At 37.6% G+C, this 249,818-nt stretch overlaps 28 protein-coding genes and 4 long non-coding RNA genes across 66 annotated transcripts; 10 read left to right on the top strand and 22 right to left on the bottom strand.

The window, feature by feature from the left end:
* Window positions 1-1,777: 1,777 nt before the first annotated feature.
* LOC113724782 (uncharacterized) lies at window positions 1,778-11,746 on the bottom strand. Its single transcript, XM_072073127.1, has 18 exons — window positions 11,020-11,746; window positions 10,102-10,160; window positions 9,887-10,018; window positions 9,465-9,588; window positions 9,321-9,394; window positions 8,611-8,705; window positions 8,197-8,329; window positions 7,909-8,082; window positions 7,280-7,470; window positions 7,079-7,145; window positions 6,641-6,774; window positions 6,350-6,416; window positions 6,172-6,234; window positions 5,815-6,059; window positions 5,610-5,739; window positions 4,183-4,275; window positions 3,289-3,492; window positions 1,778-2,485 (listed from the first exon to the last, which is right to left on the bottom strand). The coding sequence occupies exons 1-18, from the start codon at window positions 11,390-11,392 to the stop codon at window positions 2,192-2,194; spliced, it is 2,652 nt and encodes an 883-aa protein (XP_071929228.1). The 5' UTR covers window positions 11,393-11,746; the 3' UTR covers window positions 1,778-2,191.
* A 133-nt stretch (window positions 11,747-11,879) lies between these two features.
* LOC113724783 (uncharacterized) lies at window positions 11,880-17,076 on the bottom strand. Of its 6 annotated transcripts, none has more exons than XM_072073125.1 (8): window positions 16,777-17,076; window positions 16,453-16,664; window positions 14,573-14,663; window positions 13,521-13,636; window positions 13,259-13,318; window positions 13,112-13,177; window positions 12,506-12,705; window positions 11,880-12,403 (listed from the first exon to the last, which is right to left on the bottom strand). In XM_072073125.1, exons 2-7 carry the CDS (start codon window positions 16,507-16,509, stop codon window positions 12,514-12,516), a joined length of 582 nt encoding a protein of 193 aa, XP_071929226.1. In that variant the 5' UTR covers window positions 16,510-16,664; window positions 16,777-17,076; the 3' UTR covers window positions 11,880-12,403; window positions 12,506-12,513. The 6 variants fall into 6 exon arrangements, with proteins under 6 accessions (XP_071929226.1, XP_027103464.1, XP_071929227.1 ...); XM_027247663.2 differs by having other exon boundaries at window positions 16,811-17,076; XM_072073126.1 differs by having other exon boundaries at window positions 16,453-16,597; window positions 16,811-17,076.
* An 811-nt stretch (window positions 17,077-17,887) lies between these two features.
* On the bottom strand, window positions 17,888-32,789 carry LOC113724781 (protein EXPORTIN 1A). Its single transcript, XM_027247660.2, has 32 exons — window positions 32,356-32,789; window positions 30,051-30,167; window positions 29,321-29,413; window positions 29,170-29,241; window positions 28,941-29,048; window positions 28,782-28,864; window positions 28,043-28,181; window positions 27,719-27,787; window positions 27,556-27,633; window positions 27,326-27,388; window positions 27,200-27,244; window positions 26,385-26,492; window positions 26,202-26,297; window positions 25,697-25,897; window positions 24,955-25,014; window positions 24,233-24,343; window positions 23,956-24,053; window positions 23,578-23,686; window positions 22,714-22,779; window positions 22,509-22,607; window positions 22,333-22,413; window positions 22,141-22,230; window positions 21,432-21,517; window positions 21,244-21,324; window positions 20,983-21,165; window positions 20,354-20,420; window positions 19,689-19,799; window positions 19,456-19,563; window positions 19,240-19,377; window positions 19,028-19,165; window positions 18,847-18,951; window positions 17,888-18,467 (listed from the first exon to the last, which is right to left on the bottom strand). The coding sequence occupies exons 1-32, from the start codon at window positions 32,455-32,457 to the stop codon at window positions 18,345-18,347; spliced, it is 3,228 nt and encodes a 1,075-aa protein (XP_027103461.1). The 5' UTR covers window positions 32,458-32,789; the 3' UTR covers window positions 17,888-18,344.
* A 1,301-nt stretch (window positions 32,790-34,090) lies between these two features.
* LOC140024636 (uncharacterized) lies at window positions 34,091-38,780 on the bottom strand. The gene is made up of 2 exons (XR_011828616.1): window positions 37,133-38,780; window positions 34,091-34,328 (listed from the first exon to the last, which is right to left on the bottom strand). It is a non-coding gene; the product is annotated as an uncharacterized lncRNA (long non-coding RNA).
* A 4,638-nt stretch (window positions 38,781-43,418) lies between these two features.
* On the bottom strand, window positions 43,419-48,417 carry LOC113724780 (ERAD-associated E3 ubiquitin-protein ligase HRD1B-like). 3 transcript variants are annotated; one of them, XM_027247658.2, is made up of 8 exons: window positions 48,126-48,417; window positions 47,077-47,632; window positions 46,698-46,874; window positions 45,941-46,090; window positions 45,657-45,853; window positions 44,952-45,108; window positions 44,059-44,284; window positions 43,419-43,965 (listed from the first exon to the last, which is right to left on the bottom strand). In XM_027247658.2, the coding sequence occupies exons 2-8, from the start codon at window positions 47,607-47,609 to the stop codon at window positions 43,807-43,809; spliced, it is 1,599 nt and encodes a 532-aa protein (XP_027103459.1). In that variant the 5' UTR covers window positions 47,610-47,632; window positions 48,126-48,417; the 3' UTR covers window positions 43,419-43,806. The 3 variants fall into 3 exon arrangements, with proteins under 3 accessions (XP_027103459.1, XP_071929224.1, XP_027103460.1); XM_027247659.2 differs by having other exon boundaries at window positions 43,566-43,965; window positions 45,657-45,850; window positions 48,126-48,335; XM_072073123.1 differs by lacking the exon at window positions 47,077-47,632 and having other exon boundaries at window positions 43,521-43,965; window positions 48,126-48,344.
* A 339-nt stretch (window positions 48,418-48,756) lies between these two features.
* LOC113724779 (probable NADH dehydrogenase [ubiquinone] 1 alpha subcomplex subunit 12) lies at window positions 48,757-52,975 on the top strand. The gene is made up of 5 exons (XM_027247657.2): window positions 48,757-49,013; window positions 49,952-49,978; window positions 51,083-51,174; window positions 52,347-52,456; window positions 52,533-52,975. Exons 1-5 carry the CDS (start codon window positions 48,925-48,927, stop codon window positions 52,686-52,688), a joined length of 474 nt encoding a protein of 157 aa, XP_027103458.1. The 5' UTR covers window positions 48,757-48,924; the 3' UTR covers window positions 52,689-52,975.
* A 1,809-nt stretch (window positions 52,976-54,784) lies between these two features.
* On the top strand, window positions 54,785-60,294 carry LOC113729806 (D-xylose-proton symporter-like 2). 2 transcript variants are annotated; one of them, XM_072073121.1, is made up of 14 exons: window positions 54,785-54,984; window positions 55,131-55,255; window positions 55,586-55,664; window positions 55,979-56,038; window positions 56,169-56,235; window positions 56,328-56,452; window positions 56,760-56,861; window positions 57,023-57,391; window positions 57,479-57,526; window positions 57,724-57,786; window positions 58,112-58,192; window positions 58,370-58,468; window positions 58,905-59,042; window positions 59,905-60,294. In XM_072073121.1, exons 1-14 carry the CDS (start codon window positions 54,928-54,930, stop codon window positions 60,034-60,036), a joined length of 1,545 nt encoding a protein of 514 aa, XP_071929222.1. In that variant the 5' UTR covers window positions 54,785-54,927; the 3' UTR covers window positions 60,037-60,294. The 2 variants fall into 2 exon arrangements, with proteins under 2 accessions (XP_071929222.1, XP_071929223.1); XM_072073122.1 differs by lacking the exon at window positions 58,370-58,468.
* Window positions 60,295-60,547: 253 nt separating this feature from the next.
* Window positions 60,548-62,374, bottom strand: LOC113724778 (probable receptor-like protein kinase At4g10390). The gene is made up of 2 exons (XM_027247656.2): window positions 61,812-62,374; window positions 60,548-61,668 (listed from the first exon to the last, which is right to left on the bottom strand). The coding sequence occupies exons 1-2, from the start codon at window positions 62,245-62,247 to the stop codon at window positions 60,935-60,937; spliced, it is 1,170 nt and encodes a 389-aa protein (XP_027103457.1). The 5' UTR covers window positions 62,248-62,374; the 3' UTR covers window positions 60,548-60,934.
* Window positions 62,375-66,864: 4,490 nt separating this feature from the next.
* On the top strand, window positions 66,865-68,147 carry LOC113729805 (uncharacterized). The gene is made up of 3 exons (XM_072073120.1): window positions 66,865-67,263; window positions 67,557-67,658; window positions 67,948-68,147. The coding sequence occupies exons 1-3, from the start codon at window positions 67,011-67,013 to the stop codon at window positions 68,007-68,009; spliced, it is 417 nt and encodes a 138-aa protein (XP_071929221.1). The 5' UTR covers window positions 66,865-67,010; the 3' UTR covers window positions 68,010-68,147.
* Window positions 68,148-68,423: 276 nt separating this feature from the next.
* Window positions 68,424-72,099, bottom strand: LOC113724774 (uncharacterized). Its single transcript, XM_027247653.2, has 8 exons — window positions 71,648-72,099; window positions 71,318-71,426; window positions 71,113-71,228; window positions 70,600-70,719; window positions 70,313-70,402; window positions 69,432-69,583; window positions 68,857-69,121; window positions 68,424-68,774 (listed from the first exon to the last, which is right to left on the bottom strand). Exons 1-8 carry the CDS (start codon window positions 71,891-71,893, stop codon window positions 68,622-68,624), a joined length of 1,251 nt encoding a protein of 416 aa, XP_027103454.1. The 5' UTR covers window positions 71,894-72,099; the 3' UTR covers window positions 68,424-68,621.
* Window positions 72,100-73,301: 1,202 nt separating this feature from the next.
* Window positions 73,302-75,970, top strand: LOC113724773 (NADH dehydrogenase [ubiquinone] iron-sulfur protein 6, mitochondrial-like). Its single transcript, XM_027247652.2, has 3 exons — window positions 73,302-73,692; window positions 75,438-75,522; window positions 75,688-75,970. The coding sequence occupies exons 1-3, from the start codon at window positions 73,507-73,509 to the stop codon at window positions 75,804-75,806; spliced, it is 390 nt and encodes a 129-aa protein (XP_027103453.1). The 5' UTR covers window positions 73,302-73,506; the 3' UTR covers window positions 75,807-75,970.
* Window positions 75,971-76,099: 129 nt separating this feature from the next.
* LOC113729802 (uncharacterized) lies at window positions 76,100-82,289 on the bottom strand. The gene is made up of 8 exons (XM_072073119.1): window positions 81,563-82,289; window positions 81,099-81,194; window positions 80,483-80,599; window positions 80,097-80,409; window positions 79,274-79,364; window positions 77,915-78,248; window positions 77,375-77,523; window positions 76,100-76,902 (listed from the first exon to the last, which is right to left on the bottom strand). The coding sequence occupies exons 1-8, from the start codon at window positions 81,872-81,874 to the stop codon at window positions 76,389-76,391; spliced, it is 1,926 nt and encodes a 641-aa protein (XP_071929220.1). The 5' UTR covers window positions 81,875-82,289; the 3' UTR covers window positions 76,100-76,388.
* Window positions 79,421-80,096, bottom strand: LOC140024506 (uncharacterized). Its single transcript, XR_011828484.1, has 2 exons — window positions 79,971-80,096; window positions 79,421-79,881 (listed from the first exon to the last, which is right to left on the bottom strand). It is a non-coding gene; the product is annotated as an uncharacterized lncRNA (long non-coding RNA).
* Window positions 82,290-86,472: 4,183 nt separating the features above from the next.
* LOC113724771 (uncharacterized) lies at window positions 86,473-87,617 on the bottom strand. Its single transcript, XM_027247650.2, has one exon. The coding sequence runs from the start codon at window positions 87,429-87,431 to the stop codon at window positions 86,646-86,648; it is 786 nt and encodes a 261-aa protein (XP_027103451.1). The 5' UTR covers window positions 87,432-87,617; the 3' UTR covers window positions 86,473-86,645.
* A 250-nt stretch (window positions 87,618-87,867) lies between these two features.
* On the bottom strand, window positions 87,868-93,626 carry LOC113724769 (probable arabinosyltransferase ARAD1). Of its 3 annotated transcripts, XR_011828418.1 has the most exons (10): window positions 93,049-93,626; window positions 92,685-92,861; window positions 91,750-91,907; window positions 91,519-91,666; window positions 90,889-91,004; window positions 90,661-90,799; window positions 90,027-90,137; window positions 89,661-89,729; window positions 88,574-88,841; window positions 88,082-88,182 (listed from the first exon to the last, which is right to left on the bottom strand). XR_011828418.1 is itself a non-coding variant. In XM_072073118.1 (9 exons), exons 1-9 carry the CDS (start codon window positions 93,523-93,525, stop codon window positions 88,674-88,676), a joined length of 1,563 nt encoding a protein of 520 aa, XP_071929219.1. In that variant the 5' UTR covers window positions 93,526-93,626; the 3' UTR covers window positions 87,868-88,673. The 3 variants fall into 3 exon arrangements, 2 of the variants coding, with proteins under 2 accessions (XP_071929219.1, XP_027103449.1); XM_072073118.1 differs by having other exon boundaries at window positions 87,868-88,841; XM_027247648.2 differs by lacking the exon at window positions 88,574-88,841 and having other exon boundaries at window positions 87,868-88,182; window positions 93,049-93,624.
* A 1,484-nt stretch (window positions 93,627-95,110) lies between these two features.
* LOC113724768 (TOM1-like protein 1) lies at window positions 95,111-99,817 on the bottom strand. Of its 4 annotated transcripts, none has more exons than XM_027247644.2 (4): window positions 99,571-99,817; window positions 98,613-99,217; window positions 97,808-98,053; window positions 95,111-95,731 (listed from the first exon to the last, which is right to left on the bottom strand). In XM_027247644.2, exons 2-4 carry the CDS (start codon window positions 99,129-99,131, stop codon window positions 95,309-95,311), a joined length of 1,188 nt encoding a protein of 395 aa, XP_027103445.2. In that variant the 5' UTR covers window positions 99,132-99,217; window positions 99,571-99,817; the 3' UTR covers window positions 95,111-95,308. The 4 variants fall into 4 exon arrangements, with proteins under 4 accessions (XP_027103445.2, XP_027103444.2, XP_027103446.2 ...); XM_027247643.2 differs by having other exon boundaries at window positions 98,613-99,213; XM_027247645.2 differs by having other exon boundaries at window positions 98,613-99,193.
* Window positions 99,818-100,734: 917 nt separating this feature from the next.
* Window positions 100,735-104,180, top strand: LOC113724766 (uncharacterized). 4 transcript variants are annotated; one of them, XM_072073115.1, is made up of 8 exons: window positions 100,736-100,926; window positions 101,508-101,770; window positions 101,920-101,978; window positions 102,199-102,258; window positions 102,357-102,426; window positions 102,705-102,774; window positions 103,631-103,657; window positions 103,758-104,180. In XM_072073115.1, exons 2-8 carry the CDS (start codon window positions 101,555-101,557, stop codon window positions 103,784-103,786), a joined length of 531 nt encoding a protein of 176 aa, XP_071929216.1. In that variant the 5' UTR covers window positions 100,736-100,926; window positions 101,508-101,554; the 3' UTR covers window positions 103,787-104,180. The 4 variants fall into 4 exon arrangements, with proteins under 4 accessions (XP_071929217.1, XP_071929216.1, XP_027103442.1 ...); XM_027247641.2 differs by having other exon boundaries at window positions 100,737-100,926; window positions 103,777-104,180; XM_027247642.2 differs by having other exon boundaries at window positions 100,738-100,926; window positions 101,511-101,770; window positions 103,777-104,180.
* An 803-nt stretch (window positions 104,181-104,983) lies between these two features.
* On the bottom strand, window positions 104,984-107,643 carry LOC113724765 (lysine-specific demethylase JMJ13-like). The gene is made up of 7 exons (XM_027247640.2): window positions 107,602-107,643; window positions 106,510-106,846; window positions 106,157-106,313; window positions 105,784-106,003; window positions 105,575-105,628; window positions 105,415-105,494; window positions 104,984-105,338 (listed from the first exon to the last, which is right to left on the bottom strand). Exons 1-7 carry the CDS (start codon window positions 107,641-107,643, stop codon window positions 105,020-105,022), a joined length of 1,209 nt encoding a protein of 402 aa, XP_027103441.2. The 3' UTR covers window positions 104,984-105,019.
* Window positions 107,644-111,666: 4,023 nt separating this feature from the next.
* LOC113724764 (syntaxin-22) lies at window positions 111,667-114,742 on the top strand. 2 transcript variants are annotated; one of them, XM_027247638.2, is made up of 8 exons: window positions 111,667-111,829; window positions 111,924-112,144; window positions 112,232-112,325; window positions 112,947-113,086; window positions 113,440-113,517; window positions 113,822-113,979; window positions 114,147-114,247; window positions 114,397-114,742. In XM_027247638.2, the coding sequence occupies exons 2-8, from the start codon at window positions 111,963-111,965 to the stop codon at window positions 114,457-114,459; spliced, it is 816 nt and encodes a 271-aa protein (XP_027103439.1). In that variant the 5' UTR covers window positions 111,667-111,829; window positions 111,924-111,962; the 3' UTR covers window positions 114,460-114,742. The 2 variants fall into 2 exon arrangements, with proteins under 2 accessions (XP_027103439.1, XP_027103438.1); XM_027247637.2 differs by having other exon boundaries at window positions 114,394-114,742.
* Window positions 114,743-121,593: 6,851 nt separating this feature from the next.
* Window positions 121,594-126,375, top strand: LOC113724763 (uncharacterized). 6 transcript variants are annotated; one of them, XM_027247634.2, is made up of 12 exons: window positions 121,594-122,127; window positions 122,413-122,529; window positions 122,857-122,914; window positions 123,375-123,455; window positions 123,556-123,627; window positions 123,704-123,951; window positions 124,056-124,127; window positions 125,110-125,226; window positions 125,311-125,392; window positions 125,510-125,556; window positions 125,763-125,801; window positions 125,908-126,375. In XM_027247634.2, exons 1-12 carry the CDS (start codon window positions 121,766-121,768, stop codon window positions 125,909-125,911), a joined length of 1,299 nt encoding a protein of 432 aa, XP_027103435.1. In that variant the 5' UTR covers window positions 121,594-121,765; the 3' UTR covers window positions 125,912-126,375. The 6 variants fall into 6 exon arrangements, with proteins under 6 accessions (XP_027103435.1, XP_027103436.1, XP_071929214.1 ...); XM_027247635.2 differs by having other exon boundaries at window positions 125,904-126,375; XM_027247632.2 differs by having other exon boundaries at window positions 121,595-122,127; window positions 125,763-125,844; window positions 126,012-126,375.
* Window positions 126,376-131,427: 5,052 nt separating this feature from the next.
* On the top strand, window positions 131,428-135,385 carry LOC113724762 (histone acetyltransferase MCC1-like). The gene is made up of 7 exons (XM_027247630.2): window positions 131,428-131,635; window positions 132,445-132,803; window positions 132,878-133,022; window positions 133,200-133,299; window positions 133,385-133,613; window positions 134,231-134,450; window positions 134,796-135,385. The coding sequence occupies exons 2-6, from the start codon at window positions 132,697-132,699 to the stop codon at window positions 134,424-134,426; spliced, it is 777 nt and encodes a 258-aa protein (XP_027103431.1). The 5' UTR covers window positions 131,428-131,635; window positions 132,445-132,696; the 3' UTR covers window positions 134,427-134,450; window positions 134,796-135,385.
* Window positions 135,386-135,776: 391 nt separating this feature from the next.
* Window positions 135,777-139,363, bottom strand: LOC113724760 (inositol-tetrakisphosphate 1-kinase 1). Of its 2 annotated transcripts, none has more exons than XM_027247628.2 (2): window positions 138,085-139,363; window positions 135,777-137,236 (listed from the first exon to the last, which is right to left on the bottom strand). In XM_027247628.2, exons 1-2 carry the CDS (start codon window positions 139,056-139,058, stop codon window positions 137,182-137,184), a joined length of 1,029 nt encoding a protein of 342 aa, XP_027103429.1. In that variant the 5' UTR covers window positions 139,059-139,363; the 3' UTR covers window positions 135,777-137,181. The 2 variants fall into 2 exon arrangements, with proteins under 2 accessions (XP_027103429.1, XP_027103430.1); XM_027247629.2 differs by having other exon boundaries at window positions 138,183-139,362.
* Window positions 139,364-140,821: 1,458 nt separating this feature from the next.
* Window positions 140,822-146,091, bottom strand: LOC113724758 (uncharacterized). The gene is made up of 6 exons (XM_027247626.2): window positions 145,578-146,091; window positions 144,891-145,032; window positions 144,261-144,376; window positions 142,586-142,774; window positions 141,865-142,007; window positions 140,822-141,215 (listed from the first exon to the last, which is right to left on the bottom strand). Exons 1-6 carry the CDS (start codon window positions 145,817-145,819, stop codon window positions 141,034-141,036), a joined length of 1,014 nt encoding a protein of 337 aa, XP_027103427.1. The 5' UTR covers window positions 145,820-146,091; the 3' UTR covers window positions 140,822-141,033.
* Window positions 146,092-146,378: 287 nt separating this feature from the next.
* On the bottom strand, window positions 146,379-147,618 carry LOC113724759 (uncharacterized). Its single transcript, XR_011828177.1, has 2 exons — window positions 147,381-147,618; window positions 146,379-146,738 (listed from the first exon to the last, which is right to left on the bottom strand). It is a non-coding gene; the product is annotated as an uncharacterized lncRNA (long non-coding RNA).
* Window positions 147,619-149,475: 1,857 nt separating this feature from the next.
* On the top strand, window positions 149,476-153,975 carry LOC113724756 (uncharacterized). Its single transcript, XM_027247624.2, has 5 exons — window positions 149,476-150,545; window positions 150,861-151,123; window positions 151,389-151,506; window positions 152,713-152,921; window positions 153,285-153,975. Exons 1-5 carry the CDS (start codon window positions 149,934-149,936, stop codon window positions 153,706-153,708), a joined length of 1,626 nt encoding a protein of 541 aa, XP_027103425.1. The 5' UTR covers window positions 149,476-149,933; the 3' UTR covers window positions 153,709-153,975.
* A 170-nt stretch (window positions 153,976-154,145) lies between these two features.
* Window positions 154,146-155,112, top strand: LOC113724757 (putative gamma-glutamylcyclotransferase At3g02910). The gene has a single exon (XM_027247625.2). The coding sequence runs from the start codon at window positions 154,313-154,315 to the stop codon at window positions 154,979-154,981; it is 669 nt and encodes a 222-aa protein (XP_027103426.1). The 5' UTR covers window positions 154,146-154,312; the 3' UTR covers window positions 154,982-155,112.
* Window positions 155,113-156,506: 1,394 nt separating this feature from the next.
* Window positions 156,507-161,058, bottom strand: LOC113724755 (uncharacterized). Its single transcript, XM_027247623.2, has 5 exons — window positions 160,686-161,058; window positions 159,702-159,837; window positions 158,431-158,524; window positions 157,003-157,083; window positions 156,507-156,873 (listed from the first exon to the last, which is right to left on the bottom strand). Exons 1-5 carry the CDS (start codon window positions 160,720-160,722, stop codon window positions 156,739-156,741), a joined length of 483 nt encoding a protein of 160 aa, XP_027103424.1. The 5' UTR covers window positions 160,723-161,058; the 3' UTR covers window positions 156,507-156,738.
* Window positions 161,059-170,065: 9,007 nt separating this feature from the next.
* LOC113724753 (ASI1-immunoprecipitated protein 2-like) lies at window positions 170,066-181,630 on the bottom strand. Of its 3 annotated transcripts, none has more exons than XM_027247622.2 (13): window positions 181,284-181,630; window positions 180,461-180,542; window positions 178,619-179,057; window positions 178,039-178,400; window positions 176,297-176,382; window positions 175,718-176,205; window positions 175,037-175,555; window positions 174,144-174,963; window positions 173,801-174,031; window positions 173,594-173,718; window positions 172,848-172,931; window positions 172,509-172,771; window positions 170,066-171,432 (listed from the first exon to the last, which is right to left on the bottom strand). In XM_027247622.2, exons 3-13 carry the CDS (start codon window positions 178,923-178,925, stop codon window positions 170,434-170,436), a joined length of 4,284 nt encoding a protein of 1,427 aa, XP_027103423.1. In that variant the 5' UTR covers window positions 178,926-179,057; window positions 180,461-180,542; window positions 181,284-181,630; the 3' UTR covers window positions 170,066-170,433. The 3 variants fall into 3 exon arrangements, with proteins under 3 accessions (XP_027103423.1, XP_027103422.1, XP_071929213.1); XM_027247621.2 differs by having other exon boundaries at window positions 180,474-180,542; window positions 181,284-181,621; XM_072073112.1 differs by having other exon boundaries at window positions 178,619-178,951; window positions 180,474-180,542; window positions 181,284-181,598.
* Window positions 181,631-185,141: 3,511 nt separating this feature from the next.
* LOC113724752 (GPCR-type G protein COLD1) lies at window positions 185,142-203,467 on the bottom strand. 5 transcript variants are annotated; one of them, XM_072073110.1, is made up of 15 exons: window positions 202,966-203,003; window positions 201,754-201,854; window positions 200,503-200,633; window positions 198,363-198,470; window positions 197,252-197,372; window positions 194,816-194,945; window positions 194,245-194,323; window positions 192,532-192,620; window positions 192,139-192,231; window positions 191,821-191,847; window positions 191,542-191,628; window positions 189,838-189,909; window positions 188,255-188,385; window positions 185,772-185,936; window positions 185,142-185,555 (listed from the first exon to the last, which is right to left on the bottom strand). In XM_072073110.1, the coding sequence occupies exons 4-14, from the start codon at window positions 198,397-198,399 to the stop codon at window positions 185,783-185,785; spliced, it is 1,020 nt and encodes a 339-aa protein (XP_071929211.1). In that variant the 5' UTR covers window positions 198,400-198,470; window positions 200,503-200,633; window positions 201,754-201,854; window positions 202,966-203,003; the 3' UTR covers window positions 185,142-185,555; window positions 185,772-185,782. The 5 variants fall into 5 exon arrangements, with proteins under 5 accessions (XP_071929211.1, XP_027103419.1, XP_071929212.1 ...); XM_027247618.2 differs by lacking the exon at window positions 200,503-200,633 and having other exon boundaries at window positions 202,966-203,466; XM_072073111.1 differs by lacking the exon at window positions 202,966-203,003 and having other exon boundaries at window positions 200,503-200,641.
* A 6,656-nt stretch (window positions 203,468-210,123) lies between these two features.
* LOC113728231 (uncharacterized) lies at window positions 210,124-211,758 on the bottom strand. Its single transcript, XM_027252796.2, has 4 exons — window positions 211,678-211,758; window positions 211,194-211,242; window positions 210,301-210,763; window positions 210,124-210,219 (listed from the first exon to the last, which is right to left on the bottom strand). Exons 1-3 carry the CDS (start codon window positions 211,739-211,741, stop codon window positions 210,403-210,405), a joined length of 474 nt encoding a protein of 157 aa, XP_027108597.2. The 5' UTR covers window positions 211,742-211,758; the 3' UTR covers window positions 210,124-210,219; window positions 210,301-210,402.
* A 1,607-nt stretch (window positions 211,759-213,365) lies between these two features.
* LOC113724750 (alanine--tRNA ligase-like) lies at window positions 213,366-240,364 on the bottom strand. Of its 5 annotated transcripts, none has more exons than XR_011828000.1 (25): window positions 239,751-240,361; window positions 239,378-239,616; window positions 239,017-239,157; window positions 238,124-238,270; window positions 237,825-237,977; window positions 236,257-236,386; window positions 235,880-235,976; window positions 235,575-235,695; window positions 234,630-234,689; window positions 227,949-227,999; window positions 227,729-227,824; window positions 227,502-227,603; window positions 226,664-226,786; window positions 225,256-225,399; window positions 225,082-225,153; window positions 224,880-224,955; window positions 224,639-224,781; window positions 224,423-224,531; window positions 224,165-224,352; window positions 215,362-215,451; window positions 215,062-215,244; window positions 214,806-214,982; window positions 214,518-214,670; window positions 214,129-214,337; window positions 213,366-213,877 (listed from the first exon to the last, which is right to left on the bottom strand). XR_011828000.1 is itself a non-coding variant. In XM_072073108.1 (23 exons), exons 1-23 carry the CDS (start codon window positions 240,112-240,114, stop codon window positions 214,599-214,601), a joined length of 3,078 nt encoding a protein of 1,025 aa, XP_071929209.1. In that variant the 5' UTR covers window positions 240,115-240,361; the 3' UTR covers window positions 214,439-214,598. The 5 variants fall into 5 exon arrangements, 1 of the variants encoding a protein (XP_071929209.1); XR_011827993.1 differs by having other exon boundaries at window positions 213,366-213,807; XR_011827987.1 differs by having other exon boundaries at window positions 213,844-214,337.
* Window positions 240,365-244,510: 4,146 nt separating this feature from the next.
* Window positions 244,511-247,466, bottom strand: LOC113724749 (uncharacterized). Of its 2 annotated transcripts, none has more exons than XR_003457174.2 (3): window positions 247,044-247,466; window positions 245,477-246,019; window positions 244,511-245,370 (listed from the first exon to the last, which is right to left on the bottom strand). It is a non-coding gene; the product is annotated as an uncharacterized lncRNA (long non-coding RNA). The 2 variants fall into 2 exon arrangements; XR_003457175.2 differs by having other exon boundaries at window positions 245,477-246,004.
* Between the last annotated feature and the right edge of the window lie 2,352 nt (window positions 247,467-249,818).

Here is a 249,818-nt window from a genome sequence, read left to right as displayed (position 1 = left end):
TAATATTTTTTTGCAGTAATTTTCATCCACAAACATTTATATTTTGATATATATATATATATATATTTTGCAGATAAATATTATTTATGTGATGCAACTTATCCACACACACGTGGCTTTATGATACCATATCGAAATATTAGATATTGGTTATCTGATTTTCGAAATGCTTCTCGTCCAAGATCAAAAGAATAACGCTTTAACCAAGCACATGCAAGATTGAGAAATGTAATTGAACGTGCTTTTGGAATATTAAAAACTCGTTTTCCCATTTTCAAAACGATGAAACCATACCCTTTTCCCACACAAAGAAATATTGTCATTGTATGCATTGCTCTTCACAATCATTGTCATTTTCATACCTAACAATTTTAAATTAATTAAATCATAGGTTCTATTTCCTTTTTGGATTAAAAGATAGAAGGGCAAAATTGTACAATTTAGCTTCTTAAACATTAAGTTATGAATATTTATCAAACAGTATAAATAGATTCAGCATTAAGATTCAGACATTCATATATTTCTTTTCAGTGCTTAAAATTCAGCAAATTAATTATTTCAGTATTCAGAATTCAGAGTTCAGAATTCAGAATTCAGATTCAGTGTTATCAAACGGAGCCTTACTTTAACTACTTTATCTTATCTACCAAATCTATCATTGTTTGTTAATTACATTCAAAATCTTTATCTAATTAAACAATCTGACATTCTCTGTCAATGGCTTTCTACTTCTATTTTCTCTCTATTTAATGATTTTTTTACAATTTTTCCATGTTCCTCACATCTGTCTACTCCTTATCTTTTTCCATCTTTCTATTCTTTCATAATTTTGTCATTTTTCCTCCCAATTTTTTTTTATTACTACCGTACTCACCGATCTCAAATTCATTATTTACAATTGATTATTTGTTGTTTTGCGTCAACATTTTTCCATTGAAGTAATTAAATTTCTATATAATTTGGTGTGAATTTAAAACTTGTTTATTGCAGCTTCCTTTTGCTTATATTTGACTTTTCTTATCAAACTTTGATTTAAAAATATATTTGCACCGATATTTGGACTTTCCATAATATATTTCTTCTTTTATAGTACTTTGATTTAAATATAAATATTGTCATTTTCATACCTAACAATTTTAACCTAATTAAATCATAGGTTCTATTTTCTTTTTGGATTAAAAGATAGAAAGACAAAATTGTACAATTTAGCTTATTAAGCATTAAGTTATAAATGTTTATCAAACAGTATAAATATGTTTAGCATTAAGATTCAGATATTTATATATCTCTTTTCAGTGCTTAATATTCAGCAAATTAATTGTTTCAGAATTCAGAATTCAGAGTTTAGAATTCAGATTCAGTTTTATCAAACAGAGCCTTAGTGGAAAAAAGATGAGTTAACAAATAATAGAACACTCAAAAACTAACCAAAATAAATTATAAAATATATATACATGACAAAGAGTTAGGACATCCATTTAGCATTACATAAGAGTTAAGAGTATCCAATTCAGCAAGTTCCTATACGTAACTGTACATCATTTCATTGTATATACATACATATGATATATATATATATATTATCTTCCCTTTTAATGGGCCCAATACAAAATTTGAACTTGATCGAGTTAAGAATATCAAGTGAACTTTAAAAAAAAGCAGGACCGTAATCCACTTTATAATTGGTTGTATTGTTTTAGTCTGGATCCTGTGACTGAATCTCACACATGAGCGGATTGAAGATTTTAGGATGTTAAAAAAGTGTCACAACTTGAAGTTCAGGTGCAAAATGAGCATTTGCATCAAGTTAAAGGGTTCAAAGTGGAGTTTACTCCAAAATTTAAGTTGGGAAATGAGCCAATAACAACAACATATTACAAGAAGAAATGCTAACTTACTACTAACCCCTTGTATGAAGTAACAAATGTACAGATACTGTACAACAAATGAACAATAAAAGCCCAAATTATGAACAGGGAAGCCAGTTCCTTCTGCTAACCTCTTGTAAACAGCCTCCTGCAACAGAAGAATGGGGCTACCGAGATTCGTATATCGTATCCAAAGACTGCCTGCTTTATTCCCTTCCCACACACACACAACCAACACCCCCCCCCCCCCCAAAAAAAAAAAAAAACCCAAAAAAAAGAACACTTGTTAAGCTGACTTAATCCCTAATCGACTACAGTACTATTTACATTCTGACCTCAACTACATCACCATCCTTTAGCTCTGTACTGGGAACGACAAGCTGACCATTTACTGAGACCAGCTTTCCCTCAAGTCCAACTCTTCTAGCTGCGTCAGCAGCCGTGCTACCACTGCTCAACCTCATTATCTCACCATGAGGCCAACAGATAATCACTACCTCAGCCAAAGGAGCAGATTCGGTATGTCCAGACGATCTTGAATCACGGTCTATTTTTTGAAGGCCTGCTTCAGATCGCAACTGCTCCTCCCACTGAAGCATTGTCCTCAGTAAAAGCACCTGTCAAGTTAAAATGACAATTAAGTGAACTACACAACCAACAAAACTGCAGTAACTAATTCAAATAAGCGCCAATAAAAGCACTAAGTCTGTCTTTCCGATGATTTAATTCTATCTTTCAACTTGCAAAAGCATAGAGAAGGTAGTGAAGAGATTAGAAAAAGGGCACTGCTGATGCTGGAAAGGAGATGCAGACAAACTCCAATTCGTACGAGCATAAATCCAGTGTCACGCATCCATAGCAATGGTTATTATCTTCTGAGACAAATTTTTTTCTCATCTCTCACTGTTGTTTTCCGTGGTTCACCCAGAACAGACAATTTTTGTTGTCCGAAGAACTAATTTTTTTCTGAACCTACCCAAGGACTACCTGAAAACGGCAGTTTACTGACTAACTTGATAAAATACAGTTTTGAGTTCACAAATGAACTTTTAGTCCTAAACATAGCAACAGTAAAGAGCAACTAGCGTCTAGAAGCAGATGCTATAACCCAATTCATTTCTCTCCTTTTCTCGTTTACCAGAGATTGGGCTTGGGAGGCTAATCACAATGGAAATTTCATAAAGTCGATAGGCCAACAAATGTACATCACCATTGGCTATATCATGCAGGTACATGCAGAATAGAATCATAAACATTCATGGGGCCTGTTATTTAAGCTAAGTCACTTGGAAGCCAACAAAGAGTCAACTGCAGACATGAGTACAGAAAATGCTCCACATAGAACGACAATAGTTTGCTACAATACCAAATGAAAAAATGAAGCAAATAAGCAGCAAGATGAACATTGGCAATAGCTCACCTTGTTGTTGATTCCAGTATCCATCAGCGATGAATTCACAGAATTAAACCCCCGTCTATCTGGGCTGCTTGAATGAGGCACAATAGACGTAAGAGATTTGCCCTCAAAAACAGCAGATACAACAGCCCAGTATTCACTTTCCTCTTGTTCTGTCAACTCAATTATTTGGATGAAGGTCGGCAACAGGCGATGAAACTGGTCTTGCTGCATAGCAGTCAGAAACACCTAATTAAAACAAGTTAACCAATAGTTGTATCCGTGAGTAAACAAGGAAACCAAGGCCATGCTCACGCAATTATCATACTAATGAAATTTGCCAGTCAGGACTGCTGAGGAAAGTAGGAAGCAAACACTGAGCTAACAACTGAATCATTTTCTTCTATGCTCAAATGATATGCACATGATCTGCTAGGCATCCGGTCAAAACTCAATAACCTGTACCACTCCAAGCAGATCACTGATGCATAGATTTGACATCAAGATCTTTTCTCTCATTCAGATAGCCTAAAGGTTTTAGTCTCCTGAGGAGAAACTACATTCCGGAAGTTTTTCTGAACAAAATCAAAGGTTAGAATAGAAACATTTTTCATATTGCTAGAAATTTTGGGGATAGAACTACTGTAGAATAGTATTCATCCTTCTACATCCTGACACTTGAACAAGGAAACAAGAGGAAGAACACAGATATGGTTTCTTGAATGTCTAACCACGTGGATTGGTTTTTGAAAATCTCAGACTTTAAACCACAGAAGCTCCATCATTGGCAAGATGGCAGATCTATAAACATTTACAGTCAATTTCTCAAGGCATTATGGAAATACATACCCGATAATGGTTTCCTATGTGGAGAGAAAACCACCTTTGAACTGGAAAAGATAAAGCTAGTTGTCATACCTTATGGTACATACCATCTCGACAAAGAGTGTACTTTTCGAGACAAGTGCACCAATCCCCATGTCCTGGTTCACACCACCACTCATCAGACACCTGAAAATCAGTTTAACAGTCAATATTCATCAAGGATATAAAGGCATTCATCACCAAAACAAAACCAACAAAATTACACACTTTGTAGTTCATAGAACCATTAACGCTGCAGCATCTTTCCAGTAATGGATTCAAGGAATAGCAATTCAACAACAAGTGAAGAAACCTGGTTGTTCGTCATTTTTAAGCAAGGATCTGCCTTAGAAAGGGATTCATCCACAGGTAAAGCGAAGTAAATGTTTACTTTAGCAGCACTTTTGTTGAATTGAAGTTCGTTAACAGGACAGTTAATATGGCTCATAAATTGGACAGAACATCTATTCCAACTCAAACGAAAGAAGGGTCAAAATTTCAAAGGGACCGAATAAAAATGGACAAACCACACACTCTTCAGTCAAATAAACATTTTTCTTTTAACTGCATAAGCTTTTAAGACTAAAATTGACATGCCTCCAAACCATTCTCCAATGTAAGACACCAGCTGGGCCTTGATAGTTCAGAAGTGAATGAAAAATAAAATTCACTTGCCAAACTGAAGAAAGCAACTATATTTAGTAGGCTTTAAGAAAATTGTGTGGTATGTTATTCCCAGACTTTTTCTGGGAAGGTATAATTCAACTCACATGCATTTTATACTTGTGCATACCACTATGATAGGAATCTCAACTCAAGGTTGCACTGTTGCAGCTGAGATCAGAGATACAATATTCTTGGTAGCAATGGTCAACCAAACAGTACCAATTAGGAGAATCAATTTAAAAGCCTGGGGAGTGATATAAGATAAAACCATAGGGCATCTGCTTAAACCAATCAACAAGGTTGATGATTATCTGATGGATCAGAAAATTTAAGATTGACCAAGGCATTGGGAAGTAAATTTAACGCACTCAACAACTAGACATTTTTAGTAGCTTGACTTTCATGTTACCAATATTTACATTTCATACCTAATGACTTAACATCAATTGCTAGAAATTGACAACTTGTCCAACCAGGACCTCACGTTGGGGTTCAGTCCGGGATTATAAAAACTAACTCATTCTGACATCAACTGTCTGAAATACTAGAAAATAAGAAAGAAGTGAAAGAGGTGACATGAGCACAATGAAAAGAGAGGGGGCAGAAATTAAAGCAAGGATAGTGCAGAGAAGGAACGCGGAGTTTAAATTGTCTTCATCATGTAAAAGGATAGGTATCAGCACATTGTTAAGTGAGACTTCTAGACATGATGTCTAAAAGAAACTGAAGTTGCTGCACAGCATATGATTGCTTTTAATGTATTAATTCTATACCGAATCTAAAGTGAACTCCTATGCACTTTTGAAAGCTCTAACCTTTTTGTATAATCTTGCATAAGCCTCCCACCGTTTTATTTGGTAAGAAGATCTTCGGGCAGCTACTGCTTCAGAAGCTGCTAGGCCAAAGCTCACAGCAACAAGCAATTCTTTTCCATCTTCATCTACTCTGGAATGCAAATTTTATGCACTGCTAGAAATGTTAAAAATTCAAAGCAGAAATACAATTAAAGGGATGTACTACCTGACAATAACTGCAGCTAGTAAGTGACCTGCTTCTACTCTTAGAACTGGGTGTCCAGCTTTTAGAATGCTGTACTTCCTGAATACATCATAGTCAACAGAACTTTGATCTTCCATTTCTTTAGAGCAGTATGGGGATTCTGTTATTTCAGGATCATGTATAATGCTCTCAGAAGGCAACTTAGTTTCAGTTTCTTTGTAAAGCCAATGCGCAGCAAGTCCATGCTCAGCATACTCATGCATGCTCTAAATTAAAGATGAATGTCATATTTAGCAAACCAAAACCCTGGGGTGATAATTACAAAAAAACTTTGAGGCAGTAGCTTCTTTTTCACCAAGAACCAGATGAGAACCATACTTGTGTTCTAATTTGAACTTCCAGAGGTGAATTGTCCGGACCCTGAACTGCAGTGTGCAGAGACTGAAATGAGGAGATAAATTTGGATTAGGACCGGTCAGGAAAAGGACAGCGATAGTGCATTTAATCATGTACCAATTCCCGCATGATGATATAAAATACTCAAAGGGTGGTAAACCTGGTAGCCACTTGGTTTTGGATTCACAATGTAGTCATCAAACTCACCATCAATGGGGGTCCAAAGTCTGCATATAGAAAAAAGTTCAGATTTAGCCTCCAGACATAGCAAGCAAGGTAGAACAAGAACACTGACTTGAGGAAAATTATGATATAGTCTTTAGCAACCACTAATACTTCCTCTCTCTCTCTCTCCCCCCCTCCCCCCCCCCCCCCCCCCCCCCCGATCATAAACCTACCTATCACATGCATGGCATGTGTAACAATATCAAAGTGTACGACATTCATTCACCTGTGCACAATGTTGAGAAGATTGTAACAACACTGAACTGCCTGCCCATGCAAAGTCCCATTCTTATCTCCAATAATTACTCTGAGTGCACGAGCATCATAAACTTCACTTATACCAACATCTTTTCTTTTCATCTGTCCAGGAAAAGTAAAAAATGAAAATTTTTAAAAAATAAGTACTAAATGTTGTTTCATAACATGTTTACAAAAGAGAAATCATCACCTAAAAGCACTAATACACAATGCCGCACAGAGCAAAAGGTCAGAAACTTCATCATAGAGTAAATCCTTGACATGTGAGGATGTTAATAACAAACCAGTGACATCTTTGCCCAGGCAGTATGAATATTACATGCTCAGATATTTGAACAAGTCCTTGGATTTAATTTTAAACATTCATTATTTCACATCTTAGTCAACCCAAGAAGTACATATATACCTTGCTATAAATGCTATACAGGCTCTTTAGGCGACTAGACAAAGTTACTTCCATTCCTGGAACATAACTGCAAGAAACGGAGTAAATAAAGTCACAGCATCAATCATAACATACTTCTTGAAAAAGTATCATGATATTTCCAGATAAAATTAAGCCAAATGAAAACTCCTTTAATTTAATCAATTGATGAGAACAACGTACGAGGTTGATATAAATAATTCCCGCTCAAGTGCTTCCTCACACACAACCAGAGATGCTAAAGCAATTCCCGCATCCCTGATAACCTTTGGATTAATTTGTGACTCTGATGGTTTTCTAAGATTTTCAATAAAGTCAATACGCCTTTTTCGGTCCAGTAAAAGGTCAAATGGAAGCACTGCCTGCAGAAGAACCTGCATAATCAATGTTGCACAAATTAAGTAATCCATGAAATGACCATAGCAAATTCAAAGTTGAATAATGGGATTGCTAGGAATGTGAGCGCTGGGTTTTAAATTGGGCCGGAGGAGGGGAAGAAAGAAGACAAAATCAGGAAGGGTGGTAGCCTGTAGACTAAGGAAAGTTGGCATTCAAGTTCTGACAAATGGCAGCCTAAAATTGATAACTCTGTTTCAAATTAAGTATGAAAAAACTTCAGTTACTAGCTTGCAGTTTAAACATTACAAGTTTGAAACTATGAAACCTTGAACTTTAAACAGTACAAGTTTAAGGGGTGACAATAATTTCATAGGGTAACAATTCAGGATAAAATGAGAAACTAGCTACAAATAGCTTACGACGTCTTCCAAAGTAATCTGAGTAAAACTTTATGTACAAAGAAATATAGTTACCTTCATGTTTACTTCATCCTGATCAATTTCTGTAGATTGTTCATATTCAGAAATCGAGTTCTTCCCAAATTGTTTTCCAAAAGAGCTGGATTTTGTAGATAGTCTTCTCAGATTCCTCTTACCGGGGCTCCACATGGAGGCAAGGTCAGCCCGCATTCGACGGAATATATGAGGCTGAAAAGGGGAAGCGATTGGTAGTAACTTCTTATTAGTAACTGTATCAATTGTATGCTCTTCTGCACCAAGAATTAAACTGGCTCAAAAAGGGGTGAAAAATTATGAACTAACCTGAAGGACAGCAAAGCACAGATCTTCAAGCTCAGCTTTCGGTGCCCAGAGTCCTAGACGTGAAGCAAGTGAGCACCAAATTGCTAATGTTTCCTGGGCAACAGCTTGTGCTTTGGCTGAAGGAAGAGCATATCTGCATTCATTTCCCATTCACTAATATTTTGAGCCGTAGGGGAATATAGAACATCAGTGGTTGTTTTGTCAAATTTGCAACACCACAAGTGAGTTTCAGTTGTTAACTACTGAGAACTACAAAGAATGAAAAAATGGTAATAGTTTTGCAATCTAAAAACAAAAAAAAGAAATAAAGTAAAAAGAAGTTATTGAAGTTCACAAATTTGTGGAAAAAAAGATAGTATGCGTATGTCATATTAGTTTTAAACAAGAAAATATGAATAAATGTACATAGCATACATGGTTCTCATGTTATGAAGGCGATCAGCAAGCTTTATAAGCACCACGCGTGGATCATTGACCATACCCAGCAGCATCACTCGTATGTTATTTGCCTAAAACAAAGAACAAGAATGAAACACATATATAAATGGCATTGACATAGGTGCAGTCACTCAGAATATCTTCAGAGCTACTGAAGCTTCTGGCACTACGTCTACATTTTAAGGAACATCATTAAATACTTGATCTGTTCTTTCAAAAATTAATTGTCAAGAGCTAACCAAGTCAAAATATCACAAAGAGTTGGCCAAATATGAGAAAAAAAAAGATATTAAAATGACAATATCCAAGAGAAATCATTATAGTCCATAATTAGTTGTATTTAGCCCATATATAGGTCATATGAAATTATGCTTCAACAGTTGTTCATTCTCTTCAATAGCCACTCATATCTTTTGATACCACATATTGCAAGTTTTTGGACAAGGGAAGTAACTTAGTGGCTACGAGCATCCTACAGCTCTAAAATGCTCATATTATAGAATACTAGTCATGCCAGCATATTACAACATTACAAGCAGCAACTAAGTTTATGATCATCTAATTTCTTTAAACCATCTCGATTGCTTCAATAGATAAGGAAAAACATGAACTTGAATACTCCATCGGATTTCTACCCCCAGGAGTATGAAGAGCTAACTTTTAACTTGATGTCGAATAGCACATACCTCATTGTGGCTTAGAGTAGGCTGATTTAAATTTAGCCTTCGATGCCTCCGCAACAGCTGCAGAAAATATGCACCTTTAAGCCTTTGCAATAGCAGGTGTATGCAAAAATCCATGAAAACTGAAAAGCTATAAATGGTGCATGCGTTTTAGTACAAAAAAGATGCTAAAACGTCCAAATGCATCAAACTCTTTCTCTATGCTTTCCAAAGTCTCACCAGTATCGTCAACGACATCATGAAGGATGCCTGCAACAACTGTATCAACAGCCTGCCAAACAAAGAAGAAGAAGGGAAAAAAATAAGGCATGGTTGTTAGACAATGACTAACATAGAGTAGAAAGATACATCAAGAAATAAATGAATAAGCTAAATTTCACACACATAGATGCTATATAAATGGAGGGCCAAATTCCATTCCGGAATAAAAGGAAAAACAGGGATGAATGGATATGTGGCCATGAATGGGATTTTATGTTTTCTAGAGAATTAAGAGTGTGTCACAGTAGCAAAGTGACAAGGTTGTGCAAGATGCCAGAATAGTGAACAAGAAGAGGAGAGAGGAGTACCCTCTTTCCAGCTGATGGAATCAAGGCAGCCAAAATTTTTCCAGTGTGAATACAATGCGTGAGGTAAGGCTCTCCAGTCTTTCGTAGCTGGCCATCGTGTGATTTCCTTGCAAATGCAATTGCCTTTTGCACCTGCCTTCACACGTTTAAAATCTTAGTGGCATTGTCAAAGAAGATTACAACCACATTTACAGGTGCAGGCTGAGATGGTAAACCTTTGCGTCAGTGAATATGGGATACCCAGTGACATCTACACCATCCAGTATGAGAGATCCTGCAGCATCAAGGGTGTAAGTGGCAGCATATACCAAGTTGATCGTTGGGGGGTGTAGTAAAGTTAGTAGATTTTGCAGCTACACCAGGTTAAGAGGAGTTCGAGTCAAGCAATCTTTTGTTTGTGAGGATGAGTACGTAAGTACGTTAATAATCAGTTGAAAACCACCAAGAGTCAAAGCTAAAGTCTAAGAGTCTTCTTTTGCACCTGCCTTCACACGTTTAAAAGCTAAAGTCTATATACCTTTTTATCTTCCATACATCCCACCATAAAAAATGCTCCAATAATTATTTTAAATAATACTCTCCACTCCAAACAAACGTAGTTTGAAGACAGTAGTGTGTCTCTGGTGTGCGATCTCATTCCCTATGAAGCCTACATATACATGTATGTAGCTCCAAGGCGAAGGGTGTGTAGAGTCAATTTCGCTGTGGTTCCAGGTTAAAAAAAAAAAATACTACAAGGTTTTGGAATTGAGGCACACAATATCACAACGAAGCGAAAAAATTATGAGTGTTTTTGGGGATCAGCAGCCCTGGTTGCTCACTTTAACTATTTAAGTTGCATAAGGAACGCAGTGTGACGACGAAGACGTTGCAAAATGAAAACCGTAAAGTTTTCAGAGAGGCTGTGCTTTGCATAACAACCGTTACTACTAATAAAGTAGAATCCCCGGTTCAAAGTTGATTTGACAGACAAGAAAGCATGATAAGAAGTTAGTTAGGTAGCATATGGATGGGTAGTGACCTGTGACAGAGTGAGTAACAGTAAGAAAAATGGCAAAAGAGTATGGTTAGAAGAAGAAGAAGAAGAAGAAGACGGGAGAAGAAGAAGGAAGAGAGGGGAAAGGGTGACGGACCGGGGTGGTCATCGCGTTTGGGCCACAAAAAATCGACCTTGGTGGAGAGACAAGCGCCGGAAGCAATGGCGAGGGCGGTGACGGCGACGTGAGTGATGGCGGAGGAGACAGCGGCATGAGCAGAGGAAGATCCAGCGGCGGCGGCGGCGGCAACAATGGCGTGGGCGGAGGTGAAGACAGAGGCGAGGGGAAAATTGGGAAGAAGGTGATGAAAAAGACAGGTGAATTTGGGAAGACGGCGGAGCTTTGTGGAGGTGGTGGAACAGAAGAGAAGAGAGGTTGGATTTTTGGGGAAAAGGAAGGTGGTTTTGTGGAGGAACATGGTGGCGGTGGATGTCGTTCGGCAAGAAGAAGAAGGAAGCATAAAAATCATCCTTCTCTCTCTCTCTCTCCCGCCCTGCGAGCCAATCTAGTGCCGGATTCGACTAAACTAAACGAACGGACGAGCGAGCATTTGATGGCCAAAAAAAGAGAGAGAAAAAAGAGAGATTGTTATTGTTGGCGGGGGAGGGAAATAAATGAAGAAATAATGATGATGATATTTTGATGATTCCAGCACAGCATAGCATGCACGGAGTACCGGGTACAAAAGAAATGTGTGGTTGGAACGAACTGCTGCTGCTGGTTCTTTTGAGCTTTTACTAAAAAACCATAAAAAGTGTACTGCTTACTAATTGAACCCATCATCGACATTTCAATTCATTCGTTTAGAACCAAAAAAAAAAACAGAGGCCGCATGGATGGATGGATGTTTGATTTGGAAAGAAAGAGCAAAATCCATGGAAAGGTCACCGCAGTCCCTCCCTCGTTCATTCATCTTCTATGTCATGTCAATCACAACAGAAGCAAGCAGCAAGGCAAAGGCAATAACATGTTCTTCTATTCTATGAAAAGAAACGTTGCAATCTACTGTCATAAAACAAACTTGGTACACCTGTGTCCGTTGGAGATCAGATCAGATTATGCGATCGAGTAGCAGATCAATAAAGCAAAAACCCCTCTCATCAGATCATCCTCGTACCAACACGGACACCAACACAACTAACTTCTACTCACACACGCACTTTCCCCCCAAACTAACCACAATTACTTGTAATATAATACTACTACATTTACTTGTGCATCCAATCCCACCCCCCCCCCCCCTCTCTCTCTCTCTCTCTCTCACCCTTTCTCTCTTCCCCAACCCAAAAAAAAAAAAGAGCATTTTTTTATAGTATAGGGGACATCTGCAACATTTATTTCCCCAGAAGTGAGTGCACTCTACCAATCGCGTTCCAACCAATCAGCTTCAGAATCACAGCTCAGACAAAAATAAGAACATAGTTGCCTTCGCTAGTATAGACACCATCATCCCTTCAGCTTTATCCATCAATAATCTTCTCTGTTTGTCAAAAACAGCACGACAATATTATAATATCAGAACAAACTGGAAAATGAGCTGATTTCGTGACAAAACCAAGGCTCTAAGGTGATGATTTTGGACCTGAAGAATCAGAAGGATGATGTGCCCACTGAAGAAAATCCAGCAGCTTTATGTTCCTTCAGGGTGCTTGCTAACCAATCCAACCCCTCATACAGCCCATCCCCTCTAAGAGCACAAGTCCCCTGTATATGCCACTTTCTGTTCTCAAGATCATACAGCCCCAGCCCTTCACAAACCTCCATCGGCGACATTGCTCCTTTCTGGTTAAAGTAACAAACCACAAGAATTCCAACAAAAATCATTACCATTGTTGTTTATCCAATGAATTTACAGTCTCCAACAACTTTCGTAACTCCTAGCTTGTTGGTTTCTCCTAATAGGGATTAGAGGCATTAAGGAGTAGGCTAGCCACGCAGGGGAACAATACACTGAGAAACAAGAAAATGCTCCTGGTAATAACCTCCAAATGAAATGGTGCATCACATAACTAAAAAGCTCCAAGTCCAATTATTAAGCCTTCTTTTTTTTTTTAACAATCTCTTATCTAAACAGTGCATTGGACAGATAAGAACTTAGACTTCTTTATCTTATTAATATTTCCCGGGGGGGGGGGGGGGGGGGGGGGGGTTTGATAACCAATTAAATGCGGCTATTGCCACACCATACCATGTCCTGCTTGTTGGCAAAGACCAAGATGACAGCATTAAGCATAAACGGATCCCTAATAATGGCCTGAAAAATGAAGAGCTTAATCAGAAAATATTCCCCAGAAGCCTCCGCAAAATGAAGACATAAATTATCCAGAAATATAACCTGAAATTCTGCCTTTGCCTTTCCAATCCTCTCTCTATCCAAAGAGTCAACGACGTAGATCTACATAAAGAAATAGCTTAATCAAGATACCTGGATACATTTAAAAAGGAAACTCAAAACAGGAAAGGAGATAAGCAGCATGTAACATTAGCACTGGCTCTCTCTAGCTAAGACAACTGTCAGAGTTATCAAAGGCTCCACAGGTAATGCAGGGTAATGGTAATAAAGAGGGATAGAATGTTGGGACAAAGGAAATCGTTACCAGTCCATCCGTATTATTGAAATAATGCCTCCACAGTGGCCTTAATTTTTCTTGTCCACCTACATCCCACACCGTGAAAATTACATTCTTATACTGAACCTTTTCCACATTAAAACCTGCATCACATAAGAAATTCTCATGTTTTAGTTCCATTTTTATCTACAAATAGTGCTATAGAGACATGGACATAGCTGGGATCATTCTAAAGTGCCCAAACATATCTACATATTTAGCTGTCAAATCTGACAAATCAAGAAAAACAACCAACTGCTTTTGGAACACAGAAATGAAACACAGGACTCATGAACTCAAATTATAAGAATCCCCCCCCCTCTCTCTTTAAGGAAAGTCATAGTATATAAGAGAAAAACAACAAAGATACACAAAAGAAGAACAGGGAGATAATGTGAAAGAACCCGTAACGTGAGTACAAGAAAAATTACCAGCTCAATGAATTCACATGAGAAAACAAATTTTATTGCCCATGAACCCTTCAAAATTCACCTCTAGAAAGTGACAAACAAGAAAGCAATTTAGAATTTTATTACTTGTTAGATTCATTGCTGATAGTTCCATTTGTTGACTGACAAAGCTCAGAGTACTGCAGATGAGACAATCCAATTACATGCAGAGTACTACAGATGGCTTGCAAGTGTTTAAAATCAAGTAAAAACAAAATTCACTTTTTTAAAAAAACGATGTGCAGCAGTAAAACCATTAGTTAACATAAAAGCTTGCTCACCCTTTTGGGATCAATAATGTGGGCCCCGTGTAACAGCCCATATTCACTGGTAAGTAACCCCAAAAAAAAAAAAAAAAAAAATCTTTCCAGACTTTAAGACTATGTTCAAACTTAACAAATTAAGAACCAAGAAAACACACATTCACAGAACAGTAACAGCATGTATGGACACCTAATGTGAGACAGCCCAATCCATCAGATGCTACCATTAATTAATTCTGGTTTACTCTAAACTTCACCACGCCTCCAATATAAATTGCAGATGACCCAATAAAATCTAGGGTGCTTTAAGAAAAATAACATAACCTACCGATAGTAGGAACTGTAGACAAAACTTCTCCTATATGAAGTTTGTAGAGTATAGTTGTTTTGCCAGCTGCGTCCAGCCCAAGCATCACAACCTGAGGCACATGAAATACAAATAAGAAGCATGAAGGAATAACAATAAAAAGTATCAAGGCATAAAGGCAGAACCATCTGAAATATCCAGAAGAAAGGGCAGCAAAGCAAGGGATACTAATAAGTAAAGAAGATCCACTACAAGAAGACAAAGAAGGTGCATTTCATATACATATACATATACATATCCCACCACCATGGTAATAGGTACATGAGAAAACTGTAGATGAGAAAGTATGATGTCCAAAGGGACATCAAGCAGCACTGAGAAGCACATAGATGGGTCAAACCAGAGAAGAAACTTTCAAGAGATATTAGTCTAACCTAGATGAAAAGGTCAACCACTTCCCTATAAACGCAGGATATTTGATGTTAATAAGTGTTAACAAATGACGCCCAAAGATTATGGGTAATTCTAAGATGCTTTGCCCAGATCCCATCTATGGACATGCTTTAACATTTTAGAAAGTAGTAGCAGCATAGATAATTAGTTTCAATTGAAAGAATAAAGGCCTGATTCTGTGCTGCCCACGTTCCTTTTTTTTTTTTTTTTTGGTGTGTGTAAGCCTATTTCACCTTTTTACCTGTGATGAGTTAGTTAGAAAGCAAATGTTCCTTGTCAGGGTTAGTGGACATGAATCTAACAGCAACTGCAGATGGTGAGGACAGCCTCTACCCCAGGAACCAGCAGGTACATGAAGCAGAGACACACACACACACACACACACACACACGTGAATCAAGCCTGCACTATTCTCAAGCAGTCAAACTCATGTAGGGGGACAAAATTATGATTAATTTATTTGCATGGTCTAAATTATGCTATGGCAGTTGAAAAGCATTTATGTATAACCCAACAATAACCTATTCCGCTAGACAGGACTGAGCAATGAGAAAATTCACCCTCCCCACCTTTACACGGTTCTGAACAAAAATTACACGAAGAAAAAAGAAAAAAAAAATATGAGGAAGAGGAGGATAACTTTTTATCATAAGGGACGGCACATGCAATCCGGAATAAGCGTACTGTTCTGATATAAGCTTACAAGGGACCGAGTTATGTTGTTGACGACGATACGTAGTGATCAGAAGAAGACATTATCAGGTAAGTTTAACTTATGACTTGAACTGCTAAGACTTAAGTAGTAAACTGGAAACCTACATTCTACAACAGCATCAGCACATAGACTTGGGATGTACAGTTGAAGCCGTATAAAGAAGAAAAAAGAAATGCCACAATTTGGGACGAATTCAACACGTAAGGTCGAAGCTAATGTCTCAGATGCGCCTTCCTTTTTTTTTGTTGGGGGCCAGGGGCAGGGAGGGGCGTTCGTGTCAAGTCAATTGGGCGGGACGTAAAATAACAACAAAAAGAGAAAAGAAAATGGAAAACAACACGTTGAGCTACAGTATTTCTTGAAGCAATGGAAAACCCCTAAAAAAAATGAGTTAGGAGGAGGAGAGGAAGAAGAAGACAGTAAGAAAAAGAAAATAAATAAAAACCCAAAAAGAAGAAATTACTGAGGCTACTGCAACTCAGCAACAAGCATCATTAAAATAGAAGAGGTTACACATGAAATTAGCACGAAAATATGCACAGAGAGGGGGAGGGAGAGGGAGAGGGAGAGGGAGAGGGAGAGAGGTTTTTTTTTTTTTTTTGTCCTTCGTTTTGGTGGTGGTGGAGGGGGAAGAAGAAGAGAGAGAGAGAGAGAGAGAGAGAGAGTGGGAGGGGAGGGAGGGGTGGTGGGGACTGGGGAAGGGGGTGGTGGTGTGGTTGGGTCTAGGTCTTACCCTCATCTCAGAGTTGCCGAAGAAGGCATCGAAGAGCTTCCTGAAAGCTTGTCCCATTACTATTTCAGCTGCCGCTGCCTCCGCCTCCACCAGCCGCCGGTCCTCTCTTTCTGTTTTTGTTTTTGTTTTTTCGAAAAAAAAAAATCTGGAATTGAAGTAGAGACCAAAATTGATACAGTAGCGGTTATTCTAAGAAATCAGCTGATCACTATCTGAAGGAAGAAAAAAAAGGATGAATCATTATTAGAAAAGAAAAACCGGAAAGGAGGATCCAAGAGGACAACCCCCCAAACTCAATCACCACCAGAATTAGAATTAGAATACCCTGTCGGTCTGTGATCGGGGAATTCACACTTACTTTGAAGGAGTATAATAATAATACGCTCAATTACTTGTTGTAGTGGTCCGATCAGAGAGAGAGAGAGATTTCTGGACGAAAAGGTAGCGTTGGCTCTCACAAGACGAGACGAGTTTCTGATGAATCTGCTTCTTCACTAACAACTCTTCTTTTACTTTTTCTTTTTCTATTAATCTTCCTCTCTTAATTTTCCTTTTCCCGTGAGTCCTTGCTCCTGATTCAATACGACTCCTTTTAGTTTCTAATTCTACCCAAAAAAGAATTAAAAAATTTGTTTTTTAAGCTTATAGTAATTTATATATCTTTGCCCCATGATTCTATTTTCCGCTAGAAGCTTTTTTCTTTTAACATATCGGGTTAAAATTTTTAGCAATATCAATCCCATAATTCCAAATATAGAAACTCATGACTTTTGTATGATAGAAATTTAAACTTAGATGATTTTAATTGTCATAGCTTTTCAACCGCATCATCCTTTAATCCAAAGCAAAACGCAATCTCAATTACGTACCTCCTAATCTCTTTTATTTTTTGAACAAAGAAAATAAAAGAGAAAAAATTCTTAAATTATACGTCTAGTGAAGTTCCCACTTTACAACGCTTCAAAGTCGTTTTGAGCCACTGGCATTTATAATAAATTAGAATTTTTTTCCTATTTATTTTCAAATTTAGTACATTTTTTCTCAGTACGATAATTTACTGTATTAGTAGCATAGAATCTGAAGCAAAAAAAACAGTTGAATGCTTTGCAGTATCATCTCATAGAGCAAGAAAAAAAAATTTTTGTACAACATAATTTTTTTAATTAATCTTTTTTCCACTGGCATTACTACATATAAAATTTACTCTTTTAACTTTTTTCATTGATTAAAAGACAAGATTAAGGAAGGATCATTATAACAAGACCCCAGTATATATATATATATATACCTAAATAGAAAAAAAAAATTTTGAAAAAAACTTACAGCTCAAAATTCCATGTAGGAACACCCATAAATAGATAGAACATAGGAACCAAAAAAAATAATAATAATAAGATACAAAGGAAAAATAAAAAAGAAAAAAGAAACTCTGTCCTGTCCAGAACGGCAGCACCGCTGGTATCTAAACCACCATAAGCGAACCAAAAAGGGATTTCTGCACAACTAGTCAGTCAAAGTGTTTTATACATTACACCTAACTGTAAATTGCCAATGACTAAAACGGCCTTATAATCAGCTATCAGTTCAAGCCCCCGTTCCTCAATTACAATGCCTGGAGGAATTCAGAATCGTACAATGACATGCTCTAATCTAAATTAGAATCTAAATTACTCTACACTCGGCCAATGAAATCTTCAGCAGAAGCCTTTGTACTACCTGGAGAGGCTTGACAAACAAGGAAAAATTTTTTCGCAACATGGTCACAAAATGGAGAAATACGGATCACTCAGCCTTTGATAAAAATGATTGTACGAAATGGCTCCAGGTGCCCAGACCCATGCAAAGCCTATATAAACCCACCAAGATTAACTTCCAAATCCGCCCGTGGTCAGCTATGAGTCCACCATCTCATCTTGGATCTCATTTGGGGCAATCAGCCCAGGAATGGAAAGCATCCTTTGTCTCTCTCTCTCTCTCTGTAGAGCAGCTTCCTCAGCATAAAGATCCTTGTTATCCTGCAAAGAGATTACGCATTGGAAAATCAACTCTATCCACAACACCAAGAAACTTTCTAAAAATAAGTCAGTTTTATGAGGGCATAAGATCCTTCCCCATCTTTGCAATCAGAGTCTCCCCCCTACACAACCAAATCAACGATAGAAATTATTGAGAACGACCATTATTTGCGACGTTTTCTTAACAGCACCACCAAACTCTTTCCCTTTAACAATCAAGCTATCACCACATGAATTAAATCTTTCCCATTCTGGTTTTCTCCCAGGCCAGAACAGTTGCACAAGGGTGGAGAAATAAAGTGAAGGGGGAGTACAAGCCAATGGATAAAAACAAAAACAGAAGCCAAAGCAGGCAACAACCATAACCAATCTGTGATACCTGAGCTGAAAATTCTTTTGATTGCGCAAGAAAGTCTCTTATGTGGTTTTTGAATGTGGGAAGGTCAGTCCTCGATTCAAAAAGCCCATTCACAAATTGAGCAACCTAAAACACACACACACGTCAAAACAGAAATAAGAAATGTACATTACACAGTGTTGAACAAATAACATTTTCATACCTCTGTCGCTGTCATGTTGGGAAACGATGTACTTAAGAGTTTAATTGTATACTCACGAACAAAGACTGCATTATTTGGATATGCATATGCAACTGAGGATGCATCCCACAGGGGTTCGGTCAATCCACTACTCTCTACCTGAAAATGTAACTAAAATCAGATAAGACATGCTCAGTTGTGAAGCTGGCGAGATTTGTAAAATGAGAAATTACCAGACAGAACAAATGCTGCAGTACTAGAACATGCAATTTGAATCCAGGTTTATGAAATGTGTCTGTCAGAACAGCAAAAATCTCTTGCTCAATCATCAAAAAGTAGGTCCGGAAGAACTGATTACAGAACTCAGAAGCCTGCCAAGAAACAGACCAAAACCATGAGTACCACCATGGAACCAGCCATGGAAGATCAGATAGGTGAAAATTGCAGACCTGGAAGTTCTTGAGCATCTCTAACAAGAGATTTAATCCTGTTTCAGCGATGTTTCTTTCAGTATGCCGGAAAGCCCAAATGATGGAATCCATAACAAGTTTAAGTTGCTGCAGGAAATCATAGAAAATGCATTTAACACGAATCTATCGGTAAGGAATATAAATTACAAAACAAGGACTTGTTACTTCAAATGTCATTTGTAAGGATCGCCTATCAGGATAAATGCACAAACCTCGCTTGACAACCGAATCAAAGCAGGGAAGCAGTGCGTAGCAATGGCACGAAGCAACGAAAAAAATTTTAGGCGATGTTCAGGATAATCTTCAAAATTCTTTGTGATCATCTGCAGTAAAACCACAAATTAAATAAACACAGAAAGAAGCAAATGGCTATCATAGATCTCGATAAGCACATGTTAACCACCATCAAGTGCTTGACATTAAAAATCAAATTCAACTACAGATACACCAAATACATACTAGAATTCCAAACATTAAACAGTCCATAATTATAAACTAAAACAAAAAGGTTCTGAAATCCTTCGTAATACTTTAACTAATACATAGTGAAATAGCAATTTTTAGTACATACACAATGTTGTCGTTTTGGACCTACTTTCTCGCTACATCAACACAATAAGAGGTCAATAGATGATCAATAGATAACCCAGCTGTACATAAGAAGCTGATAGCAAAACTAACATTAATCACATACGAATGAAGTCTGTTAAGACCACATTTGCTTTGTAACATGCCAGGGACTACAAAATATGGCATGCATATCCTCATTTCCATTGTAGATATAACTTGATTATTTGGTTGCTACCATATGAATAAGCCCTAAATATACCATAGGTCAGCAAGGATTTAATAGTTTAACAAGGGTTAGCTTACTAACCTCCAACGTACACTGAAAAACAGCTTCAAATATTCGAGGAACATCTTCTATCATCGCACCCTTGTACCTAAACATCAGAAGATGCCAGTGCACATAAATATATAGAAAAACTTTTATTATAACATCTAAGACGAAGATCAATGACAGGAAGGGAAACACTAGTTGTATTTCACAGATTAACTGACTTTTGGGGGGGGGGGGGGGGGACACAAAACACATGCAAGGGGATTGTGTAGACTAATATGGGCCACTAGACTGGTATGGGCCAACTAAAAGCTATTTGTGTAGAGAGCAAGATGACCCTAAACAAACACAGCACGTTAAACAATAACTAAAGATCCCACAACCAACAACAGACAATACACTACTACTTGCAATATAAAATCAAGTACCATAGAACAAACCAACAAAGTCAGTATATGCCATCACATCATAGTACTCAGAATCAAAGAAAAAACAACTTAAATGAAGAGAGGAATAAAATATAAAGTTCAACTATCTGCAAAGAACAAGCTCTGTGAAACATATTAGTTTATTATAGTAGCAAAACAAGAGAGAAATTCTGATTCTCTAGCATCAAGAAATTTAAAATTCAACTATCTGCAAAGAACAAGATCTAGGAAACATACTTGTTTATTATAGTGGCAAAAAGAGAGAGAACTTCTGATTCTCTAGCATCAGGCAAATTCCGGGCATAATCACCAAGAATTGGGTCCATCATCGGGGGCACAAATTGTTTTCCTATCTGTGGTTGATCTTCGGACTTATCTAAGAATGTCTCTATGAGTTTAAGCGTTTCCCGCTTTACCGAGCTGCACAGCAGGCCAAACAAAAATAAGAAAATAAAATGGAGTAGGAATATTAAATGAAAAGGCCAAAAAAAAACTTACCGCAAGAGTTTCACTATGGATGTTCTATAAGCATATGGTCCTCCTTGCGCAAGGCTTGTGGATATAAGCTCACTATACATTCTGTTGTAAACACAAGTATCAACAAAAGCATCTCATAGCTTATTGAGCCATTAAGTAAAATTCAACAACAGAATGGTATGCAGGTAAGAATTCTACTATTACAATACCTGTACACATTAAGCATGTCCAGAAAGATAAGAGAAATCTGCGACAAGAAGTAGGTTCCAAGGGAACTGGCAACACTAGTATTTGTCTGCAAGTAACAAAAATTTCCACTAAAATAACAAATGTTTTTTCATCAAGACAAAGTGCAGTTCCCATCCGCTGGTCCACATGACCCTACTATAAAAGCATGAGATACAATGAATATCAAAATATAGGGCTTCGGTGACAGTAAGGTAGAATTCAATGGTGATGGCACAGTGAAGGCTCATATCTGCTCAAATTTTGAAAAGACCAACTTCTCACAAGCAGATTCATCATCAGAAAACTAAACCACACTTGTATGTTTAACTTTTAAGTTGACAGCTATGAAATTGTTATACTGATGATGAGGTCCCTTCAGCACACTTTATAGGCGTCTATCACTCATATTCTAGCAGCCTTACTTTGGGGTCAAATGGAAGGCCTTTAAATATACACGTCATTTTTCAGAACTTTCCATAGCAAATCTCTTCTACTGCATCAAGAGGAAAACCTGATCTAATTTGCATAGCGCTAGAGATTCAAATAAGGAAGACCACTCACATAGAAACCACATATATGTTAAAATCCATAGAGTCAACCGCTTGGTAATCCATTTCCTAAAGAACTAATGCTTTATAAATAACAACAAAAACAGCATATTCGAGCTTCACAAAGTCTACTGCACAACACCTGCAATATGTTGAGAACTGCCCTTATAATATCTTGATCTTTCAAGAAGTCCACACTTTGACGAGCTTGTCCAATAATTTCATTCCATCTCTGCATAAAACAACAGGGTCAAAAGCTTGAAACCCTTGGTACCGAGCATTCGCCATCAGTAAAACCCATTCCCATTCTAGAAACCAATAATATGGATCTTGCCTGATTAGGAAGCTCCATCAGCCGCTGCAAGTATTCATCCCTCTTCTGAGGGTCAGGTTCAGCTTGAATCATATGACCAACCTAAAGCAGTAACAAGGCAGCAAGTAATCAAATCTTTAACAAAACTAAAACTTCAAACAAATTGAAGTAGGATAACGCACTCTAAATGCACTTACAGATTCATAAAAGGTATGAATCTGATGGGGCTGAAGATCAGCAATTGTTGTTGGAAGAGTAGTCAAAAGTTCAGAGACAAATGGTTCACTTTCTCCAAGCTAAAAATAAAGGAAAATCAAGAAGTATCAACTGTCATGGAACGAGGAAAAGAAGGGGAAGAAGAGAAGTGAGGGAGGGGGGGGAGAGTACCAAAACCAGTCTTACCTGGAGGATAACAAATTTCCGCTTGCATTTCTGAACAATTTTCAGGAAAGTGTCACAGGCCATGTCCTATCAAAAGCCAGATAACTCCATTCAACAATAGTTACCAATGCACAGTATTGCCATTGGAAAGCAACATTAAAAAAAATTTTCAGGTTGAATCCAGACAACAAAAATTTCAAAAATGGAGCATGGTAACAGCTGCCTTCACACGAAGATAAGAATGTGTATGTAAGTAGAAACAAGCCAGCCTTTAAGACGCAGAATATAAGAAAGTCAGAACATTGCTGTCAAATTATCCCCAGCCTTCGAAGTTATCCAATAAATTGAATTTTCTCTTGAGATTATTTGGAGTAACCTTCAACACATTTCAAAATACGTACCCATGTGGTTCAAAAACAAAAGTTTAGGAACCAAAAACAAAGAAAGAGAACTAATCTCTCTTCAAACTAGGCAAGAAAGCACTTGTTCAAGTCCTAACTAAGGGCTTCTTGTCCATAGTTTAAGATCAGCTGACTTGAGCTTTATTTCAAGCTAAATGCTGGTTTTCTAAACTTCTTCTGTCTTCAACTTTTAGCTTATTTTAAGCCAAAGAAAAATTAAAACGAAATAATTTCTTCTGAACTGCTTTTCAGCTTTTACTTTCCAAAACAAATAAAACAAAAAAAAGGGTTTAAACATTTTCAACAGATATTTAATAGTTAACTTTTGTACAATCAGGTTGAACAAAGCAGCTGTAGAACACACGCCTGAGATTCCCCCACCAACTAAAGGCGCATGTAAAAGAATCTCACAGTACAATATCTAGATTGTTTAGCTAACAGCAATACCAACCACATCTGAAATACACAGATCATGCAAACAAACCTGAACTCCAGGATGTGTCTCGTGCATGAACTCAAACAACTTATTCACAACAGTTTTCAGAAACTTCCAATGAGCCCTCAGAAATCTTGGATACTGACCAACCACATACCTGGAATCAACAGGAATAACGATGAGGAAATTTATTAGGCTGACAACAGAAACATGACATTGAATGCACACAAGGAACATGTCAACGACACATACATAAAATGTAAAATGAAGAAGCGAGGCAAGAATTTACTCATCCAAGACAAGTAAAGGAGCCTAGTTCTAAAGTCAGAACAAAGGCAACTAACAAACTGCCATAGCATGCTAGGTAATGTTCACAAGAACCAAAATAAAAAAAAAATAAAAAGAAAATGCAGTTTAACATCTCACATTATATTACTTGCAATAACTGCTTTGTTGTCTTTGCCTTTTGTAATCTCACAAAGGTTTAACAAATCACGTATCACCATCACAAGAAATCTGTTTTCCTGTCACAGTTGATGCAAAAAAAAAAAGGTAAGAAAATGGTGAAAAAGAAAAAGAACTACAAAACTGAAAGTAATCCAAACACAAGGTCACATTCCGAATAGAAAGAAGCCAGAAAAAAGTCACTCAGCGCAGAAAGACTAACAAACAGGAAAAAAATATATAGCATAAAGCAATACACCTGTTCCTCCATCATTGATCCTGATATAGATCCTATTGCCCAGCACAAGGTATTTAGGTTGTTCCACGTCCAATCCTCACCATTCAGCTGTTTATTTAACTTCCTCAGCATCTGTTAACAAGATTCATCATACATGTCAACACCCCTTTTTTTAAAATTTTACATGTCAACTCCTTAAACAAATATAGAAGAAAATCATAATAACTATAACAGTTTCGACAAGGAAAGATTTGAGCACCATCATTCATTTATAACCCAGGCCAACAAAATTGATGAGAACCATAGGCGGCCACCACAAATTGCAAAGAATGTTACACATAATGGATACGAGCTAACAGAATGCCATTTAGGAGCATAATTGGCAGCCAATTGTACCAGATTCAAAGTAATAAAACAACTTAGAAGCGCTGTCGCATATGCAGAACGCTAATACCCATCATGTCCGTTAATTTCAAGTCCCAATCAATCCTCTAAAGAGTCGAAGCACACAACTTATACTTTCATGCAAACTATCTTTTCCATGCATAGGGTGGTCACTATGAGGATTTGCTATAGATATAACATAAGAATCTCTACGTTGCCATAGACCTAACCACTTAACAACAATACAAGAAGAGTAAAACCAAACTATCTTAATAACAACACAAGAAGAGTAAAACCAAACTATCTTAACAATCGAGGCATGGAAATTAAGATGCCAGAAGACTGCATGCAATGAATACCTGCTTTTCAGTGTCTTCATGATCCAGATGCGATAAGTATATCAAGGTTTCTCGCATGATCTGCAATATCAAACTTCATCAAATATTGCAGCATCGACATCGCAAGGGAACTTATAGACATCCAAAAAGCAAGGCAGGGGAACTTAGTGATCAAATATTGCAGCATCGACGTCGTAAGGGAACTTATAGACATCAACAAAGCAAGGCAGGGGAACTTAGCGCTTAGTGTAAATTTCCAGTTTCAACAAGTTAGTTGTTAGGCAAGAGCAAGCGAAAGCAACAAAATCATTTTCTTACTTATTCTATGAATAGAATGCTGAGAAAACACAGCATATAATGAGTTCAACTCCAAAGCCTGCAATTCAAAACTATTTTCTCCCATGGAAACACACAGGCACATCATATTCTGGTAAGATAAACAAGTAGAAGAATGCACATGCGCTTCAACATAAACTTGCAGGTCAATAATCAATACCAAACAAGGACATCGAATTCACCACTTGCTTAAGAACAAAGACACCCCAGATAACCATTAGCAGCAATATCTGGATACTCTCTGAGTTATATTATTGTTGATTCCATCATTTCTTTCACCTTTTGTGCAAATAAGAGCATTTAAGTCAATTAACTAGTAGTTGGTCTTCTACCTTCACATAGAAAGATTACCATACGACTAAGCATATTGAGCCAGCAAAAAGAGCGGAAGGATAAAAAGGAAAGGACTCCTAAACAAGAACAAGACCTTATATTGAACAAGGACATCATTATCCTTCATAGTTTCACGAACAATGTTCCCATTTTCATCTTCAACAATCAGAACTTCTTCAGGCTTAGCCATCCGTGAGATCATGAGCAATCTCAACTTTGACATCGGCTCAGCATAAAGCTGCCGTCTCTGCAGAAGCTGCGAGCCAAGGCCATCAACAAGACCCATTGGCATGTGCTAATGTGACCAAAAAAAAGGTCCATTGTCAGGAAAATATCAATCAAGAGTATGTAAAGATCATTCAAGGTTTTCACCAATGTGTTAGTAGAAACAGCCAACAGGCAATGATGACTGAGAAACAAGGGTCCATTTTGATGGAATCTTTTGGTGTTGTTATTAGAAAAAAATTTAATATAGCTACTTTATTGAAAAAAGTGTGTGAGACCAAAAGGTGGTCCCAGAACTTGTTATTATAAAATAGACTTTTGAGAAACAATCCAAAAAAATGGAGTCAATAGTGGAAAGAAATAATCTATAAAACCTGCAGGCCAATCATTGCTGTGGCTGCAGCATTCTCCGAATTATGGTGTGCCTCAAACAGCTCCAAGACCAAGGAGTTCCAATAGTCGAGACAAACCTGTGTAGTCATGCCAAAACAATGATATACAATCAGAAATGACAGTGCTGAATGCTTACTAAAATTGTAACACAGCCATACACATACCTTAAAAACCTCAGTGTCATCAACATATGAGATGTTAATGAGATACTCTAGTCCCATCAACAGGGTATTAACATTCTCTGGGGCAGATTCCAGCACCCGTATGTGAGACTGCCAAAAATTAATCCCATTAGCACAGCTGCCAAACAAAACTTTGCCACAACACGTCTCCATCAGTCCCGTGACCAACATATATTTGTTACACAAAATGGTATTAATAGGATTCTATCAGAGTATGTAGTATGCATTCCTGAAGATCAATTTCTTATAGTTACTATTGTACTCTCACTCTAATGTAGAACCAATTTATCCATGACAGCTTTTTTCTACCAGACTCAGAAAAGAATTTACATGTATATATGGATGTACATATGGCAAGCACGAAATAGACAGCTTTTAGCTATGGACACCCCAAAGCCGCTTGATGCTGGCAATTTGTTCACCAAAAGGGAGGAGAAAGTAAAGTCACTCCATATCTAAATAAACAAACTTGCTGATAACCTATCAAACTGCTATATCAAAAGTCAAAGGAAGTAATCAGTATCATGTAATCCACAGATGCAGCTTAACCACAAATGTAAAGTTGATCAAATCAATACTGCTTCAGCTGCAAAAGGTAAATCTAAAGGTTTATACTCCTAATTAATCCCAGAAAAATTGTTAATTCCTAATTCTTTGATTTTGCAAAGCTTTAATTTCAATCCATTAAACAGTTCTTTCACCTCAGATAATTAAAGCAACTTCCTGGCCGCGTAGCACATACAATCAGACATATCACCAGCATACAAGTGGCTTGACCACAAAGAAAAGAAACTTGCCTTGAAAAAAGATGTGAAAAACAACGCTAAATTCTGGATAAATGCCTGAAGAGGAAAAGAAGAGAGTCAGCTTGATAGATGTTGAACAAGTTTTAAGACAAAGATAGACAAAGAAGATAAATCCACCTGCTCCTCACTGCTACCATTGGCATAAGCTTCAGGTATATTTGTGGTAAGTGGGAGTATGGCCTGAATACAACAAAGATATTTGGAATCAGCATATAAATAGAAGAACACATGTTCATGCCCAAGCTCTACTACAATTGAGGGCAAAATTATGCAGAACAAGCACAAATTGAATATGACATCCCACCAAAGTTGCTCCAATAACCTCAAATTCAACTTAAGCACTAGACCTGCAATTGCATGATGAATACGTTGTACATCTTAACATATTGAACGTTGTAGAAATCCCCAAAATTTAGAGCGGCAACCTGCAAAACATCAAAATTGCATCAAGCATCGACTCATTCAGGATGCTATCAGGAATTCCTACCATGGAGACCTGAAAAAGATTACCTCAGTCAAACATTGGAGGGTGAGATTACGGTATGCGGGAACAGGAAAAAATTTAAGAAGTGTTTCGAGCTGCAAGTTAAAAAATACAAGGAACTTCAGAGCCATCCAACTATAATGGAGTAAATGACAGCCAAGTTTCTACAGAAAGGAACTAGCACGGTAAATGACAGCCAACTTTCTATGGAAAGGAACTAGCATGGTAAATGACAGCCAAGTTTCTACGGAAAGGAATAAGCAAGAAGGACATCCATGTTGAAATCAATATCATGCTGCAAACATCCAATAGTCCCTCCACTGACAACTCCAGGAAAGCAATGTACAAACCAGTGGAGATTCAAAAATGTAGCCCAGAGGAATCCATGAAAGGAAAGCATGCAGTGTGGCCAGTGTAGCCCTGATGAGCTCAGTTCTTTGAGATGCTGACAGTACATATAAGCATAACTCATGAATGAGTTGAAACTCGCTGAAACAAACGCAGAAAACATGTTATAAATGTTAATCATCAAGATACAATATATTCAAATCCATGTACGGAATACATCAAAATACAATATATTCAAATCCATTAATGAAGTACAACAAGATAAGAGGAACACGACAATGAATCAAGATACAAGTCATGTATAATTAAGGATGATTTCGGCAATAATCATCAGATGCAGCCCAAATAAGAAAGATAAAACTACTAAAGGAAAAGCAAATTATGAATAACACAAGAAAAATGCCCCAATTTTAAGGATGATACTTGTGAATATTTTTCCTAATACAAAATTCTTTTTCTTTATTAATTCAACATGTGAACCATACTCATCCATGCATCTCAAATCAAATTATTAAAAAAATATATCTAGAAAGCAATACCAGGGAGATCATTCAAATGTTTAAGGGATGCTCTCAATACATGAACTGGGATCTTACCCATAGCATCATCACAAAATTAGCTACATAACATAACCAATCAACAGAGATGAATGCCTAAAGCAATGGATCTACAAGATCAAAGAAAAAAATTGCCATTGCACGTTATAAGACCCAAAAAGTAACCTAATCCAACATAAAATACCTGTTTAACGATTGTTTGAGCTCTTTAATCTTGAGTTGAGTCATTTCACCCCTTGAGAAATCAAACACCTCTTCACTTAAAAGCTGAAAATAAACCCCACATTAACCAAGAGAGCCTACTACCATATTTCAAGAAGAAATAGGGATTAATGTGACTAACTTTCAATATAGCCATGCAATTTTCACAAATAGTTTCACTCGTTTTCGCTGCAGCCACTAAATCGGGAATGAAACTTCGCCACCTAGCCGGCCATTCATGCTTTAAAATCTGTCAATTCAGATGAAGCATGCTATCAAGATTACATAGTAAAAAATAATCTGAGGCTACAGATCGAAGGAGGAACAACTATTCAGCCTACAAATGATTGGAGGAAGCAAAGCAAAGTTACCTGAACCAATATAATGTTTAATTTGTTGACGTAAAGTCTTTCACGACGAAAAGAAGCTTCATCACTTGACAGCTGGCAAAAAATGCAAGCAGAATAAGTAATATATTAAGAGTAAGTGCATGGGAAACAGAAAAGACAACTGAAGTATCACCTTTACAATAACTTCAGAGATATAGTTTTTCATCCCATCTCGTTGTTCAACAGGCAATGCATTCCATCTATATTTGATGACACCTTCTAGAACCTGCACATGGAAACACCATAAATGCTCCTCCACGTACAGTGCACATGGGAAAGATAGAGTCAAAGCACAACTACTTCACACAAAACAACATTCCAACATAAATACACGATAACAGATTAATTACCAACAGAGGATGAACAATTGTAGAAAAGAAGATTGCTAAAGAAGAATCCTACTGTGCTGTTCACTGTCAGCACCAGCTGTCACAAATCCAGTGCAACATCGAAGCAAGAAATACAAGACCAATGTTAAAAAAGGAAGAGTGTCCTTATTGCCATTAGAACTAGAGAAAGAAAGAGGGAGAACCATCCTTGGGATGCTTTCAATGCCTAACCACCATTCATAATAAGCTCATTTCAGACACGAACCAACAAATGTTCCCAAGCAAAAGCACACAACTATCAGTTGCAGTTTAAAGATAAATTTTCCTCATAAGTGCCAATGTAGTAGCAAAAATATCTCTAGCTCCTAATAGCTAAGTCTAATAACCAAGTTCGAAATAAAAAAAAAGTTGACAGAAGCACCGAAAAAATCAAGCTTTTTTAATTAATGCAACATTTCAAATGCCGAGAATAAGCCATTGACAGGAGACTCTAAACAAGAACCTCCACACACTTTAAAACAGTATGCAACTGACCTGTAAAGCAAAAAATTTGGTATTCAAGTTCTGGGTGTTTGATAGAATGTGAACCACTTGAAGCCACATATCTGGATTATTTTGCAAGTCCCGCAAAATATGATCCGCAGCAGTTCTCTGCAGCACACAATTGAAAAAGATACATCGATAAACTAAGTGTAAACCCACTGTGGTTGTTAATGAAACACCCAATATTCAGAAACTATATACCGAAATAAAATAAATTTGCAGCCCATCTATATTGCTGGAATATAAAACAAAATAAATAAATAAAATCATTAGAGAGCAAGTACAGAATGCAATATCACAAGATATTATGTAGGTTGTAATCACGCCTGAAGAAAAGCATGATCATAGAAGCCCATCAGAACAGTTACTCAAAATTTCCTCTATTTGCTCTATACTTGCCCATGACTCCACCTTAAGGAAACAAAAAGACATGAAATGGATCCCTAAACTGCTAGTCTGATGGCCAATATTCAGCTCCAAAGTCAAGTGCAAAGCCTCTTTCAAGTCTGAAAAGCAGGTAAACTCTTTCCATCGTAGTCAAGAACAGCAGAAATTGTACTTCACAAACTCACTCTCCCATGGCAAGATATTGAACCTTCATGGCATCAAAGGAATGAGTTGTTCTCAAACCTAACAAGTCAATATTCCACCAAAAGGAATGACCCTGCATCTAGGAACCTATATCCTCCACCGATCTCTTGTTACCTTCAATTTCTTTATCCTCTTCATACTGCCAGTTTGTTCTTACCTTTGCGTCACCATATTTTCCTTCAGTTTCCATTGGTTAGGTTACTCCCACCACACTCAGTTTACATTTGACCCAGCTTCATACTCAGTTTACATTTGACCCAGCTTCTTTTCAAACCAGTCACTAATCTGTGCATGTTTTTCAACAGAATGACATGTCTATGACAACCATGAGCCTTTTTAACCTCATCCACACAGAATCATCAGGAATGGCTAACAATAGGTGCAAGAAATGGTGCAACATAGAAATGATGTCCAATACGTGTGACCATTTTACATAAATTCTACAAATGTGATGAAGATTCCATCATTTTCAGCAATGCAAAAGTGCTAAGGTAAATTAAATCCTATAGTTGCTGAACAAACTTAATCCCCCCCCTCCCTAAAGTTTCTATTGTGGAAAGAAAAAGTGGTGCCATGTGTGTAGGGAGGGCAACTGTAACTCTGGATAACAGAGCCTCCTGGAGACCCAAAACTTCTAGAGCAAGGTTACAAGAGAGAGAAAAAATCCCTTTGAGGCATCCTGTTGGGCATCTTTTGTTTAAACTCTAAAGGGCACCCTCCTGTAACCTCAGCTAAGTGCCTTCCTCACAAGAGGTCAAACTAAACTCAGGCACTACACATATTATTACAAGAATTATCTGCATAGATAAATTTCACCACACTTAGTTGCAAATATCCTGCAAAGTTTACTTCTTTTAGGAAAATGCGCCACAAACCTGTTATGTGTAAGTCAGATTCACATATCAAAAAGTAAATAAACAGTTAAGAAAGTGGTACAAGTGAAACCCTGCTTTAAGCTTCCTCTGGTACTCAGAAACTCATCAAACCTAAAGCAGCATTTTCACACCTAAGGATACATGGTCAGTCAAGATGATTCAAAGTTCATTAGGAACTTTGCATTTTCAATACTTAGGACGAGAACAAACAGAATTGAAGATTAAAAGTGTGGGAAAAAAGGGAATTTTCAAAAGTCCAAGGTCGACTTAACAAGATTTAAAACAAAATGATATCCCAAACTCCGAACTATAGCGCACTTTCATGTGAATTTGTGGAGAACGTTAACTTAAATGGGAAGGGCGTGCATGCACGAAGACATTTAATGGATCCACCAAATATCCCGTGCAACGCCCAGGGGGAAAAAATGGAAGATGAGAAAAAAGTGAAGCTTTGGATTGTAGAAATTGAAATTATGAGCAGACGAGTTCCCCCGGTCTTAATCATTCAGGAAACAGAAACCAGAGAAAGAGGTGCAGTAAAGGAGAGCAGGAGGAGGTTAGTCCTATCTTACGAGAAATTTACAATTGAGGTCATGACTTTGCTTGCATTTGGTAGCAACTGGAAATGCTTTAACCATAGCAATAAGAAACAGGCAAGTAGAGAATCGCAGGAAAAGACAAGAAAATGCAGGGAACAGGAGAGTGTGATGAACATGAACATGAATATGAATATAATGGGATGCATACTAATACAAAAGTAGTAGACAAGTGTATAGGAAGGAGGAGAGAAAATAGTACTGGGAAAAGAGGAAAAAGAAAAAAGGCCAGACCTCTTCTTTAGATCCGGTGCCATAGAAGGCGGCAACAGTGGCGTCGAGTAAGGAAACATCAATCGGCTGAGACAAATCCCTAAGCTTGTCGGCGGCGGCCATTGAGCGGAGATCAGAAGGGGGTGATAAACCCTAGAAATTAGAAATTAGAATGGACGGGGGGATAGTAGGCAGCAAAACCCTAGGGTGGAGAGTGTGGAGGTGGAGCAAAACCCTAGTTTAAGAATCGAGAGGGGGCGCCTGTGAAAAAGAAAGGAAGAGAAAGATAAACAGAGACGCAAAATAGGCACAGGACGGCGACGGTTCTAGAAAAAAAAAACACACGCACACACACACACTGGCACTTAAAAAGACAGCTTCAAATTGAAGCAGACACAAATAGAGAGAGAAACTTTGAAATTTGTTTAGGCCCTTCCCTCCTCTTTCTCCTCACTGCTTGTTTTTTTATTTTATTCATATAATAAATGTATGTACGCTTTATCATCAAAGGGCCGGTACTACTTACTATAACTAAGCCATACCCAGTCACCGCACCGGTATCGCCCAATGCCCTGCATTTCACTTCATCTTTTGTACTTTATTTTATTTTTAATTTTTTTTGTGCATTTATGTATTCATTAATATTTGTATTAATATTTTTCTTTTCTTTTTAAATTAATTATTTATTAATCCGTTTTACTTGCGTAGCCTTCCTCTGGGTAGGAGTAAATATTTTATTTTTACCCTGCCAGCTGTTACTTGTCAAATATACTCGTTATTAATTATATAGTAAACGTTAAAAACATATATATACATATAGATATTTGGGCGAAGAGCGGCGCTGGTTGCTCTTCTTGCCAGCGGTGGCAATTGGGTTGTAAAATTGTATGTAATGCGGTGGTTTGGCCGAGAAAAGGAAATGGTACAAGTCTCCTCCTCCTTTGGTGGTTGATCGGTCGTTCCTTTTTTCCTTTTTTTTTTTTTTTTGCCCTTTTGTCAAGTCGAGACCATGGTCTTTATCTCCCTCTTATAGTTGACCAAAGATTTGAAAATTAATAAGTGCTAAAAGTATTAAGTTGTTTAATTAGTTAAGTTATATCTGTTTAATAACTAATTCAATTATAGTATTGGTTTGAAATATCATAAAAGTATTATGTTTTTATCTTGAAAAATGCCTTTATTTGTGTATTTATAGAGAAAAAAATGTATATGTGTGTATTTGAGAGAAATATAAAATAATGAACCAAGTTACAAAGGTATAATTTCGCAAACCTCCCCTATAGTTTTTAATAATTGTGGAGAGCTCCCTTCAAGTTTTAAAAATTAAATATACTTCCCCTATTTTACTATTTATATGACAATATTGGTCCAACGAACTAGGGGCCTATTTGGAACCTGAGTTTTTTGGGAGTTTGTCTAAAATTTTTGAAAAAAATTTGTAAAAGTTTTTATAAGGTGAAAAATTTTGTAAAAGTTTTTGTAAGGTGAAAAACGTTTTTTCCCTTTTTTTTCTTTCTTTCCTTTTTCTTTTCTTTCCTCTCTTTTTCTTCTTCTTCCTTCCCCCTCCTCGTTCCCCGCTACCTCTACTGCCTGAACAGGCCACATCTTTGCAGTCCACTCTCTTTCTTCATTTCCCCCAAACCTACCTGTAACGATCCCACCTTCTCCTAAAGCATACCCTAGAAGTTAGCGGATCGCTTGCCTGACTCTCGGCAAGACTCACTCACTCACATTAACTTCAAAGATAACATTACCATTGGACAACTGAACATTCGCTCTTAAGTACATCTTTAATCAGTTTGAAACATAAATTTGTCCAATAAAAGAAACAAAATACCTATTCTAAATATCCATTCTTAATATCACACAACTCAAACAAAAATTCAACCGTCTCAAAATTCAAAAGAGACCATGTCTACACTATATACACAGAATAACGGATCTTCCCAAAATAATTTTCTAGTTCAATCCAATCACTTTTCAATCTCCGACTCCTGTAAGGAAAACAAAGCTAAAAGGGTGAGCTTACGCCCGTGAGGTTTCCATGCAAGTAACATTTAATAATCACATGAATCAATACAATTAAGCAAGTAGTGCACATTTCACTGTACAATCACTTTCATTAGTAATTGAGGAAACACTTCACTGAACAATCACTTTTAAAAGGATACGGTGCTCGTATTAGAACCACTTCAATGCACTACACATTCCGCCGAATTCTTCCTTATAACCTCCAAAACAATAAACACTTCCCTCGCTTGGATGGCCATATCAATATAAGTAATCTGCTACTCCGTGGTAATACTCGAGTATACCGAAACACTTACCCAAAGCTACCGTCCTACCCGACCAAATCCTTTACTGGCTCGAATAGTCCGTTGAACAGAGGGTTTTGGGGCCCAGTTCATCCAGTGTGATAAAGTACACATATGGCTTACAGTCATGCACACTTACAATATCACTTGATCAATTATCAACCTTCAAACTCAAATTAAGTCGAATGCGATAAAGTACACTCTCGACTTAGAAGGCGAGGGACAATTGAGATACATTTTGCAATAGATCACTTAGCAATAATTTCATAATACATACACTTGTCACATAATTTCACTCAAGTACACATAAACAATTAAACATATAAATTCGGAAACACTCACTAATTATCCAAATAATTTACTCTCGAGTCTCGGATTTGTTTCCTAGCTCAGCTATTTCATGGGATAAGTTAATAATTTCAGGGTAAATATATAATCTACATTATTATTTAAACTATTAAAATCAAGTTTGACGTTGAAATACAAATATATTCTCTATTTACTGTTTATCCTACATTTTATTTTGAAACTTATTAATTTTAGCATTTAAACCAAGAATTATACATATGTTCTATAGTTATAATCTTATAGGTATTTACATTAACTGCAACCTATTTTCCACTCAAAATCCTAAGATGCAAGCTTAGAAACACTCCATTGGTTCTCATTTTAACAAGCCAAGGTCTAAGTTGTGTGCACTTTAAATTTTATTTCACTACACTAGCTTCTCAAATTTTATAATCTTCAAAATATTTGTGAAGACAATATTAAGTAATTAAAAACCAATTAAGTAATTAGGATCCATTTCATGTATACAGCCATAACAAATTACCTTAGAGTTCCTAAAACATCAAATAAGTCTTAACTCATTACCATTCAACCAATCCACGTAAATTCAGCAATATTACTTCAAGCTTTCTGGGTTAAACCCTTGACCACTCTCAATTCCTGAGGTAAAATACAACTACAATCATTCAGGTATTCTCAATGTGAATTCTAATAAGTTTATCTAGAGTTTTAGGATTCTCTAAACATAGTTCAACTAATCCAAGCAGTCTAATACTCTTAAAACTCTCATTTGATTCATACTTTTTAGATTAGGAATTTTATGTGCAGCCCCAAACATAAGTTCTAAAATTCTAAAGTGTAAGGAGAGAAGTTTTAAGCGTTAAAATCTCACCAATTTAAGGTTTAAATCACTAGAAACCAAGTTCCTTAGCTTATCAAACAAGATGTGAAATTCCAGCAATTCTTTCTTACATTTCTCTTCGAGATTTATCAAATTTATCAACTCAAACAAGGGACATATACATGTACTCCGAATTTAAGGTCTTGTGAGGTGTTTAAACTAAAGTTAAATTATTTTCAACCCAAATTTAAAGATTAAGGCTAGTGAACTTTTCATTTATTTCCTTTTTAAGCTAAACCAGATTCTAGTTTGCTTGTTGTTTAAATTTGCTCCAACTCACCAGCTTTTCAAGTGTTAAAAGTCAATAAAATGCACATGAAATAGGGATAAGATGGTATACAATATTTTACTCAAGATTGCAGCCAAGTATCATGAAATTTTCCTAAAATCACACTAGAGTTTCAGCCCCTCTTTCTCTCGGCCATTAAGCAAGTTTCCAGCAACATTACTGCAGAATTTTCAATAGAGCTTACGTCTTTTACTTGCCTAAAATACTATACACACAACACACATTCTGTCCAACGTGAAATGAATCAAATAACAGGTAATTCTAGCAAATTATTCCACCAAGAAGCCACAAATAGTTCTGTCCTCAACTAATTACAACCTTCAACAATTCGGCAGGTTAAATACAAAGTTGTCCTTCTCAATTTCTTTATTTTTCTCACTTCCAACTTAACATAGAGAGAGTAATTATCAAGCCACAGAGTATCGTAAGCGACAATATAAAGGTCACATCCAAGGAATCAAAAGCATAGCTGAACTGGTCTTCCCTCTCGGCCAAATTGAAAGGAGATTCTTGCAGCAACCAGTTATACGACATGAAACTCTTCAAAAGTTTCTTCATTTATACACAAATCTTTCATACATGCTAAGGCTAAGGTATTATACAACAAATCACGTCTCAATGTAAAAGTTTGGAACCAGACAGAGTTCATGAGGAAATCTGGAATGATTCTTTTCCTTCTCTCGACTGAAGCTGGAAAAATTTCAGCAGCTATTTCTAAACATTTCCAGCGTAATCTTCCCGTTTTTTCATAAGTTTTTCCGGCTGAGCTTCTTATAAAACTTAAATTTAAACCTTTGGCATGCATTCCTAACATTATTCCCCAAAGAAACATGAATAACAGGCTGCAATTCCAGCTCCACTTTCTCGGCCATCACAAAGTTTTCTTGCAGCTCTTAATCAGAATTTTTTCCCCAGCCAAAACTCATTTTTCCTAGCTAAAACTTAACATGCAACAGTCATGATTAAAAGTAATGGAAGATTGAAGGGTGTTGCTGCAAATTTTACCTCCCTTTGCTCCCAAAATCTGAAATTGCAGACTGCGCCTTGGTTTTTGCTTTGGTTCCTCAAGATAAATGCACCAGTCTCTCTCATTTTCCTCCCTTGTATCCCTCTCTCTCGTTTGAGGCTGGTAGGTGATGAAACGCACAAGATTTCTCTCCCTATCGCGCACTTTTGCTCACGGTTTTGTGGTTGGAGGAGGAAGAAAGCTTCACACTCTGTTTCTCTCTTTTGCTCCTCACGGTTTCTGCTATCAAATGAAACAGCCGACTCCTATTTGTTTCCTCTCTTGGTTTTGCTCTCGGTTGAAGTCCAAAATGGTAGAGCATTTCCTTTCTCTCGGTCATTACTTAACTCAGCAAATGTTCTACCGCCCAAACAATATCACCGCTGTCTCCTTTCTCCCTTAGTCATCACTTCATTTAGCTAATGGATGGGCAGCTGTCATCATCACAGGTGTTATTCACCGCCCAAGATTAAAAGCCAAGTTCTCCTAAATTCTTCCTTCCACCGTTTAGCTTGGTAGGTAGCTAGCTTTTATTTGGGTCCAATTCTTCCAAATATTTTCCCTTTCTCGGTTATGGACTTGTGAATTTCTGAGAGTTGGTTTCGTAATTGCATGGTAGTTAGTCAGAAGTTCCATGGTTGTTTTGGTCTTTTCATTTTAGTTTATTTGGTTACCCCGAGTCAGTAATTTTATTTGTCTCGTACATTAATTCAAAACTTCATTTGTTCTAAATTACGCTTACCTTGAAAAATTTCCCCATGTGACATACGTAGATTTTCACACTTTTGATTTTAAAGAAATTTGACTAAACGTGCAACTGATTCAACTATAATGACACAAATTACATTATGCATATTATATGTTTATTTAACTCCTAATAATTTTAAAAATTTTTAATACCATTCTAGAATATTTCTAAATTCTCAATTTTGTATAAAAACTCAATTAAGCATTTAATTTAACCACTTATTCGTTATATGTTATATTTTCAATATCAAGGTAAATAAAATAAATGTAAAGCACACACGTAATTTTCTCGAGTTCTCACACCATCGGCCTCCGCATTTCGCCAACCGCCTTCACATCCACCGCACTATCACCGCTATCATCAGCGTACCATTCACAGACAACAGAGACAGCGCCCACCACACAGCGAGCATTAGAGCGGGAATGGTTGAAAAAGTAGAGATCTCCAGTTCTCATGGACTTCATATTCTTCTGGGCTTGCTTGTTCTTGACGCCGTCCCATTTGGATACACCACCATTGGCTGCTTGGTCCTCCCATGACCACTCCTCTGGCTCCGTTTTTTTGGGCAATTTTTCTTCTCCCCCTCTCCTCTCCTTCCTCCGCCACCCTCACCCTTCCCCGGTACGATCTGGTCTCGCGACCAAATCGGCCAGAGGGGAAGGGAAGGGTGGTGGGGAGAGAAGTGGGGGAGACGCAGAGAAAAGAAAAAAGGATAGAGGGGAGGATGGCAGAGGAGGAAGAGGAGGAGAGGGAAAAAAGAAAAAAAAAAAAGAAGACCGGCATCGGCACTGAAAATCAACGCTAGAAGAGGCGGCGAAGATGGTGGCCGGCGACGGAGCTGGTGGTGGGGGAGAAAGAAGAAGAAAAGGGGAAAGGAATTTTTTTTTTTGTATTTTGGATATTTTATGTGTGTAGGTTAAAAATTTTAATAAATTTTTGGGGTTCCTGTAGTACGAGTTGTTAAAAAACTAGTATAATAAAAACTTGGTAAAAAACAGGCCTTCCAAACAGGCCCTAAATTTTCTCTAAAAAAAATCCTACATTGCCCTTTTCTACAAAAAGTAAGGAAGAAAAACATAGTAGTATGTTCTACAAAACAAAATTGAGATCCCTTTAAAATTTGACTCTTAGGTTGTGTTTGATAAAATATAAATCTGATATCTAAATTTATTACGTTATTGAATTATAAATATCGAAATTCTAATATATGCACGATATTCTACATTAAGTGATAATGTAAATAACTCATCACTTATATTTTATGATAAGTTTTGCCTACACAATTTAAACTCAATTAACTAATTAAGATATTCTTTTTTTTATTATCAAGCACGTCTAAACATGTTAAATTTGAATCCATTAAATTTAAACGCTAAACTATGTTATCAAATAGGGCCTTGCTTTATACTCATCTATCCCATATTTTCGTCGGTTTTCGAGATTCTAACATTTTAGGAATGATTGATTAATTATGATCTTAGTGCATTTACTTCTAAATTTGCCTTCGAAATTTTAAACTTCGAATTCGAATATAATACAACACACAACTAAAGATAGGGACAATATTGAAAAAGTCATACATTTATGATAACTTCAATGGGATAAAATGAACACTTGATGTCTGGTACCTAGTAACCAAAAAAATTATACATTTAGGGTGCATTTGATAGAACTTAAATATGAATTGATTAAATTATTTAATTATTTAATATTAAAATATTAGTATTTAAACATATTTTTACATTAAGTGATAAATGAATGGGTTATCACTTATTTCTTGGAATAAGTTTTGCTTAGAAAATAAAGTACCATTTAATTACTTAACTAGTTAAGATATTATATTCTATTGACAAGGTCTTGAATTTTGTTCTTTAAATTACACTTGAACATTGCTCAACATTATAAAAAATCGACCTAAAAAATAATAAACAAACCCAAAAGCAATAGACTACTTCAAAACTAAAAATCAAATGCACTTCTCAAGGACTGCTAAACAATTATTCATCGTTATTATAATTTTCATCTATTTCCTCTATTAAGTGAATTCAAGAGATATAGTAAAGAAAGTCACTAATAAATATATAGTAAAGGCACTTGTCTTTTAAAATATTTTGTAAGTTTTTATGTCATTTCATTAAACAAACAAAAAATAACAGTCTCTGATATTTTGTTGAGTGCTAATAATCACTTGCCTTGTTTCTAAAACATGAATAACTGCCGAGGTTTAGTTGGCCATCGGAAGAGGGACTAAAATCGTCCTCGAGTGCAGGTCAAGGAGTCGAACTTCCTTGATCGCGTAAGATCTATCTATTTTTGAATAGAATATTATTTAAAATAATTATTGGAACATTTTTTTTATGATAATGCATATGATTAAAAAAATAATTGGTAATTTAAAAAATGAATTAAAATATATATTTATAATATAAACGAAATATTATTTTAAAAAATTTGCTATCCAAACACTCTCACAGGACCAATTGTACTGAAAAAAATGAATGACATAATACACGGCGGTGTGTGCACGCTTGAATGTTAAACGCGCCAGAATTTTAGAACGTTCTCACAAGGACTACAACCATATAAATGTATTACTAACATTTAACGCCCAACGCCGTCGTACCGGAAATGCTACCAAACCTGGCCCATGCCTCGTTCCCTTCAGTTTTCGCTCAGGACGTAAAAAGGGGTCACGACTCACGACTCTCACAGAAATATTGAAAAAGGTAACGACTCAGGCGGACTCCCCACTCATGAGCTTGAACGTTGCCTGAGGCGCTTTCGGCACGCAACCATTATCAACAGCAAAAATTCGGATCAACATCTGGACTTGATAAATATTTGACGGCCCAGCGTCATCTACGTACCTATAAAATAGTTCTCGAATTTGAACAGCTACAATAACTGACAAACAAATCTAAACTACTTAAAGCCGCGAAGCCTGATGAACAGTTGATTGTGCCGGTTTCGCTGTGGTTTTGCAGCTCATTTTGTCCTTTTTAGTCTTTTCGCGGGCTTCATGTAGCGCCCTTGCTTCTGCTTCCGCTTGTCCTCGTTGTTTTTTTTGTTGCTTTGTTCCCATTCTGCCCATTCCCTTGGTTCGCCTGTAATTTTGTCCCCAATTTTGTCCTTTTGTTTCTCTTGGATTTTCCGCTGTTGCCTGACTTTGCTCACAAATGTTAGCTTTTCTCCCCAATTTCGTCATTTTCTTTCTCCTCCATTTTATTTCTTCAAACTATAATTCTCTCTTCTCTTTTATATTTATTATGATATTCATTAATCAATAAATTAATTACTTAAAATATATATATTAACAAACATATTGATTTTGTAAAAAAATATGCCTCGAGTCACCTTATTGTAATTTAAATTTCTGTAACACATAAGCTCATGTACTATTCGTTGACTTTGAATAAGATATTCATTAATCAATAAATAAATTACGTCATGATTAGATAAATATAATGAGCTAGCAAGCATTAATAATTTTTCACATCAATGATCTAATAGACTCTTTAAAATTGTGTTTTTTCTCCATAACACATAAGCCCATGTACTATTCGTTGATTTTGAGTAACATATTCATTAATCAATAAATAAATGACTTCATGATTACATAAATATTAATGAGCTAACAACCATGATTAATTTTTCATATCAATGAGCTAATAGACTCTTTAAAATTGTGTTCGCTACAAGTAGGCCTGTCAACGGGTCGGGTCTAGACCCGGATCCGGACCGGATCCGTGAAATTATTGTGGGTATGGGTAGGGATTTAATTCCGTTTTCCGGATCCGGATCCGGTTTGTCAAACAAAAAAACGGGTCGGATACGGAATATAGTATTCCGACCCGTATTAGACCCGGATCCGGATATAAATGAATTAATAATTTTAAAAATAGATATTTATCAATATAATTTGATTAGAGTGATGTATTTTAATAAAGTTAATTTGATTTCTTTTCTTATTTGATTTTTTCTTTGCATTAGTTAAAAATTAGTTTACAAATATATATTTTTTTCATTTTTATTAGAAATTATAAATTTTGCTAAATTTGTTCGGGTAGACCCGGATCCGGGACCCGCCGGACCCGCCGGATCCGGATCCGGAACATAGAATAAAAGACCCGTCGGGTAAACGGGTCGGGTCCGGGTCCGGAATAATGAATTCCGGCCCGGACCCGGCCCGTTGACAGCCCTAGCTACAAGGAATGCAGATAACAGAAGGTTGGCCGACATTTGCACATAAATATTTCTTGCATGAAGGAAGTGTCGTGTTGTTTACCCTGCTCAACAAAAACAATTATTCTATCAACCTCTTTGACAGAGACTTCATCCAGCAATCCTGATCAACAAATGTTCATTACAGCTTATTGGACATAACAGTTATATTCCCCTAAATTATCCATCATTTATGTAATGAAATAAAAAATTTACCACCAATTATGAATTTCCTCTCATTACACAACTTCACAAAATTTTACCATTACCGCCCACTCTAAATATTTACAATAATAACCACACATATATAAACAAAAAAAACAGATAATATAAACAGCATCAAACAATCATAACATACATTTTCTCGCCCAAAATATATATATAAGAAAAATTCATTTTCTCAAAAAAATATATATATATCAACAAAAACTTCACACACATCCAATAAATATAAATCAATTATACCAATCTATCTTTAACTTCCATTCATTTCACCAACCATTTTCTAAAAATATCCAATAATTTCTTTCTATTCAAAAAAAAGTTATAATTAATTCTATACCCTTTATATATAATTTATCTTCCACAATATATCTATTAACAAAAATATTTATTCTCTAAAAACACAACTTTAATTCTATAATATAAACACAGACTTATTTTCGCTACAAAAACATATAAATATATTTTTATATCCTATTTATTACCCATTTTATATATCTCCACTTTTTCCAAAATATATTTTACTCCAACCAATTATTTTTCACAATATAACATAATTTCTCTCTATTTCAAAAATACTCCTTAATAACTGAATTATTAACTTAAAGTTCTTCCATTTTTAAATTAAATAACATAACACAAATGCAACTACCATAAAACACTTATGAACAAAAAATCCATAGCTATTTAATAAATACAAATTAATTATACCACTTTCCATTACCTTCCATTAACTATATTCCAAAAATATTACTTCAATAATGTTTCAAAAACTAAAAAATTCAAAAATATACAACCAAAAACCAAAATTAAAAAAAAAAATTTCTCTAAAATTATAACCTTCATTATCATTAAACAATCAACAATGGACACCCCGCGAAAAACAATCAACAATGGACACCCCGCGAGTTTTGCGGGGCACCAGGCCTAGTACTACTACTACTGCAACAACAATTTCAGGACAAGGAACACACACAGCTCACTCAGCCCAAGTCAACATACGGAATTTTGCTGATACCAACTGAATACTATCCTTGCATTACAAGATGTGTTTCAAGAGAAATAAAGACAGAAAATTATTCATCTCATGGTGATAATGCAAAATAAATCCCATTTATTTATCCCAGCTGATGTAACGGCAGACTGTACCTACTATTCCATAGCCACACGCACATCGACAAACTAGAAAGCCAAAATTAAAAAAGCTGCTGGTCAGCACAGAATGTACTATATTCAGCATGTGTTCAGAATGCATTCCTCATATTCAAATGGCAATTTCTGGCGCATCAAATTCCAGATATACTTAGTTCTTTCCAGAGAAGTGACCATCTGAAATCCCCTTGAGAGAAGGGGTTTAAAAAGGGGAAAAAAAACTATATGAATTTGCAGCTCTCTAACGCAAGTTCCCCACAATCTCTGTCTCAACTTGCTTGACCCTACACATATGCCTGACCATACACCTATGCCTGTGTGAAGGCAAGACTATGAATCTGAATCTTCAGTCTTCACATGCTGATTGCAATCTGAAGAAGAGGAAGACAATGACGATATGGTCTTTCCCTTGCTGGCACAAGTTGCTTCTGTAGCATTGGTTTTCTCAGCATATAGCTTCTGTATAAGCTGGAGCTGGGCTTGCAAAACCTGTTCATGGAAAAGTGAGCCAAAGCAACACAAAAACTTTTTACCGAAGAAGCGATGTGGAAGAAAACCGGCAAAAAAATGATACTCCCATACCTCAATCTGGTGCTCCAGAAATTTCTTTTGAGCATCAATTTGAGACTCTGATACACTTAAGTTGCTGTGAATTCTCTCTCCATTCAAACTTGTTGCAGCAAACGTAAATGGTGGGAGTTGGGCAAAGGGAAAGTTATTGAAGTGGCGCAGTTGTGACTGTTCAGTGACATCTACTTCACCGCCTGAATCAGCAGGAATGGAGCCCATGGACCTGTATATTTGAGACCTGCAATTATAGATGCAATTATTCCCTGTAGCTTGTAGCTTTGGATTTGAACCAAATCAAAGAAAGTGGACATTTAGTAATAATCAAAGTGGAATCTCAATAGAAGCACTCAAGAATCTTTCTGTTTCATTATGGAGTGAGGTGTATCCAGCTATACTTAGCATCACTGCACTGAACCACTTAATATTCTAAAATTACACTAAGGTTTCCAAACTAGTTACACTCTGGCATTTGTCTGAATCATCTATTTTAGCTTCCCAAAATGAGAAGAAACGCCAAAGTAAGTAATGATTTTATAATATTATTTCCCTCGCACATGCTTAAAAAATTACAGCACATTCCTCATGATTGGGAAAGTATCTACTTTACTGAATATATAAATCTAGCCTTAAATCACATTAGCAAAATGCACAGTTCCATAAGTTGAATGTGATCAGTATGATTTACTGGTAGAGAGGAATAGCTTTGATCGGTTCTCATACTCCCTCCATCACAAGTGGATGTACTACACTACATACACACACTCCTATTATAGGACTACAGTGGCCCAGAGTTGCATTTGTATGACATATCAGTATAGACCTCTGTCCACTTCCCTTTCTTTTCTCTTCTTTGAGGACAGGAAGGGAAGGAAGTAGCAGACTAAACCAACAGGAAGAATGAGTACCACATTGGTGTGCTTGCAGAAGGGTAAACAAAAGATTTTCCATATATTGAGGCAGCAGCTGCTGCAGCTTGGAGTCTAGCCTGGTGTTGGTTGATATTACCATTTGCCATGTCATTACTAGCAGATGCATGAGAAGATGTACCAGCCATGTTTGTTCCTGTTTCAATCTGGAAATTAGCAAATTCCTTTGCAAGATATCAAAATCAAACAAACTTAGGCAGCATAACCATCCAAGAAATGAAACAATCAACTTCCCAACAATATATTAGCATTTGAGAAGTCTTAATTAACTTAAAGCATGTAAAAACTTTATCTTTTAAGTGGAAAGAAATAAAGGCATAATTGTATGAACACCCTGATATCCTCTCCAAACTCGAGCTTATCATCTTCACTATGTTTATGTGAATGACAAACCATCATCGGAGCTGAATAAATTCTCATGCTGAAGGACAAAGTAGTCCTTCTTCAGCATAAGAGAAGGCAAGGGAATATCCTTCCCACTAGCTGGATTAGGGTTAAGTAAAGCTAGAACCAAAATATCCTCCTTTCACTACATTAAACCATTGCACAATTATACAACAAAAAGCAGATACATGATTTTGAAAAAATGAACAAAAGTTTCAGGCAGGATATCTCCTTATTATCCAAATTGCAAATATGTAACACGTTGGATAGCCATACGTACTCCAAATATAGAAGCATTACCCTGTTGATGACTATCAGGCCGCGATCCAGCTGTAATTGTCCCATTTTCAGGTGGTACAACAAGTGCTCTGCAAGTAGGACATGTGTGCTGCCTTTCCAACCATGAACGAAGACAATGTACATGGAAAAGATGCCCGCAAAGGAGTTTCTTTGCTGTAGTCATCTCCTCACGGCAAATAATGCAGGTTGCATCACTTCTACACGTATAAAGACAACTATGCATAGTACCTAGACATTACTGAAGAAGGAAATTTTACAAAAGAATTATAAAAGAAGCAGCTTACGCATTAAGCTCTTCCGGTGTTGCGTCTGGAAAACGATCGTTCATATTTGAAGTGATCTTCCGATACCGAATATAATCGGCAACTCGAACTTTGAAGTTGCGAAAGGTCTCATAAAGCTCCCGAATCAAGTGTAGAGGAACACCATAGTTCCTAAGGTATCAAAGAAAATTTAAAATCAGTGTTATGGAACATATCACAAGCACAGCAGAGGAATGCTTAGACTGAAAAGCAAAAGAAAATACATAGTGCCACTAAATAGACCCAACATGAGTTAGTGAAAAATGGGAAAGAGAGAGCATATTTTTCTTATGCAGCAAAAGTTAGTAAGGAATATCCATGAAAAGGAGTGAGAAGCATAATAGACAACTGAAAGCACTTTGAAGACCCCTCAAAGTATATATGTGCTTTCTTTGACACGAAGCTCTTAGAGACTTGTAACATGACAAGGAAAGGAGAAGTATCATACTTGACAAAGATAAGATGGCATGAAAGATAACAGCTTGGCAGAGCCATGAAAGAAGTAATAAAGAGAACCCGAAGTTAAAAGCATGATGACCATAAAAACTAAAACAGGAGGAATATATGCAATCTTGCCATGTGGTAGAAAAGAAATCAAGCGCTATCAGCTAGAAGTGCAAAATTGCTTACATCAAGGGGCAGAAACTCATGTATTTCGCATGTATTTTGCATAGGCATGAATGCCATTCACAACTTACCTATACACTTAAGACAAAGAACCGAGGGAAAAGCTACTTACACGAAGATTACAAGAAAAAAGCACAGGTACATAGACAAGTGTAGCAGATCTCGGATTAGCTCCAAATAGAAGGTGTAGACAGCCTTGCCTTCCCATTGTCCTTCCATAAGCATGTCGCTGACATAAAATACATATTTGATAAAAGTTGAGACGGTGGTTGTAGCTAGTATCATGTACCTGAGACACAACACCAGAGGAACAATTATGGTTAAACAAATAAAAGATGAAGAAAAAAACAATTGATCACGTGACTTGAGCAAATAAATGACTCCTGAATTTCTGCTTTCACAAGCAGATATGGTAAAACCAAATGATGAGACTGATACTGCTTTAGAAACACGATAGGGAAAAAAGAAGAAAAAGTACATTCCATACGTACTCGAAAGAAAAGAAGAGAGAAACTGAAGCCTGTCTTGTCAGTATCAAATACTTTACAGAGTTGTACAAGAAGAGGGTGTCGACAAGGAGTAGGAATGCCATAAAGGAGACGATGCGGAGATGGGACCAGGCAGGGACAGTTGGAGTGGTCTCAATGTACTCAACCCTTTTCTGCGCCAACCAATGCAAAGCTTTGATCAAGAGAAGTGTAGTAACCATGGCAAGAAAACTGACGGAAAAGTCCTGGCGGAAAATAGTGATGGCAAAGAGTATTTCCATGACTTCACGCCAGGACTGCTCATTCAACCTCTCAACCTCAGCTTCGCGGAGGGAACCAAGGAAGATTTTCTTGGTCAACTGCCAGAGAATGCACATAATGACGAGGCCCATGTTGAGGAGAAGTACCAAGCTGATCTTGGAGGTGGATAAATGAACCATGGCTGGATAGAATTGACCTCTACTGCTAAAGGCATGATAAATTACAGCAAGGGTTGCAATTATACTGAGCCCAGCGTAAGTCTGCAGCCTCAGCATTTCGTTAGTCTCTTTGTCCGTGCCTGTCACACAGTCATCATCACCAGGAAGTAAGTTTTAACTCCGGCGCTCCTTTTTTTGTTGTTTTTTTGGGGGGGGGGGGGAGGGGGGTGGCGGTGGCGGTGTGTGTTAAGTCTCGGGCGGAATCTATATTACTGGTAACTAGCACAAAACAGGCAGCCAGACATGCAAAAATGAAATCTTTCTCCTTTTCTTTCTTCTTTTAGGGATTTTTTTTTTTTTTTGGGGGAGGGGGGATGATTTGGCTGCGGGTTGTATGATGCTGAATTTGATTTTTTTTTTCAGCATAGCCTAATAAATCCACCTCGGATATGATATTACTAGTATCAATGGCGGCATGAAGAAACAGAAGACAGAAATCAATTAGATAATCAAAATTTCAACGTTGAAAGTAATCATCATAGCCTAAAAGTATCGAAAATCAATGAGCGCAACCTAATCATCATAACCTAAAAGAGTGTGTGTGTGGGTGAGAGAGAGAGGGACAGAGTTTACCTGGGGTTTCTTCGAGTTCTGAATCGCAGCGACTAACAGAAGATTGATTATGGTATGGCCGTATCCTGCAATTCGGACATCTATACTAGGGTTTCTTTCTAATTAGCGTATTTAATCGGAGTAGATCGTTTTCGCAAACAGCAAAGTAAACAAACAAAACATGATATAGATTTTTCGAAATCAGTGGATTAAATATACACCAACCGGAAAGACCCTCCCCTCTCCGCTCAGCGTCCAGCGACGTCCAGATTAAGAGGGCAGCCAGCGGCGGCCACGCTGTAGTATTGAGTTGCACCCAATTACACCACTCCACGTAGACCTTTCATCCTTTTTTTTTTCTTTTTCTTTTTTGACAAGGTAGACCCTCCTGTTGTTTCTAGACATTTTCTTTTCTAGTTTGGGTCTTAAATAATAATAAATAAATTTGTAAAAATCAACTCCCTCTTATGTTTTGCCATAAATTACATGAACAACTCTAATTATTAATATAAAGCTATTTTATAAAAAATATTTAAAAAATTAAAATTTACTTTAGAACTAAAAATTTTATTTAAAATATATGATCATAAATATTTTACTTTTTTTTTTTTTTACTGTATATACATTTGGGTGCATTTGAGCACTAAGCATTACCATAAAGTGTGGCATGTAATAATTAAATACAGCATGCGTGCCAACGCCCACGAATGTTAAAAGTTAGGAGATGGGCCCCAACTTATAAGTTCAAGCGTCCGCCCGAGCTCTGATTACCAGCCAGCCAGGTAGAGAGAGAGAGAGAGAGAGGAGACGAGAGTCGGAGATGGGTTCGGTAGTGAGGAGTGCGGTGAAGGCGATCAAGGAAAAGGGTTTTGGAAGCTTCCTGAGAGAGCTCAGGGATGAAGGATATTTGTAAGTTTTACCTTTTTGTTTTTCGATAATTTTAACACGATAATGCCATCTCAGATACTGGTCTTAGGGAACCTCATTTTCTATTTCTGTATTTAGGTTTATGAATGACTTTCAGGAGAAAAAGATAATTTTTTTTGCACTTGGTTTTTATACATATAGTTTTTAGTGGGCAGCAATTTTTTCATCCATCAGAGCGAATTAATTTGTAGTTTTCCCGGAGAATTTCCCTCCGCCCCGCCCCTTACTCTATTAGAGGAGTTCTTGCCAGGTAGGGTTCAACAATTTAAAAAGAAAAGAAGAAGAATAGGTGCTTTCTTGGTGGGCTTCACGGATCAATGCTAAAGCATACTTATTTTCATGTATTTGTTTCTTAAATGGTCAATTAGGGGGGGGGGGGAAAGAAAGAAAATGTCATTGCTCATGTTTCTGCGGTATGCCCATTTATCATTGTATCTATTCCGGTGGAAGATAAGATTGCTTGCTAACCAGGATTGTACTTCGCGTTCAGCATGCCTGTTCTTGACTATTAATGGGTGATTGTATCGCATTGCTGGAGATTTGAGATTCACCGCTGCTTGTATTGTCCAAGTGGCCCATCATACTGATACTGCGCTTTAGGCATTCAGGGTTTTTGGACTCTGCAACAAAAAGTTTATGCTATATCTTACAAAGAGAATGTCTCAACATAAATGCTGACTTTGATTTGATAAAACTGCACCCTAACCCTTCAAAGAAAAAAAGAAGAACAGGGAATGCTAGCTAAACCTCCATCTTAAGCTCCTTATTATCTCAATTCCTGAATAATGGATAAAATTGGAGTCTAGCACCAATTATTAATCGGGTTTGCTCAGTCATTCTCATCTCCTGCAATACTTTCTTGACACTGTATTCTTATTATCTTATTGCTGATTGCATATGGTTCTTTTCATGCTTTACAGGACAGCTCTCTTGGATGGGAATCTTATGTAAGTTAAACCCTTAAATTATGAAATGATTTCCTTACACTTCGTTCGTGCATGATGCAGGAAACATGCATGAAAATGCATGCACTTTTTTGTCTGCATATGTATATTCATGCTTTTAGGTGACTTTCAGTCTTTCATAGCCTTCTTAAACGTGAGATCTTCGTAACTGAAATCTGCAGCTCCAAAGCTTGAGAGAGCAACTGTTTTCTGTATGACAAGGCAAGCTTAGGCTACCTAGTTCCTCATAATTCTTGGAGCAAAAATTCTAGTTGAAAAAAGTTGGAACCTAGAAGACACCACCTTGTGTTGAATGGGAAGAGGAGATTTAGATTTCACCACATACAAGCTTATGAGATAAAATTTCTATTGCTCGAGCAAGATGTAAACAAGAGGTGGAGCTGCATATTGCTTTCCTATGATAAGCTGAATAAATACTGTTATAATTCACTTGAGCAAAAGCTATGGGCCGCATCTAGATTCTTGCTTTCAACTGCCATACAGAGGAAATTTGTTCCTGCTGTCAAAAGCAACGGTTAGATTAGTTTTGCTGTTGGTGGTGTTTGCCTTTGTACTCTACTTTAAAATTATTTTCACAGATTCCACTTATGGGCCTTACATAGGGCTTGTTCGCAACTGATTTTTAACACCTGATTTTAGATTCTAATCTTGAAAAATCTATTTTGTTGTGTTCTCAATTGCTTTTCATTATCTGATTTTGGATTTTTTGAGCCTAAAAAAAAGCTGAAAATCAGAAGCATCTATTTTTGTGCTTTTTGTTTCTCTGATTTCTAAAATCAACTTTTACACAATCATAAGCAGTTGAGAAGAAGGCCATAGATTTGTAAGACTATCTTCCTCTTCCTGTGTGTTTCTCATCTTAGCTTTGAGTAAGAGAATCTTATAAAGCCAATCCGATTCAGGTGTTAGGAATGTATTACTTTTCTTGGCTCCTTCTCTTGGATGAATCGCACATTCATGGAATTCCTATTGGAATGATTTTTTGCCTTTGAGACATCCTTACTGATTTTAATGTCTCTACAGCAACTATTTTGTTGCATCAGCTGCGATCTGATTGCCGGTTGTTTTGTCTGTTTACCAATGCAGGCAAACCAAGATTCACAATATAGGTGCAACACTTGTTGGTGTGGATAAATTTGGCAACAAATATTATGAAAAATTAGGAGACACTCAATACGGTGTGTACATACTTTCAGATGTGTTATACTAATACACCTTTGATTTGAACTCATTTTTCTTATAATTTGTTGTTTAAACTTCTGATTTTAATAAATTTTTGAGGGATAGACATGAAGAGCAAAATGCTTCAAGTTCCTCGTAGCTTAGTTGAGATGTTGTGTAGATCTTAGGGATACTCTGGACGACTATTCTTGGAGATGCTAATATTAGTCGAAAAAAAATCCTTTTCTTTCTGTAAATTAAGTTGTGAGTTCATCAGATAGACTAGACGCACATTTCTGACTTTACATCATGCGTTTCCTTTGTGTCAAATCTTATACTTTTGCTAAGCATGCCTTGAGAATAAATTTTTGTATCCACTTTCTAGTGCCCCTTTCTTTTCTCTTTGTCTAGTGCAGTTATTTTAAGGAAATTATAAGAATTTTGTTTCAAATATAGTTTATAAACCATGTTGTTAATTAAATGTCTCCTAAATATAAATCTTGTCATGTTGCTAAAGTTGCATCAGCTTTTATGGTGCACATTGTTAAATCTGTGCATATGTGCTTATCCATAAATCTTATTCTTCTTCCGTAATAAGAATCAAACACCCAGTTGCAGAAAGCTCACCTTTCTTTGTGTTGCACTTTGCTTTCTTTCAATCACCATATATTCCAGTTTATATTATGAAATGGGATGAATTGTTTAAATCTCAAGAACTACTCCTGAAGTTGACCAAATGATTTGCAATGCACCACACAAAGTTGATCTTAATGAAAGTTATGGAATCGTCCTTCCATCAATAGTATTTATAAGGTTGAAACACTGTGGTCCAGTGGTTGGATGTTTTTTGTGCTGTTTATATGCTAGACTTTTGTATCATATGTTTTGGTGAAATACTTAATTCTTCGACTGGTTTATAGATGCTTGTAATAACAGCGGCTTTTTTTGCTAAATAAACCTTTCACTTCTTGGTGGTTGGTTTATTTCTGTGATCATATGCTGATATCAGTGCGTGCAGTTTAATGACCCTCTGGATAAACAATCAAGTAAAAGCTTTACCAACTTGCTGCTTTGTCATAAAAATTAATATATTATCCGCATCGGTCTTTCTGAATTTTGAGCTCTTGAATCCCCCAAACAACAACCAATCAACCTGCCCTGGAATGAGTTGTTGCACGTGTTTGTATAGGTAGACACCGTTGGGTCGAATATGCAGCAAAGGACCGCTATAATGCTTCTCAGGTCCCTCCAGAATGGCATGGTTGGCTGCATTTCATAACTGATCATACTGGAGATGAGGTGCGTCACTAGTTTGTTGAGTTAGTTGGTGTGGCATGCTTAGTGAGGCTACTGATTTGCTAATGCATATGTGCAGCTTCTGTTACTGAAACCAACGAGATACGGGCTTGAGCACAAAGAGAACTTGTCCGGGGAAGGTGATCAGTATATCTATCACTCCAAGGGGCACTCCCTTAACCCTGGGCAGAGGGACTGGACCAGGTATCAACCTTGGCAACCGACCAAGGCCTAAGTTTCCTTCTCGTAGATTTGAAATGAAATTCTAGAGAAGATGGAGAGTAGATGGATGTACAAGCTCCTGGCTCTGCGGACTCTGAATTGTGTGATGGCCATGGGGGGTTATCAATTTACTTTCTTGTTCTGTTATTGACTTGATTTTGGTTTAGTTCCTCAACTGTCGACCTTGAATTGAGTGGATTCTGGCTGAATGTGATGCTGTACTTGTTGAGTCATGACCAGTATGGCAATGACTGGATGTTGAAGCAAATAAATGGACTTTTACCTGTAGTTGTTGCAGAATTTGCTATCAGCCTATTTGTTTTACTATACTATAATTGTGAGTTCAACAAAATATTTTTTTTTTCTTGATCGACATGAAAATGGTTGGATGACTAAGCAAATAAATGCAAGTTATAACTGGAGAAGGTGAGATTTCTCGTCTCCTCTGCATGTTCAATTGGCGTGCTTGATGTTGTAATTGTGGTGGTGGGATTTGTTGAAGGAAAGATTTTGACATTTTCAATACTGCAGCGACTGAATGAAAGGAGCACTTCTTGCAGTCTTAGGGTGCGTAAGTCTGAAATCTAAATTCATTAAGTTATTGAATTGTTAAATATTAAATCTAGTACATTCATTAAGTTATTGAATTGTTAAATATTAAATCTAGTACATTTGATTGCATATTATTATATTTAGTGATAAATGAATAGTTTATCACTTAATTTAGAAAACAAATTTTACTTAGGAAATTTAGTATTACTTAATTAATTTAGATGTTCAATTTTTGGTTATTGAATGGTTTGAATTCATTAAATTTAAATGTTGAATTAGATTATCAAACATGACCTCACTAAGAAAATTCCGTCGCGATGTTTATTGGGAGACATTGACATGGTGATGTTTTCATGGAAGCAAAAGCGGGAGGTATTGCTCTGTGAGAAAAGGGCAAGAAAAAAAAAAAAGGAATAATAAAGATCTGTACCAAATGAAACGCTGGTGCCTTGGCCGCTTATGGTGAAATGGCAAATGGATGGACGAGGGAGGGTTGAGTGAGTGAGTGAGTTGGAGTGGAAGATAGGGCAGGATTAGGGCTGCAAACGAGTCGAGTCGAGTCAAGTTTTGAGCTAATCGAGCCGAGTCTCAACTAAATTTTATCAAGCTCGAGTTCGACGAGCTGGCAATTTTCGAGCTCGAGCTCGATTCGAATCAAGTCGAGCCGAGCTCGAGCTCGAAAAAAATAAAAAAAAATTATTTTATTTTTAAAAAAAATAAATAAAATAATATTTTTTTCTGAATAAATAATAAAATATTAAGGATATATACATAATTTCACTATGAAAATAAAAAATAAAATATATATATATAATATACATAATTTTATTATTAAATAAAAATAAAAATAAAAAAATATATATATATACTCAATCTCGCGAGCCGGCTCGCGAGTTAACGAGCTTAATATTCTGAGCTCGACTTTGACTCGAGCTCGGCTCGAGCCGCTTGATTCGTTTGTAGCCCTAGGCAGGATGCAATGCATTGGCAGAGGATTTGATTGACGTGTATGCTTCAACACAACCAATTAGGGTTTCAAAGAGTTCGTGTTCAAATTTGACTCGAATTTGATCAATATTGAGTTTGAGTTGATCAAATCGAGCTCAAGTTCAAACATATTCAACTCGTTAACAAGCGAGTTGAGTCGATTATATATAAATATATATATTTAATATTAAAATTATATATATATTTAATATTTTATTATTTGTTAAAAAATTATTAATTAATTAATTTTTTTAAAAAATAATTATTTTTTTTAAAGCTCGATTTCATTCCTCCTGCGAGTGGTTGAAAGTCACGTTTGCTTGTTCAATAGCAGCATACGTAATGCAGTAGGAACTATTCCAGCAGTGCAAAATACCGCAACTACTAGTCCAGTCCAGTGGCAGTAACAAAATAAAAAGCGCAAGAATTGTAGAATATTGGTAGCAGTAGTGTGGCAGAGTGAGGCAACGTAGCCGGGATGGAGACCGCTACCCACCACCCAACCAGCCAGCCTAGCATTAAGTACCCACCGCAAGAAGCAGCGACTCCGACTCATATTAATCAGATGACGTGAAAAAAGAGTCTATAATCATGGCCAAAGCAACGGGAGAGAGAAGGTCGTCTCCTCTATAATTCCTCCGTCTTCTCCAAAACCCCAAATTTTTATTTTAATCTGCTTTGTAAAAGTCAGTCAGTCAATCAATCGAGAGTCCATGGCTTCTTATGATCGTCCACACCAACCCCCTACTACTGCCTCCCTCCTCACAAAGGTCCATCATCATCCTCCTCCTCCTCCTCTTTCATATTTGCTCCATTCTTCTTCTTCTTCTTCTTCTCACTTTCTTTTTTCCCCCGCCTTAGAAAGAATAATTTAAAAATTAAAGAATACTGACCAGAAAGATGTGAATGATGTAAGGGCGGTGGTGGCGAGATTGACGACGGTGCACCAGAAGAAGAGCATCTTCTGCTGCATGAGAATGGGGAACAACAGCAACAACGCCTCCAATCCGACAATTATTCCGTACTTGCTGCAATCCTCCCGTCAGTACCACCACCTTACCTACTTCTTCTAGCGTTTATGTTACTATATATTAATGGCTTCTTAAAGATTTTCCTACCTGCAACTGTATTACTTACAATTTCTGAGTTAAAAGAAAGCCTTTGATAGTTTTAAGAAAGTCCGTCTCTACAAACCCACTTCTCTTCCTCTCCCCCCTTTTCTCAATGTACAATTTTGTCAACTCCTTATTGTACTTGAATCACCTCCACGTTCTAAGGTTTTGCGTCCTAGTTGATTCTCCATCTCCATGGTTATGGACTCTTGTTCTTTTTCCTTTACAACTCATGCTCAAACACACCTCATCATTTCAGGTTTCTGTTCCCAGCTCTTGGAGGATTGCTATATGGCTATGATATTGGTGCCACATCATCTGCTACAATATCTATACAGGTTATTCTTCCTTTTCCTTCTCTTTCTCAGATACACCATGCTCCAGATTACAATGGATTTCAATGTGCCCATGTCACGATTCCTTTTTTTTTCCTTTTTTTTTTTTTTGTTTTTTTTTGGGGGGTGGGGGTGTGCTGTTGCCCTGTTGCATTATCCACTAGTGCTTCTTCTTTTATGAGATTGAGATGTTCCTTGTTTTATGGCTCCCACATCGCTTCTGATACTGAAAGCTGGACTGAGTTTCCAAATGATTTTATCTTGCTCCAACAAATCTAGCTGAACTTTTAATCGGCCAATTCCTTCCTCTTGTGCAGTCGCCCTCTTTTAGCGGAATTTCATGGTATGATTTGTCTTCTGTGGAAGTTGGCCTCATAGTAAGCTCACTTCTCTTCTTGTCACCATCGTGTCTTTTGTGCTTTATAGCTAATTTCCTCAGGATTTTCTGCCTATGAAGACATGACATCTTATCATTTAATGCTCTGAGCTGCCTGCTGTCTGTTTTAGACTAGTGGCTCCCTGTATGGTGCATTGGCTGGCTCTGTTTTGGCTTTTAATGTTGCTGACTTCCTCGGTTAGTTCTCTCTGTCCGTGTGTAGGATGAAATGTTTATTTGCTCATCCAACTTCTCTCTTTATTAACTCACTAGTCATTTTTCCATCTTAGGAAGAAGAAGGGAGTTGATATTTTCTTCATTATTGTATCTTTTGGGAGCTTTAGTCACAGCATTGGCACCCAACTTTGTTGTCTTGGTCATTGGAAGGCTCGTGTATGGCATTGGAATCGGTTTGGTAAGATGCGTCCTTTCCTCATTCATAAGAGTTGCTTCCCAGTTGTAGTTTCATTGATATTGCAATTGGATATCCCTACATTGTACTTGTAGTAAGAAAGCATTACTTACGAGCAAACAACACCAGACATGTCGTCTACAGTAAATTCTCAGGGAGTCAGGGTAGTTAATTTTTATGTTGTTGTATATGTCATTCAGAGCATTTCCTGCAATCCGCAGAATTTTTGTTATTGGTCTACTGGATGACAAACAATCTTCAAAATTCAGCTCACTTTTGGATTCTTGTTTCCTTCCCTATCTTTTGGTAGGCCATGCATGCTGCCCCAATGTACATTGCTGAAACAGCTCCAAGCCAGATACGGGGACGACTCATTTCTCTGAAAGAGTTCTTCATAGTCATGGGAATGCTGGTAAGTATTGAACATCGCTGAGCAAGGCTTATTAGAAGCTATAGGTTATGCTCCATGTGCTTGTGATGTAATAGAAGGTGTAGTTATATTCTTTCTCATATCAGTGGTACATTCCATGATGCTTTGGGATTTCTAATGCTGATTGATGCAATATGTTTCAGTTTGGTTATGTTGTTGGTAGCCTCTTGGTTGAAACAATTTCTGGATGGCGTTACATGTATGGGGTTAGTACCCCTTTGGCTGTTATAATGGCTATTGGAATGTGGTGGTTGCCTGCATCACCAAGATGGATTCTGCTAAGAGCCATACAGGGCAAGGGGAAATTGCATGATTTAAGAGAAATTGCTATAAGTAGCTTGTGCCGGCTTAGAGGAAGGGCTATTGGGGATTCGGCTTCTCAGCAAGTGGATGAAATTCTGTCTGAGCTTTCTCAACTTAGTGAGGAGAAAGAAGCTACAATAGCGGAGATGTTCCAGGGGAAATGCTTGAAAGCTCTTTCAATCGGTGCTGGATTAGTCTTGTTCCAACAGGTATTCTTCTTAGTAATGGTCCTCTCTTACTTTACCGGAGCTTTTATTCTGGAATTATTCCTAATATCTTAACTCTTTTAATGGCAGATTACGGGACAACCTAGCGTTCTGTACTATGCTGCCACTATTTTTGAGGTACAACGATTGAATTCAATAAGACTAGCACATAATATGTGCCTGTGCTCTTTGACATGATATTAATGCTTAATTTCATGTATATGTGCACACACACACACACGCGCGCGCGCACATATTTATTTATTTATTTATGAATTTGTTTCTAATGTCAATTTGCTTCTTCCCCACTGTGCTTACCTGGTATGGTTTGAAAGACTGCAGGGTTTTCTGCTGCATCTGATGCTACGACAGCCTCAATATTTCTGGCATTGTTGAAGGTGGACTCTCTTGGCATGCATGTTCCTTCCCCTTTATGATTTATGCATGATTGCCACGTGTTCCCTCCTTTCAATGGTTGTATACTTGTTTTTAATGTTTGCATCTGTCCTATTGTTAAATTTCCTTTTAAACTGAGCAACTTCCATTGTGATTTCATTTTCCACATTTACAACCAGATGCCGCCTTGTTGAAAACAAGCTGCTTTAGTTTTTCAATGTTGAGTGCAAGAGTCAAGGTTTTCACATTAAGCTTGTCATTCAATGAGAACCTGGTGTCAGTTTTGTCTCTTTCTGGGTCAAACTAATGTGCTCATACTATCTGCAGCTAATTATGACTGCAGTAGCTGTACTGGTGATTGATAGAGTTGGTAGAAGACCTCTGCTACTTGGTGGTGTCTCTGGAATGGTAACAGTCTTTTCTACTTGAGGTGTCTTTCATATGATCTCTCGGTTCTGAGCATGGTTGCTTGTTTGATATAACTGTTAATGCAGTTTTCTGTTGGTTTTATAACATGTACTTCCTATCACCATTTACATTCCTTGAAGCTCCAAAAAAATATTTATGATCCATACTGTATGATAGGTAATATCCCTCTTTCTTTTGGGATCATATTACACATTCTTGGATGATGTACCTGCCGTGGCTGTTGTTGGGCTGCTGCTGTATGTCGGATGCTATCAGGTATATAAAAAAGCTGTTGACTGGCAAATCATTGGTATTCAGATTGTCATTAACATTTTGAAAATTTATTTCTTCTGAGGATGTGGGCTGAGCTAAGCCTTGAGGCTCAATTTGGAATTCCCTATAATTTCACTGCAAATCGAATGAACATTATAGGATGAGCTTGCACCCCGCTTCTCTTTCGGTCCAGATAAACGGAGAATTGTGAATTTAGATGTGAAAAGTTGGTGCAGCTATTTGATTTAGTTTTAGCATCACTTACTTCATGGAATAATTTTGTTACTTTCTTACATGTAGTCAATATCAATGGGTGTCACATTTTTCCTTTAATGGCTTTAACCTTTATTGTATCAGTGGTGACCACAATGTTTATTGTAGTTCTACCATGTAGTCTCTGCTTGGCAAATGTGTATTGATTTATATCCTCATTTTGCAGTTATCATTTGGTCCAATAGGTTGGTTAATGATTTCAGAGATTTTCCCTTTACGCTCAAGAGGGCGAGGATTGAGTATAGCAGTTCTGGTGAATTTCGGCGCAAATGCACTGGTGACATTTGCATTTTCTCCTCTCGAGGTGCAAAACGTTTTACCTTGTGTTGGACTGTAGATATTGAAAATTACTAGCTTTTGTTTCTGGCTTCTCTTATGATCATGTCATTACGGATTGTTTTGATACATGTCATGAACCTGCAATATGGTGTTCATAAGTTCCTTTCGGATGCTGCTGATGCTGGGTGAAACTGAAAAGTTCTCAAAACAAACCATTTTTCTGCAGAGTTCGCTTCTAATACAAATTCGTATATGTTTGTTCTTACGTTTTTCCACAAAAAATGCATGTCAATGTTTGCGCAGCACTTTTTTTTTTGGTGGTGGGGTGGGGTGCTTGTGTGTGCGGGAGGGGGTCAATAGCTTTAACAGATTAAACTTTCCAGGTAAGGTTTGCAAATTGTTCATTCTATTGCCTAATTTTGTAGTGAACCTATCCATGTAGAAGATCAAGACAAGATGGTAGTGTTACAGATATTACCCTACCTTTTTGCCTTTTGATACATAATATCATGAAATTTGGACCATATACGTGTGCAGTGTTGCATGTACTAGTCGTTGGCTAGATGCTTCCAGAAAAAATTTTTTTTTTTCCTGCTTTGTTGCTGGGGAAATGACTGGTGAATTCTCAAAATTGCTATTATCTTGAGGATTAATTTACTAAAATTCTTGTGAATCTAGCTAGTGAAAACTATAGAAATGTGGAACTAAAGAAACTTTAATCGTGAAACGAAAACGAGGAGCTTGAGATGGAATTTGTGTTTCAATCTCTGCTAAGGCTATTTCTCCTTGAAGCTTGTATTCTTCAGCAAGAAGTTGCGTAGACAGCCTTTATATGGGAAGGAGAGTTTGCAATGACATTTTCATCTTAATGTGTAATGCCATTGCAGGATTTGGTAGGAGCTGGCGTTGTGTTTTTCATATTTGGAGGCATTGCTGTTTTGTCGGTCATATTCATCTTCTTTGTGGTACCGGAGACAAAAGGACTCACTCTGGAGGAAATTGAGGCCAAACTCTTATAGGAGGGATTCATTCTGCAGCCTAACCTGAGGCTCGGTTGCTTGACAAAGCAGTGATGTGATACATAATATAATATAATAGCTTCGTGCGTGTGTCTGTATCTGTGTACACGCGTGGTCGTGACGTGTATATATATATATATATATATATATATATATATATCTTCAACTCTCAGTAGAAGTAGGATTCAGATAAGCTGCTATGCTATGTTTGGGTGTATTTGAATGAATGAGAGTTGAGCTAGATACTTGGATGTATTACATGTTACGCGTAAGATATTGAAATTATTATTTTTACCGACCCAAAAAAAATGGATGTACTATCAATTATTGGCTTGATGTGGTAATTACATTACATTGTCCCAATCCTAAGATCACTCCACTCTGAATTTTTGAATCCATGCAACCTTTCCTCCATACTGCTAAGGTATGGAGATCGGTGGTGGCATGTCTTCAAACCGTATAAAAGCAAGCCTGAGATATTGGAATTTCACGCGGTCCACAACCCAGAAAAGGGGAGAAGCGAAAAAGCGTTTGTCAAAAATAGAAGCGTCGGGTGCAGTACATCAAGTGATTGATGCTCCGAAAACAACCCAGTCCCTGTTGCGGTAAAAACGCTTGAGCAATATACTGTACATACCATTGAGCCTAATGCTTATTTTCCTAACCAGAGTGCTTAATGTGCAATCTAAAGTAGTAGTGGCGCGCCAGCTGTGTGGTTTTGCTCTTCCCCAACCCCATCCCGGCCCCCCAAAAAAAAAAACAAAAAGAAAGAGGCAAAATTGTTGGGGTAAGACAGAAGAAATGAAATCCTAGTATGGTATGGGACTTGTAAGTGTCATGTAGGAGGTGTATCAAAACTTGTTAGGCGTTGCATCACTAGGAGGAGGAGTAATAGGAACTAGGAAATGGGAAGGAGGGAATATTGGTGGCGAATGATGGCATTGAGGATATCGGAAGCTGAAGGCCTAAGGGCGGGAGAATCGCAAAGGCACGTTGCTGAAATGGAAGCCATGACCTTGACTTGTTCCAACAATTCAGGATCGTCGCCTCGGAGAAGACGTGGATCCAGCAACTGGGGCAGCTTCGATGGATCCCTCAGCGCGGGTGCAGCGATGGAAGTCAACTTGTGGCCGGTGCGGGAGCAGAGGGCCTCCCTCCCCGTTATGAGTTCCAGAAGGATAACTCCGAAGCTATACACGTCGTTCTTTTTGGAGGCGATCCCTGTCCTGAGGTAGTGAGGATCGGCGTAACCGGGAGACCCAAGCATCATTCTGCTGCTGCTCGTTGCAGAAGAAGAAGATGAAGAAAAGGGCGGGAGCACCGAGGAAGCGAATCCCATCTTGGCGGATCCAAAATCGCAGAGTTTACAGTTGAGGTGGCTGTCTAAGAGAATGTTGGAAGCTTTGATGTCCCCATGAACTATCTGTAAGGGACACTTGTGGTGGAGATATTCCAAGGCCTGGGCAAGTTGAAATGCTATTTTGATGCGGCTGTTCCACGAAAGCACGCCCTCCTCCTCCTCCTCTCCATCTGCTCCTGCTCCTGTTTTTCCTCCTCTTCTTGCTTTAGGTGTATGGAGTTTGTCTTGCAAATTCCCGTTGGGAACATACTCAAACACCAAAATGCTTTCTTCTGCGCGGAAAAAGAAAAAAGAAAGTCTTAACACTTGTGCACAAGTAATAATTAATGGTAAGTCCGTCGAAACATATTCTTTTCTACAATGACGCTACTATCAGCATTAGTATCTGGAGGAGAGGGGGAGGCTTACGACGTACCTGGATCATCAGAGTAGCCAAGAAGCTTGACGATGTGATCGTGTCGGAGGCGGAGGAGAATGTCCAGCTCCTGCTTAAAAACCCGATGAAGCCGCTGGCTGCTGCTGGCGCCGTGGATCATCTTAATTGCCCCAAGGCTTGAATCCGGGAATTGGGAGAGATAAACAGTGCTGAACCCTCCGGATCCAACCACCCGCGAGAAATTGGAGCTGAACCTTTCCAATTCATCCCAACTGAATTTACGAGGATGATTCTGATGCAGACCTTGCTTTCGTTGTGCCTCTTCTCCTTCGGAACGGGAAGCAGTAATGCCAGCAGCACTAGTACTGGTGACATCAGCTACTCTTTCTAAGCAGCGTTTGCACCTGAGTTTGATGAATCGGAAACAACAAGTGAAGCAGGAAGAAGAGGAGGAGGAGGCGGCGGCGGCGGCCATAAGGACAGAGGAGGAGGAGGAGGAGGAGGAGGCTTCTATGGCAAGTTTGAGGGGATTGGCTTCTTCTTAATAGAGCTGCTTTCACTAATAACAATAATAATTAATAATACTAAGTCTCTAATCATTTTTGTTTTATTTCGAGGACAGGAGATGAATGCGTATTCTTCTTCCTCTGATGGGCATCGTGACTTGCTTTAACCCCAAATGATGATATGTATATTTATACCTCCTCCTCCTCCTCCGTTCCTTATTGGATGGTCTGAATAACTAATTCTCTTAAATTAGGAAAGTTGATTATTTTCTAAAAATTAACAAAAATTTTACTTTACTTCTCAAAATTATCCTTTATCTCTCTTCAATTATACCTAATTAATATTACCTGTCATTTACTCTCTCTCACACATTTCTCAATCAATAGATTAAATCTGAAAATCGGAATAGTTCCCACCAAATTTGTTTTCATAGATCTCAAAACTTGAATATTAATTCCCACCAAAAACTTTCTGCAAAAAACAAAAGACTTTGACATTATAAGTATGCTGGACGTTAAATCTATTCAAAACAACTTACTTTATCCATGGGTTCAAGGCAAAGATATCAGATGCCTATACTTGTAATCGATTTAAATAATTCATGGGCAGATTCTAACATTCATAGTGAAGAGGCTCAAGAAGCCGCTACAGAGGAATTGCAATATCAATTGCCAGATCTTGATTGCATTATTGAAGAAGGTTTTGTTCTTGACTTCAACCTTAAACAAAGTCCTCCAACAACTGAGATATCCTCAAGTCAATTTCCTTTTGACTTGAACAAAGAGCCATGTGCAGAAGATGAAACAGAAGCAAATCTCGAAGTAATAGAATTGGGGGAACCAAATTTGAATGCTGGTATTACAATTTCTTTCCATATTATTGACTCTTATTTACCTCTATGTACCAGTAACTTCTTATTTTTATTTTATTCTTAACTAGATAACAACGTCAATGATGACAATCCAAATTTAGAAGTGGTAGAAGCACAAAGTGGTGGTCGCACAAGGAAACTTAAAACTTTGACCAATGAAGAACGTAAAAGAATACATTGTGCTTTGTTGAAACAAAGTGTTGCTGGAAAAGTGAAAAAAGGTACTCTCTTAACATTGGCATCATCTTATTCAGTTTCACTGAGAACTATTCAACGTATTTGGAAATGAGCAAAGGACAGTGGTGATATGTGTCATAGGAAGACAAAAAATTGTGGACGAAAAAGAGTTCAGATTGACATGGTTCGATTTCGTGAAACCCCCTTATCAAATTAAGAGGACATCTATTCGATCTTTAGCTTCCGCTTTAGACACAAATCAGACCTCATTATTTAGACTTCTAAAGATTGGAGTTATAATACGGCGTCACTCAAATGGCATAAAATCATATTTGAAGGAAGAAAACAATAGATGCCGACTGCAATTTTGTTTGTCCATGCTGGAAAGTTGCAGCATACCACATGATCCAACTTTCATAGGTATGCATAACATTATTCATATCGATGAAAAATGGTTCTGCATGTCAAAGAAGTCTGAAAACTATTACTTGCTACCAGATGGGGAAGAGCCATTACGCACTTGTCAAAGTAAAAATTTCATTCCACAAGTCATGTTCTTAGCTGCTATAAGTCGTCCAAGATTTGATACACAAATGACTGAAATCTTCTCTGGAAAAATTGGTATCTTCCCGTTCGTCACTCAAGAGCCAGCCAAAAGAACTAGTGTTAATAGATCTGCAGGTACATTAGAAACAAAACCAATAACTTCGATAAATAAAGAAGCTATAAATTCGTTTCTAATTGAAAATGTGTTACCTGCCATCAAAGCAAAGTGGCCAAGAGATGATCCAAGGCAGCCAATATTTATTCAACAAGATAATGCAAGAACTCACATTGACATTGATGATGCTGATTTTTGTCGAGCAGCTACAGAAGATGGGTTTGATATTCGTTTGATGTATCAACTAGCAAATTCTCCAGATTTAAATGTCTTAGATTTTGGGTTCTTTCATGCAATTCAGTCATTACAACACAAGGAAGCACCTACAACAGTTGATGAGCTTGTTAATGCTGTTGTGAAATCATTTGAAGCTTTCTCCACTGTGATATCTGACAAAATATTCTTAACACTTCAGATATGCATGATAGAAATCATGAAGGCAAAAGGTTCCAACAAATATAAGATCCCACATAGTAAGAAAGCAGTGCTAGAAAGATGTGGCCGACTCCCTATTCGGATGAAATGTAATCCCACATTAGTGCAAGAAGTTCTTGATTATTTAAGTTTTTGATAGCCAAGTTAATTTTGTAATGATTAATGACTAAATACGTTGCTTTGTTTTTTCTGGGCTTCTCCGGTGTCTATATGATTTGTTTTTGGTATTTTTTTCGTGGGAATTGCAATTCATGTGATAAGCAGCCATGACATCAAGTAAAAGCCATTACTTTTTTTTTTTTTTTCCCTCGTCCATTTTAGTTTTACCTATTATATGGTGTAAGCAGGCATGACATCAAGTAAAATAATAGTAGGGCCATCATATGAAGCAAAATAAAGCCGAACACGAAAGGACTTTGAAGGAGACATGTCTTATTGGCCTTGAGTTAATAGAATTTGGGAAGATAAACTTTTAACATGATCCTAACCACTTGCTGAAATTCTTCTTATGCAAAAGCTTCATCTCCTTCGTTTGGAAATTTGTTCAAGTCGAACCCACGATCTACAGGTACATTCAAGTCAAAATTTAAAGTAACTTTCTTTTACACTTGAGTTGGACAATTTTATAGAGCTTGAAACATTGATATCTTGATCAATCTCCATTTTCTTTAGATGACTATGTAACGGAGTTGGTCAATCCCAATTTATAGACACATTTCAATTTAATTCTTCGTCTCTTCAACTACTTCTATTGTTAATGCTACAAATACTGCATTTAATTATTTAGAGTTCCAGTTCAAGAAAGTTGAAAGGGTAAGCAAGGGTAAATTTGAAAAAAAGTTCATAAATGCTTTCTTGATATCATAAAATGACAGATAAAAAGAAACAAACAATGGATTAGTACATCTAATAGGCCTGCTGCTAAGAATTGAACAAAATGTCCGGTTCTAGCTTCTAACCCCTCGTCGGCCCTCTCAGATTAAGAGATTTTAGTTGTAATTATTATTATTATTATTAACGAAATATGCCGGCTGCAAGAGGACTAAAAAGTCAGGGCACCGACGACGCCCGCCATGCTCATGCCGCCTGCAGCTCTGATATTAATTTATCTGGTGCCCGGGGGGTGGTGAGTCGGAGTCCTCCTCCTATTGTTGTCGGTTCCTCGACTGGAGCAGTTGGATGGAGTACTTGAAGAACTTTTTATATATTTTCAACCATCCAACAAAATTTAAAATTAAACTATGTGACTCGTGTCTGTGCTGTGTTCAATGAATATGAGATTCCAATTCAATTTAGGAAGCAAACTGGAATTGAATTATAAAAAAAAAAAAAAAAAAAAAAACCTGTTCGTATTATTGTGCCTCCTCACACTCATCTTATTATTATGATGTGTAAAGGCCACTCGCTCACTACATGAAATTGCATGCTCGGCATTGAACACATGTCTAATATACTATGATGTATGTGGACGTACAGATACATTCCACCAATTTGTTGCTTTAACTCGTCATCATTCGACAATAAAACGTTCATTTTGTCTGTCTCATCCCATCCCTCCAATATTTTTATGTCCTTGTACAGGCACAACACACGCTGTTCGTATTTTTTTATAAGGAAAAAAAGAAGAAGGAAACGATTTTCTTTTCTTTTTCTTTTTTTTTTAATTGGAAAACAACAACAGAGTTAACAACGTATCTTTTTAAAAAGGTTGACATCTTAAATCTCATCCGTTCTTTGCTTTTATATATATAAAAAAAATAATGAAAGAGTTAAAGCAAACAATCAAAATGCTTTACAAATTAGTACAGTAAAACATTTATAAATTAATACTTGATAAACATTTATTAAATAATATTTTTTTTGATTCTGACTTGGACTAACGAGTTAAATTAATAATTTTGATAAAATAATAAGACAATAACTTTTTAATCCCATTCATAATACAAATTAATAATCCACTCGCTAAAACAACATACCATATTTTTCTAAAATGCGAGACTATAAATGATTTTTTGGTTTCTCTTAAAATTTGATTTGAATCTAATCTCTAATTTCTTTTTTAATTTGATTTGTCATATTCATTTAGTAAAACAGGAGTGGACATTCATCATACGGCAGTATTTCTAAATCTTCTTGACCTCTTTGGTAATAGGAAAATGATATCAATTATTGATTGATTTATATTCAAGAACCAAGTAGATGTAATATGGATTTATTAACATAATAATTTATAGTTTTATAAAACAAAATAAAACTTTAGTTGATTAAATGAATAATGTTTCTTTGAACTGTAATTAAATACACTTCATAAATTATTAATTTATCGACTAACTAATAATAATAATAATATCTTTTTAAATTAATAGAGTTTGTAAGATTGTAAAATTAAGAGCGTGCGTGACATACTAAAGAAGGAAGGTTAAATTGACCGGTTATTATATTGAAGGACCGGGTTTGGGCGCCAGTGCGTTTGAGTAGCTACTATACCCGACTTTTAAAGGGGCAGGGAGCTAGGGTTGAAGTTGAGCCAGAGGCTGGCGCACCGCGGGAGGAGGCTTTCTTGGTGTTGGGTTCGTTGTTATCAGAGATGGCAAAATTCAACGTGGTTCAGAAGCAAAGGAGAGCTGCAGTTGCAGAGCGGAAGAGGGCTGTACAGGGGGACCCGCTGACGAAAAGGCTGAAGCACAAACATCCACCGCTTTCCATCTCAGGCAAGCGGAAGCGCAAACTTTTCAAGAAATGGCGCAGGGACCAAAAGGCGGCTGCAGCAGCTCTGACCACCGCTATGCAGGATGTCGAGATGTTGGCTGTTGCTCATAATGATGATAATGGTTCTGGTGGTATGTGTTATACTACTACTGTGTTTTTGGTATTTATTTATTTTTTTTTCTCGTCTTCAATTTCACGCCCTTAGGTTAGGTTAGGTTATGATTCCTCTCTTTTTTCTTTTTCTTTGATTATTCCTCCTTTAGAATCTTTGAGATATCATATGATATAGCTCTGCTCCCACACAAATCTCATCACTTTTCCAATTAACACAACGTAGATCATCACAGAGCGTAGTAGGGAACGTTGATCTTCTCATCACTTTCTAATTAATAAATACTGCTTTGGATTCCACCGTTCGCAACAGGAACTTCCCAAGATGATGCCAACAAGCAGGCGGCTCCTAAGAAGTTTCACTTTCACATGAAGAAGAGTCCAAAGCATAAAGCAGGGCGCTTCAAGAAAAGAGGTCGGCTCGGTTCCTCCTCGCTTCTTAGTTGCTCTCGCTCCTCATCGTCTTTTGCAGACTCATAATTTACTTTTTCCTTTTACTACACACAAATCTCATCTATCTAGTTAAAAGAAGACTTTTCGACTGGCTTTTCTGTTCGCATGATTCTTTTCCATAGGCCGCTGGTTGATCCGTTTCGAAATGTTGCCAAATTGAACGTATATGCAAAGTACACTCAAGTTACTGTTTCTGTCTGTGCTCAGACTGACTGACTCAAAAAAATGTATGGGGTGCCTTTCTTTTGCAGATAAGAACAGAAAATCTGATAAACGAGCAGCGCAAGCCTCAAAGGATGCCATGGAGGAGTAACCATTTCTTAGATCTTTGCAGAACACCGGTAGATCAGAGGCCAGAAAATAGATTATTCCCTTCCCGCTTTAGTTTTATTCAACATTTTGTGTCTTCACCTGCAGATCATCCGTTGATATCGAGTATTATTTGAAATAATTACTGTAACACTCTTTTGTGATGTGACGTATGCGAGGTAAAAAATAGTTAAAATGAATTAAAAAATATATTTATGATACAAATAAAATATTATTTGAGATAAATTTACAATCAAAACACAACACACTCGATGTTTCTTTAGATCTCTGATGTCATTTCTGCACATTCTCATTTGTTGATGGGTATGACACACAGGAAAACGTGCAATTGTTGGCCAAAAAATTTTATTGACACGCACATGAATGATGACGTATTCACCCCATTCTTCCCGCAATGTATTATCAAACACCGGTCTTTGATTTCATAAAATAAGCCATGAGGCTGTCGTGAACAGGTGTTTAATCATATCAATTGGCAGAAGAACATCAGATTTTACAGCAAAAAACTTAAAAAGTGGTCCGCGGCACGAAGCCAGCTATGAACTACTACATATGGGTCTCTGAACCTTGGCCGAAGACGGCAAGAATCAAATAGCTACCTTCTAAACATGCCCGAACTTTGAAGCGTTTTACAGTAGTCTGCAATGACGGCAGAATTCTTGATCATGTCCCATATTTTAGCAGAATTCTTCAACCAATCACGCTCAGACACTGTCCTCGAGAACGAGGAGCCACTCATGGATAGAACCTAAAGAATAGACCAATATTAGCTTTGCATCCTTAGAAATGATACATGAGAGAGAGACAGAGACAGAGACAGAGACAGAGACCTCATCCCTTAACTTCCAAATCACAGAAATGTAGCTTTCATACTGTGCCCAGGGGGAGTCATCTCTATTCTTGCTTGGAACTAGAAACAATTTTAGTGCTGCAGAATCTGTGCCATCATTCTGACTCTTGATTGCGGAAATGCTGTTCTCCTTTGATGCATTTTGGCATTTAAGCCTCACAAAAGATGATGGGAACTTAAAACACTGTTGAAGTGCCTTCCTTAGTTGTGCAGCATTATGCGGATTAACATCTTTGTCACGCAGTCTACATGAAGTGATAACAAACAATAGCTCATGCTATCATTCAATTTCAACACCCAATAAGCATGGAAAAGGAGAAAAGGTTAAAAACAATCTGCAAAAGAGGTGGTGGCACAGACACCTCCTTTTCTGTTGGTAAAGCTGTATGATAGGCTATCCTGCAATTAGATTAAGGACAACTACACTGATATCTCCATAACCTAGTTTCACGCATAAATTTAGCAATGAAATTAAGTACTAACTAGCCCCAAACAGGATAATTCCTTCCATAAAGCTTCCCTTTGGAAAACAACTTTGATGTAAAACAAACTCACTTTGTTTGCACAAAAACTGGCGCTGCCATATACTCTTTTCCCACTTCCTGAATTTTATCTTTGTTTTCTTTTTCAGAGATCAGACTAGAGCCATGCGGATGCGAAAAGGACACCGAAGACGGATCAGGTATACCATGCTTCAACAAGTCCACCTGCAATTAAAAATGAACCATTTCTTTAAAATGATACCAATGCAAAAATTTAGATTCCCAAATCTGATGAAGCAAATAAATTTGTTAAATGCAGCTCGCACAAAAGAAAAAGTAAGCGAGGAAAAGGAAAAGCTCAGTTCCTAATAGCAGGATTGACGATCATAGCTGGTCATCTAGATCTAAGATATGATGATGTTCAACCAGGTGGGAAGATGATCAGACTTCACAGTTTCCAAGGCAAATGCATAAAGGGTAGGAAACCCAACGTTTTTTTTAAATATAAATTTGCCTCCAGTTCGCTTTCTCTCTGCAAACAACTATTGCAATTTGGTATAAGAGAAAATACAGAATACCAACTTCACTTCCGTACACATGCCCCTCCAACATTATATTAACATATATGGTCAAATAGCGAAGTTCAGATGCATTTCAGATATTTTAATCGCAATAATGAACAAGTTCCAACCCCTGAAAAACTTCCAGAAATGTTCAGGCTATATTCTAAAATGGGGGCAACCTTTCAAGAGTGTCCTCTAAAAGGTAGGAACTAAAATAGTAGACAATGTTCAAGGTTTTGTAAATTCAAAAGTCATTTTCTCAATAAAGAATCTAGCAAACTACCAAAAGTGCTCAGCAACCATAAGCTTCAGATATTTAGAAAGCAATGCTCCAATCAGAACAAGATTAAGTGCAAGCAACATTCCAAAATAGAAAGAGAAAGAAGGATACCGTTGACATTAAGCGCCACATGCTAAGATCATGAACTCCCTCAGATACCACCAGGATAATGTGACAAACTGATGCAAGAAAAACACCAAGCTAGAAAGATTCCTTGCAGCACCGACAGAAAAAAGAAAAATTGCTTAGACTTTTTTTTTTTGTTTAAACTTCGAAACTGGTAGTGTAATTATCGATTCAATCTTACACTATATCTTGGCATCAAAATTAAGATAGGAACATTATGTCTCAATCACGTTTATTTAAACTAAGACTACTACTTGATGTCTCGGAGTTACCTGAACGGTCATCAGTTCATGAGCTAATTCAGCAGATAGTGATTCACCACTTATCACAGAGATCGTAGATGAGCCATCAGGTCTAATCATCTCGGCCAAAACAGGAGGACTAAACACAGGCTGTACAGCACAAGGACTAATTAGAGAATGGAGAAACAACAGTCAGACTGTGCTACCTACCAGCTATGCACCACTTAAAAAACTTTGGTTGTAAAATATGTAAACGTAACATTTAATGATTCTATGGCACCAAACTGGAGAACACAAGAAGATTCTTGACTGATGGATCATTAAGTATCTGAGTATGGAAAGATATTAGCAAAGCGAGTAGAAAAAAGTCAAAAGAGAAATATTATAATGATTTGGAGAACTTGTCTAACTATAACCTCCCCTCCTATCTTACTTGGCAAGTTATAGTGGATATCCTATCTAAAATTTTCTTCTAATTGTTAAAAAGAAGAAAACTAGTGAAGGCAGAAAAGAGGGAAATGGTGGGTGTTAAAAGTAGCGGACCTGAGTATCAAGAAGTATGATACGTTCGGAGGAGATTCGGGGTTCAATCCCAAGAGTGCAGTGCTTTGCCATTGCCTTAGTTTCTTCAGTTTCAATTGCAAATGGAGGCAGCATTCCTGAGATGGCCACCATCACTTGTTCATCAGCATAAAGTTGGCGACGAGTAACAGAATACAGAGCAAGTAAAAGGGTGGATGATGAGTACCGGGTGAGGTAGGATCATATCCATATATTTCGTTCAAGATGGTGGACTTGCCAGCACCAGGAGGACCGATTACTCCAACCACCGTAAAATCAGTATTGTCAGTCAGAAACTGCGAAAAAAGATTTTTTTTTTGGTTTTCCCCTTTTGGGTGTGAGAAAACCCCGAACGAACAGAAAAAAGGAAAAAAAAAAAAAAAAAGAAGAAGAAGGCAAAAAGCAAAAGAATTTTTGCCTATATCTTGTATAGATGAAAAACTTAGCCGCTTTTTTGTTATTATTTATTTTAGAAGGACGATAACAGTAGAAAGGGTGAGTAGAGTTGGTTTCTTACTGGAAGGAATCTGTCGGGGTTGAAATCCCAAGAATCGGAAAGGAGATTAAGAGATCCGATGGACGGAAGGCGAGATCGGAGCGCGGCTGCTGAATCATCTTCGACGGTACCGCCGGGGCCGACAAGCCCTCGGCTAAATTTGCCGGCGGCAACAAGACCAGGCTTGGCTAATAGGATTTTGGGAGCAGCTTGGTGAGAGGGAGGATGTGTTGATGGATTTGAAGCGACTCCCGATCCCCCTGCCATTTGTTTCAATCGCTTGTTTTCCCCCACTTGAAAAGATCTAGGATTTTTTCATCTTGTTTTTTTTTTCTTTTTTTTTTTTCTATTTGAAACTTCCATGGGTTGTTGGAACGACGAACTTTTATAAAAAAAGTCCTTAGGCTGAGAACTAGTACTAAGCATCAAAAGCCCAAACGCGTCATTTCTTTCGATATGTAACTCAAGAATCTACTCTATTCCCTATTCTTAATAATAATGTTACAGCTTACCCGAGACCGAGAGGGGAAACCCAACTAGGATTGTATGGAAAGTTGGAGGTGGGCCTCCAGACCATACAAATATGTTCTAGATTTTTTAAGGAGAGGATCATGTACCCGTTGAACCTTCCAATTGCACAGGACAGGAGAGCTCTAAAACCCATACCATGGACCAACCTCAATAGTTAATTCCAGATGTAGACCTTATTTCATTTCTAGTATTTATGATGATTAATGCATATATATTACTCTTAGGTTGATCTAGTCATGTAGCATTAAATTCGATTCAATCTTTCAATTTACATTTTTCGAAATTTTCATTCAGTCTTATAAATAAACTAGTTTTGTACCCGTTCGTTGAACATGAATCTTTAAAAAATAATAAACTATTTAGCCAATTTTATAAAAATGTCGATATGAAATACAAACTTAATGTCTATTTTATTATAGCCTTTCTTAAGTATATTACTATATACGCATTATAATATAAAGTATTCTTATAATATAAATTTGAACATCTAATAATTTACTTCGGTAATTAGTTATTTTTCTATTTTTTGTAGTGATAACAATTTTTATTTATTTCGGTTCCTTATGCAGTACACAAATTATTGGCATGAATTTGGAGATATATCTAATAGAGATATTTATGTCTCTTTTATTTATATCGCATTACTTTCCAGTTCCTTTTTTGGGTAAGAAACAAGAATCATATAATATTAAGAATTCTTATAGGAAATAAGAATTGATATATATCTAAACAAAAAAGAAACAAGTCACGTAGGAAAGAGAAAATATAAAGGGATAAGAATAAGGGTACGACTTTATTATATATATATATATATATATGATAACAACTAGGTAAGTAGATAGGTAGGTAGGGTGTTGACGAGCTAACTCAAGTCGGACATCGTACTCAAACTGAATATTCTAGTGTTCAAAATTCTTTGATTATTTTATGAAGATTGAAACTGGGTGTGTGCAACTTTGGTTCATGCAACTTTGGCTTAATCGAGTCAAACTCAATAAGTTTTTATAGACCTGAATTTTTTATTCAATCGAATTAAAGTCAAATTTGAGTAGCTTGAGATTTTTAATTTATAAATTTCAAATTTATACCAATTAAGCTAACCTTGAATTTAAAAAATTATTAAATGCGAAACGGTGTTTAAATTTGATTTGATTAATTAACGAACCAAAGTTCGAGCTAAAATCCATTGGAGTCTACGGCGAAAAGGACTCGGGGGTTGGAGCTTTGTGCGTCTCCTCCGCTGTGGTAATACTTTCCGGTTCACCTGGCTAGGGAGGGGTGCTTCGAATGCGGATGTACTCAGGGCAAAATTGAATAATAATAATAATAGTAATAGTTCCAGAAGACAAATGGCAGCAGCGATTCTCGGAAGGAAGCAGGGATTAGCAGCCATGGCTTCCAATCTCGTGAGAAGCGTCCTAACTCGACCGTCCTCGTCCTCTTCCAATTTGGTGGGTTCTGGCCGGAGAAGTCTGACCGGCGGCGGCGCAGTGACCAGCGAGATCATCACCACCCACACTGAGAAATGGATGCAGGTGACGACTCCGCTTTTAATTCAAATTCTATTCGTACTTATTTATTTACTTGAAATAGCAGATATACGTTTTAAAGATCCCTAATTCAATCCTTCCTTCCTATCTCCTGCTACTGCTTGGTATGAATTGCAATATTTTTTTTTCCCTCTCCATGACATACTAGCAGTATGTTAATTCAGAAGCGAAGGCCCAAAGTCTAATTGTTCCTTTTTATTTTTTTTTTTGCCCGTAATTTTATGGAGGGATTAGTTGCTCAAATGGTCCATAATCGATGTGACGGTGGTATTAAAAATTGTCTCATCTATTATGGGTGTGAAAGGAATGAAATGGGATAGTAAACATCACCACTACGAGTTTCATGAACTAAGGTCGGGCAGAAGAATAACAGAAACTATATTTGCTTCCGTTTTCTTACTTTCTTCTCCAGTTCAAAGCTATGTCGTCCAAAAACTTTCCTTTCTCCTTCATTGCACATGATGCTTAACACAGGAACTAGCAAGCTTATGTATCTTCTGAGCATTTCATTATTGAAACACAAGGCTCCAAACAAGTTGTTTGCTTTCTTGACTGTCTTCTAACTTCCAGTTGCTTGTTGGATCAGATAACTTGAATTTCTGTAATGCTGTCCTACTGATACTACAACTCTTCTCAGGACTTAATTTGCAAGAGGTTGTTTCATTCAAGTCTTGTATTTGTTTTCTTCCCTTGGGGCTTATAGTCATCAGCATTTACTAGTCTTGGTAAACAATCTTTTCATTCGGCATGTGTTATGAGGTCAAAACACTTGTTTACAAGCTCCAGAAAAAAATGAGCCTTTGTATCCATGGGAATAAGCCTCACTGCGAACCCATGCCTCAATAGGGACTTCTCCTTCTTTCTGAGAAAGGTTAACTTATCAACCTTTTGTGCTTCTTTTCAGGCTGAAAAAGTCCTCAATCCTAGCTCTTTGACAAAGCTTTCCTCAGAGAAGCTGAACCAAATAATGTCTCCCTCTGTGCATTCCAATTTAGTTCAGTTATTGGGGCATATGAATAATCCTTTACCCTGTTCTTTTCTTTTTCAAACCATTTTTTCCTGGATCTGTAACATCAGTAATGACAAGGCAATCTATAATACTCTGGCAATTTTGGGTGTAGTTTTGATACTTTGTGGAACTTATGGTAGTCAACACGGATTCTAGACATGACATCAAAACATTATAATATTGTCAAATGGGGTTGTAAAAGAAGTATTTTAGCAGGGTGGTGGAACTGGAAATTGCAAAGTTCTCCTAAGATGGAAAATGCCAAGTTGTTTCAAGAAAACGTAGCCGTTGTATTTTTTAAACTGGATTGCAATATAGTGATATATGTAGAGTCCTCTTGTAATCTCGGATCATGGGAAGGATAGGAAGAAATGGTCACGCTACTTCTTGTTATCTTTACTATTTGCGTGAATGCATGCCTCTCATTGGACTGCAAACCTGCAAATATTACACTGGACATTTAGTTGGAGTTTCTGATATTTTTCTGGTTACGACAATTCACCATAAGGCCAGAATATTTATTTTTTCAAGCTTCCTTTCTGTATGGGCTGTATTTGAAGGTGTATTTTTCTCGCCCTTTTTGTTACTAAACATTCTTAGCTCATAAGTGGCTCTTGTGATGGCAATTGGCATGCTTATGTAGGGTGTTGTTACTTAACTGGTATTTGTACTTCCGAATTACTGGTGCATATGCTTACTTTTCTCGCTGGTCCTTGTCCAGGATACAACTCAGAAATCTCCCATGCAGTTGATCAATGAAGTCCCCCCTATTAAGGTTGAAGGCAGGATTGTTGCTTGCGAAGGAGGTCAGTCTGTTTTTATTATCCAAATCTTTCGTTTTGAGACTGTTCGTCAAAGCATTGATTTCCATGCAGCAAAGTATTGGGTTGGGGTGGAAAAGTTAAACAGCTATAGATCTTTGGTATCTTTCAACTATGGATTATTCTAATTCATCGTTTATCTGGATGCAGACAGCAACCCTGCGCTCGGACATCCGATTGAATTTATATGTCTTGACAAGGAGGAGCCGGCCGTGTGCAAGTATTGTGGGCTGCGATATGTTCAAGATCATGGCAGTCACCATCACTAGTCTCAAAATCATCCTTGCGATCACTCGAGCAAAAAAGGATTTGATTTGTTTGAATGTTCTTGTGACCTTTCTCATTCACAGTTTTATCCCCCTCTTGGTGTAATAAATAAACCGACCCTAGCTACATAACTGATCTAGACGTTATTTTATGCTCATTTCATCAAGGCCGTTTCTTTTTCATTAAAGTAAACAAGAATCAACATGATGATTAATCTTTCGAGATGCAAACACCAAGGAAGCGACCCAGATGTCAAATGTAAACACAAAATAACAGGCAAAAAAAAGAGTCCAAATTCCAGGTTCCCGGTAATGGGCAACGATAATCATATTGGAAGTGATGAAAGGGCGAGAAGGGTAGCAACAATATTGTAAACCTATTCAGTAGCCCTAAATAGGAGACGTCATGATTGGTATTAATTGGCCCGGAAGTTACACTGCTCCAAAACTGCCTCATCTACTGAGGACAAAACAAATGAGAACAAATTACCCAGTAAAAAAAAATGGGGACCAAGTGATTTTTCTGTCGAATAAATTACTAGTCCATCAAGCATTCCCTAATTCGTCAAATAAATTACCAGTCCATCAAGCATTCCCTCCCTCGTCAGTAGCTAATTTCCTTCTCTGTTGATGTTCAGCAACTTTATAATCCACTACTTCTCGAAATAAATTTGGATCCAACACACAGTTTTCACTACCATAGACTGCAGCTTGAACACTTGCCATCAACTTTGCAATTTCCCTTCCTGAAAAGCCCTCCGTCTTTGCAGCAGCTTCCCTCAAAATGTCATCTGTTAAGCCCTTGATCTCTATCTTTTGCTGTTGCTTGCGGAAGAAATTGGAGAACAAGCCTGATTTTCTTTCTCCAGCCTGAGCTATATACTTGTCAAGGTAGAGCTTGAGCAGCTTGAAGCGTTCATCTTCGCCAGGCAAAGGAAATTCCAGAACTTCATCAATGCGGTCAGCCACAGCAGTGTCAAGATCTCCTGGACGGTTAGTTGCCAAAGCAAGAACTATGTCTTTGGACTGGTCGCCTGTGCGGAACAGAAGGGCATTGAGAGCACTCCTTTGAGCTTCACTCATATATATTTTGTTCCGCCTGAAAATTTGGACCAAAAATGGGAAAGAATAAGGTTCAATTGAACGGGAGTTTAGATGTTCAAATCATAATTCGACAAACTCCATAGCTAAGAGGGACTAAATTGTAGAAGACAAATTTAGCAACAAGATATTAGAAGGAAGATGAATTATTGCTCTATGGAATACAAAACTTCAGTGTTTTACATGCACCTATATCAATTTAAAGCATCTGAGTTCTGAGAATATTTGTCAAATTACCAGCTTGTCTTCAAATTATGTAGAATGAAGAAGGATCCCTCCAAACCCTAATCAATGTACCAGCTATCGGTAAAAAAACTTCCACCCACCATGTTAAACATCAACTTCAATATAAAACCAGATGGTATCCTTCTGTAACCCACCAATTAGCTTAGAGAGTTTATTTTCCCACTAGGTGCACAAGAAAAATCATCACTATTGAGAGCCCAAAGTAAAAGGCAAACTGTACTTACTCGCACAAAAATGCATCTGCTTCATCAATGAATAGCAATAAACCCTTCTTCGACTTTTTTGACCAATCAAACAACTGATGTATTTTAGTAACAGCCTGCGACCCCAGTGGCGCAACATCTCCTCCAGTCATCAATGCATAGTCAAGACCCTAAATGTATATCAAACAATTATTAGAAAACACAGATTGAGCCTCTAGGTTTTTCACTATGTCTCTTATTTTAATTGCAACAAGTAGAGCATGCAACCAGAAGAAATTGTAACTTATTGATTTAATCCCCAAGAAAATAAACCAATGTCCACATAAAGCAATATAACCTTGTTTACAATTTTCTAAGCAGTGGTCCATGAATGTAACTTTCATCGTAAACTATCAATAAACTATCAAAAGTACACGTGATATATGAAAATCATAGCGTTTACACCAAAGACAAAGTTGAGAAAACACTTAATAGATAAAGAAATTGAGAAAGCAGATTATAGTCAAAATGATTTTCTAATCATAAGAAGAAACTACGAAATAAAACCCAAAGTTCACATACAGATCTCTGAGCAAGCTCTCTTGCAGCCATCGTCTTTCCTGTTCCTGGAGGGCCATAGAAAAGCATGTTTCGGAATGGTGCTTGATGTGATTTTGTGTTTGCAGTTGCACTAGCCAACTGCTGGATTCGTTTTTGAAGAGAAGGGTTTAAAACAACATCACCAAACCCATTTCCTCTTTGAGAAGTAGATTGTTTACCAGCACCATGAGAGATAGTACTCATGGAGCGGGAAAACAAGCCTGACCACGGGTATTTACCCCTGGAAGATTCTCTGATCAGTGAGGGTTGTCCTAATATTCTGTCAACATAACTCCAGATAACTTTCGCACCTTCTCTGCAATTGAAAACACAAAAGTCCAATAGACATGTCAGAGGAGGCTAGTGCCAATTTAAGAATTCTCTAGGGAGAGCAGTCTAAAAATTGTTCAAGAAATGCATGAATTTAAATGTATCAACTATCACCAGTTATGCTACTATATCATCAACAAATTTCTTTTTGGGCATGACCAACATCTAATCCATGTAATAACTGTCACTAAATAATTCCAGCTTACAAAAGCAGTGCCCAAAAAAAAGGAAGAAAGAAAGTGGAGTAGACAGGTATAACAAATATCACTAAACTATATCAGTTTATCTAACCACAGCCATTTGAGCATTGGGAACAAAGAAAGAAATGAGGGACGGGTGTAACAGGATGCAGAGATACACGAGTAGACAACAATTCTGTTGCAAGTGTAAATGCTGGATTGCTTGTTCATATAGTCTCCTGCATAATATATCCTACCAGACAGCCTTCACAAACCTGGTTCGTGTTTCATTTCAAACTGCATAGAGAGCTTTTGGCATACAAGTAAGGAATTGTGCATCAGTGGCCTTTTTGTCCAAAAAAAATGAGTATGCAGCCAGCATGAAGGATGATTCAGCAGGCACAAATGCAGTTGTTAATATGCTCAATCAAGTTACTGCAATATAATCTGTTTAGTCTTCCACTTAGGCCCAGCTAACACAAAAGTTCTCCAAAAGCATGTAATAGTTTCATTAAGGATAAGCCTTTACAGCCTATGTATGTCAAGGGACGTACTTATGATAAAATTAGTCATAAAATAATTTTGCCCAATAAAGACCAATGTATTCCAAAAGCTAAGCTCATATTTCTACTAAATTATTCAAAAACCAATATTTAAAGCAACGCGCTCAGAAGAAGATGAGAAGATCACCACCAACACCTATATGTAAAACAATAATATTGTATAGGACAAAATTTGCAAACTAATATAATCAAGTTTAACATTTCAAAGGTGGCAAAATACATGTGCAACAATTGAGGAATTGTGTTTGCATATAATAACAGATCAATACCTTGTAGTGTAGACCCCAGCTGCAAGGGCCGTCACACCCCCAACTACTACAACCAGCTTATTTTGGTCTGTTAGTATTGCCCTCAAGCCACCTACAACAAATTTACAGTTGGTACCAGTCAAGACAAATGCTCAAACCCAACTAATATTTCCACCTTCACTCAAAACCATTACCCACAAATTGATAAGAAATAAGTCCCCTCAAGGACACTTTATGCACCACGCAAATAATTAATTGCTTCATAATGGTATAAACAATCATCAAAATATTGCTCCTCTAAACTATAATGGTTCCTTAAACATCAACAGTGAATCTGCGTTCTCTCACCCCAAAAATGACATACCAAAGTAAGAGACAAAAAGGGAGTAAAGATATTTCTACTATTCTAGAAAATATAGCAGATGTCGAGAAAGTATCCTAGAAAAAGGTGCAAATCTAGATATACTACATTTGGCAAGCACATAAAGAAATGACCATGTGTAAGGATGAGATTAAAACTGCATAACTTGTACTGATCATGCATGAATCCAGACTCTGCAAATTGACATTTCTAACTGCGTCTACTACATTGTAAACTGCACGTGCTGCTCATTCTTATGTCCAGCTCTCTAATTGCAGCCAACCAAAACCTCAATCAATTGAAAAACTAGACCCATATTAGAAAAAAGAAATATTTGTTTAAAGGAATATCGTCAACCTCAACCAGCAGAAATTCCAACACTTGATATACAGTATAGGAAGCACCCAAAGCAAGCAGTGGCACACCAAAACATTGTAGCCAATTTTAGAGATCAATGTGATGTTAAAGTCAGTCTGACAGAACCTCCAATGTGATCAAATGTTGTGTTGATGGCAGCAACCCATTTTTCTCGTTCTGCATTAGCACGTTCAACTAGCATCCTTCTATTGACATCTTCAGCAAGTTTTGCTTCATGGGCTCTTCCCTCTGCTTCTGCCATAGATCTCACCCTGATAGTCTCTCGTTCTATCTCAGCCTTCTCCCTCTCTGTTTGCCTACGCTGTGCTTGAATTTGTTCTTCAGTTGCTCGTCTGGCCGCTTCTTGTCTCATAGATGATTCCTCTTGCATTTTGACTAACTCCTGGTTTCGGGCCCGTTGATGTTCATTTTCTGCCTGTAACAACCTGGGAAATGTTATACATCTCAAGATTACAAGAAAGACATGACGATAAAAAAATGTCAGAAGATTCACATGCCTGCATCCTTTTCCTAGCCAACTCATCCTCATAACAGGCCATCTGAGACTTAATCTGTGCTTGTTGCTGTGCTAACTTCTTCTGTTCATCATAGACTACCCTTTGCCTCTCCTGCAAGGCTAGAAGGTCAATTTTAATATCCTTTATATTCCTCTCAACGTAATAAAGATGGCATATACCAAAAGAAACAGAGATCACAGGATTGAAAAGCCATAGACACAGAAACAATAAATTGGTAATGATATGCAATGCTACACAGAAACATCAATAGACAACAGACAATGGGGCAACTAACAATTTGAGCAATCTTCAATGTCATTAAATCACCTTCTGATGAAGATGACTATCTTCTGCAAAATCATGACCACTTTGTAATTGTTTATAACAAAAGTAAAAGGGCCTGGGCAAGTACAAACTATTCATGCCCCAGGAAAAGGAAATGCTGAAGAAAAAATGGCTGATTCTGTTAATTGTCTGTTTCTGGACACCCGTATCCATCTACTGAAGGCAGTTAACTAGATACAACCCGGATAAAAATGATTAAAATGTCAAGATTGAGTGGAGAGGTGAAAATACAACAGATCAAAAGGGGAAAGGCAATCGATCTTACAGTTTCAGATTGTGCTTGTAATGCCTTAAACTCAGCTGCTTTGGCAGCCAACTCAGACTGCCTTGTCTCTTCTTGCTTCTTTATCACCTCAAAGACCTGCATAAAAGGCAACCCTGTATCAATTTAAAATGCTGCTCCACACAGTAACATCAACAACAGTTAATAAAGAGGATGTCTTTTGCAAACAATAACTCCATTATATTCCCCCGGACAAACCCAGAGGGAAAAGGAAAAACTATCCCAATGCGAAAAACTAAGTACTGAAATCAATGACTGATTGAGTCAGGACACATCAATTAAACTGAAATTGACTTTGGCAACAACCGCAAGGCTCACAAAAGCACGCCAAATGGTTTAGTTCAATATCCAAGGTTTTTCAGCCTTACCAACACCCCCCCCCACCAACAAAAAAAGAAAAAACTGAAATTGCAACAAAAGAAAGAAAGTGGGAAAGTAGTAACGACCTTTTTGGCTTGGGAGGAGGTAGTAATTTCCCTTAAAGCCTTTGCACCTCTTTCCAAAGCCTCGGGATCGAAGCCAGCGGAAGTAGTTCTGGGATAATCATTGCGAACCCTGGTCGGTTCTGGAGGAGCGGGCTGAGGGGTCTTGGCACCAGGGGATTGAGTCTGAGGAGGAGGAACAGCAGTTGAAGTAGTAGAGGAAGTAGAAAAAGGAGAGAAATTGAATGGGCCATCGCAATAGGCGCGGTCTACACCAAAAGCTGCAGAAGCAATGGCCGATAATAGCCCAGACACAGTAGCACTGCTTCTTGTCATCCCTCTTTCTTGTTAAGTAATACTTGATGACTACTTTGATTCTGTTGTTTTTACAGAATCGCAGCTTTGAGAAAGGGGGGCGCGGGTGTTGGGCAAGATGAGATATTTAATGAGATTTCAAAGGTTTTTGGTAAAATGGCTTGATCAACAAGAAATACAGGTTTCCTCCTCTGCAGCAGTCGCCGCTCTCCACAACCCTCCAATTGCAATTCCCATTTGCTACTCTTCTTCTTCTTTTTCTTCTTCTTATTCTTATTCTTCTTCTTTTCAAAAAAATAAATAAATAATAAAGAGGAGAAACAAGTAAAGTAGGAAGGTTGGAGAAGAAGTTTCAGGGTTTATGTAGGGTTTATGTAGGGTTTCTGATTTTCCACATTTTTCTTTTCTTTCTCCGCATAACAGCAAACTGATACTGGCTGCCCTTCTCCTTTTCCACTTCCCATGATGGGTGATTTTGTGTTTATCCGATTATACCCTTCCCCCATCGTAGTAAAAAATTTTCCCCATCGAGTTCGTAAATTTTTTATTTACCCTCACACTACACACATAGAGAGCAAATTATCCGGTTGAGCACTAAACTTTTGCAATCATCGAGTTTTAATTACTCGACTATTAAAAGTCTGGCTTTGACCATTAAAATATATAAAGTTAAGACGTGAGGTCATTCTGTTAGATTTAACCGTTAAATTCACCAATTTGTCTGTCCGCGACATTTCCAAAACAAAAATAGGGTCAATTTAGGGAGTTTAACATAGCACTTGCACCTCTTGTTCCGGCTAATTGCTTAGAATATATGTAAAAAAAAAAATATATATCGCACAAATGTATCTCTGACACACACCGTTTCTCATTCTATATCTGCCGTGTCAAGTCAGCACGGCAGGAGAACGAATTATCAGAAATTCTGTAAAAATGTCAGTGGGTCAGCGGCCCATAATTATTTTTTTTAATTAGCCTGTCCCCAGTCGTGCTGGGCACGGCTGGGGACAGGCGATAAAAAAAAAAAGGGCCAGGGGCCTTTGTCTTTGTCAGCCTTTTCCCTCCCTCGGCTTTCATCTTTCTGGTGGATTGTTGTATATTGTAACTAGTAAACTGTCAATCTCAGAAACCATCCTCTCTTAAATATTGAAAGATACACAGATTAGAAGCAACACTTTAGGCTAAAGAAGTTCAGTTGCAATCGTTGCAATGGAAGATGATTGTGCTTCAGAATCCAAAAGGGCTACTCCTTTTTTTTAAATTCTTTGTAATTTGTGAGAATGAAATCATCGGCTCAGCAGAGAGGGGGCAACCGCCCTTGAGAAATTCCCATCTCTCTGTAAAACCTCATTCTCTCCTTCACTCTGAGCTCAAGTTGGAACTGACTCTGCTTCTTGCTTGCCCAATCCTTTATATAGGCCACCATTTCCTATAACTTCTTTTTTTTCCCTACCATTTTTTTCTATGGGTGAAAAGGTCATTTCACAGTACTTTTCTTGTTGCTTCTGAGTTGTCCAAGGTTCCACACTAATGTCGAAAATTACATGTACGTTTTGAATTTTTTTTAATTTTGAATTTTTTAAAAAATTAAAACCAAATAAATTTATTAATGTAGTTGGAATTTTTTTTTTCTAAAATCTTAGAATGAGTATAAAGAAAAGAACAAAGAAATGTATACAGACATATTTAAACAGCTCATACAAGAGCAGAGGAACCAGATTAGTATCAAGAAGCATATGCTTTTTTTTTTCGGAGACGATAAACCTAATCTATCATACACTAAGGGGAAGGGGGCGGATTTAAGGAGACCCAAGGATAAGCAGGAGGGGACTGAACCACCATTGGATTAGACGGGTGCACAGAACACCCGCCTGAAATTTTTTTGAAAATAAGCCACTTAAATGTGGCATTTTTAATGGGAGGCAAGGTTACCAACTAGGTGGTGGCCACTGAGCCATTGGCCCAATGGTTATCAAGAAGCATATGCAACATAGCATTTTTGCAAACTAATCACAAAAAAATGTGCTCTGACATTTGCAATGACAACTAGTTGCTAGGCATTTTTAAAACTTTAAAAAAAACTAAATGCCCTACCATGTTTTAAAAAAAAATTATTGGATACAAAAGACATATACGAAGAAATCCCGCTTGTTAGAATCACATTTTCCCGATTTCTTTTTTTTTTAAACAATATATGAAGAAATTAGCCATGAAATGGTTGGGTTTATGGCATCCAAGACGTGTAGTTTTCTTTTGTACATTCACTTTTATTATTGATAAAAAATCATGGGATGTATTTGACCCATGGCCCTTTTTGTTTGACAACTTGTCCACAGTCGTGCTAACTAGGCACAGCCGGGGATAGGCTAATTAAAAAAAAAATTGTGAGCCGATGATCCACTGATATTTTTGCAGAGTTTCTGACAATTCGTTTAGCACGGCAGGTATAGAATGAGAAATGATGTGTGTCAGATAGATTTGTGTGATATTATTATTATTATTTTTTTACATATATTCTAATCAATTAGCCTCTTGCTCCTCTCCTATGCGTCTGTGCTTCGTCTTCCTTATATATATAGAGACATAGATTCCTTTTATAAACTATCAAGTCCGGCTCTAGTTCAATTCGATTAGCATGTTAGTAAAACTTACATGTAAAATATTCAAACTATTTGAGATTGACTCGATAAAAACTCGCTCAACTTTGACTCGAGATATAAATGAGTTAAACTCAAACAAAATTTTAAGGTCGCCAAAATATTATCAAAGTGTCCAGCTTGTTTAGGTTCGTCTACAGCCCTACTGGTGTCCGGTGACCATAAACCTAATGTATCGTGTATCTCAAAGACTTTTTGTGTTAGTGTGCGAGTAGAGATACAGAGTATATGAGCAGGTTTCCTATTTTAACAAAGGTGAATTGATTTTCTTTCTTTTTGTTTTCCTTTTGATTTATTGGTGAAACTGATTAATTATGGATGTACGCGATGCGCCATTATGTTTTTCCTTAGTTAGGTGAGTGAATCTTTTCCCAAAAGAGTGCCTTTCGAATTTGTACATTACTTTATGTTGTTTGTTAATTAATTAGGTAAGTAAATCTTTTTCCCAAACAGTGCCTTTGAATTCGTACATTACATTATGAAGAAGTGCTGAATTTCCCCGAATCGAGCTGACCTGACTAACTCGGTGTGCTGATGGGAAGAGCTGGTTTCAAGCCTGCAAGACAAATGAGAGAGTGATCTAACAAGGGGGCCTCGAGGTCATCCCCGAGGGCACTCCGACGGTCAAGTTAGCTCTCTGGTGAATGAAGTTCACGGGGAGTAAAGCAGCCGGGGGTAATATGCTAATAGTGAGCGTACCTTGTGTAGTTGGTGTGCGTTACCATTTATACCTGCGTGAGAGCCCGACCTCCGTACGTTTCGGGACTTGCCCGGTATAACCGCAATCCCGGGCTGAGGGGGATTCTCCCCGCCCTCTGCGGGATTGTTCCCTGAAACCTCTTGGGAGCCCTAGTGGCGGTGTACCCCAGAACGGTTGTCAGAGGCCTGCGATCCAGGCCCAGTTCTGCCCTTCCTGGGCTGCCACGTGTCTAGGCCCAGGACGGGGCCTCTGCACATTAGAATTGGGAAGTTGTTTGGTTGGCACTAATGAATAAATAAAATGATTCCTTGAATTTTTGGTTAATGTATACTACTGTACAGCTATATATATATATATATATATATACATATATATATGTATGTATGTATATCGGCCCTCCGCCGAGAGGAAGGATTCAGGAGGAAATTAAAGAGAGGAGGGAATAGTAGTAGATCATACTAGTAGAGATAGAACAGAAGAGCTTAGTAGAAGAAGACTGGTCTCGATGGGTTTGACTGAGACACTGGTAGTCACCATTCTTGCTGTCAACATTGCTCTGACCGCCGCCGCGGCATCATATTATAGCACCAAAAATATCGGTATCCAAATCTAGTATTTAACAAGTTTCATAGGTGACTCTATACTCGGTCTCCGTAGATCAATTCGGTTTTTGTTTGTTTGTTTATACATACAGATGAAGCGGTAGACCCATTCTGCTACGCGAGCTGTTCGGGGACGTACGGGAACGACGAGTGCTTGGCAGGCTGCATTAAGAGAAGATTCAACGGCGGGGGTGCTTGCATTGATGTCGGCGGAGGCGGCATTGTGCAGAAACTTTGTTGCTGCAGCCCCGGGATTGTTTGATATGATGTCATCAGTCTTTTTATTTTTTGCATTTGCATAATTGCATGTATGCACGCAGAAGCGAATGAGAATTTGATTTGATGATACATTCTATGGAACGGGGCGTAGTACTATCCATCCATATATTTGATATATCTAAACCCACCCACCGACGAGAAGCTGCCACTTTGACGTTACGTTATTCGACGTTCTTGCATGCAGTAGTTTTTTAGTACGTATATATATATATGAATGTTTGTCCTTCAATTATTCAACTAGTCATCATCGAAGCAGCGAAGACAACACCTAATTTTCACCAGCGTTTCGTATGATAATATAATTGCATTGCATGGGTATATGAATTTTTTTTTTTTTTTTTTGTTCTTGGGGTGGAATCAGTTGTATTAATGCATCCTGTGTATCTAATCTCATCATCCTTTAATTAATTAAAACAATATATTGTAGCGCCACGTACGTACGGGGCAGCCTGATTAATTACTAGCAGGCAGTAGTAATTTTAACAGACTGTTTTGTAGTATGTTATCCATCATCATAGGACGTACGGCAGCAAAAGCGAAACTGCTGCGCCTACCTAGACAACAATTAAGTTGAGCACTAACAACGCCACACACTTGGTCGCAAATTCGAACATCTGCTCAAGCCCAGGAAGGGACGGCGCGCTGTTTCTAGAGTCCGCTTCTCCTGGTGGCGGGGCTGTTGATGGTGGAGCGGGCTGCAGGGCGGGAGGAGGACTTGTTGCATTATTATTATTAGCATTTGGAATTGGGCGGCGGCAATCATGATCTGCAGCGGGCAGAGGAGGCACTGAATTAGGTTGGATGACTCCGTCGATGCCGTGGCATCTAATGGAGGATCCTCGAGTGCAGATGTCGGGGCTGCTGACTCTGACGTTGTTGAGAAAGAAGCTCCTCCTTCCGTGGTTGGTGATCCTAAGCACCAGGTCGGGGTCGGAGGTCGGGACCGTGGAACCCGCGGGGAAATGCTGGAGGTATTCGAAGAGCAACGGGGATGGAATGGAATGGCGGAGCAAGAAATGGGCGAGAGAAGGAGGGGTGGTGGTGTGATTGGCCGGTGCCGCGAGACTTACGATGTTGCTGTCCTGGGAGAGCGTCTTGTCGTTGGGCATGAAGAAGGTGAGGTTGCCACCCTCCAGAATCATCATCAGGTCTGGAGGGGCCATTCTGAGGAGCATCACGAATGTGAAGTAGTTTGCCCTCTGCATCTCTTCTATGGCAACCTCGATGTTAGTCCTCCGGATGTCCATGGCCGCGGCGGCATCATTATTCGCGTAGGAATATGACACTGGAGTCGTCATCAGGAGAACAACCCCCAACAACAGAGTCGCCGTGGTGTTCATGGCCGCCCCCCTGTGTAAAACTCAATTTTGATGTAGGATTATCGACGTGAATGATGATGATGATGATGATGATGATGATGATGCTGAGCCATCTTTTTGTGAACTCTGCCTCTTATCAACGGGACACGCGCCTCTTGCTGCTTCAACAACTATATAACTAACTAGACCCATCCTCATTCCTCCCGCATGACTCCTCACCAACTCTCTCTTTCTCACAAGCATATTACTTCCGAGGGTGCTCTTTGCATTTTCTGTTTCTGATTTTTAGAGCAAACTCTTGCACAAAGGTTTCTGATTTTAGACCAATTTTCTGTTTAGAGCAAACTCTTAAATCTTGCACAAAGGAGAAGAACGAATTGCTTAAAACAAAAGTCTAAACCTACAAAGGAGGATAATAAAGCTTTTAAAAGGCAACAAAAAAAAAAAGAACTGAAAGTGGACAACCAGTTCATCATCTGTTTAATTTAATGTCCCCGAATTTCGGGAACAATTTCTTTCCCGTACACTTCTAAACTTCACAAGTTCGGACTTTGCCACAATTAACCCATGATACTTGTGTACATCTCGAACCTTCAAAACTGCGGAGCAAAATTAAAGCCAAACAGAATAACCTGTTGCTTCATCAAGCCAAGGAACTTGGCATGGTAATATTGGGACGCCTGCATTCACAAGTACACAGACTTCTAGAATCTTTCACCACACGCTGGGATCTCCGGATATGAAGCTTGATATTCACTAACTTGCCCGCGATCTGTTTCACCCAATCATCAGACAGACATAAAATTATAGTAGTATCAACTTAGGAACAGCTAAGCACCTCAAGCAAAAAAATACAAAGGAGATTCTACCATCCCTTTGCGCATCGCATCATACCCTCGATTATAATTTACCGCTAGATTGTAAAATAAAGTAATTTTGACCCTTTGATTGTAACAATTTCAATGATTTGAAATATAAATCACTATCTTCATCGAGAGGTTTCTGACAATTCCAGATAGCTCCCCCAAGTTTAAAAAAAAATTACACCAACTCCTTACTTTTAGACTTTATGTAACAACGTAGGCCCAACAAGCTAGATTTTCCTTCAATTATCCTAAATTACCCTTCTATTGAAAAAGAAGAAGAAGAAGAAGAAAAATCACCTTCTTTCCACCCTTTCACTCAGCTCAGAGTATTAACAAATCAGTCAAGCAAACACTCCAATTTCAATCCAAAATCCAAGCAATTCCGTTATTCCAGGCATTACAGCCTTAGTGCTTGCCAAACCCCAACATTCTTTTGACAATCAACCACACCCCACTCTTCAAACCCCATAGCCGGTATGATCTCAACATTAACAAAATCTCGCCTACCACCACCATTACCAATACCAAGAGCCATGCCCTCAATTCTCCAAAAAATATCAACATCCTAGAAATGGAGGCCAAATTCTTATTCATAACAAAACCACAACCAACAATTGATAATCAGAGAAATAAAATAATTTTTTGGATGACAAAAAAAAAAAAGCAAATTCCCAACTTCAGTCCCTCTTCCTCTTCTAGCATAACTGGATTATTTATTTATCTTTCACTGTGAGCATCTTCCTCTCCTTTTTGTTTGATTAAAAAATCTGATCCCTCAGTTGAACTTGTAATTTGGCAATATCAATTTTCTACAATCTGAAAACCTAAAGATAATTGAAAACAAGAGGGGGTTTAACAGTCTAGTAAGAAATAAAGAGGAGGAATGGTAATCGACACTAGAAGAGGGGATTAGTTGTGGTGTTGTAGTGTTGTTTGCGGGAACAGAGAGACAGAGTGATGGGAGGAGAGAGTTAAAAGACACATGAAGAGAGGAGGAGGAGAGAGAGAGATGGGCGGTGGTTGAGAAGAGGAGTGAGATTAGAGATAGAAGGGCAGTCGTTTGTTGTCCATGGCAGAGATAGAGTTTTTTATTTTTCCTTTTCTTTTTTGTCAGTGGTACACCTTATTGCAGAAATCTATTAAGTGAAGGTTAATATAGTCATTTTAGTGTGCCAAGCGAGGTCAGTGTAATTTTTAAAACCTGAGGGGAGCTAAGTGAAATTATCAGTAACCTCAGGGAAAGTTTCTGAAGTTATCCCTAGTAAAAAGGAAAAACCAAGTCTCCTAAGCTAACACTTTGTTAACAGCAGCTCTCAAAATTAACAAAATAGACTGCACAGAGAACAACATGGAAACATAGAATAAATAAGCATGAGTAACAAACCATTCTCCAAGCCAAGTCTTCTGCGCCAAGTGGTTGAGCTGGATGGGAATATAAAAAGTGCCTCGAGTACTGTAATCATAAGAGTACATTAACAAAAGCTGGAAATATCAAGAGATTACAAATTTCATATCTGAAGTAAAGAAAAAGTGCAGGGGAAAACATGCCACAGTTGCCATCAAAGTAATACATTTTCTTTTATCAGAGTAAGGATTTTGTCAAGCACTAAATATCAATAATATTCTGAAACATGAATGTAACCCAAAAAAGGGAAATTTTGAATATGTAACAAGAATGGTTTTCTTGACAAATTAACAACAATACATGTCACAATAATGTAGCAAGAAAAAAACATGCAAAAGCACAAACCTTAGCTAAATTACTTTGGAACTCCCGAACTTGAGAGGGGCTAATACTTCTAAGAAAACTTATAAGCCATCCTGGCTGCAAGGCATCGGCCGAGGAAACGAGCAAAGCTATCTGCCAAAAGAAAAGGAAAAAAAAAACTTCACTCAATAACTGTAGATTTGCTGAACTCTCACAGCTTCGCCTCCTCTTCTTATTCACTTCTACCACGTCAATTTCTTTTCCCTGTTTCACCACATACATAGAAACACACACAGACAAACAAACATGCATACATCTATATAGACAGACACACATCATTACAATGTATGTGGGCTACAGTGTGTATGGGTGTGGATACACATATTTTACAGCTAAGGGCGAAGGTGAAGGAAGTGCAGAATAACAAGAATGCAAGACCATGAGAAATTTAAGGTAATCTTTGAAAATTCAAAGAATTGGACAAAGATGATGATATTGCAAAACACAATTTCCAGTTATTCTGATCAGTGCAGATGACAACACATATATGCATTGACATTAAACACTTCAAAGCTTACAATATTAGTTTTGCTTAAAATGTCTTTTGGCCGTGATAGAAGATCAAGATGCAGTGAAGAGCACTTATAGCAGCCAAAATATACAAGATTAATAGTACCTTGCGGTAATCAAGAATTCCTTCAAATGGAAGCTCCAGTTCATCACTAACTATGACAGGAATGCACCCACTGACAATTGCATCAAACAATCTAGCAGATGATGGAGTATCACCAGCAGGACTCAAGCAATATACAGACCTATCACCAAGAAAGCAGATACATCCATTACTAAATTCACAACCAATGACAAGACTGCTAAAAGTACATTCAATAGAAGATCAATTTACTTCCGCATGCCGCTCTGTGCTGCTGCTTTCCCACCCTCTCCAGCTGTTCCTTCCTCTATAACTACGCCTTCAGCGCTGCTGAGTTCTGTGACAAGTTTGGCACGTATCTTACCACCCTGAAAAGTAGCATACCCACTTTTAAGCAGCAGCATTATATTAGGATGCACAAGCCAAACATAATTCACATCACAAGAGTTCTATTGGAGAAAGAATAATGAATAAGGATTTGCAATCAAGATTATTATGCCTGACTTTGATAATTCAGCTGTTGGTCATCAGTCAATCATCAAATTATATATTGGTCACATAGATGAGAATTGTAATTTCAGGAGATAATAAGGGAATAAATTTGACCAAACACTCTTAGACAGACAACCTCAACTTCTGAAAAGCTTCAGTCTGAATTCATTGAGAATCGTTACATTCTATCATTCACCAGAATTTTCCAAGTAGTCCTTCTTATGCTTCGAAGAATGGATTACCAGTTTTATCATTCACCAGTTTTATGCTTTGAAGAATGGATCACAAGTCAACTTGAAAAACCTTATGTGACTCTTCTAATTTGATTGTAACAGAATGTATCACCAGTTTTGTCAAATATTTACTTATAAACGAGGGAACGAATCTTACAGCATTTCTTTTAAGCCTCCCACGAAAAAACAGCAATGTAGTCCTTTTTGACTGAGTTTCAGAGAAGCATTTGGAGTCACAAAAATCAACATTGGGTACATAAGGAAGTATGAGATCTTTTTCGAGATAAACTTGTCCAGGCTTGTACCTGAAGAATTTCAATTAAACATCAGCAACTGCAGTTTATTCAAGGAATTCAATATATGTGCAACCTGAGAGCTAGATAATAACCAGTTCCCGGTTGAGTCCATATCTGGCAGCAGCCAAATAGCATTTTTCATATATCTGCGGACAGACTTAAAGGACCAAGGATGGTGTACTGGAAGAATGTGATCTCTTCCCTCAGAGCGCTTCCATGCAGGCTGATCAGTCACCCACTTCAAAGCTTCCTACATTCATGATTGAAAATACATTAAACGTACTACTTTCAAACATATAAGCATGGCAAAAATCCAAGAGAAAATAAACTCAAGCAGCTCAATGGAAAAAAATGAAGCCTTTGTTTTCCATGAAGCAAGTTAGTAAAGTGAGAAAACTCAATAATGTTCATAATATAGAGCTCATTAGAATTGCAATCCCCAAGTTTACTGGACACTGTAAAGTGATGTGATGCACATTGCAGGGAAGCCATGAAAGAAAAGAATTAGTTAAAAAATAAAAAAAAGCTCTCCCTGTTGATGATATGTTAAAAGTTTAACGAAGCATATTAAGATGCTGAACAATCCTTTCAAGTAAAAATTTAAAAATCCCTTAAACATCAGAATTAGAGCAATTGAAAAACAAGCTATCACAAGACATGCTTTTCAACTCAATCTTTGTACTTCTAGAACGAGTAAAAGTATAAAAATATCCAAAAATCTTCACTTGCTTATAAAACTTATTAATAAGCAATAAGCACTTTGCTGCACACTGAACTGTGAAATGTGGAGACTCTTGATAGAACTAATGCACTCGAAAGACTTCCTTCCCCACCTCCCCGGGCCCCCGGGGGGAATCTCACTCCCAAAACAGAAAAAAAAAAAGAGAACAATTAATACAAATAACCGCATTGATATGATAATAGTTGTTAGGGGAAAAAATGAAACAAAACAGGAATTATTTGGAGGAGAATTTTTTTTTTTTTTTTTTAAAAAAAAGCACTAAGAAAGGGGGAAAAGCACTCACACCCTATAGAGAGCTTTGCAATGCTGTTTCTCCAACAAGAAGAAGCTAATGGTAGTAAAAAAGGGAATGTAGAAAAGGTCGGCTTCCTCCTGCCTGTGGACCCTCACTACTACATTCCTCAACAGCCTCTCAGACTGTGGCGCAATCAAATCCGCCCAAAGCCAGTAGTCAATCGAATGCTGCCAGAGAGTACAACAAAATAATAATTAATAAAACACAAAATCAACACCATATTGAAATTATAAAGGAAAACGAATCCTGTATTTCAGGAAGAAGGGAAAAAAAAAAAAGAAGCGGTAGAAACTAGTAAGTAGCTTGGGAGTTGCAGAAGTAACGCGTGGATAGCTGTAGTAATATGATTATTACCTGCTCGATCAAGCGGTGCACGGGACTGCCGTTAGAAGTGAGGTTGGAAGTGTCTCTGTAAGTATTGCGAAAGAGCCAGAGCAAATCGTAAGTGAATCGGGATGGCATTTGGTAGACATAGACCCTGAGAGGCGGAGGAGGAGAAGGATGGTCGTAAAGCCTTCTAGTCTCAGCGATCCATACGGAATCGTCTAGGTTACTAACGTCTTGAAGGTCGGTATCGTCCGGTTCCGGAGGTGGGGGAGACTTGGTGGTGAGGAATTTCTCGAGGGAGACAACGAAGGAGTAATCGGCCTTTGGGAGGTTGAAGGTGGTAGGGTTCTGAGAGGGGTGGATTGTAAGGGGCACGGGCGGCTGAGAAGAATGCGAGGAGAAGATGAAGTAGAGTAAGAATAAAGCAAGGAAAGCCAGAGTGAATATGAAGATCGGAGATCTGGTGGTGGTTTTGAGCGGGTACTGTCTTCCGCCACCGGCCATTTTTTTGGATATATTTTTTTTTTTTTATGGGTTTGGGACTTTGGGGGGAGGAGGTTTACATACAGAACTTACCACTGCGCGCGAGAGACGGAGAGACTGATACTTTTAATCATCGAAGTGGTGGAGGAGTGACGGTGGCGGCTGGCCCCAGCACCCCGCCATTCTTTTCATTTTTGGATTAATTACATTTATTTCCCCTGAGCTTTGACCAAACTGCTAAAAAATCCCTGAGGTTTGTCCAAATAACAAACACCTCCCAACATCTAACTTCCATCGAATATGTTGGAGGACTGATTTCACTTTAAATCTCCAAAATTATACCACTTTCTCACATTATATCTTGAAAATTTATTTTATTGTATTCTCAATTGATTTTTTAGAAATGATTTTAAATTTTTTAGTACAAAAAAACTAAAAATCAAAAGTAGGCCTTATGGAGATTTTAGATTTTAATTCTAGCCTAATTTACCGTATAAACAAAATTACCTTCCAAAATTTAACATAGTTACTGAATTACCTCAAGATTAGACAATTTTTCATGGTCCTTTTATTTTCTTCCTATTCTCATTTCACTTCCACATTTATCTTTATGTCCATTGTTTTTCAAATCCATCATTTATTCTTCATACAAAATTAAATAATTACATCAAAAATTATTTAATTAGAATAAAATTTTATTTATATAGCATATAAGGGTAACATGGTCATCTTCTATCAAAATCAGCATTTCAACCCTCGCCACAGATGCAATGCCGTCTCGTCTCATATGGAAAACTAAATTATAAATTTTTAAGGCACTCCCGCTACAGCAACTAGGGATGACAATGGGGACGGGTGCCCGCGGGCAACCGCCCTGCGGGGGGCTCTCGGGGCGGGGGCGGGGGCGGGGGGGGGAATTTTTTCCCCCCGTTTAGAAACGGAGCGTTATGATAATGATATTATTAGTTAGATGTATTATATAATGTATATTAGTGCATGTAATATAATTAATATTATCAATTATATCAATAATTAGACATGTCTACTAATAGAATTTATTAATTAGTTATATTAAATTTACTAATATATTTATACTAAATTTCTAATTATACTTAATAGAATAACATTTTTTCTAAAAAAAAAGCACAAACACAATAATGAATTAGTGATTGTATTTGTACCAAAAGTGAAAACTTAACTATTTTAGTTGTATTTATTTCATCATATTAGATTGTATTCAAATAATTTTTGTTTGATTATTTTTATGAATTTCAATTGTAAAATTAAAATGGATAATAACTTGATGATGTTTTGACATTTTAGTACTTGATTATTTATTAAAATTTAACTATAATAAAATTTTATTAATCTAGCGGGAAAAATTTTATTAATCCCGCGGGTACCCCCGCAGGGGAAGCGGGGCGAGGCGGGGACGGGGCGGGGCGAGTGGGAGGCGGGGGACGGGGCAGGGGCGGGGGGAGTTTGTAGGTAGCGGGGCGGGGGATGGGGGAGGGGTCCCGCCCCGTCGCCACCCCTAACAGCAACGCACAAATGCCATATAACATCGTCGACCCAACAAACGGTTCTACAATTATGTTCATGAAACTCAGTCAAATTTAGCCTTCTTATACCAAATGTGCAGAAACAAAGGTACTCAGAAACTCTTCCAATATATATATATATATATATATATTAAAGTCATCATGCTTTAGGATCAATACCGCCTAAGTTGAATTATGAACATAATCAAACGCTTCCAAGTGCTCCGAGAAACACTACTACTACTCCTTCACCCACAGCGAACTCAGAAGGAGATGAGATCATCCTTCGGCCCTTGCTGCTTCTTTGCATTATGCCCTCCTTCAGAAGTGCCACCTGGTTTCTTTCCAAAGATCATCTCATCGAGATCATCCATCATTTCATCATTGTTCCCTCCCTGCGCACCAGTTCGGGAACCTGCTGGTTTTCTAATTAATGCATCTTCTTTTCCGACACGGGGTGAATCATCTGGCTCAACAGCCACTGGTATCATAGCAGGTTCCGGCTCTGGCTTCACTTCTAATGGTTTCTTCATATCGTCATACTTGGAGAGGACCTTTTGAATTTCATCATTCACATTTAATGCTTCAAAGAGCAGCGCCTCATTATCCCCAGCTCTCTCAATGATTCGCTGCACAGTGTATTGAGATTCCCTACACTGCTGTACCAGTGTCACGGTCAAATCATCCTGTGAAAACAAACAAAAGCACCAGAAGTGAGAACAACTCAACTTTGGGTCTAAATTGCAGTCCAATTGTAAGTGTTTGAATGCACATGTGTGGCTGAGTGTGGAGAGAGATAGAGAGAGAAAGAGAGAGATCTTCAAGCTCGAAAAAATCCAGAGACAAAGCAGCCCTTAGGGAACAATTATAGAAAGCTAGCAGCTGTCTGGATTTCCCCACACACCATAAAGTGTAACCTGATGCTTGTGCGGAATTCTATCAAACTTGATTCTGGTGGAGAAAAATGAGTTCATACACAAAAGATCAAGAGATTGAGATGATCTCCTTAAACCACCCCAATCCAATTTTGTTTGCTTTTATAAATTTAAAGTGCATTATGCACTCTAGTCAATGGCCTAATACCCATTGGTTTGCTGCTTTTATGTCATATACTTCTCAAGAATACAAGGTATACATGTATATGGCCCAAACTACCTCAAAGTGAATATATACAAAATGATTTCATATTACCACCCATTATCAGTCAAATAAGATATCCTGCAGCCACCTACAGTGGCTGGCTTCCAGAGATTCCCATGCCAAAGCTAAGTCACTATCCCTTAAAGTTACGACTGCATCCCTTGCCGATTTCCGATTTTGTCTTCTAAAATGATATTAACATAGTCTATTTCTCACAACACCAAAACATAAACCAAGAGACATTTATTGTTGTTATTTGTCATGTATTTAGGATAAAGTCTTATTTCTAGCAATAAACTATAAAATCAGACAAGTTTCAGCCATCCAAAGTATAAAGACAAAAATCGACATTGTTTCAACAGAAGAAAGCCTATTTTCACCCTGTAGATTTACCCAGAGATCAGTTTCCTGGTTCTGCGATTTAAATAGCAAAATAAATGATGTTTATTCTGTGGCCTATTCCTTGACATAGAAGGAGACATTCCATTGCAATTAAAGAAGTAAATCAAGCAAGCCTAACTAAAATTCTTTCAAAGATCTGATACAATTCTTAATGAATAAAAGTTTTCATCACATCAAGCCTTGTCATGTTTGATTCTTCAAGTCATCAGCATAAAATATACATGCAAAAACAGAACAGGTCAAACACGATCACATACGAACTCAACTGCAGCAAAGAGAAACTCTAGATAAACATGACAGCTTGGCATAACAAACTTCAGGTTGCACAATCAGTAAGAAGGATACATGCCTAAATGAAAATACAATAATCTCAACCTCAAAAGAAATCAATTATTACAACTCACACCTCACCAAAACCTGCTTGAAAGAGAATGGAGAAAAAACCAAGGATAATTAATTGTACCAAATGCAACCATAATCAACAATGTAACATAAAAATCATGCCATATTCAAGGAAAGAAATTAATCAATGCATTTTCCTGGATGAAATTCCTTTCCAAAATCCATGCAACGTACACCTATGAAGCATCTTATCTCTTAAAACCTTCAGCATCTCGTGAACAAAATAAATTTAAAAAACAAGTCTTTAGTCATGTATATAGATAATCAATTTCCAAATGCATGCTCAAGATCTTAGTTAAAATAGATCAGATAGATCAAGCCTACACCACCCTCATGCAGCTGTACTACTCCAGAATTCATACTTAAGCACCTTGATGAGGAGTGGCTTATTGTCAGATGCATCATCATGGTTAGAATAACAACCAAATTAGTATGATAGCTAAAATTTTTGAAGAGAAAATGACTAAGTAAAAGTTGTTTGCTCATAAAGCAACCATGCGACCCAAAATCTCTATCCACTCATACATGCAGCCTCCGCAGCAAAAGAAAGAAAAGAAATCCTATCTCATTCTCCATTTGAGTGATTAAATTCCTATTTGAAGATAATGGATCAGATTGAAATTTCTAGAATGTTACACCTGCTTAAAGAAAGGATCATAACAAAATACTCAGCATAAGCATTCTGTCTGTCTGACTGAAGAAAAAATCTGTAAGAAAAATCAACCTGGCATTTCCTTTCAGCTTTCCAATGGAAATAAAAATCAGCAGTACAAAAGTTCGATTTTGAGATATGACTGCAAGAACCAATGTAAACATACCTTTAGAGCATCCTGCTGTGGTGAAGACGATAAAACAGTGGCAAGAAGCTCGACACTGTTTCTTGCAACATCAAATGCTTCTTTTGTTTGTTCAGCCGAGAAGGTTGGTGCAGGAACATCTTGATGAAGTTGTGGTGCGAGAGCAGCATTTGTTTCCGAACCTGAAACTGATCTTGCAGGAGTAAATATTGGGGCTAAACTCTCATTATCGCGACCAGGGAACCTTACACCTCTTGATTTTAGACTCTGAAATAGAATTAAAAGAGAAAATTAAAATAAAATAAAATAAAGAATTTGAATAAGAAGAGAAGTTAAGGAGTAATAAAAAAGCTGCAGTCTACAAACAATTTAGCGTTTGCCAGGAATATTCACATTCAATTATCACAAAGTTTTGAGGTATTCCATCTCTTCGGTGGAGAAAACTTACCAAAAACCAATTCATCCATCACAAGTTTTCACATTAAAACCACATTAACAGGATGAACATGTACACACATTCGCTTTAACTCATGATTACATATTCTTCAAGCTTCCATTTTTAAAAACAATGAAGACATACTTGTACCAGTACATTCCTTCCACCAGAATAATTCTCAAAAACAGAATTCACTGATATATCAAATCAACTTGTGCAAACTGAGTGAAAAACAAAGAGCATAAAACACGAAGTAGAAGTTCAATGGCAAACAGAGGTAGGGATAACAGGGGGTTAATATAAATTGCAAAATTATAAGAAATGTAACAAGAGAGATATCAAGAGACAGCCAATTAAGGAGCAATCGATATATGGGATATACGGTAGCACCTTGTAAGTCTCTTCAAAAACGGGCAAGTAACGGAGCTCGCCCGAAGATTCACCCCATGCTTCAATGAGAATGAGAGCCTTGTTGCGGTTGTTAACAACGGTCTGGGGATCATCAATCAGCTTGACCATCTCATCAAGGACCCGCTCAGCAGCAACCTCAGAGAACGCCTTGTCACAATTTTTTACCACGGTTTCGAGCAAGACGAGAGCCAAGTACTGAACCCTGGGGATCTTCAACATGATTCGTTTCTTAATACCGCGTACTAACTCGACGCTGTTGACCCTGTCGTGATTGATCATGTCGCAAATTTCAAGATTAGAGGCCCAATCAGGGTCGTCTAGATTTTCAGAGGTGGCTTCCTCGACCACCTTGTCGGCTTGGTTGGGGCCTTGGAAGAATTCCTTCATCTTGAAGCTCATAGAGCTCACACCGGCACTGATCTTCTGGCCGACCTCGGATCCTCCAATCTTCAAGCGCTCGCCAAGGGCGTTGACTTTATCCATCAAATTGTCACTCATTTTTCTAAAATTTGTCCAATAAATTGGTACCACAGTATATTACTTCCACTGGGAACTTCAATCTGAAAAATCCGCCGAAGCTCTGGCTTTTATGTTATCCCACAACAGAAAGAAAGTAAGCAAGCCCGAAAATCAAAGTCACAAGTATGATTTTACTGGATTCATCAATCAATTGAAATCCACAGACAAAAACTTAAAACATTCCATTCAAACTATCCGACAGGAAATTATTTTCCCAAAAAAGGCAAGAGAATTCCAGGGCTGATCACAAAAGCAAGGAATCGAGGGAAGGGAAGTCAATTGAAATAATTTTTTAAAAAAAAAACGTCGGATGTACTCACCGCATAGAAATATATCGATGGTGCCGGATTTTGTTTTTTCAAAAAAAAAAAAAAAAAAAAAGAGAAAGAAAGAAGGAAAGCGTCGAATGAGACGGTACCTTAGACTCGAAGGCGGACAGGTCTTGAAGTAGAAGGCTGAGTTGGCAGTAAAGAGATGATGGGTAGCGTGTTGATTGAGAAATTGAGAGGCAGATAACCGCAGCACACAGCAGGACAAGTCGACTAGCCTCAGGAGAAAGGGATGGGGAAATTGGGAATTGGGAAGGCCAATTGACTCCAAATAACTTAGGAGAGGAGACTAGTGACTTTTGATGATGAGTTGGGCCCCTTTGGGGGCGCCTTTCTTTTATTGCTGTGGAAAAATTCCCCTTTAATGGGTCTCCCTTTTTGAACTTGCAACGAGGGGAAGGGAAGGGTCTCAACTCTCAAGGGAGGACGGTGTTCTTTGACTTTTCAATGCCTGTTGAATTGGACCCCATCCGAACCCGGAAAGTTCAAACCGGCTGAGTTGAGGGTTTCTTTCTTCTTTTTTTTTAATTAATTTATTTTCACGCGGTGTTCTGCTTCCTTTTGGTTCTTTTTTTCCACGAATGAAGAACATTTTTATAACTAAGCCCTGTGGTCCAATGGTTACTGCCCAGCCTTCTAACGCTTGGCGATGATGTTAGGAGGTCAAGGATTCGATCATTGTCTCCCATAAAAAATTGTCACAATATGTGACGGTCATCGTTGACTATTTTCGATGGAATTTAACGGAATTCGGTAAGTTTAATAGTCGAAATCGTCATTTTTGTTAAGTTTAACGGACTCTGATGTGTCGTTTTATATGTTTTGAAATCACGGGGAACTTTTCTGTGTATTAAGCATATCACAGAGGATTTTTTTTTGTTTTTAACCCTTTTTATAGATGATCTATATACTTTTTTTTAACACTAGCAAATTTAGATTGTAACGTACAATATGAATTCAAATTTAAAATTTAAATCATGTATATATAACATATATTTAAAATTACTAATATAAAAAAAATTACTATATTATTAATGTATAAAAATTAATTCTTAAATATGCAGTGCCCCAATTTTTCAGTCATAATAAAGATTTATGCAAATTACCAATGTACAAAGTTGATTTACAATGCCACGTTCTCAAAATACTCCATGCTACGTCCCACTTTCAGGGGGTAAAGTGTCATTAAGCCTAAACAAATGCGGGGTAAGTAGTAATTTCAACTGTGGCCGGTGTCTGCAAAATAGGGAGAATTAGTAGGGCCGTAGCGGTTGTGGAAGGCAGGGCAGTAGAGTAATTTAAGTTGTAGACTTGTAGCCCAGCCAGTTGAGGAGTCCGCCGGCCAAACGCAACAAAACTTGACGACGACATTCTTGTCGATCGGCCGGGCCTATTCTGCCAATGCGCTGCTAGTTTATTTGTATCTTTTGTTGCATCGATTGAAGGTACCTGCAACTTCTGGTTATTTATTATTATTGCTGCTGCTTTGCTTGCTTCTTCACGTTTTACATATTACTCCACTTGGATACTTTTGTTGTATTTGCTATCCCTCTTTGATTTCGACTCTTTATCTATTCTCCAATTCAGCTTTCGTGCTGTGTTATCTTCACGTTTCGGATTTTTTTTTTTTTTTTTTTGGCGTTTGCTATTTCGAAATATAATAGTAATCTAGGTTAATTAGCCAACAAACATATTTCTATATGTCTTTTGGAGAAAACTGATTGAATCAATATGATCTGAACTTTCTTAATCGCCATTGTGATTGGAATTGAAAATGTCCAGGGTTCACATGGATTCTCTGCACTAGAAATAAATATAGTAGTGTATTTTTCCAATTTTGCGTTTTACACTGGTTCTTGTTACGGGTGAAAAAAAGAAAACAAAAGAAAAGATTTTCCTCATCTGACTAGTAAAACTCGAGGAAAGAAAGAGTCTCTGACATCTAATTTTTTCCATTAGTGATTGTATTTGCTATGGTTACTCTCCCCAAATTGCTCATTTTACAAGACTTTGTGATTGGGTGCAGCAGGGAGACTCGGGGTTCTATTGCCTGCTTCTTTTGCCCCATTGGATATGATAGACATGACATGGCTCAGTGCCTTCTTACTTGGAGCTGGCTGTCTTGCTTTCGGCTACCTCATTGGCATCCGACATTCTGCTCGTCTATTTCGTTCCACTGCAGCCTTAACTGACACTGGTACACCTATCACTTACCGGAAAAACAACAACCAGCTCAAACCAGCCATCGAGATTGAAAAGCTAGCTGACATACTTGAAGATTTTAAAATGGTCCATCTCTAGTCTTCTCTGAAGATTTGCGTGCCCTTACTTGCATTCCAGCAGGCCCCAATGTGCTCTCGACTTGTGCTGCTTTTTTTTTTTTTTCTGCATAAAGAATCCACTAGCTCATTTGCTCTTCTTTTCCCAATCATATGTAGGTTCTGGTTGTCCGGAATGACTTAAAGATGGGGAAGGGGAAAATTGCAGCTCAATGCAGGTGCGAATCATTTCCTACCAATTCAGGCTTTCTCTGGCCTCTAGACATGTGTGATGATAATTTGACAAGTGCAAGGGTGATGTCCCTTTGGGAAATGTGCATGTTGATGAATACACTAACATAGTTCATAGAATGAATATTGAGCTTCTCTCATGTGCTTTAATCTTGTTTTGTGATGTAATTGGTTCTTACTTTCTGTCAAACAATTTTTGAATCATAGTCATGCAACCTTGGGTCTCTACAAAAAAATCCTTCATCGGGCACCAAAAGCTTTGAACAGGTAAATTCCTAGGTAATCCCTGCTTGGGCTGGCTCTAGTCAAGAGGCACTGTGTATGTTTTAAATGCGTGATCCCTTTTAGGCTTTTCTGATGTGCAGGTGGGAGATGTGTGGGCAGGTTAAAGTGGTTGTGAAAATTGAAAGTGAAGATGAGATGCTGGTTTTACAGGTGAGTATTTTGCATTTTCGTCATTGACATGGCAGAAACATAATATCTGTCTTATGGTTGGTTAACTTTTTTAAAATCATTCTACCGCTTTGACTATAGCACTTGCTTGGCTGCCATAGTTGCCTCTGCTAGGTGTAGTTGGATTTGCAATCCATTGAAGAAGTTAACAAAATAATTGCTCAGTTGAGATCTTATATTTGTTTTTCATGTCAAAACGCCCTAACTGACATTTTTTTTTGTAAGCCTTAACTGATATTTACTATTGTGTAAACTGACAGGAAAGGGCAAAGGCACTCAGTTTACCAACGCACGTTACAGTTGATGCGGGTAGAACACAGATTGCACCAAGTGAGTGGCTAAGTTACCTCCTGTTCTGTGATTCTCCGTTCTTTTATATTTGTCCAATTTTAAGAGGAGATGCCTACTCTTTTGCATTTCTTTTTGGAAGCGTTCTGACAGAGCTCCTTGAATAGTGTGCCTTGCAAGTTGCAACTCCCCCAGAATTATGAACCCCCTCTTACAAAAAAAAAAAAAAAAGTGGGGGCAGCATTGAAGGAAAAAGTTAAATAGGTCAAAGAAAACAAAAATCTAGGTTTACTTTTTTTCTTTTTCTTTTTTCCTAAATGATAAGAATCTAGGTATGCTTAATGTCCTGATTTGTGAAATCTGAATAATGTTCTAGACATAATTATAGACTGAAGCCTAGGGACTTGGACATTGTTTGCACTTTGCAGGAAGAACGAAGAGGACATCCTTGTAGAAAGACGCTGGATTTATTAAGAGAGGCTGTAAAGATTTTATAGTTGAGAGGCGTATCTAATAAAGCAATCAATTAGTTTAATATATATATATATATATTGACACACACACATATATATAAATCATGCTTTAAGCAACTGATTTCTATTTTGTGAGTTCTACTTGGAATTAGACAGAGGTATAGGAATATAATTGATAGGATTTTGCTTTGCAGTGACTAGTCAAATTCCACAGTGTCTTAAGTTGTCATGGTTAAGGAAATCGTATCAAGCGAGTTGCTTTTGGAATTCATGTTTTTGGAGTAGATTAGTCCGTTATGGCAGATCTGTAATGATGTCTACCCTGTTTGCTGCCAATTTAGCTGTCTTTGCATAGGCGTGCTCCTATTGTCTTTGGATTAATTGAAGCAATGCCTAATTATTTCTCTTTCTCTGCTTTACAACAGATTCGAGGACCGTGATGTCTATTTTGGGTGAGTTTTTCTTGTTCTGATATCTGTACTGTTCAAGCCTTGTATTTGAATTTGTTGTACGAGTATTTTGCTAGCCTTCAAACCATGAACATCCTTGAAGTTGGTTGCTGTACGTGCAGGACCTGCTGACATGGTGGACGATGTTACTGGTGGATTAAAACTTTTGTAGCGGAATGGGAAGTGTTCACTTCTGGCAGACGGGACGGGCGACCTGTTTGAAGGACGAATCTGAGCTGTATCAAGCAGGTACAGAAAGAAGGTCTACCACTCCTGGCGGGGAGCGGGCGGCTTGATGGCTGCTTTCTGACCTCGTCTTAAGATGACGATGACGAAAAGATTTCCCATTCTGTGGGGATAGAATCTGTTCTTCTAGTCTGTGAGTTGCGGGCTTTCTTTTCTTGATAAGAAAATGTTGCAAATAAGATTGATATTGGCATGGCTGTTCCTTGTCCAATTGTGCCAAGATTAATGATGATTGATAAAATGTGAAAAAGTAATCCGTCAATGAATTTACACTTGAAAAGACGCTTTGAATGAATGAGTCACTGCAAATGCAACGAAAAAAAAAATATTATATTCATCTTCCATCTTCCACAGATAACAACCAACGTCTCATTTGTCGCTCAACCTCCCGGTGGATCCCTTTCTCCCGCTCGAACATTTTTGCCACATCCTCCATTTCTCGCATGTCATCTCGAATGAAAAGATTACGGCTGCTCCCACACGGGCATTTACAAATGAGGCTTCCTGCACAATATATGTATGGTAACCGCTCAATAATTAAGCAAGTGCTGCTGATTATAGCTTCACCAACCAAGAAATTCTGGTTTATTTATGGGAATGCAACCGCAGTACGAAGTAGGAGAAAGCCCGAATCATATGATGGTTAGTATGGTATGATTTCAGACCAATAAATAAAATAAAGTTTTTGGGAAGGGGAGTACCATGGAAGAGGCAAATGGGATCGGTATAACAGTTGCACATCAAGTGTCCAAGATAACATTCCCGTCTGCAAAGGATGCAGAAGATGGTTCCCTGAGACTTTGGATGTATGTTCACTGATGGTCTTGATTTCTTTATTCTCCACCGGGCATACTGATGCAATCTCAATAGGCAAGCAAATGAAATCTTCAAACAACGAAGAGGGACCAAATCGGCATTCTCCTTAATTTCATACTCTGAAACTAGCATTGCTTCTTTGCAAAGCAGCTCTTCATAAGGAATAACCGGCATTTTTCTAAGGCGGGCGTAACGATGGCTAGCTTCGGCTCCAAAAGGATACCAATCAGCAGCTGCAAAATTTACTGCCTCACCACAGTTGAAGCCTGCAGAAAACAGGATGAGAAAATGCAATCACCAGAGTTATACATCTCGGTACGTCCTGCCATGAACGAACAGCAGCATACCATGACTAAATCCAGCGTGATATGCTCTTGGGAAGGTAATCACAAACTCCCCTGGCATTTGCACAGCCTTGTAAACAGGGACGCCATGCTGAAGCAAAATTTTGGGAGGAAACATGGTTGTTTTCTCTGCAAGAACATTGAAAGCTCCATCCTCTCCATCTACAGACAGGAGGCGGTCATACACGCAGTGCTGGACGACGTTCTCAAACTGAAGTGCTGCATTACTGGGAACCCCGTACCAAGTCTTAGGCGCCCCACAATGATGGTAATTAATGCTACAGGAGAAGATAAAGTTAGGATGCTAAGTTGAAAGATGAGACCATCGAGAATAGTCTGACTGATGGAAAGAACCTGTAGAGATAATGATCCTCAACGTGCCATGCAAACATGCTAAAGAGCATTCCTATGTACAGCATGGGATCCGTTACTCCCTGAAAATAAGGGTTATCTGGTAAGGCCAAAGGAAGTTGCTGTGATACTTGAACATTGTTCAGCTTTGATAATGAATTACCGGGATTGCATTTTCCAGCAAACGCAATGTGCACCAATGCAGGCGCGGAAGTTCCTAAAATGAAAGATTCCATCAAAGGCAGAAGTGGAAAAGAGACCCGCGCTTCCTCCCCCCGCCGGGGGGAAGAAAGGAAAGTCTGGCGAGATTGGTACATTACTCAAAGCACAACCAAACACAAGGTGCAAAAATTTAGGACAGCGAAATGCTACCTTCAAGTTCCATTTACTTCCTGAAAGAGGATCACCAGAAGAACGTGAGAAAGCACTACCATCAACATTAATTGCGTACTCAACAGTTCCTCTCTTTCCTTTTTCCATTTGGTTCCAGAATTCCCTTTCCAAATATGCCGAAGGGAGACATCCAGAAACGCAATATTTTCGAGCCGCTTCCTGGTTGGCCATGCTCTCAAAGTTGCGAAGAGTATAATTCCTAGATGATAGCCGAAGTACAAAACAGATAGATATGATCTTCAGAAGATGATAAAAAAAGTTCAAATAGATTTGACAACCAAACAATGATACTATCAATCAAGGGATAATTTTCCCACTCCAAAGTTCAATTAGACAACATAGTTGATAATACCTTCCTCTGAAATGGAAACTGATCTTGTCATCATTATCCCATTTTGCAAGCCTTAAAGGTTGCACTTGAGTTGTGAATTTGAAACCTTTTTTCTCCTTCATCAGCACCACACCAGCAGGGATAGATGAAATCAGGGGAGAAACCACCTTGCAAATTCCTGGGATTCACTTTTGCATTTGAGTCATCATGAAAGACAATAAACTCCAGACAAGAAGAAGCTCATAGTTGTTGCTAATTCATGCATGAGTACGTCTGCAATTCTGCATGCTACTTCGACATAACGGTTTCTTATCTAGTAAAGTAGGAACCAAATGATCAGTTAACGTTGACAGGATTTTGAATGTTATTAGTACCATATTTTGATGCTTCTGGAGCAATCTTCTGCAGGTATACAAATGGATCATCAAATTCATCCATTGATGGATGATACACAGGACAGTGATGGATTTTGTCCATCCATCCGGGATTAAATGACCCTGCCAACTCATCTTCTTCTTGGGATCCTGACGAACATTTGGTAAGAACGGCTTCCTGAAGAAGATGCAGTGAAGAAGAAGAATTGCGAGTGGAGTGGAGTCTCCTTTTGGGCTTTGTGCTGGTAAGTGCAGGGAAAACTATGGAGGGGCGGTCTTGCTTAAGCCTTTCATTATGAGAATTGGTCCCAGAAGATAAGGTATGCCTGGCTTTCAACTGACACATAAACTAAGAAGCGGTTAGATTGACTTATTAAAAAGCGAATCCCTTAAATTCCTGCACTGTTGACTCTGGAGGAAAAGGCCCCCGGGGCGGGAGGGGGAGGGGGGGTGCGTTATCAAAATCACAGGGGAAGTATTTCAAATGCAAGAACATCAAGGCAATCATATAAACTTAAGTCGGTGCAAGACAGCCAAAAGAGAGACTATGGGATGCATTTTGTGAGCAAAGGATGGAGAGATCAAAGGCTTAATTAAAGAGGAAAAAAAAAGGAGATGGGTCAACTTAATCATTCATGATTCAACATCCAAAGATCATCAACGGAGTGTTGATGTCTAGAAGGAAATCAGGAATCGATCCATTTATGATGTCTAGTTCATGCTAAAAAAGGGAAAACATGGTCAATGATCCAGTAAACAATTGCTGTCTAGTACTTCAACGCAGACAATCAGTAAGATTTCCCCGAGCGAGACTTGCCCCCAAATTTCTAGGAGATCAGACAAGTACTAGTAGTATTAGCATATTCTTTCAAGAAATATAAAAAAGAAGACAAAAATCCACATGGAAATCAGAGTCGATATAGTAGGTATCATATTAAGTAGAAAGAAAATTTTCAAAATGAAGCAAAAGGGCCGCAAGCACACATACAAAGAATCAGTCTCAGTGTGGAATCAAGTGTCAAAACGAAACGGAAGAACATAGGAAAAGGAAATTGAAAAGGGGAGATCGGGCGTAGTGTCAAATTTCAGTACCGTCTTCTTCTGTACCGTCTTCTTCTGCTTCATCATTGACATCCTTCAAACGATTCCCTTTCTTCTTTTTTTTTTTTCCTTCTTTTTTCTTTTGGTAGCAGGGGAAATGGCGGGTAGCGAAAAATTATAATTGGGGAGAGATTCAATATCACTAATTAACTGCTTCAGAAAAGCAGAAGAGAGAAATGCTGGGGGTGAGAGAAATGAGAGAGAGCTTGTATGAAATAGAGAACATGTTGGAGAAGAAGCGTCCCCAGTTTTCAGGGGGTTGGATGTTGGGTTGGCGCCTTTCCAAACTTTTAAAAAAAAACAAATAACAATAACAATAAGGGTTAATTTCAGAAACCTCCCCTGAGGTTTTCCCTAATCACACCTAGCACCCCTTAACTTTGAAAAATCACACTTACCACCCTTAGAATGACAACTTTCATCACATTGTCAGCCCTTTTGTGTAAGAATTGTATTTAAAAATTGTTTATAGGAGAGAGACTATTTTTCTGTTCCATTTTTGCCCTACTGGAAGATGAGTTTTGAATTTACAAGATGGAAATAAAAAACAAAGTTATGTTGTGATATTATTTTAGAAGCTAAAGCGGCAAAAGTGCAATAAGCACAAGAAGCTTCTTAACATTGATACTGCAGAGGACCTTTGGGCAGGACCATTCCAACTTGTCTAGTGCTTAAGCTATATAAAGTAACTTGGAAACAAGATAACAAAATATCATTCACCATAGATTTCTTTAGGCAAATTGTAAAAACTGATGCATCAATCTAACACTGATTGCTATCTACATTTTTTATTTAGATTACAAAATCAATTTGATGAAGTCCAAGTGCAACATGCAATGCTATAATTGTTTACCAACTGTTTTAGCCTTCATATTCATAGGCAATTCAAAGTAGAAAGCAGAGGAATTTGAACCTGTTTTGTATGATACTTGTGACAATCCAATCAGATGTGTATTTCCATGGTCACATGTTTGGCTATGTCTAAGCCAAACTAAGATTCCAAAAAGTTTGCTACTATTCATATCTATTCATACAACTAATGCATCAACGTGTGTTTCCAAGCAACTAGTGCATCAATGCGTTGCTATATATTATAAGATTAGTATATGGCAATGCATCATTGACATCCTTCAAACGATTCCCTTTCTTTTTTTTTTGTTTCCTTCTTTTTCTTTTGGTAGCAGGGGAAATGGCGGGTAGCGAAAAATTGTAATTGGGGAGAGATTCAATATCACTAATTAACTGCTTCAGAAAAGCAGAAGAGAGAAATGTTGGGGGTGAGAGAAATGAGAGAGAGCTTGTATGAAACAGAGAACATGTTGGAGAAGAAGCGTCCCCAGTTTTCAGGGGGTTGGATGTTGGGCTGGCGCCTTTCCGAACTTTAAAAAAAAACAAATAACAATAACAATAATCGTAAAAAAAAATAATATGAACTTTTGAAACTATATAGGTTCGGGTTTGGCCCGTTTGACGCGATGTTCCGCGTCTAGTTTGGGATTTTCGGGTTTTGTATTTTTTTCTTTTTGGTTTTTTTTTTTCGGTGGAGTGATTCGCAGTTACCATGACCACTAAAAATTTCAAAGGCGCCACTTCATCAAAATTAAAGGTCAATCCTAATGTTCTTGTAAGTCGTAGCACAATAGTAAGTAGTAACTAATGGAAGAAAAAAATTATTAAGCCTATATATATATATATATATATATATATATATATATATATATATATATATATGGTAACTTCTCTTCAATCAACCCCATTTAACGAGTAAAGTGATATGCCAATAGTTTCCAATAGTCAAGCGAGGATTTTTAAGATTTTCTCCAGTATTGGGTTTAGGGTTCGCATTCTGTACGTGATAGTTAAGAATGGGAATGGTGTGGGGGAAAGGGTGGAAGGGTAAAAAAAAAAAATGGAATCCCACCCCCTACTACAAATATATATAGAATGAATTAGTTATTCTCTAGTCCTCTTCGTAAATTTCATGGTAATACAACTTAAGTTCTATGTTTGAAATGACCAGAAGTTCTCTGTTTGAAAACATACCATTTGATTTATACTTTTTAATATCTGGCAAGCACCTTAAAAAAAAGTTAAAAAATTCTATAAGCACGTTTTGTAAATATTTCTTCTATTATTCTCAATTTTTAAAATAAACTTTTATTAAAATGATTTTCAATTGTATCTTAATTTGAGAGTGGAGATACATTCATAAGAAAAATAGGAATGTTGCAAATCCTGTAATTTTGAAAATTATCATTATACCCAAAAAAATTATCGAATTTACGAAATGTTTCAAATTATATAAAAATTTTAAAAGGGCAATAATGACTTTTCACTCAAAAATTATCAAGAAAATGAAATGTAATAACTCGAGCTCAATAGAGCTCGATAAGGCTCGAATGCTCGAATGGACTCGAGCCCATGCGAGTCGAGCTCGAGTACTGAGAGCAAGTTTCGAGCTCGAGTTCCAATAATACTACTCGTTCGAGCTCGAGCACCCCTATCTCTATGTTGAGTCAAGCTTGAGTATGGCGATACTCGGGCTCGACTCGACTCGATTACAACTCTAGTTTGGGACATTTAAATGAAACGGAAAAGAAAAGAAATGAATGGATCTTGAAGGGAAACCAAACGCTGCTACAGTGCAAAATTTTTTCTGATCAAAACGGGCGGAAAGCGAAGGAAAACTGATGGAAGCTTACAAAATTTTTTTAAATTGCCCATTTTATCCTCACAAAGGTATTGGATAAAATTTTATTGACATATATATATATATATCCAAAATCATTCCATTTCTTTCTAGAACTCCAAAACAACATTAAAATCTCTTCTTTTCTTTTCTTATCCTTTCTTTTCTCTCATAACTTAACCTTTCTCTTCTTTTCTTTTCTATTCTCAACTCACAAACTAGCTATAAGAGTCCTTGCGTGTACATGTTGATTTTTTGCGCATCAAACTCCACCTAAGAATTTCTCAAAAAAAAAAAAAAAAACTCCATAAGAGCACCACGTTGATTTTTTGGATACAAACAAAATGGACGCATTTATTTATTTCATTTTTCCTTTTTTTTTTTGGTTTTCTAGCCGCATTAAAAATTTTATTTATGTTTTCTTATAAGAAATCAGAAGAATCGTTCTAGATGATTTTTGTCTAATTCAATAAGAAATCTGTCATTTATATTCGACTCTCGTATCATTCAATCTATTGCCAGAGCAGTTTACAATATATATATATATTAAAAAGATTATGAAAAATTGAAGCCAAAAATTCTGTAAGAATTAGAATATCATGTGATGCTCAAAACTAGTAGTGTTTTTTCTCTGAGATTTTGTGAGAAACTTATATAGAGCTTCACATTGAAATTTTAGAATTTTCTTGTGATATCATCACAATATTCCAGCCATGAACAAATTAATATTTATTATAAGACACAAAAGTAAGAACAATAAAAAAAATATTAATATTGTATAGGTCAGTCCGAAGTCCCAACTCCAAAAGGCAAAAGGCCGAAAAAATTGAAACAGACAAAAGGCGAGAGACAGAGGAAGCTTCCTGACTTGGCTGCTTTGTGGATGTGCAATTGCGCGCAGCAGCAGCAGCAACAGCAAGCAATCAGCCCAAAAAAAAAAAAAAAACTATGAAATTAATGGTAGCAGAGCCTGGCGAGCACGCCACATATAACTTCTTTTTTAAAAATAAAAAATTATAGTATCAATCATTTCTCACAAATCATTAAATTGAGGTAAATGTAATTACAACCCTATGTTTAATTGTTTTATATTGATGAATGCATAAATACATCATCAATAGTGTTTTTATATTATTCATATTTATATTAAAAAATTATTGCATTCCAAACAGTGAACTACTATTATATTATAGAGTCTTTAGAAATTTGTATACATAAATTTATTACAATTTGATCTATAATGTATATATATATATATATATATATATAAAAGAAATAATACATATTTTTTGAGATATTATTTTGATTCCAAGTATATATATTGCAAGGGGTTAGTTAGAATTGAGATTTAAAAAAAAAAAATTTAATTCCCTCCCTATCCACCTTTTTAAATTCCAGTCCTCCCGGGCCGGGAAAGAACTCTCCCTATTTTGTTGCACGGAAGAATTTCCCGGTTGTCCTACCTCAACTACTAAGTTTGAGACCGGCTACAGAAGGCAGATCTCCAAACCCCACAGCCCAAAAGAAAATGTTAGTAAGAGATTAGGAGAGGACCTTGAAACTTGTGGAATATTTATGAGTTTACAGACTACTGAACAGGAATCTTTTTTTTTTTTTTTGTTAGTACTTGAAAGTTGGTGACTTTCTGGCAAAAACTAAAAAGATGAGTTTTGAAGACCTTGAGTTCGGCCGGTCGATGACGATACGTGGTGATCAGACGAAGCAAGACTGTAGTCGGGCGCTGGCCGGCGATGTCTTTCGAATCAAAACAGCCCTGGCTGCCTTTCAACGCCTCGTTTACAACCTTGGAACTCCTAAGGACACCCCTCACCTCCGCCACAAACTGTATATAATTTTAATATATCCCTCTTTCATCATCTGAACAGTTAGTTTCCTCTGAATCTTTCCACTAATGTCCGTATTGATTTGCAGGCATACATCAGTGCTACAAATTGGGCAATTGCTCGAGGATGCTTCAGCCAAGCTTAAGCAATCTACCCAAACTCACCCTCATGCTCCAGACGCTGTAAGTTTTTGTCCTTGGGATGCCACTGCCTGTCCAATTCTCTACATTTTTCAGGTCGATTTCCCCCTGCCCCTAACTCCCATCTTTATTAGTAGTATGGAGTAAAATCAGAGAACATTTGCCAAACGAAAATTGCATCTTCTGCTGATTAAAATGACTGACAAAGGGTTTGGGCTATGGAGGGTGCGGGGAAGGTACTCGCCAATATGGCTTCGAGAGTTTGAAAGACTATTGCATTGCTTCATTTATTTATTTTGTCATGCGTAAATGCCTGTCACAACTTATCTTGCTGCTTCACCATCAAAGAAGAAGAACAGCATCTTAAATTGTCTCACCTCATGGAGAGAATGCCGCCATCATACTCCTAGCGACTGCTGCATCAGATGCCTTCCTTTATAAAAAGAAAAACGTTATGTTTTGGATTAGATGAAGGAAACTGCTTTACACGATTACCGCCAAAACGTATAGCATACATTTCAAAGTGACCTAGGCGTAAAAAATGCTCTTGCAAAGAACCTTCCCTCGGATCTCCCTCTCATGCTTGTCTGCTCGCCTTGTCCGTGTTGGGATTGAACATTGTGTTGCGGCTCAGTCATTCTTCTGCCTTTGTGTCAACATCAGGCGAGCAAGAAGATTTTTGATGAGAAGCTTGCGAAAGAGATTGCATACATTCATAGAGAGTTTCAGAAAGCCCAAAGGCTTGCAGCAGAGAGGGAATCAGCTTATGCTCCTTTGACTCCCCACCAAATTGTGTCATACAGGTAACTTTTTGGGATGCATAATCCCAAACTCTGGAATTTGATAGAAAATTTAAAATAACAGAAACTGTTAACGTGTATCCTGTTTGAGTTCCGTGTTGTTGAAATATGTGCCTTATATATTTTAACTGTCAAGTCGTTCAAGAGCCTTAGAAGAAGAAGAAGAATCCTATGCAGTTGATTAGATGAACAAAAGCTTAAAAAGATTGCTGAAACTCTACTCTCTTTGGTCCCTCTTTAAAGGTTATTTGTAAGTATGAGTCCCCACATGGTTGTGGGGCTTCTCTGTTTAAAAATCATAAACCTGCAGTATTTGCTTGATGCTATGCACTTCATACCATGCGATTTGTTTGCAGTGATAGCCCTAGTGAAGCGGATATGATGAAGTCGATGAGGAGTAAAGAGCATACGTCTCTTATGATCGATACAAGAAGGTAAAAAGAAAAGACGCTATGGGTAAACCTGGTACTGGTGCAGATGCGTTCAATACCAAATCGAAATTTGCTGTTACTATTTTCTTATTTTCCCCAGTATCTTCTTAAACGATGGATGACCTCTGGTTGGTTGTAAATTCGACCTATTTCATACATGGGCTTGTGTTCTCCTGTGAAGATAATTAATAGTAATGAAAAATGCATAGCCCTGAATTGTTAGTGGATCCATTAGTACATCCTACTGCCGCAGTATGAACATATTATTGCGTCTCATGTTAGTTTGGACTATTTGATTTGGTTTCAGTCAGGACGTCATTAATGTGGAAAGCGAAATAGTACTGAATGAAGCCATAATAGAAGAAAGGGACCAAGGCATCAAAGAAATCCAGCAGCAGATTGGCGAGGTGAATGAGATATTCAAGGATTTAGCTGTTCTCGTACGTGAACAAGGAGCTATGATTGGTTAGTCATATGCACTTGTTGTTGTGTTCACCTGATTTCTATCCACAGTTCTCTTTTTTTTTTCTGGCCGGTTTTTGGGAGTGGGGGAAGACTGGAGAGGAGGGAAGGCGTTAAAACTAAAAAAGGAGCGCTACTGCAAGTGGTGGTAATGGTTTTCCATTGTTCAGATGATATCGATACAAATATTGAAGGCTCCCGAGATGCTATTGATCAAGGCACTTCACAACTCACAAAAGCATCCAAGATCCAACGACCTAATTCCTCTACGGTGAGTGCCTCCTCTCTCTCTCTCTCTCTCTATATATATATATATATACACACACACACACACACACATATATATATATATATATATGTTGCTGCTCACTTTGATGATGTTTGCAATTGCTTTTGGTGGTTTAAAATTTGTTGTAGAAGTGTTTAGTAGTGGTGATTTTTGGAATCATCCTTCTCATCGTCGTAGTGGTGGTGGCGGCGTGATGGATGATTTTGTGTGGTGTGGTGGAGTCAGGCAAAGTACGAATCGAAGGCCGTCCAACTCTGCCTCATCAAGTCCGCTTGTGATGGATGCTCCTCCGCACAGCCATTTCGCGCGTTTTTTAACATAATAATAATAATCATGTGTGGTCGTGAATAAAAGACCACACAGTTGATTAGATAAATATGTACCAATTGGACTTTCGTGAATCATTGGACTTTCGTGACCTGTTATTTTCTTTCAAAAAAAAAATACAAGCCTGTGCGTCTGTTGCTGACACCAAAATGTATAACTTGTGAATCCCGATGTGGATGCCATGCTAGTATTTTTCGTTTTTCTTTCCCACGAGAGACAGACAGAGAGAGAGAGTCTAGCAAAGAATTAATCACAATAAAAACTATTAAAAAGTAGATATAATTTCAGAAATTTCTCCTAATATTACTCGTAATATCATTTAACACCCTTTAAATTTTTAAATCTCACTTACCTTCCTTAAATTGACATTTTTTAAATAATAATTTAGTTCAGAAATGCAAGAAAGATAAAATTATGTATGACATTCTTAGATGCGTGTTTGGTCATTAGATCATTTTCATTAACATTTTTAATTCTGACTTATTTATAATCCTTTTTTTTTTCTATATGCGGGGTTTATATTACAAACTACAAGTATAAAGAGATTATTTTAATTTTTGGTATAACTTAAATTACATAATATATTATACATATATTTTTTAAAAAATTTCTTGACTCCTTGTAAGTATTCCAAAAAATTTTTCAAAATGTTAATTATTTAAAGAAATCTTTTTAAATAGTTGCCTTTGATTAGATTTTAATTTACTCGTGTTGTTGCTGTCTCACTATCACCTCAATACAAAAAAGTATGAACCAATATTGGGTTGCGGTTTATTATTATTATTATCTACGTTCTTTGGTTTGAAATTCTTTTTGATAATTTTTTAAATCAAAATTATCCCTAAAAAGTAGAACAAAGTACTGTGGTAGGAGTATAGTTATTAAACTCGACCAGATCCAGCAGTTGAATCGATCAAACCGATGGACCCGTCATGGAGTCGGGCTGAGTTAGCAATTGGATTGGAGTTGCGTATAATTCGTTTTGAACAGTTTGACTCGGACAGTGAAACTGTTGACCTATTAAATCTAGTGGGTTTTGAAAATTTTTTTGATTTCACCTTTTTACCCAATTTTTTTAATTTGATTAACCATACCAGCATGGGCGTTGTCGTCTTATTGACAGTTAGATGAGAAAATTAAAAAGGGATATTAGGGTTTCTTTTTTTTTGTTTGACACTTAGATTTGTCATTTATGTTTGTGTATATTATCAATATGAATTCATGAACTAAAGAACACGTATGTGTATGATTTGTGTATATGAACTATGAAATATGAATAGATTATGATTTGCTAACATTTAAGAATTTATATATTTATTTAATTATATTATATTTTTTTATTATATATTGTGACCCAACTATGCCTGGTTTGGTTTTAATGAATAATAACTAGGGATAATATCAGAAACCTCCCCTAAGATTTCTTCAAATATCACTTAGCTCCCCTCACATTTTAGAAATCTCTCTTACCACCCTTTGAATTGATATTTTCTTAACAATGTCAGCCCCTGGTGTCTAAAGTAACATTAGAATATTGGTTTTGGAAGAGGGAGAGTATTTTAATTCCCTTCATACCCTTAGTTTGACTGAATCCTGTGATTAAGAAAGTTGCAGTAGGTGGAATGTGAATTGAAGATAAATTTTCTGGTATGAGCACTGTGCAATGCCGTTGGACATGCAACGGCTAATTTGACTTTGCTTCCAGTGGTATTAAAAGGTGACGGAACCGCATGAAGTAGCTGCAAAACTTAAAGAGGAAAGCAAGCAAAGAAATGGCTAGTTCATCCTTCCAAGGTCAGTCATACAATTCACCTTCATCACTAAGCATGAAGAATCGGTATTGCAAATGCAACCGGAAGGCTACATTACGAATCTCAGAGAGTGAAAGAAATCCGGATAAGCTATATTTTAGTTGTTCAAAGTGCAACTACTTCCAGTGGTATGAAGGAAATGAAGGTGAAGAATTGCAGAGGCAAATGAATGAAGGTGAATAAGTGCAGCGTATAAGAAATGGTGCTGATTCTGCAGTGCTTCCATTGAGGAAAGCAAATCAGGAATGTAACTTTGTGCCTCAACAGAATGCATGCATCATTTTCTTGTTCATCATCAATCTTGTACTCTTAGCAATTTATCTTTTCATTCAAATTGTTAAAACAATCACAGTTTCTTGTTCCAGTAATAGTAGATGTGTTCCAAGCTGTTTGGCCCTTACTGGTCATGCATAAAAGAACCAGAAGGCATGTGTAACTTGGACATGGTGTTAAGCTATGTGAAAAAGAGTTGAAGGAATGTTTTACTTCATACGTATGCCCCCATATTTGTTGCCTATCAGTGTTATACCAAAGTTAAGCTACACAGAAAATGCATTAAGCTATCAGGTGTAGTTCCTTAGGTACAACAATACTTCCCAGCTAAGTTCATTGGAAAACAACAGTACTAGTTTCACACATAATCCCAAGGAATCAGAGTCATAAAGTTAAACGAAAAAGCACAGCATGACATCTTTGCAAGAGCATGGGACTGGGAAGTAGCAGAGCATACTTGGCAAGAGTAAATTGCAATTCCCAAACATAAGTACCAAAACATCAGTCTTTGAAGTTGTTCACTAGGACTGGGAATGCAATTAACCACTTGGCATACGTTACATATACAACTAAACAAAAATATGTAGCAATCAACAAGAATCTCATTTGCAACATCATCTAAGAACATCATTCTAGATGATGAGGATTGCTACGTATACAAATGTACCAGATTAGCTTCCCAAAGCAAAACTCATAATACTAGCACTAACTAGAATCTCATACTGGTGCTGCTATTGTCAATGTGAGATCCCATACCAGCAGAAGTGGATATTGAAGATGCAGTGACTGCTGGAGTTTGTTCTGAGCCAACAGCAATGGAAGGTTTGGCTCTCTTATTGTTGTTAGCAACAGTAGTCCTCTCAATTCCTGCATTTGGCCTTCCTCTCTGAAGCCATGCAACAAATCTTATTAAACTAATGGCTGGTTGACAGTTAGAATAGTTAGCAGGCAGAATAATTAACTATACCTTTCTGGTATTAGTACTAGTGCAGGCAGAATGATTAAGTTAAACATGAGCTCCAGCAACACGATTTTGCGTGCTTCCATTACTGCCTTGACTTGATACAATGACTGGGACATTTCCTTGTGCATGTTCCTGACAAATCAGATCACAAAGTTAAGCTCATTTGAACAGAATTAATACACAATCAGATACTATAATTTGACATTGCTTCAATTACCCATAGAACAGATCCTGCTAATCCAGTATTAGCAATGCCTCTTCCTGGTTTTCCTCTTCGACTTGTTGCCTGATTTGTAGAAGTACTGCTCCCTCTTTTTTCAGCAACAGGAGCTCCTTGACAAGTTCTCCTATTATGTCCAAATTTGCCACACTTTGAGCACCTGAAACTGATTGATCTCTTCTGTTGAGGTGCAGGTGCTCCTTTATCAGCTGCTCTTCTCCTATTTCTTCTTGATTTACCAGCTCTTCTTCTAAGTGGTGGTGGCAAAACTACTACTGGTGTCACATCTTTCATTGGATGTCACCTATTCATATGTGGAATTGGATTGATCATGAATGCATACGTTTTCAAGTATTGATCAATGGAAAAGGCTGCATCACAGTAGCTTTCCAGTTTCTCCCTTCTATAAAGAGCTCCTAGTGCAGCATGCTTGCAAGGAATGCCTGTCAACTGGAAAGCCCCGCATTCACATGTCCTGTCAGTCAACTTGACTATATAGGACTTATCATAGTCTGCTACTTCAAACGTGTTGTCACTTGCCATTATCAGTGAACACCTTTTTGATTCATCTGCAATATCCTTCAGCTTGCCAATCACATGAGGAGTAACACTAGATGTCCATGTGCAGCATTTTTGATACCTCTTATGCAGTTTTTTCATGAATTTTTGCTTCAGTCCTTCAGCCAGAGCAAGTATATTCTTTCATCTCAATTCTCCAACCCATGCATTAAAAGATTCTGTGAAATTATTGGTGACATGATCACACTTAATTTCAACAGAAAATGCATGCCTTGCCCAATTACACTTAGGAATGTTTGCTAAGTATCTCCAAGCATCTATATTAATATTTTTTATTCTTTCCATAGTCTCATTGTGTCCTATCAAATCATAACTTTTAGCTACTTGCCAAAAATATCTCCTCAGCAGCAATCCTGGAAATTTGACTTTGAAGTTGCAGTAGATGTGCCAACAGCAATATCGTGCAGCAGCTTTAGGCACTTGTTCCTCATAAGCAAGGTTGAGTCCCTATAAAATATAAGTACAAGGTCATCAGTCCCTATATAGAAGTTTCAGTAGCTCTTTTCTTCAGGCACTTGATTCAGCCACTATAACAGTTATGGAGGAAATCTGAAACATGCTTAATCACAGAAATGAAGAAACATACCTTCTGTCTATCACTCATGAAGGTGAGTGGAATATTGGCTGGAAATGGTCCAAAGAATTCCTGAAAATAGTAAAAAAATCAACTCCAGACTTCCTTATTTTCACACTCTACCTCAGCAAAAGTTAATGGAAACAAACTATTGTTCCCATCAAAAGCAACAGCAGTCAACAGAATGCCCCCAAATGCACCTTTCAAATGGCAGCCATCAAAGCCAATAAATGGCCTGCAACCTGCCAAGAAACCATCTCTTTGTGCCTTGAAAGAGATAAACAATCTCAAAAATTTAGGCTCTACCAGAACATTTGGCCTATCATAGTGAATTTTCATGATGCTTCCTGGGTTGTGCATCCTCAACAGTTCAGCATATTTTGGTAATTTTCCATAGGCCTCACTGTGTGATCTTTCTATCTGTTCTAAGGCTTTTTTTTTTGCCCTGTAAATTTGCATTCTACTTGGCAAGACTCCATGCTTCTGCATTTCAGCCTTTACTCCCTTGCTTGTCAATTTCGGGTGATCTCTCATAACATAAATTAACTTTTTTGCAATCCAATTTGATGTAGCTTCTGAATTTTTCCTATTCATGACACACGTATGCTCAGGTGTATATGTCTTAACCATGAATGTGGTTGTATCACCAACCGGAGATGCATGAATCCTCCAATTACACCCCTCAGCACCACATTTGGCAGTGCACCTGTTCTTTTCATTTTTCAACCTCACCAATGGAAATCCTTTTTGAATAGCATAGTCCTTCAATACTGCTCTAAATGCATCCACATTGGTAAATAGCATCCCTTCTCAAACTCAATGTCCTCTCTTGGATTGTAAGTCCACATTTTTGACTGCATAATTGCTCTCATAGGATCAGTCTCTTGGTCAGATTCTGAATCAGGCAAAACTTGTGCATCCTCAATCTCCTCATAATCAGACAAGTCATTTTCGTCCTTATCACTACTAGAAATTAAGGCCCTATCTTCAGCTATGACATCTTCCAAATCACTATCTATGTCATCCTTCCAAGAGTAATCAGAACTAGAAGCATAAATCTCATCATCACCCTCACTGTCAACTACAGGAATAGGAGCATTTTCAATTCCTATGTCTTTCTGTGCCACAATAAGTTGGTTATTCCTGTCCTCTATCATATTCTCCTCTGTAGTAGGAATAATATCCAGGTGCAGCAAGTACAGGTTTATAACAAGATCATTTTCATGAAGTTTGAACATATCAAGGACTGATTTGTCACTACTGATGTCCATAAAACTTGTTGTCCTAGGAATCGCACATTTCATATGCACAAGCATGTTCAAATTTTCAGGCAAATCATTCATTGCCTTATCAGTAACATCACCAAGAAGGTCAATATATTGGTAGTTCTTTGGATCAACATTAGGAATTCTGATAGTGTTTCCCATGTAATGGACTAGAATATCATGTGCAATAATTCTTCCCATCCTACATATCAGTGTGTTTGCAAGAAAAGTTTGAATCAGTAGCTCTAATTTCACATATTCTCACAAGGGACATAGTATAACACACACATGCTTAATCAAAGTCAAACTCAAGTTGCAAAGCTAAGCTACAAAGTTAAGCTACAAACCTAAGCTGTTGTTATGTATTACAGCTTAGCTTCAACTCAATATTCATCAACTTTTTTGAACCAATAAAATAAAGGTCAAGCATAGTTCATCAAATCAGACATTCTTTACAGCATCCATCATGTGCAATACTTAATATAAGGTCCCCTGTTGCATTCATTCTGGTTGGATGTTAAACTTGGTCATCAAGTCCAATAAACCACAAAAACACAAGGAAAACAGAGACATTATAGGCAATTCATGACCAAGAGTTCATGACACCTGCATTTTCTCCTATTACATGTTCATCATATCAACTACCAATGGAACTTAGCCACAGCAAGTCCAACAAAACAGAAAAACACAACAAAACAGAGATCATTTCGGCAATGTTAAACTCAGAACACTTCATGACACTCGACAAGTTCTCCTTCTACATGTTGATCATATCAACTAGCAATGGAAGATTTTTACTTGTTGTGCATCTCAGTTTTGACAAAATCACTTTCACTCCAACCGAATGCATGCAATTCAATACTTTGCAATATTTCTCCTCCTCTGCAATGTCCAGCGAGAGATTTCTAGAAAGATACTATCAAATAACAATCACAGTTATAAGTAGTATTTCATTCCTCTTCATTTCCCGGGCAATTAGACGTCTTATCACAGCAAAATGGCGCCATGCAACTCGTACGGAACCCATGCTTCTAGGCGGCAAAGCTTTCCCGGGCTTTATACAGTTCAGTTCTATGCTTGCTCTCTCAGACATTTTTTGTATTTTATCAGCTGAATAAGTTAACAGCAGAGCAAAGGGTATTATTGGCAATTGATTAGATTTCTTGTTGACTGCTGACCCATTATCACTTGAGGGGTGGTAAGAGAGATTTCTAAAATATGAGGGGAGCTAAGTGATATTTGAAGAAACCTCAGGGGAGGTTTCTGATATTATCCCTAATAACTATGGTTAGGAGGACTGGAGGAGCCAAGTGCAGGTAAAATTGCGGAAGACACGCGGCGGCGCACCATGGAGGCAGGGAGTATGGAGAGTAACTTAGGGGTGTTGGGTGGTCCCACTTATTACTCTCAAGAGTATATCCCTCCCCTCCGCTACCCTCTGGTTGGGTATCCGGAAAGGAAAGGCCGAGGAGGTGGGAGCTTTGACGATGCTGGTAATACCAACAACACCACCGCTACCACGCCACCATTCCTTCCTTTTTCCCAACAGAAGTACCTCTCCTACTCCTACTACTACTGGTGGTGATAGCAGCAATTCCAGGAGGTGGGGGTGCTCGTGCTCTGCTACTGCTACTGCTCCCAAGTCTCCTCTGCACCACCGCCTCTTCAAATACAGCAGCAGGAACAACAACATTCAGATGATGAGACTCAGACCCCCTCCTCTTCCTCGCCGTGTCCCTGGAGGCTGTTGCAGAAGAAGAAGACTAGTATTTTCGTGTCTGGTTACCGACCCAGATTGTTTCCAAGTGGGCCGGCTTATTGGTACCTATGGTTTCATGAATATCACCAGGTCCTCCCTCCCAAACTAACCATTATCCTCCATCTTATATTGAACTATTCTCCATCAACTTCCCACTCCCCTCCTCCTCCTCCTACTACAACTGCTCAATTGTATCATCCTGTCCCTGATCACTTTATAGGCTATCTATTCCGCTTACTTACTAGTTCTGGTACACTACTGCTGTTAAAGAATGACAATAACAAAGAAAGTTATATATAAATACTCCATATGATCAAAATGCGCCCTGTTTTATTATTTATTTATTTATTATTATCATTAAATTTTTTTGGGCAGTTACTCAGGCTTGCGATCCGAAGGGATGCTGGGCAGTGCTCCCCTCCAGCTTGAAGATTCTGGAATATTTGGGTCCTTCAAAGTTCAGGATGTCGGAGAAGGCAACTTCCAGATCAGGTAAATCAAGTAGTACCAATTACCAACCTCCGTCACTCCTTCCTCTCCCTCTTTTTTTTTTCCTACTTATATACTTCTGCTTCTAGTTTATTCCCTTTCCCTCCTTTTTCCCCCCCTTCTTTTCTTCCCCTGGAGGCTGGAGCTTCAAAATATGACCAGATTATAACTGATTAAGGTAATTTCAAGAAATGCGCACCCCAAGTTACCCTACATAATTACCCACGTCCCATGCATACTACCCATTTCTGCTCTTTGTATTGTATTATACTCTGAACCTGTTGTACTGACTGCTTCTGATACTGCCCATCACCCAGCGCTTCTTTGCAGGCTTTATCAAGGCAGAATATCTCAAGGTCCCTTTCGAGGTACTCCCGTTGTTTTCAAGGTGACTCAACTCTTTCTGACACCTCCCTCCCTTGTTTTCCACCTATTGTTTTGTATTACAAGAAACTAATAGCAGTAGTTGCAGCAGCAGCTCTTATTATTCATCTTCAAGATTCCAATACTGCACTAATTCGTTTCCACTGCGCTCTGCTCTCACTCACCCAAAAATCTAATTATAGCTTCTTCCTAGTCATATTCCCTTTGCCACCTCTTTTTGACGCCTTTACATATTTCTTCTCCCTTTGCTTCCCCTGCTTTTGCATGTTCAACGTCATCCTCTCTCTTTTTAACGCACTTTCTTGATTTTGTTTTCTGGAGTAACATTGACGACCTACCCCTCTGAACTGTCTTCATTTCAATTGCTACACATGACTCAACACGTATAGCTGTTTGAAGGTGGTCAATCCTTTTTTTTTTTTTTATCAGATCCATTGTATCTTTTACGTCACTCTATTGAACAGGTATATCCTGGGCAACAAGTCGGTGGCATTGAAGCCGATTTGATGGCTGCAAACGAGCTAAATGCCCATGCTTTCCTTCAGGTATAATCCCATCAGTTAGCTATCACTTGAGTTTTTTGATCAATATTAATGCTGTAAATTGGCTTCATTTGATGATTTTTTTTATTCATCATTCTTCCAGAGCAATCAAAACGATGCTTGTCAAAATATCCAGCTACTTGTTGGAGGATTTGAGACAAAAACAGGGGAGCAGGTCTGCTGCAATCCCACAATTTTTGCTTTTTATGTTTTTGGCGTCCATTAATCCCTGCATCATCTCTAATCTGCAGTGGCTGGCTTTCCGTAATGATGGTATATATAGTGCTGCAGACTATGCTAAAGTTTCAAGTCAGAGTATGTCGAAAGACCCTGATCACGGAGACAGTAGGTTTTGGAACCCTTTTGACAAAGACCTAACTCTAAGACGGAGGAGGTATTTTGTCACTAAGTTGTTCCAGGGTACCATGAGAGGCTTAGCATACATGCATGACAATGACAGACTACATCAGAGTCTTGGACCTTATTCAGTTGTTCTCAAGTACGCATTTGTATAATCTGGCTCCTGATTACTTGTTTTTGGCCGCCATTGTGTTTGTTTTCATTCATATGTCTGTACATCCCACCTCATCTTCTCTATGACAGTACAATGGTTGAGAAAGAGGCCGCTTACCTCGTTCCGAGGCTTCGGGATCTTGCCTTTGCAGTTGATGTTAGGTAATCCCATCGAAAGAGTTAACCTACAGCATATTCCACTATAAGCAGACTGACATTTCTCTGACCGAATCAAAATGATAAGTATAAAAGGAGAATTTTATGTATTAATCAGAAGGACTGCCATTTCTTTGTTTAAGTACCTGCGCATTTGGAGTCTAACAGTTCCCATGAACATGTAGATACTTCTTTGGTTACATGGCACTTGATCTGGAATGTGGCTTTGTCAATGCGTGTAGATCTAAAATCCACTTGAGTGCTTGTTTTTTTCTTGCAATTAGAAACAGCCACGGATAGCTGGTTATATTGAGATTTCTTGTGTAGCACCAATTTGGACAAGATGCTGCTGTTCCTTCATATTGTTCATTCCTTATTCTTGTGGGTTATATCATGATCAAGTTTGAAGTAAGCATCTCAGTCATTGGGAATAAGACTTGACATCTTAGCATGCCATACCTGTCCATGAACACTTTGTGTGGGGATCTCATTGCTACTAAACCAAGAAGGATCGGGCACTGTATTTATACCCATACAAGCAGATGGGTAGTATCTGCCGTGATCCAGAATGTCATACATAATAACCTTACAACTAACAATCTTCAGGTTGCAAATAAGTTGTTGCGCTTGGTAGGATTTAGAAAACAAAAGATCCGTTATTCCCGTGAGGCCATGGTCTAGTGGCTATGATTGAGGCCTGAGGAATTAGAGGTCTTGGTTTCAAATCCCCCTTCTTCCTCCCTGCGTCTTAAATCCTGCCCCTCCCTTGCTAATTTTTCTTAATAAAAAAAGCTAGTCATTCCTGTGTTCAATGTCTTTTTCATGTATTTTCATATGGTTCACTATGTGATTTGCTTACTAAAGATTCTTTTAGGCGAATACAAGAGAAAAGGCGAACTGATTAACAATCTTTGGTGCTTGATAGGATATATTATTAATTTTGTATTTCTGTAACATGGCAAATTTGCTCAGCTCCTTGGCTTCCTAGGTATCCCCAGCTAGAAAATGATTCTGGGACACTATCAGAAGGACTTTGGAGACGGGCATCAGCTGCAGGAGCTTTCACTCCTATGGAGAAAAGGGCCTTTGGAATAGCAGATGACATGTGAAGAGTTGGACACTGACATTTCATTCTGTTGGATGATTAGATGCTACATCCTTTAAAGCATTGTTCTTTTGCACTTTGTAGATATGAAGCCGGACTACTTTTGGCCTACCTAGCTTTCCTTCCATTTTGTGAAGCTGGAACAATGGATAGCCTATCACTGCAGGTGTGCCATTATTATTGAATTGGATTGTTCAGTTCTTATATGAATAAGAATCAGTTCTTCTGAAGTGATGGGTTGCTACCTCCCTTTTCTAATTTTTTTCATGTCTTGAGTATGCAGAGGCTTCTGGAGAACACTTTCCAGCTTGATCTTGAAGCTACAAGAGAGTAAGAACAATTTTTCTGCAAAAATTGCAAGCATTGAGAAGATAAATGAACACTTGCAAGTACTGATGCATTTTAAATATAACACGTGGTCGTGATGAACCAACACAACCGGTTTTTTGTGTTGCTTCTGTCAAACTGCATTCGAAGTGTCTGCATGTAGGAAAAAACACCCGTGTGCCTGGTTCATTTTGCTTCGTTTCTGGCAGATACTGTTTAGCTGATGATCGATTGCTGGAAGGTGTCAGGTATCTGGATCTTAGGGATAATGCTGGTTGGGAATTGCTGCAGGTGTGTGAATTGCATGCATTGCTGCTGATTTGACTTCTAACTGATGCCAATTATGTTAGATAGATAGAATAGCCCTGGATATAGCTGCATCAGCTGAACTTGGGGCATGAAGCCGATCTGCTGCTATATCGCACTGATGAAAAGTGGCTTCGTTTATGTGGGCGTAGGCAATGCTCAATCGTGACTTCCGGAAGAGGCCAACTGCAGAAGCGGTATTGAACCATCGATTCTTGTCTGGCTCTAGCCTCTGAGTCCCGTCCCGTGGAGTTTATGCAGAAAGAATGTTGTGTACTACTGAGGAGACCAGAGTACCGAAGTTGGAAGAAGGGCAAGGAGGAGAGCGCTGAAGCCTGAGTCTCAATTTCCTTCTTTTTTGTTTCTCATCCTGAGGTTTTGTGTCAAAATATAATATGTCTCTATCGGGTGAGAAAGTAATCTATAGCTCATCATTTGCAGCGACAGCTCGCAACAACTGGGATTTACTTTTTACTACGTAGGGCTTTAGCAAAAGTGTCACAAATTGAGGATAAATATTTGTTTTAATTTTCTTTTCAAAAAGCAAACTCCAAACGTAACCTAAGATATTAACCTATTAATTAATAGCAAAAAAAAAAAAAACCACATATTTACACCTTCCACCATACGCTTACAAAGCAGTACTAGTGACAAATTGAGGCTGCAAAATTTTGTGAAACAATTTCTGGGTTTAATGATAGAGGCTTAAATCTGGAATGGTACAAGTAGCAGTGATATAGATCCCCAATTCATTCGGACAAAATGAATGTAAAATTTATTAGTCACTGGAGAGGAGAGCGGTGTGTTGTGCTGTGCTTAGGGGTGGAGCTGAATCAAGTAGTTTGGCTCGAACTCGTGAGCTATTTGATCAGCAGCTCAAGCTCGAGCTGCTCGTTAGAACTATTGAGTCGAGTTCGATCTTTGAAATATGATACTCGAAAGCTTGACGAGCTCTATCGAGTTTTTAATAATATATATTTTAAATTTTATTATTGTGAAATGTCAATAATATTCTTTATATAAAACTATATATAAAATATTAATTTTTATTATTTGAGCTTTTTTTTTTTTTTTTTAGGTGTGTCCCGCAGGGAGTGGACCCCGCAGACTATTCACCACCCTCACCAACTTGCTGGCAGCAAGGTTCGAACCAGGGACCTGAGGCTCCATCTTCAGCAACCTCAACCACCAGACCAAGCCCCTGAGGGCTACTTGAGCTTGATTAGGCTTGATTGAGCTCGAATAAGTTCAATTGAACTTGATTTGAATTGATTACATTTAATTAAACTCGAACTCGAGTTCCATAAATTGATGTCGAGCTCGAATTTTAAAAAATTAACAAGCTCGAGTTTAGTTATATTTGCCTCGAGTCGATCTCGAGTAGTCGATCTCGAGTAGTGCACTACTCAAGTTCGATTCGACAGCAGCCCTAGCTATGCTGTGCTACTTTCGGATTAACTAGGAGGCATAAACCGTGCTACGCACGGTGGGAAAAATAGATGGAGATGCCCAGACACGCAACATTCCAGAGAACAAAAAATCAGATGAAAAGAAAGGGGACAAAACACATCAGATAAGAACACAAGCCAAACCTTCCAAATGCACAACTGCGCATGGACAAACCCAAGCCCATAGATATCCCTAGAGAGCATGGACAGAGCGACATTTTTTTTTGTTTTAGAGACAGATACCACAGAGTTCTTCAAGAACACAGGCCAATAGCAGACCTTTGTAGATCAGATATCAGAACCACTAAACCACAAGGGAAGGACACGGTTTGCAAACACAACGCAAGTAGAAGGGAAGAACTCTAAACGCACAACTCAGCAAGAGGTGTATCTATTTTTATTATTCTTTTTTCTAGGCTTAGGGTTAACCACACAAAACACAACTCGGCCACTTTTTCCCTCTTGTCTTCCTTTCCAAGAAGATTATAGCACCGCTTCTTCCCTCCTGTTTTTACGGCTTTCCCTCCTGGATTCCCTCCTGGCTTTCATTTGTTAACATGCAATTTCTTCTTCTGCATTTCAAAAATAAAATACCATTTGCGATCTCAATATCTGGGAGTTTACGGGCATTGAATTCTCACAGAAATAGGAACCAAAAGCTTGAAAATTTCTACACGTCAAGTTACCTTGATTCACTTGCTTATTTGCCTCACGACCTGAAAAAGAGTATATTATACATAAGACAACAAAACATATAGTATATGTTCGATGTTTATGAATTAAATAACCACACTGAACATATGGAGAAGGATGAGTACCAGGAGAGGCCACAATCTCTTTCAGTTTAATAACATTTTCATGCTACAGCTTCCTTGGAATTTTTATTTAACGCATGGCAGTTACAGGGAACTACAAGAAAAAAAATCTGAATTTAGTGGTTGCTTCAATTATGAGTGTTCTGAAAAGAGCAGGCATAACCATTTATCCACTAAGGAAATTAAAATGCCACAAACTAAGAAAATAAGAAATTGAGTAGAATAACAATACCCCTTCTTTTTCATTGTTCATGTATATCTTCTTTAGAGCAACTTCTCCAGTTTTTCTTTCTTTGGCCATATATGCTTGGCTGGAAATTTGAGAGGAAAAAGAAAAATTATGGACTAAAAAGGAAAAAATATAAAATAAAAAGAAAAGAAAGAGGGAAGCTAGGCATCCCAGAATGATCTGATAACAAAAATACAAACAATAATCAAAATTCATGTAACCATCTAAAAGGCAAAAGAGAAGGAAACCTTTATAACTGTCAAAAACAAATCTAACAATACAGAACTCAAATCTAAGAGAGGAAGAAGATGAGACAGATAGAAACATACCAAAATCATTTGATACAACCAGAGGGGGAGGGGAAGGAGCGAAAGCAGAAGCAGGAGAATGAAAGAGGTAGGAATGGGAGAAGAGGAACGTTGAATTGGAAATATTATTGGTCACATAATTACAATAAGGATATTGCTGTTTAGGAGACAAAAAAGAAACACACTTGACGTACCAGTATATGGCCATCTGCCACAACATGAAATCAAACAGGCTAGCAAGTCACAAATATAGGACTTCTTGCTAGCAAAGTTCCAAAGGACAGAAGAACTTTTGTTGCAGTAAGTAGGCTACTTTGCAGTTATACATAAATAGATAATTTTCTTGAATTACATTTAACAAGGCTAAAAAAACACTACACTAAGAGACCTTTCTACAAAGGGGACAAGCACTACACACGACATCAGTTTGAAAAAGCACAAGTCAGGGTTCTTTCTTGATGAAGAAAATCTTCAAGTCCGATTACAAATAGAGATAACTGGATGTATTTTTCCCCAATTTCAAGTCAGAGCTTATAGTGAAGCTAGAATTCAAAGATAAGGCAGTATCCCCATATCAGTATCATTTGTGAACATTGCTATACCTAAAAAGAGCATATACTACTAATGTTTTAGTACTCACTACAATTTAGTACATAATCCCATATTCATCTCAAGAATCACTTTTCAAACCAGTAAAAGAGGAAAGCATTGAAAGAGCAAAAACATGGTTCACATCATTGGCGAACATCTACATAGCAGACCTTTCTAGTTCAACTGTCGAAACCACTTAGACACAAGGCAAGAGGATGGTTCAAAAACCACAATTCTAGCTAGAACCTAAAAGAGAACAGAACCCAAGTCTTCTAAATACCCACAACTGCACATGCCTTGTAAGAAGCTATTCTGAAATCAAGAGAAAAAAAAACACACAACCACATCATTGAAAGAGCAAGTTTGCAACCTTCCGGAGAGCAAAATAGTAGATCTAGAGGACCTGAAACCAGCTAAACTCACAGCAGATCTAAACACAAAAAATGGCTTAAAAAAGGAAAGCATACAGGCTAGCTTCACAAAATAGAGGACGGATGCGATCGTTAAAAAAAAAAAAAAAAAAAGCTTACAACGAAGGAAAACAACAACGGCTGGGACAGGATTCAGACCACTCAAACCCAGACAGCGAGAGAGCAGAGAGTCGATGCTCCTTTCGCTGTAAACAGCATGTACGCAAGACGACCACATATTTTCCATCATCGGAAACCTAAAAAAACCTTCTGCCTAAGTGGCAGAGCAACATTGCTAGTAAAAAAAGAAAGAAAAGTTAGTGGGAAGAAAGCAAACGTTGCAGAACCACAAAAATAGGGAACAGGGGCACATGGGAAGCATGTGAAACCTAATCGGATACCCTAACAGTATTCTATACCAGGGCTCAGAACCTCTGCCTAAGCGGTAGAGCAATATTGCCGCGACAGACAAGAGGGAGTTTTATGGGGAAAAAACTAATGAAGAATGAAGTAGCTTTCTGGGGAAAAAAATAAAAAATATAGCGTAGGAGAAAAAAAACTAACGAAGAATGAAGTAGCTTTCTGGGAAAAAAAATAAAAAAATATAGCGAAGAAGAATAATCAGAAAAATCAAAGACATGTTATAAATCTGGGGGAAACAAAGAATACACAACTCAGCAAGAGCAAGATCGTACCTCTCCCGACAGCAAACAGGTGGTCTTCGGGAGGGGAGAAAAAGGTCTTAGGCTTGCCAAGCGAAACAAAGAACGAAAATATCAACTTTAGAGGCTAAAACTTATAGAGAAAACTAACAACGAAGACTGCACCTCACCGGAAAGGAAGAAGAAGAAAACTTACAATGAAGGAGGAGGAGAAGAACCAAACGAACGGAAGAAGATCCGGACAACTGCAACTAATAGAGAAGATGGCACCTCCTTGGGCGGAAAGAAGATAGTGGCTGAGGGAAAAAAAAAACAGAAAACTGCACGCTAGGGGGAAAAAATGAACAGAGGAAACTTGAAGAGAGGATCGGACCTCACTAGAAAGGAAAAGAAAAGAAAAGAAGAAAGTTTACAACAAAGGAGGAGGAAAGGCAAACGAACGGCATAAGATCTGGACCGATGCAGCCAACAGCGAAGGTGGTAGCTCCTTGGGCGGTAAGAAGGCTACGGGCTCGAGAGAACTGAATACAAGAGCTCAACAAAATGTTGTACCAGGTTCCAGAGCATACGGATAAGTGGCAAAGCAACATTATGGGGTGAAGTAAATGCAGTTGGAGAGAGAAGACAGCAGAAAGAAAGCAAATGCAGCAGACGCACAGAAAAAGAAGAAAGAACGGGCACATGGGACACTGCAGGTGAGGCCAGATGGGAAGCTAACGCGCAATGCGCAAACAATATGATGCTTCCAATCCACATGCCGGGCACGTGAGAGGACGACGAAACTTTTGGCTGAACGCTGTTCGCACGTTATCTACGTATACTTATGTTGATGAAAAATGCAGTAGTAGTAGTAGACTAGTAGTAAACTATTAGTATATATTATTTATATTGCTCCAATGTTATATTAGTAGTATTATTTCCGTTGACTGCAAAAAAGAATTTAAAAAAAAAAAAACAAACATAAAAGAGAAAGAAGTTGAAGAGAACGCACAGCAAACCGCAAATCCTATCTTAGAATACTTTTCATTCAATCAATTTCTTTTTTTTTTTTGCTTTTCCATTTTCGCCTCCCTTAACCTGGCCTTTTGAGCGCAGCCGTTTACTTGTACCATTTTAAGCTTTTCTTTTTCTGTTTTTGGGAACAATTTTTTTGTTTCATCCTGTTGGATCTTTCTTTGCAGCTGGTGTACGTTCCTTCTACAAGGGAAGGCCCCCGTTAAGTTTCCTTGCAGAGATCTAATTCTCACCCGCTTTTTGCCTGGGCCCGGGATTTTTTTTTTCCTGCGCGAATATCTTGGCTAGGCTTCGACTTGGTTGGTATCCTTCTTTCTTTGTAATTCTGCAAGAATTTGCTATCCTCAGTTTCATTTACATGTGTTACACGTATATCAGCACTTGAAGTTGGATTACTTATTTATTTATTTTTTGGATCCCTTTAACCCGTTTATTGCTATTCGAAATCCTTCAAATTTGGGCTAATTTGGACGAAAACTTTTTGTCTTCTCGAAGTTGTAGCTAATCCCTTTTGTTTCCCCCTCCCACCCACGAACTGATGATTTGGGTTGCCAGAAAGCTGAGAACTCAGGGACTGTCTGACAAAATTCGTTTTAGGTTTTTATTAGCAATTGGTGGTGTGAATTGGCATAAAGCTCAGAACTTGAGTGAGTGATAAGACCCTTCTTGTTTTCTTCATCAAAACTTGCACTTTTTGGGATTTCATTTATGATTTGAATTGGCATGAAGCTGAGAACTTGGCACATCGTTGTTGTTGTTGTTGTGCCGTAGACTAGGATTGCTTGAATCTTGGCAGGCATTATGATTGAGTGTTTCTTTCTGAGTTACTTGTAATGTCAATCCACCTTGCCCCCATATTCTTTATTCTATCGTCCGTAATGCCCAGGGGCCCCTGACCTTGCATCTCCGTTCCAAGTAATATTCACTGTTTAACTGGTCTATCAGAACTTGTTGTGGTTACAGTCCTTGATTAAATGCTGCTTGTTCCAAATAATATTCACTGTTTAACTGATACAGCGCAGTCTCGGATGGTCTATAGCTTAAGACAGTCCCAAACGTGTGCCCTGAATTTATCTTGTACTCAGGATTTGTTCATTGGAAATTGCAGCTACAGGGTTTCTTATTATCTAGCATCAAAGAGAGGGAAGGCGATAGTTGGGAAGGAAACAAGATTTGATTTCCTGTGATAATGCAAGGCGTTTGAAGTTCAAAGCTATCGGCTTAAATTGAAGGACTTGTTTACCATGCTTCAGACATTTTATGGCGTTCTTGCTTGACAGTGCCTAAATGGAAGGAGCAATTTGGGTGCAAATTCTCGAAATAAATCAAATATTTGTTGGAGACTGATTCTACTTGTTCAATGCTAAAACTCAAAGGCTCCCACCATCCAGTAATATCTTACAGGCCTATTCGACCATCTGATTTGGAGGTCCTTGAGAGGATCCATTGTGATCTATTTCCTATCAGGTTAGGTGATCCCATCATGATTATCCTTATTAATAAGTTCTTTTGCTACTTAGCCTTATCCTGTGTTGACCTAGGTATGAGACCGAGTTCTTCCATAATGTCGTTCATGGCCGCGATATTGTTTCTTGGGGAGCTGTCGATCGTAATCGGCCCAATGGTCACAGTGATGAACTTATAGGATTTCTTACAGCGAGGATTGTTATGGCTAAAGACAGCGAGGTGAGGTTTATGTACTTGATTGTTATTGGTATTTGCGCAGCATATGTGAACCTCTTCACTATTTTGGACCAAGTCGTTGTTCATGAATTCATCTATTCAGAATGTAAAACTGTCTATTGTAATAGCCGGTGGATTGCAAGGTCGTCATTGAGATTAACTTGTACTGGTGTCTTGTAGGTTGAAGATTTGCTCAGGTTTGACTCATCAAAATCAGACCAGACACTGGTTTATATCTTGACTCTGGGAGTGGTAGATTCTTACAGAAATTTTGGCATCGGTGGGGGCTTATTCCCTTAAAATGTGCATAGTTTGAATTTAGTTACTTCCTATTTAGTGAATGTTTCTTCTGTTTTGGCTTTCAGCCAGTTCCCTAATTCGTGAGGCTATCAAATATGCTGCTAGCATCTCAAATTGCCGAGCAGTTTACCTACACGTCATTTCATATAACAACCCTGCCATCCATCTGTACAAGAAAATGTCCTTTCAGTGTGTAAGAAGGTTGCATGCTTTTTATTTCATCAACGGCCAGCACTATGACTCTTACTTGTTCATCTACTATGTCAATGGTGGTCGATCTCCTTGCTCGCCGCTGTGAGTATTATGCCGCTTCTCTCTTAAATATCAGACATGTATATATCACCCTGGTAGTGACAACGATAATCTTAGTTCATTTTGAGCATTTGAATGGAAGGACATAAACAATTGGTGAGATGAATAGGAAATCTTTGAGACTAGAAATATGAGTTGACCTTTACACTTTCACTCTAACAAAATTCCTGATCTGGGAATACGAGTTTACTAGAAATATATCGTGTGGGTTCATTAAAAAATTGGAAAGACTTCATGGGAATTGTATGTAATTAAACCCTTGTTTTTAAGTGTGGACTTCTCTGGTTGGCCCTTATCTGTTCTCACTTAAAATAGGTAGAGTAGTTCATATTGTGAGGAGATCAAAGTTATTGTGAAAACAGCGTCATGAGAATGATAACTGCTGTAAAAGTCCTTTTACTAATACATCTCTGCAAAACCAGAAGGTGCATGGTCCAATTCAGAGAGTAATTAAGTTTCTCGGGTGTTAGTTGTTACTTGTTTAGTGTTAAGACCATCTTCGTGGAAAAGGTGAATGCTATTTACTCAACTGGAAAGGTTTTAACAATGATATCAAGGTTTTATTGAACTGGTAGGCTTATCATGACTGTGGTTTGCAGAGAGCTTGTCATGCTTCTCGTGACTTATGCAAAGAGTGGATTTAAGTTGGCTGCCTCTAGGCTATGGAGGAATGAAGACAGAAAGATTTCAAAGTGGGCCAAATGTAAAGAATCAGGCAGCCTTCTGCCTACGATGCAGAATAAGAGAATCGTCATTGCAGACAGCGGAGCAGGAGGAGGATGTCAATTTGTTTAATGTTCGTATAGTGTAAAAGCATGGGTAAGATCTTTGATTTGATTATATGTCCTTGCTCTTCAAAACTTAGTCTTTTCACTTTAATCTTACAATACATATGCATGTCACCAGAGATATTTTAATTATTTTGTGGAGGGTGTGACTTGTGTGCGTATGCTTGGGAAGCTTTGAATTTTTAAGGCGTGGTTTATTTAAGGCAAAGCAGCGAGTGTTAGGACAATAGTGGGAGGGGGCTTATTGAAGACTAATGTCGTGATGTGGCCATATGGGGAATTCTTTCTTGAACTAGTGCTATTCTTAATTGCTGTGGAGCAAATCCATTCTTCAACTGAGGTGATCTTCCTTTGTACTTTCTTCTCTCTGGCACAGGTTCTTAATTGCTAATCCGAATAGATTTATTTACTGGAGATGGTCCAAATGGAATGCAGCAAATAACATTATGAAGGTAATGAGTATTCATCTTAACCTGAGGGACTTGGCAAATTCTTCCTGATCAAAAAAGCAAGTCAGCTTGAGTTGTGTTTTAAAACAGCCAATTAGTCTGTCTTGGCAGCCGCTGCAGTGGCAGTTGGCAATGGCATCCTCAACCTGATTAAGGTAATGTATAGAAACCAATAACTGTATGAATAGGACAAGGGATACGGACTCTGGGCCGATGGTACATAGTGCGGGGCTGCGTGCAATTTGCTCAATAAAAGAATGCCGCACGCAAAAATGTTAGCAGTACTTGACAGATGTTTGACAATGAACGGGGATTATAGGCGATGTACCGGTAGGGGAGGGGGAACGAGTCCTTAAAGTTGGCGGTGGCTCTGCAGTCCCCAGCATGATGGATACAGGGATGAGCTCTTCTAGGTTTAGCTGCACATGTGAAATGATTTGGTCTTCAAAATTGAGTTGATGAGATGTGTAGTATCTTGTACCCAAAGTATAGTATAGTAAAAAGCTTTCCTTTATCACTAGCGTGCAAGTTTACATGGATAAATAATAGCTTTTTACTTTTATCTGTGAAGAAAGTAAATAATCTGGATTTGTTACTTTTTTTTGTTTTGCGGGTTGGGGGGGGGGGGGGGGGGGGGGGGGGAAGGAGAGAGGAGGGGATGGTGGGGTGGGAGCCGGGAGGTTTCACCCTTGCGGAAAAATGTAAATTAGCTCATTATTTCAACTTTGAAGATGTTAGAGCGATAGAAATGTGGAGCTCTGGCATGCAACTTTTTAGTCAGGAATTTAAGCCAATTTGCAGTGGGGATTATGATTATGGTACCTTTGATGGTTTCCATCGGCTTCCTTGGGTGGTTGTTGCATGCATACAATTAGGAATTAAGGCATTTTCACCAGAACGCAATCACAAAGGCCAACCATTACTATTATACGTGGCTGAAACTCTGAAGATGGAGTTTAGCTTGTACAGACGCAGAGACACCATAACACCAATTGGCGGGCGTTGGTAATATCTACTCAAGAAATCCAAGCACTGCAGGCAAAGGGGGGAAAAAAGGAAGAGTATGTATTGTTCATTTTGGAGAAACCCATAGGAGGAGGAAGTGAAAAAGAAGGAAAGAAGCGGAGCAAGGAAAAGCATAAACAAGTAACTATGGTGAAAATGCTGGGAGAGAAGTCAGGTGGGGGCGGAACAGGGATAGCGAGTGTGAAGGTAATTGGCAGCAGCTTTCATTAGCAGCAGCGTCACCGTCGAGCGCGGCAGTCGATGGTTGCCTTGGTGGTGCAGGAAAATTGATCGATGGGGTTGGGGATGACCTGAAAAGTAACACGATAGAGGGTGAAGCCCAGGTCCAGGAATCCGCCTTTTATAACACCCAAGTCACTTTGATCCGATTCTGGTCATCCACCACCACAAACTCCTCTTTGAAGTAGGAGGAGGGTGGCTGGTGGTGCTGCGTCTGTGCGGGATTAAATTTAATGTGGGGGAAAGTGAGCTTGAGTTTAGTCCCCCTGAGATCATCACCCATCGCCTTCCATCGTCTGGGAGTTGTTCCCGGACCACACCCGCCAGTTGCAGCGTCCCATAAACTTTCCATGCTTCGCTGGCCAAACATTTTATTGCTCTGCCACTGATTGATTTTACCTTGGCACTTCAGCACTCCCTTTGAAAGCTGCAACTGGTATTTGCCACTATCTAATCTATAGCGGCCTATTTCTATTTCTGGTCTGCTAAATAATTTATACTGCTCCGCTACTACAGACACTACATACAGTGCATTTAGGGAGGCCGGCCGGCAGGCATTCTCGCCGTCCTCGCACAAAGTCTTTCGTACATACGGTCCCAAGAAGGGTTTTTTTGGGTCAATCGTCAATTTTTATTCCTATTCTTTTCATTTTTATTCTAACCTTTTAGCTTAGAAGAAGAGGATTATACCTCTAAATCAAACAAGGGATGCACTATCACAAACCTTTTAAATTTTACTTCAGGTGGAGTAGTGCAAAGGTTTAAATTTCTGAATTGCAGCGACTCATCTTAGGACCGGACAAGGAATCTTCCACCGAGTAAAGGTTTGTTTTAAGTAACAAAGCCCACAAACTCCCAAGATGCTGCTTCACTCGCACTTTTTTGGGGCTTTTTTTTTTTTTTTTTTGGTCTTTTTTCTCCTCCGTCGTGGCCTTAACTTCACAAAAGAAATGCTCTGCCTGCCGCCGCCGCCTGGTTTTTCCACTTCCAATTTCTCCCTCGCGAAGATTACAATCTCTTTTTACTTATAATAATAATGCTCATTTGCGTGGGCTGTTCTTCCGAGCACTAGTATCCGACGGGACCAATTCCAACCATTAGTCGCAGCACTTCTTTTGTCGACCTGCGTAGCAGCAGCAGCAGCAGTTCAGAATGATATATATATATGTGTGTGCCCTTTGCTATTATTCAGTAAACATCCATCACAGTACAGTAAAGAAGCATCCAAAATTCAACCGCAACAAATATAATAGTCCTCCTGAGCAACAAATCTAATAAGAAAGCACTACTGATATCCCTCAGTCACCAAAGTCTCACGACATGACATACAATCAAGTGAGAGGGATGTCAAACGGAAAGAAAAACGCTAAGATGGGTGCAAATCAAAACGAGTTTAGATTAGATTCCAACCATGATACTACTGACACACAGACAGAATTCTAACAGCAGCCACACCTGATAATCAACCAATCAATCAATCAATGTTGACCACACGAAGTTAAACAAACAAACAAAAAAAAAAAAAAAAAAGGTAGTAGTCAATTCATGGATAAGAAATGTCTCCAACCAACTGAAAACCTGTTGGTCCAACATATCTAGTACTATGACGGGGGATTTCAGGGGTCACCATGAAAATGAGGATTATTTATGTCAAAGGGTTTTGAAGATCTTCCTCTGTTATTTAGTACTACTAGTCATTAGGAGAAAGTGAAGAGTGAGCAGCAGCAAGTAAAAATATTCAACAGCGCTAATAGCTTGCTAGTTAATAAAAGCATCCAGTTCAGTCCTTGTTGCTTTTGCTGCTGCTGCTGCTCTTCTCTTGTAATTGTAAAGCACTAGTACTTGTAGTAGAGTGGCAATTATTGTTGTTGTTTGCGGCGCAGAAGATCCAGGAAAAAGTCAGTTAAGACAGTCTCGTACGAGGGCATCTTAGCATAACCGGGAAAGTAGTTAATATCAATGACAAGGTACCGATTCCCAAACCGACCGTCCCTGATTACGTCGAAGTTGAAGAGATGCAAGCCCAAGGCATTCCTCAAGGCCTTGGCCAAGCGAGCAAGGAAACTCACCGGAGGCATTTGGGCTGCCTCCTCCTCCTCCTCCTCCTGCAGCTGCTGCTCATCGTTATTCTTAAAAGACGAAGAAGAAGGGGGGGCGGCGGCGGCGAGATTTGAAATCTGGGAAAAGGTCAACAAATTGTGGTGGGAGGCCCCCAATCTTCCCAATGCTTTGTCGTCGTCCATGAGGATGTCTGGTAAGGACCTCCGTTTGACACATTGCACGTAGTCCCCAACAACATAGACTTTGAAGACGACGCCGCCGTGGTTCACAAACTCCTGCAGTACAAATGGCGCCTCCTCCTCCTCCTCCTCTAATTGCTTCAATCCTTGGTGATTGAAGACCAAAGACATCTGGTGAGAGCTGGCGGTCCCGTCAGCGAGCAAGGGCTTCGCGATCACCGGAAACTCGAGGGGGCTAGGCAATCCCTGTTCTCGGAGATGTTGGGGATCTGGGACCAATACCTGGTGAGGGATTCCGAAAGAGCAAGAAGAAGAAGAAGAGGAGTCGGATTCGTCGATTGGTTCCGGTAGGTGTAAGTCGCGGACGACTTGAAGCATGGAAAGGCGATCGTGGAGGCGGAGGACGGCGTCGGGAGGGTCGATGATGGGGACGTCAGGGTGGAGGGAAGAGAAGTGGCGGAGCTGTTGAGTCCAGTCGGGGCCGGATAACTTGTGAAGGAGGCAATCAAAAGGGCCCTGGTGGGATAAGGGCTTGTGGAGGTCGATTGGAAGGAGATGGATGTGGCGTTGTTTGGCGAGATTGAGGAGAGAGGGCTGGATGAAGCTTTCCACTTTCTTTGGTGAAAGCGCGTAGCCTATGCGATATGTTGTTGGTGGCGGTGCTTCTGCTCCTGCGGCTGCGGTAGGCGATGGACGACAATCCATGAGCAAATCGGAAATACTAGTTGTACAAACCCTACTCCACTTCACTCCACTCCACCCCACTCTGCGTGAAGTTCAGGTCACTGCTCCACTCCAACTAACCACATTCTCACAAATTATTATTGTGTAATTATAATATTCGTATGCGCCCATGGGAGGATTAGAGATCAAAATCCCACCAACTCTGGCGATTTTGCCATGGAATTAAATTGAATTTGGGTGGATGAGTGAGAGGGCCATCACTAGAGCCGTTAGTCGAACCGAATATTTGATTGTCGAGCCCGCTCGACCAGCGGATGAGCTTTAAAATGTGTTTGGATTCGACTCGCCAAATGAACGTGCCGCTCGAGCTCAATTCATTTGCACGAGCTCGAGCTTGGACATGTGGCATATTGTAAGCTTGAACTTGTGCAAATTAACCCCAATAAAAATCTATAATTTTTAATTTTTATACTTTTAAATTGTGAAATGACATATATATTCTTCCTTATCGAGCTACTCGGATAACAAACGAGTCGACCTTACTCGACTTGTTAATTAAACTAACATATCTTGAACTCGAGGTCGACTTGTTTATCACAATTAACGAGTCGAGTTCGAGCTTTATCGAGTCGAGCTAAATCGAGCTTTCAACATGCTCGTTCCACTTAATAGCTCTAGCCAGCACCCAACCAAATTCTTGATTCTCTTTGTCCGTTATTCTTTTGTCTTTTCCCAACCGTCTTGCACTCGCGGTCGATCCGTTGAACCCCTCTCTAACCCAACTACCACCTTTCCAACCGTCACTGTTGATCTCACTCATCCGTCACTGTTAATCTCTCTCTCTCTCATTCCTATGGTACTTTTTTTTTTTTTTTTTTGTCGGCAACAGTAGATGTCATATAACCTAATCTAATCTAATCTAGGGGGAAGGGATAAGGGGAGATGGTCAACTAAGACCAGCCACATATTGTGGCAAATTTGAGGGAGACGGGGGTAGAACCCCTGACCTCCAGCACCATCAAGGAGGGTGATGACCACTAGATCAAATGGCCAGTGGCTCATTCTTATGGTACTAACTACGGCCAAGTTTTAGCTCAATGACCACTAAAAAGAGATTAAATCTCTCTTTGAACTGTAGGTTGGGGGATTCAAATCTCATCTGTAGTGAAAAAAATTCAAAAGAGGTGCAAGACCACTCCTTCGATCTAATCGGATTCGCAAACCTGCTAGCCGAATAGAATATGCATTGACACTTTCTTTTGCAGGGAGATTACTTACCAATCCCGCAATAGTTGAGCCGGGTAGCACCGCACCTTCTCTCACATGACTGAATAAATAAAATGGACGCTAATGCGTTACTAATTTAACTTTCCATGGGAATATTATTGCTATTCCAACGCTCAGTGTTGTGGCGGCAGCAGCAGCAACCATTTAAGATTTGAGCCGTGGCAATGTTATTGTCTGCCGAGGAGTTCATACAGGTTAAAGCACGTTTCTTTGGCCAGTGTTTTTTAAGTTCAAAGATTTGTGCTACGCCTTTCTTCCCCATTCCATTTATAAGCACATCAGACCGTCCTCTTTTACCACCACCAAAATTCCAAACTTTGAATGATAAGTTCATCCAGTTATTCGTTTCAAACATGATCTTCAACAGGAACACCACACTCCAGCCACAGATTCAACAGTAAGCCGACGGCCACTTTTTTCCAAATAACTATTCATCACAAAGAAATTCATGCAAAGAACTTGAAGAATTTAAAAAAAAAAAAAAAATGGACAAAGGATACAAGAATAATCAGAGAGAATCTCATGATCCTTCCCTTTTACTTTGTCTTACACCATCGACCGACACATACAGAGAGAGGCAATAGCGATCACGTTATAGTAGACTTCACATGTGATAACATTATGTCAAAATTCAAAATTGAAGGAAGAGTACCACGTAGAAGTTACATTATGCACAACCCTCGGGCATGCATCGTCGGCAACAGAACTTTCAGGCACTCAATGACATCGAAATAACTGAGGATAGCTTGTATTTGCGTGTTTTAGTAGAATTCTGGGGCTGAAATAACACCTCGGTGTTTGATCTAACAGTCACTTCCTTCCACTCTGATGCAGAAGTCCCTTCACCACGGTAGTCACGAGAAGAGTACAGAACTTGAAGTTTTGAGTGAGCTGCATAAGGTGTAGAGATTAGCATAAGGAAAGTGAAACTGCAGCACACAATAAACACTAGAGTTTGACATGTCAAAGTTCAGAAGTATTTAAAAACTAAACGGGCTGAGAATAATTCACTTAAACCTTGGATTAACTGACTCAAGCTTGTTGATTGCTTAGCTAATGGAGTTCCTTCCTATTCGGATATAGTTATTGGTATCAAGCTTCCCTATTTAAATATTGGGTTTTTAAGACAGCTCAAAAGTGATGCACACTATAGAAATTAACCCACAAAAAAAATGTTTTGGCTTTCTGTCATAGTTTTTATGTGCAGGCTCCCGCCACTGCCATACTCCCAGGATTCACAAAACCACCATTATCCCATCAAATAATGGACCAACTAACCAAACTCCAGTTGTCTTCCCCATTAAAAACTGCTGTCTTCTCCAATTCAGAGAGAACCCAGGTCTTAGCCCATTCACTTCTAGTATCAGTAGACAAAAAATGATTACATGGTTTGTAAGTGCAACATTCCACACCAAGCAAGTGTAACGACTTTTTTAAGCAGTTACTGATGCCGACTCCTGAGAAAAAGAAATTATTCTACTGCTTCTCCAGAATTAATGTTCTCAAAGAAGATGCAACTACACAAAGGACTAGTAATTACCTAAACCCAACATGCTTGTTTTCTGGATAATAAGACGACCAACTTTTGATCTTTTAACATTCCTTAAAGCCTGAATATCGTCTTGCTTCCCTTTAAAGTCCAGAAATTCTCCAAAGAGAAACTTGTTGCCCTTGAGCTCCAACCTGCATGATTATAAAATCAACTTCATTCTCTATATCGATGAGACAAGCATTAAACCAGAAAGATAACATAAAGAGCTCATTTAAACGAAGAACACCAAAAGAAGTCTATCTTAGCTTCCACTCCCATCCCTCTCCCTCAGCAAATGGAACTTCATGAAGACATTCAACATGCAAATCTAGATCTCTTTAATTCTAGGCATTCAAAACCTTCACGCTACCCCACTCATTGGCAAAAAAGACAGAAAAAAGACCCAAAAAAGAAAAACCCCCACCCATATTCCTTTATTCTTTGTGGGTGGTTATAGCAAACCACCTGGATTTTACAATGACATCATTCGAGAAACTAAGCAGTGACAATTGGAAATTAGACTCTCCATTATCTGAGAAAAACTATAGTACACTTAAAACTCATCACAGAGACTAATACAGGACGTAACTTTTCAGTTGCAGTTGAAAGCTGCCACTGAAATGAACTTGGGTGATTGAAAGCAGGATTTCATGACAAGATAACAATGTAGTCGGGAAAGAGATCTAAGAATGCATAAAAACAAGCAATTGAGGTAGAAATTAGAACAGACCTATCCCACATTGGAGCTGTGCCCAGGATAAAATCAAGTTTCTCATGTAATGACTCCTGCATATCCTTTTTTCCGCCACCAAATGCACCCTTTATCCAACCTGATAGCATGTTCTTAGGCTCTGGCTTTAATTGCGTCCACTGGTCATATGTGATGACCTCAGAAGGAAATAAATTTGGATGAACAGTACTGCAAAGAAGATAAATCAAAACATTATTGTTTTGATATGGCTAATAAAAGCAATTTATGCAAAGCAAAGCTTTGGATCTCAGTACACTCAAAACTACCACAAAATCATCATATATTGGATTAAATACATAAAATCCCCTTGCGGTTTTGCCAAAAATCAACTGGACACATTATGGTTTCAAAAAGTCCACATAACCCTCTTATACTTTAAACGGACGTGAAATTTCACCTGTAACCTGTATATAACCTGCAAGTGATGTATTATTATTATTATTATTTAATATTTTTTCTTTTCTTTTAATTTTATTTTTGGTGCTCAAATTCTTTTGACTTAACTATCATGGGTATTTTTACAAATTTTATAACTTTTGAGTTAACTATCATGGGTGTTTTTATAAATTTTAAAACTTTTAAGACACTTTTAAAATTTTCAAAACTTATTCATCCTCCATCTTCTTTGCTCCCCATCCTCTACCTGCCACCACCACCAACTGCCAACATCTCCCCATCCTCTACCTGACACTTAAAATTTTCAAAACTCATGCATCTTCCATCTCCTTTGCTCCCTATCCTCTATCTGCCACCACCACCACCAACCGCCACCTGTCACCACCACCCTCTCCTCCTCTCTCCCTCCCTCCCCACTTCCCCCTCCCTTCTCTTCCTCTCTCCCCTCCTTCCTCCTCTCCCCTCTTTCCCCCTCCCCTCTCCTTCCTCCCCTTCCCGCCCCACTCCCTCTATCCCACTCTTCTTCCAATGGTAAGCAAATTAATAGAGAAGCCAAACAAAAACAAGAAAGAAAATGAGAAGAAATACTAGTAGGAATGAGACATGGTGGCAATTACTACTCATTTAACCTATGAGCCACAACTATGCCCATGTAGTGGGACAGCAAAGTCCACATCCATATTCATTGCTCTGATCCAAGCATTTATCTAAGTCTATCCTGCTTACAACTCATCTATGATATGCTCCTCCACATTATTTGGTACTTTGGAGTGGGAACAACCAACATAGCACAAGATAAATAGTCACAGCATGGCAACTAAGATGAGCAAAAAAATAAAATCAAGCTGTTATTCCATATAAAAATCAGTTTGTAGGTTTCCTCTTTCTAATCACCTGTTCTCAAAGACAATTGAGATAAAAATATAATAACCGGTAGTTCAGTAGAGTGTTACAGAAGAAAAGGTTCTTGTTTCATAATTTACTAAAGTAACTGCATTTCCTGGTAGCTTCCAAACACTTGTTCTGACTTTACATAAGGGAACTTGCAGTGAAAACCAAAGTACACAATGAAGTTTTTAGGACAATAAAACCACATTCAATACAATATACTTTTGGCGTAAAACATGCCTACAGATTCTTCAATTATAAGGAGGAAAAGAATTACAAGCAGGTAAAACCAATAGTTTAAGATTTCAACGTTCTACAGACACGCTTACAGCTAAGCGAGTCACCTTGAATTCAAGAGCTGAATGCTTACCAGAAATTAGGGTTAGGACATATGACTTTATAAGACAGATAACCTTCTGGAAGAGCGAGGCCCCTTTGTTCAAGATATGATTCAAGAATGGAAATCAGTTGTTTGGTTTCTGCTACCTGTTAAAAGTAGACATGTAGAAGAGCAATGTAAGAGATAAAAGCTAGCAAGAATAAACAAATACGATGTTCTTCCATCCGATGACAGTAATGTTAATGGGTATAAGCCAGTAGAGAATGGTAAAAGAGAAAACTACAAGGGAAAGAAGGTAAACAAGAGAATTTGCTTTGTTATATTAGCATGCAGAACCTGAAATAAAGCACAACAAAACAAATAACTGCATATCACTCTCAGAGGTTTAGAGGTTTGTGGTGCAGAATTTGGTAATCAAGTAACAAAACTTAAATTTCAAAAATATACAGAATGGCAAAGATTGAATAAGAGCCAAAATTAAAGTCAAGAAATCACTTTGGTTTCATCATGAAGTCAGGAAGCATCAATGCTTTTAAGGTTAGAATGATGTCAAAGAAAGATTTGTAAAACAAAGTGGAAAGACTTGAGTGAGAGAAAATGTAGTAGCAGTAGCAGTAGGAGTAGTAGTAGTAGTAGCAGTAAAATCCTAGTGTGGTTTACAGGATCCGGAAGACGCTGGTCCTGGGAGATGTGGTGCTTGTTATGTCCAGTGCCGGGTATGGCAGTGCAAATCCAGGCACCATCTTTGCTGTCTATGGAGATCATTCCAGAGACATTCTTGACAGAAACGATCACTGCTTCCCTGCACCACCCACGGATAAATGTTAGACAGGCATTTGACCTTCTTGCATCCTTTTCACTATTTATCAGCACAATATTTTCACTTGGAATGAAGTTGTGCGTACGTGTAAATACATTCCCCAGTTTGACATACAATAACACTCCAGTAACTGATTATTCCTATTCAACTAGTACAAACAATACTCCTAGAAGAAATCGATGCAATACTAAAAATTTTTTTTTTTTTTAAAAGGAAAACAGGGGAAATCTTCCAATACGGGAGGAAGTGGCCGAAACTAGCGGTGTTGTCAGGAAGGCTTAACATTAACTTGACTAAGCAAATCGGCGATTATAAACGGAAACGTTCCTGGTGAATGTAATCGGCACCCCTTCTGCGTGCTAACCAAACAGAGACGCAGAAATTTCTTTGCTTTTGGCTTTCCAGTTGGTCTAACAGCTGTCAGACAAAATTACTGAGTGCGGAAAACATGGCGGCTGGTTGGGTTTGGGGTTTGGGGTCTGCGTATGACTAAAAATAATTTGGCAAAGGGGGGGAAAAAAAAGCACCTCTTGGTGACGAGAACCATGTCGATACTCTGGCGGGTGGCGGCATCGGGGTCTGGGATCTGGAGTCCCACATAAGCTTTTCCTCCGTACAGCTTCTCGAGGCGATGGGCAACAGTAAAAAGGGCAGTAGCGTCCGAGGAGAAGGCATCGGCGTCCAGAATATCGGCGGCGTCGCCATCGTCGTAGAAGAAACGCTTCAGCAATCGGAAGATTATCAGACCACAAATCAACTCCACCCACATTTCCTTTCTAGTTTTTTTTTTTTATTTACTACTTTAAATAAGTGGAATATGTGAAGTTCTTGCCTAATTAAACCGTTGTGTATTGTTCTACCAATTCCGTCTTTACGTATTACCCGCTACTACAACAGCCAGTAGCAGCTTCTTTTTTTTCTGTTTTATTTGATTGATTCTCGCCCCTACGGCAGGAAGGAAATCCTTTTGACTTGGTCCACCGCGCGTTGGCTCCCTTTCTTAAATCTTAATCAAGAAGATCCCCTACAAATTTTAACCTTCAAAAATCCTAATTTTGTTTTTGCTTTCATAAAGTCGGTATTTGAAGTTAGCAAGCCAGCCTTCTTTTCTAAGTTCATACAACAAAAAGAAACACAGCCACAGCCAAAAGGAGTCGAAGCTCCTTTGAAGCGGAGGAAGGTTGTTACCTGTTACAGCTAGAATGGTAGTGTATTATATATGCAAAAGTTAGTGCTGTCTAGTCAAAGATGGCAATCAACCAGCCACAACCATAGAATGGGTACTTCTTGGGCAGGGCATAGATACAGCAGTACAAGACAGCAGCCCCGGCCTTCAAAATGCAATATATAGATAGAGAGTTTATACAAAAGCAAGGGGGTTAATGTGCTTGACAGGTTTTCACAGAAATCCTACACCAATTTCCCCACAGTTGAGCAGAGGTACAATACAAATGTTCCGTTCCTTAAGGAAGAAAGCAAAAAAGTCTCCAATTTCACATGAAAAGGTTGTTTATGTACGTACATACCCATGATGAATAACATACTAACTAGTACATCTCCAGTTTTAGTTATCATCATACGAGATATGGAAACTGGTAACACATCCAGATGCTTGCGGGTCTTCTGCTCCGCAGCAATCGTAAAACTTGGCAGCATAAGGAGGATCATCAGCTCCCAACTCGTAGTACCTTAACAGGATAAAAGGCAGTGGTTACCAACCAACCAAAACACAAACTTGTAAAGCCACAGAAAACCAACATACAAGGTGCGGCACCCCACAATAAAATACACAAGTGGGGTGGGGGAGCATCTTTCTCAAGACCAACCAACTCCACAAACAAAACTATAAAATTCAGTAGAGAACCACAGTCCTCGGGAAATATATGAATCTCATTCGTCGTGCAATCTTAACACTATAGCCTATAGGAAGGAAAGATCTTGTTATGCAGAGTCGACACCCACAGCCTTTGCCAGTGAAATGACCACCAACCAGTTTAGTAACCTGACTGGCTACTCATAGCCTTTGCATAATAAATAAATGATACCGTTGATGTAATCACCGGCGGCAAGTCAGAATTGATGATAAATGTGCATCCTGTCAGAATTCTTAAGCCGCTGGACCATACATTGTACTTAATAACTAACTAAGAATTGATAGTAGTATACATAAATAAGAAACGACGTCCCAATTTCAATTCATACATCATACTTGCTACTACTAGTAGTTTTTGGAAATGCAAAATGAGAAAGTAAAAGTAAAAAAAAAAAAAAAAAAAAGCCGGTAAAAAAATGGAGGGAGGAATGAGAGAGAAGATAGAAACAGGACGTACCTTTTCTGATCGTCGTGACGACGACACACGAAGAAAGAAGGATGATATCGACATGAATTAGGGTTATTGGATTTTGGAGAGTAGCTGTGTCTGCACCGCTTGCAAGTCTTGCAATCCACCACTACCTCCTCCTCCTCCTTGGTTTGCTTTTCTTCTTCGCCTTCCATTGCTTTCTTATCCATTTCCCAGTCGATCGATCTGAGTCCTGCCTTTCGTTGATCGATTAATTAAAACTCTACGGCCTATCAATCTCCGAGGCGTGGGTCTGTTGTTGTTCTTTACCGTTGGTTGGGCCATAAAAGTAGAAGTCCATGATCCAATCATCCTAATGTTTCACTTAATAAATAAGACACACAAAAAAAAAAAGTAGAAAAGAAACAAATGATGGTTTGTTTACTTGATTTACTTGTGATCGGATAATTTCAAAAACCCCGCTTGAGATTTCTGACTATTTCATTGGTCTCCTTTTAAGTTTTAAAAATTATACTAACTTCTCTTGAGATTTATTATCTTGTAACATTTAGATCAAATTAATAATTCAAAAGTAATGTTAAGAGAGAAAAATAATATGATTTCACCATTGCCCCATCATCTACTAAATTGTTTAATTAATCTAATACATGTCCAAACATTAAAGAAAACACTAGAATTTGTTATTTATCATTAGGGATTAAATCACATATGACATCAAAAATTGTATATCATTCTATATATTTTATTTAATGTAGATCTAAATTGTTCTTCTCAATTACAAATTCATTGTCAAATATGATTAACAACAAATACTCAAAAAATTCTATAATCAAAATACTACAAATAGTGAATTTTAATATCATAAAAATCTCAGCAACTAACCTTAATACGTTTCAATGTTTTGAAACCTATCTCGGACCGTTTGATCAGACCGATTGAGCTGTCGATCGGGCTGCTAAGCGGGTCAGGTTATGCCTTAAATCCAAAGGGATTAAAAAATCACCCTCCTTTATGCAAACTAGTTAGCCCCCAATGGTTCAACCGCTCCGGCTAGTTCTTTGCCCTAAAAAATTTTAAATTTGCTCAACTAATCACATTTGATGACATTCCAGCAACAACCTTTACCAATTACCCATGCATAATTGTCTCCAATTAGTAAGGTATTAACAATTGTTACCTTATTTCTACTCCTCATTCTATTTCTCTCATTTAACTTGTGTTTAACATTTTATTGCATATAGTATATTAATTATGTTAATTCTTCAGTGCGTTTCAATTGTTTGTCATTGCCTTATATTTATTTTTATTCATATCTTATAAACTACGTATCATATAATTTAGGAAAATAAAAAATGTAAAAAATTAAAGATGTTGATAATAATGCTATTCTATATTTCTTTTACCTTTTACTTATAAAAGTTATTATTGAATTTCAAACAAGTAATACATAAAAGATTACAATAAGGATCGAAGTGATTGTTTTTAACATTATTGTTGAAGTTTCTAATATTTATGATATATTTATGACATTACAAGTTAATAACGGTTCGCCCAGTGGTTTGATCAATGACACTTAACCCAATCATTTTTTCGGACCAATGAACAGTCTGGGTTTCAAAACTCGATATGTTGACAGAAATATTTATGATGTTAAAGTTTGTTCTCTGTAATATTTTGGTTGCAAAATTTTTGATTATTTGTTGTTGATCACGTCTGACAATCGGTAATTGAAAAGAGTAATTTGAATCTTGTATTAAGTGAAAATATAATGTGATATACTATTTTTTGATATTACATGTGATTAGATCTTTAATGATAAAAAGCAAATTTTAGTGTTTTTTTAAGGTGTGATTTGGTATTAAATTAATTAAATAGTGAAGTAGATGAGGGGCAATGATGGAATCATAAAATCTTCTCTCTCCTAATATTATTTTTTAATTATCCATTGGATTTAAACATTACAAGATAATTACCTCAGGGGAAGTTAGAATAATGTTTAAAACCTGGAGGGAGGCCAATGAAATAGTCCAAAAACATCAGGGAGGTTTCTGAAATTATCCCATAAAACAAATAGTAAAATTTAGGAGGTTATAAGCGAAGGAAAGGAGGAGGAGGGGGCGGCGGGCGGACGGCTTAGGAGGAGGAAGAAGGGTAAGGACCCAGCTCGTGTCGTGTATATTGCTTTTGAAGATTAGAGTTAGATACACCAATATCATCCTATCTATAGTCTCTAGAGAGAGAGAGAGAGAGAGAGAGAGAGGATACACATAATTGGCCACCACCATCCTCCTCCGTCGTTGTTGTATACTTCGAGAGAGAGAGAGAGAAGGGGAAGCTAGGTAATTTTGGAGTGTTGGGGGGAGGAGGAGCTCCTTGGCTTGGCTCCGACGTGGTGGTCGTTCTCCCTCCCTCACTCCATCCTCTCTCTGTCTGTCTTTCTATAGTATAGCAGTCAAATATCGGAATCTCAGGATCAATCCTTCTCGAAACCTCCACCACTAGCCAGAAGCAAAGCAATCTATGTACTGGCAACTAAATAGTGGTAGTGAATAACTAACATTTTTTCTAGTGGAAAAAGATATGTCGTCGGTTTGTATCGTCCAACGCCAACACCCCTTATCTATCATGAATTTCATGGCTGGGTCTCCTCCTCCACCAATTCCCCACTTGTTCAGGATCAAATCCTCCACCAATCCCCCTCTCTTTCCTCACCCTCTTCATTCTACCATCTCCAGCTCTCCACTCACTCCTACTCCTACTTATTCTTTTCCCTTTCCCAGCTCTTCCTCCGCCTCTTCTCTATTTTTCCCTTTCCCCGGCACCCCTACCTCTCCTCCTATTATTACTCCTCTTCCTTCTTCTTCTATGTCTACCTCCTCTTCAACTTCTTATTACTCTGACAATAATGGCTTTGCCTACCACCACCCTACCCCCACCACCACCAGGCTCTCCTCCTCCTCCTCCTCCTCCGACGATGGAAGTTCCGATGATTTTAGTCATACAACCACCCATTCCCAAACTGATTCCGACTCTGAAGATGATGATGATGATGACGATGACGACGACTCCCACGTTCCAATTCCTCAATGCCACCGCCGCCGCAGCTGCCGCCACAATCTTCATGACCTCTCTCCTCCTTCTCCTTCTTCTTTGCCCGACAGATGGGACGTCTTGGGTCTCGGCCAGGCCATGGTAACTTTTCAACTCGTACTACTACCCCAATTCGCTTTCAATTACTGAACTACTGCTCTATTTATCTTCTGCCATCTCCAACAGCACTTGTTGCTCTGATTATCACACATTCCCTTCCCCTATGTCTTTCTTCGTTGATTAGTTGTCAGTTGATGACACCCTTTTCCAATTCTCCTACTTCGTGCACCCTCCGTCCACTATTTGCCACTTTCACTGGAGCAAAACAATTTCGTCACCTTCTCTTTTCCTTTCCTTTTCTTTTCTTGTTTTGTTCGCAAAAGGAGAAATTCGTGGCGTGATCCTTTTTCTTCTTAGGTTGATTTTTCTGGCATGGTTGATGATGAATTCCTCGAGAGACTTGGACTGGAAAAGGGTACAAGGAAAGTTGTAAATCATGAGGAAAGGGGTAGAGTTTTACAGGCTATGGATGGATGCAGCTACAAGGCTGCAGCTGGTGGCTCTCTTTCCAACACTCTGGTCGCCTTGGCCAGGCTTGGTGGTCTACCTGTGGGAGGTCCTTCCCTAAATGTAGCTATGGCAGGCAGTGTTGGAAGTGATCCGCTTGGTGGGTTTTACAGGTATGTCATCCTTTATTGTCCTCACCCTTTTCTGTTGAGTTTTCACCATACTTAAATATCCACAGGTTTTAATTATTGCTGAACTCTGTCAAATGAAAATTTCTACCAATCTTTCCAAGAACATTGGAAATCCCTGGGCTCTCTCTCTCTCTCTCTCTCTCTCTCTCATTTTTTCACTTAAAAAGGTGCCTTTGTGGTGTATGTATTTCTGCAACACCAACATTTTTGTACTGCTTATTGTTTCTAATCTGGTTGTGTTGGATAGGTCAAAATTGAAACGAGCAAATGTGAGTTTCCTGTCGGCACCTGTTAATGAGGGAACTACTGGAACAGTTGTTGTTCTCACAACACCAGATGCCCAGCGTACAATGCTTGCTTATCAGGTACTTAATGGGTGCTTAACCTTTTCAGGGAAGAAGTTTTTTGCATCAAGTTCAACCAGTGGTGGAGCTCCTTTTGTTTTGCTCACCATGAGTTCGTGTTTCACAAAAATTGATGCTTTTTGGAGTGGCCTAGTTCTTTTGCTTAAGATTTTGCATAAGCTGATTATAGAAAATAATCAGAATCAGCAAAAATCTTTGGTAGATTATGGATTTTAGCTTATTTGGCTATTAAAAAATCTATAATCTAAGTGCAAAACCAAACCAAAACGTCAAAAAACTGATTATTGAAAATCTGAATCTATAATTAGCTAAAATAATCAATTGATAACAAGGCCAGTATTCTAGTGTTGGGTACTCGCATATCTGGTGATACTGAAGTTTTGGTTGTGTTGGTGGCCTTGTTATAAGATAGAATGTAGGCTTTGGTGCTCGATTAAAGTTAGCATGGTTGTATTTGAGGAATTGTGGTGGCAGCTTCCTGCGATCCTAACAGTGCTACGGTCATGGCAGCTATGACTGATCAAAGAAAGTTTAATGCTTAGAAACTTCATTTACGTACTCTTTGACGTTTGTATTTTAGGTTTAACCAATTTCAAATTACATTAAATTGTTTTAGATGCTATTGTAGTCCCTACTTGAGAGTAGATAATGAGGTGACGGATTTGCTTTAAGGAAAAGCACTTGATAAACTTGATGATTAGCTTTATGTAGTTATGATGATAATGACGAAAGGATGTAGCTTATCGATATCAGCTGGAGTTGGCGGCGCTGAAATGGTTTTATGGATATATATAGTAAAAACAGCATTCTTTCCCTTTTTTTTTAAAAAAAAAATATAGTTTGACATTTTGAATAACTAATTTCCACTGTGATGTTGTTGTGCATAATCTCACTGTCTACATGATGACTGGAGGCATTATCTCTCTGTCAACCACAACTTAGGCCCTATTCATTTGCAGATAGGTTCTGCAGCAAATTTTTGTTTTCTGGCTGTGAGTATAAAGCAGCATGCATCTTTTGATTAAATGGAGTGACCCTATTGTTTTGGGTGGAATGATATTTGCACTGCCTTTATTCTCTCAAAAACCATTCTGCAGTTTTCAATGAATGTATATTGTATTTCGTGTTACGCACATTGTCAGGGTACTGCCCCTTTTTATTTTGCACATGTTCTTTTACTTAGACTCTCTTTGTTTGTGGTGACAGGGTACATCTTCCACCATTAGTTACGATTCCTCCTTGGCTAGCTCAATTTGCAAAACAGATGTGCTCATTGTTGAAGGATATCTATTTGAATTTCCTGATACAATCAAAACCATATCAAAAGCATGTGAGGTTGCCCGCAGCTTTGGTGCTTTAGTCGCTGTCACAGCATCAGATATTTCTTGCATTGAGAGACACTATGATGATTTTTGGTAAATATGGCATATGTTCTTCCCAGCCTCCGCCTCGTTTCTTATATGTCTTAGCACTGGAGTTTAGCGTATAACAACTCTTTCAGAAGATTTGCTTTAGATTTTTGTACGGCTTCCCCTTCATACTCGAAGATCTATTTAATTAACTGTAGAGAAGCATTGAGCAGTACTAATTTACATAGGCCTCCTCAAGTATCTGCTACTTTGTCAGCTTGTTGTTCTTAAACTATTAGAGCTTGGAACCTGGTGCATTTAGGCGATGCTATGCAGCATATTCTGATCTTTCAAACCCAATTCCTAACGAGTAATTTGTGGTTTGCTAATGAGGTGCTGTTTCTTTTTTTTTTTTTGGGGGCGGCCCAGGGACATCATGGCTAACTATGCTGACATCGTTTTCGCGAATAGCGATGAAGCCAGAGCTTTCTGTCACTTTTCGTCGAAGGAAAGCCCCGTTTCGGCTACAAGGTACCTAAGCCACTTTGTGCCTCTAGTATCGGTGACGGATGGACCAAGAGGATCTTATATCGGGGTGAAAGGGGAAGCAGTGTATATTCCTGCTCCTCCTTGCACGCCGCCGGTGGATACTTGTGGTGCGGGGGATGCTTATGCTTCAGGTATATTGTATGGTATACTGCGGGGAGTTTCGGATTTGAAAGGTATGGGTGGCTTTGCCGCTAAGGTGGCATCTGTGGTTGTTGGGCAACAAGGAACTCGGCTTAGGGTGCAAGATGCTGTGAAACTGGCCAGGTCTTTTGCATTGTGTCGGGAGAGCTCCTCCGCCATTTGATTTAGGTCGGTCGTCTGATGATCTCAAGTTTGTGATATTATTAATTAGTAGGGCGGGCACATATTCATTGTAAGAATAGATTTGATGATTAGACAAAATGGGGGAACAGCAGCACCACCACCATGTGGTTTTCTCAGCTTCTAGCTGCCTATTGTAGTAGATCCATTCAAATTCGTTGCTGTAACTTGTAATCAGAATCACTAGTTTATTAGCTGAAGTTGATGCCGAATACTTGCGTGAGAGAAAATGAAGCTTGATTTTCAAGAAGCCGTCCGTCTTAAAAGTTGCAATTGCGTAAAGAAGAAGAAGAAGAAGAACCCAATCCACGCTCGACGTCAGAGAGCAGGCGCTGACAAAAAAATAGACTCTTTTTTTTTTTTTTTTCAACGGTAATCACTATATATATAGTAGTAAAAAAAAAAAAAACACCCATCCTTCATCATCCGTCCTCCTGGGAAAAATCAGAGAGCAGTGGAAGGGAGGAGGGGGGCAGTCTGTCTATCATCATCGCTGAATATAAACCAAAAATATTTCTCTCAATTCTCCCGACCGACTTCCCAGATCCAACCAAAGGGGAATTAGGGATTTTATTTGGAGGGTCGGAATGGGAGCAGCAGACAGGCTGGGAGAAATGGGCATGGGCAACCATTACTCCCTCCATAATGATAATACTTCTACTTGCAGCGGCGGCGGCAGCAGCACCCTAATTTTCACCTACGGAACTCTCAAGCACGGTTTCTCCAATCACACCCTCTTACAAGACATGATGGCCTCCGGAGATGCCGCCTTCCTGGGCCTCTGCCGGACCGCCAACCAACTCCCTCTCGTCTGCGGGCCCTACAGAGTTCCCTTCCTGCTCAATTTTCACGGCCGCGGCCACCCTGTCTCCGGCGAGCTCTACTCCGTCTCCCCAAGGGCATTGGCCCGCATGGACGACTTGGAGGGCGTCACTCGCGGTCACTACGAGAGGCTGCCCGTCAGGGTCGTCCTCATCCAGGAGGAGGAGGAGGAGGATCATGACCCCCTTCCCATAGAGGCCGAGGCCTACTACGCACACTCAACCTATGCGGAGGCGCTCTGGAAGAGGAACGGGGAGAAGGGATACCACTGCTACTCCGAGAAAGAGGCCAAAGGATACGTCAAGCGCAAAGACAGGGCCCAGCATCTCTCTTTCTTGGACCAAATTCAACTTTTTCTGTCTTCTCCTTCCCCTCCTCCTCCTGATTTACATCCAATTGCTGCTGCTGATGTTGCTACTACTGCCTCCAAATAACTCTAGTAGAGTCTCCGTCCCCACCACCAGGTAGGCTTATCTTATGGACGGTGAGGGACGGGGTATGGTATAGAGGGGATGATGTTTCTTCATCCGGATTTGTAATTCCACCAACCTTTTGCGTGCGTGCAGCTCTGTTTTGTTTGTCGCCCGTTCTGGGGCTGCGCTTTTTTTTTTTTTTTTTTTTTTTTCGCTTTTCCTCTTTATAGCTAGTTTGTTTTTTTTTTTTTTTTTTCGGTCGGACCGATAGAATTTCTATAACTTAATCTAATTTAAGGAGAGGAAAGGGAAATGGAGATTCGATGGAAGTAGAGACTCCTCTTTATAGCTAGTTTGGGAATTGAGATTCCAATGGAATCGAAATGAAAGGTACATTTTCTTACTTTTGGACTTTCAAGTGAAACGGAAAAGAAAAGAAACAAATGGATTTTGAGGATGCCTGGTGTTGCTACAGTGCAAATTTTTTTCGACCAAAAACGCTGATGGAAGCTTACAAAACTTTTTAAAATTGTCCATTTTATCCTAACAAAACTATTGAATGAATTTTTATTGACATATATGTTCAAAATCATTCTATTTTCTTCTAAAACTTCTAAACAATATTAAAATCTCTTCTTTTTTTTCATAACTTAACATTTTTCATCTTTTCTTTTCTAACTTAAACGTCCAAACTAGCTATTAAGTGAATTTTAAGAATCGTAGAATTTTAAAGCATTGGGTCCATCAAGACAATAATGGCTTGCAGGTTAAAAGTTTAGGTTGTGTTTGGATTGCATTTTTCGTCATTTTTCATGGAAAAATTACTGTAGCGATTTGATATATTTGAGGAAAAAAGGTGATAGGGAAATGTGATCACGGAAAACGACAATATTTTTCGACGGAAACAAGCAATCCAAACAAGTATTTATTGTTTTCCTTTTTTTTGTTCATGATATCTAATTCTAGATTTCCAACACATTTGCGTTGTTGGACGATTTGTAACAATCTTATATGCAATTATGGTTTCGAGAAGCATATGGTGTGATTTATAACAGTGATTGGAGTTGATTTCATCCAGATATTTTTCTTATTAAAAAAAAATCTAATTTAAGATTTCCAAGGGGAGTCAGCGCCTAAATGCCCTAATTAGAAAATAACAAAGAAACCAATAGTACAAAACACTCTAGCTCTCACTGTTGTTTCCCTTCTTTCAGTTCGAAGTGACGAAGATAGAGGGGGAACTTAAAGGAGGGTTTTGGGTTGTCAACGGGGAAAGCACTAAATCGCATCGTTCATACTATAAAAAATCATAACGGGAAGAAGGGTTACAACGGGTACTCAAGGTGATTCTAGCATCTGGGCATCCGTGTGACTGTTAATCCAGTCTTGAACGTCAGTTAGGAAGATTGTTCAAACAATTAAGACTTCCAGGCATAAGCTAGCGGTCTGAAATTATTTTCCATGATGATATTCATACTGAAACACAATGTACGGGTCCCCAAAGTTTGAGAGACGTTTGAGCAATTAAGAAGTTACCAGCAGCCAATACCAACTAATAACTCTACTGCGTACCAGCCATTTCCTTGTTATGGAACGGATGAAAGAAATCTCAAACAGAGAAAGGATCTTGGGTGAAAAACAAAGTGAGCAATGAAAATAGGCTCCTCAAGCGCACAGAGTAATACTTCTAGAAATCAGTAAATAGGAAGAGTCCAATAGTTTCAGAAACAAGTTGAACTGGATACGGAAACCACTTCATCACACAACAAAGGCAGCCCTTACATTGTCGCTTCTTCAGGATCAGCCTCAATTGGCACCGGAGGCATGCTATTGCCACCTCTCAGCCGAGAAGAGACATTGTCAATAGCAGAATTAAGTTGACTTATCTTTTCATTTAATGTCTGCCTCGTTTTCTGCATCTCAAGAAAAAGAATACACCGATGGAAGGGGAGGATCAGAGGATAGAATTAGGGTTGCATAGTGAGAATTCAATCCTCAATCTATTGCAAGGCAATAAGCAGGAGGGTGCTACTAGTAAGTACCTCTAAACCTTCGTCATAGTAAATTGGTCGCTTTGCCCTACGGAAACCGTACTCGTCTTCATTCAAAAGCGATCTTCTTATCTGATCATATGGATAAAGGGGGACAAAATGACTAAAAGCAGAAGCGAAAAGCAGTGTGGCACGGCCAAACTCGCAGACACAAACAGATAGAAGGAGAACCACCCCACAAGGTGATTGGTTGACCACTCCATAGAAATGCCGCTAGAACTTTGAACAAGGTTACATACAAGGTTCAAGCACCTTCTAACTTTCAAATAGACAGAGCTAGCTAAGCAGCAAAGTTCTTTGTTCTAGATGTTCAAGCATGAGCTCCAAGAGCTGGTAATGATGAAGCTAGGAGAAATCGTAACCTGCCTACCATTAATAACATCTCAATGCAAGATAGTTAAATGCATCTACATGATAGGCAAAGACAGTAGAGAAACTAAACAAATAGGAAATGGAGGATTGTTTTGTTTTTTGGATATTATACCAACACAAAAGAAATTTTGAAGTTGCAATGACCATTAATACCAAGTAGAAAAGTACTAAAATTTCAATCACTAACAAAGCATTCATTGGATATTTTGAACTTCTCTAGCATTTCCTTTTCCTGCTTTACCTTGACATGTATGTCTTAGCATGAAGAGGTTTGAAAAACAATGCCAGACATCACTTATAATCCCAAGTTAATCCCTAGGATGCTTTAGACCTGCTTTGTATCTAGAAATTTGTGAAACATTACTTAAAAAAATACATTTTTTCCCTCCTTATCAAGTTCCATTTGATCATGAAAAGCTAACAGTTGAAGATGCAAAATGCGACCTAAGGAATATAATCACTATTAGTAGTTGTAAAATTCTTTTGCAATGAATCAAGAGATTTGGGTATATTAATGGTAAATCAACAAGCCAAAGCATAACCATTCCTGTATCACTAAATATGCTCATGTCAATTTTCTCATCAGCTTTTCGTTTTTCCCTTCCATGGATTGTTCTTCTCTTATCTTTAATCTGATCAAGCAGCTTCTTCAATCTTGCAGCCAAAATTCCACACAGTTTATAGATTTGGAAAAGCAAATGAATGATTACTAGCATCTCCTATCAACTCTGAAGCTAGAAAGTTACCGGCTACATACTATTTCAGTTCTATATCTACCAAGGATTGTCCTCCTATCCACAAACCACCAACCTCTTACCAATAGGCAAGGCAAGGACGGGCAGATAATCTCAATTAATAAAAATTGTCCCAACTAGTATCAGAATTGTAATATGTAGCAGAGTATTTAATTCAAGGACAATACAATCTTCCAATTGTTGACCAAAGAGTTACCAAGCAAACTTAATTATCAAAAGTATAAGACCTCAATAACTTTTGTGGACGATACAGAAATGAGTTGTCTTAAAGGAAAAAGAAAATTTATCTCACCTGGGGAGCAAAAACATATGCAAGTGTCCCAAAAATTGCACCTCCTAAAAGGAAACCAGCCACAAAATCACCACCACCTCCACCCCTATGATCACTGCACTTTGCAATCAAAAGGAGATTATGGCCACGGGTAAAGAGTGATGTTGGGAAAAGCAAAACCCAGCAGACAACTACAGGAAATGCAATGTGGATATAAAGACAGTAGTTAAAATAAAGCTCTGTTTGGAAGAATTTAGTCATCCAAGGACTAATTAACTAAATGCATCTTGGCAAGAGACAAAGATAGATGTTTCATAGCTTCTCAGTTTTCCACATTATCCCACTATCTGTACTAGAGACAGAATCCCATTTTAAACTTAAAGTTGTGCTGAGCTGAATGTTTGACATGTGAGAATGTGTAGAACTAATATTACGAGGCCAAGAGGAAGAGCTATAAAATTTTGGAAAATGATAAATGAGAATGCATCGAAAGTGGAAATGCACACACAGCTGGTGCATAACAACATTTCCGTTCACAGGACACATATAAAAGTAAGACAAACCGGAGAACATTGCAAAAGTGCTTAAAAGCCTCTAAGAAAAAATTAGAGAGCTTGTATCTGGTAGAATACACAATGTTAAGCTCAACAGCAAAGAAATTGAAGAGCTTCTCATCTGAAAAATCTGTTATAGAACCACTGAATGACAGATATAACAAAGTCTCTGAGCTGTAGCAGAACATGCTTAAAGTTGCACCAGATTATTCATACAAGAGCTTAAAGACCACTGTGCTAGACTAATGCCAATATTCATACCTAGACAATACAAGAATACAGGTGGTATGCATTTATGACTCAGCACACATGTAATGAGAAGGTCACTCATTCATGCACTTGTTTGCTAAGGCTGTCGAACTAGCATGGTGAATTCAAAAGCATTGTCAAGACAAACTTCTGGTAACGCAAATAAGAGAAGCCCAAACCATCCTTACATATACAAAACAATGACAAACTTAACTTTCAAACATTGGGTGGAGAATTGAAGACTGTCCTACCGGTCTCACACTGAAAGACTGCCAAATTCAGTGTTATGTTTACCAAATAATACAAGAACAAGTTTTGGATTTTATAGTATTTATCTAGTTCCAAAGGACATTTTGGTGCATCAACTAAAAAGCAAAATATCAGAGAGAGAGAGAGAGAGAGAGAGGGAGAGTTGTCCTGGTAGCCAGTAAAAGATGCGGTAGTAGATAATGGAACCATATTTAGTTGTGGAGACAAGAATGAGCATACTTGTAGGTTGCATGAACAGTCCAATTGCGAGGAAGTCTCCGACGGCTTAAGTTCTTTTGGACTGTCAGAGTTGGTGTCTTGACCAAGGAAGAGGAGTTTGGGGACCAAAGTTGGTAGCCCTTGAGATGGTTTCCACCTGCAGCAGAATCAAGACTGTAAATGAGACAAGTTTTTGTAGTATGAAACAAGATCAAACCAGCTCTATTTTGAGTCCTGAGTTTTTTTCCCCTAATATCTGATGCTATTGCAAAGTTGCAATCTTGCATGGTATGGGGTTTTGGTTCCGCTTATTGCATAATGTGAATGGCTAATCTGTCAAATGGAGGTAAGGATTGATGCATATTTTTCTTCAAACAAAAAGCGAACAAAAAAGGGACAAGTCGGCTACATGCTTAGAGACTTCAAAGGGGCGGATCAGAAGTTCCAAATTGTTTGCAAATTTGTAAAACACTTGTTTTAAAACCTTTTGTCTATATTTCTCTTCAATTCCCAAACTAAAGAAATTAGTTTCTTTTCTTTCCTTTCCAAAACTCCCAAACAATATGGAAAGAAAATGATGCCTTTTGCTTTTCTAGCCTAAACTCCCAAACTATGCCTTGGGGGAAAAAAAGAAAACAAACAAAATAAGAGCTTCTGGCAGAAAACTAGAAATATGACGACGAAATCAAAACATTGTGGAAACCCTAGAAATTGTATGGCTGCGGAAACAGGAAAATATAATCAACTGCCATGCGGAGGAGTGTGTGTCTCAATAGTAATGATGCTATTATCAACTGCAAAATTCGCGCTCGGCAAAGTTTTATTAAGGCAGTATCAAATCCACGAAATCAGCACCGGCTCGTAAGAAGAAATGGAAACAGATAAAAATGCACGAATAGTAATAATCATAATAATAAAATTGAATTTGGGGGTACTTTAGCAGTTTACCTGAAAGAAAAGCGGGAGCGTAATAAAATTGAATTTGGGGGTACTTTAGCAGTTTACCTGAAAGAAAAGAGGGAGCGATGCCGCCGGTGGCCATGCCGCCGATGAGCGTTATCGCTGAGGACTTGTGCGTGTTTGTATGGTACCTAGTAGGAATAAATATAGATATGAAATAGGAGGAGAACTGAAACCCAACCCAGCAGCTCAAACTCAACAGGACGAGGAAAGCTTAGCGCAACTATCTATGGGATTTACGTGGTACCCTCCGTCTCCAAATTACCGGATGCCCCTCCCCCTATCGGCCATCGTTGATTTCTTTTTTCTTATTTTTTTGAACTAATTAATTATCGACGAAGGAAAATTGCACAGCTATGCATCGCCTTTGCACATAATCCTATCCATTTAAAATGATGCATTTTTTCACTCTTGATATGAAATTTAAAGGAAACATTCCTCAAATAAACAGAAGTCATGGCTCTAAATTTGTACGGGCATTTTCGTCACTTCATATTCAAAAAAACCAAAATAGTTTAGTAGACTAATCGAGGCTTCAAAAAATTTGGTAACTACAGGTGCACATTTTTTTTTTTTTTTGGAAAAAATGGTCATTTTAGTCCGTCAACTTTTTTTTCTTAAACCAATTTCATCATTCATTCATTTTTTTTTTTTTGAAACATTAGAAATTTTATATCATCACAAAACTATACAATTTTGGAGCAAGGGCTCCTATCTTTACAAAAGTGCTTTTAGCACTATGAAGTGGCGTAGTTCCACTCCATGTCACAAAAATTCAAAAGAGCAATTTTGCTCAAATTGTAGCAAAGGCTATCAGTATCTTCATTCAAACTCACAAAAGAGTACGTTCGAAACCATAAGGTCATTTTCTGGATATCCTTCATAATAGCAGCTATTTCTATATTACTCCCTTTCCCGGTTTGAATTTGGGTCATCATCTTCTTGTTTTCAAACCGTATATTGATTTTCTCCCATCCTTGCCCTGTTGCCTTGATCATGCATAATCTCACTGCCTCTGCCATGTCTTGATCTTTGTTCCTTGAATGTCTCTCTCTTTTAATCTCACTCCTTGGGTCATCATTCATTCTTTATTTGGGTGTTTTTAGTTCCTAAATTTAAATTTATTAGAAATTTTCCGGCACAAAAGTAACCACCGTATTAAAGCCTAGGTATTATAAGAATTACAAGTCAATGGTCTAAACACAAAACACGGAAAAGCTAGAGGACCAAAATTGCAATTTTTAATAATTATATCATCTTCTCCAACTAAGCCTACCGTGCTGCTGCATTTCTATCTCTCGTTCCGCGCCGATTGACTCTCTCAACTCCAGCCATCACCACCGCCCCATTTTGCCCACCACCTCCTCATCCAATGGCACCTTCCGACCATCTTCATGGGCAAGTGGAGAGGATTCTTGTCAACATTGTCATCAGCCGCAAATTCACTGCCATGGGCAACATGCTCAGGCTAACAATCAAACAATTGAGCAACCCATCAACATGCTATGGAATGTGATGACTACATAATTGCTTTTAATCTTCTCCGGTATCGATGATTTTTATTCCAAAGCTAAATTTTGACTGCCAAGCGATTTCACTTGGTGGAATTTATCATCAAGAAGATCGATCGGTTAGGTTCTGATGGTGAAGGTGTTGATCTTTTTACAGATGAAAGTTTGAACATGTTCGAACTCCTTTTCTTCTGCATTGATGGACAAATATCTGGAAAAGGAAAAAAAAAAAAAAGGATATACCATGTGGAAAGTTTCTAAGACCAACTGGAGTATAAATTTTAAAGATTGGCTATGTGTTTGTAAGTTGGAGTTTCATGCATTTGAACATGATGGTTGTTGGAGTTTGCTATATAGTCTTATCCTGCAAGTTCTCAAGATAGCAGCTGGAGATCCGCCATTAGAGAAGGAGAGGGCTAATTTCTGCGTTTCTTCCAAATTCCACGGCAAGCTCATATAACAATCTCCTTATTGTGTGCAACCACATATCCTATGAACTAGAGCAACTTGTAACCCTTGATCTACATCCAATACCTACACATGCATGTATAAGAAGTCAAATCATCTCTAGGATGAATATTAATTGTAAAAGTAAGTAAGGTCCCGTGAATGTTTAATTAGCAATGAATTAAACTCTGATGAAAGAAAAGTTTCAAGAATTTGCTTGTATATTCTACTACTACTAATGATGAGTATAGCACAATACATTGGGGAAGGATAGTGAGCATGGCTCAACATCTCAGGTGGCAGTCGCGGTTGTTCTACATCGATCATGACATATCAATTAAATATTAAGTGATACGCAAGTTAAAGCATTTAAAAGTTTTAAAAATTCTAGAAAAATTACTAAAATTAAAAAATACTATTACCAATACAACTATCAAATTAAATTTGATAAAAACCTACATTAACATAGATACTATGTAAGTATTTAAAAAAAATGATGCTACTCCAATTATTTGATTTTATAGTATTAAAATGCAAATGATTTTTGTAAATATAGGGGAAATTTGCTATTGATTCATAATTATAGGGAGCACTTTATAATTAAGCCTAAAACTATCCCCACATAAACATATCCTCATCTTCCTTTCCAATTTCCTTCCGAAAAAACAGTTCTCATCTTCTCCGGTCCATTCGCATCTCTTCCTGCACATCCATTGGCAATAGATTTCACTAACTCTATTTTTTCAGTCCATCTAGTATCCTCCTTGTCAAAACCCACTCTCTCTTTAATACTCTTCTAATCCATACTGTTTCTATACCCTAGATTCATCTTACTTCCAAATTTGCTCCAATTCTTCTTGTTCATACTCCCAATCTGAAGATTAGGATCAATCCCAACAAAATTACGAGTCTTACAACCATAACCCTCAAGAAACCTCAACTAATTATGATGGGGTTGCTCTAGCAGAAGTGATGGAATGAGGATGGCGACTGGTAGGAGAAAGAAGAAAATCATGTGGGTGATTTCGTTGTCTGACTGATACAGAAGGCAAAAAGAGACCAAAAGCTCCCTACCAGAAGAGATGAAGAATGGAGAACATCTCTTGGAGATAGGGAGTAAATATTATTGATAATCAGATTTAGACAAGGGATTTGGGGGACTGAATTCGTTACAAACTGTTCGATGATATTTCCCTTTGGCTTTACTGATATCTTATACTAGCAGGAAGGCGGTGGAGGAAAAATCAGTTACAACCAATTCCCCTGCCGTTACTTTCCATTTCGGGTGCCTTGCATGTGACCAGCACGTAAATTGTCCATGCATGGCCTTACTATTTTTGTGAGTTAGTTACATGCGATCTGAACAAACAAAACAAATTGCAGAATAGAAAATACAAGTTACAACCAATTCCTAAAGTGCCCTCTGGTAATCTTTGTGTGCGTAACAGATGCTCCCTCCTGAGAAAGTCCTTGTCCTCAAGGATTAAAGGTGGGGAACTTCTGTTATAGGTCATGCAAGAATTCCCACGTTGCATCCTCTGGAAATGAATTACTCCATTGAACCAAAACTTGAGTTGCTGCATGATTTCCTCGCTTTGTAATGCGTCTGTCCAAAATGGCTATTGGTTCGAGTAGTAAGTGGCCTTGATCAGTGATGGTAGATGGTAATTGTGGTGTGACAACGTGAGATCCCACTTTCTTTTATAACAAAGAGATATGAAAGGTTGAATGGATACGTGCATGGTCGGGAAGCTGTAGTTTGTAGGCCACCTTCCCTACTCGCTCAATAACTGGAAAAGGACCAAAATACCTTGGAGCTAGTTTCTGGCAGCTGGAGGTTTTGAGAGAATGTTGTTTATAAGGGTGCAGCTTGACGTATACCAAGTCTCCAATTGCAAATTCTCTGTCAGTGCGATGTGCATCAGCTAGCTGTTTCATTCGATGTTGGGCCCTTCGCAGGTTATGTTTAAGGAGGTGGAGAACTTTTTCCCTGGCAGCTAAACTCCTGTCTACGGCCTCAACCACAGCAGAACCAGGTAGGTAAGGAATGTGAATGGGAGGAGGCTGTCCGTAGACTACCTGGAATGGAGTGATCTTGGTGGCCGAGTGGAAATTTGTGTTGTACCAAAATTCTGCCAATGGAAGCCAGGAGTACCATGATCGTGGTTGTTCACTAGCCATGCAACGTAAGTAGCCTTCCAAACATCTGTTCACCACTTCCGTTTGCCCGTCAGTTTGCGGATGATAGGAGCTAGAGAATTGGAGTTGAACTTTTAATAGGTTGAACAGTTCTTTCCAGAATTTGCTAAGGAATATGAAGTCCCTGTCGCTCACAATGGTCTGAGGAAGACCATGTAATTTGAAGACGTTGTCCAAGAAAGATTGAGCAACTTCCACTGCAGAGTAGGGATGAGATAGTGCACAAAAATGTGCATATTTACTCAGTCGATCTACTACCACTAGAATGACTTGTTTGCCTTGAGATTTTGGAAGACCTTCGATGAAATCCATAGAAATATCTGTCCAAATTTTATCAGGTATTGGCAAGGGTTGTAATAAGCCTGGGTAAGCTGCCAAATCAGCTTTATGCCTTTGACAAACATCGCAAGCAGCAACAACAGTGTCGACATCCTTGCGCATGTGTTTCCAGTAGAAGGTGTCTCTTAGCTTGTGATAAGTCACCTGCACTCCCGAATGACCTCCAAAAGAGCTGGTATGCCAAAATCTGATTAGTTTGTCCTTGAGTATCTTGTCATCACCTACAACCAGCTTCCCTTTCCTTCTTAGCATTTGATTGTCCCAACTGTAATGCTTGGCTCCGGTGGTGGCAGTGGAAAGTAGTTGGTGAATAACTTCCTGCATTTTTGGGTCTGTCAGCCAGGATTGTTGTATTTCTGCTAGTAGCTCCGTTGTAACTCCATGGAGAGACCATGAAGTTATTGGTGTGTGGGGTTGCCTGGATAAGGCATTAGCCGTAATGTTTTCTGTACCTTTTTTGAATTGGACCTCATAGTCATATCCCATTAGCTTTGACAACCACTTTTGCTGACTAAGTGTTGAAATTTTTTGGTCCATCAAATATTTAAGGCTTTGGTGGTCCGTTTTGATGACAAAATGTCCCCCTAGTAAATATGGCCTCCACTTCTGGACTGCATTAACAATAGCCAACATTTCTTTCTCATATACTGATAAGCCCTGATGTCTGGGAGCTAAAGCCTTGCTGAAAAAGGCTAGTGGCCTCCCACGTTGCAATAGAACAACTCCAATGCCTGAGTTGGAAGCATCAGTTTCTATCACAAACTCTTGCGAGAAGTCTGGCAAGGTTAATATAGGAGGGGATGTCATAGCAACTTTCAACTGATCAAAAGCTGTCGTTGCTCCCTCATGCCACATAAAAGCATTCTTTTTGAGAAGATCAGTCAATGGCCTAGCAATCTGCCCATATCCCTTGATAAATTTGCGATAATAGCCCGTCAATCCCAAGAATCCCCTCAACTCCTTGATAGTAACAGGTGTAGGCCACTGTAGTATGCATGCAATTTTCTGGGGGTCTGCACTGACCCCTTCGGCTGAAATGATATGTCCTAAGTACTCAATCTGGTTAACAGCAAAAGAACACTTGCTCTCTTTCAACCTGAGCTGGTGTTTGATCAGTGTCTCAAACACTTGGGTCAGATGTTGTAAGTGCTCATCCCTGGATTTGCTGTATATTAGAATGTCGTCAAAGAAGACCAGCAAGAACTTCCTTAAAAAAGGCCTGAACACATCATTCATTAGGCTCTGGAATGTGGAGGGTGCGTTGGTGAGGCCAAATGGCATAACCATAAACTCATAGTGTCCATCATGAGTACGAAATGCAGTTTTAGCAATATCATCAAGATGCATCTTGATTTGGTGATACCCAGATCTTAAATCTAGCTTAGTAAAGATGACAGCTCCAAAAAGTTCATCAAAGAGCTCCTCAACCAATGGTATAGGAAATTTGTCCTTCACCGTGGCCTTGTTAAGCTCCCTGTAATCTACACACATGCGCCAGGTTCCATCTTTTTTTTTACCAATACCACAGGAGATGAAAAAGGACTATTACTAGGCCTAATAGTACCATTATCCAACATTTCAGTCACCAGTTTCTCAATTTCACCCTTTTGAAATGTGGGATATCTGTATGGTCTAACATTGATGGGCTGGACACCCTCCTTAAGATAAATCCTATGATCATGCATTCTAACAGGAGGTAACTCCGTAGGTTCTTCAAATACCCCTCTAAATTTCATCAAAAGTAATTCAAGTTGGTGTTGATAGTTGTTTACCTGAGCACCAGCGTCCAGGGTGGCACAGAGACTAACACCTTCTGGGGCTCCCTTTGATGTCAGTGTTCCGTGATCACCCTCAGCAGTTACCAGGCATAACTGAGCAGATTCGATTTGCTCAGGTTTGGTCAGAAGTTTCTGCATCTGCTTCTTTGAAATCACCTGAGCTGGAGGTTGCTTGGATCCCCTCAACACTACCCTCTCCCTTTTCTGCACAAACTCCATTCGCAATTCTGCAAAATTCCACTTGACGTCTCCTAGAGTTGATAGCTACTGCATCCCTAACACAACTCCACAACCTCCTATTGGTAAGACCAACATATCGCCTTCAAACCCTTACCCCTGCATTTTCCATTTGAACCCGGGACACAGGGTAGTGGTAGTGATGGAATTTCCATCAGCTACAACTACCCTAACAGGAGCAACCTGTATTGTTTTCAAGCCAAATTTCCTTACCATATTGGGGTGCAAAAATTTATGAGAGCTTCCACAGTCTATCAGGACGCTGAAAGTTTTGTTGCTGATCTGACCATGTATCCTCATAGTCCTGTAATTGGGGACCATTAAGCTACACATGGCATTTGTAGAAATTTGTGCTAAATTGCCTTCCGTCAATATCTCCTGCTCATCATCTTCAGGGAACTCTGGCTCTTGTTCTTGCAGCCCCTCTTCCACATACTCAATCCTGTATAACTGCCTTCTTTTGCACTGATGGTCAGGGCTATACCTTTCATCACACCAATAGCATAGTCCCTTGGCCCTCTTTTCATCCATCTCTGCAGTGCTCAGGAATCTAGAGTTGCGCCTCTGACCTTCACTTGCTCCTTTTTCCCCAGGTTTGGGCAGCAGGGGTGCATTGTTAGAGTTGGAGCTATTCTGCTTGGGATAATAGCTACTGGAACCTGCATTTGGAGAGTAAGGAGTAGTCACTCGGGAGGGTCTAGAAAACTTACTCTGGTTCCAAGTATTCCGAATCCTAGCTTCCTCCATTTTTGCTAATCCAACAGCATGCTGTAAATCACGTGGCATGAACATCCTTACTGCCAGTTGAATTTCTTCCTTTAATCCCATGATGAAGCAGCTTACCGCGTACTGCTCAGGGAGATCTACTCGATTCAACAATTCTTCAAATGATTCCTGGTACTCTTTCACTGACTTGCTCTGCTTCAAGCTCTTTAAATCTCCCATGGGATCATCATAAAGGCAATCTCCAAATCTGGATCCCAGGGCTCGTACATACTCCTCCCATGAAGGTGGGTCTCTGGAGATCCTAGCCTTCATGAAAACTTGATGCCATTAGAGAGCCTTGCCTTCCAAATGCATGGCTGCAACTCTGACCTTGGCTTCGAATGGGGTTTCGTCAATTTCAAAGAACTGATCGCACTTGTACAACCAGCTTTTGAAGTCTAACCCTCCACTGATACCACTGATACAGAAGGCAAAAAGAGACCAAAAGCTCCCTACCAGAAGAGATGAAGAATGGAGAACATCTCTTGGAGATAGGGAGTAAATATTATTGATAATCAGATTTAGACAAGGGATTTGGGGGACTGAATTCGTTACAAACTGTTCGATGATATTTCCCTTTGGCTTTACTGATATCTTATACTAGCAGGAAGGCGGTGGAGGAAAAATCAGTTACAACCAATTCCCCTGCCGTTACTTTCCATTTCGGGTGCCTTGCATGTGACCAGCACGTAAATTGTCCATGCATGGCCTTACTATTTTTGTGAGTTAGTTACATGCGATCTGAACAAACAAAACAAATTGCAGAATAGAAAATACAAGTTACAACCAATTCCTAAAGTGCCCTCTGGTAATCTTTGTATGCGTAACACTGACTTGCGATTTGACTCAGCTAAACTCGGTGAGTTCTGCTGGTTTCTTATCGATCTAAGTTGACTTGATTAATATCGGGCGAGTCAATCTGAGTCAACTCGGATTCCAGTCAAACGTCGATGTGAGTGTCGGTATCGTACCAATGCCTCCTATTCCAATTATGACTCGGACAAGTCAACTTGAAATCAGCCGATTTGGCGAACCATGATAGGAAGTCGGTTTTGGCGATGGAGCTGGGAAAGAAAGGGAGGGGAATGTGATGGTGATGGTGATGGTGGTTGATGGGTGAGTAGAAGGGGGACAGCGGGGTAGTGGTAAGGGAGTGGAGAGGGTGGTGGGTTTGGTGTGGGAAGCAAGATGGTGGTGGCGATCAGGGTAAGTGGTAGAGAAGAGGAGGTGGTGGAGATGGGAAGAGAAAGGGCTAGTAGGAAGGACCACGATAGGGGGAGGGTAAAGCAAATTTAAAATATTTAAAAAGTGCCCTAAAAATTTTAAAAAAATATCTCAATTCACACAAACCCACTTGTTGAAGTTTCCAAAATACCCTTGGTCAGCTAATAAATTAGGAGCACGATTGATTTTTGGTGTTGGCACCGCGGTGGAGCGATTTAATTGGATCCAAAAATCAAGTTTAAGGACTACATTAGTAGAAAGAGTTGCATGACTTTGGAAGTTTTTGAAGAGTTTGGAAAGGCCTATGGCTTCGACTTTTTAGTCATGCAAGCTACATATAAGATTCAAGGATAAACATAAGAAAGAGTGTCATGCTTTGCTTGAAATTTAAAAATAGAACATATTAGCCTATGGTTCTACTTTCTTTTTTTTTTCTTCTTTCGAATCAATTTTATTTATTGAACATTAGGCTTTTTTTTATATGCCTAACTATGATTACAAAGCAAGATAAAATATTCGTTTGACACTTTGATTGTGCAAATATTCATTATGCAACTATTATTTATATATTAGAATTTAGATTTAGCAGTCTTGTATATAATTTCTATTACCACGCAATTTTCAATCATTAGATATATGATGTGATAACGGTTGCAAATAATAAACTAAAAGTTGTAGCCAACTTTATTTAGTTTTTGAAACATTCAATAGATTGATTGATGTACTAATAACAAAGATTTATTTGTATCGAAAATTTTCGAACCAATACAATAATGTAAGTCTAAACTAATATATTATTATTGCACTCCTTGAATGTCCCAAAATCCCTCTGCAAGGGAGACCCGCGTATAACCTACAGCAAAGTTTAAAAAAAAAAAAAACTACTGTTCCAAGTATCACTTACTACTACTTTCTTCATTCCCTCTGTATAATTTGGTATTATCATTTTATTTATTTTGTTCTGGAGGGCGCGGCGCATTCAACACCACATGTTTGTTGGAAATCCTACCGTTCCTGTTTTTCGTCGTCCTTATATATACAAAAGGAGCTGGGCTCCGGCTGGGTGGGTGGGTTATACTTACTTATGCAACATCTAACTACTATAATATTAGAAGGGAAAGGAAAGTACTGACAAAACTATAGCTCCATATTGCAACGTCTTATCAACAGATGAGATGCGATGCGATGCGACTCTGCAGCAGAACCCATCATCATGGCTCGATCCTGGGATATACACCCGCCGACATCTCCCTGCAGCAGAATAACGGGCATGGCACGCGGAGCATCTACTCTCTATTTCTCCCTTAAGCCCCCATAGAGCAGCAGCGAAGTATTAACGCGTCGTCGCCTTTCAGGCATGAGCTGTTCGCTATTTGACAAGGACTTCATGTTTTGTTCCTTGTCTGGGAACGGAAATGACAGAGAAAGGGAGAGTGAGGCCGATATATCCTCCTCATCTCCTTTGGCAGCTGCCACACTCGAACAATGGTCCTGATTGATCTTTTTGCCTCCTTTCCCAACCAAGAACATTGGAGTACCCTGTGTCATAGGCTTACTCTCAGCCCCCAAAGCAAGTTCAAGATTTGGAGCTCTGTCTTGAAGCCGATCCTCCTCTGAACGACTACTCATCTTCCATTGCATCAACTTCCCAACCAGCCCAACATCCTTCCCTGGTTCAGGATCAACAGGGAAGAAGTATCTCTCAGCGTTCCCTTTGATTTTCTGTAGATCAGATCCATCAAAAGCTTCGTCACTCCCAGTAGCCTGAACAGGCAAGCCAGAATGCCCACCACGAATCTGTGCAACTAAGCCTTCACTCGAACAACTACTCTCTACATGAGTCTTCTGTTTTTTGCTTGTTCTTACTTCTTCAATGGAAATATTGTCAACAGCAATCCCTGATTGCACCTCACTTCTGCTCGCATAAGCAGCTTGTGGCATCCTCTGCCCAGAATCCACGAGTAGACAATTCCCATAGCTGTCCTTCACAATTTCATTTTGGATACCAGAGGAGGAAACCCTGTTGAGCGAACCATCTTCCGGGCGAGGTTGATGTCGAGTACTGCTCAAATTCTCCGATATGTCCCCGGTGCCTATATTTCCCACTGAACCTATCCCACCTGCACAAGCGAGAGATTCACCAAAATAATGCGAAGCATGCAGTTGATTAAGATGAGAATTCTGGTCCAAAGGAGTCTCCTGACTTCTACAGAAACCACTAACTCTTCGAGTAGATTCAGCGGACGTTTGGAGTTCTTGCTCTATCATCTGGTCAGACTCAACACCCTCTTCCTGAAGGGCAACATTGAACATTATACAAGGAACAAAAAAATAAATGTTGGACATTAAACATTACCAGAACAAACAAGGAAAATGCTAGTCTTACAAAACCTACTAACATATTACTTAGACAAGACCCAGTGCGGAATGCAAGTCATCTTATCCAATGTTTTGACAATAGTAACTAACAAGCAGCAGACTTGTCTTTGTCACATTTATTTTCCAATAAAATTTGTCAAACTATCCATCCTCCTCTCTAGTTCTCCCCAAAATTACAGTGAAACATCAAAAGTAAACAAACTTCAATGAGGCCAACAAATTAATTCAAGAAAAATGAACAATTAACAACAGAAAAAGGATCAGGGAAACAAAAAAAAAAAAAGCAGAAATAAAAAGTAAAAATAAGGGAAAGAGAGTGTCCGAAGATATGCTGTGCTGAGACAACAATGAATGTATCCCCCAATCAAGACTAACACTTTCACCAAAAGAAGAAGTACCGACTGATATACAATACATGATCAATGTAGTAATTTTTTCAGTTCAAAGTTTAATCTCTCTGGTAAGTCAAACCAGACCTCCACCTAAGAAAACCTTACCCCTGCCACATCAGGTGACTTAATGTTATGGCAGGGCATCTAGAAAAGGTGAGAAACACAACATAACATTTGGAGATAAATCTTTAGAATTATCCTCAAAAAAAAAAATCTTTTCCAGCAAGTCCAGCCAGTTTGCATTAGATCAAGCTGTTGCCTCCTCTGCAGAAATAGTATAGATTAAGTCTGAGGGGCCCATTCCTTTCACAATATTCTCCTTTTGAATATATAATTCGGTTGCTTTGGATATCCCCACAGTTAATATACTGAAGTGATGTGGCTAAGATGGAAACAGAAAATTTCCAACATAAGCTCTAGCTAAGAATACCACATCCTTGCCTACTCAGGCCCTATGATTGTGAGTGCACACAGATGCACAAGCATGTTATGAGAGGCAGAACAAGGAAAAAAAGAAACAATCATCATATCAAGAAGAAAAAGAACAAATGTTTTGCTCGAAAAAGAATATGGTTATCTAAAACAAATTGATAATACCAGGGAGGTACTGGTATGTTTCATTTCGTCGGACAATGTACTGGTTTGTGCTGCTTCTCCACATGATTTTGCATTGCTACTTTGTACAACAGAAAAGAAATTGGAATCCAATTTATTATCCTTCCGCTCCGCACTAACTACAGGATCATTGTTTGTGACTTCCGAAGACACTTTGCCATCAGAACCTTGTTTCAATGCTTGAGATGATGATAAACAAGGCAGTTCCATAACTGCCACCTCAGATGCCAATGACTTGCTGCTACCTGCAAATAAACCATTTTCTTATAGGCCAAAGTGAGCATGAGTTCAGGGGCAAGAACATGATAGAAGTGAGGATACCTTGAGAAACAAAAGTTGGCTTATGAGAGCAATCAGTCCTCTTGCCTCTGAACACCCCCCACAGAAAGAACAGTGCATTCCAACCTACAAGCAGTAAACAATGCAATCATATTTTTTTGGGACAGCTTCCAAGTAAATTGTTACATGGATAAATAAGAAAGAGAAGAATACTATTAAAAAAAAAAATCCCCCATTCCCCTATTCCCACCCCCACACAACACCCCCCCCCCTCCAAAAAATAAAATAAAATGCTTAGAAAAAGCGAGAACAGTGGGTGGAAACTTTCAAAGCAGACTGTTATAGGGGCAAAATAGAAGTGGAATGATGACATCCTTCTTTGAGTTCATGTTCTAAGAGATGTAGGCCACATCCATCAGATGTCATAAGCAAATGACAGAAAACTGTGAAGGAAATAAGCTTTCCTTTCTGCTTCTGATAATAAAACACTTGTAGCAAAGAAAATCAGGATCAAAGCTTACAAAGATGGCATCGGCTCAAATACATAATCGATGAAATTTCCTACAAAGATTTAAACATTTTGAACAGAAGGGATTATTAGACGAATAAGTGATCCCTCACATTGACACATAAACAAGAACGGACTAACCAAACTACAATCATTCAGTCATTACATCAGTAACATAACGTAAAAACTCTTGATGCTAGTTATTTTCAACATATAGATATTTGATACATTATGAACGAACAATAGCTAGCCATAAGGAAGATAATAAACTAATCCTTACGCTGGGATTTCTCGGGAAGCTGATTTGACGGGAATATCATGAGTTCAAAACCATCAAAACTTCCTTTAAGCGCAAGATCATTTTTCATCATATTGTCCAACAATACTTTGTAGCTCTTCTCATAGCTGGGAGACAAAATAAATCAGATCAAAGAACATGTACGATTATTTGAGCTAATCAGTAGAATTGATAAGTTCAAAATGCAACCTCGCAAGATCTTTAGCAAAAAAGAAAAGTGCTACATTATCTTCTTTGACACCATTGTCCTGAAACTGTACTGGCCACATAGTCAACCGAGGTACTTCATTTAGGACGACTTTATTGGCAAATTTGTTCACAGCTTCAAGAACTCTGGGTGATGCACAAGTTGACAAATGAGCTTGTATTCCATCAAAAACATTCAGTGGTTCTCCAATTCTGTTAACCTCAAATACTCCTCTGCCCATGAAAAATCGTTACAAGGAGAAAACCCACAATCAGATCAAAAGAACTCCAATGTTGATGCCTATTTTCAGAAATTAAAACTAATTGGTAAAGGTTAAAAGCATACTGCCATATGTACTCATGATCTGGAATGGCCAATGTTTTCAACAGAGTAGATGTTGCCGGTGAGACCCCATTTGGAACATCTCTTGCCAAAGATGATCTCTCCAGTGGGACAATAGGAAACACACCTGCAGTTCTGGAAGTAGAAGCTTCAACTGAAAGATTGGGAAACTGCTGCACAATATCATCAACAGTTTCCTGTTTAGAAGAGTCGGTTGTCGAGTTCCCCAATATGATATACCCCTCTTGCATCTCTCCTGAACTGCACAAATTTCCCTGATTACTTGAATCCAATACCTGATCCTGAGTAGCTATTTCGGAATTCATCTTTAGGAGAGATGCATCATCGGAATGGTCAGAAACCCTGTGCTTTCTGTATATCCCAGGCTTTCTGAGTACAGCAGCTTCAATTGCAGCCTTAAGCTTATCCTTACATTCTACCATCTCTCTCGGATTTTTTGCTGCAGTTGTATCAGAAGCAGGCGATCCAGGATGATCAGCAGTGCAAGACTGTGATAAATGACCAATTTCTTTACACTTTCGGCAAGACAGGGTTCTTCCAGAAATCATACTATTCTGCCTTGACTGAGTCCAGCTACCATCTTTAGTTCTCTCACCAAAATTTATCAATTCCCTTGGCCGAGAGGCCCGACATAAACTATCTGGTAGACCTTCATTGAGATTACAAGGTTGTCTCTCCCCAGAAAGAGAATTGGATGAGTACTCCTCTGGGCTACCTTGATTAGGCTTCACATCATGACCGCTATTTCCATTTAAAGATGAAACTCCAAATGAATTAGTTGATGCCTGCCTTTTCAGTTCACCTGCCACAGGACAGCCAATTAAAGGCAGAAATAAACAGAAGGAAATCATCCATAAACAAGATTCAGACCATACCTAGAGAAACAGGCGGTTCTGAACCTGTACGAACAGCAAAACTTGAGGATTTTGACAGTATCATTGACCTACTCTCAGATTGTATAGCCTTTGTGTCATGGAAGTTTCTTGCAGAAGAAAGTGAAGTAGGTTCAGCAGAAGATACAGGCTTTTGATCATTTTTTACTGCAAGAGCACCAGGATTAGCCATAGGCAGACTGCCTGACACTTTTTGAGATGTGAAGGAATTCTTCTTTTCAAATAAGTTCCTGTCTTTGGTATGTTTTGACCCTTTAGTTTCCTGAATACGAGAAAATTTGGGAGATATCATTTTTACTTTTGATTCCCCAATGTTGGGACGGCCTGAGTTTGTTAATCTAAATGACGAAGATTTGCTTATTGATCTGGCAGCTCCTTCCTTTTTATCAAGAGAGACAGAACTTTTAACTGATCGCTGCTTCTGAGGAACAAAATCATCCACAAGTTTAATTTTTGGCTTCATCGTCAAAGAATTGAATGAGTTGGACTTTATAAAAAGACCTGCAGGATTGTCACCAGTTCAGTAGTCAGTACCATTGTTTATTTTACAGCAAGAAGAAAGATATTGTCACCATAAGCTTCACAGCAAAGAGTTTAAAGAACCTGCAAGAAATGTAGAAGACTATAAAGACCAAAACCTGTTATTCCAGGATTGATTATTACCCTGAGAAGTGTGCAATCTTGAACCCGATGGAGAGGTTGCTGTATCATGAGCTCTCTCAGTAACACTAGAAGAATGCTGGGTGGGCTTTGCTTTCCCCCTATCCAAAAGCTTAAACGAACTATCACGAGAAATTGCTGCTGTTCCACTAGAAGTTGATGCCTTTGCTGAACCAATATCTGATTCAAGGACACGCTTCTTTACTGCGCAGAAAACTTCAGCATCATCAGATTGTCTTTTGCCCAAAATTTTCACACTTGGCGGATCATTAGCAATTTTGTTTCCCACGACATCTGAACCTTTTGTTTCAGACTTCATAGCGAAGCTTGCATTTTCAGGATTTGCCTGTCCAGAAGAATTAATTTTTTCACTTGCATCAACACTACAAACTTTTTCTTGCCTCGGATTCTTCATTTCCGCCTCCAACCTGCATTCTTCACAGAGCCAATCACCTTCAGGAACTTTATCCACCATTTCTTTCATGCAATAGCTGAAACAAGAGCTAATGAATAAGTATCATCACAGGGACAAAAATGTGGAGAAATTTTTGAAGGGTTAGATAATGTCATTGTCAGTCTTACGTGTGCTCAGCTCCATCACTACATCTACAGCATATTGCAAGCAAATCCTCCCTACCAGCATCGCCACAGATATCACAAACTTTTACCTGGTCCCAGCAGGAAAGGTATAAATTCAATTAACATTAGTCAAAACCCTAATCACTCTAATTAAACAAAATAACCAACTTATAGTGAGTATGGAAATCAGCAACAAGAAACTTCATACCATGGTACAAAAGTAGCGATGAAATAGGACATATACAAGAATAATTAAAAATTTTCATGCTACTTTGAGAAAATAACAAATGCCCAAGCAAGAAAAATAAAAGAAAATGTTGACAGTATGACAAAGAGTTTTTGGACTATTTAGCCTAGTACTATTAGGCTTTGTTTGAACATTGAAAAAACTTTCTGTGAAAGTGAAGCAGACAAGAGTGAGGTAAACTAATATAAATATTGCTTTCCTTCCATATAAAACTCAAACTAGTTACCTATGTAGTAGCAATGGTACTTTTGGGTTTTAACAACTTCTCATGCAATTTTGCAGGACACAAATCTGTAAGAAGATGTAGGAGAGCTATGCAACTTTCCCACTAATGCAAAGCACAAAAACAAAAGTAAATAACTCTCTCTCTCTGACACTTTTCTTCCAACCAACCATTACATTAGGGTTGTGGCACTTTGTACGCATAATTCCTATTTCTGACAATTCAAGAAACAAAACTTTGCTTTCTACATTCACCAAAGTGGTAATTGACAGGACTACTTCAACTGTACAATTATCTTAATTAGTACCATTAAAACATCCGTTTAGGATTAACATGTTGCTCTACCACGTAGTTTATGCTCAAGTGTAGCTATTACTTTCCACAATGAGGATCCAAGCTGACATAACCGTAAAACTTCATGGAAGCAAAGTCATACCAATCCATATATTTTCAAGCATCCAAATTGGATATAATAACATGCACCTTCAACCCACTTGCCAAAGCATTTAATACAACTCAACACAAATCCAAATATGTGCAAAGTTAGAACATATTCTAGACAATTCTATCACCAACACGTAATTAGAGTTATTTGCTTGATGTCCAGACTATCAAAGGGGAGGACCAAATGATAGATTGAATAACTTACAAATGCGTCCTTATTTCATACTACAGTACCAGCAACATTTGCAAACTCGCTAGCATAGTTATCAGCAAAATTAATACAAAATCAAAATCCATGATATAGTTTAGGCAAAGATTGGATAAAGCCCAGTGATAAAGTTTTAAACAGTTGATGAAAGAAAGAGAGTCAATGATACAGTTTAAACAGTTCTTTTTTTACAGTAAAGATTACTTTTAAACAGCTGATGAAGTTTTCCTCTCTCCCTCTCTCTGCAACTCTATGTTCTTGGTAGCAAGGAATTGCACTCTCGGGATATACATGGGTATAGGCAATATGTCAATCTGATGGCATAAGCATCAGAAGCTACACCTAAATGGAAGTCTTTCATGGACTGCGGAAAATCTTTGATTTCAGCACATCAAAAGTTCCTTAACTGAAATTTCAACTTAATGACTTCAAAAGCAATAGAAGCAATGTCATTGCTCATTGATATACAAGCAACACATTTTCTATGAGAAGCATCGCAGGTAAACAATAACAACTAAGACTAGAAGCAAGAGTTTTCCAACAAGCAAATCAGAAAGGGACCTGGTATAGATAATAGAAATGCCCTGCACCTACAAGAGAACATAAAGAATAGCTGTCCTTACATCATGCTCCACCATATCAGAGTCATCACTCTCATCCATTGGATGTGATTCAAAAGAATTTTCAACAGCATCATGCACAGATCTCGATCTCATAACTTTGTCAATTTTGTCAATGTTTTCTTTCTTTTCTACAAAATCCACAGTATTTACAGCTGAAATGCTATCAGTAGGACCACAAGATACAGCCTTTGTGGATAACGAAGTCAAATGACCACCGGGGCATGCTAACAAATTGTCTTTCAAACCATCAGGACTTGGTTCATGCAAGCGAGACTTGTCCATGGTAGGATGTGCACAATTCCCCCGTGCTTTCATCAAATGAGTGACACCTCCTGCAGTCTTTGATGGAGTCTCCACCAAACCTAAGTTTCGTGAAGATTAATCAGCTTGTGAGCATACATAGAGGCAAATTCTTCAACAATAGTTCAGTATTTTATGTTTGCCAGCTGGAGTTACTGTCTCTCATTGAGAACACAAATCAAATCCAGAAAAAGAGAAGAAGTTTGATGAAAAATAGTGATTACGTTCTCTTAAGCACTTAGACTATTAGCAGAAACAGGATAACCAGGAAAATCCATACCATCTTCATTTCTATCACTGGAATTGGACAACTTAGTATCTTCAGCTGCAGTAATACATGATTGAACATGATCATGGTCTTCTTGACCTTTTGAATCCTCAACCTTGGGAAATACAGTAGTAGTTTCAGATGTTGCAGACACGTCAGAATTCATTGTAGCTTCACAATATACATTTTTAGAACCATCACTCTTCCGCACAATTTCGCATTCCACAAAATTTTCATTCGGAAAAGCATCATTTACAGAGAAACTTAAAGCATTTTCAGCAGAAGCCTCTCCAGAGCATTCATCGACTTTTGATCCCATCTCGTGCTGGGTGATATGCAAGCAAGCTGAGCAAGGCGCAAAGCACACGTTACAAGTTCCACTTTCTGCTATATGATCAGAATTTAGATTCTTAGGATAACTACTATATTTTTCATCAACCTGGGAATGGACCTACAAGAAGCAACCAAAATAAACAAATAAATAAGCATGGAAAAATACATCATTTCAAAGAACAAGTTTGAGAGTGGAAAAAAAAAAAGCAGGCATCACCAAGGAAAAAAAGTTTAAAAAGATTTCCAGGAAGATAGATAGCTTGCACCATGAAACCAAAATTAAACAAGAAAATCATTATGATGAAAGCTTGTAAACCAGATGTAACCATGATGAACAGAAAGATACACACACACTGGAAACCAATTATAGAAGGTTTCTATAACAAAAATCTATTCTGATGATGTCTGCATGCTTTTGCAACTGCACCAGACTTTCTGGATTATGTGCAATCACGTTACACTTATTCTCTTTTTTCAAAGTTACATCACTGTTTGTATCTCTTCTTTAAAATCCTTTCATGTTCTGTCTCTCTTTTTCAAAGTCACATTACTGTTTGCATCTCTTTTTTAAAAACGTTCCTTTCAAGGAAGATAAAAACAAGTACTGCACTGTCGTCCCAACTATTTTCCTCCTATTCTTTCAATGGTATTTTCCATAGTATGCAAAACAATCTTGGTCAAGCACCAAAAGTTTTTGGTGACCTAAATGTCTTTCTCTACTGCATCAATGCGGGTGTACACCGGAGTCGAATGTGATAAGCCAGTTTTCTGCAGGCAGTTCCAGCATCATAAATGAGTCTCCTTGGCAGCTAGTTCCTTTTTAAAGGAAAGGATAGCTGTTCAAGTCACAAGCGGAGAAGGCAGACCCGTTAAGAAAGATATTTAGCCCGAAGTGAACTAGTATCCTGTCTTGTCCTTAAAAGTAGCAATTTGTGCATCAACACCATACCCTCAGATCAACTGAAGGGGCAAAGGATGCTCCTAGAAAAGATGAGCTATTTGCTATCTCCGAAATCTAAATCATAATAGAAGGCTTCAGTCCTCGATTATGAAAGCTCCATATGTAACAGAGATCTCATTACAGTAGTCTGTAAGTTAAAGGCACTTTTGAAATTTACAAATTATACAAATTAAATCTTTATGAATAATTCCCTTCACTTCCACGGCATGCTCTGCTCACACCCCAACTTCCCCACTCCAAAGCCATGTAATAACACTGACAACCCAAACATGCAAACGCAAATAAAACACAATGAATTTCCCTTTTGCAGCTTAAAGCATTAAGTAATGCAAATAGGAAGAGTTTCGGAATACGTTGTGACAGTTTCAAAAGAAAAACTCAGGCAGAGGCATACTGAATTTGACAAATTATCATTACTGTAGCAAAAAACAAAATACTCAGCTAGCGTATATGAGAATCCACGAATGAGATCTGTAGGATCCTCAGCCCAAAAAAAAAATTATTGTCATATATGAATTACGAATTCAGAGCCAGGAGTATAATGAATAGCACGTAATTACCCTGTTATCTCACCATATTGGCATGGTCAGAATCATCTACAGGCCCTCGCATCCGACAGTTTCCTCTCAAAATTGGTGTGATCTATTACAACAATACGATCAAATGTCAATGGCTGGCCCAGTTTAAAGCTTCAAAAGCAGTAAAGGGCCTTTAAACTAAAGCAATCTTAGCATCGAAAATCAGAAATTTTGAGGAAGAGAAACACTCCTATTAGATGTCTACTGTGTATCTCTTTGGTCAATAATTTCTTCCACGAATAGATTGACAAAATGCAAAAGCCCAATCACAAACATATGCATGAAGAAGGCGTGCAGGTGAGAAGGTGGAGAGAGAAGGAAACTCAGAAAGAAGATGAGTTTACAATTACAGAGGATGATTCACTGGTAAATCCACAAGAACCATAATTAAAAAAAAAAATCCAGACAAGTGCAGAAGAGTCAATAATTAGTGAGAGCAAGCAATCAAAATTGAAACTTTTTAGGCCCATATACCCCAAACAAAAAGGTAAAAATTGTGATCGATTAACAAATATTACGATCAGGAGAAAAGTTGAAGGCGATTAAAAATTAGTACTAGAATTGAAACATATCGTCAGGGAAAACATGAATTAGAAAAAAATAAAAATAAAACGAGGCATGGATTTATTCTGTGAATTAGTTTCTTTATTTTTTTTGGGAGCGGGGGGGGGGGGGGGTTGGGGGGAGAGGGGTGGGTGTATGTTTTTCGAGGGGGTAGTTGCTAAAATTAAAACCCTAATTGAAGCGAAGGGTGGTGGAGGAGGAGGAGGCAGAAAAAAAGAAATGAAATAAAAATCTCACGTGCCTTGGGGTGGGAGAGAGTTTGGGTGGCATTGTATAAGTCTTGGAGGAATTGCTGTTTGCGCTCAGCCATCGCCGACACAGAGACACAGGCACAAACAGGAGGAGGAAGACGACGACGATGATGATGGATCAAACATCACCGACCCAGCTGCATCAACAACACCACCACACAAAAGCATACACTTTTGTCTCGCTGATTGAAGAGAGCAGAAGAAGAGCTATTACGCAACCTCGCCAAAAATCAGCCTCCAAGTCTTCACAAAAATCAGCCTCCAATTCCAAATGTTTACCCACTCCTTCAATTTCAATCTTGTGTGGTAGTAAAAATAGTGCGTGTATACTATATCCCAAACTACATGGTATGTACATATAACATATATATATATATATATATATATGTATGTATGTATGTATGTATTGTGTGTGTGTGTGTGAGGGCGTCCGTCTTTTTGTGGGTAGAAAATTGTAATTCATATAATTATAAAGGGTGCTGAAGCAAATTAAATTCCATTTCTCAGAAAACGCAAAATGTAAGGAGGGATAAGCTGTAATGGTTTGGTTTATAGGACATAATATAATTTACTATTTTTTATTTGTTCTATAATAGTATTTGTCTATTTACGTGAAATTTAAATTTTTTTATTTTAAAAATAAATGAGGATTGATAACAAAATTCTTCTATTGTAATACTTGATTCATTCTAATACATAGATTTTCAAGTTGAATTTGGATTTTTGAGCAATATAATGTGAATTTACATGAAGTCAAATAATTATAATTTATTTTTAATCTATTTTCAAATTTGATATCAGATTAAAAATTCTTGCACAACTATTAAAAAGTCAAAAAAAAGTATCTTAAAATATTTGTTTTTTATTATAAAAGGAAAAATTATTTTAATTCCAAGTAAAATTATTTATTATGAAAAAATTACATTCAAACATTAATTGAATTTACAAATAACCTAAGATATCCTGATGTAGTATAAAGATTTATAATGATAAATTTGGTATTCTATTTTTGAGGCATTTTAAGATAAAGGAGAAAAGAGTTTTTTCTAGAATAAGATTCCACGAAACAAATTAGAATGTGCATTTCAAGGAAAAAGGATTTTCCCACCATATCAAATACTGAAATAGAACAGACTTTTCTTTTCAAGTCATTCCTACGAACCAAACAAGGGGAAAATACTAGGGAATCCATAATAACTCTCCCGTATCCTTCACTCAAGTAAAACCCATGGTGGAGAATTTAATATTACCTAGAAGTAAGTAGGTATTTTTCCTCTTAGCTTTTTACTAGAAGGCTTTTATACCTACAAGTGTTTATTTATTTATTGTTCAACTTGTGACCTTCCCACCTTGTAATCTACACTTTTTCCACATAGTGAAAACTTTTTGCTCAAAATTTTTGCATTATATATAAAAAGGGCGGGGTTAAAACTGTATTTCTACACACTAAATTCACACTCTATACACTTATTAGATACTTATGCCTAGGGATGGGCAAAATTATCCGCTAACCCAAAAATCCGTCATATCCGATTTGATTCGAAAATTAGGATATTCAATATGTATTATTTGATCGGATCAAAAGAGTGTTAGATACCCACTAAAATGCAGGATAAGTTAAGGTTATATAATTAAAAACTCATGGGTACGCGATCCGCCCCTCATATATTTATTTATTTATTTATTTTTATACACATATTATAAAATAATATTTTTTTAGAGATAAATAAGCAATTTCATTGAATAAATTGCATTACAAATATGAGAGACTATAGTTTATTTATAAGATTCATTTGTAGAGATCATGATCTTATGCTTTGTAGAAAATAATTTAGTTAATATGGAACATATATTTTAAAAAAATGTGTTACTTATTTCAAACTTTTATTGATTTTAAATTCTTTTAATTTTTTTTCCTTTATCTTGTATTCTCTTTGCATGCTTGTTTCTTGGTGTGAGACTTTTTTTGAAAAAAAAATCTTTATTAAATTCTAGATGAATATGTAAAATACAAAATTAAATTAGTATAATTTTTTTAAAAAAAATTAAATGATAAATGGGGCAAAGGGGTACTAGTTGACTCGATTCTATCTCAGCGGGTGCCTTATAACTGATTATCTGCTGATATGCGGGACGGATAAGGGTCAAAAAATGATTGACTTGCAAAGTGCGGGTCAAATCAACCAAAATGGTGGATGAGGCGAGTATCCGACCCACGCCTACTCATACTATGCCGTTAGTTTTTATACATTAAATCAACACCTTTTGTAGTTTTTAATTATCTTTGCATACAATGTAGAGAGGGAATATTAACATCTTTTTAACGGAAAAAATTTCACATTCAAATATTTATTTAAGTCTTATATAGAAATTCATCTTCTTGATTCTCTTGTTCCAAAAATTTATGTTTTTTTTCGTCTCATGACCTACTAGTCTTTTTTTTTTTTTTTTTTTTAACTATCTTGAAAACTTGCATGTAACAAAATGGTGTGTAATACCAATATGAAGTCAATATAGTTGCATATTTCACCTTGGAACTTGCTTGATTTTAATGTTATAGAATTGAATTACGTGAACATTTCTATTTACAAACTTATTAGTAATGGAAAATTTTGGATTGCTAAATTAATTTTTAAATTAACAAATATTCTGAAGCCCTTGTAAAATGTTTGACAATATTTGCTTTTACAATATAACCATTTGTTTGTTTTTTTTTCTCTTTTTCATTATATAAATATATGTGTCTTGAAACTACAAAAAGCACCAAATAAACTTAAAATCTAAAGTGTCTAATAAATGTATAAAGCGTGCATTTAGTATGAAGAGGCGTGGGTTTAGCTCTTCCCTATAGAAAAAAGCTAAAATATAAAATTTTTACTCAATCCAAAATTTTATGATGATCTACCTTTTTTTAGTGTGCTTATCAATTGAACTTAGGACACATAATAAGAAAACCAATAAATCATGCCGATGATTTTGGTGGTCAAGAGTAAAAGTAACTAATTCCTTTTTAAAAAAAAAAAAAATTTTTTTGTGGGGAGATTTGGAAAGAACAAAACACCCTCTTAATATTTCAATCACAAAAACTTTCACTTACACATCATGTTCTAGCAAAAAGAAAAAAAGTACTAATAGTTTTTATCTTCCTAATTGGTTGTCTATGTGTTTGATTTTTCATTTAATTTCTCAATCTTTTCTCAACGTACTAAGAAATTTGGGGGGAAAAAAATCACACCAAATACAAATAATTTTTTTTTCTATCATATTATTATTTTTTTTCCTTTCAATAGCAAAGGAGTGGAATATAAGAGGCAGGATTAACTCAAGGGATGGGGAATTGAATCTAGGGCCTCTCCTGTTATTTCAATGATTTTAAAATATTTTCTTGTCTAAGTTTTTGCACTTTTTAACTCAAGATTATATATGATTTTTCTTAACAAATAGCCAAGGAGTTTGTCTGCTATGCTTTTGGGTGTTTTTGATGGTTAAGCTCTTTGGGTATTGGTATTTAGGTCATTCTATACTGTAGACGGAGTGGATGAAACCTGTGGAGTGCCAGAGTCACCGAACCTTTTTTTGTTCATTAACGTCATTGAGTTTTAGGAGCATAAATTGACTCTTTTCACTCAATTCAATTGCACCCAACGAGACGTTTAAACTAACACATAGAACAAAAGTACGAATTTTTCCGAATTAAATAGCCTGTTTCATGTACATAAAATTATATGATTGCCAAAATTTTGTCAGATGTTCTTTTTTCTTTTTATTTTTCTCTAAGAAATGCCATTTGAAGCAAATAGCAAGGCATCCAAAACAGTCCGTGCTGGCGAGGCAGATAGAGTGGGTAATACGCAAAGCAAATTAATCTCTTCTCTACGCAGCAAGCAGACAAGCATATTATAAATGATGGTACAACAACTGTGAATAAATTTAAATTGCTAGCTTGAGCTTGAGCTTGAGCTTGAGCTTGATCTAACACAGGGCGAGCAAGACGACTCGTAATGTATAATTGAGTGTTTGTTACAGCCTACGCCTGCTTTTAGCCAAAAACATCCTCTATGATTGATAATCTTTCCTCGATAAGAGGAATACCAGTTCATGCAGTTGGATATGCAGCCTCAGGAAGTACCGAGTTTCAAACGCAAGCCATACATATTTCAATGAAAATAGCACCCTTCTGAAAATAGGGAAATACAGCACCAGTAGTACAAACAAATATTGTCAGGAGTTCGTGATTCGGCCACACAAAAGCTGCAGAAGACCTGTTACGGAGGTAAGAAACAAAAAAACCCATCAGTTGCATTTTACCTAAACTGATGCGATGCACCTTAAACAACAGCCAAATATATATATAGTCCACTGGAACTGCTCAAGTTTGTAAGCATACACTAGAGAAAAAGTTCATTAGTAAAACCACGCAACTGAATATGTGGATGAAAACAACATTAAGGATCCAAAATCAGTTTCAAGAACTTAACTATGAAGCACGTTAATCAATTGGGTGCTTATCAGCCTGACGAGATGTATAATGAGCTGAAAGCAGAAGCAATGAAAGGAATGCGCTGGCCACAAATATAGCATCGAACCACCGGTGGTAAAAGTCAAATTGAATGTCACCACCCAAAATGTCCGTAATAATTGTCCTGCCAATACACGCACCAGCTCAGGTTAAAGCATCTGAAGATGAATGACTCAAACTTCCTAATCGAGTATTAATAACGTAAATGCCTACTAAGTTATAACCAATGCAGCAACTTAAGAGTACCTTCATGCATAAACTAACATCTTTACACGGAAACAAAAGGGGTATACCATACATGAAGCAGTACCCAGTTACAAATGTAACAAAAGAAAAGCTCCTGCTTTATTAGTGGGGACAGGACTGATACCCATGTGTTGCAGAACAATGCAGTGTGAGGTTACAAACATAAAACTTTGAGAATTTATTTTCACTTGGAACTGCTAAGAATTTAACTCCAACTATAATACTTGCGGTCAAAATTGAGATAGGAGCCAGGACAAAGGGGGGTGCTGAGCTGGGAGGCTGTATTTGCTGTAAAAATTCCAAGACCTAACAAAGAAATTATCTCCTGTAAATATAAAATCCCAAGAGGTCCTTAAAAAATAAAATTTGCACCCCTCAACTCTCAAGTTCAGTTCCCAGCCTGGAGGGAACCACTTGTTTTTAACAAGCTGCTGGGATATTAAGCAACTTTAGAGCTGGATGCTTTATGAAAGCTTAATATGATTCCTCCACTTATGAGCATTACATGACACAAAGGAATTGGTTTTACAATGTCTCCTCTCATTCTATTTTGGTAAAGAATAGCTGTTTGAAGTAGGACATTGAGTAACTACAGAATATCATGTAAGGGCATGAGAAGTTAAGTTCTTTACCGAAACATCTACAACCAAGAAAAATCAGCTAAATATCAAAATGCCACAAACACTATCTGATAGATGCATTTCTTAAGTACTCAAGTGACTTCATCATCAAACAACGGTACATTTTTATTAAGCCAAAGAAAGGCTCATGGTAGTGATACTCTTAAACATTTTACATTGAGCACTGTATGCCCCTGCAATGCTCTCTCATGTCAAAATTTTTTCTCCTATGGCTCGTCACCACTGTCACAAGAGGTTATCAATATTAGAATAAAGCTGCATAAGTTGGGTGCCAACCACACTTTGGACTTTTATGTTGAAGAAGATTTAGTTTATAGGCTCAATTTAAAAGCAAAAACACCACACGCCTTTCTTATACAATGATTTGAAAATAGGAAAACAAAACTAGGATCTTTCATCAATTCTTTAAACATTAAAGAGCTTGTGTAGTTTTCATTCTAATGAAAATTTTGTAATCTAGAGAGTGAACTGAGTAAAGGTGAAAAACCTTATATGTTTTGCATTTCAATGACAGTCTAAAAACTCAGGAAGCAAGATGAGTTACAAATGCTAAGTTCAATTTTTTCTAACCATGAGTACAAGACAAAGCTGATTAAAAGCAACCAATTTCAAATTACAAGTAAAAAGAAAACAAGGAAATGACAACAAAAATTTGTAGATGTACATCTAATGTAACTTAAATTCTTATTAACCAAGAAACTAAAAGAATAAAATAAAATAAAATACACAGACACGGACGCATACAATGCTACAGAATACCAGAATCCTAAACCAACTAGGCAAATGAAATACTATCAATAAACTCCTAACGTGACTAACCCAAATCCTGCTCTGTAGCCCGTGCAGTGTGTACAGTGAGATGTGAACAGTACTTCACTTTCATTCCTCCATCAGACTATGCATTATATCCAATATTAAGCCAAAGGTATCCTTCTGATCTGAAAAACTCTATGAAGTTCATTATGGAAAATTTGGAAAAAGGAAATAGCTAGATTTGAAATTCATAAATAGGGTTTAATTTTTGGAAATTTGTGAATGGGAAATGGGTTAAGGTTTACTACTCATGGATTAAAAAAGGAGATAATTTGTTAAGGTTTACTACTTATGAATTACAAAAGGTGATAAATTTTGTTTCCTACTTATGCACATACGTATACTCAAATGTGCACGTATGACGTATGTGCATAAATGAGTGCTAGTATGTGCACTAAGGATAATTTTGTAATTTTGTCCACAAAATAAATTTTTTACCATTTCCAAACCCAATTTACAATTTCCCAAATATTACACCCTACTTATGAATTTCAATTCTTCCTATATCCCTTTTCCAAATTTTCCGAATCTAATATAGTATTTTGCAGCAATACCCATCTCTGGTGTTCAGTGCATAAGGTGGAAGAAGGGACAACAAGAAAGAAATACACTAACATGAAGGAAATAAATACTATGAGCAATGAAATAATCACAAGTCTTCACTGGATGTGAGCTTGATACAGATGATTAACTACACCAGGACACAAATATCAAGGGGTATACCTATATCTAACACCCATACCTGTATTCAGTTGCAAGGCTTTTTCTTATCAAAAGAATTGAAGACACAAAATACATTCCCATAATTTCTGATAGGAAGAGTACAACATTGCTTGATGATCCACTCCCAACTCTAGAAACCGCAAAGAAGAACTGCATACGACAAAATACTACAGTCAGGAGGATGTATTTGCATGTGCAGGAAATGTGGGGCCATGTTATGTTTAGTGGGTGCAATTTTCCTCATCAACTTTAAAAATTCATGTAAAAGCCTAAAAAATCTAATTCTTTCCAAATTAGCCCACCATTGGCCCCATCAAGTTATGCAATATTGCTCCTCTAAGAAGTTAAAGCACAACTACAATTTCCCCCACAAAAATGGATTGGCCGTATTCAAGCCCCGTTTGGGGTTGTGGTACTTTTGGTGAAAAAGTACTTTTAGATGTTAAAAGTGCTTTCAAGGTGTTTGGTGAACATCATCCCATAAATTAGGAGCGGAGTTTTGGGTGTTAAAAGCACTTTTAGCAAAAGCTCAAATTTAGTGCTTTTAGAGTAGCTTTTGAGATTTAAAAAAATAAAACATCGAATTTAATCATTTTATCCCATATTATAAACTTAATAAAGGGATAAATACATTTAAAAATTGTCAAATCACACATTATCCAATACAATAAGTACTTATTGAACTATATCTCCAAATAGTATACTTAAAAGCAATTAAACACAAGTACTTTTATTAAATGCTCTATTGAAGTACTTTTCAATAAGCTACCACAACCCTAAATGGGCCCTGATAATAAAAGAAATGTCAATTGAAGAATAAATAATTTCGATCTGACGAAGCCAAAGACTAGACCTTCTCTGAATACATTGAATTTCAAACTTCAACATAAGCAACTATATTTCATATTTTTCAACATAAAATCTATATTAAAAGATGATATTATTGCTGCTCTTTATTTTCACTCCACTTTAGCTTGTTAAATATTCAAGAGGATACACAACAAAGAATAAAAGCATACCACATGTCCAAACTCCAGGAAACAAGGTGAAAACTTTTCCCTCCCTACTGAAAGGTCATGCATCCATCATTTTGTGTGGGTGTTCGTATGCAGTTCAATTCTTGTGCTCATAGAATGAAGGATGTAAAGTTATTGCTTGTCCTAACAAGCTTAAACCAGAGGATTTCGACTAGTAGAACCAAGTATTTAGCAATAAGCAATGAATTCATGTCTTACTTATCTTCTTTCTCATCTCTGTTGAGCCAACTTACAACAGTCAATGGAGACATCATGTGTATACAGTGATTCTAAAATGTCTCCCAAAGCCAGAGATAGCTAGAGACAAACATTTAGAACTTTAAAGCAACACAGTGTTTCACTGTGCTTGGGGTTTACCTCCTATTGTATGAGCTAAAATCAGGATAGCTGTGTGACTAGTCCATATTCATATGAATTTCCATTTGCTTATATGGATTCCTGTCTCTTAAAAGTAAATCTTTCTTCAGAATCTTTGTGTTTATGGGAAGGAAAAGATTAGCAATGTCTCAAACGCAAATAGTTACAAATACAACAGAAAAAGGATCACTAGAAACACTATAAATACCTTCATCAAGTTAGTTAGGAATCCCCGTACTGATATTACGATCAACATTCCTATGAACAATAACGATATGTACTGCACAAAAGAGAACAGGAAACGTAAGACAAAGTGGAGTCAAATGATGTAACATGATGTGAGACAATCAGAATCCTAGCACAGGAATCACACAGCAGTCCATGTGAAAGTGAAGTTCGTTATATTTGACCTTATCAGCGTGCACCCTACTATAGAACAACAATCTAGAAATATCTATTGGTAAACAAAAATGCATCAGTCTCCTGCAGCCAAGTTCCCACTATATCTCCCACTCAAGTTAATTACAAGTTTACCAACATAAGACAATCAGCTTCTAGTTCCTTCTGTGAGCATGGCCCAATCAAGGGAGATTCATGTGACCTTGTTCGTAGTGGTTAACCTGCTATACCAGCATCTATTTTTCCCAAAGTTAAAGTGTTGCATAAGTTAGTAGGGCCTTTTGCAGAAGAATTCAATTTGTAAATAAAAGGCAGGCCCAGTGAGTGGTCCATTAGAAAGATGGCAGGAATAAATAATGTAGCATGGTTGATGTAAAAACACACACACACACGCACAAGCAATGAAAAAGCGTACACTTTGTCATTGGTTATTTACACATTTGTGCTCTTGAACACACACATGCATAAAAATGATGACAAAAATCTCTCATACCAATTCTGGGACTCTAACGAGTCAAGTCAAACGAAATTCCAAAAAATCCATTTTCTATATCAATAATATGTCATGCACCAAAATGTATCACTTAACTACCAACAAAACTGTTTCTTCTCAAAAAGTAAGCAACTAGAACAACCCAAATTGAAGAAGCCATAATAGAAGTACCTTTACCTTTTTAGAAATTTAAACTGCTGCATAATAGGAAATGATACTACACAAAGAATTAACACACTTATTACACATTATATATTTGGACTCAAGCTGGTTCATGAATTACTGGAGGAAAGTGTAGAGTAAACATAAAAGTCGAGGAGGAATGCCATATAGATTCCAACCAGATCAAGGCAGGTGCTTTAGAAACCAATAATTTCTTAGGGCTCATGGAACCATTGTAAATAGCTAACTGCCAAGTGTCTCAGTTGATTCCTAGTTCATAGATGCAGTGCAGGACAGGTTGAGAAGACCAGACGCAAATTAGATTACCATGTTGAATAAGATGTATCCTTAGTTGTTTTCTTTGATAGGTTACAAAGTATTTAAGATTTCACTACATCGTGTTTATTCATGGAGCTATCCAGTCTAATCTGCTTTCCTAGGACAATTTAGGTACTTCGAAAATTTTATGGCATTATGGAAGCATCTTGTGGTTTGAAAGCCTACAAAGCAAAACAAGGCCAACATTCTACAAAAGTCGTTCAGATCTTCATAAGAAAATCTCCTTAAGGAAACTAAAAGCTCCATACTAAGTCCCTTGTATATATACTTGCTTGAAGTTCAAGACACATTTCACAAGCATAAGAACTTCCATAAAACCTTTCTCTTCCCTATTTGCATCAGACACCAATACCATGAAGTGAGCTTGATCTTTCATAGTTTTCATTTTTGATGAGTTTTCCTATGGATATCAAAATAGTCTACCTACTACAAATCATGATGAAACTTCAATGTCACCAAAGATTTGACATCCAGTGGTAACAATTTACTGAGGAAAAAAAAACCAAAAAATGAACTTGCCTGAGATAATAATGTGGCATTGATACCTATATCAAAATACTGTAGAAATATGCTGATTGTCAAGGTCACAGGATCAATCGAACCAGCCTGTCACAAGAAATTGATCAACATCCAAATGACACAAGAAGGAAGCCATAGCTGATAACGAGCTATGAAATAACAATAATGATGATGATGATGATAATGATGATGAGATGATGATGATGATGATTATTATTATAATTATGATGATGATGATGATGATAGCAGGAGAGAGAGAGAGAGAGAGAGAGGCTTTACCTCCTTGAAGACGACACTTTGCAAGGACTGCATGTATAAAATGAATTAATCAGGCCACATAACTTACGCACCCAATCATAGTAAAACAAGTGTTACACCAACTCAAGAAGTTGGGGCCTGCCTTCCCGAAAAGAAAAGCCTTCAGATTTTATATGAAAAACACAAATTTCTCTTACAAAAAAATCATTTCTGGTCTCAAAAAGTACCAAAATCACTTCTTTTGATAAAATTTTGCTAGATAGAAAGTACATAAACATCTGTGTGACCAAGAAAATTTTCTGAGCTTTGGCATTTACCAAACATTCAAGTTTCCCATACCTTTATCATTTTATACACACAATACACCGACAATGCATAGCCCAAAAGGTTCTGCATGTGACCCTTCCATGTTCGAGAATAAGCAGCAGCCTCCTGGAAAATGGTGTAGCAAATTAGCATGAGACGTACAGCAAAAACATCCAAACAACCTATGACTTATCAGAAAGTACACTTGGTGACATCACTTTTCATTATTAGCTAGTGCACTTAATTATGATTTAATAATTTAGCAGTAGAGGGGGCGTAGATGGTAGGACCTTGAACAACAAGAGTCAAATTAAAAAAATTATATCATGCATATTAACAAATTTAGATCAAGTAAGCGACGAAGAAAGTCTTTACGAGAAAAGGATTAGTGTCTGACACCACAAATACATATAAAAGCAGCACAACCTTAGCTTGACGAAGCTCATAGATTTCCAAAAACAGCTGTTTTGAGAGCTCTTCCAGGGCTTGTACTTCTGCTTCCATGCCTTTGATATCTTCAAGGAAAAAAGAACATCAAGTAAACACTCCCTAAAGTAAACGACATATGAGAAGCAACACAACATAAATCAAGATAAATTCCTACAAACTTCAGCTGATATGCAGCAAGGTTTATGACTAGAGACTCTGGTATTAAAGATCTAAATTGTTGTTACACATACAATTTAATAGCTTGTTCAAAGAGTAGAGGCTACGGATTGCTGTATCACCAAAGCCAGAGATTAACAAAAAACCCATGTGAAAGATCCAGTAGTTTATATGTATGCCTAGGTACCGCAAACTATCTCATCAACAATTGCAAAACGTCGGACCCACATGTAGGACAGCAGATATAATGAAAGTCAGTGAACCCACAAAGATTTCCAGCTGAAGGTCCAGTCTCATTAGTTGGACAGGTTAGCATGCATGTTAACGGGGGAGAAAAAGAATGGATGTGAAAAATGTCAGGACAGGGAGAAAGAAAGAGCAATGACCTGGAAAAAGATTATCACAAATGAGGTGAGCACTAGCAGATACATGCTTCCTATGAATAAGTCAAGCTAGTCAACGATAATACCTGCAAAAGGCTTCAAAAGGAAGACATCCCTGGCTCCAAGCACAACCAAATATTGACACACAAACATTATTGTAGGCTTAATGTCACTGAGGCCATTCTTTCTTACTTCATCCTTTTAACTCTTTCATCTATGACACAATGTCAAATTGTCCTTTCACTTCTCAAGAAAGCACTTCAATTTAAGTCTTCTTTTTGTTACTATTTTGTTGTCAGAATGTTATCATGTTTCCTAACTGTACTCTTTTTTTTTTTTTATTGTCAAATACCTAATTTTATATTGGTTCATGCTGCTAAGGTATCCAAAGGAATGGCAACGAAAACTGAAGATATTTTGATCCTGCCAGTCATTTTTAAATCACCAAAACCAATAAAATAATAATTTCCAAGTCCTTGCTTGAAAGCGATCACAAGTTAGAAAAGGTGAACCAATTCTCCTTAACCCTCATACCATCGCCAAAACATTAGACAGATAAACAACAAAATTTCTGTAGTCTCCAGTTGGGGTCTTCCACTATCAAACTAGAGCAAAGGTAATATTGATGAAAGGAAATTTCCAGATAAGGTGTTTTAGGGGTGAACTATTTCCTTTTTGTAGCATAAATAAAGCAGCCAAAGACAGAGGTTCTTTCAAGGTATAAGGAGAGTGCAGTAAGGACATCAATCTGTTTTTGCATTCCCAGATCTTACCTTAAAGTTGTAATAGGCAAAGAATATGACAGGAATATATATCTGTTAAACCTCAGACTATATGCTTCCACCATGAAACCCACCATAAAATTACTATAAGTAGACAACACTAAAGATTTTCACTGTACCTTGAATTAGAAACTAAATCCCCAAGTGGCTTGCTTTTGTAGTTGAACAAATTAAAAGTCAACAAAAAAAAAATCCCAGCAAAACTAGCAACTAACAAATGGCAAGCAAGGAATTCAGGAAAAACACAGGCCAACATCAACACAGGCAGGAAAGAATAAGATTATCATCAATGAAGTTTTAAGCAAAAAATCTCAGCGATGGTTTTAAGATGAAAATCATACATCATCTGAAACTCAACAAATACAGACCTTGTTCTGTTTGGTCTTCTTGAACTGATCGAACAACTGTTCCCACAATTCTCTTTAGGATGGATCTAGCCTTTAATTTCTGCAATAGATACAGTTTTTAAGAAATGTTAAAGACAAAGCTTAGACAAAGAATATTGAAAAATCAAGCTTACAATATATCATCCTCAGCTTCTTCCTCCCAAAGCATTATGTAGTATTAAAAAAACAGTTGTCAAACCAAAAGCAACTGTACTATTAATGGGTTACATGTGTCCAAATGCAATTTACTAACACCAACACCACCACCACCACTGCCCCCCCAAAAAAAAAAAAAGAAAAAAATCCCAGAAAAAGAACAATGCTCTCAGACGATATAATAATACAATTAATGGTTTATAAAGAAAAAACAATTAGTGATGCCTCATTAACCTCAACCAACTATTATTACTTGTGCCACTATGACCTTTATTTAACTGAGAGAGTAAAGGCGAGATGCACCGTGTCAGACCATTAATTTTTTTTGTAGCTGCTAAGTTAGAGAAACTGGAAAAAGAACTTTAACAGATCATATCAGATGCTGAGAAAAGAGTACCTCTTCTGACCCTTGTATTCTTTCCATCTCCATTTGACAGAGAATAATCTTCTTTTTCTTTGCAATGCAAGTCTCAATTGACTGCATAAGTTGTCTTTCCAGAGCCTTAATCTCTGATTCCTCAATCTCTCTTTTCACGGATGAAAAAACTAGTAAGTTTGATAGACCAGAATTTTTTTATAGTAGTGATAGAAACTGGATGAACAATTCTGTGCTCTATTAAGCCCTCTACTGGAATGACCCCGCAAAGAGCTATTCATATTATTGACAAGAAACTCATAGCATCACCAGCCTCATGATCCTGTAGATAGCATTATGGTAGGAAGTTGCTCTGAGAAAGGGAATTGAAGCTTTAACTTTTAAGCACAAAATTCTTTCAAAAATGCTCCACCAGTAAAATTAGATCGGCATTCTACTGAACAAAATACATCAGAAATGACAGGACCACAAAGAAGAGGACACTCTAGTTTTCAAAGTGCTCTAACCCAAAATTTGAATTCAGGCTTAACACAAATCTTCTAATGGGCGGGTCAGACAAAAGATGAAAAGATAAACAGCTTCTACAAAAAATGCCTTCTTGACCTAATAATTCAAGGATGTAAAATAAATAAAAACAGGTAATCCTCATAGTCTGAAAAGATCAGGAGTAAATGTTTGAGATTCTTCTTCATGATTTATCTCCAAGTAATTCCTCAAAGTACTTTGTTACATGAGATTTGGCTGTTTGGGCACAAATTTAAGTGCCATACCCATGTGAAAAGATATATAAGAATGATACCTAAGTTAACATTAAACATACCATCAACATAGGAGTTTTTAATTAATTTTAAATATATAACTACATAACATCGAAGTCAAAGTCAATCTTCACAACGCAGACTTTAGCTCTAGTCAAGAAACGAAAAGAAAAAAGAAAGGAAGAAAGAAACAGGAGCCCCAAAAAAAGGGGAACGTCAACCGTGAGCTCCCAAGCACTGGGAGCCTAGGCAACAGGGACTTAAAAAGTTTGTCTCAAAGCTTCTTTGTGGACCGTGACGAAATCATTCGCTTAATTAGGAACAACTGGACTGTGAAAATACAAAAACAGGCCTTGTCAAGCTTTCAGTTAGGCTTCATGGCTTTGTGTAGCCATAGAATTGACAGTTGGGCGGCTCGAGGTAGAAAACAAGCCCTCAACATAGCTGCACAACAGGGCTCTGGTTAGCCACAAAGAATGATGAAGCAGATTCTACAGCAATAGTTGTACCTGTAAGAGCTAAACCTTCGGTGACACCTAGTCAGCTACTTAGCTGCGGAGAGGGCAAAAATAATGGACACGATCTCCAAGAAGGAATGGAGAAGGAAAGAAGAAACTTCTCATACTAGTTGTTTGAGCTCAAGCCAAGAAGAAGAACCATGTCTGCAATAAGTGTCAAAGGAACAAGAAGAAGAAGACGTTGATCTAGGTCTCCGCACTTCCTCTTTTCTCTTTAGTTTTTTTGGAACACTAATGAAGGGATACGTGGACTTCAACTTCCTGCTACTTTTGAATTTTTCCATGCCACTCGATTACAGTAAAAGTCGATATCTATAATTTACACCTCAAAGTTTGAAACCCCAACTTCATTCATTAAGAACAAGAATAAAGACAACAGTATTAATGAAAAATAGTATTAAACCCTCAATACTGATGCAAATCGCTACGAAGAACAGGTGCACAAAGACATATAGAATTTGGTACATAACTTTTAATGCATGTAAATAACCCCAGATATATTTTGGTACTTGTTCTTTGTATGATATCATTATGTTACTTGTAACATCTACATATATGTGCAAAACGATAGTAAACCTAGCTGATGATAAATAAAAGTAAGTCTATTTCAGCCCATTAGATCCCTGCCCTAAAAATCCCAATTGGAGCAAATTTGCTTATGCTGGCGGTACAGCTGGCAAAATTATAAATCAAAAAATAGTGCCTTGAGTTTCTCAAACACTATTTATGGCTTCAGGAGTCTCATAACTAAAGTTCCCAATAGTTGGCCTACTACAGTAATCCAGCAAAAAAATAGCAACTGACTGCCAAAACTGTATGGTATAACACATTTAGGAAAATATAGATAAGCAAGCTTGTCTCTGGACCCCAATGCAACCAGGATATCCAAATAAAGATTTGACAAATAGATGCAAAAAAAGAAGTTGAAGATACGGAAATCAAAATTTACAAAAGACTGATGTAATTGCCAATGAATTAACACTAACAACATAAGATTTTAGAACAATTTACTGAGACTATAATCTAAAAGAACTCTTGAATCTATACCATGTCTGAAGTCAGTGAAGGTTATTGATTTGCACTAGTAAGGTCATAATTAAGAGTGCACCATCAAAAACATGGCTTAATGGTCAATTTATGGTTGAAAGATTGCAATAAGAATATTCACAATTCTACCTTACCTAATGAAGAGAGACAAATAACTGTATGGCAAGTTTACAGCTCCAAAACCAGAAAGGACAGCCATAACAGTGACACCAATTACCCCAATTCTACTCACCAGCTGAGGCATGGTGAAGAAACCTGAGGGACAAAATTAGTCTTGTAAGGAAAATGGCAAATAAAAAGGAAGAAAATTTGGTAGGAGATATTAAGACATAGTATGATAGAAAGCCACAGAGCCATGCAAGATCAGCATGGGAATATGCTTATACAAACTCTGTATCAGAAATCAGAAGCATGATATGTAGGTAAGCCCCCAAATAAACCCAAAACATAAAATGATGAAACATATAGGAATCTCAGTTAAAGGACAAACTTTATGGAATTAAGCTTTTGATCCAAAAACATTTGAAAGTGGAAAAAAAGAACAATAGTTCCAAAGCTAGAGCCATAGAGTTGACATGTTTGAATTAAGAAGTGAAAACAGAGGAGGGGAGGGGAACTTGGGCAGAAAATCCAGTAATTACAGTTGAATCGTCCCACATAGCTTGAGATGCATGTATTGCATTAATAATGGGCAAATTTGAAACTCAGAGCGTGGTGGTCAGGTAGATATGTGTTCCATTCGAAGCCAACTAGCAAGAATAAAAATATCATTTGTGAAAGATACTAACACAAGAAGGATCAGCTTTGACATTGACAGGTTTACTTCTTGACATTGCACTTATTTGCACCAATGTCAATGAAGGATAACAGCAGAAATTGAGCAGGGAGACGGTACCTTTACTTATTGCAACCAAAAACGAATTTTAATTACTCACCATAAATTTAGCAATCTAAGATCACAATTCCTTCAAAGATTACAAGTATGGTCAGTAAATATATTGGAGACCATGGGGGAGAACCTTGTTTTATGCCAAACTAGTCCTTAGCAAAGCTCTCGAAACATAACTAACTGGCAAACCAACAGTGAAATTACAGGATGGACATCAATGCATTACAGGATGGACATTTTGAACTTCAAAAAAGAAATGCAAGTTACTACTTAGGTCCACGGACAAGAAAGCGGTAGAAAGAGTAGAGATATTGCCATCTACTACATGAATTTTGAGGGTTTAGACAAGTTCAAACCTTTATCAGGTGAAGGCATAGGAAAGTGGATGCCCATGCGCCAAAAAGCATAGAGGAAAGCAAACAAGAATAAGATTGCACCAAGTGCAGCCCGTTCCTTTCTCAAACCTGAAATAGATCTAATTCAGGAAAAAATACAGGTGCATGTTTGGTTCATTCATCTCAGATAGACAGCAACTTGCTTGGAGGCCTATTTATACTGCAATTAGAAGATACATGTCTCACGTCTACCAATATACTATACTCTTGCACATAGAAAACAATGAGTATTCAATTATGCTGGTACTTTGGGATACATAATTATGAAGAACGGTCAATGTACAAACGATAAAACATATTCAACATATGTGGATTCATTTTCCATCCAACAAATTTGTAACTATCAAGGTTTTCCATACTAAATCCTAGCTCAATCAAGCAAAGCTCAGAACCTTTACAATCAGAGTAAAACAACTACATTTTTATCCATATCTATGCCCTCTGCAAAATTAATTTTCCTTTTAATACATTCCCACACAATGTCCGCTTCCCCTAAAACTGTTCGCTTCCCCTAAAACTGTTAACCACAAAACATTTCCTTGTATATAGTGATGCAGTCAATCACTAACCTCAAGTTTCACTAGGCATTGTTTGAAGATCAGCCTGATTAAAAGCAAATGTTTTTTTCTTTTTAATACTCTCCCACCTCTCCTCACATCCTTCCCACCCTCAACTCTAGACACAAGATTCGAACCCTAAACCTAACAGTTGGGATGGCTATAAGAACCCTCCCTGGTCACCGGACCAATGATATGTTAGTCTTTACTGTGTAGTTTGAGTCTTTTTTTTAGTTTTCATATTATATTAGTAAGTAATTGGAGCCATCTTTAGAGAAGTCCTAAAACAGTTCATCACTAGTTTAATTTTCTATGTGGAATATAGAAATAGGAGATTTATGAAGCTTTACAATTTATAAGTACTTATGCTTCTACATTATTCTAGCAGATAGAATTCAGTGAATAAGAATTATTGAATTTTGTTTTGGTAGTTGTTTTCCTCCTTCCCTCTAAATATCCTTCTCTACCCCTCTTATTCCAGCATTAGTATTCATAGATACTCTTCACCCTCTCATTCTTCTGCTAAAGCTAGAAGGCAAGATCCCATCAATTTTGTCTACATCAGTTTAGTATCAAAAGTCCAATCTTTCTTCTTCTTCATCAGTCATATTTCCTTCTTCCATAAATATGGTTGATTTTCTTGAAAATCAAACTTTATGGAAGAAGGAAATATGACTGATGAAGAAGAAGAAAGTTTGGGCTCTTGATACCAAACTGATATAGACAAGATTGATGGGATCTTGCCTTCTAGCTTTAGCAGAAAAAAAATCATGATGTTTGTTTCTTCCTTTGAAGGCTTAGGTCGTCCTACAATATCCAGCAGATGTTGCTTCTCTAGAATTTTACTTTAACCACCATAATCTCATGGATTATAATACAACCTACTTGCTAAAGTGTTTGAAGGGCTAAGCTGTGGTGGTCTACACTTGAAAGAGATTTGAGTAACAATTGAAAGAGATTTGAGTAACAAATTGTTGGGGGGAGACGAGATAAGTACTCTTGTAGTATTTTGCCCCTTTTTTTCTATCAAAAGCTGTTTGGAGAGTTGTATGGTCTTGCCGAAAGCAGCACATCAGAGGAAGGGTATGTGTCAAGGTTTACTCCACTATATCCAACCCAAAATGTCTGGGAACCTTCTACACCAAGTTGGCAGTTTTGCAATTTTGTAGAACAAAATCAGGTCGTGATGCCATTTGCAGTCCAATTATCCAACACCCAGAAAGGATAGAAAGCAGGAATCTGGTTAATGCTCCTCTTGTCAAAGCTGATAATCCTAAAGTGTTGGCTATTGATTCTAAATTAACAATGCCTAGTTGAAGATTACGAAAATCTTTAATCTGGATTTCCTTGAACTCTTTGTTGACTACATTATTCCTGGTGATGGAAATTCCAGAAACTAAGTCTGTGGAAGGCTTTGTTTCAGACAAAGAGAATGCTTTTTTGTATCAGAACATATGAAAAAGGTCATGGCAGCATCAAGGATTCAGCAAGTCCAGCAGCAAAGCTGAGAAAAGTTTTCTAATCTATCAGCTCCAACAACTGACTTTGTCCTAGACCAGATATTCAGCCAATGAAGTCCCACTTTTTCTTGTCACTCCCTCAAATAAATGGCAAGAGAAGTTTTCAGAATTTCAGTTCTCCTTTCAACTCGCTTCAGATCTTCCAGTTCTTTATCCTGCAATACTTCAAAACTCAAAACTCAAAACTCGAGGCCAGAGTTTCCAACCATAATGATGCAATCAACAAAGAGTTCAAAGGAAAACTATAATTAAATATCTTCATGATTTTCCTCAAGCTTCAACTAGGCATTGTTTGAAGATTAGGAGCCTAATTGCAAGCAACAATACATTAGGTGCCTTTAGTAGTTTCCGTGATTATAGGTCTTAAGGGTACTTTGGTCTGTTCATTGGAGTCATAGTTAAAGAGAAGTTCCTAAAAAGTTCTTCGCTAGCTTACTTTCCTATTTAACAGGAGATTTAGGAGTCTTTATAGTTTGTAAATCCCCTCTCATTTTCTAACGTTACTGTTCACATAACAGTTCCATGAACAGGGGAACAGGCAACGTTGCTCTCATTCTTCCACTAGCACCGTAGAAAATGAATTTTGCCTTAAGTAACAAAAAGAAGCAACATAATGATACAAAATCTTCACCAAGGAAAATAAAATGCAATGCTGTATCTATTTACCAAGCCTCCAGTAGTTCAGAAGTTCTCCTTTGCTAGTAGCAGGCTACCAACACATGAAACAAGTACTGCTGCTTAAGGGGATACTACATGTATGAAGGCCATTTCTACCCAATATTCCTATTTCCTTTTCAATCTATCCTTCATCATATTACCTTGTTTCTTCCACTTAAATATGCGCACGTACATATCCACACAAGGATCAATACACATACTTGTATCTTTGTACTTATGTAAACATTGTACATACATTGAGGAGAAATGAGAATGGGGACGCAAAGAAAACCTTTAGAAGAAAACAGAAAAGAAGAGGAAAACAAAAATGGACCAACTGGATCTCAGGTCAGACCAAACCTAGGTAATATCAGGCTTCTGCAAATTACTCCATCATAAAATAGGTGAATTGGAACATAGACCTAAATCGTTTGATGGGTGATAATACGCCAATAGAAAACAGAGCAAAAGGATTAAACATGTTAACCTGATAAAATCTCAATCTCCAAGCCTATGCAAACCAGCAAATCCACCAAATAGGTGAACAGATTTAGAAAGCATAGCAGAAGCATAGAGATTAGACTCCTTTAAATAATCAACGAGCCAAAAGCAACTCACCATTGTTGCAAAGCATCAAATAACAATGATAATAAGGTAGCATGAAAACCAGTAACATGATCAAGCAAAACAAGTCAACCTTCCAATTGATCCACCTGGCCCTACAAACAATAGAACACAAATTATCAGATAACTATAAAAAGATAAAATAAAATAAAATAAAAAATCTAGTAAAGTAGCTTGTCGATGTAAAATTAAGAGTTAGTTCAGCATCCTCACAAGGAGCTGGAAAGCAGAAACGGTGAAGTAATAAGATGTCATATTTCCATACCTTGACATAGCAATGTGCTGTCTAAATATGACTGCAAGTTCAACATAAAAACATATAGTGTAGCAAAAGATTTACATTGGCAAACAAAGGAACAAGGAGTTTATTCATGATAACTGGTCATGGAGTTAACAGAAGTTATGATGCAGCAGCAGCCACTAACTATCGCGAACATACAACAACAGACATTTTAAATCATCTAACAGACACAATCTACCATGAAACACGATTGCAGATTTGGCTTATGATACCTTTTGGAAGCAGGAGTTTGGGAGTTTGACCTCTAACGAGGCAACTCGACCAAACTCAAGTGCATACTAAATGTTTTAGCAGCCCATTGGTAAATAGAGCTCAAAATACAACCTGAACTTCAGCGCAAATGCTAGCAGGAGGAGTCAAAATGTCAAATGTCCAGCTACCCTTGGGCAATTGAGTAACTCTTATTGATAGCGGGCACCAAAATTATCCAGAAAGAAACCAAAGGGCTTCCTTCTTTCCCAGCCTTGATCTCACAAGTCAAGAATTAAGAAGGTAGAAACGAACCCATAGTCTTTGGCAAAAACACATAAAAGAGCATGGAGAAGCAAGGTAAGGTTGAGGCGCACGATGAAGAGAATAAGGAGTTGAGTCCAACTGAACCAAACAACCACCATGAAAACCCAGCCACAACACTTGTGTTCCCAGAAGAATAGTAAGTGTAGTGGAAACAAGTTTCAGTAACAAGATTGATTATTGGTATGTAAATAATTGTAAAGCGCACAATGATACTGGTGAAGCTAGTTGGACGTGATCACGTGAACAGGAAGCAAGAGGGGAGAGCCTAGTTTTAAATATTTTTTTTCTCGTTTCCCCCCTTTCAAACAAGCAAATTAAAAAATAATAATAATGAGGAGGAGGGGGAGAACACTAGAGCGAGACTAGTAGGAGGGTGGCGAGTTGCTTACTCCCTAGATAGAAGGGGAATGATCTCGAAGAGGACGAGCTGAAAGAGATTACAGGAGAAGGCAAAGACGACGCTGAAAATGATCTGAACCAATGCCCTCTTCTCTTCGTACTCCTTGTACAGCCGGCGGTTCAGGAACCACAGTCCAGCCCATCCCAACAGCACCAACGATCCAACCGCCACTACTCCCTCGCATATCACCATGCCCCATCCCATCCCTTTGCCTTCCCTTCAAAAATTGATCAATCCCTTTGTCTCTACCAGCACCAGCCCCAGTTACGGCACTGCACTACTGTTTACTCTCCAAACCAATATACTAACTTGGCAATACCACAGAACTGACGACACTCGTCTTGTCTTCTGTTTGATTTTGTGTTCTAATTATTCCTGCTCAAAATTTCTCTTCTGCTTCACCGCATCGGATCTATATTCGCTCTCTCTCTCTCTCTCTCTCTCTTCGAATCCCCCCTTCCCATTCCCCGCGTCTTAAAATTGATCAATCTAACCCTCGGGCTTCGTAGGATTTATTGAGGGATAATTGCAGAAACCTCCCCTGAAGTTTCTAACACTAGTACTCACCTCCCCTATAGTTTCTACAATTGCACTAACCTCCCCTAGGAGGAAATTGGACCTATTACTAACAATAAATTGTATGATTTTACTTTATACCCTAACTAATTGCAGAAACTTAATGAACAAATTTTAGAAAAGAAAATTTATTTTTTGTCAACAAATTGAGTGACTAATTAAACTAGATTACCTATAAGTTTTAGCATCGTTAGCCATTGTAAGTAAAGCTAAGGAATGGTGCCAATTGAGGGAAAAAACGGCGTACATGTTTATATATTAGTTTTTCAAATCAATCAATTTAAATATAATTTTATACAACTACACAGAGAAAGGCCAGTAAGCAATCCGATCTACTAAAGTAAGTATAAAGAGAACTTACACAAATGTATCTGTTCAAGTCATTTCTATTTCTAAACCTCCTCTAATTTAGCTTACTACTTCTTCTCAAATTGCTACATCTCTTTCCATTAATACAATTATAATTCTGTAATTTGGAAATATCAGCAGCAGCAACAGTTTTAGTACGTGGTTTCAATGCAATTACTGCAGTTTTTATTTATTAAAAACAACTTTATCTTATTAATATGCACTTCTAATTACTTGTAACTAGGCTTATCTCATGTTCAGTAACTTTTAGTGATGTTTAAGTTTGCTGTTAATTAGCTAATTATTCAGCGATTTTTTTTTTTGTATATAATTGGAGCTAACAATATAAGCAGTTGTGTTACCCCCATAAATAGCTATTCACGTTACTAATAGAGAGTTTTAAAAGTGACATGTATTTTTTCAAAAAAAATTTTGCTACAAAAAGTTGGATATATAGTCATTTAACTAACCGTTAGTGATACCCCTTGAATTTTACTAATTCTTAATAACTTTTCATATTTTGTCATTCCTCTATTAATACAACTTGGCAAGCAGCATGAAGGGCAAATATGGTACAAATTTCTCATCTCATTTCTTAAAAAAAAAATTTAATGGTAACTTTTCTGGCATGGACTGAATCTGCAACACAATACTTAAATTCAAGGGTAGTATTGTAGTATGTACTATTTTCTAAATCATAAGGGAGGTGAGTGCTAGTGTTAAAAACCTCAGGGAAGGTTTATGCAAATTTCCCATTTATTAACATTCATCCAAAAATATATCAATTATTAAAATATATTTTAAATTGATAATTTACATAACCAAATCCCTTGAATCAAAGGCAGCCTTCATTATTTTGTGCAAAATGCGTAATTGGCCCTCAAGCTATTATGTTTGTGCGCTTTTAGTCCTCCAACAATTATTTGTCTATTTTTAACTCCCAATTTCTACAAGTTATACTATTCACTAAAGGTCAAATGTTACCTAGACCCAACCTATATCATCCTATTTTTTTTTCTTGGATTTGGATTCAACTTTCAAATCCAAACCCTGTAGAATTCAAATATTGTGAAAAAAAAAACATGAATTTGGGTAAGGTCTAATTTTGTATATTTTGTGCTCAAATCTACAATCTATTTAGCTTTGGGATAGCCTCAAGTGTTAATTTTGAACACTTATTAAGAGAGTAGCAAGTGTTAATTTTTTTTTAGCAAGAGTGAAACTCATTTGAAAAAGTACCTAAATGCAAGAGGCAAAAATGTGGATATGTGAATTCATCTGATAAGTTGGTTATAATTTATATGAAAAAAAGAGTATATGAAATTAAAAAACATGCAAGTTTAAATGTTGAATGCATAAACGTGTAATGTGTGTGCGTATGTATATATGCATGCATGTATGTATATGTATATTATTATTGAAAGTGATAATTGGTATTTATTTTTATTATCTTTGGATTTCATATGTTTTATTGTCTGGAATTTATTTTTATTATAAATTAAAGATACTCATGGGTATCTAAGAGGTCGGGTCTAAATTTTCTATTTAGAGTTTAGACAAAATAAATTTAGCAGGTTTGGATTTGAATCAATTAAATCCAATCAAAACTCTATCGATTAACATGCATACTTCTGACCTTTCCATCTATTGGAGCTGTTAAAGTCAATGGAATGCATGATAAACAAGCGAAACTTGAAGGTCCAGTAGATTACATATTAAAAAGGTAAAATCCAAAATTTTAGGTTTTTTATTCCCTAGAGATAGGATAAAAATTTTATTTTTAAATTCTCCATTACATAAGGACTAAAAAAAAAATCATATTTTTACATAACAATATAAAATATTGGAGAATTTGGCACCAAATGAACCTGGAAGCAGTCACATATATAATCATAACAGTGCATAACTATACCATGAAAAAAAAGAGATGAAATTTTCGAGTTCAAGCCGCTAGACATACCATTAATCACTCAACTTTGTCACTTGCGCCTTTCACTCTTGACTCTTACACCATCAATTTATAATCTGACCCTTCTCTTTCTCACAGAAAGACATGGAGTGGAAGGTGTAAGATTTGACGAGTATGGATGGGTTGGATGGTACGGGGGAAGAAATGTAAGTAATAGATCTCAGGTTTGAATCATCTCGCTTACACAAAAAAAAAAAAAAAAAAAAAGAAGAAGAAGAAGAAGAAGATGTCTATTTATCTTTGAGTTTTAGATTTTTTTTTATCGAAAAACATATATTCAGATTTTTTTAATTTTTTCTCTATCGAAAGACATGCACTCGAGTGTGTGTTGGAAAGGTTAAGCTATTTGAACCCATTTGAATTGCTATTTTTTGAATTTTTTGTAAAAATTTTAGTGTAACAATTTAATATATGTGAAATTAAAAAAATAATTAAAAAAATATATTTACTAAATATGTAAAAAAATTTTACTTAAAAAACTGCGATCCAAACACAACATAAGCATATCAACTTATTCATCCCTCTCGGTTGGCTTGTCCTAGGTAGCACTGTTAATGCAGGATAATACATTTAAATCAAGTTTGCGGTTATTATTTGTCAAAAGGGGTAAGGGTTAATTACATTTGCCCCTTGTGCTTTCACCAAATTACTATTACGCTTTCTGTGATTTGAAATATTACGCACTCCGTTTGGAATGTAAGTTTTTTGGGTGTTTGTCTAAAACTTTACTATAAATTACTGTAAAAGTTGTAAGAAAAATTTTTAGGTTGAAAATTTTTTTTCTTTATTTTTCTTTTTCTTTCTTTCTTTTTTCTTTTCTTTTCTCTCTTCTTCTTCTCCCTTCCCCCTCCCCCGGCACCTCTGCCCCTTCCTCCCTCTCCCTCTCTGCCCCACTACCACTCTTTTTCTCTCCCCCGGCACCTCTGCCCTCTCCTCCCTCTCTGCCCTTCTTTTTCTCTCCCCCTCTTCTCCCTCTCCCTCTCTCCCTCTCCTCCCCCTCCCTGACGGCCTCCGATGCCAGAGAACTTGCAGGTTGCAGTCAAGGATTTTTTGTTTCATTTTTTCTCCCCACTCTCCTCCCCCTTTCTTGCCACCCTCCTCCTCCCCTAATCAGCAACCTTGGTCGCCTAGCAGCCATAGGAAAATTTTTTTTCTTTCTCTTCCCCTTTTCCCCCTCTCCCTTTCCTCTCCCCTCCCCCTCGCCCTCCGACGCCAGAGTTGTTGTAGGGTTGAATTTTTTTTTTAGCTTTGTCTCTCCCCCTCTCCTCCTGCTAGCTGCGATCTGGTAGTGCGACCAAATCGCAAAGGTGGCCTGGGAGGCAGAGGGGAGAGGGAAGGGAGAAAGGAAAAAAGAGGTTTTGGAAACCAACAGATCGGTCAAAGGGAGAGGGGAGAGAGAGAAAAAAAAAAAAGAGGACGGCCGGCAGTGGCGGCTGGAATAGTGACCGGCGCCGGAAGCGGTGGTGGAGGTGGTGGCCGGCGACAGAGTACATGGTGGGTTGGGTGAGGGAGGAAAAAGAAGAAAAGTTGAAGGGAAAGTTTTTGTGTATTATTTTGGAGTGTGTAGGTGAAAAATTTTGATAAGTTTTTTAGGATTCTTGTATGGCAAAAGTTGTTAAAAAACTAGTATTATACAAACTTGTTAAAAACTTGAGATTCCAAACAGATCCACGGTCACACCTCCATGACACACAAACCCTCCCCATTAAAAAGCTGACATCTACTGACTGAGGCAAGATAAAAAATGGTACAAAATTCCCTGAACAACCCTAATCTTACATTTTTTCTCAGAAAAAGGTAAAAAAAAAAAAAAAAAAAACCAGAAATCCTAATTAGATTGTAAACTAAAAATAAAGAAAATGGCGACATTGCCTTTCCATCTCTCTTGTATCTTTCTCTTCTCTCTATTCTTATTTGCCTTTCATCTCTTGCAATACCCTTTTCTTTTTCTTCTTCTTCTCTCTCTCTCTCCCTCTGTGAGTTCTAAACCTTCTTTCTCTCTCTTTGAGTTCTAAACCCCCTATTGTATGACTCAATTGAAAGACATTCCTAAAGGCTATGCAATCAAAGCAACGACGTATACAATTGCAAAACCACATACAAGCAAATTAGGGAATTTGTCCTTCCTTTGTATTTCTTCCTCTTAAGCTGGGAAATTTATTCTAAAAGTTCGTTTTGGTTGAATTAGACTAAAGTTTGAGAATTGAGATATAAACATCTGAATGCGGCGTGCGAAGTTGAGGGCCACTGATCACATTTCGACAGCTGCCATGTTTACTACCGTCCTAATATGACAGCGTTTAAGGCCTATCAAGTCAAAGTGGTGGCTGTAATATTTTAAACCCCAGGGGGTGTAATTGCAATTTGACGAAAAGGTATATGTAATTAACCCAAAAGAGTAGAATAGTTATAGATATTGTCTATTAGATTTCTAAACTAAGCCAATGCCTAACGAATGTAAAAAAATTTCTCACAACCTCGAAAATGGTTCAATCAAGGAAAATTATTATTGATGTTTTCAAAAAAATGCAAGATTAAAAATACCTTGCTTGATAGTAGTTGTTTAGTCGTAAAAATGGGAAGTTTGGGGGACTCTAATTTTTTTCTCCTTGGACAAAAATTTCCCTACAGATTGCTTTGTTTAGACTTCCTACGTTAATGATGTTTAACGTGTCACACATCTGATTTTTTCGCAATGACAAGATTTCATTTGCTGTCCATCAATTCAAATTCAATTTCCGACTCTTTTTAGGGAAATAAATGAAGTTCCGACTCTCCTGTAGATTTTCCAATCACAGGATTTCAACTTTCTGACTCGTAGATGACAGCAATTTTGCACACAACCCAGCGGCCACCTTTTTCCGGATTCTAGACACGCACATTTCTTTAGCTTAGCAAATGTAGGAACTTATCAAGTGCGGCATTGGTCCATTGATATTTACGACGACGACTTTTCCACCGCACAAACCGAAAGCACTGATGACTTCTTACATACACTGTTATATACTGAACTAGGAGGGGATCACCGCGCTATGCGCGGTGGGTGAAAGCAGTGATGCCCAGTAATGCCCAGTTGAATAATTAATTTTGTAAAATTAGTTAATTCAAAGAAGAATCAATGCATTAACACTGATCGTGGGGTAGTGGTTGCTTGGTTTAGCTAAGAAGAAGTAGAAACTACCAGTAATGTATTCAATCGATAGGTAAATTACACTGCACGGTTCAGCTAAATTCATTAAGCATCCGAATAAATATTGAATATGTGATACCAAGGAAAATATTTTTCAACTCCGGTATCATCGAAGATTAAAACCTCTGCTTTGAAACTCGGACCGGACCGGCCGGTCGAACCGGTCGAACCGGGAACCGGCCAGGTAGCCGGTCCGAGTCTTATTTAAAAACCGGAAATTTAAAACCCGGTCAAAGCCGGTCAAAAACCGGGTTTGACCGGAAAAAACCGGTTTTCCGGTTCAATAGTAATTTTTTTAAAAAAAAAATTCAAACTTTATAATATTATGTTTTGACCCCCTAAATTGTTAAAACTTATCGATATACCTCAAATATTTGATACTTTATAAATATTGTCCTAAAATTTGATGTTATTTTTCAATTAAACTCATAATTTTAATTCTAAATTTGTTAATATTTATTAAATAATATAAATTGCTACTTAATTGTTCTAATTTCTTTATATTTTCTTGTTAAATATATTTGAAACATCAAATATATATGAATATACCTTTATTAATATCAATATATTATTAGATATTATAAATATAATATTTTAATTTTTAAATAATTTTTATTTATGACGTCATCCGGTTCGACCCCTATCGACCCCCGGTCGAACCCATTGACCCCTGACCCCTGATCTTGGCCGAGTCGCTATCCGGTCCGGTTCTGAAAACATAGATTAAAACTGTAAATATATTTTCAGATTCCGGAACAAATACCAGAGTTTCATTGTGTTGCAATTGATGTTGAAGAACGAAATCTCTCCAGTTTCGGTGAAGGCGTTTATGCTTTACAGCAATTTGAGTAGTTTTTTGTCCAGTGTTGATAAGTAACATGGGAGTCTTGATATCATTGATGAAGTGATCAACAAAGCGCGGAATTTTCTATCATCAAAAGGTGCAGATTAGAAGATATGCAGAAACAAAAGGAAATTGCTTGCGAGAAAGTTGAGATGAAAAAAGAGAATACAGGTAAACATAGAATAGCTTACCAAGCTGTTTGGAGTTGCGGAGTTAAAGATTTGATAAAAGCACACTGAATCAGATAGATCTTGACAGAAATCTGGTCTTAGCGAGGAAGTAACTTGCTGGTGTGTAGCGGCCATGTGGATATCATCTGTCATCAAATGACTGTGTTACATTAAAAATAATATACTATATAGATGAGGATATGAGATAGGTACAGCGGTATTTTGACCTCTTGATGCAATGGCATTCATGTGCAATAGATCTGGTAGGGGGACGGTCCAAGGCAGAAGAACTTGTTTTTGTAGTTCACAAAAGTGAATAACATCAAATATCAGATTCCCGCTATGTCGTTTGCAGTCTGAGAAGAGGGAGCAGAATGGACGCGAGGAATAAAAGGAGCGGATTCATGAGAGGACATATATTGTAATGCCTCAGTAATGACAGCAGCATTGTCATTACCGCTCTTCAAGGCCTCGGCTCCTAAGATTTCACTATGCATAGAAGAGTGATTCGCACCATCAAGGGTTTCATGATGCGAATCAGGGAAAGAAACACCCGATTCCATATAACCTAGTGGAACCTTACGAATACGTGGGAGTAAATGCGCATTCTTTTTCTTGGCAGCTCTATTTTCTTTCCGGCGTTGCAGAAGTTGCATTTTTTTCGAAGATGGCATTTCTGCGTATTTTTTGCTGCGAGTAGCATTTCCATCCATCGTTTTTTAGTAAGAGCAAAAAATGTCGAAGGACTATATAAAGAAAGGAATGTCTAACTTAGCAAAAAAGAATGTAAATCGAAAACTGGCAGAAAGCAGAGCAGGCAAAAAACAAGCGAACACAAAGAGATGAAGGAGTTAATAGCGGCAGCCGAGCAAAGAACAAATGCTTACATAAAAAATAATCAGGCATGTAAGTATAGCAGCAGAAACAATAGAATAACACGTATATGCAAGAATAAGGATCACAAAAGATACAGGAAGTCAAAAAGTCCCAAACTAAAAAAAGGAAAAGCTGGAGCAAGCCATAAGTGCTGATGCATCAGAAAATGTATCCCAAAGATGCACAAATTAAGGATAAAATATAGAGAAAAGAGCAAAACGAGAACAAAATCAGAAGAGCTAACCTGTGAACACGAAGAAGCTCAACACCGCAGAAGTGAATAGCAGCAGAAACTATCAAAGAAATGGCAATCATGTAAGAGGTCATAAGAAAAGGTGAAAAAAATGGGAGAGAAAAATAGAAGCTAATTCGGTGATAATAATTTAGAAGGGGCAGACAAAAAAAGGGGAAAAATAGTTGAACCAGTGCATTAGAAAGCTGAGAAGCAAGGAAGAAATAAAAAGCAAAGCAGCCTGATAGCAATCTTTGAAATATATAAACAGTTAAAGAACAACAAATTAAGCCGAACTATAAAACCAACATGCTCACCAGGAAAGCAAAAACGACAGCACCAATGCAATTTAAAACCAGACTGATAAATTAGGGAAAATGAAGGTTCAAAACAGCCAAAGAAAACGAAGAACAATCGGTATGAGGTAGTTCCCTCTGGCTAACAAAGAAACAAGAGTTTTAGAATAGAGAAAAGAATGCAGCGGGTGCACAATTACCATTGTTCATGATGATGCTCAGTAGAAAATCCGCCGCGGAAAACCAGAGAAACTCTGTATCCATTGTGCAAATGCAAAACACCAAACAATGTCAATCAACCGCAGCAAAAAGAAGCTGATGGTAGACAATGGCGAAAAATGACGGTTGTTTATAGATTTACAAACATAACCTCAAGTAAAGGACAAAAGGCGACAAGGTCCATGGAGTAGAATCGTAAATATAGTCACAAGGGATGGGTAATATAGAAAATTAAGGTAGCAATTAATCAGGTCAAGTACAGTCACTTGTCGGCAGAAACAGGCTGGTGACAAGTAGTGACTGATGAGGAACTCGAGAAAGCTTGCTCTAGAACTAAACAAACAAGATGCAGGCTTGTTTGTAAAAATGAGTCAATCAGATTAGCAATAAGGAGTTTGGTTACGACAGGAAAAGTAACGAAAGAAAAGAATAAGACAAGCATATTTCTTGGCTAATAACTACATAGAATTGGTAATTAAATGCGATATTTGTGGGTAACAAAAAGTATTAATACTAAAAAAGGCCAGCAATTAAATGTGATTTTTGTAGCAATAAAACTGCCAAATCAGAACCGAATTAATAAAAGAGTAATTGAAAAAAACTGATAATTAAAGTCCATTTGTTGGGCAACCCAAAACAAAAGAGGACATTTTCTTAATGAAATTTGGAAAAAAGGAAATTAGATGTGATATCTCTGACAAGAAAAGAAATGTTGCTAATAATTGCAAAAAAGTTATGAATTAAATGCCAGTTGTTGGGTAACAAAAAATGGCGATAAAAAAAATGGTATTATTTATCAGTTATTAACAATGTATTCTAAAAAGTTGGTAATCAAATATGATTTGTTTGCTAACAAAAAAAAAGAACACAAATAAAAATAGGTAAGCAAATAATTATAACAATTAATAGTTGGGAATCAATAATTAAGCATGGTGTGTGGCGTGACCAGGTAAAATCAATTGAAGTGTAAAATTTTCACAATTGAAGGATAACAAAAGCAATTTTAAAAAAAGATAATATATAAGCAATTATTGCAAAAAAAAAGTAATTATTAATAAGTGCAATTTATCTGGAAACAAAGGGAAAGTAGTAATAATTGTAAAGAACCGGGATATCAAGTTTTTTGGCAACACAATCTATTGTTGAGAAAGGGAAAAAATGGCATCATTAATAAGTCATTAACAATTAAGAATAAATAATTGGTAATTAAACGTGATTTATTGGTTAAAAAAAGGGAATCCAAATAAAAAGAGATAAATAAATAGTTATAAAAATTAACAACGGAGAATCGATAATCAAATGCGGTGCGCGGCGTGGACAAACAATAAATGACACCAACGGAAGCGCACCACATTGTTGATTGTTTACGTAAAATCGATACCAAATAAACCCCCTCTCATTCTAAAAAAAAAAAAGCATGTGCCAATAATTAATATAAGGCAATTACAAGAAATCGATAAGTAATTGCGATTTAGTTGGAAAGTCCAAATATGTCAATAATTGTAAGAGGGGGATAGCTAAATGCGATTCGTTACGTAATAAGTAAAAATCGAGTTTATTAATCAGTTAACGAACAATTAATTGGAAAGAATTTGATAATTATGTGCGTTTTTTTGAGGAACCACAAAAGGCATTCTTTAGCTAACAATTGGGGAAAATGCTAATTAGATAGTTTAAAAAGAGGGATAATTCCAATTCAATAAGGGAATTATTGGATAATTCTGCCGGGATAATTCTAAACCAACAAGGGAATGAGAGGGGCTGTAGCATCCAAAAAAAGGTTATTAACAAGCACTTCCATCCAATTTTAAAAAAAGAAAAGGGAAAAAAAACCAAAGGACGTGGGACCACAATTTTGCGGCAGGCTCCAATGTAGACATCCAAGCAAACAAAGAAAAGAAAGAAACAATCGGCTGGACGGACCAAATTCACGCGAGCGAATTCACACGAGGCAGACGACCACCAATCGGCCAATGGAAGCTCGCCACGTCAGCAATCAGAACTCGATTGAAAAGCTCCCCATTCCCGCATAGACTAGATATGTTGATGAATGAAAAAGACCAACAGCACTGAAGTACGATTCAGTCATCTATAAAGTTAGTTGAAATATACTGGAAGAAACCACAAAATAGAAGCATCAATTACAATTTGGAATCCATTGCAGCTCAACTTGAAAAGACCCTGCAGCGACAACTAAGAAAAAGCCTGAGTGGAAGAGAACAGATGCGACATTCTCAAAGTCAAATCAGAAGTTGAACAACATTGTTCAATCTACTTTATTAGCAGGAAGTACAACTAGCACACATCTTCAAGACTTCGGAGCAGAAGTACAAGTGTAATGCAATTTCATGGTGTCTTTGTATTAGCAGAATAAAGCGTGCAAGTGTCTATTAGCAGGGTTTCCTTCTCAATCAAATATCAGTAGCACTTACCTCACCAAAGAAATGGGCCAATACAACAATTTCATTTACTCATCATGGTTGACATTCATCTTAGTAGAGATATATCACGATCGCCAATATCGATATCTTTCTTCGGAATTCCCAAGTCACATAATACACAGGGAAATCCCGTACACAGGCTCGCACCATTGCTGCATCATTGTGGGATGCATGAAGAGCGATAGTCAGGTACATGTGGCCTAGACAAACATATTTACAGTAAAAATCAACAAAAAAAATAGACGAAGACTTCCACCTGTCATATTATGTTGCATTTGGTTGCAACAATATACATCTAGGCTGCTCTTCTTTGACTTTTAAAATTTCATTGAAATTAAGCCGACTAAATGTTGTGTGACAGAATATCTTTAGTGTCTTACCAACTTCAAAACAAAATCTCCCTTTCTAGGTCATGAACCAAGTTTCTGGTGGCGTATATACAGCACCAAGTGGTCTTTCTATTATTTAAGTTTCAGTGCAGCAAAAGAAGCCGCAATGTCCATCGCCTCCGTCACATGTGATACCTCAGATCCCTGAAAGGGTTAAGAAGCATAAATAGGTAAAATAGTCATCCCAGTTTTCCTCACACCCTATAAAGAGATGTTAAGAACATCTCCAAAACAGAATTTTTAGCAAAATTACTTCAACAAGCATGACAAATTTCAAACCTGGCCTTGAGCAAGACGACCCTTTCCTCCTCCTTTTCCATTCAAAGGCGCCAAAGCTGCAGTCAGCCACTCCTTAGCATCCAGCTGCTTGAACTGATCAATTTTCTCCGGAACCCCAGCACACGCCACAACCTTGTTTGCAGTTCCATCTTTGCTAATGACCATAATAGCCATGCCCTGTAAATCCACTAGGACAGTCAGTGGAGTTTACATTGGTAGATCAATATAATTTTACAAGGCAGCAACACATTTTAACCTTCCGTTCTGTCACTTTAAGAACTGCTTCACGGATTGCAGCAGTATCTGCACCAACATTGACATGAGTGATGCAGTATGCCTTTCCATGAGATGATGAAACTTCTGCCTCTTCTAATGCAACTTTAACAGCATTCTGTATATTCTCTTCGGCAATCTTCTTTTTGGCTTTAATGATTTGATTCTACCATAAAGCACATATTAGTTCTTAATCTTTTTCATCCTTTTCTACCTGAATTACCTTCTGTGTTACCTAATCACAGGCACAAATACAGACAGATGTAAAGAGTTGTACAAGTACCTGAAGTACAGAAATTTTGGCCTTGAGATCAGTCTTCTTAACTGTTGGAATAGCAGCACCTTCCACACGACCATTCAATTTAGTGACTCTCTGGAATCGATGAAAACATAGCTTAACGAGACATCAGGTAATAAGGGGGAAAAAAAAAAAATCCAAGATAAAGCATAAATTTAGCAGCAAATTTGCAATTGCTTCAGATAATTTCACATAAGAAATGCACTTCTAGAGATTGCAGCTGTCAAAGCAATTAGGCAAAAGAGACAGGAAAGCAAGTACAAATCATTAAACATCACCCTGCAAACTCAAACCTGATGCTCAACAAGTTGTTGCAAAATTTGGTCCAAGTCAGAGAGCATCTCAGGGTTCAAAAAAGCAGAAAATAACTATGAAGAAAAGAAAATGTGACAATTGATGAGACCTTGCTCATCAGAAATGCTTGAACTCAGTTTCAAATTTGTGATGAGCCAGGACACCAAATAGTAACACTTCACCCGCATAATCTGAAAATCCTTAAACAATAAACAAAGTTACAGAAATTGAAGAGAACAACAGAGTGGATTAAAAGATTTTTTCCTGATGTTTCTTACTGTTGAAGATATGTGATCTAATATTGTAGAAATATAAATATGTAATTTGATTTAATATTGTAGATATTAGGAAAGATTAGACTTGATTAGATTTAATTTGCTTGGATCATAGTTTCAAATATTAGAAGATTTGATTAGATTATAGATTGATTTAGATTAACATAATTTTAGGATCTAAATTAGGTTACACTTGTGCATATATTTGTATATTGTGTAGTCTTCAAGTATAATGAAAAAGAGTGTTTTTTTCTCCCTTTTTTAGTTTTCTTGATATCAGAGCTTTAGGCTTTGATTACCAGTTTGTTTTTTAACATGACCCTACTGAATCACTTTTAGACCCTTCTTATGTGAATTATAATGGCAGAAAAGATAGGTAATAGTAGAGAGATGAAAACAGTAATTTTTGATGTTATTCCTACAACATCAAAGATTACTGAACACAAATTGTGAAAATTTTTTTTTTTTGGATTGGAGTAAAACTATTCGGATATATCTGCGCAGTATCGATAAAGATTATCATCTCACTCATGACCCACCCGTTGATGGGGAAGAAAAGAAGACTTGGCTAAGAGAAGATGCAAAACTATTTTTGCAGATCCGAAACTCTATTGATAATGAGATAGTCAATCTGATCAATCATTATGAGTTTGTTAAAGATCTTATGGATTATTTGACTTTCTTGTATTCTGGTAAGGATAATTTAAATCATATATATGATGTTTGCAAGATATTTTACCGTCCGAAAAAACAGCAGAGATCCCTTACAAAATATTTCATAGATTTTAAACGAGTATATGAGGAATTGAATTCTCTCATTCTATACAAATGACTGTAATGAGTTTTCTTGTAGGATTACTAATTAAGTTTGATGCTATTCGAACACAAATTCTTCTAATGAGTCATTTCAGAATTCTATCTCCTTTTAAATCTCCAAAGGATAAAAATACCCAATCTTCAGACGAAGTCCCCTTGTCAGTCTCCTTCCAGCCAATCTTCTTCTATCGTACTCTTTGAGCTACAAGTAAGCCAATCATTTTTCAGAATCTGTGTATTGAATTTTTGTTTATTATGTTTATGTAATTGAGTGCTGAAGCCATATAACCCATATACGGGTACTGATTAAAAACTCTGAAGATTCGAGGTTTAAATTGGGTCTGTCATTTAAATTGTTTCTTTGTTCCTCGTTGTCACTTTCAGATGATTGAATGAAATTGAGGTGCTGAGTGGGGGTTTGTTTAAAAAAAATCCTAGCCTTATAAACCGTATACGGGTATTAGTTTATTGCTCACATCTTTACAAGCTTAATATTTTTTAACATGTTCATGATAGAGAACATACACAGAAACTAGTGTTTACACTCTAGATAAATTTTTTTGATGATTGAATGAAACCAACGTGCTGAATTGAGTTGGCTTTGAAAAAATTCTGGCCATATAACCCATATACTAGTATTTACCAGCTGTTTCTTTGTCTTGCAGTGCTGAAGTTGAGGATTTATGAACATTTGCCCAAAATTAAAGGTTTGGAAGTTGGTGCTGATGTGGTTGGAGTCCTAGAGGGCTCTGGGTTTGAGAACTTGCTGAAGCTTACCAGCTATAATGATAAACATTGTCACTACTTGATTCAGGCTTTTGCAACCAAGTACAGTAGTGACAATCAAACGTTTATTTTGGATCAAAATGGCAATCTCAAGCTCTATTTTGGTTTGAGGGATATTTTGCATATTACTGGTTTGTCGATTAGCGGCATGCCGCTGATAACACAAGAAGCACAAGGGGAAGACATTGCTAGGAAAATATTTCCAAATCTGGAAGTTTATCATAAGAATAGAGGCTTTTCTTTGAAGACTTTGAAGCACATTGCTATAAACAAGACTTCTGAGAATGAATTTGAACACCCTTTAGAAATTAGGGTGAGGGCAACAGTCTTGTATTTGTTAGGATGTTTAATTTTTCCGGATTCATCTGTCACCCATGTGAGAAGCATATATGGAGCTTTCTTGAGAGATATCAAGAAAATATCCCACTATGCATGGGGTGAAGCATGCTTGGTGGAGATCCACAATAGTTTGAAGATGTTTTCGTTGGCTAAAGATTCAATAGAAACCATTGGCCTTGGCGGATCAATGCTTGCATTAATGGTAGGTCATCTCAAATTTCATTCTTTTTTAGTTTCCCTATTGGTTTGGCTAAGGATTTTGGCTGATATTTAAAAGTAGTTATAGAAACTTACCTCAGTCAAGTCATCTAAACACCTGGTTATTTGCTTCAACCGTGCATTGTGATATATCAGCCAAAATCCTTAGCCAAACCAATAGGGAAACTAAAAAAGAATGAAATTTAAGATGACCTACCATTAATGCAAGTATTGATCCGTCAAGGCCAATGGTTTCTATTGAATCTTTAGCCAACGAAAACATCTTCAAACTATTGTGGATCTCCACCAAGCATGCTTCACCCCATGCATAGTGGGATATTTTCTTGATATCTCTCAAGAAAGCTCCATATATGCCTCTCACATGGGTGGCAGATGAATCCGGAAACATTAAACATCCTAACAAATACAAGACTGTTGCCCTCACCCTAATTTCTAAAGGGTGTTCAAATTCATTCTCAGAAGTCTTGTTTATAGCAATGTGCTTCAAAGTCTTCAAAGAAAAGCCTCTATTCTTATGATAAACTTCCAGATTTGAAAATATTTCCCTAGCAATGTCTTCCCCTTGTGCTTCTTGTATTATCAGCGGCATGCCGCTAATCGGCAAACCAGTAATATGCAAAATATCCCTCAAACCAAAATAGAGCTTGAGATTGCCATTTTGATCCAAAATAAACGTTTGATTGTCACTACTGTACTTGGTTGCAAAAGCCTGAATCAAGTAGTGACAATGTTTACCATTATAGCTGGTAAGCTTCAGCAAGTTCTCAAACCCAGAGCCCTCTAGAACTCCAACCACATCAGCACCAACTTCCAAACCTTTAATTTTGGGCAAATGTTCATAAATCCTCAACTTCAGCACTGCAAGACAAAGAAACAGCTGGTAAATACTAGTATATGGGTTATATGGCCAGAATTTTTTCAAAGCCAACTCAATTCAGCACGTTGGTTTCATTCAATCATCAAAAAAATTTATCTAGAGTGTAAACACTAGTTTCTGTGTATGTTCTCTATCATGAACATGTTAAAAAATATTAAGCTTGTAAAGATGTGAGCAATAAACCAATACCCGTATACGGTTTATAAGGCTAGGATTTTTTTTAAACAAACCCCCACTCAGCACCTCAATTTCATTCAATCATCTGAAAGTGACAACGAGGAACAAAGAAACAATTTAAATGACAGACCCAATTTAAACCTCGAATCTTCAGAGTTTTTAATCAGTACCCGTATATGGGTTATATGGCTTCAGCACTCAATTACATAAACATAATAAACAAAAATTCAATACACAGATTCTGAAAAATGATTGGCTTACTTGTAACTCAAAGAGTACGATAGAAGAACCTAATTTCTCTTTTAATCTACTCTCAGTCAGTAAAATTACAAAAACTCTCTAGTACTTTGTCTCATTCTTTCCTGAATAGTATGTTTTTCAGGATCTTATGACCAGAAAGATTATTGGTAAAGGACGTGAGTCTGGCGGCCTATATACACTTGAAACCCCTTTAATGAAAGTGCCGAAATCTGTTGCATGTTCATCCACTTTGAATCTGCTTGAAATTCACTATCGTTTGGGTCATCCATCCCCACCCATCTTGAAGCTGTTTCCAAATTTTTAAAATTTATCCCATTTAGATTGTGAGTCATGCATATTTGGCTTACTCGTCTATAGTCAATAAACAGGCTGCATCCCCCTTTAAATTACTGCACTGATATATGGAACCCTTGTCCAATAGTATTTAAGTCTAATTTTAAGTATTTTGTCATCTGTTGATAACTACTCTCGTGTTACTTGATTATATTTAATAAGAAGTCATTCAGATTTATTTAGTATCTTTTGTTCCTTTTTCGCTGAAATAAAAACACAATTCAATGTGTCTGTCCGCATTTTGCGAAGTGATAATGCAAAAGAGTACTTTTTTAAACCCTTTAATTCATATATGTCAGAAAATAGAATCCTTCACCAATTTTTATGTCCTAACACAAAATGATGTTGCTGAAAGAAAAAATAGGCACTTATTAGAAGTTGCTAAAGCCCTCCAATTTCACATGAAGGTTCCTATGCAATTTTGGGCAGATGCTGTTTCAACAGCATGTTTCTTGATTAATCGAATGTCATCTTCTGTACTTGCTGGTGAGATTCCTTATTCAATTTTGTTTCCAATCCAAACTTTATTCCCCATTGAGCCATGTATATTTGGGTGTACTTGTTTTGTTCGTAATACTCGTCCCCAAGTGTCTAAATTAGATCCCAAATCTCTCAAGTGTGTATTTTTGGGTTATTCACATCTTCAAAAAGGGTATAGATGTTATTCTTCAATTTTAGATCGTTATTTAGTCTCTGCTGATGTTACATTTTTTGAGACATATCCATTTTTTCTTGAATCTAATGTCTACAGTAGTAAGGGGGAGAAAGATGATACTCTAGTCTATACTGTTACAACAACAGTTCTTACAAGACCACCAATCACTCAAGTGTATTCTCGTCATCCTAAACACTGATTCACATCCTCCGTCACCTTCTCCGTATATAAATCCGAGTCTTGATCCACCGCTTTCTCAATCTCCAGATTTTAGTCTTGATTTGCCTATTGCTTTAAGAAAAGATAAAAGATAATGCATTTACCCAATTTCATCATTTGTTTCATATGACCATTTGTCTCCCTCCTTGTGTTATTTTACAACTTCTTTAGATTCAATATTTCTTACTCAACACCTATCTGAGGCTTTGGAATATCCTGATTGACGGGCTGCTATGGAGGAAGAAATGATGGCTCTAGACAATAATGGTGCCTGGGATTTGATTCATCTACCAACAGATAAGAAACCTATTAGTTATAAATGGGTGTTTGCTATTAAAATCAATCCTGATGGTTCTGTTGCTCGCCTCAAAACTCGTCTTATTACAAAAGGGTATGCTCAGACATATGGAGTAAATTATTCAAGACAGGTTTTCTCCAGTAGCAAAACTCACCTCAATTCAATTATTTATTTCCCTTACTGCTACTAATAATTGACCTTTGTACCAGTTAGATGTTAAGAATGCATTCCTTCATGGACATTTGCAAGAGGAGGTTTATATTGAGCAACCACCTAGGTATGTTGCTCAGGAGGAGTTGGGTAAGGTTTGAAAACTACGAAAGTCATTATATGGCTTAAAACAAAATCCTCGTGCTTGGTTTGGACAATTCAGTGAGGTGGTTCAAGAGTTTGGCATGAAGAAGTGTAATTTTGATCATTTTATTTTTTATCAACAATATGAAACTGGTCTTATCCTATTTGTTGTTTATGCTAATGATATTGTCATTACTGGTAGTAACACTGCAGGTATTGCAGTTTTTAAAAAAATTTTTCAATTGCGCTTCCAAACAAAGGATTTGGATATGTTGAAATACTTTTTAGGCATTCAGGTTACAAAGTGTAAACAAGGTATCTTCTTATGCCAAAGGAAGTATGTCCTTAATCTTTTGAAAGTAACAGGAAAGCTAGGTGCTAAGCTACGTAGTGCACCAATGATCCCCAACATGTAACTTATAGCAAATGATGGGGAGTAATTCTCAGATCCTAAAATGTATCAGAAATTAGTGGGAAAGTTAAATTATCTTACTGTGACTCGCCTGAACATTACATATCCAGTTAGTATTATGAGTCAATTTATGTCCTCATCAAGAACCACCCATTGGACAGTTTTAGAGCAAATCCTATGTTACCTTAAAGGAGCTCCAGGACGTGGTACACTATATGGTAATCATGGTCATTCTCATGTTGAATGCTTCTTAGATGTAGATTGGGTAGGTTATAAATTTGATAGATCTATAACTAGATATTGTGTCTTTATTGGAGGTAATTTGATATCATGAAAAAATAAGAAACAAAATATACTATCTCGCTTTAGTGCAGAGTCTGAATACTGGTCCATGGCATAGTCCACTTGTGAGCTTATATGGATACATCAATTATTGTGTGAGGTGGGAATCACTAATTCACTTTCAATGAAGTTATGGTGTAACAATCAAATCGCCCTTCATATAGCATCAAATCCAGTTTTTTATAAGAGAACAAAGCATATCGAAGTTGATTGCCACTTTGTTCGTGAAAAAATTCAGCAAAACCTGATCTGAACCAATCAAGTGAGACCAAGAGAGCTGTTAGCTGATATTTTCACTAAACCTCTAAGTGATCCGAGATTTGATTATATTTGCGGCAAGATGGGCATGGTTAACATCTATGCTCCATCTTGAGTAGGAGTATTGAAGATATGTGATCTAATATTGTAGAATCATAGATATATGATTTGATTTGATATTGTAGATATTAGGAAATATTAGATTTGATTTGCTTTGATTATAGTATCAAATATTAGAAGATTTGATTATATTATGATTGATTTAGATTAGCATGATTTTAGGATCTAAATTAGGTTATACTTGTGTATATATTTGTACATTGTGTAGTCTAAAAGTATAATGAAGAAGAGTGTTTTTCTCTCCCTTTTTTAGTTTTCACTTACAAAGAAACATGGTACATGGAGAATATAGTTTAATGTGCATTTCAGCACACATCCAGGACAGTAAAGACTTCTGAGAGTCCAAACTTCCATATGCATTTGACATTCCAATGACCAGCAATTACAATCATTTCCTTGAGAAAGCGAAGATGATTCTTGCAGGGAAATCAGTAGCAGAGAACAGGCATAAGATTGTCTAGGCACTAAACAACCAGAGGGAAAAAATTACAGGATAAACCATCACCAATATTTCGAGCAGACTAGTTTCAGAAAATCTGGAATGAAAGGATATTTCGAGAACCAAAACTAAGTAAACCCTAGAATTTCAAATAGACATGAATAACCGTTTATAGCTGCAAACACACACCACTAGGCCAAAATTTCCAACCTTCTCTTCAACCCTTCCATTCTATTGACTTCACTTTATCCAATCAAATTCAATGCTGCACCAGTTATTTCCATGGAAACTAAACTACAAAGAACTAGATCCTCCTCTTCTGTCAAGCTCATACAATTAATTTGCAATTTCGTGGATCTGTGCATAAGAAAAACTTTTTAAAGGAAACTCTAGATTCATCCAATTTACCAATCTCTGAGAAGCCAGAAATTTGCAAAGAAAGCTCCAACTCCTTTGTCTTGGAAGCTAGAGTTTATCGTTTGGAAACCTATTCTTAGCAAAAACATGTGTTCTCGCATACACGAAGCATTAGGCTTAAAGACAACAATAACATAAAGAAAACTAAGAAGACCGCCAACTGCACTGACTTTTTTGAAAAGGCCTTTATTGCCACAGCCTGGCCTGGTCAAAAACCTAGCCAGACATCTTTTTGTACCCAAACAAAACAGAAATGAAAGACATAAAGCTGCCAACAGAAGAGTAAAGAATAGACTACTTAATTATGTACTAGTTTTTTTTTTCTATAGCTTTAGGGTAGTGCACTTACATCTGCTGTCAGATTCTAATTCTTTTCATTTTCATCAAGAATTCTAACGGGAACAGCAAAAAGACCATGCAAGTATTTCCAGATAGCACAAACAAATCTCTCAAACTAAGGGAGTCACATCTTGATGTCCAGACTCTAAAAGAGGACTAATGTCCTCTTATCATGACTAAGCCAAAGGCAGACATTTAATTGGAGTCAGTATGAGGTGTTTAAAATTGCACACTCACATTGGATTCAAATAAGGATAGTCAGTTATACCCTAAAAAGTTGGGGGGGGGGGAATAAAGCAACGCTTTATCTGTGCTCATGTGAGAAAAGAAAAAGACTAATATGCCATTATAGCAACAATAGAAAAGTTGGCAAAAATCTTACTTGGGCCAAGTAGGACGGCTATAAATGCTACACATACAAAATGGTTACATTTTAATACGAAATCATCATTACTGATGAATCAATTTCATGTTTAACCAAAAACACAATATCAACAAGCCAGGTTAAAAGAGTAGAACAATAATGTTTTGCAGCTAATAAACAAAAAAGAAATTTTTTCAAGTGAATGGTTTACCAAGTGAGGCCTTTTCAAAAGAATTAAGTGAATAAGAACCTACCTGTTCCAGTAAGCTTCCTTCCGTCTTAAAAGTTTCATTCACTTCCTGCTCAATTAATGAAGCCAATTCAATAGCGTTCAAAGCATTAACCGTTGTGACAGCAGTAATTCTACGAATTCCCTTGGCAATTCCTTCTTCAGACAAAAGAGCAAAAGCTTTGGCGTCTCGCGTATTTGAAATATGGGTCCCTGAGCAAGTCATTGAAATTCAGCTCGCAAGAAGTATCAATGCAAAACCATATAACAAGAAAACACGCACCGCCACAGAGCTCTGCAGATATTGATAACCAATTTTCACTCTCTGGATCAGCCAGCAGATCTTCCACGCTTCGACCAATTGCAACTATTCGAACTGGGTCAGGATAAACCTATAGAAACAATCAGAAGGCTACCAAAAATGAGATTTCCACTAGAGCCACTTATTAAATAATACTTAAATGTGCTACAACATTGCAAAGAAGACAATGAATCTTACTTCTCCAAAAACAGCTCGTAAACCATTGACACGCTTTGCATCGGCTAAGTTTGCCTCCTTTGAGAATACGTCCATTTCTGCTTTTATTTGATCATTCACAATTGTTTCAATTTTTCTGAGTTCCTCAGGCTTCACAGGCTTACCTAATTTCAGAACTTATAGCATAAGAATGTGCAACGTGTATTTAGAATCTAAAGAACCGATATATGCATCTGTACTCTTTGATTAAGGGCTAACTAACCATGGGAAAAGTCAAATCTCAGTTTTTCAGGAAGAACAATAGAACCTTTCTGGTCAACATGATTTCCAAGTACTTCCTGCACTCATGTCACAGCAATTTCAAGTGTTCAACTTGAATGATCCAAACAGAATGGCAAATTTAGAAGAGGAACAACAATTTTAGAACCTCAGAAGATAATAACCATTCCAAATAAGAAAATTACCCTCAAAGCAAAATTTAGTATGTGTGTACAGGTGTGGTTGGGAGCAATATTGGCACGCCTGTCATAGTCAACCTGCTCAATTCACCAGAAAGATAACTATAGATAGGAGAAACAGAGCAAAAACATGCATAAAGATTTCTATATCATAAAGATGCAACAAGAAAGGAAACTCACCTTACAAATCACTCTATCATCAATGCTGAATTTATCAGTCTTTCCACAGAAAGAACCAATATGAACAACAAACCCTCCAAAGATTTGAACATCACTAACTTGGAACAATCCCGAAGGGCCTTCAAGAAATCCAGTATCATATATCTATAGCAAAAAGAACAGACTTAGACATAACAATGTCTCTCTAGTATAATAAGTGATGCTATTGCTACAGAACAGAAAATATGCTTTAAACTTAATCCTATCTCAGATAGAAATAAAACTTAAAGAAGAAATAGAACTGCAAAAGATTCACTAATACTTCAACATTCAAAGAAGCTGCCTCAGATACTCAAAAATTCCAGATGAATGCAGAAAAGCTTTTCAAACCTTGAAAGAGATCAATTTTAAATTTCCAAAACAGCAATCCTCCATGAATGATGACCATTATAGTCTCGTCTGGAGGTAAATCTAGGCAAAAGAAGTTATAAGCAATGGGACTATCATCTAAGGACCTTGCACAATTTCAAACTCCTAAATCCTAACATCAGACTGCATACTATACATTTCATTATATTCAGCTTTTGCAGACAACAGGGGTTATCATTTGTCATATCGTGGCAGTGATGGAAGCAAGTTATTTCAGTAAAGGTACAACTGAAATGAAGCAGGTAGTATCTATGCACGTAGAAGCCAATAAGATCTGTTAAATTCACCAGCCAGATAGGTTTTTCCTTGCTGTGATGCTTGTACAAGAGAAGCCAAAAACCCCATACAGAAAAAAAATGAAGACAACATGTGCCATTTCCTTTGCTGAACAAAAGATTCTCACCAACATATCTTTTAGTGAAAAGACCAGGAGCCAAGCAAACCAGTCAACCAAAGAATACGCTAATTACCCAACTTTACTCCAGAAATCTCCTTCGACCACAGCTGTAGTTGTGATCGCTTTCATCTCTTGCTAAAACTACTGTAATACCTTCAGGATACAAGATTAAGCAAAACCAACTCAATCCATCAAAGTACGCATCCAGTCAGCACATAGCAAAAAAAAGTTTGACACCAAAGACGGTCCATTACCAAGAACTTTAACCTTAGACCAAATATTCCTCTTAAGTACCATAGCTCTAAAAGCAACCAAAAGAGTAAATCCCATATCTAAGGGATCTCTACCAAAAACATCTGAGAGTCCAGATCAACCTATTTTGTAACATCTGCGACTCTACAGCAGAGTTAATCAGCAATGGGACAGCCCTAAACCATAAAAACAAACAGTTCAGTAGAATATGATTCTCTTTAATAGTTTGCCAACTAACCAAGCTACTAAAACATTGCACCAACATATTGACTAGCTGTAGATTGAACACCAATGAAGTAAACCATTTACAAATCATAAGTAGCTAAATATAACAGACAGGACAGACTTTACCTGACCACCTTGCTCTGCATAAAAGCTTGTGGATTCGAGAATGATACCAACTTTAAAATCACCAGAAGCACTTTGAAAAAACTCATTCCCTCCATAAATAGCTTTTATCTCACTTTCATGATCCTGAAAGTAAATATGGGGTTGACAAACCATGACATGGATATGAAATGATACTTAGTAGGAAAAGAGTTATTTTATCTTCATTGATATCTACTATTCTTTAATTTTGGAATTTTCTTCAGTATACTACAGTAAGGGGAACATAAAATTGAACTGAGTACCAATTGAAGAATAATTATGACAAAAGTAAACATTTTATTGGATACTGGATGTGGGATATGTAGAATTTAAACAATTAAAACATATTTTACCTGGCAAAACTCAATCAAGAATGTGCTTCTCTAGAGTTCAGAAAGATCCAATGTCTATCTTTAATGGTCAGGCAAACAAGCAGACCAGAGGGGCCATATTCTGGCACTTTCAATTCTTTTCTAAAGGAATTTGCTTATCCCTAATTAATATATGTTAGCAAATAAAGGAATGTTCAACTTTGAGAACTGCCAGGATTTCCTGGCCTTCCCAGAAATGATAAATAACTTCAAAACGTAAACCCAATTGCTTAGAAGATAACTATGCCAGAGACTTTGGAGTTTCACAACAAAACAACTCCATACATAAACAGATACTGGATGTGGGATATGTAGGATTTAAACAATTAAACCCTTCCCATTCCTGCAAGCCAAAAAGAGAGAGAGAATTTTGAAAAGAAAAATGAAGAATTTAATAACCTAATATGCAGTTGAATTGATTAGTCAATAATGAGGACCAATAAACAAACCTGAAACCATGCATACTTGAATGTGTCATTTGTTGCATCAACCCCTTTCTTGCGCAAAGATGTGGTAGCATCAGCATCCATTACAATACCAATACCAGCTTGCTGCCAGAATTAGATCAGAATCAAAACAGATAAGTAAGAAATTGTCAGAGAAAAACCCTTCTCAACTTTGGGTCAGACAAATATATTGATGTCAGCTTTTCTGATCTTTCCCTTATTCTGACCACCTTATTCTGAGCATTTCTTGATCTTTCCCTTGCCTCATTCATGGCAATATTGAAACCATCGACATCAACCACCAAGCCTCTTTCTTCAGCCATCAACTGGTAAAACGCAAGGAAAAGAATTCACATTATGGTTTTGTACACCAATACACAAGACCACACACACACCGGCGTGCTGCACGCACAGAGAGAGAGAGAGAGAGAGAGCATAGGTTTCCATCACCTGAGTAAGATCTAAAGGAAACCCATAGGTGTCCCATAACACAAATGCGTCCTGCAACCAACAAAGCAAGAGAGTAAAAGGTCAGCATACGAGCTTGACAACATCTAGGCATGTCAAACTACCTGGAACTAACGGGTAGGAAACATATTTTGAATCAAATCAGGTAAATCCTGCCAAAAGCTTCATCATAAAAGCAGCACTGCGTATAAAATGAAAATTGCAAGATTAAAATCAAAACACTGAATTTCATAATTTATCAAATTTAAAATAGAAATATTATAGAGAGGAATATGTATGAATTGCACTAGTGACCATAGCATTTCAGGAAAGTTATCGAAGACTAGAATTCATAAAAATTATCTTGATTTCATAAAATTTTCCCAACTGAAGACTCCCAATGCTAATGCTACCGCATGTTGCAAATAACACCACCTGAATTTCTTTTGAAGTAAATGATGAAAGAGCAAAGCAAACAAAGAGTACAAGAGTCAAAACAGCATAGCCAAAAAGTTTCTCACACAATAGGATAGAAATTCTTTCATCCTATGATTCCTTTATCAACCTTCAAAATTTCGAATTTTTAAAATTTTATCTGTAACTAGGGATGATATGATATTATAAATTTAAGATAGAGTCTAAATCTGGGACAGGAGACGGAGGATGGAAGAGCTTGGGAGAAGCAAGATTAGAAAGTAGAAATTCTAGGGATTCCATCTAGTTTCTCTACAACTGACCACCTGTAATGAGCGTACATTCATTTCTAGGGAAAAAATTAAACAAAATACAAATTTCATAACTTAAAAAAAAAGCAAGACATACAAAAGCAATATAAGAGAAGAAATTAAGTACTACTCTAGGAGGCTTTGAATGCTCACAGACAAAGGAAATATCCTAGCAAGCAAACCCAACAACTACAGAAGTTAAAAGCAAATAGTGTCAGAAGTTGAATTTGACTATCTTAACTTATATATGACTTTAAGAACAAACTTTTGACTCCAACAAACTCTAGCTTTCAAAAGAAGAAAACACTACTATTAAGCTCTAAAATGACCTATGATACAATAAACTGAAACACTGAATATCAATGGTATCAATGGCAGAGATTGTGGCAGAGGTTATGGGAAAGATTGTGGCAGATATTATGGGAAAGATTATGGCAGATTATAACAGACATTATGGCTAAAATCTGTATATATTTCTTACCTAGAATAGAAAATCAGTTACAATAGCTGTAATTAGGTCAATCAATCAAGTATATATAGGGGTTTACCAAAATTAGATTGTACAGGAATTCTTATTTAATAGAAAGGACCAGGAAGAGGAAAGGGGCAGATTCCAGTCAATTTACTCAAATTTTGTCATGGTATCAGAGCCTACCTTTTGAATCTATAAGATATTTTGAGTATTTTTTTTCTATAGCTTTTTGGGTTGATTTCTAATCAACATTCTGGTTTTGATATTTCTGTGATTTCGGATTTGCATTTGAGTTTTGTTAAGAATGGCTGCTGAGAATTCTTTTGGAAGACAATCTGCAGAGACTTTGGGTATCAGACTTACAGGGAAGAATTATGCAACATGGGAATTTCAGTTCAGAATGTTTCTGAAAGGGAAGGAGCTTTGGGGTCACATTGATGGGTCTTCTACTGCTTCTGGAACTGAGAAAGAAATAAGTCAATGGGAATCAAATGATTCACGAATTATTTCATGGATTTTAGCATCCATTGAACCTCATATGGTGAACAGCTTACGTTCATTTAATACTGCAAAGGAGATATGGAATTTTCTGAAACGCATATATCATCAACACAACACTGCAAGACGATTTCAACTTGAACTTGATATCAGTAAGTTTAGTCAAGGTAATCTCTCTATTGAGCAATATTATTCTGCATTTCTAAATCTGTGGGGTGAATATTCTGATATCATCTACTTTGAGATACCTAAGGAGGCCTTAGCAAGCTTTCAAAAAGTTCATCAAGTTAGCATGTGTGATCAGTTTTTGATGAAACTGAGGCCAGAATTTGAGACTGCTCGGGGTGGATTGCTGAATCGAAATCCAGTTCCTTCTTTGGATGTGTGTGTTGGTGAATTGTTACGGGAAGAACAAAGATTGGCTACACAGTCAATTCTAAGTGCAGCTGGTGGGACATCAGAGGTTGTCAATGTTGCTTATGCTGCACAAGGAAGGAATAGAGGAAAGGGACAAATGCAGTGCTACAGCTGCAAGGAGTTTGGCCATATTGCTCGCAATTGTGGTAAGAAATTCTGCAGTTACTGTAAGCAAAGTGGACATATTCTCAAGGAATGTCCTACACGTCCGGAAAACAGGCGAGCCCAAGCTTTTCAAGCTACTGTTCCAGATGCTCCTGTTATTGGTCCTACGTCTACAACCAGCCAGACTGTTATGACCCCAGAAATGGTCCAGCAGATGATTCTTACTGAATTTTCTGCTCTTGGACTTCAAGGTCAAGGTAAGCCAGCTTCATCTACTTGGTTTATCGACTCAGGAGCGACCAATCATATGACTGGTTCATCTGATTTTTTACAAAATTTGCGGCCATATACTGGTTGCCAAAATATTCAGATTGCTAATGGTAGTAATCTTCCAATTACAGCTATTGGTGATATTGGACATTCTTTTCGCCATGTATTTGTTGCTCCTAAGTTGTCTACTAATTTAATCTCTGTTGGACAGCTAGTGGAGAATCATTGTGATGTACATTTCTCTCGTGGTGGTTGTCTTGTACAGGACCAGATGTCGGGGAAGGTAATCGCGAAGGGGCCTAGAGTGGGAAGATTATTTCCATTGCAATTTACTGTTCCTAGAACTTTATCTTTAGCCTCTATGATTGTTGACAATAAGGCTGAAATTTGGCATAGACGATTGGGTCATCCAAATAATGTCATTTTATCTGATTTAATAAAGCGTGGTTTTCTTGGTGCTAAAGATCAAGGTTTTACTCATGCATCATCTCTTGATTGTTCTGTGTGTAAATTGGAGAAGAGTAAGATGTTACCTTTTCCTACTTCTGTTGGTTGTGCTAGTGCATGCTTTGAGATAATACATAGTGATGTTTGGGGTATTACTCCTATCATTTCACATGCGCAGTATAAATACTTTGTGACATTCATTGATGACTATAGTCGGTTCACATGGATATATTTCCTGCGCACTAAAGCTGAGGTGTTTACTGTTTTTCAAACCTTTGTGGCTTACATAGAGACACAGTTTTCCACTTGTATTAAGATCTTACGGTCTGATAATGGTGGGGAATATGTGTCACATGACTTCCAAGCCTACTTGCAACGCAAAGGGATTGTATCTCAGAGATCATGTCCTTATACCCCTCAACAAAATGGGGTGGCTGAACGCAAAAACCGCCATTTGTTGGATATGGTTCGAACATTACTCTTGCAATCTTCTGTACCCCCTAGATTTTGGATTGAAGCTTTGTCAACTGCTGTGTATTTGATTAATCGATTGCCTTCTCAACAATTGGGTTTTGATTCTCCTTATTATCGTCTTTTTGGTGTACATCCTAATTATCACATGCTACACACATTTGGTTGTGTTTGTTTTGTTCACCTACCACCTCATGAGCGCCACAAGCTTGCAGCTCAGTCAGTTCGGTGTGCCTTTATGGGATATAGCACCACTCAAAAAGGATTCTTATGTTATGATGCTGTTGCTAATCGTTTGCGTGTCTCTCGACATGTCATTTTCTTTGAGCATGAGTACTATTTTCAGCAGCACACTTTTCCTTCCAACAATGTTGTTCTTCCTAGCTTTGATGATATCTCTTCACCAATTCAACGATTTAGACCTGGCATTGTCTATCAACGTCGACGACCTCCATCAGTAGAAATCCTTCCCGATCCTGCTTCACTGCCTACCACTTCTGATGATTCTGTGACTCTGCGACGATCTTCCCGTATCAGCAAACCTCCTGATAGGTATGGTTTCTCTGCCGCTTTAGTTGACACTGCAGTACCTTCCTCTTATTCTCAAGCGACTAAACATGCATGTTGGGTAAAAGCTATGGACGAAGAACTTCAAGCTCTTTTGGAGAATCATACTTGGGACATCGTACCTTGTCCTACTGGTGTAAAACCCATTGGCTGTAAATGGGTCTATTCCATTAAACTACGGTCCGATGAAACGCTTGATAGACATAAAGCGAGATTGGTGGCCCTTGGTAATCGACAGGAATATGAAATCAATTATGAGGAGACATTTGCTTCTGTAGCAAAGATGACTACGGTACAACTTGTTCTTGCCATTGCTGCTTCTAAGGGATGGTCACTGCGACAGATGGACGTTAAGAATGCCTTTTTACATGGAGATCTGAAAGAAGACATTTATATGACTCCACCACCAGGGTTATTCTCCACACCTTCAGGTGATGTTTGTAAGTTGAAACGATCACTCTATGGTTTGAAACAAGCTCCACGTGCTTGGTTTGATAAATTTCGTTCCACACTTCTTGGTTTCTCCTTTGTCCAAAGCCAGTATGATTCCTCTTTGTTTCTTTGCAAGACATCTAAAGGCATTGTCATACTTCTTGTATATGTTGATGATATTGTTATTACCGGGACTGATTATGCATTGATTTCTCAACTTCAAGACCATCTTCAACGTTGTTTCCATATGAAAGACCTGGGTTCTTTACAGTATTTTTTAGGTCTTGAGGTATATTCTAGTTCCACCGGTATTTTCTTAACCCAGCACAAATACATTCGGGAGTTAATTGCTTTGGCTGGTCTTCAAGATGGTCGATCCGTTGATACCCCTTTGGAAGTGAATGTTAAGTATCGTCATGATGAAGGTGATCTTATCTCTGATCCGTCTTTATATCGACAGCTGGTGGGTAGTCTAAACTACCTGACTATTACTCGCCCTGATATCTCTTTTGCTGTTCAACAAGTTAGTCAGTTTATGCAAGCACCTCGGCACCTTCATTTGGCAGCTGTTCGCCGCATTGTTCGCTATTTGAAAGGCACTTCTTCTCGTGGTCTTTTCTTTCCAGCAAACTCTCCTATTCGCCTGATTGCATATAGTGATGCTGATTGGGCTGGTTGTTCTGATACTAGACGTTCAGTTACTGGTTGGTGCATGTTCCTTGGTACTTCTCTCGTTTCCTGGAAAAGCAAGAAGCAAGACAGGGTGTCTAAGTCTTCTACGGAGTCTGAGTATCGTGCTATGTCTTCTGCATGCTCTGAAATTGTTTGGCTCCGTGGATTGTTAGGTGAGCTCGGGTTTCCTCAAAAAGGGTCTACACCGCTCCATGCCGACAACACTAGTGCAATTCAAATTGCGGCTAATCTAGTATTTCACGAGCGTACCAAACACATTGAAGTGGATTGTCACTCTATTCGTGAATCATATGATGCTCAGGTCATCTCTCTTCCGCATATCCCCACTGATCTCCAGATTGCGGATGTGTTTACTAAAGCTCTCTCCAAAAATCGTCATCACTTTCTTGTTGACAAATTGATGCTTGTTGATCAGCCAGCATCAATTTGAGGGGGGATATCAATGGTATCAGTGGCAGAGATTGTGGCAGAGGTTATGGGAAAGATTGTGGCAGATATTATGGGAAAGATTATGGCAGAGATTGTGGCAGAGGTTATGGGAAAGATTGTGGCAGATATTATGGGAAAGATTATGGCAGATTATAACAGACATTATGGCTAAAATCTGTATATATTTCTTACCTAGAATAGAAAATCAGTTACAATAGCTGTATATTAGGTCAATCAATCAAGTATATATAGGGGTTTACCAAAATTAGATTGTACAGGAATTCTTATTTAATAGAAAGGACCAGGAAGAGGAAAGGGGCAGATTCCAGTCAATTTACTCAAATTTTGTCACTGAAGCATCAAGATTGTCCACATGTTCATAATTTTGTAAAATTTCCCAAATGCTCTTATTCTTTTCTTTGCTTTGAGCACCATAAGTACATCTTAGTAAGTTCTTTCTGAAGGAGGTTGTTCTGAAAATGCCGGTACAACCAAAGTCATATGGCATTTATAGCAACAAATTAGTCCATTGCAAATCAATGAATAAGGAGGTTGATGGAAAAGCAACTGAAACACCTATATCAGCAAATATAAGTAGAGAACCGACAAATATCATTTGAAGATAAATTTCCACATTTGTACCAAAAAGTCCAAAAAATGGTCTGTTTATCCCATTCCAAAAGGATTATAGACCTTTCCAAATCAATCTCATCCACCTAAAAGTAATTTACTTATTTTTCTTTTCCAAATTCAATCTTAACACTTCACAATTAAGTTATCTCTATTTCAACAATTATTTTAAGAACAGCTAATATCAGTTAATTATCGGAAAATTTTGTGCCCCCTCGAAAGGATTATGTTAAGGTACAACTTAAAACAAAAGCAAACTATCAAATACCGGAAAATTTCCCAACCTAGTACCCAAAGAATCATCAATCACACTTTTATCAAGCGTAGGCTGCCAACAGCCACATGGTAAAATATGCTTGTGATGTATCATTTGCTACAAATACTGACACACCAAAATTCACATAATGGAAGATGGCAATCAATAGGCTCCAGACATGAAGTACAAGCACAGTATGAATATTCATGAGAAACAAGAAGGACAAAGGAAAATGGAAAAAGGAAACAGGAAACAGGAAAAGTAATAGTTACCTGTCCACTCAACGTGTTTCCTTGAACATCTTGAGCAGCCTTTTTAAACTTCTCAATTCCCTGAAGACAGAGTATATAAGATACTCGATACTCATCCAAATGGTCCAGAGATGAATCAGGGATATTTGAACTGCAATTACTCAAAAGGCAAATATCTCCCTCCACACATGAGATATTGATAAACAAAACAAACAAAAGAGCAACCACAAGGAAAAACATCAACAATCAACCTTTCCATAAAAAATAAATAGCTCTAATGGTATTCCCCAGACAATGATGATTACTGATAAAGGAACATAATCAGACAAACATAGCACAGCCTTATAAATATACCGCCAAAAAAAATGACAATTAGTGATGCTGATGCAATTACAGATGAAATTACTAGGACACTTAGAGCAGACAAATCTGAAAAAACAAAAATGAAAATCATATCAAATTATGGTCTGAGAGGTTATGCGCTCTATTATCACCACAATGCAGGAAGAAAGTAAGAAAAAATATTCAACAAGGATCCAAGTCATAAGCAGGAGATTGCAATTATCTTCATTCCCCTCATTATCCGCTCCAAAATACTCAAAAACTATGACTAAATTCTTTAGCTTCCAATGGCAACATTATTACAAATTGTTAATCCATGAGACCCTGAGTAACTTACTTCCAGGCACAAAACAAAGTCAAACAAAATGTAAAAAGTTGAGAATTACATGTCCTTGAATGCCCAGAATAGTTGTATCGTGTGAAAGTGTGATAGAATAGTTGTATCGAGTGAAAGTGTGATTTGCAACACATGGCAGCAACTTTTGTGTATGTCAACACAGCAATGATATCATTTTAACAATGCTAAAAGCTTGATGTACTGTAACCCAAGCAATCTCAACGAATAATGATAGTACTCAAGCTTACCGAAAGTACTAAATGCATATGAACAGTATTAAAACTCACATGAAGAAGGGTCCTGCCAAAACTGGCTTCTTCAACAGCAATTGTATTGATTATGTGCGCTTCGTGTTGCCGCAGCTCAGGAAAAACATCACCCATCACTTCTACAACGACCTTTACCAAACTGTTTTCAGCACAAACATAAATGAACGTACAAGTTACACAATATAATTGATAGCCTTACAACCCACCCAACTTGGCAAACAGGAAAAATAAAGATTGTGGAGAATTAGAATAAAATAAAAGCACCAGATTTAAAGTACTGGATTTAAACATGACGGAAATGTATATAAGTGTAGCATTCGTACCAACTGAAAAAGCCTTGTTTTGCTTTGAGGACTTCAGTACCATAACGAACTGCTCGTCGAAGAATGCGTCTCAGTACATACTCGCGACCCTCATTACCTACATAGCTAGAAAGACTAAGTAACTTGAACTTGAATACCAACAATGCTACCAAAATGGAAACGACACAGCCATCAAAAAAACTAAGCAATCCCTGGTTAATATTTACTGGCCAACAGCTCAGCATCAAAGCCATAAGCCATATTACACTTAGCTGGTTATTACACATAACTAAGTCTGCAATCTCAAAAAGAAAAAGAATAAATTTCACAGACTACAAAGAGTCACACTCGGCAAGCAGCCAGTCTGAGGGACCAAGTCAAAGTTTCCTGCACTCCACCTGGACAAGCACCATCAGCAATTGCAAATGACAGAGTTCTAATATGGTCAGCAACAACCCTGTATGCCATGTCCATGTTGTCAGCATCATCAGCTCCAATTTTTCCAGAGTATGCTCGAGCACAAGTTGCCTACCAGCATAGAAAAACATAACATATTTACTTCCAGAAAATTATCAACAACAAAATACTGGATGTTTAATTTTACATATACCAAAGAAAATTGATTTTATTTCTTCTTAATATTAATCAGGGACCAAAAAGAAAGAGGCGAGCTGTAAAGTGTGGAGAGACACGCCATCTCACATGAGAAATGAGAATTTCTAACTCCGATGCTATGCTGGTTAAGAGAAAAGAAATCAAGAGTAAAGATCAGACATTTTGCTTGGAAGATGAAAACAAAAAGACCCCTATTTCCGTTAGGATAATGAAATTTCTTATATACTGTGTATGTTAAGCCTTTAATCTGATGAGACAAATGATCTGATAAGGCTTTAAAAGTAAGAAGGTCTCAACAAACATCAGGTTCCCATCTCTACCCATAAGTTGCAACACAACAGAAGGATTTATTCTTTGTAGTAGTCTAGGTTTCTTCTTTTACATTCTTTCTAAAATTCAAGAAAGGAGGCAATTACTACCTCTATTTTAATCTTTTCTTGTCTCCAAAGTCCTAAATTCCCAAACACCACATAAATGAGGAAATTCAATGCTATAATCAAACTACAATATGACCATATCTTTCCATATTAGTCAAAAGAAAATTCATCTTTAATTCCAGCATAATGAAAGCAGTAAGAATGCTAAAGTAGGACATGAATCTGGGCAAGAGAATTATATATAACATTTGCAGATGAAGAAAAGGAAAAAAAGAAAAAGAAAACAACTTTGGTGCATATATTACCATAAGAAAAAGCATCAGAATGACCAAGGTTTACGTAATCATATACCAAAAAAAATTAGCAAGATTGAGAAAGAGCATCTTTCAAATAACAATCATTGAAGCGATAGACCAAATGTGGCAAGAACATAATTGGGGAGGTAGGGGAGAAGAGGTATGGGTAGTCAAAGAGAAAAGTGAAATGATAAACAAATATGCTAATAGTAGCTTCTGTGATTGTAACGCAGTTGCTCAAAATTTCGGAGAACAGCACCATAGCTTTAGGATTTGAGAAAATTTACATATGTGGCAGGTGGTTTTCTGAACAGAGTTAGCAGAAGTTATTCAAATTTCGAATCACACGCTAATCTAATTACTTCAATTATTCCTCCATACCCTTCTAAATAATACAATACCTACGATTCTTCTTGTGTGATTTTGTTCCTTTTCAACTCAACCATTTGAAAGTATACAAAATGCTAATCATAATGTATCATCAGAAATCAATAACTTACAGAATACTGGAAAAGAATATGAAAAGAGACAAGTGACACCATACTGGCCTTAACATAAAGATTACAAAGCTAAACACACAAAAAGGAGACACCATTGCATTGCACTAGCCAGCCAGGAATATAATTGTGCACAATCTTCAATACTTTGATAGACAACGTCACATGGCTGCGATTGTACCTGTTGAATTGCATCAAATATTGGTAAGAACACATCAGTATCATAATTGCTCATCTTGTTCTGGAGAATGGATGTTAAACGTTCAAAACCCATTCCGGTATCAACATGTTTTGCAGGTAAAGGTTTCAAAGAGCCATCACTTTCCCGGTTGAACTGCAGAATACATATCAATAAGTTAAACTTACTTAGAAGACAAGTTCACTTGAAATAACATTCTTTTGACTTGAAAGCAATTCAGTCTGTGCACTTGAGGCAAAATCAGATAAAATACGTAATGTAACAGCATCGCTGGATGCTACCTGAATAAAGACAAGGTTCCATATCTCAATAACAGTAGGATCATCATGGTTGACAAGTGATGCAGCATCACGATTTCCAATCCTATCAAAGTGTATCTCCGTGCAAGGCCCACACGGCCCTGTGTCACCCATCTCCCAAAAGTTGTCCTAATCAAGGTAGCATGACAATTTAACAAGGAAGTATAATCGAAGCTACCACAGAAAATTCATATGAGGATGAGAATCTCCTATCATGTCTAGTATGGAAAGAAACAAAGCTCATAAAAAGGCAAGCACAACGAAAGGCACCAGCATACGAGGTCCGGCAAGGGCTAAAGACTGCAGCTAATTTCCACAAACCCAAAGTTCCCTTGTACTTTTTTTTTCCTTTTTATATAAACAATAGAAATAAAACTATTTTGAACAAACAATGAACTAAGCAATAAATCAAAATCTCATCATCTATCCAAAAATAAAAGGATTTAATCGATTTAGTGTGTGCTACTATTTTGAGTAAACAAGAATGTCCAGTGGTATCATTTTCTCTTCAGTCACTGCCCTATCTTGCTGCAGGAAGATTTTCTTGATGTTATGATCGATAGAGAAGAAACTGGACGACTTGATTTCCTTCTTTATTTTATTGGCCTGACTTTGAAAAATAATTGTTGACATTTAAATGTTAAATCTAATTGATCCTAGGTTCTCTGTAATCATCTTGCTCCTAGACTTCATATATTCTATGAATCAATCTCCACCATCTTAGTAATGATTTTAATATCCAATTTCCAAGCCAACTACCCTGAAATTCACCCAATCTCAAAAGTTGACAACCCATGTTTCTGCACCTTAAGTTTCATTTTGAGACCGGAAAAACAGAAGTTGCTCCAACCGAATAACTTAAAGAGGGGGCTTACTTTAGAACCAAAAGGTAAAACTTGTTCATTTGGAAGAAACTTGAGCCAGATATCTCTTGCTTCAAAATCAGCAGGAAGACCAGACTTGTCATCACCACCAAAATAAGTTGCATATATTCGGTCTGCAGGTAGCCCATATACCTGTACCAACAAAATTAGTGGCCCGCTAGTTCAGACAAAAGAAACCATCAAAATTTGAGGAAACATCACTTAACAATATGCCAGTAGAAATAATTAGCTAGAGACGCAAAGTAAAAGTGAGAGGGGTGCCAATTAGGTGTCTTTATATCAAATTCATGACAGTGGATGGTAAAAAGCAATTCCTCAAACAAGGTTGCTAATTCGAAATTGCAAGACTTGCCTTGATGAGAAGCTCCCATGCCCATTCAATTGCTTCTCCTTTGAAATAGTCCCCGAATGACCAATTGCCAAGCATTTCAAAGAAAGTATGGTGGTAGGTATCCTTGCCAACATCGTCGAGATCATTGTGTTTGCCACCCGCACGAATGCACTTTTGGGTGTTGCAAGCGCGGGAGAGTTTGCTCAGGGGAGTGTTGGGATCTACCGTGCCTAGGAAGATAGGCTTAAATTGATTCATACCTGTAAAGCAAATTTTTATTTTATTTTTACCAAGGCAGCGGAAATTTGTAAATGAAATCGCAAGAGAGAACACTATAAAATGAACTGATAGAGCAAACAAACAATTAAAAGTGAAAGCAAGAAACACAACAAACCTGCATTCGCAAACAGGAGGGTTGGGTCGTTGAGCGGAACGACAGGACTGGATTTCCAGTTGAAATGGCCCTTGCCCTCGAAGAAGTTGACGAAAGTCTCTCTGACTCTGCTGGCGGGCCAATCCATGGTCGATAAGGACGAGTCACCACCGCTAACAACAACCCGACAAGGGCAAGGGAAAGGGAAACGTGATCGGAAAAATGAATAAGAAAAAGAATTTGTGAGAATGAGATGCTGGTGGAGAGGAGAAGAAGCAGCGAATCCTGTTCTGATGCTTATTCCTCTGACGCCGCGGAAAGCAAATGCAACGGCACTCGCTACGGCTATGATGATATTATTATTTTTATCCCCATAAACCCTCATCCATCCCCTGATGACCTACCACCCTCCCCGCTTCTCCTTTACAAGAATGAGCTCAGGGGAAACAAAATCACTACTAAATACAAAGATAAATAAAAGTTCTATGCTGAAAGAGAATTCAGAATCGCTTTTGTTTTAAATATATTAATTTTTTCTTTTAAAAAGGATAATTCAGCTTGCTCTTCCCGATTGTTCATCTAGCCCACGAAAAGAGAGGCGGGAAAAACAAAAAAGCCAAAGAAATAGAGGAGAAAAGATTATAAATATTTTGAGAAAATGATATTTTTTTAGTTGAGAAAATGACATTAAGTCAGCATAAACACGTCATTGGCTGTGTTTTTAGAGGTATTTTTGAAAAATATTACTCTAACTGTTTTTTGAAACTCCAACGTCGTTTGGATTACCTATTTATTAAAAAATTATCTGTTTTTTAAAGACAATTACGTTTGGATTAGCTGTTATTGAAAAATAATTTTTTTTTTTACTGCCTTACACTTTTTTCCTTACTCTTGTATTACTTTTGAATTAGCTTATAAAAACTCACACAATGTTTAACAAACACCTCTACGAAATTTTTAGAATTTTGTGAAAAAAATTATACACTCAAATAAATTGAATAAAACCTTTTTGGATTAATAAAATGCGATGCAGAGAGTTTGGTAGAGATACGCGATCACTTAGCATGTCCGTAGTAGATAAACTAGTGGAATAGGTTCACAAATTTCCCTAATTATAGCTCGATTCCAAAGCACAGCTATGACTAAAATCTAATGATAATGGTGATAATACATGTGATCGGCTATTACTCTTCAATTTTTATTCCAATTGGCAATTCCTTATGCCGATATATCAACTGGTTGTTGTCCCATGCAAATTATCAACCCAAGCTCCAGCCGCTTCTTGTTCATTAAAATATGCATAATTTAGAACGTGCTCTCGCATGAAGTTGTGCAAGGCACAACAAGTGAGGACAATGTTGTTCTGTGTTGCCACATATAATTCTGCATTGGTCCTTCCAATGTCGGAAAGCGTTTTTTCAACACCAAATGTCCTTTCTATAATATTTTTTAACGATGCATGACGCCTATTGAAAAGGATTTTAGCTGCACGTTCTTGCGGGGTCCCTCGTGCTCCTCTAAAAGGAGTCATAAATTCTGGCATATTTGTGTACGTCACATCCACTACATAATATTTGCCTGCGCAGTTTGAGAAGATATAGCTTTAAAAAAATGGAGCTCACAATGGATTAATAAACTCAAGTTAGAGATAGGATTTATAATTTTGGGAATACAACTTCATAATTGAAGACAAACCTAGTGGTGGCATTGGAAATTCAGCATTAGGATCCAGTAAGGTATTACGTAGGATCTTAGAATCATGCGCACTACTTTTTCATCCTACTCTTACATAAGTGAATCTCATGTTATGGTCACAGCAAGTTAGAATATTTTGCGATAAACTGCCATGCCTGTTTCGATAACGGTCTCTGTCTTCGGCTCTACACCATGCGAAAACGTGTGTTTAGTCAATAGCTCCAACACAATCCTAGACAATTAGGGGGAAAGCAATGTATTTAGTAGGCATCAAGATAGCGCTGTACACGCAACCTAAGGAGCCTTACCCAGAACCACGGCCAGAACAGAGCACGACCCAATGATGCGTGGCGTGATAATCTACGAGCCTTACACAATCCAGAACAAAGCCTTACTATGATACATGTCATGATAATCTATATGTTTGACCAAATCACGATCCAATCGAACAAGCGCTCGAAAGCAACGTTGAAGATAACGATCCACTGTCTCCAATGAATGTTGGAATCTCTCAGCTAAAACCCTATGACGTTCATTATGACTGAAGCACAAAAGGACAATGGTAACTGCGATGCCCCAAAAGAAGAAGAAAAAAAAAATTTGGTGAGCAGTGTTTTTAGAGAATCTGGCCGGATATCCGGCCAGTTCTTGGCCGGATTGGCATGCTCATTTGAAAAAAAATTTGCAGAGCTTCTGCCTTGAATCCAGCAGACTATCCAGCCAGATTCTGTCGTCGTACAGTTTCCTTGGTGATTAAGTCTTCATCTTTTGACTTCATTTGGAGTTCAAAAGCCACTTTTCTTTCTTCTCCAAGCTGATCGAACTTCTTGGGAGCAAAACAAAGAGAGAAAACTCCATTTTTCTCTTTGATTTCCTTCACCAAATGTTGAGAGTTTTCTTCCAAGTGCCAAGATCTACTCGGATTAACTTCACATCTAAGGGGATAGCAAGCTAAGGGTGGCGAGTTTTGAGAAGAAAAGGGTTTTCTTTGCTTGTTTTCAAGGTGTTGGAAGGTATAACATTAGAAGCTTCTTTTATTCTTTAATCCTGTGGTTAAGTTGTTGGATGAGTTGATCTTGATTAATTTTATGAAAATTCTTGTGATTTGAAAGTTAGGATGATAAAGTTCCATATTAGTGATATTTTTAGACTTTATCTCAGTTATTTCATCTTTGATTTGGTATATATATGATTAGTAGAAGCTATGCTAGTGTTAAGGTGGAATTTCTAACCCTTAATCGCAATTAGTGATGGTTATATGCCAAGGTTAGTTTAGAAGTGTAATTTCAATCTTACCTTGTTTTTGGACTCAACTTGGGCTGCAAATTTCTCTATGTTTTAGACCGAACTAACTTTTGGACAAAACATAAAAGTTGTAGACATTTGAGTTAACTGTCTACCTGCAAAATTTCAGATAGATTGGAGTACTATAACATGTAAAATGACTGAAATACCCTTGACTGCCTTTAAACCCTATTTCACGAACAGTTTTCCATTTTTTTCTAAGATTTCGATTTTTGTCCATGGAAATGTATGATTTGACTTTGGAGGTCTTCATAAGAAATGTAGACCTATGTTTTAGTTTCGTAATGCCATAAGATTCGTCTCAATTCGATAAGTGTAGCTTCAATTGTGATTAAAATGCCAAAAGATGATAGGAACTTGACGATTTTAGAATTCCCTTTGTTTGACATGATATTTGTGATCTAGGGCTTGGATTTGAACAATGTACTGATTTATGATGGATGAGGTTCATGAACTGTGGTTGGTGAGTGATTCCACAACTATTTGCAAAGTTACTTTTCGAACTATTTCTTGCATTGCTTACTCGATTGCATATCATGAGTGCTTGCATGTGTATCATGAAATGATTTGGTTTCAATGAGTTCTTGAGAAGTTTGGTGCTTAGAACCAACGTCTCCACCACTATTTATTTGGAGCACCGATGGCTCTCTATTACTGTTTGACTGTTACTGGATCTGTTTGAGCGTTGGAGGTCTAAGTACGATGATTTCACTGGCTCACAAGAACAATAAACGTACATTTGATCACTGATTCATGACATCATCTAAATGCATTGTTGTGAAACTGGTTGGATTACTGATTTTATTGGTCACTCGCTAAACTTCTAATTCACCCCAAAAATATTTTTTTCCCCACAGGGCCTGAGGCAAAGAAAGCACTTGTAATAAGTTATTCGTGGGATTGGATGGAATATCTCTTATACAGTTTGAATTTAGATTCATCTTGTGTAATAGTGGAGATTGTATGAATGTTTGAAATTGGAACGAATGTATGTGTACGTTCCATGCTTGGAAACTAGTATTCTCTTCGCTTGTGACATGCAAATTCGTGGAGGAATTGATGTATTATTTGAGATGTGCCTTGTACGTTATTTGAATATAGTAATGAGTGAGTGAGTCTCGACGAGAGTTGAGCAGGCGATCCGTCGAACCCTTTGGTTCGTCTTAGGGGAAGGTGGAGCTGTCACAGTAACAGACTCATGGATTCCTACCCTCTGTGTGGGATGCGAATCCCAATAATCCCGCGCGAGCAAGAGATCACACAATTGTAGAAAGAGTGGAGCTTCCATGCGAAGGTTATCAAATATTCTATCTCGATGCCCATTAATCAACTCCACCACCCATTGTTCACCTGATTGTGCACCATCATGTATCCGGTGCCTCGTAAATGGGTTTAGAGATGGGTGAAACAGAGATAGCCCTAAGAGCACAATCATGGCAAGGGTCAGCACCAAATCGTCCTCATCAAATTTTTCAGAGGAGTCTCCCCCTGGATATGATCTTCATTATCCATTAACGGATATGAAACGGCAAAAACGCTACTTGTATCTGTAACAACAAAATGGTGACGATACGGGTCAAAATACAGCTTAACTCATTCAACAAAAAATGATTAATTAGCTCTGCTAAAAGATATCCCATACAAAAAATAAGGGAAAAAGAAGTGCATTGATATCTCAAAAAATAGCATATCCAATATGAAAGGTATTAAATATTTCAGCCTATTTGCATTATTTAATACGTCCTCCTCAGAAACATTAAATAAACTGCCAGCTCAAGGTGTTGGGCAAATAAGAGTGATGAATTGTGGAAAATCATTTCCAGTCAACAATAAAAGGCAACACCACACAATGCAAGGTTTGGATTACTGAAATAAAATGACTCAGCAAACATAGAAAATAGAATCCGATAGCAAATGCTACTTGTCAAGCACAAACTAACAATCACAACAATAGGCAACCTTAAGGATTGCCTCCTATCGAAACCAGAGACTAAAACAGGGGAGGAGAGGGTTCTTGAGGAGTCCAATCAGGCGGAAGGCAGCCTCAACGCTTCATAAATGGGATGCGATCGACATCCGATCCAGCTAAATCTCAAATAATGCGCTCTTGAGGGTCATTCAAAATCTCTGCCACTTCCATTTTTGCATTGCAGTCCACTTTAGCCACTTGACGAAGTTCTACCAAGGCAATATTGTATGCTGATTTCTTTGAACTGGTCCTAGAAGCATTCTTAGTCGGAGAGCTAATTGATACACTCATGTTACTAGTTTTCTTCCGACTAACTAGTAACTCAATGGTATTAAGGGCCTGAAAGTATCTATCAGTGATTGAACCAGATGCAGTGGCCATGGGACTTCAGCTTGATGTGTCTTCAGACTTGCGCTTTCCTTTTCCTTTTTTCCCTTTCTCTTTCTTCGACCCAACTATCTCCAACTCGGCATCTTTCTCCTCAGTCTCTAACTCGTCCTTTCCCCGTGCACCTCGTGCTTCATTTTCTATTTCTAGCTCCTCAATAGAATTACGAGGGTCGTTCTTGAAGCCTACACTAAAATCTCCGATTGCACCTTGCTTGGCAAACACCTCTTTTAGTAAATGGTAGACGGTGCAATCATTTTGAAATTTGGTATATTTTGGGTTAACCTTACACAAAACAAGAAAAGTAGCCAATTAGTTCAATAAATTATTGAACATATGAAAAAAACAGCAATGATAAACAAGTTTCACGACCCAAAAACAGTATTTATACCTGCTCCATCTCTTTCCACCTGTCATCATCCATAAGGAAGGTATGATTTTGGCTATCCCACATGTTCCCCTTTTCTTGAAGAAAATGTACAACTTGGTTAATTCACGCATTGCATTATATTTACTTCTTATACTATCGAAACTGAAAGAGGTGTCGTATAAGGCATTCAACCCCCGTTGTATTTCAGTGATCACATAGCTAGAGATGTTATTCTCTCTAATTTCATTTGCCATATGCATGTTGACAAGGTGTTGGGCATAGGCAATTTCATGCTCCTTAGAGAAATGAACACGCTCTGTAAACCTGCGCCTTTATTTTCTCATCTTAATTTATAGATGGACACAATGCAGAAACATTAAATGAATGGTAATAGCCGGCAAATGAATGAAAAGGCAGGGGAATGTATGATTTTCTAATTGAAAATAAATGGGAGGAGGAACTCTGGTTGCACCTTATAGTAGTTCGAAATGCACTGACCCAAATCGTTTTCTCCCCAAACAGATATAGACGTACGAGTACTCTGGCAACCTGCATGTGTCAAAGCTGTAAACATCAAACAAAAAGATTCAGCTATAATTAAGTGAGTAAGCATTCAGCACCTTCATAATAAGTTCATTATACCTTTATAAGCACGTTTTGTAATAGGGGGCATGTAGGCTTAAATGGTGATATGGGCTCTAACTGAATGATCTTAACCCAAATAAGGAATAGCAAGCCACGAAGTAGGAGGACAGACCAATTTGAAAATGTGTTGCAAAAGCGGAGGCTCAAAATACATGCAAATATCAATCGTCAGCCAACTACATAATATAAAATTGAGTAATAGAATCCAATAAGGCAAAATGTTTTGTTTCTACTCCATAAGTGTTGACACTGTCAAGGCATTGAATCAAAGAAAGTTAACAAGCAGCAAACACCATTAATTTAGCCTTATGAATAAAAAAACGTCACACAAAACTAAACCCCCATCAATAAAGACAACTACAGGACATCTTAGAGGTGGACATTGGAGCTCTACAAAAGGGAAAAGTTCACAGCCAGGTCGCCCCTTTGACAAGGCCACAAACACCAATTCTGTGACAAAACTACTCCATTGGTTCATTATTCACCGACAAACTGATACACAATAGCTAACAAATTATCCCCAAATTATATCTATAGGCAACCAATTGAGGATCCATTAGCGAATGAAAGATCAGAAACATTTTGCCCCATCAGCTTAACAAAGGCTGATGGCCTCATTCCAGCAAGGCGTACTAAAAATTTTCGTGATACTAACCAACACAGCAACCAACAATTAAATTCGTAGATTGCTGAACAAGAACAACTAAAAACTAAATAGCAATTTCTCAATATATCAATCAACCAAAAATTCAATTGCAGTTATAAATTCCACAACAACAGGGCAATGGTAGTTATAAAATAGCAATGTCTAGCTTGATGGCAGACTAAAAATTTAATTAATTTATTGCCAACACTCATGGATTCCAACTCCTATCCCGATGCCAATTTCTATAATGGTATATTTGGTGCAACTTATCTACTGAGAAGGAGAAGGAAAACTCACCAGATTTCGAGATGTCTAGCTCAAAGCTAGAGATCCTCAGGCGAAGTCCAACTACATTTGGATTGAGCTGCTGCTTTGTCGCTTCTTCTACCCAATTTAGTGCCACACAGATGCGCAACTCCAAGGCATTCTCATCTGCTTCTGCTATACTAAGCTACTCCAAGAAGAGTTGAAACGACAAAAGCCTTGGCGTTGAAACCACCACTGAACTTAAAGGAGGTCGAAACTCTACGGACGTAGTATTCAAGACTGTAATGGAGAACTAATTGTGCGGCCGGTTTAAAGCTATAGCAGTATGGAGGGCTCTTGCAAGGTCTCCATCTTTCTTTCTCGTTTGGACTCTATTTAGACCTGAGAAAGATTTAAGGCAAAAAAAAAAAAAAATTTGGTTCATTATTGCAAAATGACTTCGTTTGTCTCCCCATGTACTGTGCACTCACATGTTGTCCAATTAATGTCCTTTCTGTAGTTCAACTACAAATATAGAGTGTTTCAAAAATTGCATATCCAAATGGAACCATCATTTTCTCAAAAAATCATTAAATTTTTTAAGAGAAAAGGGTTTTTTGTGTTATAATTTATAATGTTTTTCATTTTTATGTTGACTTTATACATGTTAGATATTCGGAAGAAATTAACGTGATATTCAATTTTATCCCTAAAACCTATATCAAGTTGTCATTTTGAGAAGGGCAAAATATAAGGGATCTCCTTGTGATTTTGCGAAAAAATACCTTACCCTCTATAGTTTAGAAATCTCCATATAAATATCATAAATTTTATAATTAAAGTGAAAATTGACCTATAACCGGACGTGCGACCTAGTGATGATGGGTATGCCAGATTCTTTTGAAAAGACCTAGAGTTTAATTCCCAATCTACCCTTCAGTTGTTATATTGAAGTGACATATTAGGGTAGAAGATATTTGAAACTATCAAAGAGTAAAATGAAAAATGAAGAAGAATTAAGAGAAAAAATATAGGACTATTGAGGGATCTTAGGGAGAATTGAAGTCACCATGTTCACTTCTGCAAATTTTGGAAGAGGCTTGACGAATCTACGGTATGAATGGTGTCGATGCTTCTACAAGAAAAGAGTAAAAATCAAGATCGTGGAATCGAACAAACCCAGAAAAGGTAGCCTGCATTACGTTTGTGAAGATGAATCCTGCTCCTGTTAGGCATGGTGCAATCCTGCAAGAAGGGATGGAATGGGTAATGAATATACTAGTCAAAATTCAAAAACAAGAGTAAACAAAAGTTGTGGATCTCTTCAAGAGTAAACAGTAATGAAGGTATGCTGGCTATGAACAATTGTGAGATTTTGTTGGGGCTACATGTAAAGTTGAGCACGGTTGAAGGCACTGTGGGAATGTTGAAAGTGATAATGATTTTGTCATTTATTATTTGTTGTTTATCTCTAGTTATTGCGGCTTATAGAAAATAGTAATTTGGTTAGTGGCAGCATATGATGTACCAAATAATGTAATGATTTTAGTTTTTGAAAAAATTTCAAATTTTGCCATGGTCTGTATTTCTTAATGAAAGAAAGATAATAACTATACAACCTGTTTACTCATGAACCTTTAGTAATTTGGATAGTCATGATATAATAACCATAATTTAATATATGGTATTACAAAAAAGAGCAATAATGCCAATAATATTATTACAAATAACTAACAACGATCCCAATAATATTGAATAATTAAAAAGTTATATCACTTACAAAATATGTTAATCCATTATATATGGCATAACCAAAAATAGCATACATGCTATTACAACTTGTTTACATCGACATAAATCCTAAAAATAACATCCACAAATTTCTAATCCTAATTTTTCTTAGATCTTTTGGATCGAGAATTGGGGTTTTATCACTAATTGTAGCAGTGCTGCTTTGCTGAGATACTTGATGCACTGGTGCTTCTCTGGTTGAGGCTGAAGTAGAGCTGTTGTTGCCCCTCGCTGGTTATTGCTTGCTCGAGCCTGCAATCAAATACAAAATTTATTGCTGGAATAATTATTAAGAGTACATAGTGTTGAAAAATTTATGTACTTAAATGTACCTTGTACAACTTGGATTTGGGATGAGGAGCTTCCTTACAAGTTCTCATATTATGGCCAGCTTTTAAATATTTCTTACAGTATACTGTCAACCCTTTTTTGGAAGCTCTTTGTGGATCTTTCGGTTCATCAAGACCTCTTCTGCTAAGTTTTTTAAGTCTCCCAGGTTGTTTCTTCATAAATGGTGGATTTAATAGCTGCATTACACTATCAATTTAGTGTTCTTTGGATGAAACAGCTCCAATATGCCCTTAAGTATGCCTCTTTACTATAGCACTCATCAACATAGTTCTCAACCTTCATCCGCATGCTTTGGATGGCAGAAACAACATGCACACATAGAATTACAGTCAATTGGAATGCATCATATGAATAGCGTCTATGTTGCAAATTCACAACAGAGGTTTTGTTGAAACCATCAACATCAAATGTGTCAATACCATTAAATACAGCAATACAATGTCTACTGTTCTCTACACTTTTGGTTAGTTTCTCAACAATGTTTGGATAGAATTTGCCTCCATATATCTCCCTGCCTTGTCTCTTTAATATCAATCGTTGCATTAACTTTCTTATAAAAAATTCAAGAAGAATCATAATTGGCTCGCCTCTTTCTTTAAAATGTAGTTATTGAAACTCTTATTCAGGTTGTTGGCTGAAATATCAATCTTATTATTCCATAGTGCGCTCTAGACCACAGGTGAT

This window comes from Coffea arabica, chromosome 2c (assembly GCF_036785885.1).
Source record: "Coffea arabica cultivar ET-39 chromosome 2c, Coffea Arabica ET-39 HiFi, whole genome shotgun sequence".
NCBI lineage: Eukaryota > Viridiplantae > Streptophyta > Magnoliopsida > Gentianales > Rubiaceae > Coffea > Coffea arabica.
Note: the sequence above shows the minus strand (reverse complement) of the source record. Positions and strands in the feature narration are given on the sequence as shown.

Bases quoted from the DNA above. Each gene is read 5' to 3' on its own strand.
- LOC113724782 (XM_072073127.1), bottom strand. From the start codon at position 11,392: ATGATTTTTATGCTTCCTTCTTCTTCTTGCCGAACGACATCCACCGCC. The intron at 6,775-7,078 runs GTATATATGTAC...TTTCCTGGACAG, and splicing joins TGTATAGCATTTATAGCAAG to ATGAAAAGAAAAGATGTTGG. The intron at 2,486-3,288 runs GTGAGCTATTGC...TTAACTTGACAG, and splicing joins ATACTGGAATCAACAACAAG to GTGCTTTTACTGAGGACAAT.
- LOC113724783 (XM_072073124.1), bottom strand. From the start codon at position 16,509: ATGGGACAAGCTTTCAGGAAGCTCTTCGATGCCTTCTTCGGCAACTCT. The intron at 13,637-14,572 runs GTAGGTTATGTT...TATGTGATGCAG, and splicing joins GTCTACAGTTCCTACTATCG to GTTTTAATGTGGAAAAGGTT. The intron at 12,706-13,111 runs GTATGGTGTGGC...TACTTTAACCAG, and splicing joins TTGCCAACAAGCAGGACATG to AAAGGAGCAATGTCGCCGAT.
- LOC113724781 (XM_027247660.2), bottom strand. From the start codon at position 32,457: ATGGCCGCCGCCGACAAGCTTAGGGATTTGTCTCAGCCGATTGATGTT. The intron at 26,493-27,199 runs GCAAGTTTCTTT...AATTTTTGGCAG, and splicing joins TTTTCACATCTTTTTTCAAG to TCTCACATACGGGTGCTGGA. The intron at 21,518-22,140 runs GTGTTGTGCAGT...TGTTACTTGCAG, and splicing joins CAGTTCTCAACATATTGCAG to ACAAATACTAGTGTTGCCAG.
- LOC113724780 (XM_027247658.2), bottom strand. From the start codon at position 47,609: ATGCTGAGGCTGCAGACTTACGCTGGGCTCAGTATAATTGCAACCCTT. The intron at 46,091-46,697 runs GTAAGTAGCTTT...TTGATACCTTAG, and splicing joins TTTTTTCTTGTAATCTTCGT to GAACTATGGTGTTCCTCTAC. The intron at 44,285-44,951 runs GTACTCATTCTT...CTATAATTGCAG, and splicing joins TCTGCAAGCACACCAATGTG to GTCTCAAATATACAGGTCCA.
- LOC113724779 (XM_027247657.2), top strand. From the start codon at position 48,925: ATGGGTTCGGTAGTGAGGAGTGCGGTGAAGGCGATCAAGGAAAAGGGT. The intron at 49,014-49,951 runs GTAAGTTTTACC...CATGCTTTACAG, and splicing joins CTCAGGGATGAAGGATATTT to GACAGCTCTCTTGGATGGGA. The intron at 49,979-51,082 runs GTAAGTTAAACC...TTACCAATGCAG, and splicing joins CTCTTGGATGGGAATCTTAT to GCAAACCAAGATTCACAATA.
- LOC113729806 (XM_072073121.1), top strand. From the start codon at position 54,928: ATGGCTTCTTATGATCGTCCACACCAACCCCCTACTACTGCCTCCCTC. The intron at 54,985-55,130 runs GTCCATCATCAT...GAATGATGTAAG, and splicing joins CTGCCTCCCTCCTCACAAAG to GGCGGTGGTGGCGAGATTGA. The intron at 58,469-58,904 runs GTATATAAAAAA...CTCATTTTGCAG, and splicing joins TGTATGTCGGATGCTATCAG to TTATCATTTGGTCCAATAGG.
- LOC113724778 (XM_027247656.2), bottom strand. From the start codon at position 62,247: ATGGCCGCCGCCGCCGCCTCCTCCTCCTCTTCTTCCTGCTTCACTTGT. The intron at 61,669-61,811 runs GTACGTCGTAAG...TTTTCCGCGCAG, and splicing joins TGGCTACTCTGATGATCCAG to AAGAAAGCATTTTGGTGTTT.
- LOC113729805 (XM_072073120.1), top strand. From the start codon at position 67,011: ATGGCAAAATTCAACGTGGTTCAGAAGCAAAGGAGAGCTGCAGTTGCA. The intron at 67,264-67,556 runs GTATGTGTTATA...CGTTCGCAACAG, and splicing joins TGATGATAATGGTTCTGGTG to GAACTTCCCAAGATGATGCC. The intron at 67,659-67,947 runs GTCGGCTCGGTT...TTTCTTTTGCAG, and splicing joins AGGGCGCTTCAAGAAAAGAG to ATAAGAACAGAAAATCTGAT.
- LOC113724774 (XM_027247653.2), bottom strand. From the start codon at position 71,893: ATGGCAGGGGGATCGGGAGTCGCTTCAAATCCATCAACACATCCTCCC. The intron at 71,427-71,647 runs GTAAGAAACCAA...CTTTTTTCGCAG, and splicing joins ACCCCGACAGATTCCTTCCA to TTTCTGACTGACAATACTGA. The intron at 69,122-69,431 runs GTGAGTTTGTTT...CACTTCATGTAG, and splicing joins CCAGTTTTTGTGCAAACAAA to ACTGCGTGACAAAGATGTTA.
- LOC113724773 (XM_027247652.2), top strand. From the start codon at position 73,507: ATGGCAGCAGCGATTCTCGGAAGGAAGCAGGGATTAGCAGCCATGGCT. The intron at 73,693-75,437 runs GTGACGACTCCG...GTCCTTGTCCAG, and splicing joins ACACTGAGAAATGGATGCAG to GATACAACTCAGAAATCTCC. The intron at 75,523-75,687 runs GTCAGTCTGTTT...ATCTGGATGCAG, and splicing joins GATTGTTGCTTGCGAAGGAG to ACAGCAACCCTGCGCTCGGA.
- LOC113729802 (XM_072073119.1), bottom strand. From the start codon at position 81,874: ATGACAAGAAGCAGTGCTACTGTGTCTGGGCTATTATCGGCCATTGCT. The intron at 80,600-81,098 runs GTAAGATCGATT...CTAGCCTTGCAG, and splicing joins TACAAGCACAATCTGAAACT to GAGAGGCAAAGGGTAGTCTA. The intron at 77,524-77,914 runs GTATGTGAACTT...ATATACATTTAG, and splicing joins GAGAGCTTGCTCAGAGATCT to GGTCTTGACTATGCATTGAT.
- LOC113724771 (XM_027247650.2), bottom strand. From the start codon at position 87,431: ATGAACACCACGGCGACTCTGTTGTTGGGGGTTGTTCTCCTGATGACG.
- LOC113724769 (XM_072073118.1), bottom strand. From the start codon at position 93,525: ATGGCCGGTGGCGGAAGACAGTACCCGCTCAAAACCACCACCAGATCT. The intron at 92,862-93,048 runs GTAATAATCATA...ACTCTCTGGCAG, and splicing joins TGCACCGCTTGATCGAGCAG to CATTCGATTGACTACTGGCT. The intron at 90,800-90,888 runs GTAAATTGATCT...TCTTGGTGATAG, and splicing joins GCACAGAGCGGCATGCGGAA to GTCTGTATATTGCTTGAGTC.
- LOC113724768 (XM_027247644.2), bottom strand. From the start codon at position 99,131: ATGAGTGACAATTTGATGGATAAAGTCAACGCCCTTGGCGAGCGCTTG. The intron at 98,054-98,612 runs GTGCTACCGTAT...ATTCTATTTCAG, and splicing joins TTTTTGAAGAGACTTACAAG to AGTCTAAAATCAAGAGGTGT. The intron at 95,732-97,807 runs GTATGTTTACAT...TTGTTTTCACAG, and splicing joins CACAGCAGGATGCTCTAAAG to GATGATTTGACCGTGACACT.
- LOC113724766 (XM_027247641.2), top strand. From the start codon at position 101,555: ATGATAGACATGACATGGCTCAGTGCCTTCTTACTTGGAGCTGGCTGT. The intron at 102,259-102,356 runs GTAAATTCCTAG...TCTGATGTGCAG, and splicing joins GCACCAAAAGCTTTGAACAG to GTGGGAGATGTGTGGGCAGG. The intron at 102,775-103,630 runs GTGAGTGGCTAA...GCTTTACAACAG, and splicing joins TAGAACACAGATTGCACCAA to ATTCGAGGACCGTGATGTCT.
- LOC113724765 (XM_027247640.2), bottom strand. From the start codon at position 107,643: ATGTCAATGATGAAGCAGAAGAAGACGGTACAGAAGAAGACG. The intron at 105,629-105,783 runs GTAGCATTTCGC...CTTTCATTTTAG, and splicing joins GAAGTAAATGGAACTTGAAG to GAACTTCCGCGCCTGCATTG. The intron at 105,495-105,574 runs GTAATTCATTAT...CCTTATTTTCAG, and splicing joins TGCTGGAAAATGCAATCCCG to GGAGTAACGGATCCCATGCT.
- LOC113724764 (XM_027247637.2), top strand. From the start codon at position 111,963: ATGAGTTTTGAAGACCTTGAGTTCGGCCGGTCGATGACGATACGTGGT. The intron at 113,087-113,439 runs GTAACTTTTTGG...ATTTGTTTGCAG, and splicing joins CACCAAATTGTGTCATACAG to TGATAGCCCTAGTGAAGCGG. The intron at 113,980-114,146 runs GTTAGTCATATG...TCCATTGTTCAG, and splicing joins TGAACAAGGAGCTATGATTG to ATGATATCGATACAAATATT.
- LOC113724763 (XM_027247632.2), top strand. From the start codon at position 121,766: ATGCTGGTAATACCAACAACACCACCGCTACCACGCCACCATTCCTTC. The intron at 122,530-122,856 runs GTAAATCAAGTA...GCTTCTTTGCAG, and splicing joins GAAGGCAACTTCCAGATCAG to GCTTTATCAAGGCAGAATAT. The intron at 125,845-126,011 runs GTGTGTGAATTG...ATGTGGGCGTAG, and splicing joins CTGGTTGGGAATTGCTGCAG to GCAATGCTCAATCGTGACTT.
- LOC113724762 (XM_027247630.2), top strand. From the start codon at position 132,697: ATGCTAAAACTCAAAGGCTCCCACCATCCAGTAATATCTTACAGGCCT. The intron at 133,023-133,199 runs GTGAGGTTTATG...GGTGTCTTGTAG, and splicing joins TTATGGCTAAAGACAGCGAG to GTTGAAGATTTGCTCAGGTT. The intron at 133,614-134,230 runs GTGAGTATTATG...TGTGGTTTGCAG, and splicing joins CGATCTCCTTGCTCGCCGCT to AGAGCTTGTCATGCTTCTCG.
- LOC113724760 (XM_027247628.2), bottom strand. From the start codon at position 139,058: ATGGATTGTCGTCCATCGCCTACCGCAGCCGCAGGAGCAGAAGCACCG. The intron at 137,237-138,084 runs GTACCTTGTCAT...GCTGCTACGCAG, and splicing joins GACGGTCGGTTTGGGAATCG to GTCGACAAAAGAAGTGCTGC.
- LOC113724758 (XM_027247626.2), bottom strand. From the start codon at position 145,819: ATGTGGGTGGAGTTGATTTGTGGTCTGATAATCTTCCGATTGCTGAAG. The intron at 144,377-144,890 runs GTAAACCACACT...TACTTTTAACAG, and splicing joins ACCAGCGTCTTCCGGATCCT to GTAGCAGAAACCAAACAACT. The intron at 141,216-141,864 runs GTAATTACTAGT...CACCTTATGCAG, and splicing joins AACAAGCATGTTGGGTTTAG to CTCACTCAAAACTTCAAGTT.
- LOC113724756 (XM_027247624.2), top strand. From the start codon at position 149,934: ATGTCGTCGGTTTGTATCGTCCAACGCCAACACCCCTTATCTATCATG. The intron at 150,546-150,860 runs GTAACTTTTCAA...TTTTCTTCTTAG, and splicing joins TGGGTCTCGGCCAGGCCATG to GTTGATTTTTCTGGCATGGT. The intron at 151,124-151,388 runs GTATGTCATCCT...TGTGTTGGATAG, and splicing joins CCGCTTGGTGGGTTTTACAG to GTCAAAATTGAAACGAGCAA.
- LOC113724757 (XM_027247625.2), top strand. From the start codon at position 154,313: ATGGGAGCAGCAGACAGGCTGGGAGAAATGGGCATGGGCAACCATTAC.
- LOC113724755 (XM_027247623.2), bottom strand. From the start codon at position 160,722: ATGGCCACCGGCGGCATCGCTCCCTCTTTTCTTTCAG. The intron at 159,838-160,685 runs GTAAACTGCTAA...ATTCTGCTGCAG, and splicing joins CGCTCCCTCTTTTCTTTCAG to GTGGAAACCATCTCAAGGGC. The intron at 157,084-158,430 runs GTGAGATAAATT...CCATATGATCAG, and splicing joins CATATGTTTTTGCTCCCCAG to ATAAGAAGATCGCTTTTGAA.
- LOC113724753 (XM_027247621.2), bottom strand. From the start codon at position 181,352: ATGGCTGAGCGCAAACAGCAATTCCTCCAAGACTTATACAATGCCACC. The intron at 180,543-181,283 runs GCACGTGAGATT...TTGTTGTAATAG, and splicing joins AAACTCTCTCCCACCCCAAG to ATCACACCAATTTTGAGAGG. The intron at 173,719-173,800 runs GTTGCATTTTGA...TTTGTCTCCCAG, and splicing joins TTTGCTAAAGATCTTGCGAG to CTATGAGAAGAGCTACAAAG.
- LOC113724752 (XM_027247618.2), bottom strand. From the start codon at position 203,180: ATGGGATGGGGCATGGTGATATGCGAGGGAGTAGTGGCGGTTGGATCG. The intron at 194,946-197,251 runs GTAAGGTAGAAT...ATCCGTGAAAAG, and splicing joins TATTTGTCTCTCTTCATTAG to AGAGATTGAGGAATCAGAGA. The intron at 191,629-191,820 runs GTAAAGCCTCTC...TTCTTGTGACAG, and splicing joins AAAGTGTCGTCTTCAAGGAG to GCTGGTTCGATTGATCCTGT.
- LOC113728231 (XM_027252796.2), bottom strand. From the start codon at position 211,741: ATGGATACAGAGTTTCTCTGGTTTTCCGCGGCGGATTTTCTACTGAGC. The intron at 211,243-211,677 runs GTAATTGTGCAC...TTTCTTTGATAG, and splicing joins GAGCATCATCATGAACAATG to TTTCTGCTGCTATTCACTTC. The intron at 210,764-211,193 runs GTTAGCTCTTCT...TGCTACTCGCAG, and splicing joins GAGCTTCTTCGTGTTCACAG to CAAAAAATACGCAGAAATGC.
- LOC113724750 (XM_072073108.1), bottom strand. From the start codon at position 240,114: ATGAGGGTTTATGGGGATAAAAATAATAATATCATCATAGCCGTAGCG. The intron at 239,158-239,377 runs GCAAGTCTTGCA...TTGTTGGTACAG, and splicing joins CATGGGAGCTTCTCATCAAG to GTATATGGGCTACCTGCAGA. The intron at 235,696-235,879 runs GTACGAATGCTA...TGCTGAAAACAG, and splicing joins AAACAAGGCTTTTTCAGTTG to TTTGGTAAAGGTCGTTGTAG.